Source organism: Phycodurus eques, chromosome 20 (genome assembly GCF_024500275.1).
Source record: "Phycodurus eques isolate BA_2022a chromosome 20, UOR_Pequ_1.1, whole genome shotgun sequence".
NCBI lineage: Eukaryota > Metazoa > Chordata > Actinopteri > Syngnathiformes > Syngnathidae > Phycodurus > Phycodurus eques.
In genome coordinates, this window is record NC_084544.1 from 14,158,354 (window position 1) to 14,390,000 (window position 231,647).

General features: G+C 42.7%; 9 protein-coding genes, 1 long non-coding RNA gene and 1 other non-coding gene across 13 annotated transcripts in view; 6 read left to right on the top strand and 5 right to left on the bottom strand.

Annotated features, from left to right (window-relative positions):
* Positions 1 to 22,953: 22,953 nt before the first annotated feature.
* Positions 22,954 to 35,871, bottom strand: stx12 (syntaxin 12). The gene is made up of 10 exons (XM_061665358.1): positions 35,807 to 35,871; positions 35,210 to 35,367; positions 31,893 to 31,962; positions 30,392 to 30,491; positions 28,017 to 28,154; positions 25,849 to 25,892; positions 25,283 to 25,388; positions 25,115 to 25,187; positions 24,249 to 24,331; positions 22,954 to 23,768 (listed from the first exon to the last, which is right to left on the bottom strand). Exons 2-10 carry the CDS (start codon positions 35,307 to 35,309, stop codon positions 23,676 to 23,678), a joined length of 807 nt encoding a protein of 268 aa, XP_061521342.1. The 5' UTR covers positions 35,310 to 35,367; positions 35,807 to 35,871; the 3' UTR covers positions 22,954 to 23,675.
* A 5,294-nt stretch (positions 35,872 to 41,165) lies between these two features.
* On the top strand, positions 41,166 to 65,182 carry si:ch211-57n23.4 (immunoglobulin superfamily DCC subclass member 3). Its single transcript, XM_061665633.1, has 14 exons — positions 41,166 to 41,214; positions 48,695 to 49,000; positions 49,793 to 49,937; positions 51,390 to 51,520; positions 51,721 to 51,858; positions 51,935 to 52,093; positions 57,479 to 57,644; positions 58,584 to 58,834; positions 58,994 to 59,158; positions 61,693 to 61,881; positions 63,188 to 63,301; positions 64,003 to 64,129; positions 64,226 to 64,340; positions 65,105 to 65,182. Exons 1-14 carry the CDS (start codon positions 41,166 to 41,168, stop codon positions 65,180 to 65,182), a joined length of 2,133 nt encoding a protein of 710 aa, XP_061521617.1.
* A 5,307-nt stretch (positions 65,183 to 70,489) lies between these two features.
* On the bottom strand, positions 70,490 to 80,420 carry LOC133396149 (gonadotropin-releasing hormone II receptor-like). Its single transcript, XM_061665634.1, has 4 exons — positions 80,223 to 80,420; positions 77,575 to 78,117; positions 73,164 to 73,365; positions 70,490 to 70,917 (listed from the first exon to the last, which is right to left on the bottom strand). Exons 2-4 carry the CDS (start codon positions 78,100 to 78,102, stop codon positions 70,490 to 70,492), a joined length of 1,158 nt encoding a protein of 385 aa, XP_061521618.1. The 5' UTR covers positions 78,103 to 78,117; positions 80,223 to 80,420.
* A 4,352-nt stretch (positions 80,421 to 84,772) lies between these two features.
* On the top strand, positions 84,773 to 96,165 carry LOC133396150 (triple functional domain protein-like). The gene is made up of 19 exons (XM_061665635.1): positions 84,773 to 84,805; positions 88,620 to 88,811; positions 89,016 to 89,165; positions 89,251 to 89,362; positions 89,630 to 89,745; positions 89,827 to 89,949; positions 90,031 to 90,222; positions 90,694 to 90,803; positions 91,059 to 91,125; positions 91,215 to 91,324; positions 91,683 to 91,752; positions 91,859 to 91,948; positions 92,034 to 92,126; positions 93,197 to 93,308; positions 93,391 to 93,581; positions 93,655 to 93,753; positions 94,130 to 94,319; positions 95,545 to 95,630; positions 95,986 to 96,165. Exons 1-19 carry the CDS (start codon positions 84,773 to 84,775, stop codon positions 96,163 to 96,165), a joined length of 2,316 nt encoding a protein of 771 aa, XP_061521619.1.
* Positions 96,166 to 99,112: 2,947 nt separating this feature from the next.
* On the top strand, positions 99,113 to 168,686 carry gatad2b (GATA zinc finger domain containing 2B). The gene is made up of 11 exons (XM_061664315.1): positions 99,113 to 99,207; positions 141,712 to 142,092; positions 145,481 to 145,610; positions 145,932 to 146,063; positions 149,725 to 149,853; positions 152,178 to 152,339; positions 155,522 to 155,891; positions 156,736 to 156,938; positions 157,513 to 157,620; positions 158,574 to 158,781; positions 160,147 to 168,686. The coding sequence occupies exons 2-11, from the start codon at positions 141,713 to 141,715 to the stop codon at positions 160,281 to 160,283; spliced, it is 1,959 nt and encodes a 652-aa protein (XP_061520299.1). The 5' UTR covers positions 99,113 to 99,207; position 141,712; the 3' UTR covers positions 160,284 to 168,686.
* An 11,485-nt stretch (positions 168,687 to 180,171) lies between these two features.
* txnipa (thioredoxin interacting protein a) lies at positions 180,172 to 183,596 on the top strand. The gene is made up of 6 exons (XM_061665085.1): positions 180,172 to 180,626; positions 180,845 to 180,920; positions 181,520 to 181,667; positions 181,747 to 182,106; positions 182,223 to 182,507; positions 182,590 to 183,596. Exons 1-6 carry the CDS (start codon positions 180,374 to 180,376, stop codon positions 182,635 to 182,637), a joined length of 1,170 nt encoding a protein of 389 aa, XP_061521069.1. The 5' UTR covers positions 180,172 to 180,373; the 3' UTR covers positions 182,638 to 183,596.
* A 6,831-nt stretch (positions 183,597 to 190,427) lies between these two features.
* On the bottom strand, positions 190,428 to 194,089 carry LOC133395606 (uncharacterized). 3 transcript variants are annotated; one of them, XR_009767258.1, is made up of 8 exons: positions 193,986 to 194,089; positions 193,279 to 193,462; positions 193,130 to 193,178; positions 192,610 to 192,637; positions 192,365 to 192,431; positions 191,189 to 191,304; positions 190,721 to 190,772; positions 190,428 to 190,505 (listed from the first exon to the last, which is right to left on the bottom strand). It is a non-coding gene; the product is annotated as an uncharacterized LOC133395606 (long non-coding RNA). The 3 variants fall into 3 exon arrangements; XR_009767257.1 differs by having other exon boundaries at positions 190,428 to 190,772; XR_009767259.1 differs by having other exon boundaries at positions 190,428 to 190,772; positions 193,906 to 193,991.
* On the bottom strand, positions 191,483 to 191,623 carry LOC133396191 (small nucleolar RNA SNORA8). Its single transcript, XR_009767328.1, has one exon. It is a non-coding gene; the product is annotated as a small nucleolar RNA SNORA8 (small nucleolar RNA).
* Positions 194,090 to 195,806: 1,717 nt separating the features above from the next.
* chtopa (chromatin target of PRMT1a) lies at positions 195,807 to 203,561 on the bottom strand. Its single transcript, XM_061665125.1, has 6 exons — positions 203,284 to 203,561; positions 202,440 to 202,529; positions 201,329 to 201,479; positions 196,822 to 196,993; positions 196,587 to 196,733; positions 195,807 to 196,502 (listed from the first exon to the last, which is right to left on the bottom strand). Exons 1-6 carry the CDS (start codon positions 203,295 to 203,297, stop codon positions 196,312 to 196,314), a joined length of 765 nt encoding a protein of 254 aa, XP_061521109.1. The 5' UTR covers positions 203,298 to 203,561; the 3' UTR covers positions 195,807 to 196,311.
* A 55-nt stretch (positions 203,562 to 203,616) lies between these two features.
* snapin (SNAP associated protein) lies at positions 203,617 to 206,788 on the top strand. Its single transcript, XM_061665126.1, has 4 exons — positions 203,617 to 203,751; positions 203,942 to 203,988; positions 204,943 to 205,061; positions 205,961 to 206,788. Exons 1-4 carry the CDS (start codon positions 203,627 to 203,629, stop codon positions 206,066 to 206,068), a joined length of 399 nt encoding a protein of 132 aa, XP_061521110.1. The 5' UTR covers positions 203,617 to 203,626; the 3' UTR covers positions 206,069 to 206,788.
* Positions 206,789 to 211,470: 4,682 nt separating this feature from the next.
* Positions 211,471 to 231,647, top strand: part of smad10a (SMAD family member 10a) — a 22,862-nt gene continuing 2,685 nt past the window's right edge. The window contains exons 1-11 of the mRNA XM_061664507.1: positions 211,471 to 211,790; positions 215,202 to 215,277; positions 217,784 to 218,024; positions 218,345 to 218,519; positions 218,642 to 218,665; positions 218,975 to 219,187; positions 223,883 to 224,128; positions 224,737 to 224,838; positions 225,574 to 225,627; positions 225,790 to 225,973; positions 226,201 to 226,369. Of these exons, the coding sequence (XP_061520491.1) occupies positions 211,787 to 211,790; positions 215,202 to 215,277; positions 217,784 to 218,024; positions 218,345 to 218,519; positions 218,642 to 218,665; positions 218,975 to 219,187; positions 223,883 to 224,128; positions 224,737 to 224,838; positions 225,574 to 225,627; positions 225,790 to 225,973; positions 226,201 to 226,369 (1,488 nt within the window). The 5' untranslated portion in view covers positions 211,471 to 211,786. The remainder of the gene's footprint in view (positions 211,791 to 215,201; positions 215,278 to 217,783; positions 218,025 to 218,344; positions 218,520 to 218,641; positions 218,666 to 218,974; positions 219,188 to 223,882; positions 224,129 to 224,736; positions 224,839 to 225,573; positions 225,628 to 225,789; positions 225,974 to 226,200; positions 226,370 to 231,647) is intronic.

Here is a 231,647-nt window from a genome sequence, read left to right on the forward strand (position 1 = left end):
TACTCTCCCAGACATGAGTTCAACTGTAATCTTTGGTTTTTATCCTGATCCTTGTTATTTTACAGTCTGTTCTGGTGTCCCTAATAGCCCCCTATTCTTCAATCTTCCTCAGCTCTGTTTTGTTTGCCTATCACCAAATAACAGCATTCTGATCCTTTCTGTGAAGCTTTAGCAGACTTTGATTTGCTGTAAAAGGAGCTTCTTGCATACATTTGACTTTTTAATCAGCGTTTTTTAGAAAAAAATAAATAAAATGTATATATTTTTCTTTGGTCTCTTACTTCAAAAGGTGCCATGGCATGACGTCACGCTAAATCCCATGAGGACTTAATGCCGTACTGTAATGATCTTTTGTGCAAATACCGATGTCATAAATCAAGCCAGGGAAAACGACAGGTGATATGACGTTACAACGTAGGCCCACAATTAATTTGATTAATTTTTGTCTCCACACGCATTCATAAAATGTCTTGATTTGTGGGATTACAGTCAAACTGTTATTAAGCATAAAGGAAGTAGACTCAAGCTGAAACTTACCTAAACCTTATATCTAAATCTAATAGCAGTAGCCTCTGCAACAACAGGCTCAGCTTGATTGTCTGAAAGTGTTCTACTGCTGAATTGAAAATAGGCCTAATGACAAAAACTTGTTGTGTTTGGGGTTGCGCTGCCAAATGTACTCCAAAAGGTGTAGGTGGCATCTTTTTGATTTGTTAAAAAACAAACAAATGAATCCATGAAGAGGATAAATTGAGTGAATATTGTAGTTGTACAGAGACGATGACGTGTCAGAGTATGACGAAAAGGTCTGTCGTCTTTCCATTGGAATGCTGGTTGTGTGTGAACTGGGACGTCAGCAGTCGAAAACCGACGAAGCTGTGTTTTTCTCCCCGTTTCCACTTTGTTTTTGATGAGCGCATACATTATGACCTCACACCAAACCACGTGGATATTTAGGTGTAAACTTCCAGTTTCCTCTGCACTTTTTTTCATCACGGGAAAAACACAAGTGACAACTGTCCGTTCAAAACTGCGCTAGCTTTTAGTTTGGGACTCCTCCATCTTGTAGCACCATGCAAAATTGTCAAACTAAAGCATTAAGTGAGTACTACGACAGCAAGTACACCGGCAAGTAGTCCTCAAATGAGGAGTTTGAGCAATTGAGTGTTGCAAACGCCACAGTGCAGTGCGAGTGCGGCTGAGATTGCACAAATTTGACTCATCTGTGTTACACTGTACATTTCACATCTGGGAGCTGACTGCAGCGCGTTGTATATTTTTCTCAAATTTTGGCCAGTGGGAGACCTACTGGGGTTACAAAAACACCTTGTCTTTAATGAGGTGAGGTGGATGGCTTAAAATAGCACTCCGGATGGAACCACAGTGGTACCCTCCTCCTCTGTTCACTCAGGATGTTGTTGAAGTCTGCTACATTCCTTGCACGCTTAGCCAGGCTGCAAATTTGTCTCTTCCCGTTCTCGCTCTCTCGTTTCCACCCTCTAATGGTGTCAGAACACTGTGTACCAGCTGGGATCTGTTGCTTGTTTGTGTCCAGTCTACCCGCTCCACTTTCTTCTTGACTTGACGCTATTCTTTTCACTGGCACACCTGGCATCCCATATACAAGCTCTGCAATCAATGAGTGATGGGGACCTACTGCTTGAAAGAGGTCCTACTTGCACAGGGCAATGCAAGAATGGATCTTATGCACAGCAACGAATTAAGCATTTCCAGTGCTCAGATTGCATAGCAGTGATCCTTTAATAGTAAACATTGAAACTTTCATTTTTTTTAAATAACATTGGGACTTTACAATGAACACAATGAGGGCTAGTTTGAGGTATTAGTTGCACTGTGGAACACTTTGTGTTGCTTTTTAGTCGGAGAGGTGCCATGTAAATAGCAAAGTAGTCATTGTTTAATTGATGTATCATGACCAACTGATGACAACAACAATAAACAATTGGAAATGATTTTATCAGAATCAGAATCATCTTTATTTTGCCAAGTATGACCAAAACACACGAGGAATTTGTCTCCGGTAATTGGAGCCGCTCTAGTACGACAACAGACAGTCAGTTGACAGAGAACACTTTGGAGACGTAAAGACATTGAGAAAAACAAATCTCGTAATGCCGGTACAATATATATATATATATATATATATATATATATATATATATATATATATATATATATATATATATATATATATATATATATATATATATATATATAATTTATTTATTATTTATTTTTTTCATATATATATAATTTATTTATTATTATTTTTTTTTAACAATTGTGCAAAAAGTGACAAGTAGTGCGATAATCTGGGACAATGTCGCGATTGTGCAAATGTTGTAGACACTCCTGAGATATAACACAAACGACAGCTACTAATCTATCTTTTCACAGTTTCTACATGTTTCACATTTATTTGTTTATTTATCCATCCATTGATCTATTACCGTTTTATTTATACATCCTGTCCTCATTAGGGTTGTGGATAAACTGGAGCCTATCCCAGCCAATCACAGAGCACATTTAGACAAACAAACATTCCCACTTCCATTTACACATTATATTGGCAATTTAGCGTGGATCTAATTTCTATTAATTGCTCTGTTCCTCACTCCTCGATGCTTCGACAGCGACCCAGAAGTTGTTCTCATACCGCCATATTAAGGACTCGTTGTTGTAATCTCAGTTGTCTTAAATGCCCATCGAGGAGCGAGCTGCGAGGATGTTGCAGGCTCTATAATCGAGCGAACCATGGGTGTTAAACATGCACCAGGAGAAAATCTATGCAAGCACAGGGAGAATAGGCAAAGTGCGCCAGGCCACTAGGGGGCGTGATGGACCAGTCCTGTGACACAGACCCTCTTGAAAGACTTGAGTGGGATTCCCAGAAAAAAAGTTGGCGAACTTTTGAAGAGGATAATGTAAAGATGCGTTTAACTTTGCAGGTGTATATTTTTTATAAAATATATAAAGTAGAGTAAAACACACACAAAAACAAAACAACAACAAAAAAAGAAAGTGTGTATACGTGATACGATATGGCATTTTTAATTGGCCATTACATTTGCGATGCCATTCACCGGCGCCTCAAATTTTGAATCGCAGCAAAACTAGTGGCTAACGTTCGTGCACTTGCACATCTGTGATGTTCATGGTGTATTAAATGATGTAGCAGAGTAGGTTATATTTTTGGTTTGTAGTTTCTTAATAATTGAGTAGCTTCCCCTTTGAGGAAAAATCCCATTGCACTGTAGTCAATATCCATCTACAAAGTGAAAGGTTACTCAGAATAGTCCTTCTGCTGCCTACTTTGCATGTTTTCACTTTACCATTTGAAAGGTACAAGTGCACAAATATTTGAGAACACACACACACACGCATGCACACACACACGCACGCACACACACACACACACACACACGAATATGACTCCTGAAGGCAACTATGAAACACATTTCTGTCAGTTTTTTTTTTTTTCTATCCAAGCTTGTCTTGTTGACCTTTCGCATGGATGAGGGCCACTCACCTAATTTGGGTTTCGGGAAGGTTTAACCACATGAGATTCGGATTCACGTTTGTGAGGTTACACTGTGTGAGTGTCTACTGAATTCCTGTAAGGATGGAGGAAAAGAACACCAGCGCTAACAGGAACAGGGAGCTGAAAAATACACACAGAACTGATGAGAAACCCACGCTATTGACTTGGCATGTTTTTTTAAATGTATTTATTTATTGTTGTCAATGGCATTTTCAAGCTATATTTTTTTCATCTATTGTGATTTTAATCTATCATTAATGTATTCTTTGGGGAACTAATACGGGATTCATTCCATGATCCATCCGTTGTTGTTTTTTTCTATACCGCTTGTCCTCATGAGAGTTGTGGAGTGTGTGAGGGTGTGAGCCTATCCCAGGTGAGGGATAGGCCAGGTACACCTTTAACTGGTCACCGGCCAATCACAGGGCAGGTTCCAAACAATTTTATGAAAATGTTTTGGTTTGTTATTTTTGTACTGTATTTATGATTACTGATTTGAGTTGCCTGTACTCTAATTAACAGTGTCTCAAATGATCGCCTGCCACCAATTCAACAATTAAACCCCCTTTGTAATAACATCTTTTCTATTGCCATATCTCCACTAAGGGGTACAGTTCGGTTTAGGAAATCTGAAATCTGATTTGATTCTTGCAAAGAGAAAGAAACCTCAAACAAAATCATTACACTGATGCCAATATAATGGTGTTTTCACTTTCACTTAGCTATAGAATCTGCAAATGCAATGAACGATGATTTTGCTTGGAGTATTCTTGAGACAAAATACACTGGTGAATGCCACATTATTCTTGAAAAGAGTGTACAGTGGAACGTTGACGGATAAAATGGACCGTCAGGACAGAAAAATCTGTCCAAAAATAGTTTAAAGTGCTGTTTTTTTGTTTTAGTTTTTTTTTTGTCAAGCCATTCACCGTTGGTAACAGATTTGGAACTAGGAAGCACACTAATTCCTCATGGCACATGAAAGCGACTCGCCTACAATGAGTACTGTACGTCAACAATGTCAGCATGACCAAGCGGTGTGGTAAGTTTGGATAAAATGTGAAAATTTCAAACATTTTCAAGCTTTATTTTCCCTATTTATTTACAATAAAGGACTTACTGTACTCGGTGCTTTAGGCCACGAAAAAAAAACCTACAAACCATTAATTATGCAACGTAAATTATTATGGGCCTCAAAAAAAAGAAAATAAAAAGTGCTTCAATGTAACGGACAATCGGCTATATCGGACTACACTCAACGATTAGTCCGTTCTATCGAGGCTGTATGTCATGGTACTGTTTTAGTTTGTGTTTCAGTTTCTTTAGTTAGAGTTGACGAGTGGAATCTCGTATTGTTGATTGAAACTCAACTGGTTTATAGGTGCAGCAGTGGCGGAAAGGAGACGTTTTGCATTGCTTACTGCCGTCATTTAGTTACTAACTTGTTTCTCGTAGTATTCCAAATCTAGTCTTATGTTATTCCTCCATTGTACTTGTTGCTTTAGCTTATCTGTAATTACTGTAGTACTTTTCTTTTGCTTTTCATGGTTTTGCTTTTTTTTTTTTTTTTTTTTTGGAGAGTAGATCAATGCTTTTCCAGGTGTCCTTGCACGTGTTTTCACTTGGTACACAATAAGACTACCGTGTGAATCTAAGTGCGGTTACACTCTAGTTATAATATGGAATAACCCGCCACTGATGGAAAAGGATTACATTTTTCTGGCATACGAGTAAATATACTTGTGTACGCCGTCGAAAAGTGGCTAATTTGCACAATCACAGAACAGGCTCCGTTTTGTATGTTTTGATGCGTATTTCTGAATGAGTGGTTCATAGTAATTTATTTGTTGTGTTTACACCGTCATTTTTGCTGTTTAACTAAAAATGATAAGAGTCGCGGTCTCATGATGTCAAAATGTGAACAACACGATGAAGCGGACTGTTCACGTAACAATTCCAATTTAACCAGGAAATGTATTGATCGACTCATGAATCAAACACAATTTTGCGGCTCTGGTGTGTGAAATATTAGCTGCATTCCGAATGCCATGGAAAACATCTGTAACTTTCATAATCAACAAAACAAGTCTTGTATACATTTTTATTCATCTTTTTGTTCAGTACTGGTACATATTTTGACATTTGTCAGTACTGTACCTCGAGACAGTTTGGCATTTCTCTGGCTGCATGTTCTGCCTTTTTATTTGTGTTCCCCAGTCTCCATGGTGAGTGTTGGTGGGTGGAGCCTCCTGCGCCACACCCGCCGATAATGACAATCAGCTGCGTATTTACCTGGAGGTGCAGCAGAAACGGAAGGAAGATGCCAAATTGTTATATTGTCTCTCTTGTTGTTTCAGTCTTGTTCTCTGCATGTTGTTTGTCGTGAATCTGTGAATATTTACCGTTTGTTTGTCCAGTGACGAATGTAGGTATTTCTATCATATCTGTTGTCTAGCGTTGCTAATCTTGTGTAGCTTAGATTCCATGTTTTTATTTCAGTTTTTGTTGTCATCTTTCCGATGTGGCTCTGTCCACCTCTGTGAGTTTAGCTTTCCTACATATTTTTGTACATGCTTTTTGGTAATAATAATTAAAAATATATATATATATATGTGTGTGTGTGTGTGTGTGTGTGTATATATTAAATGAATTATTTTTGCAATTAGTTGCGGGCTGACTATTTTTTATCCACATTACGACTGGACTATTGTGGCCCCAAGTCAGCTGGGATAAGCTCCAGTTTACCCATAAAGCCTTTCAGTATCGAAAATGAACAAATAGACGTGTTACTTGTAAAAGTTCTTTCTGCACTGACATGGCAGTGTTGACAATCTACATATACTATTCACCAACTATTGATTCATTCTTGCCTGTTGGCATTGAAGAGAACAATGCAAGGATTGATGGGTGACATGAGACAATTTCTACATATATTGGCCAATCTATGCGGACCCAGAGCTATTACACTATAAAATTATTTTGACAAACACTTGTAAAGGGTAACTGATGGTGTAGAGGGCAGGCTTTATGGTTTCGGTTCCCTCTCGGTGACAGTGTGAATGTAAGTGTGAAAGGTTGCCTCTCTCCATATGTGCCCTGTGATTGGCATTTGCCCAATCCATGCATGCGCATGTTCTCGCCCGTGCTTGTGTGTGGTTTTTCTCCGGGTACTCAGGCTTGCTCCCACATTGCAAAAACATGCATGTTCAGTTAACGGTAGACGAAATTGTCCAGAGGGGCGAATGTGATTTACTGGCAACCGATCCAGTGTGTACCCCACCTCTCGCCAAAGTCAGCTGGGACAGGGTCCAGCTCACCAACAACTTAATGAAGACAAACTGAATAGAAAATGGTTGGAAGAGTTACTTGCATAACATGTGTATGTACAAACCCCTATTCCAATGAAGCTGGGGTGTGGTTTGAACTGTAAATAAAAACGGCATATAGCGATTTGCAAATCCCTTTCAACCTATATGCAATTGAATACACTACAATGACAAGATATTTAATGTTCAAACTGATGAATGTTATGTTTTTTTTTTTTTTTTTACAAATATTCTCTTATTTTGAATTTGGTGGATGCAAAACATTCCCAAAAAAGCTGGGACAGGAGCAACACAAGACAAAAGCAATGTCTTTTTCAGGGACATCCCTGCTTATTTCAGCAAGTCAATGCCAAGCTTCATTCTGCACATTTTAGAGCAACATTGCTTCATACTAAAGTAGTGTGAGTACTAGACTGGCCTGCCAGCAGTCCAGACCTGTCTGCTATTAAAAATGTGCGGCGCATTCCTGTGAAGCGCAAAGTACAACAACAGAGAACTCGGACTGTTGAGCAACTGAAGTTGAAAAGAATTCCACCAGCAAAGCTTCAACAATTTGTATTGAAATTTTACACAATGTCTTGACTTCATTGGAATTGGGGTTTGTAACTATGCGAAAATCAGCAGGGGACCTTTTCTGGAGGGCCACTAGCTGTCTGATGACCACACTTTTGAGGAAAAGCTGTTTTAGAGCAATAGAAAAATGTGTTCTGATACAGGCTGCCGGGTGGGCTCACGTAAAAACAATGGCAAATGAAGTGAGCCACACATCATGGCCAATGCCTGTGGGTCCACTGTTAACATTATTGAATGATGAATAGGTTTTTCTTTTTTCAGATTGTGATGTAACAGTCAGGCTAAGTGACATAGTTCTGCCCCCCATCAAGTTTCCCTACCTATGACTTGTCAACTACACTTGGAGAAGAGCTGCCATTTAGGCTATGTTCACACTGCAGGTCAATTCGGATTTTCTTGCCCAATGTGACGCGTATCTGATTTTCTTCACGTCAATGCGAAGAGTACAATTCGGATTTTTTTTTCGGGTCTCTTTCATACGTGGGTATAAATTGAATATGTATGCGACGTGGCTGTCAACACAGCGATTCATGTTTGTGCGCATCGTGACGTCCTGGTTCCTGCGACGTCACGGATGCGTTGCGTCTACAGTGGAAGCCGCATTTGTTCTTGTAATGTGCAGGACTACACGAAAAGATCGGATTTAACAAAACATCTGAATTGGGCATCGTGCCGTGCAGTGTGAACGTAGACCACTGGACTACACTAAAGCGCTATCATGTCAAAGCCAATTGACACGTAGAGCTGCTGTTATCACAGATTAGCATCTTAGCAGTGTTATCATCAGCATTAGTTTCTGATAACCGGGACATACTCGAATGTTTAGCAAAGCGAAGCAAAGTTGACATGAGGGCGGGGGGTTACTTATGTTTGGCGATGTGTTTGCTGATCCACTACACTCATAATTTGTGCTGCCTCTGTGAGTCAAAACACAAATGAGGCCTTGCTCACGAATCAATGTCCCCAAATTAGAAAACAAAAATGTTTTGCATAAAGTGAGCTTGGGTATTCTTTCCACCATTAGCCTAAATGACGCACACTATTTAACGGTTTGATATCTTTAACACATTCCAGAAATTAGAGGAAAAAATGGTTTGAACGTGTCGGCCCTCGTTGCACACACACCACTTAAGCAAAAGCTAGTAGACAAGTACCGCATTCAATACCTAGTTGTTACATTTTTGTCATTATACAGGCATCCATCAGTAACAAACTGTGGGATATTTTCATCAAGATCAGAAATGCAAGGGAGATGTGAGAGGTAGAAAAACAGTCCTGAAAAAAAATCGACAAGGCCTGAAGGAATGTTCTCTTCTACAGCCTTACTTCTCGCTCATGGCAGGAAGTGCCAGTCAAACCACAGGAATGCAAAGCACTAAAGCAGACATGGTTTTCCACAAGAGAGCAAAACCAAGGGGGGGGGGGACGCGAGTCTGAAGGAGAAAAGAGAGAGCCGGACGGTCATTTATGAAACGTCAGAGAGTCAGAGAGATGGCGGGAGTAATGGAGAAGGTGTCTGTGTTGTTTCTTGCAGCCAAGCAGCGGGTGCAAATCAGAGAGACTGGCACGTGGTGCTCTTACTTTCACTCGTCAGATACGTGTGGCGGACAGTGTCGTGAGCTGTGTTACATAGTGACGTAGACGAGGAAAAGCAAGGAAAGGTTGGATTAAAAACCATTTTGAGCGTGTCAGTCACAATCTGGTGTGACCGCCATTTACCTCACTTGGGGGGGTTGGAAAACCAGTCAGTATCTGCTTTGACCACCATTTCCCTCACGCAGTTCAACGCATCTCCTTCACATAGAATTGATCAGGTTGTTGATCGTGGCCTGCGAAAGGTTGGTCTACGCCTCTTCAATGCCTGTGAACATTCTCATTCATCCAGGCCATTTCATTCTCAGGGTATTGAATCGATGGCAGCTGGACCGTTCCGGTTGTCTCAGGAGACGTTTCGCCTCTCATCCGAGCAGGCTTCATCAGTTCATGCAACGAGGCTTAGTTAGGCTCCATACAACGCCATGCGCCGATGAGCTTCCCTGAGATGGTTTCTGACAGTTTGTGCAGCTAATTCTGTGGTTATGCAAACCGATTATTGCAGGATCTGTCGGAGTGGCTGGTCTCAGACGATCTTGGGGGTGAGGATGCTGGATGTGGAGATCCTGAGGCCCATTGTTGCGCTATTGAGCCACGAGCATCACCTCAGGTTGCAACATGATAATGTTCATAGGATCTTTACACAATTTCTGGAACCTGAAAACATCCCAGTTATGCATGGTCAGCATAGTCACTGGACATTGAGCATGTTTGGGATGCTGCGCTTCGATATATACAACTGCGTGTTCCAGTTCCGGCCAAAATCCAGCAACTTCGCACAGCCATTGAAGAGAAGTGCACCAACATTGACTGGTTTTCTGACCCCGCGGACACCTCCATTTTGCCCTCACATTTTGGAAAATGATATGCTTCTTCCATTATGGTAACAGCTTTGGGAATGGTCTTTTCTATTCCATTATTACGGTGCACAAAGCAAGGTCTGTAGAGGCAAGCTCCGTCAGTCAATCAATCTTTTTATACAACATGAACAATTTCAACCCAAAGTGATTTACAGAGCTAAATACTGTCAATTACAGTAGAAGCACATATACAAAAACCCTCCCCTCCCACCCTCACATATCAGTGCAAACACGCACACACAAACACAGTACCTATTGACGAATACGATAGAGGACAGGTGTCAAACGCAAGGCCCGGGGGCCAGATTCGGCCCGCCACATTAGTTTAAGTGGCCCGCGAAAGCAAATCATCTACTTAATCGACTTAATGTTTCTTGCCAAAAGGGAAAATACCAATATAGCAAATTGTACACATTTTTAATAACATTGGTAGCGTTTTTTTGTTACCAACCCCCTTTTAAAAATAAATTGAAGAATAGTTGAACAAGTAATTCTGTACCGGATTCTGATTTCAAAACAAGTTATCCATAAATTTTTTGTTGTGTATATGTAACATGAGGCGATCAAACTTTGATATGGATTCACCGTCATAATGGCCCTCTGAGGAAAAGCAGAACTACAATGTGGCCTGTGACAAAGATGAGTTTGATCCCCGTGCTGTAGAATAAACGGCAAGGCACTGAGGATCGTGGGCGAGGAAAGACAACCTGTGGGAGGCATTCACACCGAGGTGCCACAGCCTGCAACCACAGAGGACGCCACCACAGAGACCACGGTCGGGGTAGACTCATCACATTGTGCGGAGCCCCTCATGTCGCTCTGTGTACTGTAACTCAGGCAATTATGACGAAAAGGTTACCCGTGGAGTTTGAGGATTAACACAATCATCATCATCATCTTTTGTCCTCTTCCACAAATAGCAATACTTATATTATTTCTGGTCACTTGAAAATCTTTCAAATTGCCCACAAGGCATTCGAGGCTGTAGAGCCTTCAAGCGTTTAATGCCGCTTATTGAACGACTCATTATGGCACGCTGCACTGTAGGGTCACCCTATATAATCATGTTTATGGTAGTGATAGTTTGCAACTCTGATGTCAAACCCAGTGGGATCTGGGTTACGTAACCTTTTAGTCAAACTTTTAAACATTTTTTTCCCCGTATGATATACAGTAAGTTCAATAGAAATAGCGTGTTCCGGGGTCACACTGTCAGCACAACAATGCAGCACGTAATTTACTGAAAAACTGAAATGTTTATTAGTGAGTGGAAAAGAATGAGAAATGCTGCAATGCCTCTCAGGCCACTAGTTAATGATGTGTATGCACACTAACTGCTTTTCTTTCTTGCTCTTTTTTTCACAGTACTCAGACATTTACCTGACATAAATGTCATTGGAGTATCTGCAGAGTAACTCCACACGGACAAGAAGACCACGATAGCTCTGCAGAACACACAAAGGCCCCAAGATCGAACCTTATTGCAACGGGGCAACGCCGCCAACCGCTGAACGTCCGAGGCCCCCTCTTGATAGATTGCTAGAGCATTAAAAGGATATAAATGCTCGGACATGAAGTCTACTTGGACTAACTACAGAAAGTAGCCTGTTCCACACTGGTTGGAGCTGAGAGCTGCAGGGCCTTGTAAGGAACTGGCAGAGATGGATTTGTCCCCGTGGACTGCAGCTGGAGCAGGTCTAACAGGAGAGGAAATACCACTGACACCAAGCGAGGACAGGCATGCCTCGCCTTTGACAGGCCGGATAAGACACACCAGGTTGGGAGGAGAGCTGGTGGCCCAAAACGCATTGCCGTGTTTTCGCTGGGAGCCGTCAAGAACAAGAGAGGGGATTTTTCAAAGTAATCCCATCGGTTCTTTATTGAGGCTTGGGATGGCATTTCACATCGCCCCCCCCCCCCCCCCCCCTCTTGCCCACCCTTCTTCCCTGTTCCCTCTTAGTGCATTCACACACACCCAGACGAGAGAAGCCCTTGAAGGCTTTCCAGCTTCAACATTTGGCCCATCTGGAAATAATTAAAGAGGGGGAAAGGTGGATGAGGTGGCCAGACCAATTTTCAAAGAGTCAGTGTGACCCACCCAAAGTGTGTAACGTGCATACGCTTAGCTCCCTCCCCACAATCCTCCTGTGACACCACTCCTACCACTATTTGGCTTCCCTGTTCTGGATCACTCAATCATTCTTGTTTCTAGCTCACTGTATACATTATACATGTCCAACTCTCAGCTCTATAATTGACTGTAGATGTCCTTAGCCCACTTATATAGATTTGTTTATCCGGATTTTGGGGGGAAATTGTTGTGTTTGACTGTCCAGAAAAAGAACTCTGGGTCAGGTACAGCTGGGATTGAAACAAATGTGCATTCTTGCACGCTAAGATCCATTTAAAATCTTTCCAATGTGTGGTTTTTTTCTTTCTTTTTTTTTTTTTCCAGTTTACCATTTATCAATAAGGTTGGGTTGAGCTGAATTATTTTCAGAATTCCATCATGTCCTTGACATTCCAAGGATGCCTTTTTAGAGGTTAAAAACGTTTTGTCATAACGAAGTGTTGGTGCAGGTGCAGGCCTTAAATTCTATATAAGAGAATCCAAAAAGCATTCAATGTGTTCCCCTCTCTATTCGGTCTGTTTACATACCAAGGGTGTTAAAGGGGACATATTTTGCCAAAACAACTTTTTCTAGTATATATGTGGGATGTAATATTGTCTCTATGGTGCCTCAGTAAACATGCGAAATATGAATTAAAATCGTCCACACATTCCGGACGTTTTTCTGCTGCGAACCCTGAAATCAGGTCATTCGAATTTCTCCAGCTCATCTACTGTATGCTGTTGTATGATGTTGATTCAAGAGCATGATCGCTTTATAGGTGAGCTATTTACTGGTTACAATAAACCCAAAAGAATGAAGGCAGCCACATTTCCATCCTTCCTTTTGCTGTACTCCTTCTTCTGATGCTTGACAGATCTGCTGCCTCAGCTAGTCGAAGAATTTAACACACTTTAAGATTTAACAGATGGAGCAAAGGGCAGACCTGTTTTTCAGAATAACTCCACACACTAAGTTAGGAGATTAAAATCATCTTCCATTGAATAACCTTATGACCTGATTGTAATATCTGCAGTCCAATTTCATGTTCCCGTTTTAGTTACACACGAATGATGGGGTTACGGGATACTTGGACTATTTCTCATAACTCCACCCCTATTTCTAAAATGCATTTGACAGCGCCTTCAAACTCAAAATTCAGCACCTTCGAGCTGCTTCGCAATGCTCACGTGAAATTGACGAAAACTTTCGCAAAACTAGGGCCACTCTTTTTCCATCCATTTTCTCAGCCGCTTTTCCTCACTAGGGTCGCGGGAGTGCAGGAGCCGATCCCAGCTATCTTCGGGCGGGAGGCGGGGTACACCCTGAACCGGTTGCCAGCCAATCGCAGGGCACATAGAAACAAACAACCATTCGCACTCACAGTCACGCCTACGGGGAATTTAGAGTCTCCAATTAATGTGCATGTTTTTGGGATGTGGGAGGAAACCGGAGTGCCCGGAGAAAACCCACACGGACACGGGGAGAACATGCAAACTCCACACAGGCGTGGCCGGGGATTGAACCCCGGTCCTCAGAACTGTGAGGCTGACACTCTAACCAGTCGCCCACCGTGCCTCCGCTCTTTTTCCACACTCTAAAAATACATGTAAGTATAAAATGAATGGGAGACATGCTTCGATATAGTATAGAGGATTTCTCTGACACACCATCATTTTGGGAACCGTTGACTCTACGTAGAACAATAATCATCAGCTCAACTCAATTCAATTTCATCAGCTGATCATTTTGAATACCTTTTAACAACTAGAAGTGACTTTCTCCATCAAACCATGTTTGAATCGCTTCATAAATACAGTATAGGTTGGCGTACTGTACATAACCCTAAAAGGGGGAGAATTGACTTTTTATTCATTTGTGTTCCAATAGAATTGTCAGACTTCGTTCCAATTGCTTTGCTTGCAATAACGTCATCAATCTTGGCACCATTGACATCACTTTGTTTCATCGTCTTTTGGTGTTGCCTTTCCAGGCTTTTACCACAGCCTCTTGTAATTTGGGGGTGATTAATTGCTTCAGTCTCAGCTTGAGCTGATAACATGCATGCGCTATAGGGTTTAAGTCTGGAGTTTGACTTGGCCAGTCTAAAATCTTCCGCTTTTTGCCCTTGATGAACTCCTTTGTTGCTTTGAAGAAGAAGAATCACTTCTTATTGTCATGAACACACGAAATTTGTTCTCTGCATTTAACCCATCACAGTGAACGCATACACATGTTAGTGGAACACACTGGAGCAGGGGGCAGCTGAAGCGCCCGGGGAGCATTTCGGGGTATCAGTGCCTCGCTCAAGGACACCACAGCCGTGAGTCCGGGGGATGCTGGCGGATGGTCCAGTCGGGGGTCTCGAAGCTGGGTCCCCCACGGTGGCAGGCGACGATCTTAACCATTGGGCCACGGCTGCCCCACGGCAGGATGCTTCGGATCATTATCATTATCTTGTCATTCAGTTTGCTTAGTTTTAATTTCATGTTTTATGCGTACTGCATAAGTAGTGTATGTATGTTTCACATATCTAATAAGCGTATGTAATTGATATTTATCGATTTTCTCACATTGTACTGAGCAGCAGGTCAGAGACGTGTGCCACTTTCTTACGTCACAATAAATTGAGTTCTGGTTCTCTATTTTAAGTGCTGGCATCCCGACTTCATTTGTAATCTTGACTTGTTTCCAAGTTGCTGATTCTCCGCTGAATTTCTCGGGGTGACTTTTTTTGTTGACCAGCTTCATGCTCTTGGCAGCGTTACTAATTGTGGTGTTGGTGCAATGCTATTGCTGCTGTGAGACAAAACAGTCGTGTGACATCAAGTGCGTCAAGGCTTGGATCAGGCACACACTCACATAGTGTCTGCCAGTTCAAGTGAGGTGCGATTTCAACCACTGCAGACTCTCCGCACAGGAAGGGACGAAGTTATGTGCGTCACTATTACATGATATTAGGGTGGGAATGATGCAGATAGAAACGGCATGCTCGTGCGAGACTTGAAATCATCACCAACATTGTAACAATTCTTCCTGTGAGCAAAGTAAATACTGGGGCAAAAAAAGACCCTGCGAGCAATCCAATTGCTGTGCAGACCTGTCTACAAGTGTTCAAACTGTGCGTAAACACTGCATGCATCATCAAAGCGTGAATGGCATCTGCTATCCATTGCCCCTGTTCATTATCCCAGGGTGAACCTTATGGAAAATGTGATACAAGCCATTGGAACGTAAACACAACACTCCCAATTCTTGTGCAAACTGTGTGTTGCATTGCTCCTTATCAGTCACAGTGTCTGGTCAGATCTTATACTAGACATGCTTTTCCCCACAGGATTACATCAGTTGGAGAATATACACACACAGAAACAATATTCTGTTGCATCACTGCAATCAGATGATTTCTGTAACTCTAAAGGAGATTTCTGCACCTGTCTAACGCTATTTTGGCAAAGTGCTCCAGCTGTCTCAGGCTTAATGGGTTTCTACTCCAGACTGCATGTTTCGTCACCCTCATCGTAGATGTTTAACGGGATGTAGATCAGGGCTCATTGAAGGCCAGTTCAGTTTCTTCTTCTTCTTCTTCTTCTTCTTCTTCTTCTTCTTCTATTTTTAGCTGCTTGTTTTGGAATAGGGCAAATCAGAGCCATAGCACAAACATAGCGAAACCAACCATTTGGAATATCCTGAAGAAGAAACCACTGCTGTACTAATGAACAGACGTCATATGGGTAGATCGAGGAGAATAACACCAGCTATGAAAGAAACATTGTGTGAACTGTAAAGAAAGACATCAACTGTTCGTGACATCAGCAACAACCTCCAGACAGCAGGATGGAAGGTTTCGTGGTCAATCTGCTGCTTTCAGAAGACTTAGATGACACACGCCAGAAGATGTAAACCGCTCATTAGCAAGAAAAAGAAGGGCAGGCTAAAAAAAAAATACAAAATACAAAGACGAGCCTCACAATTTCTAGAAAAACATTTAATGGACTAATTAGACAAAGACTAATCTTTACTAGAGTGACAAAAACGCTTCAGCTTGAGCTTGTGTGGCTGTTTCTGGGGGCAGGAACACTATTTTCATTGATGGAACATGATGGGGGCGGCACGGTGGCCGACTGGTAAGAGCGTCAGCCTCACAGTTCTGAGGACCCGGGTTCAATCCCGGGCCCCGACTGTGTGGAGTTTGCATGTTCTCCCCGTGCCTGCGTGGGTTTTCTCCGGGCACTCCGGTTTCCTCCCACATCCCGAAAACATGCATAAATTGGAGACTCTAAATGGCCCATGAGTGCGAATGGTTGTCTGTTTGTATGTGCCCTGCGATTGGCTGGCAACCAGTTCAGGGTGTACCCCGCCTCCTGCCCGATGACAGCTGGGAGAGGCTCCAGCACGCCCGCGATCCTAGTGAGGAGAAGCAGCTCAGAAAATGGATGGATGGAACATGATGGGAGCATCCGAATGAACTGAGAGGTCCACAGAATCCTTTTGTCTGGCAATTTGAAGTGGACATATTGTGGAAAATTGACTTGGGTTGTAACAAATTACCGATACGCTGATAGCACTTTTTTCATACTGAGTATGAGTACAGCTTTTTTGAACACGGCATACGTTTCACTCAACACTTTTTTACAGTAACAACGAATCATTGCTGATATTCAAACATCCAGTTGCATGTTTTTATAATAGTCTTTCACAGAAATGATTCCTTGCAACACATGGCATTTCAGTTCTTCTCACGTGGCTGACACGGCTCCTATGCCACCTGCCTGGAAGATGTAGCCCATGTCCTGCTGGTAAAGTGGTATTGGAGCATTTTTATGAGTACGAGTACAGACGTAGCTGTACTTTATCGGTACTGATACTAATATCGGTATTGGCAATGGGCAATCGCTTGATTTCAAAAGCCCCTCGCTTCATTCAGCCGCATAGCTCCATCCCCGGCCGTCGTGATAATAAAAGCCGTATTGAGCATTGGTTCTGCAGTGGAGTGGGCGGGGTTAGTTGTTACTCGTTTTCATTGAGCAGGACTGCCAAGTCAAAAGAGTTCTTTCTGGGAGGCTTTGAAAAACATGCTGTCACGTGTACTGTAATTCTTGATCTAATGGGTATTTTGAGCAAAGCATGTCACAGACATTTCATTAAAACAGCTGGAAACCGTTTAAAAGGATAAAAGAAACCGCACTTATGCCTGTTAAGCCAAAGAAATATGCAGACAAACTGACTGAGAGATGAAGTGCCATGAAGCAAGACGATTACCAAAAACAGACTGCCAAAACAACACAGGAATTTATTCGCGACAAAAAGTGGAAGGCTTTAGACTGGCCAAGTTTATCGCCAGACTTAAACCCTATACGGCATGCATTTTATCTGTCAAAGAGAGTGAAGGCATTAAACCACCAAAATAAACAACAGAGCGAGGCCGTGCAAAATCAAAACAAAAGAAGAATACAAAGGTTGGGTGATGTCAATTGGTCACAGGCTTGATGCAGTTCTCGCACACAAAGGATGTGTAGCTAAATATGAAGTCTTACTTATTGTAATATACAGCATATGAGGTCCATCTGTTCACGATATTTTTGAGGGGAGTGAAAATAAGCGAACTGTTATTTTCAGAGTATTTGTCAAGTGCATTTAAGGTGATTTTGGTAAAAAAAAAAAATAGATGTATTTTGGGGTACTGAACACAATACCCAAAAGCTCACTGCAGGAGACCCCTTGGAAAGTTAGGAAAGTATCCTACCGCCAGTCGAACAAATCAACATGAAATTCTATGGATGTCTAGTCTCATGCCTGAAATTGAACAGGAAGTTGGCCAATTTTGGTTTGAAGCTGCGATTTTGTACTGAACTCTACTCGAGAATTCATTCAAAGAAGCCTCCATCAGAAGCAGGCGGCGTCAAAGTGGGATCATCATTTTGAGGATTCGCCATGCGATGGTTGCCGCTTTCACTTATGTTAGTTCATTAAAGAGCCAAATCTTACTTTGGCTAAATCGTGTGCCTTTACTTTACTGAGATCGGAAAGTCACACAATGGCTTTTGAAAGTGCCACAAGTGAAAACAGCTAAACGGTATGCAATTCCATTTCTGGAATGAATATGTACAAAGGCAACCTCTTCTTTAATGCAATGTACACAAATGGTGCAAACAATTCACCTCGTGGCTGCTATTAAGTTCCAACATTTTTAGCCGGCATTGAGCTGCGCAGGCAGCTGGGATTGATTCCGGAGTGGACATAAGTAGAATGTATGCTGGAGTGAGAGCTGCCACTCTTGGGCACGCGAGTCAAATATCACAAACATCGGCGAGTCAATCAGGGACCGTACGGTTCGAAAAGCGGCCGTTCCGAGGCAGACGTGGAAGGGGGCTCCCCTGAGTCGAAAAAGTCTTTCTACACCACATCGTTGTTCCTTCTCACGCACCTTTTGTGCCACTGATGAAGATTGACTCTGGCAGCAGTATGCAGAGCAGATTAGCTGCTCTGATGAAAGACAGACTAATATAATAAAGGGTAAAGCACTCAAATAGCACACACCATCATTTGCTCTTAGGTAATGCAACTTTTACTGTGCAATAGGAACAACAAAGGCCCAGCAGAATGTTCCAGTCGCCGCCCAATATAGACGAGGGTCCAAACGTATTTGAAGAGTTTTGATGATTTTGCTTCTTTACACCGTCAGCACGGATTTGAATTGAAACAGCGAACATGTGGAATAAAGCAGGGATGTCCCGATCCAATTTTGCCACTTCTGATCCGATTCCAATATTGCAGCCTTGAGTTTTGGCCGATACCGATATCGGTCCGATCCGATTTCAGCAATAAGCAGACATACTTTACTTATTTTGTAGTATGGAATGTTAAAAAAAAAAGGCTTCATCAAAGCTTATTGATTATTATTATTTGTAATCACTCAGGGTTGTTATTGATTACAAGCTTACAAGATTACAAACACCTGTGCTTCAAAAGAATGAATTCATCCGAACCTTGGTAAAATGTGTTGGATTACATAACAATGAAATATGTAGCATCCTCTATCCTCAATTCATGACATGAGCATATCTTTGGTTGATGCTGATGCAAGTCTGTTAAATGTAAACGTGCAGGCAACAACCAATCATTCGCTTCATGCTTTGAATCTTGTATACATGTCACCTTGTTTTCTAAGCTATTCTACTGTTATGTCTTACTGGTTATTATCGTTTTACTACTTTTTCGACACAAATAACATAGTTGTCTTTATTTATTTATTTTCTCTTGTGCCTCTATGTGTAAGCTACTAAGAACTAAGAGATGCAAACGTGCCTGTCATTGCATGATGTTTTCTATCGCAACGGACTTTGAGAGGTAGCATACACCTTGGAGTGGTCATCAGTCAATCACTCGACTTTGGGGCAATTTAAAGTCTTCAGTTGGCTTACCGCTCCAGTTGTTGTTGTTGTTTTTTTTTGGTTTGTTTTTCAGGAATCCAAGAGTCCCCAAGATAAATGGTAACTCAATAGAATCGCAGCAAAGAAAATTGCCTGACAACAACTTGAACATCCCGATAATTGAGAACAGAACAATAAAGAGTGGAGAAGTGAATTGGCAACTGAGTGTCTCTTTGTGTTATGTCAAATGAAGAACATTGCTGCAATTCTTAAGAATTAGCTTTGAATCCTCCTCTTTTGTGTTGAACATTTTTAAAACTTCCCACAATTGTTTTTTTGTTTTTTTTAATGACTTTCTGAACTTAGTCTTTCCTTTACTCAATGGTGTGTTTTCCGACTTCCATGAGCACCTGCCTCAGACTCACATTGGCTTGTTGCTGAGATAATCAAAACCCCATTGTGTATGCCATACGGCACCCTTTTTGGAACTGCGTGCCCATATAATATCCCACTTTAGTTTTAATGTAATCCATGCATCCATTTTCTACCCCTTTTGTCCTCATTAGCTTTGTGGGTGGTGTGGGTTTTCCAGGGCACAAACCAACAACCAACGTTCACACGCAAAATTCACACATATGGACAATTTCCAGTCTTCAATGAACCTAACATGCATGTTTTTGGAACATGGGAGAAAGCCAGATTCCTCACAGAAAACACAAGGTAAGTACCAGAAGAACATGCTCGCTCCACATCAGAGGGCCTGAGCTGGCAATCAAACCCGGCACGTCTCGACTGGGAGTCAGACCTGCAATGGCGATTGAAGTACTCTAGATTTCCGAGCCTGCCCATAGCTCCCCATGTAACCAAGTTCCTATTACCGTGTGAATTTGCATGTTATGCTCTAGTAACCTTGATTATTACCCACTGAACTCCCTCCCTCCACGCTAAAGACACCACATGCAAAACCTCTCCCACCGCTGCAAAACACACCAGCGCCCCCTTGTGGTCTGCAAGGCCAATAATTGCTTTTCAATTGTTTTGGGGTTTTGTTTTGTTTTGTTTTGATTTTTAATTCGAAGATTAGTCATATTCCCGATCCTTTCAGACAAATTTGATTTGACTATCTTTTGCGCCATTCTAAAGGGAACCATGCTTCGAACCTGCACATTTACAACATACCTGTCCTGAATACTTGTGGGCATGGAAATGTGTATCAAACTGTTTAACAAATAAAGAATGAATAACAAAGTCTTTTGTTGCTTTGTTTTTTTTTTTTTTCATCATTGTAATTTAAATAGACAAATAGAATTTCGCAAGTCTGGCCAGTTTATGAATCATTTTGGGCTTGACTGTATCTGCAATTCACATGATCAGAAAATAATAATACGACAATACGTGTGAGAGGGGAAAGGATCTCAAAGTCTGAACAACTTCTCGGAAGCAGCCCAAGTGTTGCTTTTCCTTTCAAAGTCAAGAGCAACAATATGAATCATAAGAGCATGATTGTGATGATAAAGTTGTGAGCAAAGTCCACCACAGAAGAGGAAAGATGGAGTGAATGTGAGAGTGGGCCAAAGATGAAAGAAGAAAAGATGGAGAGAATGTTAGCGGACCAATGATGTACACATTGAAAATTTGTAGCGAATGTGGCCGAGGAGGATAGATGGAGAGACAGTGTGAGAAAAGAAAAATGTAGTGACCGTGTAAGAGTAAATAGATGGAGAGAATGTGTGAGAGGAGAAAGTTGGAACATTTGAAAGCATGAACAATAAAGAGAATGTGTGAGAGGGTGAAAGATGGAGAGAATGTGTGTTTAGATGACGGAAGGTGGAGAAAATATACGAGGAAAAAAGAGAATGTTAGAGGGTGAAAGGTGGCGCGAATGTGTGAAAGGACAGCAGACAGAGAATGTTTGAGAAGACCTAAGATGGAAAGAATGCACGAGGAGGAAAGATCGAGAGAATATGTGAGATGAAAGTTGGAGAGAATGTGTGAGAAGAGGAAAGAACGTGAGGGCATAAGATAAACAGAGAATTTGCAACAAAAAAAATTATCGTGAGAGGAAAGATGGAAAAAGTATGAGAAGACAAAAGATGGAGAGAATGTGTGAGTGTATTAAAGGTAGAGCAAATGTGAGGAGGAAAGAGTGTGAATGTGTGAGTGAGAGAATGTGAGGGGAGGAAAGAAAGAAAGTAAATGCGAGAAGGTAGAAAGTGTACAAGCAGAAGAATGAAGAACGAGTGCCGGTTGTAATGCCAGCAATGTTCCTATAGAGGGCGAGATTGGGATGAAAAGTGCCACTGAGAATATGAATTGAATTTTTTTTTTTTGGGGGGGGGGTTGTTTTTTTTTCAATTTGCGCATTGTGCAAACAAACTGGAATTGAAATTGTTACAAAATAAAAATGGACATTTTATACTAATGACGAGAACTGACGTTAAACACTATGTGGCAAAAGAAACACACACAAAAAAACATAACAGTATATCCATTTTTTAAATTACAGACTACGTAAAAAAACAAAAATGGCCACAAATCATCTGAAACGGTTGTAAAATCTGGTTTTACACTATTCTAGTTTGTTTAAAAATAATTTCTCAAATTTGAGAAGTGCTGGGATTCATTATAGGGAGGCTTCAGCACCCCCAAAATGGGTTAGAAATTTGAAAATGACATACAACCCATCCAAGATTGTTTGCTGAAAATATGCACTAATGATACCTTGGAAAACGATCCTCTGGAAATTAAACTGGGGGGGGGGGGGAAGTATGCTTCTCAACACACAGAAATGTAAACTTCACGTCCTCTGGAATATAAACTGACGCCACATGCAAATTCTTCCGCCACTGCAAAACAAACCAGCGCCCCCCTGTGGTCTACAAGGCCCATAGTCGCTTTTTTACAAATTCAAACATCCTCAGGCCCTGATTAGAGTTCAAATGGTGTTGCTATCCAACACCAAGTTAACTTTGGGCAAGAGAAAAGGTACACCCTGGACTGCGTTCCAGTCAATTGCGGGTCACATTTGGACAACTATTTACACTGCCTTTACACCAATGGACAATATATTCAATTTGCCTGACATGCATGTTTTTGGTTTGTGGGATGAAGCATAAGTGCCCAGAGAAAACTCACGCAAGCAGTTTTCGACTGCGTTGCGACAACCACTAACTCCGTGTGCTGCCTATCAAGTAGTCATTATTATTATTACATTTTGTTTCCAAAGTTTTGAATTGTGACATTTTATTGTTAAAAGGGTGCCGACCATTTGCCTTTAAATGACATGTAGTGACGATGTTTGTCATTTATAATGTTGATATTTTTGTATTTTCTTGCATTACTAATTTTAAAATTATTCATATAGCCCGATCCTATCAGACAAATTTGATTTGAGAATCTTTTGCACCATTCTAAAAGGATCCTGGTAACATCTAAAAGAATCTATTCTAGACCATGCATAGAACCTGCACATTTAGAACCGTTCATGAATAGAGTGTACAGTACATTTGAACGAGCATCACATAATGAAGAAAAATGGCACACCCGCAATTAAAATATTGTAATCAAGACATTTATTACATACATGAGTCATATAAATCAATTCAAATGCTTCTTCGGGCAGGGTTTGCTTTTTCAAGATATACTGTATACGGCAGGCTATAATGCAGAACAGTGTAATATTTACAAATATGGATGTACTGGTTTTCTGTTAAGACATGTATACAACAGTTAGACTACAATCGCCACTTGAAGTCATCCTAGTCATGTGTGGTTATAATTTCATCTAAGGCCCCAGCCAGCTTTCAGTAGTCTTTATTACTGGCTTGCTCACTTAACACTTCAACTGTGCAATAAACACTTTTTCCATGAGGTGCCACAATAGGAAAGGATCAAAATAATAATACACACAGCCCCTAAAAATCACAATCGTCTTTTATATTCCTGCCTTGTTTGGTCTGCTAATTGCAATAATTGCACATTCTAAATACAGTGACAGTGTTAGTGCAGAAAAGGAAAACAATACATCAATCCCCTACGCCACCACAGTTCCTCTTAAATCGCGGTTCAAATGTGTGCTGCTATTTTAAAAAAGAAAAAGAAAAAGGAAAAAACAAAAACATCCGTAGTCAATTCAGCTCTGCTCTAATCTATGCCTGTGAGCCTGATGAAGTGAGCAGTATCTATCTGCTCTTCTTCTGCCAAGCAGGTATTTTCAGGTGGGAGGAGGACTGAGTAAAACGTAGTAATAACAATGACGCAATTAGCGTGGAGTGAAGTCACTTGGACACTTGCCAGATGATGATGCCAAGAATGACCAGCGCAATGGAGCAAACTAATGCCAGGATGCACATCTTCTTCCGGGACTTTTGCTGTCATTAGGAAAGCAAAAGGTTGTTAGCAGGGAACAAAGGACAGCAATGTGAGTATATATAGGCGATACAAAGTAGCTCTTAAAAATGAGTACACCCCTTACATTTGTGTAAATATTTTATTTGACTTTTCCCATAGCGAACACATGACACTTTGCGACAATGTAAATTGCTGTATCACACTGTAAATTTACTGTCCCTTTAAAATATATGCCCCACATATCTCATCCTATACTGGTCACTACTGGAAGATCACTATGGCACCTCATGGCAAAGAACTCTCTGAGGAACTGGGGGGAAAGATGGCATGAAGATGGCCTAGACTGTGACAAGATTGTCAACACCCTGAAACTGAGCTGCGGCCCAGTGACCATAAAATGGTTGAACAGGACAGGTCTTTCTGCAATCTCCATCTAAGAACAACTACCTCAGTCAAGGACCGTGGACACCATCAACACAAATGACTAAAGAGTGACTTACTTGGTAATAGGCGGCTCTCTGCAGTTGTTCTGCTCCTCGCTCTACATGGACTTCAGCATTCTCCACATTTGCCTCGATACTATCTGCAAAACAGCACATACGCAATGTGCAGTGTATGTAAATATACATCCAGTACAATTATGACACTTCATCGCTCTTTTAAGAATTAGGTCATACTATAACAGAGAAAGATAACATAGCATAACTTTCAACTTAAAGACCTTGTGCTGTGTTTTTTGGCCCCAAAAAACACACTCATAATTACTCATGCCCCTTTTGTGATCGTTTATGCGAAGCTTACAAACCAACAAAACAAGAAAAAGATAAATAGGTCAACAGAACTACAACCCCAAATCCAATGAAGTTGGGGCATTGTGTTAAACAAAAACACAATACAATGATTTGCAAATCATGTTCGACCTATATTTAATTGAATACACGACAAAGACAAGCTATTTAATGTTCAAACTGATAAACTTGATTGTTCTTAGCAAATAATCATTAACTTAGAATTTTATGGCTGCAACACGTTCCAAAAAAGCTGGGACAGGGTCATGTTTACCACGGTGTTACATCACCTTTTCTTTGAACAACATTCAATAAACGTTTGGGAACTGAGGACACTAATTGTTGAAGCTTTGTTGGTGGAATTCTTTCCCATTCTTGCTCGATGTACAGCTTCAGCTGTTCAACAGTCCGGGGTCTCAGTCGTCGTATTTTACGCTTCATAATGCGCCACACATTTTCCATGGGAGACAGGTCTGGACTGCAGGCAGGCCAGTCTAGTACCCGCACTCTTTTACTACGAAGCCACACTGTTGTAGCACGTGCAGAATGTGCTTGCTGAAAAAACTGCTTCGCCTCACCAATCATCTCTCCTTGGTCATGGATCATCACTGCGAGGTCCTTAAAAATCTGGTTCACATCCATTATGTCCGACTGTAATAAAAAACAGCATGATACAAACGTGATCCCATGGAGTGATGGAGAGTGAAAGTTGATTGGGTGATGAGCAATGAGAAGAAGACACTGACCTCCAGCTGTCTGATGTTGGTTTCTCTCTCCTTAATAAGTTCCAGGTCCTCCTCGGTGATGGCCGCCTCCTCTGTCTGAGTGGTCATTTGACCCCAGTCATCCTGACTGTTGGGCACAAGACATTAAAAGATGTGTGTGTGTGTATGTGGGAGATACTATAAATATAACTGCAGAATTTTGAGCATCCGCGGCAGATACCTTTTCAATTTATTAGTGCTCCGGTTTCCTGAAATTACTAGCAAGAAAAATACTGTCCATATTGGCAACACTATACGTAAACCACTACAACACTCAATCTGCAACACTACTAACTCTGTGTGACCATATAAGTCACTGTATCATTAATAGTATTATTTAGTGGTCATTTGATCAAGTATTTCTAAATTCCTGACAAATTAATTTGAATAAAGATAATGAATAAAATTAAAACGAAAACATTAATCTATAAAAACAATCATGTAATAAATGTACATTGAATCCAAATCCAGAATTAACATCAGATAAATCAAAAATCTGACTACCTACCTAAATGTCATAACTGGAACAAATACTGCCATTTACTTACTTTTCGAAAGACACAAGCTTTTCATCTCGTACACTGTCATCGGCCTGAAAAAAAAGAAAAGAAATTGCTGCTATGGGTGATAATATCAGTTAAAAAAAAAAAAAAAAATACATAAAAAACAAAAAACACAAACACAGAGGGATCTCGTCTTATGTGCGTCCCGCGTCTGAGACGCACAAAATGAGCAGGGACACATACAGCATGGTGAATCTCCATCCATAGACGCATAGCATTGTTTACCCATATACAGTGGGTAAGGAGTGGGTTTTCAGACCCCCTTAAATCTTTCACTCTTTGTTATATTGCAGCCATTTGCTAAAATCATCATTCAGTTCATTTTTTTCCCTCATTAATGTACACACAGCACCCCATATTGACAGGGGGCAACAATAATTGTTGTAATTTCTTTAGATTTATTAAAAAAGAAAACCTGAAAAATAACACAGCCATAAGTATTCAGACCCTTTGCTGTGACACTCATATGTTGAACTCTCCTGCTGTCGATTTCTGCTGATCATCCTTAAGATGGTTCTACACCTTCATTGGAGTCCGGCTGTGTTTGAAGGTACTGATTGGACTTGATTAGGAAAGCCACACACCTGTCTGTATAAGACCTTACAGCTCACAGTGCACGTCAGAGCAAATGAGAATCATGAGGTCAAAGGAACTGCCTGAAGAGCTCACAGACAGAATTGCGGCAAGGCACAGATCTGGGCAAAGTTACAAAAATATTTCTGCTGCACTTAAAGGTTAAGAGCACAGTGGTCTCCATATTCCTTAAATGGAAGACGTTTATGACGAACAGAACCCTTCGTAGAGCTGGCCGTCTGGTCAAACTGAGCAATTTGGGGAGAAGAGCCTTGGTGAGAGAGGTAAAGAAGAACCCAAAGATCACTGTGGCTGAGCTCCAGAGATGCAGTCGGGAGATGGGAGAAAGTTCTAGAAAGTCAACCATCACTGCAACCCTCCCCCAGTCGGGGCTTTATGGCTCGGCGGAAGCCTCTCCTCAGTGCAACACATGAAAGCCTGCATGGAGTCCACTCCATTTATTGCACTGTACGCTGTCTTAATTGTACTTTTATTTTTTTCTTTGTTTTAAATATTTATAAGCTTTTTTTCCCTTGTTTTTAAATGCTTTTAATTACGTAAAGCACATTGCGGTACCAGGTGTACGAAATAAATACATTTGCTTTGCTTTGCTTTAATACTTAAGTTCTCTAGCCCGTAAGATAACTAGCTAGCGAGCTAAGGTGCTAAACAGCTCGCTCAGTCGTGGCGACATAAGGAGTTAAATAACTGGCGGGCGGCGGTCCGCGTCTGGACCTAGAAGCAGTCCCATACGTACCCACAGCATAGCCAAAAAAGAAAGGTTATGATTAAAGACATATGGTGCACCGCAACAGATTACAGGCTTTACGGTAGTGTTGAACCATACCGACTGATCACATGCGAGTTCAGCAACCCCCCTTCAGCCAATCAAATCTGCATATCAGTAATCACTGATCGTGCGCCGCCCAGACAGCGACGAGGAGAAACGTAGCAGGAGAGACAGATACTCAGCGTGGATGTTGAGTAAAAGAAAAGGAATTAAACATTTGGAACAAAAGGCACTTAAAATGTAATGGTCAGTGTCCTTTATATTTAAACTTCTCAGTGGAAATTTTCAATAAAGCGGGATTGTGACGTAAGAACGATGGCGTGGCGGAGGATTACTGTACCTGCATTCCGTGATGATAAATTGCAGGACACATTGTTCCAGGGCTGGAGCTCATTGTGTGCATCCCGGGACTCGCATAGTGTAAAATGATCTATGTTTATCTAATGTATATTTATATTTACAGTAGACACTGTATTGTTACGGCTGAATCTCGCTTATACCCTGAAACATATTTTATGGTTGTGAAAGCTCCCAAGATAAGAAAGAGCATTTTTGACCGGCCGTTATATGGGACGGTGCGACACCGATCACGGGAAATTCACATTTTTAATTGCAGCAAAACTAGTGGCCGATGGTTGCCCACTCAACAAAACCTGGACCCCGCCCACTTAGCAACAGTCCAGTGGGGTTCCATCGCCTCGCTCGGTGTCGCCGTGCCTAAGGTGTCTCAGCTCATCGATACTTGTCCTTTACTGCGGTTAATTTATACAAAGTTCAGACTCCTACTTACTGAAAGGCGGGATCCAGCTCTTGCCCGGGCTACTGACTCCTTCTCCTTCTCCGCTGCACGCCTCTGGACTGCTTGGAAGTTGTTGAGAGCAGCGGAGAAATCATTCATCAGCCGTTCCCTCTGAATCTTCTGCTGCCTCTGGACACCACAGGGTGAAGAAAGGATGGCGACAGTTATGATAAGAAATAAAATTATGCAAACACCACAAGCTTTGATTAACGGTCTGCGACAAGCATTGACTGAGTATTCTACGAGTGAACACAATCCAGAGGAAGAAGAAATGTTTTCAATATATCGAACTGATGTACTGGGTCATAGGTCATTTGACATTATTACATCTCTATCAGCAACCCTAAACAATTATTCCTTTTATACCACCGGTGGTAAATTTAACAGCAAGGCTAATGTGGAAACTTGTTGTCTCATACCAGAGGACAATCATATAAGATAGCAGTAGCTAAACCAGCCAGCCACAACAATAGATGGACTGGACAACCTGAGTTTCAATAGATGAGCTACATTACATCAAGTTATGTATTTATCAAGATAATGCTCAGTCTTGACTGCCACTGTTAGACGTGTTAATTTAAGAGTATTTTTATTATTTACTATTTTTATTATTATTTTTCTCTTTGTTTTAAATGTTTGACGCTGGATATTTTTCTGTTTTTAAAGGCTTTTACTCATGTAAAGCACATTGAGTTACCTTGTACATGAAACGCGCGACCTGTAAACTGGGGTAAAAAGGGCCTGCCTGGTAAATAAAGACTATTTTTCAGAATTTTCTTTCATCAAGTTTTTATCGTCTGCTTTGCAAAAACAAAATCACCTACCTCATACATTGGTTAGCGTTGCGGCTAAGTACTGTAAACTGAGGCAGTAAAGTTGTTCTTCAACTATTATTACCAGTTCCAGTGAGTTGACAATAAAATGTTAGCGAGAGCCATGAAATGTTTATACTGTCCAAACTTCGTTTCTGGAGGTCAGGTGACAGTGCCTATGAGAACAGCCTCTCTATCTGCATGTTGCAGACTTTATCAGGTACATGTAGTTTATATACCATTATAGTACTGTTATTCTGTAAAATAATATTTCCTGATTTTATTTATATGGTAAAGACTAACAAATTCCTGGGGTAATAAGGGACATCCTGAGGTGCACATGCAAGTTGAAGCTGGGCACCAGCACTAGCAAAACACATGACAAAGAGGACACTGGGAAGGCTATAAAGGTTGTAGGTTTCCAATGAGCCATTGGAAAGCTGCAGAACAGTTTGGAATTCACGAGAAAGTGATGGTGGGGACAAAAGTAGAGACATCAGTGAGTGATCCATCACGGCCAGACAGTTCGGAGACAAAACCTCTTATGAACATTCCAGCAAAAAGACAAATGAGAATAAATGGTGAGGTACACGACTCTGTCCTGTTTGAGTAGTTTGAGTGAAGACAGGTTATTGATAAAAGTAATTGGTAAGAAGTGTCTCAAAGGGCGCGCGTGGGTTGCGCTCGAGTATATAAGTGAAACTACGGTCGCCGTCCACGCAAGTCTAAAGAAGCCTTTATAGCCCCAAAGTTGGGTTAATAAGGTACAGTCAATTAAAAAATGTAAAACAAAAAATAAATAACAGGATGAAAAAATTCAATCGCCATTTAAACCATTTGAAAGAGTGACCAGGGAGTCGCAAAATGGCATATGTCGCTGTCATCATCTGTTGTTTGTTTCGCGGAACAATCAGAAAACCTCTAATTAATCCCTTAGTACCCCAGTTTACGGTATACAAATAAATTTGCTTTGCTTTGCTTTACCGTGTTTTCAGTTTGCAGCAATCAAGAACTACATTATTGAGAGCTTTTTGTCATATTTTTGTATGCTGTGGCCTAGATGAAGCAATCGAAATACTGCAGTTTGACACCATTGCAAACTAAAAATAATAAACATTTATTGAAATCATTAAATAAAGTCTTATCATCGTGGTGTAGGCAGCAACAACGCAAGTATTGATTGAATCCCATTATATTGTGCAAGTGTACCTTATGCTGTGGGTGGGTGGGTGGTGTACATCTGCAAGAATCATTCCTCCGAGTATTAAGAAAATAAATTAAGTACCAATTCATTCATTCAGTAATTATGTGTGCTGGAGCCAATCCCAGCTGACTTTGGGTGAGAGGCAGGGGACACCCTAACCTTGGTCACCAGCCAATTCCAGGTCATCAATTAAGTATTCTGTATTCAATAAAAAATAATATACAAAAACATGAATAAGACAGCAGTAAATTCAAGACAGTGTTCATGGTTTGTTAAGCGTTACCAGTCAGAAGTGATTCTAGATGGACAGTTGAGGGCTACAAGATCAGATTGCTGTGTACTGTACTAACTTGCTCTGAGGGTGATGTTGGCAGAGCAACTGAGCCCAACTCCTTCAGGTGCTTGTTGGTTTCTTTTGCAAGCTGGTTAGTGTAGTGTTGTATCTGCTGCCTGTGAAAACAGCAACAATTCACAGTTACAACGTTTTTTTTATTGCACACAGCATGGTACAGGTTTTTAGGTTTTGCAATTTTTCTACTGTTGAAAACCCCTTAGGTCCATTTGGGGAATTTGAGTTTGGGGGGGGGGGGGGGGGGGGGGATTATTAAAAGTCACACGAAAACTATGGAGTTCAAACCGCCCCAAGTGTGGTACACATGCAAGGCCTCAGGGCACTTCACATGATATCTGCGGATCTGACATCAGTTTTAAAAGATCATTTCTGCTCTGTGGCCTTTCTCTGACATTTCGCTCAAAAGAAACAGTCTCAACTAGACATGTAAACGTGACGAGAAGAATAGACACTGGAAGTTGCATGATTTCAGCAGACTCACATTTGACGAAGGCTCCAGCATCACCGTTTCGTTGTCACTTGTTCAACGGCACATTTTTTAAAAACTTTTTTTGAAAATTAGGACTAAATATATTGATTTTTTACAACATATATTCAATATAGACAGTGGGTACAGAAATTACTCAGACACCTTAAATTTTTCAATCTGTTATATTCCAGCCATTTGCTATAATCATTTAAGTTCTTTTTTCCCTCATTAATGTACACACAGCACCCCATATTGACAGAAAAAATTTGAATTGTTGAAATTTTGGCAGATTTATTAAAAAAGGAAAAGTGAAATATCACACAGCCATATGTATCCAGAGCAAAGATCACTGTGGCTGAGCTCCAGAGATGCAGTCAGGAGATGGGAGAAAGTTCTAGAAAGTCAACCTGAAAATGGCTGCCCACCAACGTTCACCATCCAACCTGACATTACTGGACAGGGTCTGCAAGGAGGAATGGCAGGGGACCCCCAAATCCAGGTGTGAAAAACATGTTGCATCATTCCCAAAGCAACTCATGGCTGTATTAGCTCAAAAAGGGTGCTTCTGCCTCATACTGAGGAAAGGGTCTGAATACTTATAGCTGTGTGATATCTCAGTTTTTCTTTTTTAATAAATCTGCAAAAAAATCTCAATTTGTGTCAATATGGGGTGCTGTGTGTACATTAATGAGGGAACAAAATACTTAAATGATTTTAGCAAATGGCTGCAATATAACAAAGACGGAAAATTTTAGGGTGGTCTGAATACTTTCCATACCCACTATAGAGACTGTGGTTTATATTTGTGTAAGGTAGTGTTGTTTAAAAAAGTCAATTTGTGAATGTCTGCCTCGTTGCCTCGTTACCTCTGCTCCACTCATTTTACTACTTACCGGTTATTTTACTTTTACACTTAGTTAAAATTTTACTTTTAAACATTGCTTGTACAGTTATAAGGTTTTATAATGGTAACATTTTGACCATGGAACTGATGATATCTATTTGTATTGTTTTGTTAGTTGATACATACAGCCGATCCTGAAGTTCACTGTTGTCCTGCCTGGTCCCCAACTGGCTCACCATATTTTTGATCTGAGCAGCTGTCAGAGGAAAGAAACAAAGTGAATATGAATCTGTAGACAAAAGTGCAATAATTGTCTGGTCAAGCTAACTCTGTGAAATGCAGTGATTTGATGGCAATAGTCTATTAAGAGCTTAACTTGAGGAATTATCACTATAAGGATTGTTCTAACTCATTAGTTATGACAGAAATTATTGAGTAATTATGCTTTGTAGTGTATTCAAATAAATATAGGTTGAACATGATTTGCAAATCATCGTATTCTGTTTTTATTTATGTTTAATGCAACGTCCCAACTTCATTGGAATTGGGGTTGAAGAAGGCTATCAACATAAAATATTTGGGACGAAACACGGTAAAGCTACAGATGTCAAGAGACATATAGCATGAAACCCTCAATGCGCTTTCACTTAATAACTACTGTCACACTGCAATCCCGGTAAATTGGCGCATCAGAGGCGTACTAGTAGAGAGCCAGGATATATTTGCCAGAGAACTGGCTGAAGTGGGACATGGCACCCCATCCCAAATCTGTACTTTTGCCACGGGGGAAAAGGATAGCGGCCAATAGCATATTCCACATTGGTTTTTGTGAAGTTTAACAGTTGAGAGCGAGTCCCCTTTGTTTTGAAAGCGGTAATGCTGACGTATACTTTGGACATGGCAATGTCCTGCTTTAATGAGCTCTGTCCGAAACAGACAGGCAAATTAAGCCTCATTCTACTATTAACTCTCTAATACACCAATTTACCAGGAATGCAGTTTGAAAGCGGCCAATGTGAAAAGAGCTAATAATACTCTAAACTCAGTGGCCATCCAAGCTGACTTTTTTTCTGACTCACTGTTGTAAATGTAAGGTATTGATAGGGGATGTGGAATTCAAGTCAACCTGATAATTTTGGCAGCTTCTGCCATTGAATCAGAGGTGGAACACAGCCAGCCACAACCAGCGTGTGAAGTTTTAACACCCAAGACTCGCTTTCTACGCCCCTTCTTGTTGAAAGCAACCGACGCTGTTGCACTGACATCGCCATGCATCTAATTATCTTCATAGGATAAGCCGCAAAAGCTCTGTGACCAGACTTCGAACACAGAAATGTCCTGCTTCGGTGAGTTCTCTCTGCAGGGAACAGGCGAATTAATCTCCACTGTTACGCCAGTGATGAGACGATTTACCGGGAAGCCAGTGTGCAAGTGGCTTAAGAAGGAGCATGTGACGGTCACATCACATGGCCCACTTTCTGTTCATTGGGAGAAAACAAAGGCCTTCTGTCTTTATTTTAACGGTAGACATGAACTCCCCAGCGACAACAGGAGGCAAATCTTATTAAAACCAGGAAAATAGCTGGATCCATAATGCCGTTCAGAATGTTCAGTTTGATTGACTGAAAGACAGGCCTTCATTGAAATAAAATGTCATTACTGGAGTCGTTGCAAGGGTGTAGATCTGCGATGGTTCATACTAAAAGCTGTTGCCATTTTGCCCAAATGAAGCATGCGTTAGATTTGATAGTTATTCTATTATATGTCACTAGATTGTTTAGGCTTACCTAATATTGTCGCTGATGACTGTGGCATTGTGATCATATAAGCAAACACTGAAATTATTTCACTGCAGTAAGCAGTTATGCAAGTCTCTATTTGTATGACAGTGTCAGTATTACTAGTGTATATTGAATGTTTGTAAAGAGGAGGCCAGTCAAGACAATGCATTGAGTTCAGACATCCATCAGTGCAATCCCGAAAATTTTAAAATAGTTCACTCTTTTGTTTTTATGCAATCATAGTTGCCTACATTTGCAATATGACATGGAATATTTGAATAGCCTACGTGGTAAGTATTAAGAGAATAATAGCAAATGAAATATTGTCAATTGATGCTACAGTGCACTCAGATGCTAAGCTACACAGCTGACATTCTTATGTTACCGGAAAATCATGAGACAAAAATACCCATTAAAAAAACAACCTTACTGTGTTGCTAGTTTGGCTTTTTCGACAGTGAAACTTCTAAATTCTGAATTAAATAAACAAATACTGTATCCTCTCAGTTTGCCACTGCTGTACATGTTGTTTTGTTTTTTCCTCTCCATACAGCAATCCGTTATACCCTAGTGGAAAACTGGATTTTAGATTTCCACAAAGGAGCAGTCTCCTGCAATGGATTGTGGTCAACCTCTGAGGTTCCAGGATACATTAAGACTGGATTTACCCATGGTTCAAGTGACACAATTACAATTATTATTTTCAGATATATATATGTATATATAAAATATTTTCACATTTCAAATATGCATCACGGCAGTGTATAGAGAAACAAACGTATGAAATCAGATATCTTCAGATTGGAATCTGGCCTCTTCTAAATGACAGATTGGCTATACCCCTTACAGGTGAGCTAGCGGTCACCAAAATACATTCAAACTGTTGTAAAGCCAAAGTACAGCAAAGGCAGTCGCTGTAATATGGTCTAAATATGGTACAAGAGGTGGTGTGTCGATCATTAAAAGAAAAATAGATGCAAACCCCAGCTACCCTCATTTAAGTCAAGGGGTCAGTCCTGGTCGGCACGGTGGGCGACTGCTTAGCACGTCTGCCTCACAGATTTGAGGACCCGGGCTCAAATCTGGCCTCGCCTGTGTGGAGTTTACATGTTCTTGCGTGGCCCTGGCCAACTGAACTGTATGTAATGTTTAATATTTCTATTATTGAGGATAAGTGGTATGGAAAATTGATGGATGGATGTATAATTGTTTAATTCTGTGTTGTTGCTTGTGGAGTTATTTAGGCGGAATGTGGGGATCTGCATATTCGGGTTGTTTCATGTGTTCAGTGATTATACACAGACCCATTTGGGGTCAAATGTATACATTAAATGTAAAAAGACAGTCAAAAAACGGATAAAAGCTTTAAATTGGAATTAGGCACTTGGCTGGACCTGCAGTGTAAATCCAGCCTCAGATCTGCTACACCTCACTAAATAGAGTAGCAGAGAAGGGTGTGGCTTCCAGTTGCAACATCATCAATCACCAGAGCTCTCAATACCTTTAGGAGATTGAAAATTGAAAATGTTTCTCCTTCAACAACTTATGTCTTAAAATTACAATAAATCCAATGCAACACAATACCTGCATGGAAATCCTCTCCTAACGTTCAATGATCATGCATTAGCTTACATGTACTATATCCTGGCACTGTCGAGAGTTATAGCCTGTGTGATTTTGGGTAGATTTTAAATTTAGTAGTAGGCAGGTAGCAGCACTTACTGTTTTGTGTGATCTTCTGAATATTGGAGCTGCATGTTTGGATGAGGCTCGTGAAGTCCCGAGGGGCTGGGCGATAACCGTCTCCTTGACCGTACGACATGTTGTCTCTCTGAGGGCCGTTTGGGTTTTTCTTTTTTTTTTTTGGGTGGGGCGGGGGGCTGTGCATGTAAATTGAGATAAGTGTCAAAAACGTTATACCGTACTCTTAGAAGGAGGTCAGCTAATACTGAGTAACCAGCGCTCGTTGAGTAGTTAGCCAGCTAATGCCTCGCTGAGAATGACTTAAACAAATACCTAACACGTACATCCCATTTGCTCAACCACAGTAAGACTAAACTGTGTGAATAATGTAAATGCCGAGGCCCAGGCAGCGAGACAGTACTTGTCAGACGGATCCACGCTGATTAAAGCAAAAGTTGCGTAGACAAAACTGAGTGAGCTCGGCTCAGCTGTTAGCTTGCTAGCTACGTGAAGCTAAAATATCACAAATGCATTCAAGGATTACGTTAACATTATTGTCGACAAGTTATCCAGCCACATGAATTTCGAAACAGTGATATTTCATGCGGAAGGATATGTATTAAGGATAATACTTGCTTATTTGGCTGTGTAGGAACACATAGGCGTTATGTTTTCCTCTTGGAGTTTTACACACAAAAAAAAAAAAACAATTTAAAATCCTGCCCTTCCTGGTCGGTCACATGACAGAAGACGGTGGGTGGAGCTTGGTTTGACAAGCACATTATACTCCACATTACAACTTTATTTATTTTCCCAAAATGTATTTAACCTTTATTTATCGGCTCATATAATGGATGGATCGATGAATTAATTTAAAAAAGCATGAAGCAATTTTTCATTAAACCTGTTTTGTATTTTTTTATTATTTGAGATATTTAAAATAAAATAAGTGTGCTGTCTTATCAAATTCTAATTTTGTTACATTTTTATTTTTCATTGAAAAAAAATAGTTTAAAAAATCAGAGTACAGTGTTACATACATTGTTAACGTAAACACTCGCGAAATTTAGAAAATACCTGTTGGTTTGGTGCTTACCTATATCCTAAACGTAAGATATGTATTTTATACATAAATATATCTTTATATAAAGTCCAGTACATTAGTTAACAGGCTGATCTGACACAAATAAACGCGCTGACGTATGCAGCAATGGACTAACCCACTCAAGGCAGATTATATTAGACTATAATGTGATGGTAACATTTTACTTCGTTTAACAGCATAGGGTTATGAAAACAGTTTTATGTGCATTATCTGCTGACTGCTTGTTGCTTGGGCAACTGCAATTTCACATTCTAACCACTGGATGGAAGCAACGCATGAAAGTGTAGACTCACTGTCTGCAGATGGGCTGTGAGAGTAGAATTCCTGAATTAAAAACAAAACAAGAGCTTTAAAAACACCTTTAGAACAAGTACATCCTTACTTTTAAAGCAAATAAATGCAATATAAAATGAACGATTAGAATTTGCAACAAAATCATATACAATTTGAATTAAAAACGTAGGCTAACTACATGTGCCTGTCTTTCAGTTCATCTTTGTATGATCAAAATATTAATATAGGTTTAAAAAAAAGTAGTCAACTTTCATTAAAAAGAAATCTAGACACAATAAATATTTCTCATAAACGATTCTGAATATTAGCCTAAAGTTTATCAACAACTAAAAAAAAGGGTGAATTTGAGAAGATTGTCCCTATTCCTGCAGATAGTCCTTAAAGTCCTTTTTTACAGATTATCATCTAACAAGTAAATCATCTCAAAACTTTTACTGTAATATTCAAAGGTACCTGGCCCTGTGTGGAAAAAGTAATGACCCCCCCCCCCCCCCCCCCCCCCCCCCCCCCCCAAAGCTAAGAACCTGTTGGGCCACCCTCAGCAGCAACAACAGAAATCGAGCATGTTCTATAACTGGCAATGTTTGTTTTAATTCAGCAACACTGGAGGGTTTCCGAGCGTGAATGGCTTTTTTAAGGTCAAGCCACAGCATTTCAATCGGCTTCAAGTCCGGAATTTGAGTTAAGCCATTCAGAAGTTGACTTGCTAGTGTGTTTTGACTTCAAGCCTCAGCTTGAAGTCATGAACTGATGACCAAACATTCTCCTTCAGGATTTCCTGGTAATGAGCAGAAATGACGGTTGCATCAATCACACCACGTTGTCCAGGTCCTAAATTAACAAGCAGCCCTTGGTCACAGGGCACGACAAACAACCATTCGCGCTCGCAGTCTTTATTGTCATTCAATAAACACACAGTCAGTGTCACGTTTCAATGTCACAGTGAGGGCAAATTCAAATTGACTCGTTCTGCATGTGGTTTGGTGTTCAAAGGCTATTGCATTCAATCGCCAAATTGCATAGATGTCAAACTTCAACCAGGTCACTGACTCATTTTGACCTATGTAATGAATCAAACAATGGGAATTTTTTCCCCCTTTAACAGCCCTACCAAATTTGAATGATTAAAAATATTTGCCAACGAAATAAAATGAGGTTTCAATATTGTTCAAAAACATGTCATTCTCTCCTTTCTCAAACACACTGGCTGAATGTGCTGAAACCACGGCCCGCTTAACTGTTAACTATCATTCAAACACTATTACTACCTGGAAAAATGGATGCTACATTGTCTAGCATCTTTCTTATGCCTACACATCCCTACATATTTGAGCCGCGAAAATGTAAGACTACAAGCGTGGCAAGACAACTACAGTGAGTGCACGAGTAATATATATTTGAACTCAAGTCAAGTCAAAAAATGCCAGCATGTTGCAATGGAATTGTAGGTTAGCTGTTTAAGAAGTTGATCGCGAGAAGGAAGAAGCTGTTGGAATGTCTGCTAGTTCTAGTTTGCATTGATCGGTAGCGCCTACCTGATGGAAGGAGCTGGAAGAGGACCGGGATGCGGAGGGTCCAAGAGGATTTTGCACGCTCTTGTCTTAGTTCTGGCAGCGTGCAAGTCCTCAAGGTTGGGTAGGGGGGTACCGACATTCCTTTCAGCGGTTTTGGTTGTCCGTTGCAGTCGGAGTTTGTCCTTTTTTGTAGCAGCACCAAACCAGACTGTGATGGAAGAACACAGGACCGATTCGATGACCGCTGTGTAGAACTGTCTCAGCAGCTCCGGTGGCAGGCCGTGCTTTCTCAGAAGCCGCAGGAAGTACATCCTCTGCTGGGCCTTTTTGAGGACGGAGTTGATGTCGGTCGCCCACTTCAGGTCCTGAGAGACTGTAATTCCCAGGAACTCGAAGGTCTCGACGGTTGACACAAGGCAGCTGGACAGCGTGAGGAGCAGCTGTGGCGAAGGATGCCTCCTGAAGTCCACGATCATCTCTACCGTCTTGAGCGTGTTCAGCTCCAGGTTGTGTCGGCCGCACCGCAGCTCCAGCCGCTCCGCTTCCTGTCGGATATGCAGACTCGTCACCGTCCTTGACGAGGCCGATGACAGTGGTGTCATCTGCAAACTTCAGGAGTTTGACAGCCGGGTGCGTTGGTGAAAACTGCTGCCGACTTAAATATGTCCCCAGATTTGATGTATCCACAGTAGATCCCCTCCAATGATCGTTTGTGTGTAACCCCGCTTCCACCCACCCCGCCAGTGTTGCGTGCCGGCCAGTACATGGAATGATTTATAAAAGCTCCATACATCCATTTTCTACACCGCTTATCCTCACTTAGAGTCGCGGGTATGCTGGAGCGGGCGAGAGGCGGGGTACACCCTGAAGTGGTCGCAAGCCAATCGCAGGGCACATATAAACAAACAACCATTCGCACTCACATTCACACCTACAGGCAATTTAGAGTCTCCAATTAACATACTGTTTGTTTTTGGGATGTGGGAGGAAACCGGAGTGCCTGGAGAAAACCCACGCAATGAAATTCACCCAAATCGCGTTAGATTAAAATTGGTCCGTTTTACATCATACTCGCAGTTTGCTTGTTTTTAAAGCGCAAAGTAATAACTCTCCACACCCTCAAAATTGGACCATGGACATTCGACTTTGGAGGTTGAGTCAAGGTTTACTCTTGACTGTCAATGAATGTTTTGTGTTCATCAGTCACCGTTCAGTGCTGACACAGAAAGTACAACTGAAAGAAATCAATGGTGCCCCCTTACCCAGCTCAAGGGTTGAACTTGAAAAAAGAAGGAGGCGCAGGGAAAGTCCACGCTCATCTGGCGGGCACTCTGCAGCCCTGCACACCAGAACCACCAGCGACACAGACAGGTTCTATCCCCTTATCCCCATAACCTGACCAGTCTGACTACTCTGTATTATTACTGCACTTTGTGGACAATTTTATGTTAGTTTACAAACCGTCCAATTTGTGTAAATATCTGTTTTTCTGCTTTATTTGCGGCACGGTAAAACATTTTAACGCACTTTATTGTTGAACTGTTATGGAGACTATTTTCGTACGTGGAGGTACAGTATGTATGTAACTGTACCAACTGACTGTTTTGTTTTTTTCAGTTCACACTACACTGAGTTAAAACCAAGTCTTATTGGTGAAAATACTTGAATTAAAGCCTGCAGTATTACGACCAGTTGTGGTATGAGGACCGCTCTATCCTGTTCAAACTCTATGCAACTGGCCTGTGAGACCCGGTCAAAAATTCAAATTCTTTTACATATAGAATTTGAAGGTTGTTGTTGTTTTTTTTTTTTTAAAGTAGTCCAATAACTACTTTCCCTTGGTAATTCAAATAATACTAAATAAATAATATTACTTTTGGGGGGGGGGGGGGGGGGGGGAATAACTGGTAACGATAGCTCATTTCTTCATTGAAATGTTTTACATTACTAAATCATTTGCCCAACACTGGTCACAAGTGTGCATGCATATTAATTGTTCAGTCTGGGCGAGCAAGTTTATTTTCCGAGTGATCCCTGCGAATTATTCTGAATGAATTACAATGATTGCTAATAAATGTAGTCCAACCAAAGACAACGGCATGATAATTAATTAGGCTACTTATTCGCTACTGTAAAATGAGCGAAATGTGTTGTGTTTTCATTTCTTTCATGATCCAACAAACGTTGGCTGGGTAATTATTTGACTTTATGGGTAACTTTATGACTTTTTTGCTCGGGCTTTAATAATCATGCCACTTCTCTCATGGTGGTTATTCAATAAAGAGAAGTAAAAAGCTGTAAGTGAAACCGAAATGAATTTTTCAATTTAGCATTATTATTTTTTTGATTATTTGGGCGCGATGGTGTTTGCCGACGACAAAAGTGTCATTTTAGCTATGTGAGGTGTCCAGCGGGGCACCGAATTAGGGGAATTAGGGTCAACATGGCAACGACAAATACCCTGTTATCTTCCTTACTAGCCAACATGACTTTTAAGGTTTGTAAAACTGCCTAAAATATTTTTTTTTTTTTTACTGCTGTGCTACTGAAGCTTGCAATTTCCCATATCAGGCATTTTTGTAATCTGCCCCATCAGGGAGAAGGCCGAAGCAGAGCGAGTGGCCGGCAGCTCTCTGTTTAAATGAATATCAATCGTGACTCCCAGGCCGAGTGGGCCACCACCCCTCTTATAAACCCTGGGCTGCGATTGGCCCAGAGGAGACCAACCTGCCATCGGCCGGTGAAAGGCGCTGCGTCATTGTCCGTTCGGCTGCGTCAATGATGCTGAATAGCTAATGAGCCCGATCCAGGCCGAGGTGTCATCCTCTCACTATTCGCAGAGTGGCTTTGGACATGACCGGCAGCCTTCAGTCGGCCCGTAACTGGACCAACGATTCAAATAAAAGAATAGAAATGCTACAGGAACAGAAACATGGATTTTTAGCGTACTAACCAAAGAATACGTAGTGTAGGCAGAAGAGGACACATTTTCATTTGGATTACTTTTTTTCCCATTATTTTGAGTTGCGTTTTGAGAACCAGAAGCTTTTACGTCATAGGGACCGGAGTGAAGAAAAGCAAAATGAAACCAAGAATATTGCTCACCGGCCTGACAGCTTTGTTATGTTTCAGTAAGTATAGTTCATATTTTGACGTTGTTAAACTAGCTCTATGGCGGAACATTTAAAATGGGAACTGGGATTATCCCTTATGCACTCACTTTAACTTTTATGTGTGCTTGTATTAATGCTTAATGTTAATGTCAAATTGTTTTCATTTGCTTTGCATGTCACATTTGAGCATTTTATTATCATTTGCTAATACAGCTATTACAAAAAAAACAACAACATTGCAAGATCAATTCATTTCATTATGAAGGCCTTGCAGATTCAGTCAATATCTCCTTGGGTGTAAATATACTTTCACTGGTCTTCTATGTTATCGTACGCATTGAAATGGCCCTTCGGACTGCAAGGAGCCATATTTAAGAACTTAAACTTGAGTTGAAATTGACTCTACATGCCTTACTATGGGCCCTAGAACCAGTGATCGAAAAAGTCAATTGAAAAGTTACATTTAAAAACAAAGATAATTCATTCATTCCTGTTCATCATTTTAATGAATACAATGATATTGATTGGGCAAAATGTTAAAAAGTAAGTCATGTTCGAGAAGGATTTTTGGGGGTGCCTTAAAAAGGAGTTAAGTGTCCAACTTAATACAGTATCCGACAAAAGGTTTTTAGTGCAACTAAAATACGTTTGTCTTGAACTTGGAGGCCTCAGCTGGATGTGGGGGTCCCAATTATCTATGCATGTTACACATATGAAGTTGATGGCGTCGCTAAAGTAAATTAAAAGCCTAATATAAACAGACCAACTGCAACATTCTGACCACTTGCAAGAGCTGTCTCAAAAACGTGTCTTTAAAAAGATCATGTTCAATTTCGATTGGCACAGTCAGAGGGTCAATAATTTAACAATATGTTTATGATTGTGTTTGGAGTTGACGGTGGTGTACAACTACATCATTGAGATGGCAGTTTGGCAGTGCACCATTTTGCTAAAATGTCACCGCTATCAGCAGCCAGTTGTGGAGACATCCACTTGGTTAGCATTTCCAGGTGAATTTGACCAGTAACTGTTCTGCCCTCAAAGAAGAAGAGGTTTTAAAGAGTATGAAGGTATCGAGGGCCATTAGACTCAAAGTCAAATAAAATATCATTGTTAGGGAACCTATAGACAGCAACCTTATCAACGTGTTAAGAGTTAGTTTAGATTTGGGCGTGAACGATTAATCGTCTGTCCAATTTAATCGGGCAGTATTAGCCCTTTTTCCAATTTTTCTCTGTTTTTTTTTTTTTTGTTTGTTTGGTTTTTTTTACACTTTATCACAATACAACATAAGACAAAGTTAATGACATTCAAATTAAACATTTTTAAAAATGCCAAAGAATTAGCCGGCGCGGTTTTTGCCGATTTGTCTCTCTGTTGTAAAGTTAAAGAAATACTAAAGGACAAAGAATGGTAAAACAGTGAAATTAATTTAAGCATGACATGACGTGTATCTTTCTCTAAACGCTCCCAAAAACACAAAATCCAATTTGAATATGAGGATCCAAGGTATGATTCTCAGTCTAAATGATGCTGAGGTTGTCTTGGTTTTGTTCTTTCGCAGCACAGTCACCCAAACAACAATCGATTTGCATCACTGGTCTGGGGGGCTGCTGTGCAGACGGTGGGAGGCTCTGTCTTTTAGCTCAGACCACAATGAAGCGTTCAAGTCAATAACCTTTGACCTGTGTAGTAGGGGGTAGGACCGTGGGTCGTCCTGGCCAGCGGTGCAGCCTGTGAGGGGGGCACCGTGCACACAATAGGCTGCCCTTTTCTTCTGTGTTGGCTGACCTGACCGTCAGACCCTCGTCTCCATAAGATTACCACCAGTCTGTGCTCAGATTGAGACCTTATTCAACATATGAGTGTGGAGGTAATCTGCCTATAGCTGCCCATGGCCGTGTCGCCGCTACATCTCCTCCTCTCCAGGGTCTACGGTAGAGCAGACTAACAGAAACACCCCTTGATTTAATCCACAGCAGGGGCACAAAGTCACAACATAAAGCCCTAAATCCTAACATCTCTATCTGTAAATGATTGTGCTCATGAATTGAACCAAGTCAGCCTTCAGATTTTTTATGTGAATTTCTTCTGTGGCTCCACATTCAACAGTCGCTGTATGAGGCCTCCACTCACACTCTGCTTTGTTTATTGGGTTGGCAATTTGAGTTATGGGTGTAGTGTCCGTGCTATCAAGTGGCTATCAAACTTCGTATGTTTAATATTCGGAATGTGACATACTCGGTGTTTAAGGTATATTTAGACATGAACAATAATGCCATTGTTTAAAAAACAAATAATAATAATCCTCGTCTGTCCTTCTTATACTCTCCAAAACAATATTGCCTCATAAACAAGCGGTCAAAACAACACTGTCCTGTTTCACCAGCCACCATATGTAGTTTCAGCAATCTCCTCTGTCCGATGCTGAGTAAGAAGCACCATTAAACTACTGGTTTATCAGTTCATCCATCTGACCAGTAGCCCTTTTTTTTCTTTGGAAAAGTTGTGATAGATGGACTTTGGAGAACACAAGTTTGCAATCTAGTCAGGCCTGCGTCTTAGTTGTTAATTGGAGCAGCAATATGCTTTTATTTCGTTGTAGCTCGAAGCGGTCTTGAAGTATCCACACTGTGAGCTGACACTTAACTAATTAAAACTGGTAGACCCGCAAGGAGCCCCTTCTCTCCATCACAAGAGATTATTCCCGATGGATTTGTGGTGATTGGCTTCTTGTTTTTAGGCAGGCATTTACTGAAATGTAGTTGGGGTGGACCAGTAAGCGCGGCCTCTCGGAAGACAGGTACACACAGTATAAGGTCATGAAACCTGGTCCTCAATTAACATGAAAAAGTCGATGCTTTTTATATCAATGTCAGCTATGCATCAGGTTCCAGGATGCTAACACTAATTATTTAAAGTGTCAAGAAATGACTTTTTTCAGACATTGAACTTGGCCTCCACCCAAATGGTTCTGAATGGGACAGGCGAAAAGATGCGTGACAGACCCCCACCCACCCCCCACAGCAGTGACAAAAAAAGCATTAAGCATGTTTGCATAACATAACGCAGTGGTAAGAGCCTTGCAGCAACAAGAGTTTAACTCCCTTCAAGTGAATAAAAAGAGAAGCCCTGAGGTGATGGATTTCATGCCCATTCATCTATCTGGTTCTTTTTTGAACTGCTCCCCATACTACAACAGTTATAAAGGAAGATGTCATGGACAGTATGAAAGAACCTTCATAGGATCCGCTTTGGTAAAAATCTGAATGCTGCCTTGTCTGCAGAATTGTGCCGATAAATCGAAGAAAAAGGCCCATCTGAAACTTTGATCCCAGTCTTTGATATTTGTACTCAGCGTTTGGAAAGGTGAGTTAAAACCAAGGCACTCAGTCCAAAGGTTGACCATCCAATGTCTGAAAATGGAAAAACATTGTACAAATGTGAGCATGCTGGGCTTATCATCAGTTCTCACAACTTTTTATTTTGTATTTTTAATTTTTTTGATTGTATGGAGTGGTGTGTGGACATATGTGTGAAGTTCACGGGCAACAGTCAGCCAAACAATAGCAGAAGAGGGCTCAGGGAGTATTTCTGGCTGGACACACAGTGTACCTCCCCCATTCTATACATCCATCCTGAGTTCTGACTCTCTCATGACCCCTGAGGGGCTTGGGGTTACAGACACAGGGTGTTTGCGTGGGGGTTGTTGGACAACTCCCTCCTCCCTTTATAAAATCGCATTATTAGTCCTTCTCCGATATTGAAAATGGCCCGGTCTCAATGCTGTGCACCCACTCAATGCGCAATTTGCTTCATTTGGAGCTTTAATCTGAAAAGAAAACAAAGCAACAATCTGTGCTAATGTGCAAAGGCATAAATCTCACATCTCAAATGTGAAAAACAAATCTCTGCACTCAGCTTACATGGTTCTTCTTGACAATCAATCTAATCTAATATAACAGTCCAAGTAAAACCTCCAATAATAACAAACACCCCCTGCCAAAGTGTTTTGTTGACAGGCAAATATGACTCATCAAACTGTACTTTAAATGTGTTGTGCTGAATTTATCAGAATGGTAACTGGACAATGCATTATGTACAACCTCACTGCAATAGAGACATTCCCTTGACCAGGCTCATTATGATCGACGTAATTTGCAGTGACGCAACTGCACCGCATCACACGGCGAATGTTGTGAGTGCTAATTTAACTTCGCTTCATTCATTTAGCCATACTTAAGAGGAGCAAAATAATAGACACGGCGTTTATATGAAACGGAGCAGCTGTGCACCACTGCGAACTATAACCACAATCGTGAGACTATTACGAAATTTCAAGCAATGTTGTGCAGCTGCACCATCATTGCGAATGGAGATTACCTTGCTGATAGCTGTAATAGTTGTTTCATTTCCAATTGATTATATTGCTCATACATTTGAGAGGCAACTCTAAATTTCTGTTTTAACTATTGATATTTAGGATACAAAGTCAATGTACAACCAGCAAATTTCAGTCACATTGCAACTTGTCTTCAGCTCTTTGCCTCCTATGGACGATTAGTGTAGGTTAATATTGAAAAGTAGGGGTTTTTTTTTCTTTTCAGAAAATCCTTGCAAATCCTAACCTTGTTGATGTAAACATCACTCATAAACTCTGCACCAAACATCATGGTAGGCCCTTTCAACCTGCCAGGTTGCAACGCCATGCGTTCGATAAGCCACAAAATGCAACGCATGTCACCCCTTGGGAGCCCTGAATTGCATTACCAACACAGAGGGATGGGAAGATCAGCTGGGTGGGGGGTGTTTTTGGTCCACATCAGCTCATTCGGGGACAGCTGACCGGTAGACCCGCAATCGTGCTACATCTGCTGTGTGGGAGATTTCTCATTAGAAGGACGGGGGCAGATGCTTATGTCGTGATGTGACACATTAGTCCAAGCAATGACGCAGATCTCAAGGAGGAGGGCCAGGTGTATGTTGAACCTGTGGGGGAGCTCCATGGTTCTGTAAGCACCCAACTATCTTTTGAACAAAAATCTATCATGTGCACCGTACATGGCTAGAGGCAAATTTGCTAACTTTTTCAACATCCACTCTTGTGTTTAGAGTGGATGTTGAAAATGAATGCAGCACAACAACACAGCACAAAACGATCATTGTGCACACCCTAAAACTAACCTTTTGCTTTGGTGACAGCTTTTTTTGGGGGGGTAAGAATTGACTTTGCAATATTGTCCCCCTTTTGTTTGCACCAATGCTCAAAATCTCCTGTGCACATCCCTCTTTATATCGTCACATATATTTTCAATTGCATGTCGGTCTGGGCTCTGGCAGGCCTTCCCGAAGTTTTTGGGGAATGCATTCTTTTGTTGCTTTGAATCTATGGTTGTTTCTTTTTTTTTTTTCATTACAAGATGTGTAATCTTCTTGGTTCATCAGATTTTCATGTTTCCGCAGCATTGAAGAATTGACATTTTTTCCTAGAACTCTTGCTCTTTGTTACTAGATCATCCAGAGTCAACGCAATACTTTTTTTGTGGTGATCAAACACAATTTGCTGAAGAGCTTTCTTTATTTTGTGGCATCTGAATGATTAGATACAATTAGGTGTGGTTTGATACCAGTTTAGTCTTGTGTTGAAAGGAAATGAGAAATCAGTTGCACCTACAAGAATGTTCTCCCTATGAACTAGCAGACGTTTGAGACCAATCCAGAGTCGAGTTCAGCTGCAAGCTGCTTTGTCTCGGCTGTGAGAGCGGATGGCGTGTGGGTGACAGTGAAAGTTCAAGGGAGGGGTGCATTTGGCAGGACAGATTCAAGGCTCCGTCATGACATTGATCGGGCATTGTGCAGGTTCAAGTGCAGACAGCGATTGTTCCAGCTTGGCAGCTGGGAAGGAGACGGCGGCCGTTCTGAGGTCTTCACGGTGTTTTGCATATGAGGTCAGTAACACGTTAAGGCTGAGAGAAAATGGAGAAGAGTAGTTGGTGTCGCCAAGGTCACAGAGGAGAGGGCACACGGGTGCGACGGAGGAGATCTGGTGGCATGGGAAAGTCACCTCTGAGATGGATCTGAAAGAATGGAGAGAGATGGGAGGGGTGGAGGGGATGCATAAGAAGGGGCAGATGGCGCCCTTTGGGTGCATGGTGGTTGACGCAGTTTTACAGAGGTTACTGGGGGTTGGGTGCAAATAACCATAGTCACAACGCCATTGTCGCAGTAGGCCCCTTGTTGTATAGACGTTCTCCTAAACTTGACCCCTGCGACTCTTGCCAGTGTTCTCCTCTTTAGTTTTAAGGTATTGTCGTTGCCCTCTCTGCCTAGATGGGTCACTGGCATTCTTCCTCTATTGTCGTTCGCCTTCGTAAAAGTGATAGAAGCAGCAAATCATCGATCAAAGCACAAGTGCCCACTGCATTTCTTTGGGGTACCTCTTTTATGCTGTCCTCTCTATAACCATTAAAGTCCTGCAATTTTAGTTTGCTTTCCTCCATGAATCCAATGTGGATTGTGCAACTGTTTATACTGTAGCTCCCTGAAAGAGAGCTCCTCTACATTGTATTTCAAATGTCATTAAATCTCATTCATTATTGAAAGCATAATAGAGGAAAAGTGTTGAATGGCTGGTGGAATTAACACTGAAAATTGGTCATGTGAGACTTTTTTTTTTTTTTAATTTAAAAGCTGTGGATAGATTATTTTGGATCACGATGCTCCTCCCACATCCCAAAAACACGCATGGTAGGTTAATTGACGACTCTAAATTGTGAATGTGAGTGCGAATGGTTGTTTGTTTCTATGTGCCCTGCGATTGGCTGGCAACCAGTTCAGGGTGTACCCCGCCTCCTGCCCGATGATAGCTGGGAATCTATCATCTTCTCCTCACTAGGGTCGCGGGCGTGCTGCGACCCTAGTGAAAAAAAAATCCCAGCTCGGAAAATGAATGGATGGACTATGCATCCATCCATCCAGCAGGTGAGCTTTAGCCTATCCCAGCTCGCCAAGAGGCAGGGTGCAGCCTGGACTGGTTGCCAGCCAATAGCAGGGGCCTCTATGCAAGAGAAATATGCTTGTTACGTCAACAATCTGTGATATGACATTCACTATTATATACAATACATACAAACGTGTATATGCACAACTAACCTCCGCATTTGGCAAAAAAGGTCAAAACACTTCCTTCCAGCACAGGCTAATGGTAGAGCCCTATAGCAGGAGACCAGGGTAAGAGCATCTGCAGGATCTTTAAACATTGTTTTACACAAGATGCCTTCAAGAACTGCCGAAGATGATTATACATGTATTTCACTTTTTTCCAAAGACAACACCCATAAAGAAAACATTTGAGCAAATTCAGCTTCCAATCATCATCAAATAAAGCCGTATTTTAGAAACGTTAGTACAGTTGCATAAACCAGATTACGTTCAGAGATTGGAATTTTGCTTTTTTTTTTTTAATAATTGATCTCTACCTGCCCGTTCTCTTTCCCAGGTGCCTGCTTGGCCTCAGAGCTGTCTTTTCTGCAGGAGCCCCGAGATGTTATCGCAGTGAGGGATCGTCCGCTCATGTTGGACTGCAGCGTGCGGGGCGAGGAGCCCATCCAGATTACCTGGCGTAAAAATGGGGTGCCTTTGATCACCAACCCTCGGGTTCAGGTGCTGGCAAACGGCACCCTGTTGATCCACAGCTTTCAGAAACGCAAAGAAGGCAGCGATGCTGATATGGGAGAGTACGACTGCGCCGCTCAAAATCGCTATGGCATGCTGGTCAGCCGTAAGGCCAAAGTCCTGTTGGCATGTAAGTGTATGACAGTGGATGACAGCCCTAAACTAACAAGGCCCAGATGGAGAAGGAACCATATTTGGTCACTTAAATGTGCGTTGATGATATGTCCTGTGGCCTTTGGATATTTATACCCATGCTCTGACGATAGGCTCAAAAACTCTAAAAGTGACCACCCCATGGAAAAGTCACCACGTGTTGCCTAGTCCTTTGTCAAAACATTCATTAGTCTTTGTTCTAAATGAGGCTTCAGAGGTGAACACCTCTACATGATACCTGGCAACCCAAGGACCTGACTCTTTAGAGAAGGCGACCACATTTTCATTCCGGATAAAACCCATTGATTGTGTATAACATTGTTCAGTACTGTCCCTTTACTGAACACAAACAGTATTCAACGTTCTCCTCCCCACCCCCACGGACCACCACTTGGGTCACACCCATAAAAACAGGGGTTTATGGGTAATCTAGGAGAGTTATAGCTATCTTGTCTTACCGCAACGCAATGAGTCTCCATGGTGATCTTCTCTAATTTGCTGCAGCCCTTGTATACGCTCGTATCGATTATGGGCATCGAGTCATGGGAAATCCTTTATGGGAGTCGAGAAAGTGGAAATACCATTTTGGGAACCATTGACTAGAGCTATTACTGAACAGAAGCAGATGCATGTCCACCATTTTTTTAAAGTTGGCACAAATTGTTATCAAGCTATCATAACAGTTCACTTGTTATAGGACATCTCCCCAAACAAAATGAATATTTTTTTCCCATTATTAATTGTATTCTATTTGTTTTCCCTCTCTTAGCGCTTCCTAAATTCCACACCCACCCTATGACCATGGCAGTAGACGAGGGCGGAGTCGCACGCTTCCAGTGTCAGATCAATGGAATACCTGAGGCCAACATCACCTGGGAGAAAGACAGGGTGCCCCTGAGCACCAGTAACAATAGGTCCAGTATACTGTATAGGATGTGTATCAATTTATGTATTTGTCCATATTTAGTCACATAACTCATTGAAATGTCACTATTGTGGCCATGCGGCCACAGGTCAGCATAGACCTCTGTGGTATTTTAAGCGGTTTGCGCATTGATACGGTATATTTGACCAAAATATAGTCACACTGTACAATTGTTGACTGACGGTTCTTCTAATATTACAAACAACTCTTTTATTCAGTTCTGCAGAACTTTAAAACGCAACCATATTCGTGAGCATATTGTTCAATTAAAGCATTATTGTTAAGCACAAAACGTTCTTTTTGTGAAAGGCAGACTTTTAGATTTACTTTTATGTTAAGGATTCTAAGGCTTGAAGAAGAATGTTACAGTTTTGTATGTTTATATGTCTTACATTGTTACATTCAAGCTATGTCTCATAAATGTTAATTGGGGAAAAAAAGTTCAAATGCACATGAAAAATAGAATTAAAACTGATGTTTCTTAAAAACAATTGATTAGTAAGAAGGCGCACCGTTTTGCAAGATCCAGCTATTACAGTATTTACTTTAGTATGCCTGATCCTACAGTCACTGTTTACTATTTATAAGTGTATTTATAGTGTATATAATGTGTATGACATTTCATAATTAATAAATAAAAAAGCACAGCTGTAAAGCTAGAGAGAGATCACTATTTTGCAATCAATAGGTCATAGGGCTTTTACACTAGCTCACTGGCAACCAACTTACACTGGCAACCATGTTGCCAGTAAATTATTACAACCTTGATTATCGTGTTTACTGACAACAGTTGTAAAATCAATGTTTCTATTCATTATGGCGCTGATAAGTTACACAAGGTAAACGGGAGCTTTTAGCACATCAGTTAACGCCTAACGTAGCATACAGCAGAACTGACTCGGATGTCACGCTATTGCACACAACCCACAGTCAGGGTTTCATGGGGGGGGGGAAGGGGGAAAAAAAAAAAAACAAGTACAATATATGTGTAACACGTGAGTTAAATAAGACACAGATTCACACAAACTAAGGGTAACAAACACGCAAAATAAATGTTAAATTAATCCTTATCATTCATGAACATTAAGGATTAACGTCATTATTACAACAACAGTTCAACATTTTATGGCGCAATGCATGCTGGGAGCACAAGGCTTCACAATGCTATTGCATTAAAAAATACAGTAACTCTCTGCGTGACGTCAGCCAAAATCCCATGATGCAGTGGAAACTGTAATTCATTACTGCAAAATCACTTTAGAGAATTTTACTGTAAGGGACGTGGTAAATAACTGTAAAATATATGGGGATGGCTAACAGTGCAACTTTGCTGTTATCATCCATTTGAATAAAACCTACATGAGCTGACAAAAGTAGTACAAAAATCCCAAAATTGATATCCCAGCTGCACCCTGACTTAATCTTCCGATTCCCCACCCAGGTACACTCTTCTACCAATGGGGATCCTCCAGGTGACAGGCGTGAGACAGGCAGATGTCGGGGTGTTCCGCTGCGTTGCCACCAACATTGCAAACACTCGCTACAGCCATGAGGCCATTCTCAACATCACTGGTACGTGGTTGCCCATGTACAGTACAAGTGTTGAACATTGGCAATATCATTGGTAGATTGGGAAAACAATTAACTACAGTACATGATGTCACACCGGCTGTTACAGCTTGAATACATTCACCCTTGCAGGGTTGGATAAATACATGGGCTTGCATGCCTCTTGCTACTCTAAATATGTTTTAATATCACTCATTCTTTAGGTGGAGCTGTAAGAACCTACAAGGAGCCAGTCATCCTGTCAGGACCTCAGAATCTAACCATCACTGTCCATCAGACCGCCATCTTGGAGTGCATTGCCACAGGAAACCCAAAGCCTATTGTTTCCTGGAGCAGACTAGGTAACACTAGTACACTCAAATATAGCAGGCGGACGTTGAATTTTCCAAACCATGTTTTTTCTTTTCTCTCCATCAGACGGCCGCTCAATCGGGGTGGAAGGTATCCAGGTCCTTGGAACGGGGAACCTGATGATCTCAGATGTGTCTCTGCAGCACTCTGGTGTGTATGTATGCGCTGCCAACCGGCCCGGCACCAGGATGAGGCGTACCGCGCTTGGCAGACTTGTGGTACAAGGTCAGGTCAACTTTACTATTGACTGTACTGTACATGAGTTGATTATGGTCCTAAAATCTCTTCTCATAAATGCCATGTCATCCAAAAGAGAGAAGTCCGTTTCATTTGAGTTGTTTGTATTATTGGAACAGTATTGTTCTTCTTTCATTCATTCATTTTCCATAGCACTTCTCCTCACTAGGGTCGCGGGCATGCTGGAGCCTATCCCAGCTATCTTCGGGCGAGAGGCGGGGTACACCCTGAACAGGTCGCCAGTCAATCGCAGGGCACATACAAACAAACAACCATTCGCACTCACATTAAACGCCTACGGGCAATTTAGAGTCCTCAATTAACCTACCATGCATGTTTTTGGGATGTGGGAGGAAACCGGAGTTACCAGTCCTCAGAACTGTGAGGCAGATGTGCTAACAAGTCGTCCACCGTGCCGTCAGTATTGTTCTCTTGAACAAAAAACATATGATATTGTAACCATCAACTCATCTAAATCGTGCACCTCTAAGTATTTACAGTGCAATATCATCACCCTAGGCCAAAACCTCTCAAGCCTTTATAGGAACACTATGACTATGACCAAACTGCCTCATCCATGTCTTTATGGACCTTGTTTTGTGCATTGGTGCGCAGTCATTCTGGAAGAGGAAGTGACCCTCCCCAAACTGTTCCCACAAAGTCGGGAGCAATGAAGTGTCCAAAAGCTCTTGGAATGCTGAATTCTTCAGTGTCCCTTTCACTGGAACGAAGTAGCCAATATTTTGGACAATTCCGTGCTTCCACATTTGTTGGAACATTTCTTCCACTTCTAACATGGCTGTGCACCAGTGCACCAAGCAAGGTCCAAAAAGGCATAGATGAGAGAGTTTGGTGTAGACGAACTTGACCGACCTTAACAGAGTCCTGACGTCAACAAGATAGAACACCTTTGAGATGAATTAGAGCGGAGACTGAGAGCCAGTACTTCTCGTCCAACGTCAATTTGTGACCTCACAAATGCGCTTCTGGAAGAATGTTCAAAAAAATTGCCATAAACCACTCCTGAACTTTGAGGAAAGCCTTCCCCTTAGAGTTTAAACTGTTGTAGCTGCAAAGGATGGACTGACGTCATAGCGAACCAAGGCAGGTGAGCGAATACTTTTGGTAATATAGTGGTAGTACACTGTATCATATTGTCTTAAAATGAATAATGACAAAAAAATATATATCTACAGCGCTAGAATTAGTTCTACATATAAATCCAGGTTTCATGTGTCAGTGTAAATACTGACCTCGAAAAACTGTCAACGCTAATTTAGAGGTTTGACGCTTTCCGTGCAAGCTTGATATAACAAATATGTCCAGTAAACCCCTGTGCACATACAGTATAGTATCAAAAAAGAGGCAATATTGGAGTCCGATGTGCTTACAAAACAAAAAATGACAGGAAAGAACAGTGTTACTATCTAAACAGTATTTTCTAACTCATGTCAGACTGAGAGTAAGAAGGTAAGCAAGTGAATATATTGCATATCCTCATTCTCAGCTGCAAACATACAGGCTATGTTGCAGGCTTTGTTAATTGACTCACGCATCTGCGGCCAGTGCGTGTGTGTGTGCGCGCGTGTGTGTGTGTGTGTGTGTGTGTACTTGGCCATGTTTATTTGCAGGCAGTGAGTGAAAGGGAAGGAGGGTCAAAAGCAAAGCTCCACCCTTCCGTCTCACCTTTGCCCCTGACTCCTCAGTGGGGGCGGATGTTTCTAACATGAGCCCGCCAACGCCTCCACCCCGCAACACACACACCCACACACGCCAACAACATAATTGTATTTATCCAAACGTCAACGTCCTAGTTCGTTGCACAACAATAAGTAAGACACCAGTGTCCCTCTGTTTGTGTATTTGCATCCTGGTGGGAGGAAAGGGGTGTGGGGGGGGGGATTGTGGAGGGCTACTCATGACATGTACTCATCCATCACCCCGCAGATGTCCACAGCCTCAGTCCACTCGTATTTCTCAGTGTCATTAGCTGTGTTTTAATCGGATGTCCTGCGGCCGGGTCATTAGTAGCTCCCCTCCCAGAGCAGTAAAGGGCCGAATAAGGGGACAGGACACAAACACTTGCTGGGATCTCATTACTATTCTATTACAGTATATCTGGGTTCGCTTCAGAGTTAATATAGGCCGGTGGGAGAAAACAAAGGAAGTATATGAAAAGATTTTGCAGTCGTTCTCGAATATAAAATGCTCGGCAAAGTCATTCCATTTTCTGCCTTTTAAATACACAAGACAATACATAACCACTTACTGGACGCAGCAATGGAATGAGGTTCGAAACAGTAGGTATAAGAAAAATTCTGCTCCAAAAAAGATCATATTTTATATTTTGATTGTCAGAATTAGCTTTCTGCCTGAGTCAAAGCTTTGTGTGATCATTTAGATGGAAGGAAAACAGCTACAAGCTACTCAGTGATAACCAGTGACCCATAAAGATCAGTGCCGCCCTCTCTAGGGAAAGAAATCATATTTGGTCACGTTAAAGAAACAAAAAATGGAAACTGTGCCTTGTTTGGAAGGCATTAGAATCCCGTAATTCATCCCAGCCAAACAGGAAAAAGATCATTTTTAAAAGTGTCCATTTCAATATAATACAATGCTGCGAGGTGTTTCAAGATAATATCTTATTTAGCGACGAGACAGTGACAAAATATGAGCAACAATGCCGTTCAGCTTGACCTGACTGTAATCTAAAACTACCCTGATAAACGTATTGTTAAACAAATAACTTCTCCGATGCCAACATGATTATCTTTGTAAAGGAAGAGTTTTAAATATAGGAAGAGTTTTAAATATAGCTCCAAAGATGACTATGACATTTTGAAGACAAACCAAACTCGATATATTTATACGTTTCTGGTCATTTTTAGAACACGAGTCTACATTGTATTCAAAGAATTTTGCTTTGCAAGTGGAGCATAGGGAGAATGGAATTCATCTCTAATTTATTCATTAATTTATTGATCTCGTTTCTCCATTGGTTTATAGGCATCCGTTAACACGCCCACCACAATGTCGCTTCCTGAGTGTGTAAATTGAGCTTAGAACTGAAGATTTAACTGTAATAGACGACAAAATCCACTTGCACATATTGTTCCATCATAAGATAAAAATCTGTCTCCATTTAGATATTTTGGAAAAGGTTGTAAAGATTCAAGGGAACCATTGCAGGCGTTCACGGTGATGCGTCTCGTAGTGTAGAAGCGAGTGTCTCCCTCCAGCTGGAATCAAGTTGAGTGGGATTCTCGCGAGCAGGTTTCAACTTTCTCACAGTCTTGCCATCAGCCCATCTGCGCGCATGCGCGTCCACGGCCATGGTCAGGGAGACGGGACAAAGAGGAGAAGAAAGAGCGAGACAAAGCAGAGGATGACGAGATTGTCAATACGCCGCAAAATGGATCGGGAGAAAAAGGGGAAGAGGGTGTGACCGGTGATCTGTGACCTCTCACCTCTAACCTCGACAGGAGGACCGGAGGGCATAAAAGTGTGAAAACGCTCGAGGGGCGGGAGGAGGTTCTGGGACGGACATTGAAATGAAAGGAGGAAGGAGGTGTGGCCGTAGAGTTAATTATAGAGGGTCGGAAGATGGATAGCAACCCACGAGGGTGGGTGTTAGCTGCACACACAAAAGATTGCCAGCCAATTTATTGAATAGTGTTTCAAAAAAAATACCAAAATAAAATTCCCTCCCTCCGTCTGTCTCGGCCTTCGTAACCCCCTCCCACTCTGATTTTGCCCACAAAGTCCTCCCCAAAAAGATATGCAGATCTTTTATCATGCAGATGCCGCAAAGGCCATCAGTTCTCATAAATTATATCAACATCAGCAACTTTCCCACAGACGGAACTTGACTATAGCAAATACATGTGTTATTCCAAAAGAAAATGTTAACACCCTGTATTATGTGTTTTCCCTCTGTCAATTACGCATTTAAATTAATGAGGAAAGTTTTACTTCATTTTATTTATTTATTTTAAATATTGGACTTCTGTTATTATTAACATCATCATCAGGAGGAAACATACTGAATATAAAAGACAATTTCCACGACAACGTAAAGTGCTTTCCCAGATGTACGGATGCAAACAATGGAAAAGGGGGACAAGATTTATGAGCTGCGGTAAAACTCAAGGTCAACAGAATCACTGATCAATACACAGTATGGATCGACTGATGCGCAGTCAGCTGAGGACAATTTCCAGCGTGACGTTGGGACATTCTTTTTACTCAATAAATACACAAATACATGAAAGTTGTCACATCTACATGACACGCTGATCATGGTGTCACACACCCGGCCACACAATTGTCTCATCACTCATTTAGATGTAGCTTTAAGCTTTAAGCTTTAAGATTAGGCCAAACAAAAAGGTCAAAATCCCTGCCTGCTCCGATGGAGGCTCTATTAATATGCACGTCCATTGTGATGTCAGTGTGTGTGTGTGTGTTTGTGTGTGTGTGAGAGACAGAGAGAGAGAGATTTCATTTTTCCTTTTTTTTTTTTTTTACCTTATATAAAAGGAGTGAGATGCAGAGTTGCGTAAGAAAACAAAATGTACAATGTCCTCCAATAGTGGGAGTATTCATCAAAAACTTGACAGAGGTTTTTATTCCTAAAATGTATATTTAGTATAACTGCAGGCCACTGTAACATTATGCGGTTTGAACATTAGTAGTGCACTTAAATATCCATCCGTCGATCCACTTTCTGTACAGGTGAGCTGGATCCTATCCAGTTAAAATACATTTTTAAGAACTGTATTTAAATGATCATTTGCATTGCATATAAAGCTTAAAATGTGCATATAATGGTTTTTTAAAAAGTACTGAAATAAATGTTTGACAAGAAAACGTTTTTAATGATTAAATGAAACTTACTGTAAGTACAACTTAACGGTACTGTGATACTTTCACGTACCACTAGAGGGAGCCTACGCATCACTAGTGGTACTTGTACCACACTGAGAAGCACTGGTTTGTATAATTAGAAAACGACACTTAATTTAGAGGGGGGGGGGGGGTAGACAAAGAGAAATTTCACCTTAAATACTTTAGGGTCCATCATTAATGAAGTAAAGAGTCAAACAGAAAATAAGGGAACCGGTGGGCCGCCATTATTTTTCTCTGTCAATTAGGATGACAGGATGATTAATATGAATGCTCACGATTTTAGATCATCCATAACTTTTGGAAAATAGGACTAAGCGTGGCTGTTCCAGCATGGGAGACATTTACTCACATAAATCCAAGGTGGTATTTAAAAACGACTAAATTAGAGTTGTTGTTTGTTTTTGTTGATCAAATGATATGAAAATGACCCTCGTACATTTGTGATCTGTCCCTGATTCTCCACAGCACCTCCAGAGTTCCTGCAGTGGCCGCAGTCTGTTTCCAAACCAGCAGGGGGCAGTGCCGTGTTCACTTGTGTGGCACAGGGTGTGCCCGAGCCTCACCTCATCTGGCTGAAGAACGGCAAGGTTTTAATGCCTGGACACAACGTCAAGTTGACCAATAATAACAGGTACAGGGCGAAAAAGTGTCACATAATGTGACAATGTCTGTGATAATTGTTTATTTACTTTATTTACTACAAATGACTTTCTTTGCAAGTCACAATTGATAGGCTGCACTCTTTCCATTTCATGTTAATACCACACGGGGGCAGCACTTCACCACACAAGTTCATTGTTCATCATTTATCTCTGCTTATGTTATACACTATTACATTTGCTTGACTTTATGGTAACTCAATATCATTGTAATTACATTCAAGGCAACGTTGAGGTCGATTTATATTCATTGGTCATTCCAGAATTGGAGGACATTTTAGGTAGCCTGCGACAATTTTGACAAACAGACCTTTTTATTTTTATTTTTTTAACTAATTTAGGGTTTCAAGAAAAAACATATTATAGACCACCATATGATTTGATTCGTATTAAAATAACTTACTACAGCTACAGTTCCATTCTGTCTCAGGACAACTATAATTTACGAAACAAGCGTATATTTCTGTATTTTGTCCATGGATTGTTTGAAATGTCGGGAGGGGGCCAATAACATTTCCTGTATTGTAAATTGGGAGTGTAGTATGTCAAGGTCAAGGCACAAGCTACACTATTGTACTGGCCTAATTGCAGTAATAGACACCAAAGCGACTGTTTACACTTGTGTCATTATCAAAATTGAACAAGTATGTTCCTAAAATGCAGTTTACGACAGAAGGAAATTCAGTTTACGACAGAGTTCTGTTCATACACTTCTGACCTTGGAAAAAGGTAGGCTACATGTTCGCTCAGTAGGATTTATTTTGTACTCTAAGGAGAGAAATGAACTGCTCTTTCTGACAGTGAGGGGCCAGGGCACTTGCGGTATCACTATCCAAGCGCGTGTTATTCTATCCATGTTTTCATTGATGTGTCACTGTCTGTAAACTGATCAGGCTGCGTTATCTCGCCAGTACTCTGGCCCTGACCCGTATCAGCTCTGAGGACGAGGCCATCTACCAGTGCATTGCTGAGAACAGCGCCGGCACCAACCAGGCCAGCGCCCGGCTCGCTGTGGCCCAAGCTAAAAACCTGCCCGCCGCTCCCCAGGGCCTCTCGGTCAGCGTGCTGTCCACCAGCGCTCTGCAGATCTCATGGAGCCAGCCACCCGTCGAAGTCACTGACGGCATCATTGGCTACGTGCTGCATATCCGCAAAATAGGAGGTATTATCACAAAGTACTGTCGTATTTTAACTCATTCACTGCCAGCCTTCCCAGATAACATGGATATTGGACTTCGAAAGCCGTCAATGGCAGTGAATGTGTCAATAATATTTGCTCGTATTTATTACAACTAAAATGGTGCTGTGTTCGTGCTTTCAGAGCCGGATGCTTTGGAGCTGCAAGAAGCCATCAGCAAAGGCGCCTTTCAGCACGATGTGAACAACCTGGAGCCAGCCACCACCTACTCGCTTTATCTGAAGGCCTATTCACCCCTTGGAGCTAGTCAGCAGTCTCGCAGTGTGGTGGCAACAACACTAGGTGGCGGTAAGGATACTTTCGTACTGAAACATAGCCTTCAGAGAATATTTCTTTATCTCGGTTCGCTTCTTGAGCACTGTCACTGCCCTTGAGCAATGCTTTGATCCCTCAACTACTCTTGCCACCTTACCATTGGTATACAGAACATCACTTGCTGCATAAATCCTATCTATAAATTCTGTATACGTGAGTTAATTCTGGATTCTGACAAGCACTGGATATGAAACAGAATGGAAGTTTAACATGCCCCCGAGCAATTAATGTAATTTAAGGTTGTTATTATTCCCCCCTTTCTGCGTAATGTTCGTGCTATATACAGAGATAACAGCTGAGATATTCATCAGTCTTGTTTTTATTTACGATGAAGAAAAACAAAGATTATAAATATCCATGTCAAATCCTCTAGGCAAATACATCATCAGCGCTCAACTCTGTTTAAAGCGGCAGTTGGGTTTGTTATCCATCCATTTTCTCCCGCTTATCCGAGGTCGGGTCGCGGAGGCAGTAGCTTTAGCAGGGACGCCCAGACTTCCCTCTCCCCAGCCACTTCATCCAGCTCTTCCAGGGGGATCCCGAGGGGTTCCCAGGCCAGCCGAAGGACGTAGTCTCTCCAGCGTGTCCTGGGTCGTCCCCGGGGTCTCCTCCCGGTGGGACGTGCCCGGAACACCTCACCAGGGAGGCGTCCGGATTAGATGCCCCAGCCACCTCATGTCGATGTGGAGGATCAGCGGCTCTACTCTGAGATCCTCCCGGATGACCGAGCTTCTCAGCCTATCTCTAAGGGAGAGCCCGGACACCCTGCGGAGGAAACTCATTTTGGCCGCTTGTATCCGGGATCTCGTTCTTTCGGTCACGACCCACAGCTCGTGACCATAGGTGAGGGTAGGAACGTAGATCGACCGGTAAATCGAGAGCTTCGCCTTTCGGCTTAGCTCCTTCTTTACCACAACGGACCGATACAAAGTCCGCATCACTGCAGACGCTGCACCGATCTTCCTGTCGCTCTCCCGTTCCATTCTTCCCTCACTCGTGAACAAGACCCCAAGATACTGGAACTCCTCTAATTGGGGCAGGATCTCATCCCCGACCTGGAGAGGGCACGCCACCCTTTTCCGACTGAGGACCATGGTCTCAGATTTGGAGGTGCTGATTCTCATCCCAGCCGCTTCACACTCGGCTGCGAACTGCTCCAATGAGAGTTGGAGGTCACGGGTTGATGAAGCCAACAGAACCACATCATCTGCAAAAAGCTAAGATGCAATACTGAGGCCACCAAACCGGACCCCCTCTACGCCTCGGCTGCGCCCAGAAATTCTGTCCATAAAAGTTATGAACAGGATCGGTGACAAAGGGCAGTCTTGGCGGTGTCCAACCCTCACCGGGAACGAGTCCGACTTACTGCCGGATATGCGGACCAAACTCTGACTCCGGTCGTACGGGGAGCGAACAGCCCGTATCAGGGGGTTCGGTACCCCATACTCCCGAAGCACCCCCTACAGGACCCCCCGAGGGACACGGTCGAACGCCTTCTCCAAGTCCACAAAACGCATGTAGACTGGTTGGGCGAACTACCGTGCACCTTCGAGGAACCTGCTAAGAGTGTAGAGCTGGTCCACTGTTCCACGGCCAGGACGAAAACCACACTGCCCCTCCTGAATCTGAGATTCAACTTCCCGATGGATCCTCCTCTCCAGCACCCCTGAATAGACCTTACCATGGAGGGTGAGGAGTGTGAGCCCCCTGTAGTTGGAACACACCCTCCGGTCCCCCTTCTTAAAAAGGGGGACCACCACCCCAGTCTGCCAATCCCGAGGCACTGTCCCCGATGTTGCAGAGGCGTGTTAAGGCCAAAAAGGCCCGATCGGGCTCCTTCTTCAGTTTGACGGCATCCCTCACCGTTGGTGTCCACCAACGGGTTCGGGGATTGCCGCCACGACCAGCTTACGGCCACAGCTCCGGTCGGCCGCCTCAGCGATGGAGGCGCGGAACACGGTCCACTCGGACTCGATGTCCCCCGCCTCCCCCGGGACGTGAGCAAAGTTCTGTCGGAGGTGGGAGTTGAAACGCCTTCTGACAGGGGATTCCGCCAGACGTTCCCAGCAGACCCTCACAATAAGTTTGGGCCCCCCACCATCGGAGCCAACTCACCACCAGGTGGTGATCAGTTGGCAGCTCCGCCCCTCCCTTCACCCGAGTGTCCCAAGACATGCGGCCGCAAGTCCGATGACACGACCACAAAGGCGATCATTCGAACTGAGACCTAGGGTGCCCTGGTCCCAAGTGCACGTGTGGACACCCTTATGCTGGACAAGCCGTGGTTTGTTATCTTTCTGTTAAAACAACGAGATAACAAAAATATTTGTATTATCCAAGCAATGATGTTAGTAGGAAAAAAAGGTGTACCCTTTACAGCTATATATACTACTGTAATTTTAAATGTATTAAATATATCTTCCTCCTTACTCCCCTTCCATTGCGGTGTTTATGCAATCACTTTTAATCTATTTATTTCTGTCCCTCTCTGTCTCGCCCCCGCCCAGTACCGACCCCTCCCACCTTCTTCACCAAGGTGGTGAATTCTAGCGCTGTCCAGGTACTGTGGGAGCTCCCCAGCAAGGCGGGCAAAGCTGAGGGCTTCAGGCTGTCCTACCGCAGGGTCCCCAATGCTGACTTCCAGGGACCCATCCAGCTGCCCTGTCACATCAACGCCCACATCGTCTCAAGTCTGGGTACGTACTCTATGTGCGAAATCTATTGCACATCAATAGCATTCGCCGAATACTGTTTTAAATATAGTATGAAACCCCATTTAAATATTATACATTTCAAATTGGGCTTGTTATTAACGACATTTCCGCACTTATTGCATCAAACAAAACATTCAAATGTATTGTTTTACCCCAACCCTGACCAGCATAAGCGGTGTTGAAAACGGATGGATGTATTGTTTGTGAGGATTCCTTCTCCTTTACTTTTTTTTTGCATCCATCATTCCCCCATATTTGTTCACCACAGGACTCACCATTGGTTACCATAACAACAAGTGAACGCATTCAAATGGTACTCACAAAATAGCTCCGGCTCGACAGCTGTCTACTTTGCCGAGCTATGATTGAGAAAACAATTTGTTGCCTCACACATGAACGGTTGTGAGCTTTTGATAGCAAGCATTCATTGATCCCTTGCTGATTTTCCAAACCCAAGTGTAAACAGCGTAGCAAAAATATGTGGCATGACAATTTCCTCATCAGTTCACCCCTAACTCCTCTGGATGAGCCAGGAAACAAGGCCAGAGATTATGAGAGAAGTGAATAATAGGATGTGCCTCTAACTGATGGAGTGAATTTATGCCATGGCATGAAGCACTGTCATCTCCAGTCTGAAATCAATATTGTTACATTAAAGAGTGTTGTGAATTGCTCTGGAGAGTCAAAGGGGAATCGTCATTAAAGTGTCTGCGATTCAGTACATTTGATGGGATGATGTGACATTTTGTGAGCTTTTGTTGAGTTGTTCCTTTAAGTTGGTGCACATTGTTATTGTGTCTATAATGCGTTTATCTTTATTCAACCTGATTGAACTTTCCATAACTTTGCAATCACTGTCTTTGTGGAGGGATTTTTATTTGTTTTATTTTATTTTTTTATCAGCTCCTGTCTTGGATCTACTTTAATCTGTGCAGATTCCAACTATTAGCCGTAGTTTACTATATTTCTTGACGTTTGTATAACGTGAAAAAACAAATGTGTATTCCACATCACTAGTTACCACTGGGCTGCTTTCTTAATGAAATGCCTGACTTTGACTTATCCCAAAGCTAAAATGGACCTCCGCCGAGGTCAGTCATTATTTGGTCACGACCAAATGGAATACCCCTGTAGGTACACCACCTGTATTGTATTCGTTATTCACTGAGAAAATTATTGTCAGATTGTAATTAAGGAATAAATATTGCAATTTGAAAACAATTGGGAGGGGGGGAAAAAAAAGATTCAATCTATTGCATATAACTCATTCCCTATGTTTGTCTTTTAGAACCGGGTGCAGTGTATGAAGTCAAACTGGTGGCATACAATGGAAATGGGGAAAGTGACTGCTCCAAGAGACTGGTATCATTGGCAGATGACGCCACGAGCGCCCAAAACACCGGTGAGTCCGAGTACACAACTTCCTGTAGCTCCTCTTGATCCCACGGCGGTGACAAAGTTGTATGATTTAGGACTTTAGGGGTCCTTTTGTATCATTCGATCAATAGCGGTGAAGACATACCCAACTGAATTTCCATTTTGAATACCAAACAATTTGACAGATTTAAGTATTTGAATTAATTGCAGTTGTTATCATTCAAACGGTGATCATTGTTTCGAAGAAAAAAAACTAATATTGTAAAATAATTAATTAAAATCCCACTGGAGAGAGCCTCATTATGTTGTTGCAATGCAGCCATTTTGCATTCACGTAATAGCAGACAGCAAACCAGGCGGTGTTATTTCCGACATATATGTATGAATTTGTGCAAGTGTCGTAACTATTGCAATAAAGATTGCCTTTACGAAGAATGCTTGCAATTTTAAATCGTAAATAACTTTTTGAAAATGGGACTTTCAGTGTTTAGTTTATATTTGTACTGGTTTGTTTTCTACATTTCATTCCAAAAAAAAACAACAACAACATTTCTTTCTTCAATTGAGTACATTTAAAAACAAATTCAATACTAATCCATTAAGGCATTGAAGACACTGCGTCTTTCATTTTAAGATCTGTCATGTAACTTATTGGATGAATATTGATCATTGCTGTAAGGTAATTGTGTCTGCAATATTTCAAATGCAATCAAATTGCGCCTGCAGGTGAGAACACACCGTGTCAGTGTAGAGACGGTGAAGCCTCTTTGGGCAGCATTGTTATTGGCATCCATATTGGCACTGCCTGCATCATCTTCTGCGTCATCTTCCTCATGTTTGGGTATCGCCGTAGGTAGGTGCCAGTTAACGCTGTTAGATTGTGATCGGTGTATTTGCCGCTGCACTGTATACTAGCAGATCTGTATTCATTCCTGGAACGTGTTTGCAGTTTGTTTTGCGCTAAGGGGACTCAGGAGAGCTGGTCTGTACCAAGTGACAACACAGGGCACAATGGCAGCCATAAGGAGGCAACAGACCGTCCCAGGATGGAGCCAGTGCCTCAGGTAGTTAAAAAAAATAATCATAATAATAATAATAATAACAACATTTTGCAGATGTACAAGTGGTTCTGAAGTCGCTGTATTCTTTCTGTGGCTATAAGTGCTCCAAACATCTGCTACATTAAAATGTACAGTATGTAGGTTGACTGCTGTGTTTACCTATGCTGGTCTTCCATCAATAAAACAGGATCCAGAAACCACAGAAGGGTTTTATAGTAGGATGAGAAGGAGAAATGGGGGAGATTTTATAGAGACAGGAAGGCCTTCCTCTTTTTCACATAACTTCTCAATAAACGCGATCCAGCAGTTTAATTTGTGACATGGTGCATGTGGCAAAATATTTGGGACTTTTAAATCAGTCATGGGTGGGATTGCATGCTTTCGGGAACCATTTTGGTAAGGCCATTTTCTTTTCTGTTTCAGCATGACTGTCCCCCAGTGCACAAATCAAGTTCCATAAAGGCATGGTGGCATGAGTTTGATTGGGGATCATTTTTACTAGCCTGTACAGAAACTGAGGCTTGCAAAGAGGAAAGAAAAAAAAATCAGGAATTACTTAAAGTTGAATAACTTTTGTTTCAGTAGGAATTCACTGAAAATTTGGGTTAATTAATGCACATTGGGTCGTGTGTGTGTGTGTGTGTGTGGGGGGGGGGGGGCATTTAGTTAGTTTTATTAGCATAAAAAAATGTCAACTTATGTGAAGCACTTTATTAGTTGATTATGAATTGATTGTCTTCCTTCTCTTATGTCCTTACTGTCAGCAGCAGGCGGTTTGTCCGGCGCAGTGCCAAGTCGTCATTGAGCAACACTCATCAGGTCTTCCTGGCACTGGCACAGGCTAGCACTGGTCAAACGCCCCCGTAACCCTCCCCCAACCCTCGCCAACATTCCCTTCGCCTCTCTCCAGCTATTTGCAACTAACCTAATGAACACAAAATCTGCTGCTAATACCAGAGCTTACAAAAATGTGACATAGTGGCAGCATATTAGCCCATTACTCCCAATACCATGTCCCTACCTCAAAGTCAAACCAAAGCGTATTGCCTTTATTGCCTGTGTACCAGCATAGGTGCATGTTGAAAAAGCCTTTAAAGAGAATTGTCACTGCAGATTCGGACCTGTCAGCTTCTCAATGTGTGTACATCGTATATACTGTACTGTAGGTCACATCAGCTTGCTTGTGGGAGACTGTTCTATAACCAAAATGTTTTATATTTCTCAGATCTCACCTGGCACGCTGACATGTGAACGCGTACACCACATTATGCCAAATATTGATATTCGACTGACTCTCCAAATGATCTGTCGTGACAGAACTCTTGACATTGCCTTCAGTTCGTCTGCAATAATAAGGGAAGAAACATAGCGGCCTTTGCGAAAGCCTTACTGAGGTGACAGTGTCATCGTTAGCGATGATGGTCTTTCACTGTACAAGAAGCCATTTTTAAAAAAGCAAAACAAGCCCTTCAAAGTTGCACACCTCCAAAGAAAGCTACCTCAGAATGCCTGAGCCATAGTTGAGGCCAACATTAACTGGTTAATGTTGCCTGTGCCAACCTACATCACGCCAAAAAAAAAAAAAAAAAAAAAATTTCCCCTTCAGTTCAATTCTTATTTGACCAGTGCCAATGCCAGTGTGCCATGCCAGACGCCGACCAAGCCAGTCCAGAGAGAGCTTAACGGGTCGACTACCACGGAGAGAAACTACTGTGGCAGAGCCTGACCTTGCCCATCACCAAAGCCGGAATTTCTCACCTCAGGCCTTCTTTTTTGTGTCTACTTGAGATGTAAAACTTCATTTCGGATCTGACATCAGAGGACGATTGGATTTGCAGACAGGTTTCCACCTCCCAATGACACATTTGTGCAGATGACGACCCTTCCTGAGACCTTTTCAGATCTCTTCAAAGAATCCAAATTGAAGGATTTTTGGTCGGATGTAGACCAACCTAAACTAAAGACGCACCGCAGACAAATAGATGCCAAATGAAATGACTGTTGAAGGCCACGCTGCTGAGTTTGCTCTCCAGATGCCAAATTTGGTCACTCCGGGCCCTCGACGGTTCCGACCTGGCGGCTGAAGAACTTTTAAGGTGATGCCTGAAAGCACGGACTAGGCTTTTGTGTTTCACCATGTCAGCCTATCCAAAAGGTTCTTCTATGAAAACCAAGCTAAATGACACCCAAAGACGTTCACATTTTGATGGTTTTCTTTCTTTTCATTTTTTTTTTTGATGGCATTTTGGATCGTTCCTGTTTGAAAGGGGTCACCTGCCTTGCTTTAACTGAGCCCAAGCCCCCCCCCCCCCCCCCCCCCCCAAAAAAAGCAAGCTAAAGCTCAGAATTTGATACCATTTTTCATATTCTTTCATTTGGAACTCCTTCCTGGGGCACCACTATTTTTGTGAATACAAACCTTTTACGAGTGACCAAATGAAAATGTCAGATATTTTGGACGATGTCAACACTATAAGGAATACTTTCTTTTTCTTTCAAACTAGTCGTAATTTCTTGCCAAATATTTCGATACCTCGATGAAATACAGTATGTAACCAAATACCTCGACATTTTTAACATTTACAGTCTTTACCTTTACACTTCATCACAACCAAAGCACAGAAACATGCTGGCGTGCACGACAAGATACATTTGTTGAAACACCCCCCCCCTCCCCCCACCTTGTCTCTTTTCTGACATACCCGAGAGCTGTTAAAATGACGAGATACCAAAAAAAGTGATATGGAAGATGTGTTTTTGTAGTGTGAAGTTTGTAGCGGTCAGGATAGTTTTGTAAAAATGGGAAGCCTTTACTGCTTCTGTTCAGAATTTCTTGAATATTATGTTTCTTCATCCTCCTTGTTAAAGAGGAAAAGTTGCCAAAAGAAATGTTCATATTTTTTTTGAATGTTGAATATTGTTGTTCTGATCTTTAGATTTGATACTCAACAATGATTTTAAATGATGATTTTTTTTTTCTCTTGTGCACCAATTCATTTCCTTTTCTATAGTATTGCAGAATGGTGGGTTGTTGTTGTTTTTTTAAGCAGCGTTTCCAGAGACTAAATTTAAAGGCTATGATATTTTTGTTAGCCAAACTCACCTTCTGTCCTAAAGAACAAGCTACTAGTAGGATAAAAAAAAAAAAATAATTGTTAGGAAGTAGAAACAGGCTGCTATAGTACCAAGGAGAAATGATGCTTTAATAATTCTAATAAGTGCTTCTTTGCTCTATAAGCTGTCCACTGGTGTACTGAAGATTTAAGAAAAAAAAGCTTTAACCTGTTGTCACGGAGGTCTTTGACCATAATAATGAAAAGGTCTCGATGTCGAGACCAAACTGGAGGAAAGCTGCAGCGGAGAACAGAGGCCAAGCTGCGACTTATTTTAATGCAAATGTTTTAGCTCACAATTAGCGCGCTACGTTGAAAATGTGTGTCATTTGATTTTAATTTGATAGTAAGTAACTCTACTTCCCTCCGAAAACTTCAACATAGCCAACGATAGCATATCACTCAGGTCATTATATTAAAAAAAATAAAAAATAAAAAAAAACGGAACAACAACATTCATTAGCGTTTACCTTGATAGTATTAGACCATGTTAGAACTGACCCTTGTTATTTATTTATTTATTTTTAAGGGTCATTGCAAGATCCAACAACACAACAGCCACCACTTGAAAATGTTACAACTTGTATTAAAAAAATATATATATATATATATATATATATATATATATATATATATATATATATATATATTCTACTTAATTTCTGCTCCACAGCTTGGTCTCTGTTTTGTGTGCAAACTGCTCTTGAGTGTCTGGACTCTACTTACCGTTGTCATATTCCAATATGCCTAAAACCAAATAAAGACATTTTTGATTCATCGCTGCGTCCTTTCTATTTTCTTTTTGCAAACATTGAACACGTTTGCCCAGTTTGTCGAGTGATACCATGCCCTCTTTATACAAGCATTTTTGTAATTGCGAAATTGTACATGAGTCAAATTTGGTATCACCTCGACGGCCGGCGGACACGTGGCTATCACACCCGCTTCGCAATTCTGAGGTTCCTGTAATGGCGTTTGCATGCTCTCCCTGTGCTTTTGTGGGTCTTCCTACATACGAAAAGTGAATTGAAAACTCGAAATTGTCCTTCGGTGTGAGCGTGAGTGGTTGTCGTAAAATAAATGACTCACCTCTGTTGTCAGTGTGTCACCATCAGTCACCTCTCATGAGAGATTAGTTATGAACCGCCATGTAAGTACAGTCGTGGAAAAAAATATAAGGACGCCCTTGTTTCTTGCTCATTTTATTGCCTGATACCACTAAAGCTGTATTACCCTAAGAATACAATGGATGTGACAAAAATGCAGCTAATTCCATAATACGTTGTCCTATTTGTCATGCTTAGGCTTAACTGTATTCCCAGAGCTTTTGGTTATTATCACGCCCCCCCCCTTTGAGTTACAAAAATGCTCATACAAGATGTACAAACAGTATTTTGGGTTTAGTCATTACAGAGGAAGTTGATCAACATTCAAACCAGGCTGCAAGAATCATACCTTCTTTCATAACCAGTTTGACATCACTTTTATTGAGTACTGTATTTGATTTGATGAAATAGTCTTATTCGGCAAAATATAAATTCCACATACAGCATTTTGAGAATACAAGTACCGTACTGTCTATGCACATATGCACAACAGGTTATATCTTGCTCAACACAAGAACCACTGAGTTTAACACTGACTCGTGACCCATGTGTATTACTTTGCACATCACATGTCACATTCAGTTTTTTCACAATCATGCAAGGTTATAGAAATTTTTATAGAAATCTTCATAATGGGGGAAAGAACGCTCATTCTGAAAGAATGCCAAGTGAACTTCATGTCTGTGTCACGCACGTGTGCTTGATGTACCATTTTTTAAGACATGCCAGATCCTGGCAACCGCTGACAGAACAAGCCTTTTAAACATTTCTTTAGCAGAACTGTATTACTATGTGTACATTGCGGTCTTTGTAATTATATATCGAAATCAAACTAACCCACCATATCATTGACTTTGGACAAAAGACGCTATAGCTTTCAGATGACACATTGCAAAATAAAAGCCTTTTTACTGCCTCGACGAAAGCACTGTTGTGAATTTTAGGCTTGACTGATTCAGCAGCATGTAAATATGTTTATATGGTTAAGATGAGTTTTCCAATAGGAACCTAATCAAGTGAATATCACAGGAATGATAGCATGTACACCGTAATCGCAGCATAGTCTTCTTATAAACCAGAAATGTATTTTTATTTTTTACAAATTGTGTGTGATTGCTGAGTTGCTGCCACTGAGCTGAAATGCAAAAGAGATGAATTTAAAACGACAGCGCTTCTATCACAGCATAACACAGGTAAAATGCAAATATGTCCCCTTGAGGCCGTTAGCAGCATATTGATGACATCAGAGCAATCCGATTGGCCTCTTGGTAAGTGCTCTTCACAACGACGATATGAAATGTGCTTCATGCCCACAAACAGCAGAAAAGTCCCCCCCCCCAAAAAAAAAAAACATTAAAAACCCATATCAGTAGTCAGGATATTGCTGTAAGTGTACTGTTAAACAGATGCTGTGAGTGTTTAACGGTTGTGGCAAAATTACAAAAAGGAAATAGTAGTCGTAAAACTAGGTGTTGTGTTTTCTGAAGAAACTTCCGCTTCTCTTCCGTTGGACATCACGCATTATGAACCTATCCTCCCACTGATGCCCGCCACAGACATTGCACGAAGCGATGTGGATCATGGAACCAGCGCGAGTAGATGCAATGGCATAGAAGGAGTCAGAGGAATGTACATTTCATCCATCTCTACTGGCCGTACCTTAACAAATTCATGCTACACATTGCATCCTCACAGAACACTTCTACAGTCTGGTGTTAAATACTGTGGCTCACACACACAGTGTACATTCATTGAACTGGTAGACATGGATGTTGCAGCATATTCGGAAGTATCTAAGAATTTATTTGGGTGGTTAACAGGAGCGAAGATCTTCTTCATCTTAAAACAGTTCCATAATCTTCTACCGCACTCACAGTCTTCCCTTGAGTATTCCATAAACTACATTAGAGGTAACCGCACATCAAAATCTTAGTTAAGACTCTGCGTATCCTGGGTTACCGCTGTGTGGGTTGGAGCTCAGGTCCGACTCCATCTCCCCAGCAGCTCCAGCGCTCCTCGCTGAAAGGCGATCCACGGAGCGCGGCGAGTCGTTGCTGGCGCGTCTGTGGCGGCAGCACGCCACCACATCAGCCAGGTCGGCCCGGAAGGAGGTCGTGTAGAAGCCGTAGATGATAGGGTCGCAGCATGTATTGAGGTTGCCGAAGACAAACAGTATGTGGTGCACATACTCAGGAGTGTGCTTGATCATGGCTGGCTGGAACCAGTACCAGATCCCCAGAATGTAGTAGGGGGTCCAACAGATGACGAAGGAACTGACAATCACTATGGTCATCTTGAGGGTCTTCATACGTGCTTTGGGAATCTTGTCTTTTCCACTACGTCGCAGGCATCGCTCACCATCTGCAGACATAAAAAGGGTCAATTTGATCGATACGAAAGTCCTTGCACAGGTGATGTCACTCTTAGGGGCTTATTTTCCCGTACGCGTCCGTTCTTCCGTCCACTTAATTCTATCATTTGCACAACTTCTCGCCATTTACGCATCCTTGGTGAAGTAACCCTGATGTGAGTGTGTTCCCTCTTATATCTGGCTGAGCACGCATTCTGCCAAAGACTTAGGCGTGTATCCTCAGCCGCACTCCAGAAGCTGTAGTACGTTTAGCGCCCCGATAAGGTGGAACATCATCCTCAACTGCAGTTGTCTTTCCTCTTGATGGCCCGATTGCTTGCTCCAAAGCACAGTATTCTGATTAAATGGCATCTATTTAATAGGGAATACAAAAAAACACATGCTCCTTCAGAGTAAGCTGTTAGGATTCTGATTCTGATTCTGATATTTCCTTAAGCGTGGCCCACGAGCCTAATGCTAATGTCAACATGAAAAAGCCATTGACTTGCTAACAGGCTTTAGCAATGGAGGTAACAGGCCGGAGGCCATTTAAAATCAATAAATAAATAAACAAATTAATTAATCCATTTATACAAATTACTAAAACCACTACTACTATTTGTGTCTGCATGACTGTATTATATTGCCTCCTGGTGGCAATATAATACCAGAAGGAGCAGCCCAATTCATTGAATTGCAGGATTGTATGGTGATGGCCAAACTGTTTAATTATTTATATTTGATTTAATTATGTTTATTACACTATATTTTTATAAAATACAGTATTATAGCGTTATTTTTCCTTTCTGAAAAACACAAACATAGTTTTTGTTTGTTTTTTGTTTTTTTGTGGTCGTGAGGGGGCTGGAACGGATTAATGGCATTCACATTCATTTCAATCGGGAATGATTATTTGAGCGCTCGAAGAAAAAAAAAACGTTTTTCACTTTTTTAATATGCGAATTAATTGAGATGTACCTGTTTAAACGACATAGAAACACTTATTGTCAGTGTTGCGGGAGTAACCGGTTTTAAAATTAACACATTTCAGCTTTTTATGAAATGCAGTCATTTAAGACGACTAGAAAAACATTTGTAAAAACTCACTCAGCATGTATTCTTTCACTCAACTGTGGCTTACATTTCTGTTTGAGTCCCTCCTAACTTTACAGTTTGTTTGTACCATCATTGAGAGGCCTTGGGGTCTGTGTTCATGCGATCTTTGTGTGGTCTACATTTCACTTGTTATATGTAGCTTGGTTTATGCACATTTCCCCAAAGACATCCATCCATCCATCCATCCATCCATCCATTTTCTGAGCTGCTTATCCTCACTGAGGTCGCGGGCGTGCTGGAGCCTATCCCAGCTATCTTCGGGCAGGAGGCGGGGTACACCCTCAACGGTCACCAGCCAATCGCAGGGCACATAGAAACAAACAACAATTCCCACTCGCAGTCACACCTACGGGCAATTTAGAGTCTTCAATTAACCTACCATGGATGTTTTGGGATGTGGGAGGAAACCGGAGTGCCCAGAGAAAACCCACGCAAGCACGGGGTGGACATGCAAACTCCACACAGGCGGGGGCCGGGGATTGAACCCCGGTCCTCAGAACTGTGAGGCAGACGCACTAACCAGTCGAGCACCGTGCCGCCCCCAAAGACATCTTTTCCCCTAAAACCAACACAAAACGTAACTGGAGTGAAAATTACACTTTGCGTAATTAAAACAACCAAACAACATTTCCTTAAGAATGGCCCACTATAGAATAATGCTAACATACAGTATAATGGAAAAAGCCAATGACATGCGAACAGGTTAATGGAGGTACGAGGCCGCAAGCAATTTTAAATAAATAAATCAATCAAATTACTCATATCAGTACTATTCTTTGTGTCTGCATTATATTTATTATATTTATATATTATATTTTTTTTCGTGGGGGGGCAGATCTGACCCATACAAAAATAGCAGTGATAGTTTGATTTTGGGGCAGCATAGTACACTAGTAACTGGTGACTAAACTGTGGTTCGCACATCTGCCTCACATTTCTTTCTTATTTCTGCAAAATATGCACACTTCACACTGAAAGGTCTGAGCAGAGATTCCAATGCAGAACCTCTCGCCCGTGAGGCAGACATGCTAACCACAGGCAGTATGATCCGTAAAGACCATTTGTAATTACGAACTGAATAACTCTTCTTCCCATCCGCTTCGTCCGAATGGTTTTTTTCAATGTGCCAACTTTCACACACCTTTGCTCTTGCGCATCTGCCCAGTGATCTTGGTGAGGATGCTTGTGTAGCAGAAGGTCATGACAAGCAGAGGGAAGACATACAATGTCACAAAGTGAAACATGTTGTATGCCGTCTCCTGCCAGCGATGCTGGAAACTCCCGTGGGTCACACATTGAGTGAAGTCGGCTCCCTCTGCCTTAATGGCCCGAAAGATGAACAGCTGAGAATGAGGAGAGTGAAAACATGAAGGATGCACGCCGTCACCATTAAACACTTTTGTCCGTAGTCGTTTGTTTGCTGTAAACAGATGTGGTATTTGTTTATCTCATACAAACGCCAAAGAACTTTGAAACCAACAGTTCTTTGTTCCAATGTTGTGCATTAAATCCCTTTAATGCACCACTTTTATGGTGATTGTCTTACATGTACAGGCCAAAGCGACAATGAAAATATGCACCACAAGGAAGTATTTTACAAAGCTGTACAGTGAACCCCTGTTCATAGCGCTGGATACATTCCATACTCACCCACAATAGGTGAAAATCCACGATATACAAACCAAATTTTAAAAAAAATTTGCTTTTCGGGGGGGGGGGGGGGGGGGGGGGGGGGGGGGGGTCACTCAAACCAGGCTCTTGTTCTTTGCCTTTGAGCCTGTTCACTCACCTTTCGACTGTACTGCAGCTTCCCCGTGCACATTTGGCAACATTTTGAAAATGCATAGTGGTGGTTCCCCTTCCAAAGCAAGAAATTCAATCACAGCGCTCTGATACTGATGGACATTCAACAATGACGCCATGTCCACAATGGCTGACAGAAAGAGGACGTGCGTAAATTTCCCGCCCCCAGAATAAAATTTTAAACTAAAAATAAACATTATCCATCCATTTTCTTTTACCGCTTCTCCTCACTAGGGTCGCGGGTGTGCCGGAGCCTATCCCAGGTATCTTTGGGTGGGAGGCAGGGTACACCCCGAACCGGTCACCAGCCAATCGCAGGGCACATAGAAACAAACCACCATTCGCACTCACATTCACACCTATGGGCAATTTAGAGTCTTCAAGTTACCCACCACGCATCTTTCTGGGATGTGGGAGGAAACCGGAGTACCCGGAGAAAACCCGCGCAGGCGGGGCCGGGATTTGAACCCCGGTCCTCAGAACTGTGAGGCAGATGTGCTAACCAGTCGACCACCGTGCCGGCATAAAAAGAATTATTAGAAGGTCACATTAAATTTGGCTCATTACTTTTTGACTGCCACTTGTACTTTATATGCTGCATTGTATTGCCTGTGTGCACGCATGTGCCTTTGAGGAGTGGGGCCTGTCGGGGTGGTGCGTAACGTTGGCGAGTGTGCGAATGTCAGGCGAGAGCTGTGGCTAACAGCAGCTCCAGCGTGAGTACGCTCATTGTCTTTGTTTGACTGTTCTCCCGACCTTCAATAAACGGATGAAAAATGCGAGGCACACATGGGCGGTGTCCTCTGGACCGGTTCCTCTCAAATGGGGGATGGATGAGAGAGCTGATTTGCCGAATGAGGAGCAGGGCTGACGAGTCGAGATGGAGACGATCATTTGACAAGCAGACCATTAGAGGCACGAAACAGAAAAACACAGAACTCCAGATAACATGAAACAAAACCAAAAAAGATCAAAAACAGGATGAAAGAGCAAATCTAAAAACATCCAAAACACAGATCATGACAAACGAGGGTCTCCACGTTAATCGATGCCGTGCCGCCGTGAGACGGTCCACTTGGACAAATAAATGCTTCTCCATAAATGGGCGTGCCATTTTTCTACTCAGGAACAAAACAAGACGGGGTGCCACTAGGTAGCCTTAATTACTGAGGTGGATTTTTTTCCCCTGTGGTTCCGAGTCGGAGGTCTCCCGGGAGAACTGCGACCTCCGTCGGGCAGGGATGAATGAAGACTTCGAGACACTTGGCGTTTGGGCTAATTCGATTTATTGAACAAGCCTTAGTGTCTGGTCAGTCAGGTTACTGGCTGTGGTACTATTGAAATATACTACATTACCTTCACTATTGCCACACTGCCAACAAAGGTCACATCTTTTTTTTTTTTTTTTTAATGCTGCACCGGTAGCGTTTTTCCAGCACACCACAGTTAGATCTCTAAATGTAAATAATGTGACACCATAATAGCAGGACTCCGTAACTCACCAATAATTTCTGCAAAGAAGAAAATAAGATTCACAAATGTCTTTAAATCCTATTTTTGTCCCAACTCACAGCATTTTCTAAACTGCAGCTTCTGTAAATGGGTGCTTTGGTTTGTACACAAACTCTCTCAGGAAAATTTTAACAGTCACTTACGGCGCCCTCAATGGTCAGGCTTCTCCATACTTGGTCAGTCTGAAAACTTGAATGTAAGTTTACATCACCGGAAAAAGCCTTTTTCTGCTTCAGCTGTGCTGTTTGGCCAAGTGCATCTATCATGTGACGATGAGTAAATAAGCACTTTATTATTGATTAAGCACCAAGAATAAAATGATACATGAAGAGAAAAATAGTAATGCCATGCTGTTAGACATTGCTTTACCGTTGTAACGCAGATATAACAAATCTCAAATGCCGAGCAAAGCAAAGTTCCTATGAAAGCAGAGGCTCTGCTGTTGCAATGCAGAATTCCAGGCTGACAGAAGCCATGCACTGCAGCATTCATTTACGTCATCCTTATTTGTGAGTCAATGAGGGCAAAATAACAAAGTTGGCAGGTGCAGGTGGAATGTTCTGCTTCTACCTGGCTAAAAAAATGACCTGTTTTCTTTCTAATTGGTGTCTTATCTGTCTTGGAAAAGGACCATCGCAAAGACACGTGACTGACAAGCACATCGTTTAACTATCGTGTGTCTGGTGTAGGATATTCGCACAGGAAATCCAAACGCGAGCTCCCTGTCAGCCCGTTATTCATCCTTCTCTCCTATCAATGACTGAATCTGCTCTCGGCTTCAGCGAGCTGCTCACTTGCACTATTTTTAGCTCCTCTGCTTCACAGAGGCGACTGCGGGGACCAAACGCTGCAGAAGCGAAGCGTCTTCGGTTCAATCTTTACACCATATGTCATCTTTCAAGATATCGTGTTTCAGCAACAATCTTTAGAATAAACATTTATCAGCCACATACACTCAATGTGCATACAAAAGGTACTGTCTCTCAATTAAACCAGCTTACAGGTAACCCTTTCATATGCAAAAAAAATAAATTAATTAAAGTACATTTAAAATAAAATAAAATAAATCACTAGCTGACAATCCTTCATGTAAATTTAATTGTAAATGTGAATTGTATCAAAATGGGACCTAGCCTAATCAGTTTAATTGAATTTATGACTTACCATGAAGAGTTTAGAATTCCAGTTACAAGCGAAGGGCTTGAATTGAATTTTTACTTTAAAGCACCACAGGCAAGGAACCAGATTTGTGACTCACTGGGTGACCTTGAACAGGATAAGCAGTATAGAAAATGGCTGGATGGATAATAAATGGGGGGCCGCACGGTGGAAGACTGGTTAGAGCGTCTGCCTCACAGTTCTGAGGACCGGGGTTCAATCCCCGGCCCCGCCTGTGTGGAGTTTGCATGTTCTCCCCGTGCCTGCGTGGGTTTTCTCCGGGCACTCCGGTTTCCTCCCACATCCCAAAAACATGCATGCTCGGTTGATTGAAGACTTTAAATTGCCCGTAGGTGCGAAAGGTTGTTTGTTTATGTTTGCCCTGTGATTGGCTGGCAACCAGTTCAGCGTGTACCCCGCCTCCTGCCCGAAGATAGCTGGGATAGGCTCCAGCACTCCCGCCACCCTAGTGAGGAGAAGCGGCTCAGAAAATGGATGGATGGATGGATGGATAATAAATGTCTAGTGTTGAAAATATTTAGTTGTAATTTTATATACAGTGCTGCATGTTTTGAAAACACACTACATTGTTACCAAAGAGTTCTGCTCATTTGCTAACAAATAAAGGTTTTATAATCAAATGACACTCGTTGTTTTTTTTCCCCCCTTAATGTATTATAACCCTTTGGAACCTTTGGAACCGTAAAGGCTAAATTGGCAAAAGTTGGACACTGGGGATTATTTCTATTCATTATAGCAGTGTAGCCTGTTGAAATAAGTGTAGCAAAAAAGACACTGATCATTTTAAGCATAACAGCAATTCCAAGCTATGAAATAAAGTTTGGTTATTATTATTATTATTATTATTTATGTGATGGCATTGATTCTTTAAAATTCTTCCTGGAACTGGATCTGGATCCAAAATTAACTAATGTTGCCACAAACATCTTATGCTAGTAAAGTAAAATCTCCAATAATCTGCTTATCATACAGTAGAAATATCTTGAGAGCCACTCTTTTGTTTCGCATGTGTTCTGACAGGCTTCCGATCAGTTCACCTAGAAAAGAGAGTATTATACCTGTGGAGATGCCAGCAACAAGCTCAGTGTCCAGGCTACCAGCAGCATGCGTTTATTCCTCAGCCCGGCATCCAGGGAATCCAGAGGATGAAGGATGGCACGATATCGGTCCAGGCTCACCACCACCAGTATGAACGCTGCCGAATGCATGGCAAAGAGTTTCAGGAAACACAACACCTTGCACATGATGTCCCCAGCATACCACTGCACCGTAATATTCCAAACGGCATCCAGTGGCATCACCACGAACGTCATCACCAAATCGGCCGACGCCAAGCTGGCGACGATCGGGCGCAGGTGTGCCGCGAGGCGATAACCCCGACCCCAGCACACACTGATCAAGACTGACAGGTTGCTGAGAGCGGCAAAGACGAAGAGCACCAGAGTGGCAGCTACGCGGCAGCGGGCGGCTACAGTGAAGGCTGGTGCTTCCCAGCGTGGAAAGGTGGCGTTCAACGGAGAGAGGACAGAGCTGTTGAGTAGAGGATACGCAGGTGTGGAAACCCGCGCTGAAAGGTTCCTTGGCATCCTGGGAGTCAGATTCTGTAAAACAAGAATAGCATTTATTACAATTCAACTAAAATCAGGTCTTGCCTTACTGGAAATTGCATTGGCAGAGAAAAATGGGCAAATTTCTCATGGCTGCAACCCACATACTCAGCTCTGCTGCTCATCCCACAAATGCATGTTCCTTACAAATGTGGCACCATTTGAAAAGGGAAATTGACATGCTTTCCAACACTATAAGATTCATTGCCAAGAACCACTGTTACAAAGAAATCATCGACTAAACACAAAGTTCCTTACTTTCTGTGCTTTGTTTATACACTATAGTTTTGATTGACAGTGTCAGGGGTATTCATAAGATCCATCCATCCATCCATTTTCTTTACCGCTTATCCTCACTAGGGTCACGGCCTGCTGGAGCCTATCCCAGCTATCTTCGGGCGAGACTCTGACCCGGTCGCCAGCCAATCGCAGGGCACATACAAACAAACAACCATTCGCACTCACATTCACACCTACGGGCAATTTAGAGTCCTCAATCAACCTACCACACATGTTTTTGGGATGTGGGAGGAAACCTTAGTGCCCGGAGAAAACCCACCCAGGCACAGGGAGAACATGCAAACTCCACACAGGCGGGGCCGGGATTTGCACCCCGGTCCCCAGAACTGTGAAGCAGATGTGCCAGTCGTCCACCGTGCCGGCCTATTCGTAAGATATTAATTAAATATACTGCGGTTGTCGTTTACAGTGGGGGCGGCACGGTGCACAAGTGGTTAGTACGTCCAGCCCCCACTTCTGAGGGTGGCGGTCCAAATATCAGCTCCAGCCTCCCTTTGTGGAGTTTTTCTGTGCTCCCATTGCTTCTTTGTTTTCTCCATCTATACTGGCTTCCTCTCACATTCCAAAAATATGTTAGGTTTCATTGAAGACTCCAAATTGTCCTTATTTGTGAATATGATTTTGAATGGTTGTTTGTCTATATGTGCCAGTCCAGTCTAGAACCAGTCCGGGGTGTACCCTGCCTCTCACCCAAAGTCAGCTGGGATAGGCTCACCCACGACCCAATAGCAACAGCTACGTATATAGAAAAGTGGTGTGCTATTTAGTGCACTTCGAGTACAACAACCAACCTTATTTTGTCAGAAGAGACATTTGCATATGGCTCTTGTAGTGGACTGTGCATGTGGTCATAATGTTGCGGCAATTCCAAGTATGCTGTTTTACTGAGAATCTGTGTGGAATGGAACCACAGCAGTACACGGAGAAATGTGGGGTACCTCGACACCAGCCAGCAAGCAGCCTAGCATCCAACAACTTGTTGCCTACCCCGCCTCTCGCCCGAAGGTAGCTGGGATGGGCTCCAGCACGCCCGTAACCCTTGTGAGGATAAGCGGAACGGAAGATGAATGAATGAATGAATAGTTTTTTATTTTACATTTTTGTCCATAGTGGGCCGTGTCCTTACAGACTGAGCTACTGCCTCCCCAGAAAAAGTATCCAAATACGCCTACAGAATATAGATAGATAGATAGATAGATAGATAGATAGATAGATAGATAGATAGATAGATAGATAGATAGATAGATAGATAGATAGATAGATAGATAGATAGATAGATAGATAGATAGATAGATAGATAGATAGACAGATAGATAGATACTGTACTAGCTACATATTCACTATTAAAATGGATGTTGCAAGCTAATTAAAAAAAACATTGCAGTGTCTCTAAGACAAACGTGTTTAATTTATAAAGTGAATAAATCTTAATCCATGTAAAAAAAAAAAAAAATTACAAAAAAATGTGAATGAAGGGTTTCGTTTACTGGCCAACACATAAGGACGGTACAGTAGCGCCCTCTTGTGGCGAACTGCAAGATATCCTAATGCGCCAAAAGAAATCAGTCAGCACACGCATTGTGGCTGTGGTCTGCAATAGAGCAAGCATCAACAAGCGGAACCCTCACTAAATCGCTCAAACACACTGTCTGTACGCGCACGCGTTCACCTTCTATTAGACAAACGGGACACATTGTCCTGTTTCGTCCACTTTAGTGAGCTCCTTGAATTGAACTGCATTACTTGCTCATCCCACCATCGTCACCTAAGATCGCCATTACAAGCCGCAATATTCTTACCTCGAATATAATCTTTGGGGAAATTTACTGGTGGTGAGGTGACGTGAGGATCTTGAGGAATCCTGTACCGGAGAGAAGCTGTCCAACGTGCTGAAGCATCACTTTGTCTCTTCTGGAGCTCCTGCCAGTCTCGCGCTTTTTAACCACCTGATAAATCAGTCGTTCCGATAGGTCGTTTTTTATTGTTATTGCCTTATAACCACCTCTTTGGGCTCGGTCATTAAGCGTTCTGTCCCTTCTTGCGAATTCAGTGTGCAAGAGGAGCCCGGATCGATTGTGATTGGTTAATTGGGCTCCGTGACGTGGCGACTGCTGCAGTCTGAGCAACGTAATGTGACACAAAGAAGATAGGCTGGGAAATTTCCAGGAACATTACCGCTGCTTTGGGCAGAACTGAGAGGAAGATTTTAAATGGAATAACTAATCATTTTATTAATGATACGTCAATGTAGGAGCATCAACCTCCACCAATTTGAATATCGTAGAGAAGTGCACTTATTTCAGTGGTTAAATTCAAGTACAATCCAATATTATACAGACTAATTCAACACAAAATAGTTTTAAGAATGCTTGATTATTAGTTTCAAAATGTAATGCCTTTGTTTAGAACAAATACATTTTGTTTGTGTGGATACTATTTTATTTCCTCATGCTATCGCGTTCTGCGCATGCGCAGATCGATGCCGCCCTTTTAATTTTTCACACGTCTCAGTCGGGACTGTCTGCTTGTCAAAGTTTATGCTTTCCCAGTAAGTATCCAAAGCAATTTGAAGTGTTCTTTTCACACTTAAAAACGTTTGACAGAAAGAATCATTTGTTAGCCGATCCTATCACCCATGTGTTTTGATAAATGAACACTCACAATTCGCTAGCTAACCAGGCATTATCGTTAGCTGAGCCTCAAGCTAGTACCACCTGAATGCAGCTAATTTTAGCTAAGTATCAGGTTAAATACATGGCCCATTTAGCGTCTTTGAACTATTTTAAAGTTTGTGGACATTAAATTAAAACTTTTTTTTTTCAAATCAGTGAACTAATCCACAATTTAATGGCTTGTAGCTTCGTCCTCCGTGGACACTGTATTCTGAATGTGCCTAACATTAGTGTTAGCTGTCTTCTGTCAGTGTACAACAAGCTAAAAAGTCACCAAAATGTTCTGTAGGGTGACACGCAGATACACCCTGTTATAAAATAGCATTGGTTTAGCTGTTTGCATGTTGACGCAGTTATTGAATAGTACCGGTATACTGCTCATATTGAAGACCAAATACTTTGTTTAGAAGTGAAATGTGAAAAATGTGAATACCTGTACAAGTCAATGTGAGTGTGAATGGTTGTTTGTTTGTATGTGCCCTGCGATTGGCTGGCGACCGGTTCAGGGTGTACCCCGCCTCTCGCCCGAAGATAGCTGGGATATGCTCCAGCAGCCCGCGACCCTTGTGAGGATAATCAGTAAAGAAATGGATGGATGGATGGATGGATGCTAAGAAACCACAGCGGAAGTTTAAAAACTCCACTGTGACACAGTAAAACTGTTCCGGCATAAAAGAGTTTGCATGTTCTCCCTGTGACTGTGTGGGATTTCTCCAGGTACTCTGGTTTCCTCCTACATTCCAAAAAAACATGCCCATCCATCCATCCATCCATTTTCTACCGCTTATCGGGTCGCGGGGGCAGTAGCTTTAGCAGGGACGCCCAGACTTCCCTCTCCTCAGCCACTTCGTCTAGCTCCATCGCGGGGATCCCGAGGCGTTTCCAGGCCAGCCGAAGGACGTAGTCTCTTCAGCGTGTTCTGGGTCGTCCCCGGGGTCTCCTCGGGAGGAGACGTGCCCAGAACACCTCACCAGGGAGTCGTCCGGGAGGCATCCGAATCAGATGCCCCAGCCATCTCATCAGGCTGTGAAATTAAACAACAAATGTAATATTTTGTTTTCTGCCTATTTCTGAAAATGTAACGAACGCTGGACTCACCATTGGCCTGGCAGTTTATGGGGCAGTGTATTGTACAGTCACTTACTTGTATGAGTACCTAACCCCCCTCAACAATAGTGTGTGTAAAGTGTAATATAATTCTTGGGACGTTTTGACGAAAACGTGTCACAGCCTTGTTATCAAAACACATGTTTTAAAGTGTTTAAATTGTGGAAACATCAATTGAAGTCTGTGGAAGACTATAGTAGTAAATGGCACCCTCTCGTGAGCATTAATCATAACTGCAGTGGGGGGGGTTGTGTTTTTCAGCTAAAGGTGTCATCATTGCAAGTACATTCAAAAGATGCTTTGTAGTTCCTTTTGTTTTTGCTGTCTGTGTGTGGTTTTTTTTTCCTCGTCATACAGCTATCAAATTTGTATGTATTGCATGTATTTTGTTTAGCTTTTGTAGTTATGTTGTATAAATTGTCATTCCTATTTGCTTTAGCATCCTGCAAAAAAATGATCTATTACTTTCATCATTCCTTTGACCATGTGTTGCTACATCTCATGGTTGTGTGTGGAAGTGTCAATTTCCCAATGACTTGGTGCTGTCTTGACCTGTTATGTATTGCGATTTTCATATTAATAAAATATATTCTCTTGTAGATAACTGACAATCATGGATTTCGTGGTTAATTTTGGCACCTATTTGAAGATGATTCTGTACCTGCTCCAAGTGCTGCGTTATATCTATCATCGATTCAGTCGGAATCACTTGGAGCTGCTGTTCAACTCAATCAGGGCATCCGGTATATGGCTTCCAAAATGAAATATATATTTTTTAAAAGTAGAAGAAGAAGTCAGATATATTACATCTGTTTTATGCTTTTCTCTTTCGTATGTGCTTCTTTTATTTTAAAGGTGGATGGAACAACAACCTCATAGCAGAAAGATTCCAGGCCATTTTCTGCCCTATAATGGTTCGGTGTGGTGTGGAACCAAGTGGGTCAGGCAACGCGGCAGCACAACAAGACTGTGTGCATTCGTGTCTGCCCTCGACACGTCCCCTTCTGGAGCAGCTGAATAACCCGGCGAGCTTTTCCTTCCTCTGTTGCCTACATACCCGTACTACCGTACGTGCCCATCCGTTTTATTGTTCTTGTTGAAAATGCCCTAGTCAACATCTTTTTTTTTTTGCTGTTTGACAGAGTGACATGTTCTCTCCGTGCCTGTGTGGGTTTTCCCCGGGTACTCCGGGTTTCCTACCACATTCCAAAAAAACATGCATGGTAGGTTAATTAAAGACTCTAAATTGCCCGTAGGTGTGAATGTGAGTGTGAATGATTGTTTGTCTATACGTGCACTGTGATTGGCTGTCGACCAGTTCAGGGTGTACACCGCCTCTCGCCCAGAGTTAGCTGGGATAGTCTCCAGCACGCGAGCGACCCAAGTGAAGATTAACAGTACGGAAACATACAGTATATCACTTTGATTACAGAATTGTCAAAAGATGTGTTCAACAGTGCTATTTTATTTATTTTTGTGCCTTGCGACAGTGCAATTTGCATCAGCAATTGTGAAATAAATAAATCAACAATCAAAGTTGTTTCTTTTTAAATAATATCCTAAACTACAGGAGATTGTGCTTTTGTATTTTTATGGATGCCATATTACTAATTTTTTAAGGTGTGTTAATTTGTCGGCCTTTGTGTATTCACTTCAAACGTAACTGGCGGGTGAGGTTCGTAGTTCGCACACATTATGGTGACAGTGACCGTCAGCTTTGCTATTTATTCCACCTTTACATTACAAATACATTTAAGTATTGTTGTAAACCACAACACGTATGCTTTATAAACTGTATTTGCATGGCTGCCCAGCTGGGTTGCTCACTCAAAGCTCAGAAATGCACTTCAAGCAATGTGTGAAAGCTGATGTTTACAAAGTCATCTTCCAAGAAATGGGGCCCACAACCGCACGATTCCGGTTCCGAAATGCTTAGGAATTTCGCCAAAAGTAAATTGAAGGTGATGCAAAGCTTTGCACAAGACACAGCCGCGTTGTCGCTCAGCCATTTCTCCTGAGATGAGTGGGCGTGCACCAACAGAGGTTGATGGTAGTATGATAAAAGAGATCAAACAAGTGGTACTTGAATATTAATTGACACAACTACATCACAATTCCAGCCAATTCAAATCCACCCGTTTTGCAAGCCTTATGCTGTTTATTGCCTTTTTGCATTCAAGCAACAAACTGCATAATGTCAAACTTTAACCATGTCAAACTCATTTTGACCCATGTTATGCATAAAACTGAAAAGATGGATTTTGATGACCTTTAGTTGACCTTTTGCGCCTTCATATTTGATGACATCACAGTCCCCATTACCAGGCATTCCCCACTTAACAGTGTTAACAGATATTACAATATGATGTAATCTATCTCGTGTCTAACTACAGACTGTTTTTCAAATGCCAATATCTGCTTAAAGTTAACTATTTTTTTAGTGGGGGGGGGGGGGGGGACGACATACAACGCACTTCTCCAGCGAGTTATGATTTTGTTTTGTTGTTGTTTTTTTTGTTTTTTTGTTTGTTTGTTTTTTTGCAGGCCTACAGCGGGACGGCCGGTTCGACATGGCGGCCACTCAGCATGTTGCTGCAACGTCTGTAAATCCAGGCACCGTCTCGTGTTCTGTTAAATGCTATATCTGGTGTGATATGGTCCAGTTTCCAGGTGGAGTTGTATTATTATTATTATAATTATGAATAATAATTTTTTTTTTAATCTGATTAAACCATAAAAGAGGTGACGTCACGAGCGCTCGGTTCTCCAGGCTTCACGTGAGCTGCAGACTGCGCATGCGCAGAACTTGCCGAGAGTGGAGCTCTGTTAACAGTTGCGCACTCAGCGGGATGCTCCAGGTGGAAAACCCGAATATCATCTAAAGACCCATATTTTCCGACTGCAAATCACGGGTACCCCCTGCACCTGAGAAGCTAAAGGTGAGTTGGAGCTATCTCGGTTTAATTTGAACGACTTTAGTTGGAGTTTTAAAGTTTTAGGGGCATATTCACCTGTTGCCGTTACCGACTGTGAGAACTTCTGATGATGGGTAACTGACTTTAAAATATGTGCCAGCCACTCGAGCGCCATACATCCATCTGCATTTTGGGTCTGAGATGAAGTAGTTAGATTCGTACATCATTTTGCCGTTATTAGCTTTGTGTGTGCGTTTTCATTTTGTCAAGTCAAATCTGTCTTGAAGATAATCAAGTTCAATGTGCGTGCCTATGAGTCGGCAGCCTGTTACAAGAGCTTCGTTAACTTTCTCTTATTTCTTGGCTTCTTTCCCAAACTGTTGTTGTTTTTTTGTTTTTTGTTTTGGATTGTTTTTAAAAACCATATGTGCGTTTTGCGTCGTGCTAGTTTGTGAACCATTTGCAGCGTTTTTTTTTACTGTTTTTTTTTTTTGTTTTTGTGGAGAATATCTGCGCTCTGTGAATCGGACGGCCGTTAAAACATAGCCGTTATAACGTTATCCTTATGAACGAGCCTCATTTACGCTGTTGCTGTCTCGCTTCTGGTGCTTCTTCAAAATTACACTACCAGACAATCTGTGATTCAATTTGGCCCAAAGAACATTTGGACGAATACGTCTCATATATATACGTCTCGCCAGTTGAGGGTGGCGGGGTGCTGGAGCCTATCCCAGCTGACTTGGGGCGAAAAGGCCGACGACACCCTGGACTGGTCTGTTACTGGAAGTAGGATTAGTCGGAATCAAATTGCAGATAATCCCAAACTGAAGTTACCGATATCTACAATTCGGTCTCAGATACACGTCACTCACGAGCAGAATGAATTGTCACGGAATTGTAGATACCTGTAATGACAAACCCAACCCATAGGAACGGGAAAAGTGACGTCATTCTGTCCTCGGTGAAATGACATTGCCGATATCTATAATTCAGTATTCACTCGGCAAAATCTCAATGACGGATAGGCTATGTCACAATTATCCCTCCATCCGCTTGCCGTACCGCTTGATCCTCACCAGGGAGGCGCGGTACACCCTGAACTGGTCGCCAGCCAATCGCAGGGCCCATAAAAACAAACAACCATTCGTGCGCGCATTCACACCTACGGGCAATTTAGAGTCTTCAATCAACTTACCATGCATGTTTTTGGGATGCGGGAGGAAACCGGAGTGCCCGGAGAAAGCCCACGCAGGCACGGGGAGAACATGCAAACTCCACACAGGCGAGGCCGGGGATTGAACCCCGGTCCTCAGAACTGTGAGGCAGATGTGCTAACCCGTCGCCCACCGTGCCGTAGTCACAGTTATGTTAGATATATTTTGAATTAAAAGTCCAACTCTTCCAAATATAAGCGAGAGTCGTCAAACACGTTGGTATCTCCAATTTAAACTCCAGATAGTCAAACTCAGCTGTTAAATCTTGAATCCGTTTGCCATATCGCCTTCATTTGTACTTTCCACCCTTCATTCTTTTTGCCTCCTGCTGTTAGAAAACTGCAGTTTGTCCACAGTCAAACTTCAACCTGCAGTCAACATTAGGACGTGACGTCACGCATGTCTAAATGTAGATAGACTGTGCATCTAAAGGGAAGAAAATATATAACTTTGGAACTCCTGAATGCCAAATGCCAATGTAAAGTGACCTATTTATTGTGTTTTATGTTCAGTCTTATGTACAGCAGTTTATTACAGCTGCAATTGTTTTTTTAAGTGCTCTATTAATAAAGTTGTTGAGTAATATAATCAGAGATGAGGTGCATGAGTACAGTATGTGTGAGAGATGTCACAGAGTGGGGAAAGAGACAAATAGTGCAATGTCATCATTTCATCATGAGAAAATATTGCAATTTTTGTAAAAAAAAAAAAAAATGCTGTGAAATCAGCATTTTTAGGCTGCAACAACAACAAAAAGTCTGCTAAATCCTGGAATGACAGAATTATGTACTTTCTGCCATCTTGTGGAAGAGCATTTAATTGTTTCGCCTGTCACTATATGCCGCTGGCATGGATAGATCAGAATCAGAATCAGAATCATCTTTATTTGCCAAGTATGTCCAAAACACACAAGGAATTTGTCTCCGGTAGTTGGAGCCGCTCTAGTACAACAAACAGTCAATTTACAGAACACTTTGGGGACATAAAGACATTGACAAAAAACAATTGTGCAAAAAGATGCAGAGTCCTCTAGCACTTAGAGCAGTTCAAACGACTAATATTGCAATAGTCCGGTGCAATGACCATTGTGCAAAGGGCGCCGAGACTTCAAGGAGTGTATGCGGTTTAAAGTGACGAGTAGTGCGATCATCTGGGACAATGTCGGTTGTGCAAATGTTACAGATACTCCTCAATCAGGGTGCAAATGGAGCAGATGCTACTCTGGCATGAGTGGCCAGTATATGCAAATAGTGCAGCATGGCGAGACAACTACAGTGAGTGCACGAGTAATACATAATTGGCCCCACAGAAATGTGACAACGAACTCAAGTCAAAAAATTGCCAGCTTGTTGTAATGGAATTATAGGTTAGGTGTTTAAGAAGTTGATCGCAAGAGGGAAGAAGCTGTTGGAATGTCTACTAGTTCTAGTTTGCATTGATCGGTGTCGCCTGCCTGAGGGAAGGAGCTGGAAGAGCTGGTGACCGGTGCAGACGGTCCGAGAGGATTTTGCACGCCCTTGTCTTAGTTCTGGCAGCGTGCAAGTCCTCAATGGTGGGTAGGGGGGTACCGACAATCCTTTCAGCAGTTTTGATTGTCCGTTGCAGTCGGAGTTTGTCCTTTTTTGTAGCAGCACCAAACCAGACTGTGATGGAAGAACACAGGACCGATTCGATGACCGCTGTGTACAACTGTCTCAGCAGCTCCGGTGGCAGGCCGTGCTTTCTCAGAAGCCGCAGGAAGTACATCCTCTGCTGGGCCTTTTTGAGGACGGAGTTGATGTCGTTCGCCCACTTCAGGTCCTGAGAGATTATAATTCCCAGGAACTCGAAGGTCTCGACGGTTGACACAAGGCAGCTGGACAACGTGAGGGGCAGCTGTGGCGAAGGATGCCTCCTGAAGTCCACGATCATCTCTACCGTCTTGAGCGTGTTCAGCTCCAGGTTGTGTCGCCCGCACCGCAGCTCCAGCCGCTCCGCTTCCTGTCGATATGCAGACTCGTCACCGTCCTTGATGAGGCCGATGACAGTGGTGTCATCTGCAAACTTCAGGAGCTTGACAGTCGGGTTCGCTGAGGTGCAGTCGTTCGTGTAGAGAGAGAAGAGCAGCGGAGAGAGGACACAGATACATTATTTTAAGTAAAAAGATTCAGTGAAATTGGATAATTTCCCACGGCACCCCTGATGAGCTCTCACGGCACACAAATTGGGAATCATTGGTCTATTGAAGCACTCCTCGTCTCCATCAGTGGTTGCTCATTCGTTTTGTTTGTTCCTCTTCCCGCCTGCAGAAGAGCCACCGGATCGCCATGCAGGTTCAGCAGAAGGCCGAGGCTCCGCTTCAGGGAGACCACCGCGACACGGACCTGATCAGAGAGTGTGCCGAGAGCACGGCGTCCGACTGGCTGCAGCTCTTGCCCAAAACGGAGAACAAACTCAAGCTGGTCGCCACCGCTGTGGGCTTCTACAAGACCTCGGCACAAGTAGGACATGCGTTAGATGTCAATGTGTGACATTGAATTAAATATCAACGAATGAAACCACCTCGTAGGCTATCGTTTTTAACACATACTATTAGAAAGTGTCTCCCCCTCGAAGGGGAGGTTAATGGGGGATAAGAAAAACCACCACCGGAGTGATACGCTCCCAATACAATCATAAAACTGACTTCAATTTCCCCTTTGCAGATATGCCGTGTGTTGGAAAGACTGGAAGAGGAGTATAAGAGGGAGGAGGTTTTCTGTGGAGGCGCAGACAAACTTGGCCCCAACTGTGAGATGGACCACTTGACCTCCATGATCAGTAAACACCTGGAGCAAAAGGAATCTTTCCTCAAGGTTGAAATGTCACAGTGGAAGATATATAGAGAGAGGTTTCCTATGTTATACCTCTAAACTCAAGTGTTTGTCGTTTGTCACTCAGGCGCGCACTCTGGCCAGGGGAATGGCGGACACCGTCCTCAAGTACATGAACAGGAACACCGTCAACATGGCAATGCTGAGTCACGACGAAGCACCGGATCAGCAAATCCAAAGTCAGTTTGGGGTTTAAAAAAGTAAATGGAATTCAATTATATAGATTAGCGATTCCCTCTGTCAGGCCACCCAAAAGTGTTAGAAAAAAAATAAAGAAAACAGCTGTAATACAACCCACCTGTATCAAGATCTCATAGATCAATGGATCTCAAAGCTTTTACTCAAAGGTTAGGAGGGAAACCTAGAATAACACTTAGCTCTCCAAGTACCGCAATCATGAGGTCATGATTATTGTTTGATTATTAGGTGTTATTTTGTTTTGACAGATATCCTTAATGACCTGCTGGAGAGAGAAAGTCGCCTCCTCTACTTGTGGACCCTAAAGAAGGAGCGTCTGGACCAGTGTCAGCAGTATGTGGTGTTTGAACGGTGTGCCAAACAGGTGCAAGAGTTAAAAACATGAGTCACTCGCTGAACCGCATCGTGAGACACGACCAAAAAAATCACGTGAGTTTGATTTTAGGCCCTGGAAAGGATTCACGACACGGCCGAGGTTTACCTTTCCATCCACTTCTCCGCTGGCTCAAGCATCCAATACAGGCAGGAGATGTTGAAGGAGCAAGAGTACTTCCACACCATCGCCGAGGTGGGTTGCGCGTCACACTCTCACCTCCGCATTTGGATGCAATGCAAGCATGTAAACATGCTCTCCATCGCTCTCCTGCAGCATATCGAGGAGTGCGTGAAGCTGCTCATCCAGCTGGCGGATGGCTACTGCAACACAGGTCATAGCCATGCTGCCGAGATTAAGAAATGGGCGACGACCCTGGACGTGTGCTACCGGGACTTCTCCCTGCGTATGGACAAGCACCGCTGCAGCGTGGAGAAAACCTCGGGTATCTCAGCCGACTCCAACAAGGCTGTAAGTCTAATTTCTTGTACTGGTATTTGTATGTTACAAGCCATCGGGCCAATGTTATACAGTGTACAATATTGTCCGTCTCGGGCACACTGAAACACAAAAAAAGATTTGAAAGAAATAATGTCATATCATTTTTCTGAGGTGCATACCTCACTTTTTTAAGTAACCTACAAGCCAAGTTTCCAAAATAATATGATTAGCCACAGTTAATTTATGATTTATGAATTACTTTTTCACACAGGGCCAGGGAGCATGGAATTTTTCCCCCCATGAATAAATAAATTCACCGTTTAAACACGGAATTTTACAGTTACTTTTTGTCTGATATTTACATTTGTTTGATGAACTTAAACCATTAAAGTGGGAAAAGTATGCCAAAAAAAAAAATAAGAATATGAGAAGGGGGCAAACTCTGTCACGGCTCAAGAAAATAAATGACGTTGCCTTATTCTGTCTGCCATTTGTTAGGATCTCCAAATGAACATGATTTCTGCCGCAGCTCAGGGGTCAGATGTCCAAATGGGGGATGCCAAACATGAACTTAATGAGAAGAAACACCAGTCTGCACGCAGACGCACGTATGGAACTAATTAGACCATTTAAGAAGTTAAAAATGAAGTGGACCAGATGATGGGCGGATTTATTGATTAAAAGTGTTCTAATGGTTCATGTTTTAGTTATTAGCCATTGGCGGATGAGGATAGGTTGAAGTCAATGCAATGGCACATATGTAATATATTTGCAGGATTTAAAGTGTCCTCCTTTGCATTTTCTTTGCTTGGTTAGCTCAGTAACAGCAGACAAAATCATGCCTTGTTTATGTTTTTGTTCAGTCTCATAATGGCAGAGCTGATGCAGACGGAAAAGGCCTACGTGCGAGACCTGAAGGAGTGCATGGACGTGAGTTTCACTTCTTTTACACGCATTTTTTTTTTTTTTTTAAAAACTCTACAAGGAACACAACTGAATCTTTGCGTGGCCTCATGCAGACTTATCTGTTGGAGATGACTAGCGGGAAGGAGGCGACCCCTCCAGGAATCCTCAATAAGGAGCACATCATCTTCGGGAACATGCAGGATCTTCATGAATTCCACAATAAGTAAGCATCAGCAGTGTCTCTCTCTTTTTTTTTTTTTTCTTTTTTTTTTTATCAGGAGCTGTGTCTTCTCACCAAAACAAAGAATACCAAAATGAGCCGTTATTGCTAGGGTTAGGTAGCAGTAGCTCCTCCTCGTGTTCATTTTGCTCTTTACGAAGAGTGGACTAAGATAAACTAATAGGCTATTCCCTCTCAATTCTCACTTGTAAAACATTACAGAAGTTATAATAGACCATAATCAAAGTTTACTTGCTTATGCTATTGAATGAGAAGGTGTGTCCAGGCTTTCAACTGTAACTGTGCACCACTCACTTTTTTGAAATGTATTAATGAGGTTTCATGACCTCTCTTTCTTTAGCATCTTTCTTAAGGAGCTGCAGAAATATGAACAGTTTCCTGAAGACGTTGGCCGTTGTTTTGTCACATGGGTATGCATCGCTTTCTTTCTTTTTCTCATCATACAGATACATAAAGGACTCAGAAAGAACCATGATCGTTCGTTTTTTGTTGTTGTTGTTGTTGTTGTCATTATAGGCTGATAACTTCCAGATATATGTGGATTACTGCACGAACTACCCAAATTCCACTCAGCTCATCCTGGACCATGCTGTGAACTATTTTGATGTAAGTGAAGTGTCAAGGTGACCATGGTGAAACGACAAGACATTATATTTCATTAGCTTACGTCATGTCTCTGCGGGCTCAACAGGAAATTCAGCAGACGCGCCAACTGGCGCACGCAGTCATCTCATACCTGATTAAGCCTGTGCAGAGAATCACAAAATATCAGCTCCTGCTCAAGGTAACTTCAAAAATAAACATCACTTAGGTGACAATTTATGATTCAGTGAAACCCCCCTTTATCTCGGGGATACTATACGTTCCAGAGCCACCCATGAGAGGTGAAATTTCACACTATAGAATGACTCCATAAAAGAAATCTTCTTGTAGTTTTATGCCTCTCAAATACATGACACACATTGAAAACACACTCGAGCGTTTTAAAAGACCTTCGAAATTGTACTTCAGAGATTTGTTTCAAAATACGTTATGCATGTTTGAAGATGAACCTACCTGGTACCTTCACTATATAAGATCTTGAGTGCCTTTGTTCGTATTATCCAGCACAATTGGGAACTTACTTACGTTGTTATTACTAGGCGCAACTGACGGCTCGCGCCTCTCGTCACAGCATGGAAAACCCCGTGATGACCCTGTGAGATGTATTCCAGCCATTTGAGGCTCAGCAGATATAACTTGTCGGTATGTGTAGGCGGAACAAAAGATGCCGGACGAAACGGGGCGTGGTTGCACGCGTTCGGTAAACACGCCCACGGCATTTGAGCGCAGAGACAACGGATTGATTTTTCAGGATTTTGAAGCCTCATTTTATATACTCGGTGCATTTTTTTAATCGGTCAAATTCGGCCAGATTTTTGACAGCAGACTTGTCTGTGGGATATCATATTTAGCAGACATTTATTTTCACATTACAGGCAGGGCCTCTAAGCGTTCCTTGGTATTGTATACCGTCGCTTTGAGGAAATAAATAATTCATAAATAAGAGCTTGCGTCAAGTTTTTCATTTGTCACTCCCAGTTGAAATTTACAGTAAAACTGACACATAAAACAAAATAATTCATCATTATATATTTAAACACCAAAATGTACAAACAGAGCATACAACAACACTTACAGACATATTCTCTCTGCTCTGTGGGAACAATGACTTGATGGGGCTTAGAGTAGACAACATCTTGTCAGTCATGCCTTCTGTCTCGGATAAGTTGTTCTTCCTCGGGCGCGGTGAATTCTTGATTTTTAAAGAAAACCTGCAAACGCGCCCTTCAAGTGTATTTGTACTTTCTTTAGGATCTGCTGGAATGCTGCGACGAAGGCAAAGGCAAGCTCAAGGACGCCGTGGAGGTGATGACTAGCATTCCCAAGAAAGCCAACGACGCCATGCATCTCTCCGTGCTGGAAGGTGACCGAACACGGACAAGAAGACCACACATTCGTTCGTTGTGGTGTGATTTGCTGATGTTTTCTCCTCTCCCCTCCGTCAGGTTTTAATGAGAACATTGAATCTCAGGGCAAGCTGATCTTTCAGGGGAACGTCCTGGTGCGGCATCCAAAGAGGCTGATCCACAAGGGCCGAAAAAGCCACCTCTTTCTCTTTGGGATGTCCCTAGTATTCAGCAAGGAGGTCATGGACTCCAACGGCCAGAACAAATACATCTACAAGCGCAAACTCTCTGTGAGTCCTCCTTAACACACGTTTCATCGACGTGACATTCCGTATAAAGATTACCATTGCATTGTCTCCCTAGACCTCCGAGTTGAAGGTGACAGAGGACATTAAGGGAGACCCCTGCAAGTTTGCTCTTTGGGTGGGATGCACACCCACGCCTAACAAGATTGTTCTTAAGGTAAGACACCTTTAAAGTTTGAACCATGTGGGATATCCGCACACCGTACTAACATTGAAATACGTTTTGGTTCACGCTTGGGATCTATGCTGGCCATTGGTGTCCACCTCGTTTCTTTTTTGTCATTCTTAATCAAAATTATTCTCTGAATGTGTTTTTTTTTTTACTCTATTTGGTATCTTCAACATAAATAAAAGTAAATCATTAAGTATTGGAACTGCATACAACATCATACGCCAAGTAAAACTCCAGCTGATAAGAGACGCCAATGTGGTTCGTTCAGACTTGTGGGATAGACAGAGTGAAACAACAATTCTCAAAAGCAGTTGATGAGTTGCAAATGCCCATAACCTTCGACTGTGCTCCTACTTAATAGGCGTCCGACATAAAGAGCAAGCGGGAATGGATCAAGCGGATCGGGGAGGTGATCCTCGAGCGCTCAGTTAACCGCCACAAGTGCCTGGGGAGGACAGCTGACAGCTCCACGGCCCTGGAGGGCTCGGGGCCCTGCTCCGTGCCCAGCGGTGCGCAGTCCATGGAGATGGACAGCGTCGTCAACTGCAAAGGTAACAATGAGCTCAATAAGGTCTCAGTATGATGACGGGCTCAAAGTTGTACAGCGCAGCAACAGTACAGTGGAACCTCCAAAGCGGAATACTCAAAAAAGGGATACTATGAAAAGCTGTTTGAACATTTTAAGGGCCCTGTATCCATCCATCCATTTTCTGAGCCGCTTCTCCTCACTCGGGTCGCGGGCGTGCTGGAGCCTATCCCAGCTATCCCAGCTGTCATCGGGCAGGAGGCGGGGTACACCCTGAACCGGTTGCCAGCCAATCGCAGGGCACATACAAACAAACAACCATTCGCACTCACAGTCATGCCTACGGGCAATTTAGAGTCTCCCCGGGTCCTCAGAACCGTGAGGCTGACGCTCTAACCAGTCGGCCACCGTGCCGCCGGCCCAGTACTAGTAGTTTGGGTATTTGTCCTCCAGAGTCGTAATCATGAGGACAAAGAGCGTACTAGTCTAGTACATTCTATTCGGAGTTTAGGACAACTCAAGGCACTAGCCCAACTACTGTATGATATTTCTGCACTCGAGTAGCACAACTTTGGCATACTAGTAGGACCTGTTACGAGTCAAGCAAAGGTACAAGTGGGTATTTTGGCACTACTAGTGGAGTCTAGGAGGCTCCTAGTGTGTGACACATGCCCAGTAGTTAAGAGTGCAGCACAGTAGTTTACAAGTAAGGCAAAGAGTATGATGATGTCTGTCTAGCCACGAATGTAATTAAGTAGCATGCACCTAAATACCACTAAGTGACAACTTTCCTCTCCATCAAGTGTCTTGTCCTGTCATCGTCACGGTGTGCGGAATTTTACCTTACTTGTACTTGTAGTTGTATTATCCAGTGTTTTATTTCTATTTAAACTTGTCCGACAAGCAAGAATGTCACTCAAGATGGCGATAGCTCGAGCCTAAACAACTTTTGCATTCATTCCTATTGAAATAATGTTGTTGTCATGTACTCATGATTGCACAAGATGTAAGCAGGCATCAATTTGGAGGTGCCACTGTACAACACCTGTGACAAACATTCTTTGATTCATTCCAGGTATATTCCTAATTTTGAAATCTTTTTGACAAAAAGTTGATATTTAGACATGACACCACCACCTTTAAAGAAACAGATAGCGTCAGAGTGTGTTGCGGAGTTGTCAACGTGCTTTTCTTCTCTTCTTTGTGAAGTTGTTAACAAGCGGTGTCGCCGTGTGTGCGGTGTCTCGCAGGCAACACGAGGCGAAGGTGGCTGAGGAACATCAAGGCAGGCGGTCTCAAGATGAGATGCGTGGCCCCTGAGCACGGGGGGAGAGCGGTGAGATGCTGGTAACACCTTTCAATTACTCCAAAATGGCCAACCCCGAAATGGTCACCATTTTGAGGAAATGCATTTGGGTAAATTCAGCGGGCAGTGCATCTAAACTGACATTTAAGTTATTGGTTTATGGTGATGATGTCGTTCTGTAACTTGTGTGGCGTGTATTACCAAGTAATGGCTACGGTTAAGCTTTCCGTACTGTGGGTATTACTCCAGCTGCTGAAAACTAACTAAAAATGTTACTTGTAATCTAACTTAGTTACTGTTGAAATCCAGTGCCGGTAATCAGGAAAGTAATTAGGTTACTTTTAAACTCAAGTAATCAGTAACTGAACTAAGTTTCTTTTTCAAGGTAACGGTGGCGACACGGGTCACGACGCTGCAGCAAGAGGGAAGGCGAAGCGTGTCCCAAGTCGTTGCCCCTGACTCCACCAGGGGCAACCGTGACCACCAAGTTGAGTTTGGCCAACTTGGGGGACCCTGGCTGAAGCCCACTTCGTGTCACGACCGTGGCTGTTCAGCAGCAGTGTAGCCGGACACACAAGGCACTTTTGCTTATTTTGTTGTTTGATTTTGTTTATTGAACACTTTTTCTATATTACTTTTTGTATATTTATATGATGTATTTTACCAAAAAAAAAAACAAAAAAAAAACTGTCATTGGCATGTATACTGAAGGTTTTTGAACTGGTTTAATAGCGTGTGTGTTTGTGTGGACATGGATTGGGAAAAGAAATTCGGATTTGGCACTCAATGTTTTATCTTCTTGTGTTTGTGATGCATTTAGCAACTTTCCTCAGAAGTTGGGAATTTATATACAGTAAAAAAAAGAGGGATTATACTTCATTGCTCTTAATATTTTCAATTTGTACAGGTTTTGATCTCTTTCAGACAGAAAGACATTTCCCTTTTTACTGTTTTAAAGACTGTTCATCACCTCTATACGCATTAAACATATTGAACTTAAAGTGGCACTAAGCAGATATCCGTGTGTTTTGTTTCTAAATACATGAAATATGTTTGAAGATAAGTGCTGAAAACAAATGCAAAGACATAACAATATAGTGGTGAATTGTTGAGCTATAGCTTAAGCATCTTTTTCGGCAGGGCTAAAACACACCCCCATTGATGTCATGGGGCTGGGGCGTATCCAGTGCTCCCTCGCCACTTCGCGCTTCCCGTTTTGCGGCTTCAGTGCTTCGCGGTTTTCCACCTTTCGCGGGGGGTTCTGGTCCCCATTAACCACGAAAAACAAGGGAACGCTGTACTTTCTATCGTGAGTTCCCTCCCCCACTTATATAAGGACAAAGCGAGTTTGTGCTTAGCTTCCATCGCGAGCCCCATTTGCCACTCCAGCGTGCAGTTGGCGAGCTAACGATGCCCACGCCCCAAAAAATGTGTTCGCTGGATGCTTCAATTTTACATTTCAATTTTGAAGACATATGCAGATGGCGAGCTCGGCAGTGCGCATTTTACAATGGGTAATTTTGTAATCTTTCACTAGAGACAACATGGCTTCATAACTTGATACTAGTGAATGGGTCAGGGACGACTGTCTACCGACCTGGGCTTCCTCCGACCGTCCCTCTGTTGTCTGGTGCCGTCACCAACAATGAGGGTAAGTTGACTTGTGTGCTTATTTTTATGGTTTTGTCCACAATAACCAGTCAATTTTGAAGTTGAGCCTCCTAATGTGATTTTACATTTAAAAAAAATAAATAAATAAGCCATCACCCCATCAGTATGTTTGATTCCTTTTGGCGCATCCATTCGACACGCCCACAGTGTCTGAGAGCTGAGAGGTGGCCCTTATCATTCAAGTTTTGAAGCCGGATTTTATATACTTTAGCCATTTTTTTGTATTCATTCAAATTCCTTGGCAGGCGAGTTAACAATACTCTTCTCTCTGGGGTGTCGAATTTACATGACTTTTTTGGGCCTGTTTAGTGCCACTTTAATCATATTCTCTCATCAATGCTCCCCCCCTCACATTCTCTCTCTCTCCCATTTTCATCCCTACACTTTCAGCCTTGCCAACCTTGTACTGGAACATTTCCTTCTTAACTTCTTATCATCCTTTTAACTGCTTTATCACGTGATTTCAAGTTTTATGATTTCGCTCATGGGGTTCAACGATGAATCGTTTTCTGATGGAAATTGAAATTTCAGACAATGCGATGATGTGATCTCCAAAGTCAAAGCGCTATTTATTTATTTTTAATATATTTGTATAGATATAACATATTCACTCTCATGCTTTTATTGCAGCCCACATCCACTATCTTTAGCAACCGCCTCATTCAAATTAAAATCACTGGACACTGTAGTGTCTGGGATGGCAAATCAATGATAAGTTTCCTTTTGAATGATCATACGGTTGTGGAATGTCAATTTGGATGCACCAAGATGTCGATTTCTGTTTCTCTTTAATAGTTACCCGTTGAGTGTGTTGTGACTGTTTAAAGTGGGCGTGCACGTTTTATTCTTGTCCACTTGGGGTCGCCCTTCTCACACCACACAGTGTTCCTTTTTGTTGTTGTAGTGGAAACTTTGTTACTTGCACGCTGACAAACGAGGCATGCGGTGGATGTTTTATTCCTCAGTCGTCATAGCAATATATTGGCACTTTGTTGATCCTCGAATCATGATCAATAATTAAATATGCCGATGTGCGAAGTAGGTGAGGAAATCCGCAGGTATTTCGCATTCCGTTGGGCACATTATATAGATTACGTCAATCTCACTTCAAATATGGAATATATACGACAATAATTCTGATGAAGGGATGAGACCCCTTCCGAAAACGTTTATTGTCAACGTGACGCTTTGCGTAGCTCCAACATTCATTTGGTATTGAAATGGAAGTAACTTCAGCAAATGATGGGACTCAGCCAGTGCACGTCACAGGCTGACTTTGCTTTCCATGTGGTGGCACGAGACACAAGGGGGGGGGGGGGGGGGGCACTCCGATGATTGTGGCCAGTGTTGACGGTGTTGACAAATTGACGGGCTTTGTCATGCACATGCGTGCATTTAGGAGGAAGGGGAATAAATAAAGTTATTTCAACAAATTGAATATACCTGTCGCGGTAGGTTTAAATTGAGTGGCGGAAGGAATTGATAAAATGCAGAACAATAATAGATTCCGGTTTCGACAATGAATAGTGCGTCCTGTCATTCGTCCTTACATTAACATGGCTATCGGTTCAGACGCAGACAACAACATTACTATCAGCCAATCGGTGGATTCGCTGACTCCGCCGCGGAAATTAATGACCAATCAGATGTCCGCAAGCCGCCACCGACACGCGCCAGACATCCAATCAGTGATTTGACAGAGTCAGCTTCACCCAAAACCGACCAGTCAGGCGCCTGTCTGGGCTGCACGGCGCGAGGGGCTGACCAATGAGCTGTCTCTCGGGAGGCGCGGAGGGGGCGATCGTCTGCTAGGCCCAATCGTCGGTTCAGTGCCGCCTGCCGGTGCCGGGGACTGGTGGTGAGTATCCGCTGCAGCGCGTCAGGACGGGACCGTGAACCCGGAGACGGTACACAGCGAGGCGAAAGCAAGACACAGGTGAGACCGAGGATGCGAACGCGGCCTGGGTGTTTTGAACTGACAACGGCGGCAAGGCGGCTGCTTGTTAAGTCGTTGTGCTACCGGTGCTTCTGCTCGTAGACAATAGAGCGCCTTTGCTTGGCTATTAATTGATGCGGCTTGCCACTGACGTCGTCTCGAACCGTTAACGTCCATTTCAATGTCTCGGGCACGAGCTTCAACATGGCCAGTGTCTGCCTTGTGTTTGGACTCCCCCTAAAAATAAAAAAAATAATAAAAAAAATTAAAAAACCCAAAAAATCGTGTTAAGTGTTTTGAGGGAGATGTTGACTGCTTTGTGATGCGAACGGAATGCCTCCAGTCCTCTTCATTGTTTGATGCTGAGTCTCTTGGGGTTCACCGGAGCCCGGATCGTGCAAATACTTCTTAATGCTCGTTTAAAGAGCACCTGGATGAGATGAGGCGTTTACAATGGTTTTATGGAGGCAAAGCGGCTTGAAGTGGTGGATTAAACGCGCTGGGGAGGAGGCCGGCGAGTGCTGATGGCTCTCAGCAATTAGGAAGGGGGGAGGGGGGGGGGGGAGGGAAAAAAAAAAAAAAAAAACTACGAAATGTATCAGCCATTTACGTGGAGACTCAACTGGGTTCACTTGCACCTAAATGGCTGCCTTGGTGCCTGACAGCGTAACCGTGATCTCACTGTGAGGCGGCGAGCAACGAGGGGCTGATTTGTGCCCAGAGTGGCGGATAAACTAACGTAGATGTGCGGCGTTGCACGCCGAGAGGGAATCAATATCCAATGTAGTCTGCCCATTATGGTGCACTTTAACGCAGCGATCGCCTTGCCTTTGCTGCTGCTCGACAACGTTTCGCCCAATCACCTCGCAGCTTATAACACATCAAGATCACTTTCTTAAACTTTCTAACTTTATTTTTTATTTTTTTGGAGGGGGTGAAAAGACGTCTTGAGAAGCATAGGTTAGGCCACATTTGAGTCGGTGTGTTTTTGTGTTGCAGTCGTTTTGTCATAAAAAGCCATAACGTTCAAGTCTGGAAAACTGAGTTGACCAGGTGATTGTCACTGCTTTTTTCACAAAACAGCATACTGTCATTTCCTACCCGCTGCTCTTTCTGAACATCGGGGCTCCCCTTTGACAAATTGTCACCTCCTTATCAATACAAAGCAATCCCACAAACTTTGGTCCAGAAATAGAAGCGAGCAGAACTTGATAAACTCCACAGCGTGATCGTCGGTCTGTATGAATGAATGGTTCCTGCTGGTAAGGAGTGAATGAACTGTAGTATTCTCAATGATGGAGTCTTCCTCCTCTTCTCTCCATCTCAGGGTCCCCTGTCAGCCCTGGGTTTTGCCCCATTTAAAACATTTTGGGTTCTAGTGCACAATCAGGGTTTTTTAGTTATGTGACCATTTTGCACTTCTATGTCATTATTGAAATACTACAAGGTAATATACAGTGGGAATGCAGTTTGTTCAGATTTGAAAATATTTTTTCCCCATAGGAGATACTGGAAACAATCAGTTCCAGGGTCAAACTGTCATCGTCATAAAGCCCTGTTCAGGTAATGTTTTAAGTTACATTATAAGAAGTGTAAAAAAAAATAAGTTAACCATTGTCCGCAATTAACGTTGATAGACTCGTTTTTTAACCTTTTTTTAAAAAAAGGAGAAGTTAACCCATCATATAAAGTAACACGTTCAAATCAAATACTCCCTTTGATAACTATTGACTGCACTAGAAGTAACTAGCCCATCAATGGCTAGCTAGCACGAGCAGCCAACGTTAGCCATCAACTCCACACGGCGGACTTCGCTGTCTCTCATGCTAGATGCTGGAGATGCATGCCTTACCACTTTAAAAAGTACTGTAAGCTTGCCTACCTTATGTGACGTCTCATGTTCATTTTCCCTTCTTGCGTTTTTCTTCTCTTTGTTGAGATAGGTCCCTCTTTTGGAATTGGTACAAAATGCAGGATGCTGGCTGCACATAATTCTGTTTTTGGGTTTTCAAGACTTGAAAAAAATGTAACTGTTCTAGTTTCCTAGTTGTACATCTTTGTGTACATGGTAGAGCCAGATTAGCCATTTCCTTGAAATGTTATAACATCTTGAGATGGTATATTGCGTGTACAGATTTTTAAATAAATTTTCATGCATACATGACAAAAAAATACTTTAAATTACCAAGATGACAATGATAGAGATTGTTGAGGTTACTCAAAAGATTTGAGGTGTTGCTCCTCTTTGTAGGGACTTTTTTAAAAATGGTATTCTCTGCATGCAGGGTAATTGTCTTGGATTAGTTTTCCATCTGCTGTATTCTAAAAACCGTAGTACGCCCACACTCCTGCCCCAGTCTTCTTTGTAGGTGAAAAAATATCGCCTTCCGCTGTGCATGTTTCATAGCACTGTGGATGGTCTATTGTTCTGGATTTTATAGTCAACAAATTAAATGGAAAGACCCAGGATTTACTCATTTCCTTACTCTGTGTGCGTGCCTTTTGGTTCTCATTTTCGTTTGGGGCTCAAACAATTAGGAAGTACTGTATCAAATATCAAAAAAACTGTTCAATTTTGTGTCATCGGTTGCGTATGTCTTTGGGTTTTGACTAGTCAGTCCAACAAGCCAAAAAAAGATGTCTTGAGCATTAGAGGGAAATTGCTGTGCCTTAGCTCTGGATGCTGTAGTGTTATACTCCACAGAGTCCACTTTACCGCAGTTGTTTACTGCCCTCAGTAACGTTTGTAATCAAATTTGTCCTCTTAACATGACCATCATCCACATACTGAGAAGTAGAAACAGGAGACCCTCGTTCGACTTTGTAGTTGTTTGTTAACGTTTTTTGTTCTGACTGGTTGTTTCTTTTCAAATAGGGTTTTTTTTTGTGTTTGTTTTTTTTTGGGCCGGTGTTTTGAAGATTGTTTGAGCAGAGGGGTGTGATGATTGGGGAAAATGGAATGACCAAATGTCTGTAAAAATGGGAGAGAAAAAAAACATTGGTGGGGCAGCATTTTGCCAGTTTTGTGCAAACACGTCAAGCGTGCTGGTCGTGGGTTACCTTTCACCGCAATGTTACACAATCTTTATGTCTTTATATAGGCAAACCACTTTCAAAGCAAATATGTCTGCAGCACGCAGAATGGAAAACTGGTGTTACTGTAGCTAACCCCAAACAGTAAATGTACCGCATTTGGTACCTAGTGATTTGTTTATTTCAGGCAGCGTTCCAGTAGCTGCAATGGTGTCCCCAGGTGTCCTTCTGGAACTACCGCGAGTCCATTTTTAAAGGATCCTGCTTTTAATAACCACTAACAACAAATAGCCATTTTTCTTGATGTTCTTGCCTTAGTGTTTGTTGGCAGTCTCTGAGTCGCTTAGTTGAGTTGAGGTATATAGCTACAATCTAACCTGTGCTTATTTTATACATATATACATATAAAACAATCCAAATCATTTTTACCCTTTTCACAATATTTTAATAAAAGATTAATATATGCCGAAAGTTGCATTCTGCGCAGTTGAAATTGCCTATTGTTAAAAATAGTGAAAGAAACAGAGATTTTCTGGAGACAGATATGGTGAGACAAAGGGTAGTGCAGGGCGGGGGGTGTTAGAACATCTTCTTCTGATTTTGAGCCAGGCACGAGTCTGAATTAATGGGCCAGATAGCACTGGAAGAGAGTATTTTACAGTGTTTGCATCGATGAAGCCTGATGTCTATACCTGCCAAAGCACCTCTTCATCCAAGCAGGAGTTTCACCTGCTTCTTCTATGTTGGAAAAAAAATGTGATAAATGCAACTCATTTTGTTTTGAAAAAGAGAGGGGGAAAAAACAACGTGATTTTCATTGTGTAGCTGTTTAAAGCCACCTTTACACCAGTCGGTCATGTTCCGTTTGGTTAGCATTAGAGATTCAACTGTATGACGTGACAAAAAAAGATTACAGTTACCAGCGTTTTCATTTATGAAAGGACTTTTTGTCAAATCAATCCGGGTGCTAGCCACATACCTGCTTCAGGTTTAGACCGTAGGAGGGGAGCTCTGTCTCTCTTTTACTCGAAGGCTAAAGTCAGGGATACCTGGATGTCAGAGCTAATTTGCCATTTTCCCTCTGATATAGGAATGAGTGGACACAGACTATTTACATATTTAGTGGATTTTTCTCCAATTCTGTGACAGAATTATTCTGCTTTTAAACTTAAATTTGCTCATTTCAGGACTCATAAAAAGCCTGCTGCACACCAAGCGAACGCGACCGAACTCCACTGAACTCTCGTACAGTGTGCATGTTTCTGCAACCAATTTTCATGAGTCACCAACCGTCGGCCGCTAGTTTTGCTGCAATAAAAAATATTAATTGCACGTGAACAGCATCCCAACGTCTCAATTGTAAGGGCCAATCAAAAATGCCACGTTGTGTCACATGAGCTTTCACAACAACAACAAAAATTTATCCGGCTATGAAGTGAGATCCAGCCGGCCACTGGAAGCTTTACCAATTTAGTATATGCATTATAGATATTGTATTTTACAAAAATACTTAGCTTTATTTATATACCTGGGACTAAAAAGTAAAGCATGGAGAGTACCGTATTTTCACGAACCATAGGGCGCACCATATTAAAAAGCCCAGTCTCAGTTACGGGTCTATTTCTGTATTTAACACATACATAAGGCGCACCGTATTATTGGGCGCAGGCATGGTAAAACATACGGTAGCATGCATGCACGCTAAAACAATGTTTTTAAAAAGGCAGCGGGAGCAAAACTGAGTTTGGTTGTACTTTATTGAAGTATTTAACAATGTACTCACGTTATTTTTTTGATCAATCCTCATCCACGAATCCATCAAAGTCCTCATGTTCTGTATCCGAAATGAACAGCTGTGCAAGTTCTCCAACAAACACGGCAGGTTCCCTCTCGTACTCGTCGGAGTCAGTCTCGTTGCCGTGCGGCTCCTCAGAAATGATGCCGGCTTTTACGAAAGCTCGAACAACAGTGCAAGCAGACACGTTAGCCCAAGCATCCACAATCCGTTCACAAGTTGTGGCGCAACTCGCCCGGCGCTGCCTCCTAGTCATAGTAAAGCTGTGTTCCCCATCTGTCATCCATCGCTCCCACGTCGCTCGCAACTTCACTTTGAACGCCCTTATTTACACCGATGTCCAGCGGTTGGAGTTCCTTGGTCAAGCCTCCCGGAATGATCTCCGAGTTATTGCCCTCAGTCGAATGGTGACTGTAGAGACGCTTCTCCCGGCAGTTCTTTGCTCATTAATCCATTGCTTGAGTTGGTCTTCCAACTCGGGCCACCTCGCCTTGTTTCCGCAGAAACTCGGCTTCGTCTTCTTGACTTGGCGAAGCCCGTTTTCCTGCTTCCTCCACTTGCGAACCATGGATTCGTTGATCTTGAATTCTCTTGCGGCTGCTCGATTCCCATGTTCCTCCACGTAATTGATAGCTTGCAGTTTAAACTGTGCTTCGGAAGCGCGTCTCTTCGTAGGTGCCATTTCCGGGGGTACTTAGTCAAACCGATGTTGTTTTGGACAATGCACATATATATATATATATATATATATATACCTCCTGGGGGCGTGTCTTTAGCGTCTGCTTTCACGCGCACCCTTCCCCCTTTAACGTCCGCATGCTGTCCTCAGCCACGTCCGCCTTTCCTCTATATAAGCAGCGTGTCGGCAGGAAATGCTCCCAGTCAGTCAAACGGAGCGCTCATCAAAGTCACACAACATTTACAGATTTTGAAACTCAGTGCACACATAAGGCGCGCCACATTATAAGAAAATTTAAGACGTGTAAGTGCACCTTATGGTCGTGAAAATACTGTATCTGTCGCCAAAACACACGAGTGGACTCAATGAATGATCAGTGCCAAAGGCCTTTCAAATATCTCCACTCTGCCTTATTTGTCGCCTGTTTCCTCTCTTTGCTATAGCGGCCAGGCAATCCTATTCTTCCTTTACAATTGCACCATGTTGTTTTTGGTTCAACAAAAAAATAATACAGTGGTATACAGTATGTGGTGCCTCAAAACGTTATATACTGATAACATAGTTTTTATCCATTACCGTGAGTTGGATATGTGTGTGTGTGTGTGTGTGAAGGTCAATCACCTGGTGTGCATGTTTGTGGCGCTGACTGTATTTTTATTTTTTGTGATTATCCAGTTCAGTGACATTTGGCCGGTTCGCTCGCTGTGCGGCGGGCCTCAAAGGCTTATTCTATTCTATCATAACTTCTGCCTGGAGAAGTTGAGCCATTGCAGTTTTTGGTTGTGTTTTTGTTTTTTGCATTGCCATTGTCAAAAGGGCAAAACATTTTCTGACCCACACCATACAACTTTTTGGCACCCTTACATTTGGATATGAGCCACTGTGGTGTTTTATGGTATAGCTACAGTCAATTAAATAGACAACAGATCGGTGTCTCCTCCATACATCCATACATCACCAAGAATAGAATGGGAGGAACACAAAATGAACTATTTTTAATTATATAGTGGTTAATTGGCGGCACGGTGGAGGAGCGGTTAGAGCGTCAGCCTCACAGTTCTGAGGACCCGGGTTCAATCCCCGGCCCCCCCTGTGTGGAATTTGCATGTTCTCCCCGTGCCTGCGTGGGTTTTCTCCAGGCACTCCGGTTTCCTCCCACATCCCAAAAACATGCATGGTAGGTTAATTGAAGACTCTAAATTGCCCATAGGTGTGAATGTGAGTGCGGATGCTTGTTTGTTTGTATGTGCCCTGCGATTGGCTGGCAACCAGTTCGGGGTGTATCCCGCCTCCTGCCCGATGACGGCTGGGATAGGCTCCAGCACGCCCGCGACCCTAGTGAGGAGAAGCGGCTCAGGAAATGGATGGATGGATGGATGGATGGTGGTTAATTGACAGATACACGCAGCACTGTACTGTGTCCTCTTCTTTGTTGAACTCAATGGCAGGTTTCACTTTAGCACTGGCTTGATATTATGCCATTTATGTCATTGATCCGCCATTACAGTCAGATCTACTGGTCCCATGGGCCATGATGGAAGGCCAGGTCAGCGTTTACCATTCCAAACTGTACCACAGGCTTGAATAGTGCTCTGCAGGCTCTTGCTGACCTCAAACCTGTGCCTTTAACATTAGCGGTAGTGCTCTCGTTCTTTTTATGCAGTCATTTCAGGTCGTGCTGCTGTTGCGCCCTGCCAGCTAAAGAGGTGGCAATGTATCGGTGTCTATGTCATGGGATCTTCAAAACGATGAAGGCTGTCATTTAAAATGCAGATAGTGCCGTCTCGACCCTGCAGCCAAACCCATAATCGCAAATCATATGCGGCATTTTGGCTGCATTATCGAATCAAGCAAGGTGTTCTCGTGTTGACTTGACATTTACGTCATTGTTGGACATTCCCAATGTAAAAGAAATGGGTCTTGTCAATGCAGGTGGGTGCTTGACTAGCAAGTGTTGATGAGAGCACAATGTGTGGGCAGCACTCGCAGAACAGAGCCTTCTCGATGAGCCTTAAAAAGCTCGCAAACGTTGGCCAAACCTCTTTTGGTTCATCATAACAAGCAGCACCTTTCACATTTCAAATAGGGAATGCACTTCTCCAGTTTAACTGCGTTGTTTGCCGTCTTTTGATCCTGAATAATAATTACAAAATATATATATTCAGGTAAGGTGACCCGCACAGGATTGCAATAGTAATAATGATATGATTAATATCCTTATTTCTTTTTGTCAAGCCTTACTGAATGTTAGTGTTATTTAGGGCATTATAAGAAAACATATGTTTATGCTTTCCCATTTCTTGCATCCATAAATGAATTATGTGAACTGGATATTGTCAGTTTGTTTTTGTTTTTTTAAATGCTATGTCGCGTCAAAGTTTGATTTCCATCCATGCAGAGCTCAGAAGCAGCTGTATGCAGTATAATGTGACAAAAAGATGCATTATCAGCTCTTAATTAGAATCATAATTTCATGTTAGGAAGGACAATACCTGTAACTCTGCACTAATTGTTTTGTATGATGTGAATGAGTAAGCGTCAAGCAATAAAGCATGGATTGGAGCGGATTCTAACTGTGGTAAAATGGCAAGTGAGTGGGGAAGTGTTTGCTCCCGGGCTTTTTTAGTTGTAGAAATGGTTCAGCAGTCAGCAGCGGTGCAGCTATGACTAATCCAGTGGGTGAATAAGCACGGTGCAGATCATTGCTGCATTGCTGTGCAGCATTTAACCAGGTACTGCACAAGGACACCTCAGTCAACTTGTATCAATGAAATCCTCCTAATATACTCTCTTGCACACCGGAGGACATCAGCACAAGTGTGACTTGAAGATTAAATCTGGAGGCTTTTTTAAGGTGGTGTGTATGAGATGCCCTGTCCAGACTCCCGATGTTGGTGCAAATTATTTTCATTTAATCAGGAGCCATTTTTCTGGAGCCAGTTCTGTTTGCATTATAATGGAATAGTGAACACTGAGGATGATTTTCTAAACTGTACCCTCAGTTGAGTCACACACGCAGGTCTAAAAGCACGAAAATTATGTAATGTGCATGTCAGAAGCGTGACTCATGAACTCACCAAAACTCTAAATATCAATAAAATCATGTTTAGCCTGCCCTTTTACATCCCGTAAAACACAAATACTGCTGCCTCTTTCACCATATTTAAGTTGTATCTGAAAATTGTAAAGTATAGATAAGATAATTGAGTTATATTGGGACAGCATTGTCTTTCATCTGATCAAAAATGACAACACTTGAGTTGCAACCGTGGATCACGTCCAATTTGAGAAAAAGTTTTCATTATATTTCACGAGGGGTTTTTTGATGGTGGAAAACATTTGCCCTTCAAATAATCATATTCCGCAGAATAGCATCCCAGTTGTCTCTCACCGCAGGTTCTCCTGTTTCCATTACCTCTAGGTTTACCATAGGTGCATACCAAGCGCTTTGATGTAGTCAGGTTGTCATGGCACAGTTTGGAACGGTAAACTCAGACCTGGCTTGCTTTTCCACTGTGAGGTGGCGATAGTCAGCTACGTAATTAATGCGATTCAATGTTAACAATATCCTAAAACAAAAAAAACACAGATGGCCTTAAAGCCTCTTTCAGTCGTGACTGTAATTATGTACCACGTGGGCATTTTTATTGTTCCTCATAATGCATGACGTCGTCCAAAAGTGATCATTCTGTGTCCCTTAGCGCACCTTTTTACTGCCGTCGCACCATGCCACTGGTATTGGTATTAGGGAGGGGCATAAAACAAACTGATGAATCGATTGATTGTCATTCATTTAGACGATTGTGATGAATTGGTTGTTGACTAATTGCAACCAGCAGAGCACATGACAAAAGCCAGGGGTGGGCAGTTCGATTTCCAAAGGGCCATTTAAGAAACTGAAACGGTTAGTGAGGCCCATGCTATGCTAACCTCTATTGTGTTCAATCTGAATTGAATCTCTTTATATGAAAAGCAGCACTGTAAATGTTATTGTTTTAATAATTTTAATAAGCTGCTTCGAGTGTTCGTTACGTTGTAATTGTTGGGAAATATTTAACAAAATGATCATATTAAAGTTACAAATATACACACATTAACATATCGCTCCTTAATCAACATTCACGACATAACATTTTTACACTTTGAGCACCAACTGCTACCTTAGCTTTTGAAACATTATTAGGTCAGAAAACTCACATATAGAGAGAGTCATTAAGTTGACAACATTGAAGACAACAATATTATTCTATCAATTCATTCATGAATTAATCTTTAAAAAAAAAGTCAATTTACAGATCATTTACAGTAGACTCCAAACTCTAATATGGGAGGCTGTTTGACCTTCATGTTCGGAATTAACTATTTACGGTAACATAATTAAATTGATAATGTTTTACCAGTGACATGGTGGACCAGTGCCAAACATACCTTTTGGAATTATGGCCAAAAAGTTGGACCTTGGTTTCATCTGACCATAAGAAAATCTCCTAAATACAGTGAGAAGACGTGACACCCCCCCCCCCCCCCCCCTCAATCGAGTTGTACAGATTATAGGTCACAAAGATGGTGGAAAAAGATTTCCAATTATTTATCTTGCTCATATTATCTTCATAAAACAAAAAAACAAACTGGCATCTGAACAGGGGTCTGTAGACTTTTTATATCCACTACACAGTCTTTTTTTAATGTAACTATCTACCAACGTAGTATATCACTGTATAGATAACGTTCAACTGACATTTACCTGATAAATTCCTCAGCTCACTCTTTTAGGAAACGCCACCTTTTTTGTGTCCCTGTTCTGCTTGCTCCATAACCTCCAAATTGTCCCGTGCGATTCCACCCATTGTATCGGTAGCTATATTTCGCTCACAAATCCACAGAAATGTTAACCTCTGTCCAACATGTAAACATGAAGCAGGAATGACGATCAAATATGAGTGCAGTGTGTGAGAGGCATTGTCGTCTTGTACTGGCTATACCGATTGCATGTGACATATTTCTATCTGAGCAGGATATTGATAGTCCTATTGGCCACCGCATTCAGCCCTATTTTAAGATATCTACGCTACCTCAGAGTGCCTCGGTCTGACTAAATGTCTCATGTTCCCGCTGCTTCTTTCTTTTTTTCCGCTCATTTGGCTGGTGAAACAGTGAATGCCCCACCCTGTGGTCTGAAGTTCTGCTCTCCCTCCTCTGTCAAAATGCCAGCTCTTGAAGGAAGAGATTTTCCTCTTTCTGCTATGAAAACACAGGGCCACTGCTCCTCCCCTTGCCCCCCGCCCCACCACCACCACCCCCCACCCCACTCTCTCTCTCTCTCGCTCTCTCTCGCTCTCTCTCTCCGTGTGACGACCTGACCACTAACAGCTACGTATTAAGAGATGATTCCATACCCTGAGGTTACAAACCGGCTCAAACTGGTTCAGTGCGTTTTGACTGCACTCTCTGTCTCTAGGCAAAAACAAATAAATTGTCAAAAAATTACATCTGTACACCCCCCTCCTTGAGGCAACACGATACTCTTGCCACACATACCTCTGTTGTCTGACAATACAACGACCATGCATATTCTTTGGTTGTTCTTCATAAAGGTAATTCATTGTAGGAACCTAAAGGCTTATTGATTATATAAGGGGACATTTTAGCTTTCGCTACACACATTACGTACTTTTGCCTTGTTGCATTTTTTTTTTTTTTTTTTTTTTGCAGTCATTTCCCTCCACTTCAATACAAGTAGTCGGTGATACAGTATGTAGTGCAGGAAGTGACACAGTTTCATAAGCAGTTTCAATGCAACACAATTGCACTGTAATAGAGTGTTCGACTATTTTGGTATAGTACTGTCTCCAGTCTGGATTATTAACAATTTTTAGAACGCCATGCTTATCTTTAGACAGTTTTTTTTCTCAATAAATCCAGAGCCTTTAGAACAACATACCAGAAAAAGATGTCAAGTACAGTGGAAACTCAACTCTTGAACGCCTTAAATATTGTATTGGATGGAATCCGAAAATAATCTATATCGAACAAAATTTTGGGTATTGAACTGTCATACAGGGAGATGTTGGTGTGGTAATGAAAATAGAGATGCATAAAGGTGCTCCTGTAACAAGACCTAATTTATTAGTATCTAAAGTGTATTTTATTGTTTGATCTAATTTACTATTAAAGTGGTTATCTTCTGCTTACATTTGTAGGACTGGTAGAAGTTAAAAGTTAACTAAAACATTGCCTCTAACGTTAATTCAAATATTATGACACCAGTTTTGACCCTTCCAAATTTTGAGAACAAATTGGTTGTTTGTGTCAACAAGCATCACTGGACAGATTGGGTTCGACTTTTGGGGTTCCATTGTCAAATGTTTGATCACACTGTAGTAAAGAATACTGTAATTTAGAAATGATAGCAACAGACAGGGTGAGGCCCCTGGCTATTTGTGAATCACTCTTCACAAATTCACGTTTCTTTTTTTGTTGTTGTAAAACCTATCCTCAGCTCTTTGTTGAAAAACTCACCTATTCACCTTTTTTTTGTCGTCTCTCTGTAATGCCCTAAGATGGCACCAAAGTCTTGGCTAATGATAAATGAATAATTGGTGTCAAGGATGTAGGTTGAAGTGAGAGATCTAGGCTGCACGGTGCCGGTACTAGAAAATACCACGACACTTATGCAATGATACCACATCCCTTCAGTACCAGTAATTTTAAGAGTGTATTCTGGCCACCCTGAACATGCTGTGTGCAGTTCGGCAAATGGCAAACAATTCAGCGAACAACAAAAGTCTGCGAGCTTAATGCTAACAAAATGCAAAACACAATTGACGGGCTGACGGAAATCAGCATTGTTGTTACAGGAATTAGAAAACTTCAAACTGCACAAACGAAGCAGCCTCGAGTGTTGCAAGCTCATCTCCTCTCATGATGAAACAATTGCACATCTGCATGTATGACAACTGCTGCATGTACCACAACACATTACACAGGGCGTGTCACCATTTTCATGAAGGGACAAACTTAAGCTGTGTACAATATGCGCGTGTGTGTAGCGGTCAAACGTTGAAATGTAAGAATACTGCATACTGTGTTAAAGCTTATATAAAATATCAGAGATTGATGAAAAAAATCACTTAATATTAATTCAGTGTCTATAGTGTACAACCTATACATACGACAGTATAACTGGGCATGAAAATAATGAATGATCTTAACTTATTTAGTCTGGCAGCCCGGTCTGTGAACTACTACTACTAAAGTACATTTGAATACTGGTAGACTTCACACAAAGTCTACAGAGCATAATGTCTACTTTTGTACTACTAATATGAACTATCTAAACAATAAGCCGGGGGGGAAGAGAAATCTGTGCCGGGGTTCACTTGTCTGCATTTGGTGACAAATGTTTCTTTTTTGAAGCAATTTTTAAACTTTAAATAAGGGTGCAAATATCAACAGCTGAGAGAGATTTTTTATTTATTTATTTATTTGTTTATTTTTGGTAATAATTTTTTATTTCTGAAAATCATAATTTTATTTAACACCACTGCCCAGTACTATTTTCAATTTACAAAGTCCCCAAAATGTTGAGTTCAGCGTTTTGTTATCCATGATTCCACTTCTTTTCCTGATCTTTAAAGTTATTGCCATGGTATTGTTTCAGTATTGGTCTCAAGGTACTTCATATAAGTATTGTATCAAAGTCATAATTTGGGTATCGTGATGCATCTCGACTGTGAGAAGATCTTTGAGAAGCTCTTCGTGTATCAGGGAGACGCTAAGTTTAGTCCGTGTTATTCGTGCAAGTTATGGAGACGCTTCACCTCATGTATGTTTTTGCTCTGCTGAGTGGCTGTAAATTTTAAGAAAATATTTGTCATTGTAACAGACAGAACGAAACTGAAGGTGCATTGTCCGAAGGTGCCGTTAAAAAAAAAAAAAAAAGATAAATGTATATCACACAATGTAAAAAGCCAGAAGAGGATGACAGAAGAGATAACAGAAGAGGATCTTTGTTGTAAATAGTGTCTCAGAGTGCTGAAAGGTGCGATATGAAAAGAGTAACATGACAATTTGGTAGTAAAAAAACTAAAGATATCTTAAACTGAGGTCTCGTTATGGCTTGACATTTGGTATTTTTACGGGTTGTGAAGTGGTGACACTTCAAATGAAATCATCCATCCATTTTCCTGACCGCTTATCCTCACTAGACTCCAGTCCAAGGCGAGCTGGAGGCTATTGATGTAGATATATTGATATGATATTTAATATAGATATGTGCCGATACTGTACGTCTATATTCATAAGACGAGCTTCATCTTCTGTTAAAGACCAGTAAAGACTTCGGACGTTCCGCGGCCATGTGCTTCACGGAGACCTGGCTTTGCGACGCTGTACCCGATGGCGCCGTCACGCTTCCCGGCTTCAACATTCATCGAGCGGACCGCGACATGGAATCATCGGGAAAAACGAAGGGCGGCGGGATATGCCTCCATATAAACGAAAAATGGTGTACGGACGTCACGGTGCTCAGCACACACTGCAGCCCGCATTTGGAGTCGCTGTTTCTGAACTGTAAACCATTTTACGCGCCACGTGAGTTTGCATCGTTTATACTGGCTGGAGTCCATATCACACCGCAAGCTAACACGAGCGCCGCATTGCTAACGCTCGCCGAACAAGTCAACGAAATTGAAAAAAAACACCCTGACTCACCCCTCATTATTCTCGGGGACTTTAACAAAGCTAAACTCAACCACGAACTCCCTAAATACAAGCAGCACATCGACTGTCCTACCAGGGAAAATAATACTTTAGACCACTGCTACACTACGGTAAAAAACTCATACCGTGCTATACCTCGTGCAGCCCTGGGCTCTTCTGATCACTGCTTAATTCACTTAATACCGACGTACAAGCAAGAACTTAAATGTGCGAAGCCTACAGTGAAAACAGTCAAAAAGTGGACCAATGAAGCAAAGATGGAACTTCAAAGCTGTTTAGACTGCACAGACTGGAGTGTCTTTGAAAATTCAGCTGGCAGCCTGGATGAATATACGGACACTGTCACATCCTATATCAGTTTCTGTGAAGAGGTTTGTGTACCAACAAAATCATTTCGGACATTCAACAACAACAAGCCGTGGTTCACTGCTAAACTTAAGCAGCTTCGCCAAGCTAAGGAAGATGCATATCAGAGCGGGGACAGGGCCCTGTATAATCGAGCTAGAAACCAGCTTACTAAAGAAATTAACATTGCAAAGAGGATCTATGCAGCAAAGTTGGAAAAACAGTTTAGCGCGAACGACTCGAAATCAGTCATGCGTGCATTCCAATCGCTGACTAATTACAAGCGACGATCCCCCCAAGCTGAGAACAATAGCACACTAGCCAACGACTTGAATACCTTCTATTGCAGATTTGAAAAGGACAGTTTCACTCCACACACCCACCCGGCCGCACCCGCGACCACAACCACACCTCTGACTTCTGCGTTAACCATCCATGAACAGGATGTGAGACGCATCTTCAAACAACAGAAGATTAACAAAGCAACAGGACCGGACCATGTGTCCCCATCCTGCCTCAAAGTCTGCGCGGACCAGCTCGCTCCAGTCTTCACTCAGATCTTTAACAGATCTTTGGAAATGTGCGAAGTTCCATTCTGCTTCAAACGCTCCACCATCATTCCAGTCCCCAAGAAACCTGCAATCTCTAGTCTGAATGACTACAGGCCTGTCGCTTTGACATCTGTGGTCATGAAGTCCTTTGAACGTCTCGTGCTGGACCACCTCAAGAGTGTCACAGGTCCCCTGCTGGACCCCCTGCAGTTTGCCTACCAAGCGAACAGGTCTGCGGATGATGCAGTCAACATGGGACTGCACTTCATCCTAGAACACCTCGACAGTGCAGGGACCTACGCGAGGATCCTTTTCGTGGACTTCAGCTCAGCGTTCAACACCATCATCCCTGAACTCCTTTCAACCAAGCTTCTCCAGCTCAGCGTCTCACCTGCCATCTGCCAGTGGATTTACAGCTTTCTGACGGGCAGGACACAGCAGGTCAGGCTGGGGGAGGCCACCTCATCCACACGCAGCATCAGCACTGGGGCGCCCCAAGGTTGTGTCCTCTCTCCGCTGCTCTTCTCTCTCTACACGAACGACTGCACCTCAGCGAACCCGACTGTCAAGCTCCTGAAGTTTGCAGATGACACCACTGTCATCGGCCTCATCAAGGACGGTGACGAGTCTGCATATCGACAGGAAGCGGAGCGGCTGGAGCTGTGGTGCGGGCGACACAACCTGGAGCTGAACACGCTCAAGACGGTAGAGATGATCGTGGACTTCAGGAGGCATCCTTCGCCACAGCTGCCCCTCACGTTGTCCAGCTGCCTTGTGTCAACCGTCGAGACTTTCAAGTTCCTGGGAATTACAATCTCTCAGGACCTGAAGTGGGCGAACAACATCAACTCCGTCCTCAAAAAGGCCCAGCAGAGGATGTACTTCCTGCGGCTTCTGAGAAAGCACGGCCTGCCACCGGAGCTGCTGAGACAGTTCTACACAGCGGTCATCGAATCGGTCCTGTGTTCTTCCATCACAGTCTGGTTTGGTGCTGCTACAAAAAAGGACAAACTCCGACTGCAACGGACAATCAAAACTGCTGAAAGGATTGTCGGTACCCCCCTACCCACCATTGAGGACTTGCACGCTGCCAGAACTAAGACAAGGGCGTGCAAAATCCTCTCGGACCGTCTGCACCCCGGTCACCAGCTCTTCCAGCTCCTTCCCTCAGGTAGGCGCTACCGATCAACGCAAACTAGAACTAGTAGACATTCCAACAGCTTCTTCCCTCTTGCGATCAACTTCCTAAACACCTAACCTATAATTCCATTACAACAAGCTGGCAATTTTTTGACTTGAGTTCGTTGTCACATTTCTGTGGGGCCAATTATGTATTACTTGTGCACTCACTGTAGTTGTCTCGCCATGCTGCACTATTTGCATATACTGGCCACTCATGCCAGAGTAGCATCTGCTCCATTTGCACACTGATTGAGGAGTATCTGTAACATTTGCACAACCGACATTGTCCCAGATGATCGCACTACTCGTCACTTTTAAACCGCATACACTCCTTGAAGTCTCAGCGCCCTTTGCACAATGGTCATTGCACCGGACTATTGCAATATTAGTCGTTCGAACTGCTCTAAGTGCTAGAGGACTCTGCATCTTTTTGCACAATTGTTTTTTGTCAATGTCTTTATGTCCCCAAAGTGTTCTGTAAATTGACTGTTTGTTGTACTAGAGCGGCTCCAACTACCGGAGACAAATTCCTTGTGTGTTTTGGACATACTTGGCAAATAAAGATGATTCTGATTCTGATTCTGATTCTGATAATCTGACACGTAAAAATGCTGATGCTACGAAACCCAACACAAGCCTGTCATATACGTACTATACCAGTGATTCTCACCTGGTGGGTCTGGACCCAAAACAGGGTCACGGGACCACTTTGTATGGGTCACAGACGGCCAGTAAAAAAAAATAATTAAAAAAAGTTATAAATGATCGAAAATATTCGTATTCTTCCGCACGGTACAGTTTAGTCTGTAAACAAATACATTGCAGCTCAGTCTATGGTTGGTGGACGTCATGTCAAGCAATACGCCTTTGGTGTTACAGTAATTAATTTTAAAAGGCATTTAAAAATATAGTATACTGTACATGTGTGTTCAGAGGCTATTTTTAAGCATAAAAAAACCTCAACTTTTTTCTCAACTTCTATGAAAATGGGTCGTGACTTGGCCACAGTAGGAAAATTCGGGTCCCAGGGTGACAGAACCATTGTATTATACTATTCTATCTTCCCTGAGCGTGCGATGTGTAGCTTGGCAAGTAGCAAACAGTTCTTAAAAAAACAAAAGTGAATGTGAGCTTGCTACAAGCTGCTTATTGACACTCCAATTGAGGTTTGCTGTCAAACTAAACACACAAAGGTAATTACACACCTTTTTTTTAACCAAATGCATAGCTTCGTCTCGACTAGCTTAGCACTAACACATAGGGTTAGTTTAGTGTTGGTGGTAGGAAAATGCCATAGACCGAAACGAATTTGCATCGAATTCGCAGTATAAGCCTTTACCTTTAAATAATGAATATTCAGGAATCATTTCATGTAATATACAATCGACTACATAAGCTAGTGTATTTGTCCATATTCATTTGACTGCAGACACAACTTTTGTCTTGTTTTTTTTGTTTGTTCATAGCAACTAAAAGACACCTATTCCAAAATACCTGCTGTATGTGCAGTACTTGTTCACAATGATGAATGAGAACCGAATTGTTGTCTTCTATCCATTGGTTTAAATCCTGGTATCACTTTTGAGGATTTTGATAGGGCAAAACATCTGCAATGAAAAGGACAAACTGCCAGGATCAGATTCATATAGGAATTATATTGCGTCACAGTGGACAATAGAATTGGTGTAGTTGTACAGTAAATTGTGAACAAAGTTATCCTGTATGTGTACATTCAGTAAATGCATTCCTATTTTCCACCTGGGCATTCTCAGGTGAAAAGGCTCTCTAAAGACCAGGACAACCTGCAGTGAGCTCATTACATGACTATCAGGGGAGCAGAGCTTGCACATTTAGTGGTGAGGTAATGTGGCTTGTGCAAGACAAGTTGTTGTGGTAATTGACTGACTACTCTGGCACTGAGTTGAGAGTGATGCCTTTGTCCGATAAATTAGATAAAGAATTGTTTCAGGAGAGACTGATAATTCCTATACTGAATGGAATGAGAAAATAGAACTAAGCACCTACATTTTTGCATCTTTCACAAATGTCGCATCACGTACTGTTTCGCTGATACATGTGTGGCCAGCACAGGAAGGTTCTTGGAGACAAAATTTTCCTAAAGCTAAATCCAACATTTAGAGTTGATATCACGAATAGTTGTGTAGCCATATTTAGGCTGCCTCATTTAGCTGTATGTTAGGGGCAAAATATTAGAAACCCTTTCACAGCATGCTGCATTGACAACATCCACCAGTGCAAAGGAAAACTATGAATCATTGTTAAATTAATAGTTTTACAACAAATACAATGGAGCAGTTTCCTTTTTAAACTTTGGTACAGTATACGATTGTTGGTGCCAATGATTTATATAGCACCTTTCTCCCTTCAGGGTTCTGTATCTTTCATGTAAGGGAGAGTAAGTGGCAGCATCAGGAGTTCAGTATATTGCTCGCTACTAAAGAATAAGATCCAAAATAAAGAATACTTTGACAGGCCCATTCTAGCACCAGAACTCTGCCGCTGTCGGTTTCATGGATGCTTTCTTAGTGACAAGCCATCATTTGTCTGGTGGAAGTTGCTCCAGGTATTTTGTTTCCTTGGAGGAGACATGGTACCAGAAACCGTCGAAGTAACTCTGCAGTAATCCCCGCTCAACCGCTTTTTACCAATTAGCGTTTTCTGCAGCCTTGTAAAAATACTTAGAAAATTATTTGGTTTTATTTTTGTGGCTTATATGACATTTATTATTATTATTGAAGCCTGGAGGGGTACTACTAGATAACGTCTTGATTCATTATTAACGCCTTTGTTGTCTACCAGCTAAAGATAGTCATCATCACTGGCAGGGTAAGTGTCACATAAAGCAAAATTTAATGGACCGGCATAGAAACAAATATAAACGAAAATCCTGCTTCACAAAGATTGGATGCTGGAAAGGGAAGCAAGATATTCAGTGATTTTTTTAGAAAAATTATTATTATTTTTTTTTTGGCAGGTTTTATTTTATTTATTTATTTTGTCATTGCGAGCCTATAGCCTTCTCTTGTCTCTTAAATGCAGCTTTGTTTTCCTTGGAAGTTGTAGAATCTTCTTCTTCTTTTCCCTTTTCAGAAGAAGCTCTGCATAGAAGTTTATTTATTACAAATTTTTGCTAGCTGGTGGGCTTACTTTTTGACGACAGTATCACGTGATCAAGACGAGTGGTTTGACGAGTACGGAGGAACAAACAGATGCATAACTAAACTAATAAAGTATACTAATCCATCCTGTTTTATAGCCTCAACCTGCGGCTATACCATGTAGACATATGTGCAGGTCACAAGTCAGTCTCAAGTCTTAAACTTCAAGTTTCAAGCAAGTCCCAAGTTACTGTGGCAAAAATCCAGGAAGTCTATTCCCTACTGAATTTTAAGCAAGTGGAGTAATCAATCACTTGGGTTGGGTAGGTCTTAAGTCAAGACGTACGAGCTTGCCCAGTCACAGCATATATAATAATAATAATTGTTTTTATACTAATCATATCACAAAAAAAGTATAACCTATAAAAGTTAAATGAATGACAACTGAGAGTATGAATTTAAAATTATATACATACAGGTACATTGATTTCTTCTCAACTTTGGATGTGTTTACAGCTACCGATGTATGTAACACTGTTACTGTGATAGTAACCAAAAAATAATAAAATATATGGTAGTAAACATTTATAACCATCGGGTTTTAGGTTCTCGCTTCATGAAGTTCAGTCCATTGATTTGCATTGGGCAGCTCTGCCACATCAAATATGGCTGACGCACTGACGTACCGTACCAACAAATCAACCCATTAAAGGCAAGGTCTATTTATGCATGTCTATGTTAACTCATTCACAGTCGCATAGATTTTTTAATCGTCCCAAACTAGTCTTTGTAGTCTCTACAGTATTACTTTGTCTGCTCATTAACGCATAACCAGCATGAAGTTCAGTGAATGTTTGACCAGTTATCGGTGAGGTAACTGTAAAGCTAACTTAGTTTACCTGTGTCTGTAGTTTGATGTCATAGTAGTTGTTTCTCTTATCTTTGAGTTGCAAACCTTGCATGTTCCCATTCTCTTGTTCCCAATTTTATTTATTAAAAAAAAAAAAAAAAAAAAACATAATCCTTGAGTTGAATCCTAATGAAATCTTTGGAGCTCCCTTCATGAAACTTGCTTCATGAAGTAGCATCTGCAGTCCTGGAGGGTTGCCAGCTTTGCGAGCAACAACACAAAAAGATAGCAACTTTTCTTTCAAAAACAAAAGGCGCACTATCTTGAAAATTCAGATTTACGTAAACAGGATGACTTGTGAAGTCAAGTAATTAAGATCAAAGTCAAGTCAGGTTGATCTGAAGTCTTAGCTAAATAGTCGCAAATCCTATATTTGGAAAATCGAATCCCCCACCTCTGGATGGAATCCTTAAACGATCTCACACTGCCCTTTTCTGACATTGAATGCACTACCTTACAGCATTAGAGTAACACTTTTATCGTTTTAGGTTTCTGCTGTTAACGGCTCATTGCTGAGGGAGCAAGACGCTTTTAGCTGTAGTGTAGCTTTCATGTAGGCTTTACACCGATTCTATCGGGCTGATCGGTATCGGCCGATATTTAGCATTTTATGCTGATCGGCTTTAATGTCATAATTCGCCAATCCAATCAATGACGTCATTGATCGGCTCCGCAAAAGACATTTACTCCGCGTCGCCCCGTGCACGGTATATTTGAATCCAAAGGCTAGTTTATTTTTAGCCTTTTCGCGTGTCTTTTGACGTATTACCGTAAATATCTGACGGCCAATGAAGTTATTTTAAAAAAAAAAATAATAAAAAAACGTCGGCGGTTTGGGACAGACAACACGTCGCAGACAGGCAACACGTAATGCCCGGATCAAACTACAAGACAAATTACTCCAGACTACTGCAATAAAATCTTGTTTTCCGATACCACCGCATCCCGTTTTTTACGATCATTAGGCTTTATCTTGTCAACTCAAATGCGACCGGATACACTCGTTACCGTGGCGACGACAACAAGAGTGGATCGCACCAACTGTATTATAAGGACAAAATGGGGAAAAACATGTGTTGCTGGTCACCGGTGCTCAGTACAGGAGAGGACGTTTGTTTAAGGCTTGCTTGAGGTATGGTCACGAACTTTTAATACGATACGGCTCACAAGCAGGCAATAAAATGCTATGTAGCCTAGCAAGCTACTGCTAGCACGAACGGTAACCAGTCGGCCACATGGATGGTAGGTTAATTGACCACTCTAAATTGCCCGTAGGTGTGTCTGTGAGTGCGAATGGTTGTATGGATACCATGCTCTGTGTGCTGAGCTGTAAATCAAGTGAATAAAAAAGAAATACAAGACAGGTGGCCCAGACAGTTATGGCCGACCTGAGCCCACCAAACTGTAACAACTGTTTGCGTCGTATCACTCTGCTCGTGCAGAACGCAGCAAGCTCGTTTAGCTCGACAAAGAACCATACTTACATTCACACCTACGGACAATACTGAGTCTTCAATAAACCTACTACGCATCTTTTTGGGATGTGGGAGGAAACCGGAGTGCCCGGAGAAAACCCACACAGGCACGGGAAGAACATGCCAACTCCACACAGAAAGGACATAGCCTGCGAACTATGAACTATGTGGTGGATGTGCTAGCCAGTCGGCCACCATGCCGCCCTTAGATAACTAATGTAAATTCATTATTCCAGGACACATTGATCTTCGACACTTGGAACACGCCTTGCGGCCCCGGCTTCACTCCTTGCAGCTTAGGCAGAAGATTGCTTCGCGGCGCAGCTGCCAATGGACCCGCTTGGCGGAACCATATTACTAAGGAAAGGAGATTACAGAATTCCCTCAGTAGTGGCGAGGGAAACCTAAAATCCCAAATATTCATATAAATGATGGAGAGTTATACCGTGTCGTATAGTAGACGTGCGCACAGACGATCGCTCAGCTGTAGAATTGATAGGCTAACATAAACAATCACGTGGTGTCTGGTGTGATATATTGTGGTCATCTATGACCATTAACTTGTGTTTGTTGTTATGGCAAGAGGTGCAATTTAACTGGATAAACTGAGCTTCATTTGGCCCTTTTTTTTTTTTTTTTTTTGGTCTGCAGCGAATGAATAATTTAAATAATGCAGTTTGTCACTTGATCAGTCTTTGAGTAAACAAAGAACAACAAAGAGGAGATGCAGCAAATTACACTGGCGCGATCTAAAACACATTTGGAATGAAGTGTCTGAACTGTGAACACACAATCAAAACGGCCATCAGATTAGCGGCTGCGACTAATTGATTCATACGTAGACTGAATTATTTCAGATGTGTCGGATTGCGGCTTGGATGAAGACCTCTGCTGTGTGTCGGTATGAGATGTATCCCAGACGCTCAGCTTCTTTCACTTCCTCTGCTCTTTGTCTCCAACTTCACCATCACCCCTCCTCCTTCCCGCCTTCCCTCCTCCCCTTTTGCCACTACCCCCCTCCCCCCATAAGCACCCTCACATGCATGCACGCCCCCACCCCTCAGGCGACAGCAGAGCAGGAATTGATTAGTGGCACCGCTTAAAAATAGACGACTAGTTGTCATAGCAACGCCCACAATGAGCTGTTGTCTAGTTAAATAAAGAGCATCGTTGTGTCTGAGCAATAGGTGGAAGGTGTGTGTGTCTGTGTGTATGCATGTGCACACACTGTCTCTTATGCAGTGTGTGTGTGTATATTCATCGATGACAGGTGAAGGTGGAGGTAATTATCTTGCTGCGGTTGTGCTGGATGTGACTTATGTATGGCACCAAGTCTCTGATCGCTTTGGGCATCAGGAAAACACTTCTCAACACTCATTGGCTCTGAAGCCGCATCACAATCATCAACTCCAAGCTGCATCACACAGTCCGTTGCAGCCCTTGTTGCTATGGGCGCCGTTCTGATCGGCCTCATTAGTGTCAAGTACTAGTCATATGCAAATGTTTAATATTGGTCATATTCCCAACCGCCCTTTCCCCAACATCCTTCATAGCCAAGGTAGCCTGTGTGTGTGTGTGTGTGTGTGGGGTAGGGGGGGGGGGGGGGGGGTGTTTGTGTGCATGCGCGTGTGTGTGCTCGTGTAGGTATTTGCACAAGAGATGCTTTTCCAGATGCTCGACGGCCAGGCTAAGCCATCACATCCTGTTGGCACACTGGAAGGGGTTTTGATCCTCTCCATTCCAAGTTTTCAGTCACTGGCCAAAGAAGTGAGGCGGTGCCTGCTTGCACTGTTATCCTGAAGGATTGTGTACTGATAAGCGACAAGGGGGTTTTCCACACACTGCGGCAGTTCACTGTCATACCTGACCACTGGCCTTTCACCTGTATACTGTTGCTGAGTCACACAAAAAAAAAAAAAAAAAAAAAGAAATCCTGCATCAACGAAGCAGAAAGCTGGCGTGACTGTCAAGCACTTGTTGTGATGCTGTCAATCTGATGTTCAGCAAAGCTTTGCTTCATTCCTTTCTGTTGTTCTTGAACCTCCTGTGTACCCGAGTTACAGTGGAAATGGAGAACTGCTGGTAGCTAATGCAGGGTGACCTCCATCCTCCAGACCTCTCAGGGCCACATACTGTAACTTGTTTTCTAGCATCCATGATGGTGTAGGTTGATGTCCAAGAGTTTAGTTGTTTTATACTGTCAAATATTTTCTGACATAACTTAAGGTCCAATCATATTTTATATTGCCTGAAGACCTATTCTTTTTTCGTATGACCTGTAATGAAGACAACTACATTACAACTATATTTATTTGATAAAGTGAACTAGAATCAGAATCATCTTTAATTGCCAAGTATGTCCAAAACACACAAGGAATTTGTCTCCGGTAGTTGGAGCCGCTCTAGTACAACAAACAGTCAATTTACAGAACACTTTGGAGACCTAAAGACATTGACAAAAAACAATTGTGCAAAAAGATGCAGAGTCCTCTAGGACTTAGAGCAGTTTGAATGACTAATATTGCAGTAGTCCGGTGCAATGACCATTGTGCAAAGAGTGCCGAGACTTCAAGGAGTGTATGCGGTTTAAAGTGACGAGTAGTGCGATCATCTCGGACAATGTTGGTTGTGCAAATGTTACATATACTCCTCAATCAGTGTGCAAATGGAGCAGATGCTACTCTGGCATGAGTGGCCAGTATATGCAAATAGTCCAGCATGGCGAGACAACTACAGTGAGTGCACGAGTAATACATAATTGGCCCCACAGAAATGTAACAACGAACTCAAGTCAAAAAATTTCCAGCTTGTTGTAATGGAATTATAGGTTATGTGTTTAAGAAGTTGATCGCAAGAAGGAAGAAGCTGTTGGAATGTCTACTAGTTCTAGTTTGCGTTGATCGGTAGCGCCTACCTGAGGGAAGGCGCTGGAAGAGCTGGTGACCGGGGTGCAGACGGTCCGAGAGGATTTTGCACGCCCTTGTCTTAGTTCTGGCAGCGTGCAAGTCCTCAAGGTTGGGTAGGGGGGTACCGACATTCCTTTCAGCAGTTTTGATTGTCCGTTGCAGTCGGAGTTTGTCCTTTTTTGTAGCAGCACCAAACCAGACTGTGATGGAAGAACACAGGACTGATTCGATGACCGCTGTGTACAACTGTCTCAGCAGCTCCGGTGGCAGTCAGAAGCCGCAGGAAGTACATCCTCTGCTGGGCCTTTTTGAGGACGGAGTTGATGTTGGTCGCCCACTTCAGGTCCTGAGAGATTGTAATTCCCAGGAACTCGAAGCTCTCGACGGTTGACACAAGGCAGCTGGACAATGTGAGGGGCAGCTGTGGCGAAGGATGCCTCCTGAAGTCCACGATCATCTCTACAGTCTTGAGCGTGTTCAGCTCCAGGTTGTGTCGCCCGCACCACAGCTCCAGCCGCTCCGCTTCCTGTCGATATGCAGACTCGTCACCGTCCTTGATGAGGCCGATGACAGTGGTGTCATCTGCAAACTTCAGGAGCTTGACAGTCTGGTTCGCTGAGGTGCAGTCGTTCGTGTAGAGAGAGAAGAGCAGCGGAGAGAGGACACAACCTTGGGGCGCCCCAGTGCTGATGCTGCGTGTGGATGAGGTGGCCTCCCCCAGCCTGACCTGCTGTGTCCTGCCCGTCAGAAAGCTGTAAATCCACTGGCAGATGGCAGGTGAGACGCTGAGCTGGAGAAGCTTGGTTGAAAGGAGTTCAGGGATGATGGTGTTGAACGCTGAGCTGAAGTCCACGAACAGGATCCTCGCGTAGGTCCCTGCACTGTCGAGGTGTTCTAGGATGAAGTGCAGTCCCATGTTGACTGCATCATCCGCAGACCTGTTCGGTTGGTAGGCAAACTGCAGGGGGTCCAGCAGGGGACCTGTGACACTCTTGAGGTGGTCCAGCACGAGACGTTCAAAGGACTTCGTGACCACAGATGTCAAAGCGACAGGCCTGTAGTCATTCAGACCAGAGATTACAGGTTTCTTGGGGACTGGAATGATGGTGGAGCGTTTGAAACAGGATGGAACTTCGCACATTTCCAAAGATCTGTTGAAGATCTGAGTGAAGACTGGAGCGAGCTGGTCTGCGCAGACTTTGAGGCAGGACGGGGACACATGGTCCGGGCCTGCCGCTTTGTCAATCTTCTGTTGTTTGAAGATGCGTCTCACATCCTGTTCATGGATGGTTAACGCAGAAGTCAGAGGTGTGGTTGTGGTCGCGGGTGCGGCCGGGTGTGTGTGTGGTGTGAAACTGTCCCTTTCAAATCTGCAGTAGAAGGTATTCAAGTCGTTGGCTAGTGTGCTATTGTTCTCAGCTTGGGGGGATCGTCGCTTGTAATTAGTCAGCGATTGGAATGCATGCCAGACTGATTTAGAGTCGTTCGCGCTAAACTGTTTTTCCAACTTTGCTGCATAGATCCTCTTTGCAATGTTAATTTCTTTAGTAAGCTGGTTTCTAGCTTGATTATACAGGGCCCTGTCCCCGCTCTGATATGAATCTTCCTTAGCTTGGCGAAGCTGCTTAAGTTTAGCAGTGAACCACGGCTTGTTGTTTTTGAATGTCCGAAATGATTTTGTTGGTACACAAACCTCTTCACAGAAACTGATATAGGATGTGACAGTGTCTGTATATTCATCCAGGCTGCCAGCTGAATTTTCAAAGACACTCCAGTCTGTGCAGTCTATAAACAGCTTTGAAGTTCCATCTTGGCTTCATTGGTCCACTTTTTGACTGTTTTCACTGTAGGCTTCGCACATTTAAGTTCTTGCCTGTACGTCGGTATTAAGTGAATTAAGCAGTGATCAGACGAGCCCAGGGCTGCACGAGGTATAGCACGGTATGCGTTTTTTACCGTAGTGTAGCAGTGGTCTAAAGTATTATTTTCCCTGGTAGGACAGTCGATGTGCTGCTTGTATTTAGGGAGTTTGTGGTTGAGTTTAGCTTTGTTAAAGTCCCCGAGAATAATGAGGGGTGAGTCCGGGTGTTTTTTTTTCAATTTCGTTGACTTGTTCGGCGAGCGCTAGCAATGCGGCGTTCGTGTTAGCTTGAGGCGTAATGTAGACTCCAACCAGTATGAACGATGCAAACTCACGTGGCGAGTAGAATGGTTAACAGTTCAAAAACAGCGACTCCAAATGCGGGCTGCAGTGTGTGCTGAGCACCGTGACGTCCGTACACCATTTTTGTATAATTTAGTACAAAGTATAATTTTCACAATTGCAAACTGTTTAATGTATTGCTGATTAACTTAACATTCAGACCAAATTATTAAAAATACTGCAAGAATACCAGTGGTAAATAACTAAATAGCTAAAGTAATATAATCCAAATATGTGTTTCTATTGCATTTTTTTTGCCAGCAGCAAGTTCAAATAAAGCTGGGAAAGCTAAAGGTCAAACACAGTCTGCTTTGGGACACGAGGAACCTTTGGTTTCATTTATCCATCCATTCCCTCCATTTTCTTTCCCGCTTATCCTCACTAGGGTCGCGGGCTGCTGGAGCCTATCCCAGCTATCTTCGGGCGGGAGGCGGGAGGGTACATCCTGAACCGGTCGCCAGCCAATCGCAGGGCACATACAAACAAACAACCATTCGCACTCACATTCACACCTACGGGCAATTCAGATTCCGCGGGGAGAACATGCAAAACATCGGTGCTCAGGACAGGAGAGGACGTTCATTTAAGGCTTGCTTGAGGTATGGTCACGTACTTTTAATACGATACGGCAAGCAGGCAATAAAATGTTATGTAGCATAGCAAGCTAGTGGTACCACGAACGCTAAAACGTAAACATGCCTCCGTTCTGTCGAATCATGCTCTAAAGTTTCGGTGTGGGTGAAGTAATTTACTTAAAAATAAAGTAATTTAATTACAGTAAGTTAGCACCCATTATTTCTGTCATGTTGTAATGTTGGCTTGACCTGACTGATTAGAATACACGATGTGACGAGATCAGTGATTTCCAACCTTTATGGAGCCAAGGCACATATTTTACAATTGAAAATTCTCACGGCACACCAACAAACAAACATGTCACAAAAAGTGGATACATTAATGACTGTATTTACTTCCTGCCATCTAATAGAAGACCATTCATTTGTGTCTGTCACTATGCCTCACTGGCATAAATAGAGGAACAAAGATATACATTATTTATTGTAAATATAATTTTTTGAGCAATTAAGTACATACAGTAAATGAACAGGTCATTTAAATAGACACATTCCTCCATTTTACGATCGGATCAGTGATCGGTTATCGTTTTTTTTTTTTTTTTTAAACTTGCTGATCGGTGATCGGCTCCAAAACTCCCGATCGTGTGAAGCCTAGTAAATAATGCACACGGTTACGATGTACGATTTGCAGATGTCTATTTAACACCTTTTGAAAAGAGAGTAAGCACCATCTTGTCCAGTGTATTGAGTGACCACTTGTGATGTGGAGGGACTACTTTTGACTCATACCATTTATGGTGAGCTGTTTTAGGATTGCTCCTACTTAACCATTGACACTTTCACTCCAACAGGATGTCAACAAATACAGGTAACGCTGGAATGATTGTTTTTGTTGTTGTTGTTTTTTTATTTATTTATTGCGGCAAAGCCTTGTATTTGTAGGTGTACAAAGTAGCAAAGAACTAACTGCATTTCCCCAAGTATTAATGTACCCAGTTATATCCTTAATAGGCTCATGATGGTTTTTAAGTCTGTATTGCACAAGAGTCGAAGGTCACAAAAGTTGGCCTTATAACGCACATTGCCATAATTTTCTCTCTCGCTCTCTCTCTCTCTCGCTCTCTCTCTCTCTCTCTCTCTCTCTCTCTCTCTCTCTCTCTCTTCTCTCTCTCTCTCATACTCTTGCCTCCATCCTCCTTGATTGTTAAGTACTTAGCCTTTCAAAAACAGTTATGTGATTATTGGCAGTTAACAATTACCATGTTTTTGTCTGTAATTTTTCCTGAAGCTCTACATGGCAGTAAAATGAGCCAAACTGATGTACAGCAGTGAACATTGATTTTGAAAACCAAAATGAAGGTTCCATTCCAAACTCGCAATTGCTATGGCATACTGTACTACAAAATTCTCAACTACTAATGTGGACCATTTATTGCAAATGGATTTGACAATGAACAGATGTTTTTTTTTTCCCATAACAAATTCATTACATTCAGTAAAAATGGGTACAAATCAATGAAAGTCTAATAAAGCTAAATTATAGCTCACCAAAAATCCAAATCACAATCTCACTAGAATTCAACCATCGGTGAGTCGAATCATAATAAAAATTCTGAAAAGGGGGTGTTCTCATTTATGTTAAACACTGTAAATAATGTACTAATTTATTGTGCAGATTTTGTAGTATAAACATTAGTGTTTTGCCATGTGTATGCATACTGTACATTAGAAAAGTGTGTGTATACTGTACAATAAGGAGAAATAAGTTTGCTTATAGCAGAATCATTTTCTCATTGTTGACTTGCTTGATGCTGTGCAATAAACAACCACAGCTTTGACATAGTGATTATGTTGACTCTGTCAGGCTTCACAAATCGTTATATTGTCTTGTCATCTGGGCCACTGTGGTTTTATCTCCAAGCTATGGACACTCAGCCAAGCCCGTTGTGTTAGCCACCTCCTCAGTTCACAGTTCAGTTTGCCACGGTACAGTAAAAGTGTGTAGTTCGCCAGTTAAACAAAGAAGATAATTGTGACACAACTGACAGTACAGAAAGTGCTTTAAGGTGACACAGATGTACTGTTTTCATTCTGTGAGAAGATCAGTATACCCACAATATACTTTATACACACATAATAGTCCTTGTACAGTATAATTGTATATTGTGTACATTATGTACAGACTGCAAGAGCAAAAAACAAAACTGATTTTTTTTAAAAAAAAATTTTTAATGCACAAGGCAGCCTTAATAAGGCATTAAGAGGTAAAAACGTATTCAAGGCAGAAGAGGAAATGTTTTTGCATATACCAACAGAAATTAATTTGACAGTTTGGATATTGTATGTCGATATTCAAGTTTGTATAATCGGGACAATTGAGATGTTTAAAATGAGCAGGTGTTGAACATATATAGGTGGAACTGTGGACAACTAGTTGGCACATCTGCCTCACAGTTCTGAGGACCGGGGATCAAATCCCGGCCTCGCCAGTGTGGAGTTTGCATGTTCTTCCCGTGCCTGCGTGGGTTTTCTCCGGGTGCTTCGGTTTCCTCCCACATCCCAAAAACATGCATGGTAGGTTAATTGAATACTCTCAATTGCCCGTAGGTGTGAATGTGAGTGCGAATGATTGTTGGCGAATGGCTGGCGACCATTTCAGGGTGTGCCCCGCCTCTCGCCTGAAGATAAGCTGGGATAGGTTCCAGCACGCCTGCAACCCTAGTGAGGATAAGTGGTACAGAAAATGGATGGATTTTGTTTTATTTTTTGCACATATTTCATAAAATGTTCACCTCAACCACAGTGGAGAGTTCAATACTGAGTCGAATGAAAGCTGGCCCAAAACATTTATGGCAACAGAGCTGAATGAGCCTTTTGGCGAAAGAGCTCCTCTCCTTCTCATCCACTCCTCTCATGGAGTGGATGAGAAGGATTGCCCATGGAGAGCAGTTTGCTCAGTCATCTCTTGTCCCTCACTGACTCAAATGTCTCAGTCTTCGGTCCCATGCTGTCACCAGCCTTTTTAATAGGTTTTTTTAAATATGCGTCCCCAGCGCAGATGCTGCCACCCCCCAAGCGGACAACGGCAAAGTAAATGAAACTTGCTACATCAGACTGGTAGAAGATCTCCAACTTTTCACTCCGCACATTCACGGATCTGAGCAGGAAATAATTCTCGTTCCCTTCTTGTACACAGCGTCTGTGTTGGTCCTCAAGTCATTCATTGTTCAAGTGAACTCCCAAGTAGTGCTCCACCATCTCAATGTCCGCCATAATGATAACTGGTCCTCTAAAGTCCACAACATTGCAAGCAAGTGACAAAAATGTTGTGAAAGCCTTGATGCGTATTTTTTAAATGGGACCTTTTTCCTTTCTTACAATTGACAATTATTCTAATATTGCATTATAACAGCTGTCTGTCAAAACAGTCCGTGGTCTACGGGGTCTGTAGCACTACCCTACACTAATGCATTGCAACGAAGGGATGCTGAAAAGTGGGACTGTACGGGTGGTCTATTTTATAACCCTTTATAATAGAAAGACCCTTTTTAACACATTCACACTGGGCCGGTTCTGTCGTACCATGCGTCAGCACACTGACACGTTCCTCCCCTGTCCACCGCTTGCCAGCACTCATGCAGTACAAGCTTCAGCACTTTAGATATGTTCATCACTTACACTGCATTATTCTAACATTCCTGACTTTGAGCCTGATTTAAAGTACAAAGATCGCAAATAGGGGGCGCTAAATTGTGTGTCCACTCGCGAAGATTGCGAGCACTGTGGGGGGGGTCGTTTTGCATCTGATCTATTAAGATTACAATTTTACTAACGCTTGCCGTACACGGAGCATTGCAGGGTAAAAAAAATAAAATAAAACGCAATCAATAACTTAATTGTGCACGTGGAGTACAAAAGTAAACGCATGATGACAGCTCTGTTTTGAAAACGCAAAGTGCATGTATAATCCATCCGTTCATTTTCCCTGCCGCTTATCCTCACTAGGGTCGCGGGCGTGCTCGAGCCCGTCCCAGCCAACTCCAGGCGAGAGGCGGGGCTCACCCCGGACTGGTCGCCGGCCAACCGCAGGGCACATACAAACAAACAACCATTCACACTCACTTTCACACCTACGGGCAATTTAGGAGAAAACCCACGCAGGCACGGGAAGAACATGCAAACAGGTGAGGCCAGATTCGAACCCAGGTATTCAGAACTGTGAGGCAGACGTGCTAAACAGTTGTCCACCGTGCCGCCGCATGTATGTATAAACTTCAACAATATTTCTTTACTTATTAGGGTTAGGGTTGTTATTATTATTAGAGTTGTTAAGTAACCCCTAATTAAGTAGCATGTTCGTGGCATTGTGACAATTGCTGGTGCTTTCTTTGTCAAATCCCACTCATTTATTGCCTCTTTCAAAAAGTTGGCTATATTGCTCCCTTTGTGGCTTTCGTTTTAGGGCTCTAGTGTGCAGAACATTTGACACGAATTCCCACTTGTTGGAAACAAAATGAGAAGCGAGGGGTTAGTCGCCCTTCTGCCCAATTCAACGACTTCAAAACGGCTGTCTTAACTCTGTGTACAGCTTCGGGACGGCAACTTCTGATATGTTTTCATGTTGGTATCGCGTATTGTGGTCCGAGTGTCATTTGTCCATTTCCTGTGTTCCGGATTTACAGAGGAATCCAAAATGATGCCAACCGTCAGATTCAAAAGCAGAAGTCGCTCAAGCTAACGCTGCTGCTGTTTGCGTTAGTTGCCGTTTTGTTGTTGTTTGGTCGAGTGCGGCTTCCTTCCGTACAAACCCAATCACATGAAAAGCGCCCCCACTGGCCAGGAGGTGATTTGATTCACAGGATTTGCTGAATCGATATTGATTTGCAGTAGCAAGAATTGCAATGTGTTGATAAATCGATGTTTTTACCCAAACCTACTCACTCTAAAATTCCTGCCCTGTTGACAACAGGTGTATTTGAGACAGGGTTTTGCACTTTAGGTCGCTCTGATGGTTCTCACCATGGAACATTTGGGAGAGGTTTGTGGTGATGTAACTGGAAGTCTTGGTAGAAGAGGCAAACAAACATTACTGGGATACAGAAAATACATATCGCTCTGATCATTTGGGTAAAACCAGCAACCGCATAAACCCATGCTTTCTTTGATTTAATTCGCATAAGTGCCCATCCCGCATAACATTTCGTTTAAAACTTGGGACGCCACACACATAAAACCGCTGTGGGAGAGGCCACTACCAATTGTTACAGTGTGCTGAAATGACCCAGATGCACTGAAATGCAGAGTTGAAAGGAGTTTTGTCATCGGTGATATGGCATGATTCCTTCTTGCGGCTGGCTCCAGGTCAGCCCTTAGCTTCTTCAGAAGCTTAAAAATTGCATTGCTTAAAAGAAGATATGTTGTGCTAATCTTTGTTTCTGGCATTTTAAAAATGGTTACACAAGCAGAAAGGTTCTCCCCGCGGCCTTTCAGGGGCAGTGTTTAAAGACGCGAAAGCAGCCTTCGCAATTTGTCTTAGATTTGATGAAACACATTGTGTGTGCTGAATTAATCGATTTGCATATACTCCTACTAGAATATGGATTGTGTGGCATTTTATCATGTTTGGCAGACACAATCCTGCGTGACCTTTATGACTTATTTTGTGTTGTTCCTTTCCCCCCGCCCCCCCATTTTGCAAAGGTTATTAACCAGTGTGAGGAAAGTTCACAACATTGTACGACACATCCAGGTTGGATTGTTGCGCATGCTTGTGCATGAGCAAGCTTACAGTGCTCAAGTCCACCTTTCAACGGTTTTGAGGCCGACAAAGTGTACGGAGCTTTAGATGTCAAGCATGCCCAAGCGAGGCATGTATTGTGGCCTTAGTCACCCAAAAAAGCAGCATTCACGTCGATCATGGATCAATGTTGCACAGGAACTCAAGCTTCTAAAATGGCTATGGAATTCTCTAATAGTAGAATTAAACACTGCTTGAATTTTACAAAGAACGCTGCATTATCATATTCATATGGTCTCTGGTATTTTTTACATTGGCATACTGTTCTAGCTTAAATGGAAGTATTAAATAAAAGAGACCCGATAAACCGAACTCCTCCAGATGCAGTCATTACTTTGGTTCGACTCTGTCATCACTGCTGTCATCTCATAACACATTCCTTGTTTGCCACGGGATCAGACGCAGAAGAGATACCCCCACACTAAGACACACTGTATCACTTAGTTGTAGATCCAATGAGTTATTTTTTTTTATTTTTTTCTCTCCTGAAGGCGCAAATTGTTTGCACAGAATAAGACATTGTTGAGCATGTGCACGACATCTTGCTGCTCACCCTATTTGACCCCTAAGCCTGATTTTACACGCCACTTAAAGCTCCGCACTGCCACAGTTGAACATGACCTATATGCTGGCAGTTAAGGGAGGAGAATGTGGCTTTCATGCTGGTCTATATGATGCTGACTGTTCATCGGAGGCTTGAAGCGTCTCAGGGGATTTGGCTTGGATTGGATGATACGGTGGCCGCCATCTTGTACATGTCATCGCAGTCAAATTTACGATCTTTAATTGCCTGTTTATAGCCCCATTGTCTACTCAACTGGGGAAAAAAAAAAAAAAACGTTTCTATTTGTTGTTTTGTTGCATTTTTATCTTGAATTTTGAATTGAGCTGAGAGGTTTATGTTGTGTTGCAGTGTCTTCCAGCGCTGTGATGTACACCAGGGCTTCCTAACATTCTATTCAGTCTCTATAGTAATACAACATTTGATCTGTGGGTTGGCAAAAAAAAAGGGTGTTGGCCATCTGTGCGAAATTGATTAAATGTACTGTCGTAATAGGACAACTTCATGGAAACTGTCTTTCATTGATTTGTGCATCAATGCAAAGAGACATTTTGTACATCCACCACTTTGTGTGCTTTCATCGACTGTTGATATTTTCACAACATGCCTCAACCTCCCTTAACATGGAGTGAATCTTAGCTGATTGTGGAAAATTTCAAAAAGCATTTAAGGGCTAGTTTAACAGATTGTTTAATTTTAATTTATTCAATTTTCTTTGCGGGAATGAAATTGTACTAACTGGCTAAAATGCGTGGTTATTTATACATTTTGGAGCATGTGGCATTTTTTGACGTTCGAAAGATTTAGCTTTTGCATAATTAATCTAGCGTGTACATTTATAAGTATTTATTTCTAATAGCTGACTTCTGAGTGACAAGTTTTTCCATTTTAATTTCACCTAAGTCAAAACTGCTTCCATCACAAAACCTTTATTTACTGGACAAGACATTTTTAACGTAACATTTAAACATTCTTAACTGTCATCCATATTTAAGTAGAAGTCCACCTATGCAATAGTACTACTATCCAGTGTGCAATATCTGTCACTAATGTAATGCAAAACAATACAAAAAAAACTAAAGCGTGTGGCCGCTAAGGCACATACTTCGCAAAAAGAGAAAAATGGTTCTTTCCCCTTGAGCGGCGAGAAGAAGATAATTTATTCTTGCAGCCCTGATTTTGGGAATTCTCGGAGCTTGTTTTTGACACATCACCTCGGCAGAACCTTTTTTCTTGTATGGTGTCGAAGAACTATTGTGTGATTGGTCAGAAATTTGAAATTTGAAGTGATCCTAGGTTACAGTAATGCAGAAAGTGGAAATGTCAGGTGTTGTGCTTTTTGTGCAAAAAGATGCAGCATTGTGCAAAAAGATGCAGCATTAGTTCGAATGACTAATATTGCAATAGTCCGGTGCAATGACCATTGTGTAAAGGGCGCCGAGACCTCAAGCGAGTAGTGCGATAATCTGGGACAATGTTGATTGTGCAAATGTTGCAGATTCTCCTCAGTCGGTGTGCAAATGGAGCAGATGCTACTCTGGCATGAGTGGCCAGTATTCGCGCATTGAATGCAGCAGGAACAAAGGACAGGAGTCAGATATCAGGAATATGCTTGTTAATAGTAAAATAATAATTACAATTAAGAATAAAGAAGCTTGTAACTGACCCGTTTGATGTTCGCAGTAATGGTTATGGGTTATTGAATCTGCTTATGTTGCGTGTTCCTGAATTCAGCCGGTCCCTGAATGCATCATATGTACAAGTATGTCAAGAGTTGCTAGCGATTGGTGGAGAACTAGAAAGTGATTGGGGTGTGAAAGCGAATGTAGACAACACTAATTTAGGCTGTATATGCAAGTCAGAGAAGGGAATGAGAGACCTTCCGGAAAGAAACTGTGCGCCTGTGTCGAGACGCAACAGTGTTTATATTTTAATCCTACTACTGTTACGTTTGATCGTAAGCAGCCCAGCTGTGCAAGAATACAGGGGAAATAAACACAGAACGAACAGAATTGTCTGTCACAACGACTGAAAACGTCCTGTGCATGTCACTTTATAAAGCAACTCCACACCTGTGTGCTATCTGATAGTCTATCGAATGGGTATGTGGGTTTCTTTTCTTCTTTTCTTTCTGTAAGTAATGTAAGAGGTTGCATTAGTGGTGCAGTTGATATACACTGTTGGTCGTCCATTGTTTTTGTTGTGATGCACACATTTGTGTGCCATTAGTTTTAACATAATATAAATATAAACTGTATTGGTTTCAACATTTACATGGAGACAATAATTGTGCCTTTAAAACATTTTTTATGTGGCCCACGACTTCATGTTTCTTGCTAAAATGCCAAAATTGCAAATCGTCTTCGCTCATAACAAAGTTGAGATATTGCAAGTATATTTTGTTATCAATCCCCTTTTAAACGAAAATGAATTCCAGTTGAACAAACAGGGTTTTTTTTTATTGGCTTCTGATTTCCAAACTAGTTATCCATCAATTTGTTTCACAGTCATAATGGCCCTGTGAGGGAAACCATAACTACGATGTGGCCCGTGACAAAAATGAGTTTGACACCCCTGTCTACATGATACTTACTCAACTTTACACAGCTCACCTTCTTTATTCTTTTGCATTTGTGAAAGCAGGTACGACTGACTATTACCTGGCCAGCCAAGGCTCCAAGCCTGCCAATTCAATAGCATATGGAAGACGTGAACAACTGCTGGTCGTATCCTGGTTGATTTGTCAGATTCGTCATTGTAATATTTGATGACTGGGCTTGAGCCCAGCATTTATTTTCTGCTTACCAATGGCCAGATACTTGTATGCTGCACTTAAAAGTGGAAAAACTGTCCGACCCAAACCGGGGCAAGTAGAGCTTAAGCTGACCGAGCTGAGGCAAGCTGGTACTGTGCTGTGGAAAAGTGCCATTCTAGCATCCACTCTTCTGTTTCTATCCTCACTGCTTTACACTGTCACATTTCCACAACAAGACATTGCATCTAAACGGAACCTTTGCTGCCCGCATCCTGATAGTTTTTGTGATTCATGGCCACACCAGATGCCCACAACCAGTCCCATCTTGCACCCAACAACGCCACCGTTTTGCTGGAAAGAATAATTACAGAAATGGGGGCGGTGTGCTATTAGCGACACTGGATCCGGAGTTGCATTTAAACGTTTTTGTCTTTGGCAGAAGGGTAGAAGGTCGAGTCTGATACATCTGGTCCCTGCACTTAAGTGATAAGCAACCCATTCAAAAGTGAAACGGAACGCTTCCCTGATGGCGTATGAAAAAACAGGGATGGAGGTGGCGGAGAGGCAGGAGGCGTACTGGGAGGATTGGAGTTGCATCAGCCAAATAAATTGTCATGATGCAGACCATGCGTGAAATGAGCAGCAGATTCCACATTGCAGTTGCAAATGGCCTTATTACCAATACACTCAGTCGGCTGGCACACTGCCTGTTTGGCAAACATCATTGACCATGGTGTCGAGGCACAACAGACCAGGACAGGAGGGTGATCTTTGCCGTTTGTTTACAGTAGTGTCTGAAGACGCGCGCCCGGTTCAATTGTGCAGACGACATTTTAGCAGCAGCCATCTGATCAACAGTCAGCTCTGTGCATAAAGAACGTGGTGTGTGTGAATGTGTGTGGGGGATGGGAGGAGGGAATTAAGATTTGGCATTATGTCAGAAGAGAGCTGCCATCCCTGTCTCCTTTTTACCCGTGCGCTCGCTCGCTCGCTCGCACACAAAGCCGTGTGAGGACAGTGGAAGCTATAAGGGGCAAGAAACTCTTACGTGTATTGTGGCTGTGTCACTCTTTTATTATTTTTAATAAAGCCCCCCTCACCCCACACAGTGTGTCACACATGCCTGCGCGCACATGTCTACACAGACTCCACAGTCACTCCTGATTGGCCCGTGTAACATGAACAAATGAAGTCCTGAGCCCTGGCTACATGTAAGGGGCCCTGAAAGTAAGCATGTGTTTATTTTTACAGTGAAAGAGAGGGGGAGGAAAAGACGACTGGTTTGAGGAATTGGGGGAGGGTAGAGGAGCAGGGAGGGGTTTCTTTGTGGTACTATACAGCTGGAACAGGATAAGGGGTTACAAAATGCTACCTTCTGTTGGAATGTTGTGCAGTACAGGGGTGTCTGGAGTCTGTGGATGTCGTTTCTCTGCTGTTTTACGATGATGACCTTCTCCTCCATACACTGTTGCGGCTCGAAGGAGTCCATTTTTAAGATGGAGATGTCTACCTGTGCGACCTATAGCTGCGATTTAGGAAAAGATGAAAAAGTGGCACCATGTCTACCCTCCATCAACCTCCAGCCCTTTTTTTACTTTTCGTCCGAGCTGTGTCTCCTGTTTCTGTTCCTTTATTGCGTTAGCCTGGCACAGTGCCCGAAGCCGGAGGGGTGGGGTGAGTGGATGGCGGTGGGAGGGATTATGAGACAGGATGGGGTGGGGTTGAGGAGAAACAGGAGAAAGAGTGTGGCTTGTGTAGCAGCTGACTGAAACAGTCATTATATTATGTAAAGGCAGTCGGTGGCGATGGCCGCGAGGAGGAGGGTGGAGGGAAAAGGGTGCCAGCTACTGACGTGCACCACAAGGTCGTCCCTGATTGGCTCGTCAGCGCCATTCTCAGTGGCGCTCTCTGTCTCATTAAAGGTGGAGGCTCACCGAGCAGGAGCTTCTAGGGTTTTTCTCCCAGCAAATGGAGGCGACCACTCTGCTCCACCACTGCGTCACAAATTAATTAGTGACGAAGTAGTAACAGGGAAGGCTTTGTTGTGTAATCGTTACCACCCCCTTCTGTGTTAAAGAGGATAATGTGGATGTGAGAAGGATACCATAAATGTCAGAGGAGGGCACAATGAAAAAAACGAGAGCGGTTGCACCTAACAATCTATCGGGGCAAATGATAGATGGGATGTATTGATAACAGTGTCTTGAAAAGCGCTTTCTTTTCAACGGACGTGTATTTGTTTTGGCATTCAGTTTTGCGAATTCTATGTCACTTAAGGTATTGATGCATTTTTATTGTTGTTTGACCTCTACTATAATGCTTTGTCATGGGGTACAGCTCCCTACAGAACAAGACGCCTGCGTCTGAGCACTTTCAACCTGAATGATAGGAAACTGTGCTGAATATGGTACGGACGTGTTTTTGACTATACAGTATGTCCTTGATTGACCATGGTGAAAATTAATGACGGTAATGAATACATTATTGTTTAATTCTTTTTAATGGAATGACACATTCTCTCTCTCTCTGAATATTCTGAACTCTGGTTTCGATGTCAGATTTATAGTGAGCAGAATAATGTATCCCGGAGACGTTATCCCATAGCTGAGGTCTGTGCCGACGTACTGTAGCTCAGCTTCATATCTGATGTCATGTTGTTGTTCTTGAGGCCGCAATCTAGTTGAGAGTGATTCAAGAGCGCCTGGTTGCGGTCAAGTAGTGCCCTCGTAGTTTGTCTTCGATTTCTTCAAGCCACTCTTTTAACAATCAATTCCATGCAATCCAACAAATGCTGAATGATTAATTAATCAATAAACAAAAATGCATTACAGCAAACCACATGACGTTGCTGTTTTCGCTTTTTCGTTGCAAGAATATAAACGGGAAGAAAGTTTGGCATTCAGGACTGAGTGGAATTCCTTATAAATACATCATGTAATAAAACTGGCCTAGTATAGTATACTATACGTGTACTATATTAGTATAGTACACCTGCAAATAGCCAAGTACACGTTTTGAGGGGGTGTTCAGCAAATTATCCTTTTCATAAAGGTATTTTATGTCACATCTACAATATATAGCGAAATATCTTCTCTGCATTTATTTAATGCATTCCTGAGGAGCAGGTAAATAGCCAAGTGCACGTAATGGGGACATCTGGAACATATGTATTCTCTTCCACACGGGGAGAACATGCAAACTCCACACAGGCGGGGCCGGGGATTGAACCCGGGTCCTCAGAACTGTGAGGTAGACGCTCTCACCAGTCGGCCACCGTGCCGCCACTAGATAGAATATTTCAATGTAAATTGTTTGCAGTGGTATTTTGTGCTTCACCGCTGGCGTGCTATAAAAATATATTTGTTCGCTAGGTTTGAATCACTGCTGCACTAGACTAGACAAAAGATATCATGTTAGGATACTTTTATTCAAATTAAAAATTTAAGAATGGAGAAAATTTGGATGCACATTCTTTTTAATGCATTGCCGGGGTATCAGATCAGGACACGGTATTGCCAGATAATTAAAATCAAGCGACTCTGATACAATTTTAAAAATTGTTTTTTTTAATCAGGACGTCGCTAGTACTTGTGGCTAAAAAGCAAAGTCTCTGACACGGATACATAAGTGCAGTCAATGAATGAGGTGACCTCTCGGATATATACACTGTTTCCTCTCTGTATTATTATAATAGATATAGGTTGTTATATGTGGCACGGTGGAAGACTGGTTAGAGCGTCTGCCTCATAGTTCTGAGGACCCTGGTTCGATCCCCGGCCCGGCCCGTGTGGAGGGTCGCATGTTCTCCTTGTGCCTGCGTGGGTTTTCTCCGGGCACTCCGGTTTCCTCCCACATCCCAAAAACATGCATGCAGGTTAATTGAGGGCTCTAAATTGCCCGTAGGTGTGAATGTGAGTGCGAATGGTTGTTTGTTTATATGTGCCCTGCGATTGGCTGGCAACCGGTTCAGGGTGTACCCCGCCTCCGGCCCAATGTTAGCTGGGATAGGCTGCAGCACGCCCGCGACCCGAGTGAGGAGAAGCGGCTCAGAAAATGGATAGATGGATGGATATTCTATCTAGTAAACACAAAAATTGGGAAAAAAAGAATAAGAAATTCCACTAGTGCAGTAAATCTTAAGTGCTCAATGAATCAGTTTCACACAGTGCAACATTGTAGGGGGAAAAAAACGAACATGTTTCACTTCTAAGAGGTACTACAGTACCTTTACACTCCCACAAAATGGTCACTTACTTCCAAGCTGCAGACATAATTCCTGTCCCGAGGTGCAAGCTTCCCGTTTATGCTATCCACTGGTTACAGCAGGCCAACTGTTGTTGTAACAGTCGTTTTGGTAATGTAGTTCTCTTACAGTGTGTCACCGAGAAGCATCGTTATTGGAGAGTGTCTTTGTTTTAGTTGCCACTGTAGCTCCTCTTTTCGTTCCCCCCCCCCCCCAAAAAACAAAATTGCACTAACTTCAGCTGGATCTCGCTTTATACCCGGAAACAGTTTTTTTTTGTTTTTGTTTGTTTGTTTGTTTGTTTTTTTGGGCATTGTGATTGCCCGCTACATCTGTGACATTTCAGTGCTTTTCACCTGCGATTTAAATTTTGAATTGCTGCAAAACTAGTAGCCGGCGGTCAGTCAGTCATGAAAACTAGTGGCAGAATCCCAAACACTGTGCGACACTTCAGTGGCATTCGTCCGCGGTGCTGTGTGTGCAGCGGGCCTAAAAGTTCAAGTTGGAGCAGATCGAAGTCAGATCAATTTGTTCCTCACAGCTAAATTTACACAAAGTTCGCTTGACACCAGAGACGTTACTAGAACTAAAGTTTGAATTGACATTTAAAAAGTGTGCTAGTGTAAAAGCACTCTTACTGAAATTAGCTACTTGTCTGTCAAATGTGTATTATGTAATGGCAAATTATCTTGATGTGTTATCCGCCAGACTCTGACTGTTAAAAAGGTGCCTCGGCGCATCGGGCCTCTGGTGTACAGTTGTCACGTGAGTCGTTACGCCCCATCAATCAATCGAGTCACCTTTAAGACTTGAAGTGATGAAAGTATGCAGCAAGGCATTCCTCTTTGTCATGCCATCCATCCACCGACATACAGTATGTACCGCAGTCCTCTAACCAGTCACATGACCAATGTACGTTGGAATTCACTCATAAGACTCAGCTTGCTGTCATTCTTAGTTTAACTCGTTTCAAATGTCTTTTTTTTTTTTTTTAATAAATACTGTACATTTGCCTCTCGCTGCCCATATTCGGCATGTTTTGGACAGATATTGGTAGAGCATCAGAAGTAAGGGCATTTTCCCTCACAGCGGAAATCCCAATATTCATCACTGTCGAGTTCAGAGTTCCAAGCTATTATTAGCACGCTCTATTTAGCCCACTTCTGTCTGAATGATCAGCTGCTCATATTGTCTGATTATCCATGTTGCCGTGCTTTTTCGCTGCACTTGCGTGATACTGTAAGTAGAACAGTCACTTCCCTGCAATATTCAATATTTAACACTCATTTTTCAAGTCTGTAATTGACTTAATGACTAATCACTTGTTATTCAAACAGGAGGTTAATTGCACCTTTATTGGGGGGGATTATTTTCATCAGCAAATTCATCCATGTTTGGTGCTCCTGTGAGTGTTTCTGGCACATAAGCGGAGTGTGCGGGTGTAAATTGAGATGAACTACAGTGTGTTCAGTGATGGAACATGTCACCAAGTGTGTGAGTGTGACTCAGCAATAAATTTTTAATAGTCTTTGGTTGACTATAGCGCCCAATGGCAAAGTACTCCTTGGTAATGGAATGTCATCCATATTGGTTTAAGGTGGCTTCCAAATCGCATGATTCTCTAACCCTCCTGTTGTGTCCTGTCTCCAGGATGGAGCAGATGTCTGAGGAGGCGCTAAGGCTGAACTTGCTGAAGCGAGGTCTGGAATCGCCCAACGAACGAGAGGAGGCTTTGGCCAAACGCCTCAAAATGGAGGGCCACGAGGCCATGGAGCGCCTGAAGATGTTGGCGCTGCTAAAACGCAAAGATCTCGCTGACCTGGCGGCCCTGGAGGTCGCCGGCCCTCTAGGAGACGGAAAGGGCCCCGGCGCGAGCTCGCTCCATCATCAGAGCCTAATGGGTGCTGCTTACGAAGAGAAACTAAATGGGAGTCTGAGACTGGGAGGACATGGCGGCCATGTTGGACCTAGTAAGAATGGGAAGGAGAACATTCTGGATGAGCCGGTGGACATGAGCGCAGGACGGAGATGGTGAGCTTGATATTAGTATAGTATCCTTTCATACAAGGGGCCGTCCATTTACAACGGAGTTCAGTTCCTAACATGAAACATGCCATAGCCTATCACTATCACTAACCTCCGCTAAGTAGTAGAAAAGTAAGAACTACAGTCAATCTTTTAAGAAAACCACTTCCAGGCCAATAATTAAATGAAAAGCGTCAAGTACAGCACTAACCGAGTATCCCTTGTGCTGTATGAAGACATTCTTACACTGCGATACAAATAACCTCGTAACCTCGAGAAAGAAGAAAAAAAAAAAACAACATTTTGGTACTCATTTCATGTTGCGAATGTTTCTTAGATTGCCAATTTTCACTTCAACATCAACCTGAGTTTTGCGTACTACAGTTGCTATTGTCGTGCTACTGTCCATGTTAAGTAACCAAGTACAGTATACCCTTAAAGCGCCAATGGTTTCCCTAGACAACAACTCCAGACTCTGACGAAGATCAGCTGATCGACAAGGCCTCCCTTTTCGTGGTGTTTTTTAGTTTTTTTAGACAAAGGAAAAACAAAAGAATTGAACTACAACAATAGAGCTAAAAACAAAAATGGAACATAAGTCTGACAGGCACCCTATGTAATTTGTCCTGCCTGTTTATATGTGGATGCATCATTACGATAAAACTGCGCAAGCGGGCTTTTCCAAACGCAGCGCCTAGATTGGTACTCATCAACATTCATACATTTTATTTTGTTTTTGTTGAGCTAATGAAAACAGTTACTTGTATGATGCCGTTTGTGCTGTGACTGTTACAATGTTTCTGAAAATGTAACTTTTTTTTTTTTTTTTTTTTTTTTTTTTTTAAATTATTATTATTTCTTATTTCTTGTGGGTTAAAATGTATTCAAAATCAGGCGGGGGGGGGGGGGAAAGGTGAAGGTGGAAAATAAAGCGTTCTATGCTAGTGAAGTTTTAGATATGTTCCTGGTTGAATGCATCTGAACTGTCCACTGGTCCGTATGTAAAGATGAGATGTCCAGGACTGTTGATTCTGAGGGACACATTAACCACACTGCTGCTCCACACAGTTCTCCGTACATTCTTTTACATTTCTAAATCAGAATGGTTAGTCAGATTAGTCAGGAGTAAAAGTCAAGAACTTTTTTTTGTGTGTGTATGAGCGTTTTCTTTTGTAGTCTGGTCATCTAACAGTATAATTAGACGCAAGTAATTATGGTGAACAGCAACATTGGAGGACTGATGGTAACGTTGCCAACAAAAATGTCGGTTGTACTTAGTGTCTTCTTGGTTTACACCTTATATATGTTGCAGTATTCACTGTTGATTATTTGTGCAAATTGTTGCAAATAATTAAAAAGACACAATTCTCTACATTTATTTATTTTATTTTATTTTTACCCTACATTTTTATACCTGCTGACTCGCCATCAATAATAACAATGATGATAATTCGTTAGTGAATCCTTTCATAATGAATCAGTATCACGTGGACTATGTCTGACTCTTTTCATACTTGGTGGCGCGATTGAGAGAGTGAAGGATCGCAGGCACAAGCTGTTGAAGGCAACAGGGAAAAAAACACGGCTGTTACGCAGGCTACATTACTGTGAAACAGAAGTCAGAACCAGTTTTCCCAAACTCTGTAGTTGGGCAAGTGGGGTGCTGGTGAAGAATCTCGGTGGTTTGGCTAAGCAATCCTTCAGCTGCTGTGGAATTATAAAATGGGGCTGCCCACACAGAGTTTTATTTTAAAGTGAGAGCATGAGGACAAGTTTTTGTCATTTAAAGTTTCCAAAAGTTCTTTATAATCATCTTCAGTAGAATAGCTCTAAAAGCTTTGGTCCTGTGTTCATTCATGTATCCAAATCTGTTTTTGTTCCAGAATAAAAAAAAATGTGTTTGCATTTAATCAATGTCTTAACATATAATTCTGAAAATCTAAATCTTTGTTATCACGGAGTAGTTTGATGAAGGTGCTGCTTGGGCTTGTTAAGTGTTTTGGTCCGATAGAAGAGAAGCAAGTCTGAATTATTGCCTCTCAAGTGCAGTTCGACTTTTAATTGAAGTAATGGGGGCAATCCGCCACGACTGCAGACCGGATGGTTGTTACATAAATAGCATGACATCATACCAATGCAACACAGTGAAACTCACCAGTCGATTCAACAAAGAGGAATGTGACACAGTAAACAGTGGAAGACATCCACATTTCAATTATTTTGGTACCCAACACAATCCAGTGCAGGACACTGATCCACTTCTATTTTTTAAAATTTCTCCCATAGGAAACGTCAACTGAATTAAGGAGTGCAAGAATCAAACTTTTGTTACTATATTAAAACCTCTACTAACTTTGCAGGCGATGTTTTAAATCATATTGTTGCACTCTTAACAGGTGTAAAAAGAAGGTATTCATTGTGAAGTCTGTAAATGTTCCATTTAGCCCCTATCACATGCAGACTTTCCACAAAATTGCACTATTGGAGAGTAGCAGGTAGAGCAGAGATTTATCAGCTTCTGCGTTTCACACAGAACCCACTGGGTCACGTCGTGTTTTTGGATGCATTGACACAGCGACACAGTTTCCAGCAAACAGACAATTAGATGTGTGACTCGCATTTCCGCTTTTCTCTTTCACGCAGCCGCCGTCTCGCCTTTAATACGACCTCAGAATCCGCTTTGCAGTTTCGCAGGTCGGATTCAATCCATGGGCTTGTGTTATCACCTGACACCACGTTGCCAGTTGACCGCTATCCGCCTGTGCTAGATGCTACCGTTAGCTATGTCTTTGTCTTTGTCTCCCGAGCTTCGGTCATCCCTGCGGCTGCTGGCGGTCAACTCCTGGCTCAACATCTCCTCATTTCCAGCTGGCAGGAAGCCAGGATACTTACAACTAACAACGCCCTAGCCAGTCTATCTGTGACTACTGCAAGCAGCTAACTAAAATGCTCAAAATAGTCTGTCTCAGTACACCATTAAAACTCTTGGATTGGATTGAATCTTCCAATATTTTGTGCATCCTTTAAGGCATATGGTTTGCAAATATGCTCTAAAGTTGTACTTTAATTGGGGTGTTTACATGTACCACTGTGTTTTGAATTGATAAACCATGACCCAAAACATATCTACTGAACGTTATGGGTAACGGACTTAAAACTCTTGTCACAGTGCTTGAATACACATTCAACTTGAATGCTGTCAGTCAGTACATGACATTTCAAAAGCAAAGATTTTGCTACAAGCTGGACTTCATGAGCATGGAATTAAGTCTGAGCTGCAAAATATTCTATCCAGCAAGGATCTTTGAAAGTTAGCCTATCGCTTCGTCTACGTGATACACGTTTTCCTTGCATTTCACTCAATCAACTTTGTTCCTCCCCCACCCCAATTCAGTGACACAGACCACGATAGGCGTACTCCGTCTCCAGACGTGATCATTCTGTCAGACAATGAGGCCTCCAGTCCCAGAGCAACACCTCGCCCCGAAGAGCGCCTGAACCATGCAAACCTGGACATGTTCAAGGTAAAGTACTTCCCTCCCTTGTGCACAAAACACACTTAGCGTGCAGGAAAGTCACTCACTAATTAATTCATTTTGTGTTGCACATCTGTTTTAACCCTGATTAACATGTCATTGCGAGGGCTGTCAAAAGTTCCGCCTTAATTGTTCAGGATTAATCAAGATAATTAATGTGCTAATAGGACCATTGCATCAATAGATCTTCTGCGTGGCACTTTACATAGTAAATGATAAAACATGAAAGCATTTTGAAAAATACAGTATAGTCGCTCTTGAACGTACCAAATGTTTGCGTGAGGCATTGCTTGCATGCGTGTGTTGCAGGGTAAGAGCGGGGAGGAGAGGCAGCAGATGATCAAAGCTCTGAGAGAGGAGCTGCGTTTGGAGGAGGCTCGCCTGGTGCTGCTCAAGAAGCTCCGGCAGAGTCAAATGCAGAAGGAGAATGTGGTGCAGAAGGTCAGTAGATTTGGGCTGAGAGAGTCATCTTTTCCTGAGCAAATCCTTTTTCTCATCCAGTGTCATAGTGATTACATTCCATATTAGGGCATCACATATACACATATTGTTACATGAATGTCACTGGCAGTGTCGATCAAAGTCGAGATTATTAACTTCACAGCCGTTTGTGATATAGCTCTTGTTATATTGGATCTTGTTCGATTGGGCAAGCGGTGGTAATATTGTAGCCTTTTGAAATCTTTGCGATTTGAGGTTTTCATTCAGCAACATGTGTAAATGAAAGTTAGAAAACTGAAGCTCTAGATGCTCATTTATGAAACATCTGTGATAGATATGGATCAACATTGATGATGTAACACATGATGGAAGCAGCAAAATGAACTCAGAAGTCTAAAGCGATATTTTCTGTGGCCATTAAGATGCAACCAAACTGACCCAAAGAGCCTTCATAATGCAGCAAGATGACCCAAACCACATTCACTCATCGGGGCAAGAAGTTTCATTCAGACTGGCCAAGTCATTGTCCAGGCTTAAATTTATAGAGGATTCCTTTTACATTGACTGAAGTGGGTAAATACTTCAAACCAAATGACAACAGGATGAGCCTGTGGTGAAAGCCTTGAACAGAATTCCCAAACAAGAATGCCAAAGTTTAGCAATGTCAGTGGCTTGATGCAGTCGTTGCAAGCAAAGACTTTGCAGCTAAATATCAACGGCCTGATTTATTAAGATCCCAAATATGGAGCGCTAAACTGCTTCTTCACTCTCACAAATTGCGTGCACTGTTGGCAGCCATGTGACACATACATGTATTATTTACTAAGATTGAGATCTTTTACAAAGATCTCAAATAACGGGCGCTAAATTGTGTGCTCACGCATTCTAATAGATTGCGTGCGCTGCTGGCAACAGGTGTGAAAAGTGGTGGCGAGAGAATTTTGGGCTTTCTGTAGCTCTGTTTTTTGGGTTTTTTTTTTTTTTTACTGTGGAAAATTTGGGAGAGCACCGCAAAATAAAGTTTGAAGTGATGGAATTGGAAGTGTTAGGGGAAGAAGCAAACAAATACATTATATGACTGAGTTACAGAGACGAAATCGCTCCAATAATTTTGGGGATGCCAGCAACCGCATACATTTGTCGTTTGGATTTTGAGTTTGTGCGCGTCAGTCTGTCTGTCTTTCTATCTCTTTCTTTCTCTCCTCATTCCATTCACCTTACTCGTATGATTCATGACGTCACGCTCAGCTTGGCCATCGTCGGCTGCAGCCGATGATCACATCATTTGGCCATAATATTTGGTCACACCGAATCCGAGCATACCCTTCTTCTTGCTAAGGAAGCCCTTGAGGTTCTCATACAGTTTGTTACAACGAGCAATCCTTCTTGAGGATAGTAGACATAAAAACGAAGAAAAGGACTGTTGCGATAATGATATGAGAGTGGCACTTGCCAAGGTTAAGCCGCACATTTCCGAAGTTGTAGCTGTCCCTCTCTACTCTACTCTCTCTCTCTCTCTCTCTCTCTCTCTCTCTCTCTCTCTCTCTCTCTCTCTCTCTCTCTCTCTCTCTCTCTCTCTCTCTCTCTCTCTCTCTCCCTCTCTCCCTCTCTCCCTCTCTCTCCCTCTCCCCCTCTCCCCATCTCAACGCAACTGGCCGAGGCAGACTGTCGCCCCACAGAGCCTGGTTTCTGTTTGAGGTTTCTTTCTTGGAGAGTTTTTTGTTTTGTTTTGCCTCCTTCGCTGCTCATGTGGGGTTCTTGACTTGACTTAAGGAAACATCAAAAGTCACATTGTGCAGTAAATATTCATTGAGGTATGCTTTGAGTTTTTGGAGTGAAATTCATGTTCTGTTGGTTTCGTTCTTGGGAAACAGTGATTTTGTGTGCAACTGATGCAGGGTTCGTTTTTTGTTGCAATAATAAAATGTGTCCCTATGTTTTGAGTTTGGGAAAGAAAACAAATCACATTTTATTTTTCTAATGACGAAAGGTTTGGTGAATGCGTGTACGAAACTTGCGCAGTTAAGAACCATTGCCTTCGATCATTCAGAAGCTCCGAAATTACATTGATGAATAGACGATATGTCGTGATAATTTTTTGTCTCTGGCTTTTCAAAAATGTCTACATGAACAGAAAAGACCCGTTCTCCCCCGTCACCTTTCACTGCCTGCGCACCTGCCACGCAGATCAGACGCGTTATTTAAAGATGCAAAATCAGCCACCGCTATTTGTCTAAGATTTTATCCATTACGTTGTGTGTCCTAAATGAATCTATTTGCATTTACGCCTCACAGAATGCGCAAAATGAACTGTGCGATATTTGGCAGACGCAATCCTGGGGGCACAAGATTAGATCAGCTTCCACATCTGTTTATGGGAGCAATCGAGATTGCGCCCGTTGTTGCATGCGTAAAACATTAGTCAATCAAGGCCTAAGTAAGTCTTATTCACTTCAATCAATCTTTTACAATACGTTTTACTCACCAAAATACGTGTATATCTAACTTGTGTATCAGATTCAGAATTTTTTTTTTTTTTTTTTTAGGTCAAACCCAAATGTTTTCAGTCAATTGCAAAATGAAAAACCTCTGCCTTAATTGTTCCAATATTTTTGGAAGGGAAGTATATTTAATCCCACCCCTTCTCCAGAAAATTAACAATTAACTTCTTGGCTTCCTTAGTATAGTATAGCTCTATGCAATAATCCGTTTCTGACATAATTTAACATGTTTACTGTGGAACTCTGAAGCATTCGGTATGGTTCCATGTACTTCTTGTGATATCAAGCTGTTATAACTTCAATATTTCACCAAATGTTTGGAGAATTTTTTAACGTGAGCTAGGTGACATCTTTTTGTGAGGCAAATCACCTTCCAAACGGTGTTCTTTCCTCTCCACTTCGTCATATGCCATCGTCACTCGCCGTGAAACTTCTGTCCATCCATTTTGTGTACCGCTTATCCTCGACGAGGGTCGCGGGCGTGCTGCAGCCTATCCCAGCTATCTTCGGGCGAGAGGCGGGGTAGACCCTGAACTGGTCGCCAGCCAATCGCAGGGCACATATAATCAAACAGCCATTCGCACGCGCATTCACACCTACGGGCAATTCAGAGTCTTCAATTAACCTACCACGCGTGTTTTTGAGATGTGGGAGGAAACCGGAGTACCTGGAGAAAACCCACGCAGGCACGTGGAGAACATGCAAACTCCACACAGGCGGGGCCGGGATTTGAACCCCGGTCCTCGGAACTGTGAGGCAGATGTGCTAACCAGTCGTTCATCGTGCCGCCGCCATGAAACTTATTAATATTGAAAAGGAATATTGAATGAATGTTTTCGATAAACTCTAACTTCAGCTATTGAAAAGCTCACCTCTTATTTCTGTGCTCTTTCTGAAGTACAAAAAGATGCCACAAGATGGCGCCTCAGACCTTGGCTAATAGGACATTTGTGAGTAGTTTCAAGGAAATATAGTTGAAGTGATGGTTCTTGACTAGGCGGCTAAGAGCTCAAATGTGCATGTGCACGCACGTGCACACTTCTGGTGCGTTTTTAATTAAGCTTTTCAAATGTTTCCTCTGTAACAGATTGTTTCTGTTAGCATTGTTTTTAATGGGCAACACCAATGTAAGAGGTTTAATTTGATTAATTTGTGTGCAGGTATCGGTGGTCCAGAATGCTGCCTCTTCTGGGCAGCCACCTTCCATGCACGGCTCCCCTGGACTGGGGAAGCTTCCGGTTCGGCCAGGCATGCACAACCCGGAGCCCCAGAACCTCCGGACTCCACAGGTCCGTACATATCGGTGTGATGCTTGCATTCTGAACACAGGTGTCAAATATTTAATTTTTTGCAGAAATAAGACCTGCTACATTGATAGATTTCAATTATTTAAAGTAGTCCTCATTATGATTATGCTAATATTTTTAATATACAAAGTCCTTGAATTTGATGAAGGCACATACAACAACAAATCTTTCAAGACTGGACTTAACCCTTAGGCTAACACCAATTCATGACCCTGTATGTTTTTCGCAATGGTTATACAATTGGTGAATGTGTACAGCCTAATATAATAGTAGAAGATGGAAATACAATTGTGTATCTGCACTAACCCATGTGATCGTAATGAATTTCTTTGAGTGCGTGTGAGAGAGCTAATGAGCCCATCTCCTGCTGGAAGCCTTTGTTCTTGTAATATGTAACCCTCCATTACATGTTGAGATTGTATTAAATATTCAGTGTGCGCGCGTGTGCGCGTGCGCTGTCTTGTCAGCTCATTTCATATCCATCTACTATGACGCACTACTGCCTTGTTAGTTGATTCATCAAGCCCTGACGTCCCTCTGCTGGTCTCTTTGTGCAAAGCATCACCAAACAACAGACAGTTGACCAAACTTACACTCCTCAGTATTGAGTTCCTCTGTCTAGTCAGCCATCAATGCTACTTGGGGATTGCCGCCGCGACAGGCACCGACCACCTTACGCCCACAGCTCCGGTCGGCCGCCTCAGCAATGGAGGCGCTGAACATGGTCCACTCGGACTCGATGTCCGAAACGCCTTCTGACAGGGGATTCCGCCAGACGTTCCCAGCAGACCCTCACAATACGTTTGGGCCTGCCACGTCGGACCGGCATCTTCCCCCACCAACTCACCACCAACTGATCAGTTGACAGCTCCGCCCCTCTCTTCTCCCGAGTGTCCAAGACATGCTGCCGCAAGTCCGATGACACGACCACAAAGTCGATCATCGAACTGAGACCTAGGGTGTCCTGGTGCCAAGTGCACGTGTGGACACCCTTATGCTTGAACATGGTGTTCGTTATGGACAATCCGTGACGAGCACAGAAGTCCAAAAACAGAACACCACTCGGGTTCTGATCGGGGCGGCCGTTCCTCCCAATCACGCCCTTCCAGGTCTCACTGTCATTGCCCACGTGAGCATTGAAGTCCCCCAGCAGAACGATGGAGTCCCCAGGGACAACGCTCTCCAGCACCCCCTCCAAGGACTCCAAAAAGGGTGGGTACTCTCAACTGCTTTTTGGTGCATAGACACTAACATCAGTAGGACCCGTCCCCCCACCCAAAGGCGGAGGGAGGATACCCTCTCGTCCACCAGGGTGAACCCCAACGTACAGGCGCCGAGCCGGGGGGGGCAATAAGTATCCCCACACCTGCTCGGCGCCTCTCACCGTGGGCAACTCCAGAGTGGAAGAGAGTCCAACCCGTCTCACAGGTGCTGAGCCCATGGGAAGGGGGACCCACGTTACCCTTTAGGGTTGTGCCCGGCCGGGCCCCGTGAGTGGAGGCCCGGCCACCAGGCGCTCGCCTTCGAGCCCCACCTCCAGGCCTAACCTCAATCCATTAATATTTTTCGTCATAGGAGTCTTTTAGCCGTGCTTTGTCTGGTCTCTCACCTCGGACCTTTTTGCCGTGGGTAACCCTATCAGCGGCGTGAAGCCCCAGACAACTTAGCAGCTCCTAGGATCAATGGGACACACAAAGCCCTCCACCACGATAAGGTTGACGGCTTCCAGGGGGGGGATATGCTAAAGTATAAAAAGGTTATCTCTGGTCGCAATCACTTGACATAATGAGCAACTTGAAGCCCCTGATAAGCGAAAATGATAACCAAGAATGGAAACATGTTTGTCCCTCGCTGGCATAAAACACACGTGCAGATATTGTGCACACAATAACAGGTTCCCTGAGTTTGAACCCACTGCCAAGGATGGAATTCCTGTGCAAAATGTTTCCTCGTCCTCTAGCATTCTAAAAACAAACATGTAGATTTGGCCACTAATTGCACTGAAAGTCCTTACTTCCTTGCCCTTTAGCTGTTGTGTTGATGACTGTGTGCAGACTGTCGTAGGCTACCTATTACCAGGTGGTTGGATGTATTCAATATTTTGGATAGGTTTTGGTCACGTAAGTAGTTCTAAAGAGCTTACCTCTGCATTGTGTCAATAACAAAACCATGGAAAAAAGGTTATGACCGCGTTTTTTTGTATTTACAAATTGATGTTTGATTGTATTCATTAGTACAGGATTGGCATTGATTAAAAATTCCTGTAATCCTGTCCCTCAGTCATTTTTTTCCCTCTCCATCTGCAGGGTCACACAGTCATCAGGTCAGGGGCCAACGCCAACCTCCCGCCCATGCTCATGTCCCAGCGGGTGATAGCCCCCAACCCTGCCACATTATTGCAAGGCCAGCGGCTCTCCAAACCTGGCATGGGTCGCTCCAGCATGGGCAACGCCGTAAGCTACCAGCAGGTAAGGTTTACCCCCAAAAATTCTCAAAGCATAGTCCCGCCTCCAGTAAGTCTCTTCAACAAAGCCTAATAAGGGTCAATAACATTTATAACAGAGAAATAAGGAGCGAAAGATGCATCTTTCACAAAAGTCTTTTGTGCGGCACCCTGACCCACGCACGCACACACACACACACACACACACACACACACACACGTCCGACTGTGAAACGCTACTTTTTCACCCTAATTCTCAAGAATACAAAGTACATTTTGGGAGGGGGAAAAAAAGTCTTACAATATATTTGATTCAAATACGAGGCACTGGGTTTCCACAGGTTCCAATTGTGTATTCACTGCAGATAAACAAGGTTCTCCCATTGTTCCAAGCTAGAGAATTCTGCCCAAGGCTATGTGCTCTTTGCGCCGAGCTTTATGATTGTGAACAACATCTTCCAGTGTAATAATGTTGAAAGATATTCACTAAATACTGTACTAATATTCAAACCAATGATGAATATCACTAATGCATAGACAAACGGATGCATTGACCAGTGAATCGTAGATTAGAATGTAGATCGATGTAAGGCAACATATGAGACGCAAACAAATAGTCATATATCATTGATGAAATTGCACAGGGTTAATATTCTTCAATTAATTCCAAACCTTTAAAACGCAGTGGTTGAATCTCATTTCTTGATTTGCAAGCTCGTGTATCTTTGATCCTAACTTTTCTGTGTACGCGTTAGCTCCTAAAACGAGGAGTCGAAGGGATGTGACTTGAGTGACCATGAACCCGTATAATTAAGTGATTTCATTAAATGCTACTCTAAATAAAATGTAAATGTAGAAAAATATGCATATTTAAATTCTAACCATTCCATATAACAAAAACAAAAGAAGCACTATTTCATTTGAGAGGTCTTGCTGCACTTACAATCCAGCTGATATATGCCCAATTATATACTTCACTGGTGAGCAGTAAAAAGAGGAGAGGTTACTTTATTGGTTCCACGATTTTAACCGCCTCCATAGAGTCTGCTCAAGTCTCGCTCCTTGGTGCGCAATCAAGACCATTTAGATCCTTGCTAATATGGCAGCGTGAAATCAACCTTTGGGTCGCAGACCAACGAGCAAGGCGGGCTTGAAAGAAGACACCCTGGAATGCACGCATACAGGACCATCTCCAAGGATGCACACATTCTGTTCTGGGATGCTGGTTCGAATTTGGAAACAATCTTTTCCATAAGGAAGAAAAGGAATGGAAATAATCCTTTCCAGGTTCATATTTTTCCCCCAATCATAAAACCTTTATTAACTGGGTGCAGGTGATGTTGGATGAATGATACGTTAACATTTTCAATCGCAATAAACGTTAAAAAGACGCTCACTTACAGTATAATACTACTATTAATATTACTTTTCAATTTGGGTAACGAGAGGTGCTGTTGAAACTATTACATGTTTGTTTACCAGTTGATTTAGTTCTTTATTTTTGTCATGGACTAAGAAGTCTGTTTTTATGCGACAAATGCAGTTTTGGTGCAGTTAGTGCATTTCATAAGGGCCACCGCTTTTAACCAGGTATGTTTTCCTTTTCTCCATACGGCTTCAAATTTTGCCTCCTTTAAGCTGAAGCGGCGTGAGACAATTGTCTTGTCAGCACTAGCACACCCGACATCCAGCTAGCGGTTAAGGCCAGCCATGGAGATTGGACCATGCACAGAAAGGCCACACAGATATTGGATCGATGGAACGTGAGAGGAATTTCGTGACCAGTCGCTTTACATCGATTCTAAAATGTTATCTATTTAATGCCACGGTTTGTTTTTAGCGCTCGGAAACGTAAACGAGTGACTGGAATATGGGGACATCCATTCGAAGCATCACTTTGGGATACACGTGACTGCCTGAAAATGTGGACGTTAATGTGATTAGTGTGTGATTGTTGAGTGCTCCCTTTTGACTAGCAAGACTCAGGTTCGCGTCGTTCACTGCGGCAGAGCGATGTATTATGGCACTAATGGAACATAGCTTTGAATCAAAAGATAAAAAAGGTAATTGTTTAAAAATTCACGTGTAATGTAAAAAGGAAAAGAAACCTGCAACGTTTCCCATTTGGCAGTCTTTTTTTGGTGCAGAAGTGAGTCATGCCCTGTCACTTTTTACAGGCTATTACAATATTAGTGGGGATGGGTCTTGAAACCTTAATTGCTCGGTCTTGTTAAAGCAAGTGATGAATCTATTGAGCTGTAAAATCTCATCACTTTCACTGTCTAGACAAAGCAGACCAATCGGGTTCTTTCTTTGGCAGCAGGAATATCACAACTATAAATATAACAATCAAGGGGTTTGTTATGTCTAACAGGGTGTGGTAAATGAGTGCAATTATGTATTGTATTCTTCAGATCATTTGCATGCAGATGTGGCAAAGGTAGTCACGCTCTTTACTTAAGTAGAAGTACAGATTTTAGAAAAACACTAGGTAAAAGTTGGCTTAGTGATTCATCTCCTTTATTGAAGTAACGGACTCTGAAATGTAGTACAAAAGTAAAAATGCATTCTTACTGTCAGTTGTTTATGACACCCATTTTGATAACTTGGCACAATTTAGAAAAAAAAAAAAAAAAAAAAGCACAGCGCTCCTACTGCGAGGCAGAAAAAAAAGCTAGCTAGCATTGGCTCGGGCTTCTATGCCATCACGACATGTATGTTCCCAAAGCTTTTCCTAATTGAACAGACAAAGGAAAAAAAAAAAAAAATGCTAAATTAACCAATGACAACTGAAAGAAATGCACCTCACCTGTATGAGTTTTTTTCAGATTAGGTGAATGGCAATTTTTAGGCCGCGCCAAAACACAACACATTCGCCACGAATCGTTCTCGGGGCCGGCAATGTTACCGCTTTCTATTTACGTCTTGTCCTCATCCACAAAGGTGGAAAAAGTACCAAGGCAATTTTGTCAAAGTAAGGAGTACAAAGTGCAGATGTGTCCAAACGTGGGGAGTAAAAGTCAAAAGTCATCAGAAAACTAAATGTTCAAGTACACGTACCTGACAAATCAACTTAAGTACAGTAACAGAAGTATTTGCACTTTAATACTTCCCCACACTGTTTGCATGTTAGCTTAGAACGCTACTATCAAGCCACAAAATGCTTAATATCGCAGAGAAAAAAATGTTGATGTGTCTTCTTCACAGGCCAGCCAGCAGGTGGCAGCATCCCAGCGATCAGGCTCCAGTGCCATGTACATGAACCTTGCCCACATGCAAGCAGCGGCAGCAGCAGGTGCCAGCGGGGTGGCGGGCAGCCTGGGCGGAACCTCGGCCGTCAGCCCATCCACTCTATCCGGCTCGGCCAGCGGAGGCGTGAACTCCATGGCGGACCAAGCCAGCAGCCAGGCTGCCGCCAAGCTTGCCCTGAGGAAGCAGCTGGAGAAAACGCTGCTGGAGATCCCCCCACCCAAACCCCCTGCCCCCCTCCTCCACTTCCTGCCGTCGGCCGCTAACAGCGAGTTCATCTACATGGTGGGCCTGGAGGAGGTGGTGCAGAGCGTCCTCGACAGTCAGGGTAAGCCTCATCACCCCCTCAATCTGGATGTTAAAAGCTTTTTGAAATCAACGTGCTGGCACAGAGCTAAAAAATGAATGACAACACATTGACTCTGACTGAGTGGATTGTTGTCCAGTAATGTACACAACACTGAAGCAACTGTGACACTCGGACACACGCAAGGCTCCTCCTCCAGCTGACATCTAGAGTGGATATGAAAAATTGCCACCCCAACCCCCCCCTTTAAATGCCAGTTCCTCAGTTAAGTCATTTAAAATCCAACTTGAGCAAAATAATGTAAAAATGTAGGTAGCAATTTTGTGCATCCCCTTAAACGAAACTAAAGTTCCTCCTGCCTCTGGGTTGGGTGTTAACGTTTGGCAAATGGTTCTTAACAAAACCTGTTAGGTGTTCACACAAAAACGTCAACAAGGAAGGTAGCGCCTTATAAATCGGCATGAAACCACTTTCACACACGTCATGTTTGCGGAGTTGTTTTAACACTGAATGGTAGTTGGTCTTGGTCATTTTTGTCCTTTTCATCTTATCTGGGTGTGATGTAGCTTTTTTTTTATTTTTTTATTTTTTTATTTTTTTTTAACAGGGGGTTGTGTACTTTTTTTATGATGTCTTTTAATGCCTGCGGCATGTTGACATTTTTAATCAGAGCTTTCAGGGATACAGCTTGCACAGTACGCAGATCTTTTTGCTGATATTTGCTCGAAGCAAACAGTTTGGACAAGTCATATGATAAATATTCAAGATGAATAGTGTTACGCACCAGTTGAATGCGGAGAAAACGACTGATATCGGTATCAGTCTGCAAGTCGGTGTTGAATTTCTCCTCCATTTTGATTCACAGGTAAACTGCGAGGCACGCTTTCCCGCATGGAGCCTTTCTTCTGTGCCCAGTGCAGAACTGATTTCACCCCCCACTGGAAGCAGGAGAAGAGTGGGCGAATCCTGTGTGAGCAGTGCATGATGTCCAATCAGAAAAAAGCTCTCAAGGCAGAGCACACTAACAGGCTGAAGAATGCCTTCGTGAAGGCCCTGCAGCAGGAGCAGGTCAGCGTCAAAGCGCCCTTTAAAACATTTTGTCTCATTATAGTGAACCTTGTTGCCAGAGAGACTGTTAAATTTCCATTGCAGTTTCATGTACGGTTGTTTTTATTTCATTGATTCCATCTTGTGCCACTTTTGGCCTAAGACAAGACAGATAAGGTACAACTGCTGGCGTAAAACTAGCAAGCGGTCAAGTTCACGTAATCATGGTACGGTTTGGATTGGTAAAACCTGCTCATGCTTGCAGTAGGCATCTGACATAATGTCCTTAATCAAAATGTTGGGTTTTTTGTTGTTTTTTTTGGGGGGGGGGGGGTTCGCTTTACTTGATGAGAGAATCCCTCTACCGTACCTTGCTAGTGTGACTAATATCTCAAAGAAAGAATGCTTAAAAGTGGGTGCACAAGTCTGACATTTTTGGGACCCTTGGGATGCCAAGAATACACATATGTACTATAACAAAATGAAATGAACTGAACTGTGCTGAGTGTTGAACCCTTGTAGCTCCATTTAAGTACCACTGAGTGTGGATGTACTACTCTAAATGTGTTCCTAAATATGACTGCTTCCATTTCAGGAGATTGAACAGAGGCTGCAACAGGCGGCCCTCTCACCCAGCTCGGCGCCCAGCGGCCCAAACGCCTCCAAGACAGACTCCCTGATCCGACATCATGCTCTGCGCCAGGTACACATCCTCTAAAACTTAAGAATTTTTGTTTTTGTTTTCAGCTAAATAGTCCGTGACTATTGGAAAGAAATACTAACCTCACATCATGTACCGTCTGAAAGCAAATTGCATCACTTGTATCAGTCGGGTAAGGCCCATAATGCCTGTTTCTTTGAAAAACCGTATTAGTGGATTGGGTGAATGGAAAAAATGCCACATACCACATGTAAGTAAAATATGTTCTAAATATTTATAGACTTCAATGAAATGTTTCGGGCAGCTTCATGACAGTTTGTTGGGGTGTTTTAGAACCACAATTTCCCTCTTGAAAGAATGCCTTTCATCAAAAGCATGTTAAAAAGAACATGCAGAACGGGTTTGCTAGTAAAACCAGCTGACACGTCAGCGTCGATGAAGCACCTAGTTTAGTCTGGTTGAAACTCACCTGAGCAAGTCTAGTGTTACGTTGCAACACTGTTAGTCATAGGGCGGCGTCGGGCGTCGCAGCAGGCAGTTTACTCCGGTTTATACTCACTTGGGCAGGTTAGGTGTATGAACGTGCATTGTCATAGTGACGTTCCGGACAACAAAGCAGGTGTTTTAGTCCGGTTTAAACTAACTTGGGCCAGTTAAGTGTTGTATTATGATATGTTTAATCAAATTGAAGCCTGGGACAACAGAGCAGGCGGTTGAGTCTGATATAAACTCACATGAGCAAGTTGAGTGTTATCACAATGGGGTTTTTTTTTTTTTTTAATAGTGAAGCCTGGGACAACTTAGCAGGCAGGTTTAGTCTGATGTAAATTCAGCTGGGTGATTTAAGTGTTGTTACAACACAGCTTATTAGTCCTATTGAAGCCTGGCACAGTAGGTGGTTTTGTCCACTTTAAACTCACCTGATTTAGTGTTATGTTATGACAATGTTTTGTAGTCAAAGTGAAGCCGAGCACTTTTTTTCTTCTTCTTCTCAGGCTCCTCAACCTCAGGCCTCGATGCAGAGAGGTCTGTCCAACTCTGCGCGGGGTGTCCTGTCTAACTTTGCCCAGGCCTCTCAGCTGTCAGTGGCCAGCAGCCTCATGGGGATGAGCGGTGCAAAGCACTGTGGCAGCAGTGGAGGCGGAAGCAGTAGCAGCAGCAGACTGCAGCATGATAGCCGTCGCCAGATCTACAACATCCCAGGTACCTTCATCGCATATTGACCTCCTTTTTGCGAAAGGGGGAAATGTATGGTAAATTCCCATGGGAAGGGAATGCTTGAAATAATGAGCATTAATAAACATTTTGTCCTCAGCAAAATAACAGAATTAAAAAGCATGACGTTTGGACGGGTTTATTTGTAAGTAGAACTTTATTAAGTTAAATGCTTTATTGAACAATCGGTTATTTCAATGAAGAACAAAAACATTGTTGTGTTTAGTTACTCATCCCAGACCCGAACCCATTCAAAAATTAACAAAAATGCACCCTCGCCTTCCAAAAGTACCAACAAAGTCACATTCAAAATGGCTTGTGAAAAGAGCCCTCTTCCTCCCAAGAAGCCCCATTCAACATGAAAAAGCAGCTTCCGAAAGCTTCTCTAGCCTAGCCTCTTCATTTGTACTCGTCTTTCAGGCAATGGGCTCTTCATATTCAATTCTCGAACATGGCCGTTCATAATGAAATGCGATTGTGAAAGTGCATCGTTGGGATAGATAGTCACATAGAACGCTGTCCAGCTTTCAACAAAATAGCAGCGGTAGCAAGACCAAGCTAGCATTAGCACTGTAAACGAGCTGATACCGTGGCTGCTACGTTGGTAAGCATGTCCTATTCGTAATAGAGTGTTACCGTAACACTAAATGTTAAGTTTTGTATTTTGGAATGTACAGTCAATTCAAAATCAAAAAGAGGTGATAAAATTACCTGTGTATCGGAAATGTTGCTAATTCCATGTCACATCTGACTCCTCAGCTGCCTGAGATCTCTGGCTCGGCTTCTCATTGCCCAGTTGTTATGAAACGAGGGATGGGCAGTTTTTTTTTTTTTTCTTGTTTTGTTTTTTTTCCCCCCCGTATATATTATTGTTTGTATATATTATTTTGCCATATTTTCAACAAGGCTCCTGAGCCTGGGGTAACAGCTTAGCGTGAGGCTGCGGCGGTGTGCCCGCAAAGACAAAGGCAAGCTATGAGTGTGACTGCGAGTACACTGCAAATGATTGAAACCTTGTCAGTTATGCCTTGGGTGATTGGATGGTTGGATAATTTCCTGCGGCACCCCTGATAATCTCCCAAGGTACGCTGGTGTGCCACGGCACCCTGGTTGGGAATTACTGTTCAAGGGTGTTTAACTTTTGCGGTTCAACTCAACCAGGAACTAAAAGATCCAGGTACCAAAGTGGACAAAATGTGGCATGAATGCATGAATACACACTATAGATAGAATAAAATACTTTACTGACTTAGCAGCGGCTGAACTTCACAGCATGAAACATTTCAGTTAAAGCAAACTTGTTTTAGCTTCAGTATTTGTACATTGTTGTTTCTGTCTGTCCCCTCACCACAGGGTTAAATATCGCCTATCTGAACCCAGCGGCAGTCGGCGCCCATAAGAGCTCCAGCTTAGCAGACCGGCAGAGAGAGTACCTGTTGGACATGATCCCACCCCGATCCATATCGCAGTCCATCACCGGACAGAAATGAGCCCTGAACAGCCGTACGGCCCATCTGAAGACACCCCGCCCTGGGCCCTATTGTCCTTCCCCACATCAAAGCACTCCACGATCAGCCAATATTTCCCCCTCTGCCCCAAGGCCCCACCCATCGCATGCAGTGCCTGTCCATGTGCCTACCTTAAACTGACCCATTTAAAACCCGCCAAGTCACGGAAAGACAATAAAATGTCAGCGCATCTCAAATTTAATTAGCATTGTTCATAATTGTAATTCCCATTATTACCGCACTATTTTAAATGCACCTACCTTTTTTTTCCCTCTGTTACTATTACTTATTATCCTTTCTAAGTATAATTTTGTTTCTCTGCTGTCATTCCTTTACCTAAGGAAGTGACGGTTAAATCATTGTCGGGTCACTTTAGATTTTTTTTATCATATAGGTGTTTTTTGTTGTTTTTTTTCATTATTGCTCCTCTCATATAAAGCTTAGATTGGAGTATTGCTAGTAACAGATGATCAACAGCGTGCATTCTGGTTACTATGCAACTTTCAAGCTTCATAATAAATGCGATATGGAAGTTTCAAAGCTGAATACTGATCCGGACTATAATATTTAGTTCGATAACTGCTCTGCTTGTTCTTCAAAAGAAGATAATGAGCTTGCTCTTAAAAGAGTAGTCTGTTGGGGGCACATGACACTGAGGGCAGAGCATCCACATTGTCATCATCTCATCAAAGTGACACAGTTAAGGGCATCCCAAGTATTAAATTCCCTCCGCCATCAATGCTAATGAATGGGAGATGACTGACAGAAGGGTGCTGGCATCTCAGAAAGAGAATCCTGTGAGATCAAACATTTTCCTTTGCTCGTCGGCTCCCGCCATTACGCCCATCAAGCTTCACCGCTTTGCTCATTTCCGAGGTCCGCGGCTGTCTCCTACTCCAGATATCTCTCTCCTCTTACATAATGGATGTACGCGCGACAGTAGTTCTACGAATCAGGACTGAGCAATGCAGCTCCAGCAGAACAATGCACACACCAGAGGAGGAGCGAGCTGTCAGGTTTGGGAGCTTTGCAACTCTACCAGAGGAAATCACCAACAAACTCATCCAGAATTCAGGAGGAGGAACGAGGCTTAACAAAGCAGATGCGATGACCCTCCTGCTTCCATCCTTCCAACCCCACCACCCTTAACTACCTTTGGTTATGCACAGACTGGACCCTTTCTACCCAGCAGCTCGTCTTTCACATCACATGTTCTTTCAATGTGAAAAGGACTCCACTCTTGAAGGTGGAAGCACAATTTGTGCACCCAGACCAGATTCAGTACTTACAAACCTTGAATTCTGGTTCATTTGTTGTTAGGTTTGGGACTATATTTTCTGATTCTTAGCCCCCGCTATCCCAAACCTAGCCCCACCCACACCCCCGCCCCAATACCCCCCCCCCTTATTGTTTTTTTTGGTTTGTTTGTTTGGTTTTTTTTTGGTTTGTTTTTTTGCGGCGTCTCCTCTTGAAACGTTGGCGGACCTGAGAGGTATTAGCCTTCGGGAGACGATAATAATCAACAAAGCTAAAAACAAAAAAAAAATATCTGAAAGGATTATGTATAGATACCTAGCATCAGAGGGCGAAAACAAAGGATGTGGATTATATCTTTTATGGGAGAGACATGGATCAATCATTGTGTGCATGTTGTGCGCACAAGTTGCCTCACTCCAGAGGAGCACTTTGCATATTTCCAATTGGAAAAAAAAAACAAAAAACAAAAAAAACGTTTTTTTTTACAAAAAAAAAAAAAAAAAAAAAAAGAGGAAAAGAATGTTACAATTAAGAGTCTCTTAAGGTCTAGAAGCTGGCTTAGGGCCTATCGGAGAGTCACAGGTTTTATGGTTTACTTCTAATGTTCTTTGGCAGTGTTGCTCTTAGAATGTTGGAACTCACGTTGCATGTCGCTGCTCCCTGTTGCGGTGTGGTAGACCCAGCCTACGAGGACGCTACTTTAGGCTAAGGTAGAAGCATGAGTACACTCGCCTGAATTTGTCCATCCAAGTCTAAACCCATGGTCTTTGAACCAAAGCATATCCTGCATAAGAACTGATAGGGAATCTGATGGTATCAGGAAGGATTAGCGTGATTAGATTGCAAAAAAGCTCGAGTCTGGCTCATGAGAATCCCCACAGTGTCTCTTTTGCGCTGCACAATACCGACTCGACTCAGCTGTACTTTGCTCTACTTGACTCTGTTTGAAGCAGTCAGTTTCCCCGTGTCAAAATTGTACAGTGCTTTATATCAGTATCTCTTTGGCAGGCTTGGATCCCCAAATGCCAAGATACTAGAAACCTCAAATTACCTGGTAGTTCCTGGTTTTGACAGTTGAAATGCATCAATCACGAGTATAGCCATCTTGAGCCATTAGTATGCCATGCTGTGGAAAAGGGGCCATACCTGGTCAGGTTATATTAGTGCAATCATTTCAGGAACAAATGGGACAACGCGCAAAAGTTTGATTTCCTTTTTCCTCATTGTTTCAATGTTCATTTTTACATGTTCAAATCCATCTCCATACACTTTCATACGTTTGACATGTAGTTGAGCTTGTGCCACACCACATTGCGATAAAAGCTGTGTCCCGCATCAGGAGCTGTCTTTCGGAAGCTGCTTTTAAAGTATAAAAATGTGATGACGACCATTGAAGCAGAATTGGAACATATTGCAATGCGGTCCTGTTTTGTCGACAATAAGTTTGTCCAAATTCGGTAGGTCTTTCAAATTTTTTGACATTTAGTTTTTTCTTTTTTTTTTTTTCTTCTTTTTTTTATACAGCTATCCTTATTCCAAGAGTCTATGCTATAAAGTATTTCAATAGAGCTGTACAAAGAAAGCGAGTGAATTTCACTTTAAAATGTATTCGAGTTGTAGTCATCTGATATCACCCATATTTCACCTCATATTTACACTCTTTACACCTTAACTTTTTTTTCTTATTTTACGATCCAGTCAGGCCAACGGTACCATCTAAAGAATGCTCTTAGAATATGATAAGCACGTTGTTGGTCACTTGCGTAATTACTTGGTCTCCAAGCTTTGGGAGTTGCTGAAAATCTTTTATGTCGGCATATAATTAATATAATGTGTACTAACTGCTCTCTAAAAGGAGTAGGTAGAACCTTGTGTACAGTAGCATTTCAATCAGTGTTCAGACAGTGCAGTATTATTCTTGGAATACAATTATTGAAGGAGGTTGAGTAGTGGATTAAGCATCCGGGGAATGAGACTGTTCTCAGTATGGCCCGACAGCATTTCACTAAAAACAAACAAGAGGTCTAAGGTTTTGTGATCTGAGTTATGAAAGGAAGCTAATGTTTGACAACAAAATGTGACTTGAAATTGATTATATTTGGCAAGATCCCATGAATAAATCCTGAATACTGAGACATTGCTGAACTTGTACCACAGTGTTACTTCAGGCCAGAGGAGATGTGACAATTGATAGTGGAATAGTTAGCTTGTTGACTATCTCACCTTACTTCTGAGAATATGGGGAGGCCTCGTTTCCATCAAGCAGCAGTATACCTCTATTATGAACGGTACACATTTTTTTTTTTTCAAAAGGCTTTATGGAGGTACCAAAGCAACATCTGTACCATAGCGTGTTTTGGTACCCTACCAACCACACTGGTATGGTACCTTAAAGGGTGGCGCTAGACATGCTGAAGTCAGTGAGAATGGTCACTTTAGTGGGGGAAAGAAGAGCAAACACGAAATGCTGGATGTCCTCCATTGTTTTGTTTACTGTTGCCGTTCATTACATTATTAGGTTACATTCTGTTTGCACTGACATACTATCAACATCCCTTGTGGCAAGCTAAACTCAAATGAAACACTTGTTAGAAACTCACCCTGCGTTCATTTTAGACAAGTACTTGGGCTGTGTTCACATTCGTAATGGATTCTCTGGTCTGGACCGAAAATGAAAAATATACATGGTGCATCACCATTGGTCCTCAGTTTTTGTCGTTAGCCCAAAGGTTGCCCAGTAAGGATACATACTGTATGAAGTGGTGACCTAGTTTAACAAAATTCAAACTTCCAAAACAATATTACTTGATCATAAATCTTCAGCCTGCTATTGGCTGGAGACAAGTCCATGGGTGGAGATCGCCTCTGGCCCAAAGTCGGTTGCAATAAGCTCCAGCTCACCCATTAAACCTAATGATGACTAGCTTCATAGAAAATGGATAGATGTACAGTAAAAGCATCAAGTGTTCCTTTGTTGCGCATACACACAGCATTTCTGAGGCCTGAACTAAACGCGTAACAGTTTTCTGGCTTACCTGTGCTTTACACTGCTTACACTTACACTGTGCTTCCACTTTTGCCTTTGGTACGTGTTGCATTGAAATTCCAGAACAAGCCCAAATTGCACCATCTTTTTGCTCTCGTCAGTCAAATTCCTTTGTTTGGTGCACTTGCTGTTCAAAATTGATTGAATAAACCAAACTATTAAGGTTTATCATAACAGAGTGCATTTTAACCCAACTAAACCTGTCAAGTGTGAACACACCCTTAAGTGTTTGTTGTCGTCCTTTCATGACATACACTGATTTATGCCGTCATGTCTCAACTCATCTTCCAAGGTGAGCTTCACGACCACACTCAGAGGTACTAAACTAGCATATAGTTTTAGCACTTAATCTGTTTGCATCTTTTGGCTTTAAAGCAAGTCTAAGTCTTGGTGAATCTTAATTGGACGAATATAAACCACAGCACTTCGTTTTGATGAGTGTATGCAGCGTCTCGCAGTCACATTGCTGCCTGTCGTTTGAGCTAGCCACTCACTGCCAAGTGGTAGCAGTTTAAGAAACAGTACTTTCAAAGCAATGTTAAACGAGCTAAATGTTTCTTACTTAATCTAAATTTGAAGAATTTAACGCAGAGCACTTTGATTTCATGTATGCAGCGCTCCACAGTCACGTAGCCACCTTTTATTTGAGCTAGCAACTCATACGCGAGTGCTAGCAGATTTAGCTGAGCTAAGTAGGAAAACAATACTTTAAAACCATTTTTATAAATAACTAATTTATTCTTGTTGAAGCTAAATTGGAAGACTTAAAGCCGCAGCAAATACCTTTGAGTGTATGCAGCAGTTCACCGTCACAAGGCCACCTTTCATTTGAGCTAGCAACTCAGCTGATTTAGCCAAGCCAAATAGTAAAAGAATGCTTTCAAACCATTGTTATAGAGAAATTATTCTCTTTAAAGATACATTGGAAGACTATAACCCACAGCACTTAGTTCTGATGAGTCATGTATCCCTTTCATTTTGCCTAGCAGCTCTAAGGCGAGTGCTAGCGGTTTAAACCAAGCTAAGTAGTAAAACTACACTTTCGAACTATTGTTCTAAAGAACTAATTTATACTAGTTGAAGCTAAATTGGAAGACTATAAGCCTCAGCATATAGTTTTGATGAGTGTATACCATATTTCATTTGAGCTAGCTATTCATAGCCATCTGTTAGCGGTTTAAGCTAAGCAAAATAGTTAAACTATACTTTCAAACTATTGTTCTAAAGAACTAATTTATTCTTCTTGAAGCTAAATTGGAAGACTATAAGCCACAGCGCATTGTTTTTAATGAGTGTATACAGCGCTCCACAATCATGTAGCCACCTTTTATATGAGCGCAGCTTACATCCATGTGCTGGTGCAAACTAGCGGTTGAAGCTAAGTTAGCAACTAAGTTCACCGCTTTTCCCACTCATTTGATGTCAACCTGTTCAGCAGGCATGTATTTTGTTAAGTGGACACAAAAATAATTAAGTTCATGTTGAGCTAACGAAACTGAGTTTTAGTGCAACAGCCTGTTTAGCTGCCTCAGCCTTGAGATAACTCCACAGTGTCTACTAGGGATGGGCATTTGACAAATTTTGTTTTATTTTTTTCCTTTCGGAAAATTACAAATGAGTGAACTGATTTTTAAAAAATATTTTTATATTTATTTTAGATGGCAGAAAATATAAAGAAAAGTGTTTTTTTTGTTTTATTTCATTATCATATTTATTTTCACAATTGTTTTAAAATTTAAAGCCATTCATAACTGTCAAGTTCTTTTTCTTCAAACCACAAACTTGTTGAAACTGAGTAAACAGTGCCTCTGCTGGTTGCACCCAAGTAGTGCACTCTATTTTTCAGCCGTAATCATCAATGTGCATAATTGTTAATGATTGATGAATTAACTAATCCATCATTATGCCCATCCCTATCTTCTACACATTTGCATTATTCTTCATGCATCATTATGGCTGCCAGTAGCTTTGTGAGTGGTTCTCCAGTCAAATTGTAACATGAAGGCGGGGTGATGATGATGATGATGATGATGATGATGATGATGATGATGCTTGAACAATCCAGGCCGTGACTGGGTCACAGCATTCGAGCGAGAGGAAAGTCTTAGGCCAAGACTCTGAAACTACCTAAAAGAAGAGATGTAAACTAAAGTTTACACTTGGACAAAATTCATTTTAATTTAGTCAAAGAAAAGAAATCAATTTTCCCTTTATCTGAATAGTTTACCAGATATATTTTCCTGATTTATTTTATTTATTTATTTTTTTTTTTTGTCGGGGGTGAATTTTTAATAACCGCTCGCCATTTCGTTTTAAAATGGTCATGCATCTCCTTTTTGCTGTCAAGCTGAAGTTAATACTGAAAAAAAGCTCCTGTCTCTCTCTCTCTCTCTCTCTCTCTCTCTCTCTCTCTCTTGCTATCTATCGCTCTCTCTCTCTCGCTCGCTCTGTCTCTCTCGCTCTTGCTGTCTCTCTCTCTAGCTTTCTCTGTTTCCATCCACACCTTTGTATTTTGAATGTCATTTTTTTTCCCCTCAAAAAGTCTTCTTTTTATTTCTGGCGACTGAATTCCTCTCCTGAGTTTACTTTCTATTGCAGTTTAAAAAAAATAATAAACAAATGTATTGACTATGAGATAAATTACAATATTTGCTAGGTTTGAAGTAATAATGACTTATTGTACATAAGCATTTTCCTCCCTTGTACTGAAAAAAAAAATAAATGGTTGTATATTGTGTAGAAAAGCAAACAAAAAGCCATGAATATTGTGAAGCTTGTCATTTCGTTTTGTGATCACTGTGTATTATTGTGTAACAAATGTGCAAAATGTTTGGGATTCTTTTTTTATTTTAATTTTTTCCCTCCCAACTTTTTCCTCTGCTTCTTAAAATGGACTCCCTGGGTGCATTTGATTTGGTTTTTAGACTCCAGTTACCAAGAAAGTGCTCAATGGTTCAGCGTCACACAGTGCACGCTGTTTTCCTTTTTTATTATTATTATTATCATTGTTCGTGGGGCAGCAATACTTGAAATAATAATCATTTGTTTCATACTAAATTGTTCGTTAACTTGCTTTAGATAAAAGCACTTTAGTTTGGACAACACAGTAGTACTCAAGTAACGGGTCATTTCAAGACACGAATGTTGTGTTTGGATCTTTGCAACAAATCATGTTTATCTTTGAGCACTCCTGCATGTCCGTGTATTCAAGCGAACATCTTTATGAATTTGATTTCATTAAAAAAATGCTTTTTCAGAACTGACCAACCTGATGCAATAACATTGAAATTTGTACTATTTTGTGTCTTCTATAAAGCTTGTTTGCTGTCTAAAAAGATAGACACCTATTATACGTGCTTTATAACACCTTTTGTTGTAGTAGGAAACATTAAAAAAAAAATTTTAATTTTGTTGCCTTTTTTAATCCCTTTTAATAAAACAAAACAGCCAAAATTCTTCCTTTTAAAAAGGCAAAAAAATGGAAAAGATTTGTAGTAAATGTGCCAAAGCACCCTAATATGAACCTGCTGGCTTTAAATATTGCTGCCAACGCTTAAGACATTGTTTTCACTTGCATAAAGACGTTTGCACGATAGCCAGCCATGCATGGAGTCTGTGCTAAAATGTGCATCAAATTCCATCTCTGCGCTTTTATAATTGACCCGACTTTAAACCCATGTTCACCGTTACTGCCAACCCCAGCGATTGGCTTTCTCTTCTGGTATTGTCATTGTCAATATTTGGTTGCAAAGTCATTTTTTATTCACTTTCAAGCATTTGCATCATCTTTGCATTGCCGCCAAACATCTGGGGAAGCAAGACACAAATGATGAAATGAAGCAGAGACTAATTTACGTCCTTTTTTGTTGTTGTTTGTTTGCTTACATCAATCCTGACCTTTTGCACATACTTGATATTTAACGGTCTTCAAAAAAAAGTCAATGAAAATAATGCTGTTTGAATACTGCCAGTTGATTGACAATTATGCATTGATTGAAAAAAATAAGCTAATTTTGGAGGAAATAACTTTGTAATATTTATCTTGCAAGCTATGTTTAATAAAGGTTGAAACAATTTGCTTCCAAGTGTGACTTTAAAGTCCCATTGGCACAAACTGTTGTTTCATTACACTTTCACTCTCACTTAACTTGGTCTTTGCAATAGAAAGGTCTTGAGTTGTTGTTTTAGCAAAACTATAATGATCTGTAGAGCAAAGACCTCCTCCAAGGCCAAACTGTTAGCCAAAAACATTGTTTGCACTAAGTACTAGAGCATCGTATAACTTTTTGATGTAACACAGCATTTCTGGAAAAGAACATACAAACAGTCTAACATGGTGTGATGGTCTGGGGCTGCTTAGAACCTTCAGGACCTGGATGGATTGCTGTGATTGATGGAACCATGAATTCTGCTCTTTACCAGAAAATCCTGGAGGAGAATGATCGGCCATCACTTTGGACAAAGTATTAGTGCCCCTCCTAATGTTACAAGAATAAATTAATATTACGAGAGAAAAAGTCATAATAAAGTTAATAGAACAATATCATAAGACAAGTCATAATGTTACACCAAAAAGAAAGAAAAGTAACGTTACAATACAAAAAAGTTGTAAAGGTACAAGTTTGAAGTTGCATTGTTACAGGGAAAAATACAAATGCTACGGGGGGGCAATTTGATTAAATTTTAACTCAAAATAATTTTGGTCAAAATAAGTCATATTAGAAAATAAAGTAAGATTACGTGGATACGGTCATGTTTTGGGGGGGGGGGGGGGTTCATACTTCATACTACATAATAATTTTTTTTTTTTTTTTTTTTAAAGGAGTGAATGTCAGAATTTCCACACAAACCTAAAAGCAACATAAACTTCTAGAAATGATTTACTTGGCAAGATCCTAACAGTCCTAATCCAAATGAGGAATGTGTTTATAATCATAATAATAATATGATTTTATTCTCTTGAATTTGTATTTCTCATGTTTATAGTTTATCCCTTTTTAATGTGTCCCTAAAGCTCCTTTGCAGTGTTTGAATAGAAGGGTGTAGCCACTATGATTGTGGGTGGTGGTCGTAGTTTTATTGATGACTTAGTGGCGTAAGCGGTGGAATTAACTTCCGAATTATTATTATTGTTATTAAATGTCTGATCGTGCCAAAGGGGTCATTAAAACAACAAAGCGGAATAGAGTGGACGGATTGCTTTGACGTTCGTTGTTCATTGGAGTGAGATGAGAAAAAGACAAAACAAGCGAAAACGTTCGCGTTTCTGGGCTACCGCGTGGCTCTTCTGAAAGAGTTTTATTCCCTTACATCCCGTGAGGTGTCAGGCTGGAGCAAAGCCCTCCAGCACGCTAAAGACAAATGTACATAGTGTCCTGTCATCTTGTTGTTGTTTTTGTGTGTGTGTGTCTGGGTTGGACTGCTCAAGTTGCTCATTGGCTCTCAGTATTCCTAAATAAAGAACATTATTATTAGAACATACAAAGGCCTCGAGTGGAAGTAACGGTATGATGGGTGTTGTTACCAGAATTGTTTTCTGTTTTTGCTTGCACGAAACATTTCTTCAGCAGCAGGTGAACATGTTCCAACTCTCTAGGAATATCGTCCGCCTCATCTGTATGGAATTTGAATGTGCTGTGACCCCTGGCCTCCTTCATACACTTGACTGACTGTAACAAAACAAGTGAAGTCAACTCATTGTGCCATTGTAAGTCATGCCTTGCCATGTTTTCAGTACAGCACATATGTTGCTTTGTGGTTCTGCGTGACTCAGCACGCAGAAACGACACGTTTTAAATATGTTTTTGGCATTATAACTGAGGGACTGAAAGGCAAACTTTGCAGCAGGTTTTTGATCAACAATTGGACAATGCATTTACTGGTTCAGTTTCGACACTGATCTTCTTTATGCTGTTCACGTTTTGACATCAGGAGACCAACGCGACACCTAACAATTGATTTATTACCAGGTTTCAAACAGGATGCTCTCAGAGGGAAGTGGCCACTGAGTTTCAAGTGTCCCAGAGTATCATCGACAAGTTGGACTGGAAGAGTCACAGAAAGGCGTAGAAGTTGACGTCCTTTGAAATGTATTGGTCGATTGGTCGCCATTCAGCTCCTTGTTTGAGAAGAACGTAACAGTTGGACATATGCCTTCAAAAGGTCAAATATAGTTGACCGGTAAATATTATCGTGCGTTATTGGTTCATCTTGAAATTTTACGTAAAAGCTAAAAAATGTTTTATATTATCATACATAATAAATAAAATGTATTACCTTTTTTTGTTTTTTCTTTTGTATTTTTATTTAAGGAAATGCGGCCTGGCAGCAGTTCAAACTTGTCCGAATAAAGTAAGGAGTAGTAAGTTATTCTTTGATTCCTTGTGATTCAAATCCAAAAATTCTGATTCTGAGTTGTTGTTTTTCGGCGGACTCAAATGACAATTCGAGTGACCGCCAATTCATGCATAGCGCTTTGTATGTACTGTATGTATGCGTATGTAGAATTGACTGGTGTGCGAACCAGGTGTACTCCGCCTCTTGCCCAAAGTCAGCTGGGATAGGCTTCAGTTCAGTCATCCCCATGAGGACAAGCAGTAGAAAATGGATGGATGGATGGAAAATGTATTTATCTGTTTGTCAAAATGTTGGCGTATGCGGATGCCGCAGTGTCATTTGGTGCTGATCCAAAGTGAGATTGTTCATTCCGGGCAAATGTCTGTACTCAATAGTCCTCCGGAACCAACGCACGGAACCCGACAGTTGTCTCCGATCAGGAAACGTCCAAATTAAACGCTTCCATTTTGAGCTGACATCAGCTTGTTCAAAGAAGAAGTGCGACTCAAACAAACTATTTCTGTTCACAACAGCAACACGTCTCCATTTGGAGCACGGCCTCTGCAAAGTCTGCCGTCGTCTTGGTGGAATATGTACTGAAATACTGTCGGGGCAAAGCCACTCCATTAACTTTAGTGTCATAGCTTCACTCCAACGTAAAACGAAATAGTCACCGTATCTAAAGGGGCTGTACTGATGCTAGTATACGCGGGAAATAAATCAACCTTGCTATGTAAATGTTGCTATCGAGGTTGTTGTAGCTATATAGATTCTCATAATGATATCAATGTGCTAAAAAGAAAAACAACCTTGCTAATACTGGATATGTCTAAGACAATCATAAGTTTACATATTCCCTTCAGCACAAGTCAACATTTTCAAAACTCATCGCATTATATAATTGGTCAATATTGTATATGATATGACGTGGAACTCTTCTACGTACGTATATGCATTAGTTTGGCTTTTAACACAGCTTGTGTAGATAACGGAAATGTTACCCAAGAAAAATATTGTTTAATCATCATCATCATCATCATCATAGTCCGTATATTGTATTTATAGTAACTAACTAACATTTGTTGTGGATTTGACAAATCACTTCCTATGTAGTGAGACGTGGCATCCATTTTGACTGATGTTGAAGTAACCAAATATGGGCCCTTGCTCTATAAAGGGCGACAGCGGCCTTGTCGCCCTCACTGGGCCCGTGGTGGACTATTACATAATGGCCTTTGACTTCACCTTGCTTTATGCACGACACCTACATGACGTCATTTTTTGAGTATGTAACGCCGCCATTAAAGAGACACGCATATTATTATTCGGAAGTGTCTCTTTGTGCCGCTGTAAGCCGTAACCGTTTCATTCTGTCCGGCTACGTTTATTTCATTGCGGATTGCTTGTTTGTTATCTGCCCAAAGCAAACAATATGATGCCTTGTTTGTGGTACTGCTTATCTGTCATTCATATTTTTATACATTTCTATTAATTATAGCAATATTTACTACCGGTCGGCTAACTGGTGCTGCGTGGTAGGTTAAAATTGAAAACTCTAAATGGCCCGTAGGTGTTGTTTGTTTTTACTGTATGTGCCCCGCCATTGGCTGGCAACCAGTTCAAGGGTGTACCCAGCCCCCCCCCCGACAGAGGCAGCTGGGATAGGCTCCAACACGCCCACGACCCTAGTGAGGAAAAGCACCGGCCATCATTTAAATGCCTCTGATTAACTGAATAGGTTAAGGTGGGAGCATATGTACAGTTCTCCTAAGGACTCAAATAAATGCCCATCAAATATCAAAACACAGAATAGAATTGATGACAGAGAGGGTATATTTCTTTTAAAATATTGATGAATGAAGAACAAAATGGACTAGCGCAAAAAGAGCATTGTTTTCATAAAGGTTCAAAGGGCAGGTGCTTGAGCGCCACTTGGGGTCTGTGTGCACGTGCCAATGAGATCACTGTTTGGGGTATGATTAGGGTTTAAACTATTTATATAGGCAATTATAAACATTTTCAGGGAGGGGGGCATCGCCTATTCATAAATGAGTGATTTTAATTTTGATTCTTGACGGTGTTGACGATATATTTCAATACTGTGGTCGGTATAATACAGTTCAGTTTTACACCACATATAGTATTGTACAATCTGACAACTCCAAAACCAGATATTTTTCATACATGCTCCGATGACCTTAAACTTCACTTTGCTTTCAAAATCAGCGCATGGCATTGTTTTGCCATCGTTTTGGGGGGAATTGACAGGAGCCATTAGGGAGACACACTTGGCTCTGTGAGGAAAAGACATTATGCAATAGCCGGTGTGTCTCTCACATCAGTTCTGAGAATCAGGTTACTACGGAACAATGTGTCACAAGAAGGTGTGACTCGGGACGTGAAGTTCTTTGTTGTTTACACACAGGTCCGTGTCAAGGACAACGCGGTAGGACGACTATGCGCATTTATGGACATACAAGACAGCAGGCTGGTGATGCAATAGGACTCGGCCTACTCTAACTCCTTAGATTACCTTAAACTTCAAACTTTGCTTTCAAAATCGGCGCATTTTGCTGCAAATGCACACAGCATGAGGTTGACTTCCGACTCGATCAGAAGACCTTTTCATTCCAAGGACACAATTCATTGAAAGCTGCATCTGTATCTGCTCATTTGGTTTTTCGTACTCCGTTTATTCATCCCAATTACCTCGGAAGCTTCCACAGTAGATTTCCAGGTTTCAGTCAATGTGCACTGTGTGATAGAAATGTGTGCTACTGACTAATCCCTTCAAAGAAGTCAGTAGTAACTAATAAGTAGGTTAAATTAAATCTGGGCAGCCTGTGTGGAAACAATGCGTTTTGAAATGTCCACCCTGCTGGCATCACGACAAATGACAAACAGCGGAGTGTTTTTTTGAGCAACAACCGAGGTCAAGCGGAGGTTGTTCTGTGCGCAAGGTCAAACGTGTTTTTGCAGTCTGTATGTGGAAGGCACGGCGAGATGTTTTGCATTCCCTTTGTTGACGCCACGCTTTCTCACAGGCACGCGTGCTTATTGCACGTAGGAACACGTTCAAGACGAACACCATGTTCATCTGTTCAATACAATCTCTTTAAATCTGCAGTACGATGGCCGTTTCAGCTTGTTTGCGTTGTATTTTGAGGTGTGTGTAAATGCCAAAAGGGAAACTGCCCGACAATATCCCTTTAACTGAAATAATACATTTAATCTTTATAAAATAAGATCAATTACAGCAAATTCTCCCCCAAGAAATTGTCTTAAATTGACTTTTTGTTTTTATTTATTTACACTGATGAAACAGCACAATATGCTCACCAGGCAGAGATTATGTAGCTGTTCTTTTCTGTTGTATTTTACCAGGTTTTACAAAAAAAGGAGTTTTCAGTGGATTCGGCGGACACGCCCACATCGTCCGGCAGCAGGGAGGAGGGCTCTCCTGTTTACGATTTTGTTGCCTCATTGTATATACTTGCAATGTTTTTATTCCTTCAAATTTGGCTGGCTTGTTAACAACACTCTTCTCTGTGGTGTGTCAAATGTATGACTTTTTATTTGCGCTTTATAGGGACTGCCTGGTCGGCGTTGCAAATGAGAATGTCAAATTGCCTCACCTGGATGAATAAACGTTAAGTGAAATATATTTTCGGCAAAATTTTCAAAACCATACTATAAGTTGTACATCATTACTTGCCTGTGTATAGTCTCATTCATCCAGGTCATTTCATTGTTAGGGCATTGAATCGATCACAACTGGACTCTTCTGGTTGTCTTAGAAGACGTTTCTTGCAATACTGTATTTTGTTGATCATTTTTCTTCTTTCATTTTGTTGTTAGTCTAGTATTACTCTAAAAATACAACTTTTTCCCGGTTCATTTAATGATATCCTACACAAATTGCCATCAGAAGCTAAAGTCAAAGGCTGATACGAAAGTCTTTAAAAGTGTTTCTTGTCAAAGCTTGACCAACTAACTAATCTTTAAAGGTTGTAAGACACCCATGTCTGCCCGAACCACACATTAAATGTTCTATTCCATCGGGAAAAAAAAGGAAATGTCCCGCTCTGATACTTCAGCATTGCGTTCTTTGGGATAGTGGGCCTATTGAATTATAATGGTCTCTAAAAAGTTTCTAAAATGTGAGTAACATTTCCAGCACGTGACCGGAATTCCTGACTGTGAGCCCGCAGTATGTCCCAATAAGCTTGAGTCATGTGGATTTTCCATTGATTGGACTTGTCTATGTTCGGAACATTGTAACTCAAGGCCTCATGACCGGGCTTGTGGGTGAGTCATTGTCAGCACAACAGAGACAGGAAGTCATTATGAGCAGGAAAGCAAATCCTCGGTGGAACCACGCAAACCCTGGTGAACAACAGCTTCGGGCTCAGAGGAAAGGCGTGCACAGGCGGCCTCACCCAATCACAGAGCGGGAGCTGCGTGCTGGTATGATGTCATCGTTTTTCTTTGAGAGATTTGTCGATTGATGCAACAAGAGTTTAACATCGACTACGGTGTGTCATTTTTAAAACAAACAAACAAACAAACAAATAAATAAATAAATACCTGGGCAAATGCAGCTGAGACTGATGCTACAGGTGCACAAAGTGACGAGACAAGTGAGTCAGTCCATTTGTATTCTGCAGCGCTTGGAAGGGATGATGAAACGCAGTCGGGGAAAGGTCATCACAGGGGGTTTATTTTAGGCCCAGAAACATCACCAAATGCAATGAGTGTTTATTTTCGTCCAACGGGAGTGGGGAAAGCCAAGAAATTGGATTTGTTCTACATGGTATACTATCCCCCCCAAATACAGCCAGCGACCAGGCCCACAGAGGGGGAACCTCAAAGGGTGAACACAATCTGTTCCAAACAATCTTGTCAAAACTATCATTATTGGAAATAATGTTTGATAGAAAGTCAGTTCCATTGACCGCCATAAATCACGTTTAATGTCCATACAGGTACAAAAATAAGAACAGTGGTGCCATGACATACGACTTGAATTTGTTCTGTGACCACACTTATAGCCCAAAACCCTTGCATCTCAAATCATCTTTCCCCACTGAAATGAATAGAAATGGCATGAATCTGTTCCACCCACCCCCCAAAAAAAGGAAAACACACATCTTTGTTTTTTAATAAGGAAAAAAAGCACTCTATAAAATTGTACATTGAGCTACATTCCTTTTGGTTTTGTCAGTGAGAATTAAAAACATAGAGGAATAACTATTAAATACAATGTAAAGAAGTCAACAGTTTATGCATTATGATTTAATGCTGCAATTCCTTTCGATGTGCTGCTCCTTCTGGTGTGCCCGCCTTGGCCACCGGGAGGCAGTATAATACAGTCATGCAGACACAAATGAAGAAGAAGAATTGTCTCATGTGTAATTCTCTCAGTTTAATGTGCACTTTGACAATAAACTTCGACGGGGAGTGGCATTACAGTGCTTGAAGGCTCTTTTTTTTTTCATCAATTGTTCACTATTTGCCAAACTGCTGCCAATTGTGAACGAGTTGAGTTGAATTGAGTTCACTACTACCATTCAGCGCTGAAATCGCAAATTTAGTCAAAGCGAAAAAAAGTGTCCAAATAACAACTCGTATCTCGACCTCTATGTATTAATCGGAATACAAATACTCAGGCTGAGCGTTCTTGATTTGGGTGTCTCATTTTTTTTTTTTTAATTATTATTTTTACTTGTCCCCTCCTTGAGCCGTCACCTTGTCGTGGTGGACGGGTTTGTGTGTCCCAGTGATCCTAGGAGCTATGTTGTCTGGGGCTTTATGCCCCTGGCAGGGTCACCCATGACAAACAGGTCCTAGGTGAGGGACCAGACAAAGCACGGCTCAAAGACCCCTTATGATGACGACAAACAATGGACTTCATTCTCCCTTGCCCGGACGCGGGTCACCGGGGCCCCCCACTGGAGCCAGGCCTGGTGGTGGGGCTCGAAGGCGAGCGCCTGGTGGCCGGGCCTGCGCCCGTGGGGCCCGGCCGGGCACAGTCCGAAAGGGTAACGTGGGTCCCCCTTCCCATGGGCTCACCACCGTGGGAGGAGCCATAGGGGTCGGGTGCAGTGCGAGCTGGGCGGTGGCCGAAGGCGGGGACCTTGGCTCTCCGATCCCCGGTTACAGAAGCTGGCTCTAGGGACGTGGAATGTCACCTCTCTGGCAGGGAAGGAGACCGAGCTGGTGTGTGAGGTCGAGAAGTTCCGACTAGATATAGTCGGACTCGCCTCCATACATAGATTGGGCTCTGGTACCAGTCCTCTCGAGAGGAGTTGGACTCTCTTCCACTCTGGAGTTGCCCACGGTGAGAGGCGCCGAGCAGGTGTGGGTATACTTGTTGCCCCCTGGCTTGTCGCCTGTACGTTGGGGTTCACCCCGGTGGACGAGAGGGTTGCCTCCCTCCGCCTTCGGGTGGCGGGACGGGTCCTGACTGTTGTTTGTGCCTATGCAACAAACAGCAGTTCAGAGTACCCACCCTTTTTGGAGTCCTTGGAGGGGGTGCTGGAGAGCGTTGTCCCTGGGGACTCCATCGTTCTGCTGGGGGACTTCAATGCTCACGCGGGCAATGACAGTGAGTGATTGGGAAGAACGGCCCCCCCGTTCAGAACCCGAGCGGTGTTCTGTTATTGGACTTCTGTGCTCGTCACGGATTGTCCATAACGAACACCATGTTCAAGCATAAGGGTGTCCACACGTGCAGTTGGCACCAGGACACCCCAGGTCGCAGTTCGATGATCGACTTTTTGGTCGTGTCATCGGACTTGCGGCCGCATGTCTTGGACACTCGGGTGAAGAGAGGGGCGGAGCTGTCAACTGATCATCACCTGGTGCTGAGTTGGCTCCGATGGTGGGGGAAGATGCCGGTCCGACGTGGCGGGCCCAAACGTATTGTGAGGGTCTGCTGGGAACATCTGGCAGAATCCCTTGTCAGAAGGAGTTTCAAATCCAACCTCCGACAGAACTTTGCTCATGTTCCGGGAGAGGCGGGGGACATCGAGTCCGAGTGGAGCGTGTTCCGCGACTCCATCGCTGAGGCGGCCGACCGGAGCTGTGGCCGTAAGGTGGTCGGTGCCTGTCGTGGCGGCAATCCCCGAACCCGTTGGTGGACACCAACGGTGAGGGATGCCGTCAAGCTGAAGAAGGAGTCCTATCGGGCCTTTTTGGCCTGTGGGACTCCTGAGGCAGTTGATGGGTACCGGCTGGCCAAGCGGAATGCAGCGCACCACCAACACTGTGTATCGTGGGGATGGGGCGCTGCTGACCTCGACTCAGGACGTTGTGAGTCGGTGGGGAGAATATTTCGAAGACCTCCTCAATTCCACCGACACGCCTTCCCATGAGGAAGCAGAGTGTGGGTTCACTGAGGCGGGCTCTCCTATCTCTGGGTTTGAGATCACCGAGGTAGTTAAAAAGCTCCTCGGTGGCAAGGCCCCGGGGGTGGATGAGATTCGCCCGGAGTTCCTCAAGGCTCTGGATGTTGTGGGGCTAAGAAGGAGCTCAGCCGAAAGGCGAAGCTCTCGATTTATCGGTCGATCTACGTTCCTACCCTCACCTATGGTCACGAGCTGTGGGTCGTGACTGAAAGAACGAGATCCCGGATACAAGCGGCCGAAATGAGTTTCCTCCGCAGGGTGTCCGGGCTCTCCCTTAGAGAGCGGGTGAGAAGCTCGGTCATCCGGGAGGATGAGAGTCAGATGAGGTGGCTGGGGCACCTGATTCGGATGCCTCCCGGACGCCTCCCCGGTGAGGTGTTCCGGGCACGTCCCACCGAGAGGAGACCCCGGGGACGACCCAGGACACGCTGGAGAGACTACGTCCTTCGGCTGGCCTGGGAACCCCTCGGGTTCCCCCCGGAACAGCTGGATGAAGTGGCTGGGGAGAAGGAAGTCTGGGCGTCCCTGCTAAAGCTACTACCCCTGCGACCCGACCCGGATAAGCGGTAGAAAATGGATGGATGGATGGATGGATTTTTACTTGTCATGCAACCACTGTTAAATGTACCAAACAAAAAGTCTATCTTAACCTCTCATGTTTTTACTGTTTTTACTGCTTTGAACATTCGATGCATATGCTCTTTGTCGCTTTTGGTGTCACAAAAAGCTAAATAAAAAGCAAAAGGCACGTACGAGTTGATCCTTTGCCATCTGAACTGAGCAGTAGTGAAGTAACACTGTTAGTATTAAAAGGTGTCGTATTATGGAAAATGGAGAACTGGCATGTTAAATTGTCCCTTTTTTTTATGGGTGGGGGTATATTTGTGTTTGTCAAAGTGTGGCGCTACACCACTACACTAACTGATTCAAGTAATTTGGGGCCTCGGTGATGAAGCGCTGCTTCCATGAGTGAAAATGCAATCAAATCTGTTTCCCAGCTGGGGGAAAAAAAGAAAACATCAGCCAAGTCCTCCCTAACGACATAAACAGGGGGCTGTGATTAAATGCAGCAGAACCGTAGAATGATAAAGAGAGTAACGTGTTGGTATTGAGTCGTAGAGATGTAAAACGTTCCACCTATTTAAGCCAGGCACTTAAACCACAAATGTATATCACTGGGCGGAACAAACATTGTGTCAAAATGTCACATGGTTATCCACTTTTGGAGCTTGTTTCAAAAGGACAAAGTCAAACGAACGGATGATGAATAATCTCCCGACTATTAGCGGTGCTGGGGGTTTCATTTTGGGCTCGAAACCCGCAAAGTGGGTCGCAGGTCGTGCAAACGTTTGCGGTGTGCCGCGCTGCAACCGTGACCTGTGACCCACAAACTCCTTTGTTTTGGGCATATCTCGCATAACTCCGAGCTATAAACAATTGAGAACGTAGAGGTCGTATGCCCCCAACCAAAACGGCATGCACAACTCACCTGTAAACAGAGATGAAATAGCATCTTGTTTACAAAGTGTTAAAGTGAACATTTTGTTCTGAGGCACGTGATGAGAAGTCGTCTGGTTTTTCACGGAAAGCAATTAGCGAGCAGAAACCCGTTTCGATCACAAAACAATTCCTGGTCTGCCTCTGTCGCACTTGGCAAAGCTTGTCGTCGACGCAAGCGCGGGCTGTTTACTCCGAAAGTGCTTTCGGTATCTGGCGACCCCGCTCGGCTTCCTGTGCGCACGAGCTGAGCACGTTGCTGCGCTGCCGCGAGCACGCGGTGTTCACGCGTCGACGCCGGGCGCCGATTGGTCGAGCCGGGCGAGCGCACGCCGTTCGGCCCAATCGCGGCGCTGTTCACGCGTGTTCACGCTCGCTCCGCGTGAGCAGCCGGGGCGAGTTGGAACAAACTCGCGAGCCTTGTTGACGTCGCGCTTATAAGACCAAGCTAGCGGCTCGCACCGGGACTGCTCGACGAGCCGAGCCACACTTTTTATACTTGTCGTCGTTCGTCCTCGCAGGCAAACATGGTGGCGATGATGAAGCGAGTGAAGCTGTTCCAAATTGTTTTAACGGACTCGAAGACGTTTTATTGCGGCGGGGACAGGCTGTCGGGGCGCGTGGAAGTGGAGGTGAACGAAGTGACGCGCGTGTCCGCGCTCAGGCTTCTCGGCTTGGGATGCGCCAAAGTGGAGTACGCCAAGGGCAAGCAGCGCTGTCGACAGGAGGCCGAGTACCTCCGACACGAAGCCGTTTTGCGCCTTGAGGAGCAGCCGACGGGTACGCTCCTGTTTCACTTTCGTTTAGACTATGGCGTGTTTGCGAAAAGACAATAAGGCAAACTCGTGTTCCTTCTATGGGAACAGCGACGAAAACATCAACGGCGAGAGTCGCAGGAGTCTGCGGAAAACACGAACCGACTGTTATTTGTTGGATTGCTGAAACTGTATTCGACGCTTATGGCATCGATGATCTTTGTTTTGTTTTTTTCTTCCCAGACTCTGACGGCTCAGTTTTGCTGAGGCCAGGCAACAAATACGAGTACAACTTCGGATTGGACCTCCCCCAACAAGGGTCAGTGTCTTTTCTCGGATGGCGTTGCAATGTGGTTATTGAGTCAATTTTCTGCAAATGCTATTGACATAAACCGATTGAGCCAGTGGGCCCCCCAACTTCGATTGAAATCTCACGTCACGAAACACAAGATGGCAAAAAAGTTTTTATTTGACGTATTCAGTGCAAAAACTGTGCACGTCAGAATGTGTTCACGCATTCTGAGCAGCAGGTTGATGTACAGGTTGTTAACCTTCTGCCATCTGTTAGTTGTGCTGCCTGTCACCATAACGTTTTTGGGGTCGGGTCCTTTAGCACTGACCACAACAAAGACATGAACTCTGAATGAAACATTTGACTTTTTACAATAGTTGGTCCTTTTAGCATTTAACTTTACAACTGAGAAGAAATGGTCTTTTTTGTTTGTTTGTTTGAATGGAATTCTCCTTGTCTTATGTTGTAATGGGTCAATGTGTAAAGTAAAACTAAAAATCAGCAAGAAATTGGCAAATGTGTGCTGATTTGAAAAGGGGGGCTATTGTCAGCTGACGAAGCAGTCTCATCAATGTTTACATTGTAATGAGAGAAGTGTCATAATACTCGTGTACGTTTGTTTACAGGAAGCTGGTGTCGTCTTACAAAGGCAAGTTTGGGTATGTCCACTACTATGTAAAGGCCAAGCTTGAGAGACCGCAGCAGCCCACCCTTGAGTGCAAGAAACACTTTGAAGTGGAGGAACCTCTAGATGTCAACACGCCAGACCTGCTGGTTGGTTCACTGAACAAAACGAAAACGTTGACCGGGAAGACTCGGGGCCTAGATTTTAACCCGGAATATGTCTGCACAGTGTCCTACAGGGGGTATGAAAGAGAAGAAAGTCACCTGCATGTTCATCCCAGACGGCCAGGTGTCGCTCAACGCCAAAATCGACCGACGCGGGTTTTGCGAGGGCGAGGATATCTGCATCAACGCCAAGTTCGAGAACACGTGTTCGCGCATCGTGGTTCCCAAGGCCGCCATCATCGCCAAGCACACCTACCAGGCCAACGGCCGCACCAAGGTCTTCCGCCAGAAGCTGTCGTCGGTGCGAGGGAACCACATCATCTCCGGAATGTGTGACGCTTGGCAGGGCAAAACCATCCGGGTGCCAAAGATCAAACCGTCAAAGCTGGACTGCGACCTAATCCGCATGGAGTATGCGTTAATGGTAATCTACTTTCAAAAGTAATCATTCGATGAATGATCCGATGCCCGTCCTCGAGTATCAATAATAATAGCCATTAATGTTTCGATATTTCATTTTTTTTTTTTTTTTTTTTTAAGATTTATATCCACATCCCCGGGAGTGAAAAGCTGATCTTGGAGCTGCCTTTGGTCATCGGGACCGCCGGTCTGGGCAGTCGGAGCAGCAGCGTGAGCAGCCAGGACGGTTCGGTCAGCTGGGTGTCGCTCTGCATGCCCGAGCTCCCCAGCTACGGCGACGTCACCAGCGACCTCCGAATGGATCAGCCGCTCACGCCGCTCCTGGATGCCTTCGACGGCGACGACAGCCCCATCTTCATGAACGCGCCGTCGTTCTGTTTCCCGCCGCTTCCGGTGTACACAGAGGTTCGTGTTTTCCCTCTTAGCAATCATCATGCTCGTGAGAGGGTTTTTGCCAGTTTCTAACTGAACTTTCCATCGTTTCCAGACTGAGGAGGAGTTCAACATCAATGCTCACATGTTGCCAGTGTGCTGAAGTGCCTCAGCGTTTTGTACAACTGTGCTCCAGCTCTCAAGAGACTGTTAGACTAAGGCTAGTGGAAAAGAGAAAGAAGCTCCCAAGCATCGGGAGATGCGGTGGACACGAAAGGTGCTTGGCCGTCGTGCGAGCTGTTCTCTCTGCACTCGGCCGCCCGAGTCTTCCCCTGCGGGGCCGAGAGCTGGCGAGCGTGCCCCGCTCCACCTCTCCTGAATAAGATGTCCCAATTCTATCTGTTGGCGGTCACTTTATTGCTTGATTACGGTGGCAGCCCCAACTGCGTGCTGTTCGATTCTGGAGCGGGTTTAGTTCCCCACCGTGCGTTGTCATTCCAGGGTCATCAATAGACAAACCCTCCTTTTGCCTGTTACTCTTAGCATTTGTTTGGGGCTTGGAACGGATTACTCTTAATGGTAGCTTAATCCTGCCTGGATGCTGACAGAACCTCATTGTTATATATTTGTTTTCATGAACATATTTGTTTGGAGAGGTTTTCTGTTGAAGGTTGTTGCACTTTTTTTGATGCATTTTGCTGTACTACTGCCTGAAGTGCTTTTTATTTGAATCTGATGTGGAATTTTCGGTGGTTGAGGCCTGTGGTGGAACCTTACATTAGCTTTGCAAACCCACATGCACTTTTCTATACCCTGTCAGTGCCAAACAGGATTTTGAAAGGTCACATACTATTGATCGACTTGCCATAGTTATTTTACACTCAACATTTTAGTTATTCAATGTTGGGATAATGGAGGGGGAAAAAACACCTGATCTGTACCTGATTTTCTGTTGTCGAAGACAACATTTCACTTGGAGATCCTTGCTGTTTTTGTTTCACAGCTTCCTGTCTTCAGGACACAAAACCAAGACTGATTTGTAAAAACAAGTGTGTTTGGATTATGCATCTTTGATACTTGTATTTTTGTAATGTTTTTATAATAAACTCATTTTGAAAAATGTTCTTGTATCTGTCCATTTTCTGCACTGATTTGAAATTCACCTTTGAATTACAGCTTACTTAAGCGACGAATCAGTTAAGTGGAGGTATTTTCCAAATGTAGCATACTATTCATATTTACTCATTGAAATACTGTATCCTGCTAATAGATGCTTGTCGATAGAATTACAAAAACAGACAATCAGTAAATCCAAGCTAGTGCATGAGTACTTTTGAACTAAATTGAATGCGACTGATCTGATTTTTTAAAAAATGGTTGATTTGGTGCATTTGTAAGTGCGTGCCAACGCAACGGGCAACTGTAAAGTTTTAGCCAATTGTAAGGCAGCACACACTGATCCGAAACCCAATTTGTGTTTAGACGTTCGCCCAAAAATATACGTGGGAACCGCTAAGCCGAAATGGGGATTTTTGTCCGACAGTATGGTCTATACGCATAAAGAAAACACGTGTTTAGGTATATATTGTCACTGACTGGAGTTCCTGCTACCTGCCTTATTTCAATAACAACAGAGGGGAAAAAAGGGAAAGGCTATACAAGAAAGGGTCAATTAGGACAAACCTGAGCTGGCCAACTTTGTTTTAGTTTGCTCCAAAATAAAATGATTCTGTAGGAGAGGGGCCTGACAACATTGGACATTCTGACAACCACAAGTCAACATGAATGCTAAGATACTAAGACTTGCAATTTGGAGTTTTATTGGTGAAGAGAATGATTTGTAATGAATGTTATCATCGAAGAAGTAAATATTGTACAGAGGTTGAGCGCACAGCAATAAATTAATTTGACAAAAGTCTTAGCTAACTTTACTGATAAAAACAGGCCTTATCAGGATAGAGATCAATCACGTCGCATTGCAGGATTTCATTGCTGGCGTGAGAACAGAGGTGTGTAGACTTTTTAGAATATTTTAATAGAAACTACAGTCCCCTTCCAACAGGACTGGAACGGCAAGGTCAATTCCTTTATTTTTGTTGTATACTGAAGACATTTGACACCTCCTTGAGCCGTCACCTTATCACGGTGGAGGTGTCCCATTGATCCTAGGCTTCACGCCCCTTCTAGGGTCACCCATGGCAAACAGGTCCTAGGTGAGGGACCAGACAAGGCACGGCTCCGAAAACCCCTATGATGAATACAATAAATGGAAATAGGTTTCCCTTGCCCGCGGGTCACCGGGTGCCCCTCTCTGGAGCCAGGCCTGGAGGTGGGGCTCAAAGGTGAGCGCCTGGTGGCCGGGCCTGCACTCATGGGGCCTGGCCGGGCACAGCCCGAAAGGGTAACGTGGGTCCCCCTTCCCATGGGCTCACCACCTGTGGGAGGGGCCATAGAGGTCGGGTGAAGTGTGAGCCGGGCAGTGGCCGAAGGCGGGGACCTTGGCGATTCTATCCCCGGCTACAGAAGTCGGGCTCGCCTCCACCCACGGCTTGGGCTCTGGTACAAGTCCTCTTGAGAGGGGTTGGACTCTCTTCCACTCTGGAGTTGCCCACGGTGAGAGGCACCGAGCAGACGTGGGTATACTTATTGGGTTTAGGGTTCAAGTCAGGGCTCTGGCTGGGCCATTCAAAAAGTCACGGAGTTGTTCTGAAGCCACGCCTTCGGTATTTTATCTGCGTTAAGGGTCATTGTCTTTTTTTAAGGTGAACCTTCAGCCCATTCTGAGGTCCTGAGCACTCTGGAGAAGGTTTTCGTCCAGGATATCTCTGTACTTGGCCGCATTCATCTTCCCTTCAATTGCAACCAGTCGTCCTGTCCCTGCAGCTGAAAAAGGGCCCCTGCAGCATGATGCTGCCACCACCATCCTTCACCGTTGGGACTGTATTGGACAGGTGATGAGCAGTGCCTGGTTTTCTCCACGCATGCCACTTAGAATTAAGGCCAACAATTTCTATCTTGGTCTCATCAGACCAGATAATGTTATTTCTCACCATCTTGGAGTCCTTCAGGTGCTTTTTTTTTTTTTTTTTTAGCAAACTCCATGCGGGCTTTCATGCGTCTTGCACGGAGGACAGGCTTCCGTCGGGCCACTCTGCCATAAAGCCCCGACTGACGGAGGGCTGCATTGATGGCTGACTTTCTAGAACTTTCTCCCATCTCCCAACTGCATCTCTGAAGCTCAGTCACAGTGATCTTTGGGTTCTTCTTTACTGCTCTCACCAAGGCTCTTCTCCCCCGATTGCTCAGTTTGGCCGGACGGCCAGCTCTAGGAAGGGTTCTGGTCGTCCCAAACGTCTTCCATTTCAGGATTGTGGAGGCCACTGTGCTCTTAGGAATGTAAAGTGCAGTAGAACATTTTTTGTAACTTTGGCCAGATCTGTGCCTTGTCACAATTTTGGTCTCTGAGCTCTTCAGGCACTTCCTTCGACCTCCTGATTCTCATTTGCTCTGCCATGCACTGTGAGCTGTAAGGTCTTATACAGACAGTTGTGTGGCTTTCCTCATCAAGTCCAATCAGAATTATCAAACACAGCTGGACTCCAATGAACATGTCGAACCATTTTAAGGATGATCATTTTTTTCTGGCAATATGGGGTGCTGTGTGTACATTAATGAGGAAAAAAATGAACTTAAATGATTTTAACAAATGGCTGCAATATAACAAAGAGTGAACATTTGAAGGGGGTCTGGAAATTTTCCGTACCCACTGTATATAACTGGCAATGAGTCTTTTACATCTCTGTGGAGCTATTTTGGCCCACTCCCCCTTGTAGAGTTGTTTTAATTCAGCAACAATGGAGAGGTTTTTTTTGTTTTTCTGTTTCAATCAGATTCAAGTCCGGACTTTGACTTGGTCGCGACAACACCTTCACTTTGTTTTTTTAAAGGCATTCGGAAGTTGACTTGATGGTGTGTTTAGGGTCGTTGTCGTGCTTGTCCAACCCAAGTGCACTTCAACTTGAGCTCATGAACTGATGGCCGAACACGCTCCTTCAGGATTTTCTGGTAAAGAGCAGAATTCATGGTTCCATCAATCGCAGGAAGTCGCCCAGGTTCTGAATGGAAAAAGCAGCCCCAGACCGTCAAACTCCCACCACCATGTTTATTCTTTTTCTGAAGTGCTGTGTTGCATTTACACGAAAACCTCTTCCAAAAAGTTAAACTTTGATCTCATCAGTCTATAGAATATTGCCCCAAAAGTCGTAGGAATGATTCAGATGTGTTAATTTGTTTTTGCAAAAGTAAGACCAGCATTTTTGTTCTTTTTGGTCAGCAGCGGTTGTTGCCATTTTTGCTCAATCTCTTCCTTATTGTTGAGTCACGAACAATGACCTTAACTGTGGCAAGGGAGGCCTGCGGTTCTTTAGATGTTGACCCAGGTTCCTTTGTGGCCTCCTGGATGAGTCGTTGCTGTGCTCTTGGGGTAATTTTTGTTGGCCGACCACTCCTGGAATGCTTCACCACTGTTTCATGTTTTTTTTCCATTTGAGGATAATGGCTCTCACCATGGTTCACTGGAATCCAAAAGCTTTGTAACCCTTTCCAGACTGATGTCAATTCGTTTATTTCTCGTCTGTTCTTGAATTTCTTTGGATCATGGAATTTTGTTGCAGCTTTTTGAGATCTTTTGGCCAGCTTCATTTTGTGAGACAGGTTTTATTTAAGTGATTTCTTGATTGAACAGGTTGGGGGTAATCGGGCATGGGTGTGGTCAGAGAAAATGAACCACAAAAATTGATTAGCCACTGTTAATTCATGATTTAACAAGCGGGGTCATTACTTTTTCCACACAAAGGGTAGGTAGCTTTGAATCGTTTTGGGTTTTTTTACTTGATAAAATAACCATTAAAATCACCATTTTAAAACTGTATATTCTGTTGATCTGATATTTACATGTGTTTAATGATTTTAAACCAAGTGGAGTAACGATGCAAATATACGGTAGAAGAATTTGAGAAGGTATCGACCACCGTTGGTCCCTACTTTCTCACGGCACGGTATGCTAACGATTCCTCTGATGCCGACGTCGTTCGATTTTGCCGCGTGGCAGATAAGGCAGCTGTTTATCTCTGAGCGTCAAAAGTGGCGCTTTGTCTGCATCGTCACTGTTTGGTGCTGAAATGCTGGAAAGTGTAACATAGAGAACTGCACGCCTGCTTTGAGGGGACTGAAACGTTTCACGCTTGAGCACTCGAAAGCTGCCGGTTACTTTTAGACTTGTTTTCTACTACCGCTCCTATGTTGTGTTAAGAGTTGCTCGTTCTCTCTCGAGGTCACTGCCCTCCTTGCGACAATGCACAGCATAAACAACATTGCTGACTTTGCCTCTTGGCATTTTTGTCCTTGGGGTGAATCAGCTCTTGTCGGAGGCTTTGAAGTGCATCGGAATGTTTGGAGAAAATCCTTCTGAGTTTCCCAGACAAACCAGCCACGTAAGGGACCACAACATTCCGTGTCTTGTTTTTTTTTTTTTTTTTTTTTGGGGTCCTCAGATACTGTATCTCTCTGTCGTAGGATTAAGACTGACCTGTATAAGGCAGCATGGCGTAGACTGCTGGAAAATACAAAGAAGAAATAGTAGCAGAATAAGAAATCGAAGGAGCGAGGCCATCTTATCTTGAAACCTACATTTTCTTTGGGGACACTATGCAAACACTCAAAACAAGCAGTTGCTCCTTTATCTGTGAAGGCAACAGCGCAAGCTTCAGGTAGCTCCCTAATTTTCAGTTTTTACATTTCACGTCACAATCGTGGAGTCTGTGGATGGACCACACGCAAGAATTGTGATGATATTTTGAACGGGTTCAACATTTTACAATTGTCGCCCCACGCTGTTTTTCGAGCAGATCGGGGAGAACAATCACTTTCAACACAACCACAGGTTCACCGCTCAAGATCATTTTTGAGACACCCGATAAGTTGGTCCTTTGCTGCCTTTGATCGGGAGGGGGAAATGCCCAAATTTGTACTGATTATCAGTATGCGTCTAACCCGCTTTATAGAAACACGTGTCAGTGGCGTTGTGGATACAGTATGGGCTGGGGTATTTCCAATCAAATAGCGTTAGAAGAGTGGCTATGTATGTTTTGGCAATGTTGTAGGTGGGGGAGCTAATGCTGTTTACACGAGTGCAGCTCCTTCCTTATGAATTTTTTTTAGTTCATAATTGCAAGGTGTTGCTTCCCCTGAGTGCACGCGGCGGTCAATTCCTTCCTCTTTTTCTAGCTTCTGAAGACATTCAGTGATCTTCTTTTTGAATCCACTGGTGATATGGGATCCCTCTCATGTCTTTCATATGAACTGTCGTTCTTCCTTCGGTTTTGCCTTGAAGTCAAGTCCATGGTGTCGCTGAGGATCACGGTGCTCATCAGAATTGTGACAAGGCTGTACGCACTGTCCTGCCCAGATTCATGAGGAGGATGGAACACGGAATGGACAGATGATCCGGTCACTTATTTTGCTTAGGACTCCAGTTTTTGTACTATGCGAAGGAAGTGACAGAAGCACCATTTACCATGTTCGTCTTCCTTCGCGTTGTCTTGGTATCGGCACAAGCACAACAGTACCTCACGTGTGTGTGTGTGTGTGTGTGTGCCCGGAACAACAAGTGTAATAAGTAATGAGGTGAAAGGTGGTGGGATAGAGGATAGACCTTGGTGGGTGAATGGACAGAATTAGTCTGCACCTGCCCAACATGTCCGCTTTCCAAGAAAGACTCCTTCCCAAATTTAGGCTTCCAGTTGCACTGCTGTTTACAAGTGCAAAACACAGTGATGCAATGTACACAAACATGAATGCGTTACAGACTTGGCGCTCTAGATTCCAACTGTGATGCATGCGCCACTGCGGTCCACCTGTTTGCACAGATATACACACAGGCACAGCACAATCTTATGAGCAACGGAGGGAAATGTCACTGTGCGAGGGGGGGCTGAGCCTCCCACCCGCCATCTAATTTTACATACAAGAGTGACCAAATATTAGGAACACGTTGAATACTCAAGTACGCTTCACTTTTTAAGCTGAACGACAATGACCGAAAGTGAGAATGTACACACACCATTGTGCTAAAGTTGTATAAAGCATTTTAGTTCGCACCTCGACGCTCACATGTAGCCAAATAAGGGAGGCAATATTTTAAGAGCAGCTCAGCATATGCAGTCCAGTTCTTCCGCGCTGTAAACACAAATACCTCGTTGATGACGCGGCCAGTGTGTGTGTATACAGCTAAGTACGGTATTGTTCGAACTGCAGCTTAATGACTTACTTCTGGCATTAGTTCAATGGTTTTGGCATTTATGTCTAAACTAGCAACATAATACTCTGGGGATAACCACAGACGGTAAATATTTGAGGTCAAACTGAGCACTGTGAAGGTTAAAGTGTTGCAGAAGTCCTGTCTTGAGAAAAGGAACCCATTTGGTCCTTCTGTGAACAACTCAACCCTGCATGACGGCATGAGCACGTTTTGGTATGTTGCCGTTTTGCCAGACAAGAATTTGCACGGTCCCACGTCAGTAATTTCTCCTCCATACTAATCTCCAGTGAAATACAATGCAAAACATGTAAAGCTTTGCAACAACTTGTATCATTTTGGTTTCCCCAGCCGAAGGTAAAAAAAACAATTAAAAAAAATTAAAAAATACGCATTTGGAGCTGCATTTAGTGGACAACGGTATGCAGATTTATTTTTGAAGCACTCATGTACACAGTGTACAAAAGACCACAGGGCAGATAAAGTCACTGGGTCATATCCTACTGAAATGTTGCCATATGGGGGTGCACTGCCACATAGTGGACAGTCAAATGTACTACTTCAGATAGATACAAGTGCTACATTTTGAGCATTTTTTTTTTTTTTTTTTTTTTTAAAAGAAGGCCGGTGACAAAGGACAGTTTCTAAAAAAGTTTTATTAGTTGCTTACAAACCAAAAGCAGATCAATGACAACCCTTCACGTCCATCACGGGGCCTGTCAAGTTTAAAAACAAAATCAGAACTCCACTAAACAGATAAAAAGCCATTTAACATCGTGTTCCCAACAAGTCTTCTCAGCAGACTGCTGCAGAAGCCCACTGGGATGGATTTTATTTCTGGTCAAGTCCACAGCAAGTCAGGAACAGAACTACCTGAAAGCCTTGGTATATGACCAATATACCCAGTTATTTAAAAATCATTATTACTTACAAACATTGTCGTTTTATGTTCAAGACACTTCTGGAACAAGCAAATCGGTCAACTGTGAAAACAAAAACAAAACAAGATTGTACGATGGCCGCATTTACAGGATTCTTATTTTTTTTTTTTTTACACAAGCAGTATTCAATCATGTACAAAAATATTCTCTTTAGCCTAAACTGGGTTTTTCCTCAATATGAGGCAGCAGGCACACTGAGGGCCAGCTTGTTTCAACAGTCGTACCAGGACTCCAAACACTGGCAGTAAGGAGACCAACGATGCCAGATGCTGACTTGCTCTCGCACTTCATTTTGAACATTCCTGCTGATGAAGCAGCAGGCTGCAGATACCAACAGTGCTAAGTACAACAACTAGTGCTTGGCCGATTGATTGATTATTAAATCATTTTAAGCGTTCCAAAATGTTGTGTTGACATGCATATTTCTAAAAGCCCTAATAAGATGTAAAAGGACAAACCGTGGCACTGATGCAAGTTCAGAAGTCGCGTCCGTCACCCGTGAGGCCCCAAACACAAGGCAAGGAACGTAATGGCCTGAGCAATGCCTGCTCGAAGACTACAGCTTCATCCCAACCTGGACGAAGCGCATGTTAAAAAAAAAATAATAATAATAGTTTAGACCAGTTGAACTAGTTACGGCAGACTCAAGTCAGACGCTACACTCGCTTTTCATTACGCATTTAGTTCTGACGTCATAAAACGTTGGTCACGATGCCTAACAACCAATATCCACCGACTTTTTGCCCAAAATGTGATGTGTCAACAGTCATACCAGGACCCCCCGCGCACGCAAGCGAGGCGCCCAACGATGCCACGTGCTGACTTCGCTCTGGCACTGACATTTGAACAAGCCTGCTGATGGGAGCAGCTGGCTGCAGACACCGTACAGTGCTGAACATTGGCACAAATGCTCACTGGCCTCCAACAGGTACGAGCACGTAACTACGAATGAGAGCCAATACAATAGCCAAATCAAAAGCTAATGCCTTACTCAGCGATTCTTAGCGTCTGCTACGAGTTACTCACCATCAGCTGTAGCAACCACTGAAGTACATGCAAATAAAATTCAAAACATTTAAAAGATAAAAGGTCAACCAAACACAGATTAAAGCTTATCGCCATAGCTATGCATACTGCCTGCTTAAAACTTCACTTTTCATGTGTAGAATGTTTTTTTCCCCCCCCCTTTACTTTTAAGTACAATACATTTAAGTAGAGTTCAGATGCATGTAACTTTTAAATACAATATATTTGCATGCAATCATTAACCGTTTTAAGACATTATTAAAGTACAATTTTCATTTCACTTTGACGTTGCAGTACGTCAAGTCACGACAGAATGTTAAAATGTGCACAATGTTACAGTGGCTTATAGTAGTGTTAGGAAAAAAACCTGTAGTTTTTGATGACCTACTATGCATCTATTTTAATGTCATTGTGCACCATTAATAGGAGGTAACCATCACACTTTTGGAGTGGAAAAACATTTACTCCTTTGTCAAGGTATTTTTTTTAACAATCTGATCTCATTATGTTATACCACGTTATTGGAAGCATTTTTTTTATTATTATTATTATTATTATTATGCAGCCTAATCTGGCTAAAACCAGTTATGCTTCTGCATTATATTTACATTTATGTTGCGTGTTGGGTCAGGGAGGCGAAGGGTCAGGGAGGCCGAGGTTCAGAGCAGGCGACTCCTGCAGGAGGCAGCAGAAGACCGATTGTGAACTTTCAACGCCGAGCTTATTGCACCGTCACAAAGTCCCCAGATTGTTCAGAAAGGCAATTGTCACTCACGAGTCAGCGCAGTTGAACATATTTTAGCCAATCATCATAAACTGTAGCTTGTGGACAAAATACAAGCAAACAACTTACCCAGCTGGCCAAGGGTCCGCTTCTGTACCTGGCACAATGAAACACAACCACTTTTAGACACAAAGACCTCAACAGAACAATAAATGACAGCGTGTCTAGAAAGTGTCATTTCTCGTAAGTAACACTACAGCAGAGAGTGGACTGCAGTGGGTTGCAAGAGGATTTGTTGCTCTTTGCACTGCAAGAACTTGACAGCCCACCAAACAGGACTAAAGCACTTGCTGTGCCCAACAGGCCGTTTGATTAACGCAATTAACCCTTCACCCAAGCAACTTATTACTTTTAAGACAACAGAACTCCGTATTGAACTTTGTATTCAACTAAATGGGCCCACAAATGCATTTGTGATTATTCTTTGAAGCGATCATCACTTCATTATACTTTTTCCGCGATCTTCTTTTGGTGGTGTGCATTATTGGGGGGGTGGGGGCATCCTTTAAAGCACAGGCCACTATATATAGGGAATAGGGTACTTTTGACTGCTTTGATTTTTCTTGTCAATGACATGAGCAGTACTAACCTCACATCCCAGGTTCAATCGCCAGCCGCAAAAGCAATGAGAGCCCATCCTGCAAGAGAATTTCACATTCAGGTTTGGATCCGAATTCCATCAGTGCCGTTTAAGTAAAGACTATTCATGCAAATAACCCACAACAAAATTACACGAACCTATAAATAAGAGACTCGTAATGTATCAGGCCTCATTGACACCGTGCAGCAACCAGTCGTGCTGAGGTGAAAGCAAAACTTGATGTAATGTGGCCACAGCTCCCATGGGAAGAAGAGCCCACTGCACAGGACCATCCCCCACAATGTGAACAAACGTGTGGCAGTCGACTTGGAATGGGACGACCTGAACATTAAACATGAATTTGAAAAATGGACTCATATAACATGAAGCATGTAACGAATTTAAGCTATTTGCCAGGAACAATGCTACTTTGAGAGGCATCGTGAACCCGCTGAAGGCATATATAGTAAGAATATTGAAGAAATGGTTAACATTACAAACAGATGGAGGTGATCTTGGTGATTTTGTTAACTAGCATGCGACGAGCCACGTGCCCAGTTGGCCGTGGCCTGCTCGCGCTACTATTTCGGCGATCGCGTAAAGAAATAACGAAATCACAAAACGAATTGGCTTTATAAAACGTCCAGATGTTTTATAAAGTTAGGCCTAATCAATCATCTCTCCACCATGATTAAATTACAAAACACCGCTGATGAAAGGCATTAGAATCTAGCTAGCCTAGCTGGAAGCTAACGTCGCTGTTCTACAACGTGTATAAATGTTACCAAAGTAAATGGATCACCATCCAGTAGTTTCCGTCTATCTAAAAAAAAAAAGCACATTATTCCAGTTGGTGCGCTTGTACCTCAGCTTCAGGGAACTTGCTTGCAACCCGACTCCAACTGGTCTGAAGTCGGTCCCTGCCAAGCCCGAGACCAAAGGAACGACTGACGCTGCTGCAAAACTATTTATACGGCGCGTTGCGACAATTGTAAGTGGTTTACGATAAATGCTAAATTGTGCTTCTTGCTGCTACAGATTCGTAATTTGCATTCTTTTCCTTACCCTTGAAATGTATTTATATTTTATGTTACGATTTAGTGTTTAGACCTCACTTTAAATGAATTTTTACTTTGTGCCACAGTAGTCAGTAATTATCAAACTTTTGATTCATAATCCTTGACAAAGTTATAAAATATATCACAAAGGCATATTTTTTTCCATCTGTCCCTTTCACATTACGTTTCAAACTAAATACAAAAACTACATCCTCTAGGGTCCGATTTCCACTTCGGTCCAATTTTCTGGAATGCAGAAAAATGCCAAAGATGTTTGTAAGTATTGAGGTGAAGGCGCTGCGCAGGTCAGTCGAGTGCAACTCATCTAGCCCTACCTTGAGGGTCCGCGCTTAAAAACTGGTACAGAAGTGTCATACTGGACCAGTAAGAGCCTTTTCCAGTTTATACAGAACTCTACAACATATGGGAGGTTGGAGCTATACATTTCATTTACTGGAACCAAGGAGTCCAACTAGTTGGCACAATAGTTGTCTGAAATTGAGCTGGTCATATAAGTTCTCTTTGTCAAACCCAACTATCCATCCACTTTGGACGAGAGGCAGGGTACACCCTGAATTGGACACGTCAGTCACAGGGCATATAGCCTGTAGACAACCAACCATTCTCACACAACTAGAGGAAATTTAGTCTTCAATTAACCTACCAAGTTTTGGTAATGTGGGAGGAAACCAGACTCCGTAGATAAAACTCACACTGGGAGAACATGCAAACTCCACACAAGGCCAGATCTGAACCCATGAAATGTGAGGCAGATGTTCTAATCAATCGGTAACCATTCATGTTTGCCAGACCCAGTGCACCGAATTTTTTTTTTTTTTTTTTATATCACTCCATTGAATGATTCAATCTCTCAGTCCACTGATGGCACGCTCTGTAGACCAGCATGCAACTGCACATTTTATGTGGGCCACGCAAAGTGCAAGCCAAAGTAGAATTAAGATGGTTCATTTTGCAGCATTTGGTTCATCATAGAGGCGACACGGTGGACGACTGGTTAGAGCGTCAGCCTCAGAGTTCTGAGGACCCAGGTTCAATCCCCGGTCCTGCCTCTGTGGAGCTTGCATGTTCTCCCCGTGCCTGCGTGGGTTTTCTCCGGGCACTCCGGTTTCCTCCCACATCCCAAAAACATGTATTAATTGGAGACTCTAAATTGCCCGTAGGCATGACTGCGAGTGCGAATGGTTGTTTCTATGTGCCCTGCGATTGGCTGGCAACCAGTTCAGGGTGTACCCCGCCTCCTGCCCGATGACAGCTGGGATAGGCTCCAGCACGCCCACAACCCTAGTGAGGAGAAGCGGCTCAGAAAATGGACGGATGGATGGTTCATAGAATATACAGAAAATTCACAAACTGACTTGAAACTTTGTCAAATTCAGGCAGACCTCTACAATTATGCACTTTAAATACATGCAACTAAGAGCTTATCCCAATACTATCCACATAGCATACAATTTATACCCAAGACCATTTATCGACATCCAAGATAATTACTACTGGTAGTAATAGTTAAGCTTGTCTTTTGATTTTCTCAATAATATTCTCTAACTCTTGAACCTGCAGTTTCTTTAAATTTAGTGGGAAATATGTTCAGTGAATGGGTACGGAGATGAAGGGCAAAAAGGTCTCAAAATCCTTCCTTTACACACACACACAAATTCATAGTTCGCTGAAAAATGCTGTTTACACATTCTTTTGACATAACTTATGAAACATTGGCAACAAAAACACTTTAGAGGACCAAATTGTATGTGTCGAAACATAACATTTGCAATGCCAGAAACAAAGTCAAAAAGGGTGACTCAAATATAATTAAAAAGTGGGTTACACATGAATAGACCTTAAACTGGTTTTAAAAGGACATCGTAAAATAAAAAAAACGACTGAGTTCTTCAAGATTTATAAAAGTCAAAATGGGCTTCATAGGAACAGCTGTAGAAAGTATATGTGGATGAAAGCACATTCAGTGTTACTGATTTTCTGCTTGTCCAAAGAGTCCTGAACTCTTTATGCTCTCATGGAAAGACTCACCTCATTTTCTGAGAACAAGTAAACAACACTACACAGTACGTGTTAAAGGAGCTCTACACTTCTCGCAGTAACTCAAGTCCAGTGTCACTCCATACTATCTGCGTCTGCCTGGGCCATGTAGGCATCCAGTTCAGCATCTAGGTGACCTTTGGTCTTTGACATGTAAGCATCCAGCTGGTTGTCCAGTTGCTCACGGGTCATGGAAGGTCGGCCAACACCTCTGCCACGGCCACGTCTGCCAGCAAAACTGCCGCGTCCACGGAGACCACCGCGCCCTGTCCACAAACAAAGCAATGGTGAGTGGAAAGAAGACAAAAACATTTTAAAGAATTCAATGAACAAATGGAAAGAAAGAATACCTCTGGATACTCCTCCACGGGGTGCTCCTCTCCCCATAGCCCCCCCTCGGCCAGGAAATCCTGCACGTTGGCGGCCTCCTCTACGCATTGCCATTCGACCAGCAGAGCCACGGCCTCGCATGGGGAAACCCGGAGACATTCGCTTTCCTTCATTCAAAATAAACAGTTAAGAACAAACGTGGACAATGGCACTGGCATGCATTTGGAGAATATCTGTTTAAAACTGATGAGGCACCTCTCAGGGAAAGAGCACCTCTCATCATTCCTCCTCTGCCTCTTCCGCGAAGTCCTCTGGTCATCCCACGCATTCCTCCTCTGCCACCGACAGGACCTCCACGCATTCCCATGCCAACTGGCCGACCCAACCTGGCTTGGATGTTGCTCTTCCCCAATCGTTGCTTCAGGCTCTGACGAATCATTTCAAACGAGGTTTAAACACTAGCGCTTTCAATTGGGAAGCTCTGATAGGACTGGCCCAAACTCAGGATTTGTGCTCTTCGCATATCAGGTATGACGAAAGAAATGAGACTGTGGCTTGAACACTCTCGTGTCGCACACGCTGTTGTCACACACCTGGAGGCGGCAGAAACATCTTGATTTTGTACAGACAGATCTTGTTTGGTGCATAAAAACAGTGAATGACAGCGAGATTCAAACATATTCCTACACTTGTGAACTAGAAAATGTTAGGTTACCACTGAGGAAAAACTTAACATTTTATGTCTGTGTTTGCATGCACGTACCATATGTTTGGTAACAGCATAAATAATAGTAATAAGTATTTTTCTCTGATGGCAGAACTCTGCGACAATGATTTCTGTTGCACGCCAGACTTCTCAATGAAGAATGATTGCCATGTGGTAAATGTTGGTGCAGGTAGTCTCACCACGCTGCAATGTTTGCATATCTGTTGTTGACCAATACTGGCCACTCAAGCCAGAGTATCATCTGCACACTGACTGAGGAGTATCTGCAACATTTGCACAATCAACATTGTCCCAGATTATCGCACTACTCGCTTGAAGTCTCGGCGCCCTTTGCACAATGGTCATTGCACCGGACTATTGCAATATTAGTCATTCGAACTGCTCTAAGGGCTAGAGGACTTTGCATCCCTTTTCACAATTGCCCTAAAAAGAATAAAAAATAAAATAGTAGTAATAATAATACTGTACCGGCACCCCTCCTTGAGCCGTCACCTTATTGTGGTGGAGGCGTTTGTGTCCCCCAATGATCCTAGGAGCTATGTTGTCTGGGGCTTTATGCCCCTGGCAGGGTCACCCATGACAAACAGGTCCTAGGTGAGTGACCAGACAAAGGACGGCTTATGATGACGACAAACAATGGACTTCATTTTCCCTTGCCCGGACGCGGGTCACCGGGGCCCCCCCACTGGAGTCAGGCCTGGTGGCCGGGCCTGCACCCATGGGGCCCGGTCGGACACAGCCCGAAAGGGTAACGTGGGTGCCCCTTCCCAGGGGCTCACCACCTGTGGGAAGGGCCATTATGGTTGGGTGCAGTGTGAGCTGGGCGGTGGCCGAAGGCGGGAACCTTGGCGATCCGATCCCAGACTACAGAAACTGGCTCTAGGGACGTGGAATGTCACCTCTCTGGCAGGGAAGGAGCCAGAGCTGGTGTGCTTGAGAAGTTCCGACTAGATATAGTCGCACACACCTCCACACACAGCTTGGGCTCTGGTACCAGTCCTCTCGAGAGGGGTTGGACAGTCTTCCACTCTGGAGTTGCCCACGGTGAGAGGCGTCGAGCAGGTGTGGGTATACTTGTTGCCCCCCGGCTTGTCGCCTGTACGTTGGGGTTCACCCCGGTGGACAAGAGGGTAGCCTCCCTCCACCTTCGGGTGGGGGGATGGGTCCTGACTGTCGTTTGTGCCTATGCACCAAACAGCAGTTCAGAGTACCCACCCTTTTTTGAGTCCTTGGAGTGAGACCTGGAAGGACGTGATTGGGAGGAACGCCCCCCCCCCCCCGATCAGAACCCGAGAACAATCTGTGACGAGCACAGAAGTACAATAACAGAACACCATGTTCAAGCATAAGGGTGTCCCCACGTGCACTTGGCACCAGGACACCCTAGGTCGCAATTAGATGATCTGACTTTGTGGTCGTGTCATCGGACTTGCGGCCGCATGTCTTAGACACTCGGGTGAAGAGAGGGGCAGAGCTGTCAACTCATGACTACCTGGTGGTGAGTTTGCTCCAATGGTGGGGGAAGGTGCCGGTCCGACGTGGCAGGCCCAAACGTATTGTGAGGGTCTGCTGGGAACGTCTGGCAGAATCCCGTCAGAAGGAGTTTCAACTCCCACCTCCGACAGAACTTTGCTCACGTTCCGGGGGAGGTGGTGGTCATAGAGTCCGAGTGGACCATGTTCCGCGCCTCCATTGCTGAGGCGGCAGACCGGAGCTGCGGCCGTAAGGTGGTCTGTGCCTGTCGTGGCGGCAATCCCCGAACCCATTGGTGGACACCAACGCTGAGGGATGGCATCAAGCTGAAGAAGGAGTCCTATCGGGCCTTTTTGGCCTGTGGGACTCCTGAGGCAGCTTATGGGTACGGGCTGGTCAAGCGGAATGCCGCTCTGGTGGCCGCTGAAGCAGAAACTCTGGTATGGGAGGACTTCGGTGAGTCCATGGAGAAAGACTTCCAGGCAGCTTCGAGTAAATTCTGGTCCACCATCCGGCGTCTCAGGAGATGAAAGCAGTGCACCACCAACACTTTTGTATAGTGGGGATGGGCGCTGCTGACCTCGACTCAGGACGTTGTGAGTCGGTGGGGAGAATATTTCGAAGACCTCCTCAATTCCACCGACACGCCTTCCCCTGAGGAAGCAGAGTGTGGGTTCACTGAGGCGGGCTCTCCTATCTCTGGGTTTGAGGCCACCAAGGTAGTTAAAAAGCTCCTCGGTGGCAAGGCCCCGGGGGTGGATGAGATTCGCCCGGAGTTTTGGATGTTGTGGGGCTGTCCTGGTTGACACACCTCTGCAAGATTGCGTGGAGATCGGGGACAGTGCCTCTGGACTGGCAGACTAGGGTGGTGGTCTCCCTTTTTAAGGTGGACTGGAGGGTGTGTTCCAACTACAGGGGGATCACATTCCTCAGCATCCCTGGTAAGGTCTATTCGGGGGTGCTGGAGAGGAGGGTCCGCCGGAAAGTCAAATCTCAGATTCAGGGGGAGCTGTGTGGTTTTCGTCCTGGCCATGGAACAGTGGACCAGCTCTACACCCTCGGCAGGGTTCTCGAGGGTGCATGGGAGTTCGCCCAACCATTCTACATGCGTTTTGTGGACTTGGAGAAGGCGTTCGACCGTGTCCCTCGGGAAGTCCTGTGGCGGGTGCTTCGGGAGTATGGGGTACCGAACCCCCTGATACGGGCTGTTCGGTCCCTGTACGACCGGAGTCAGAGTTTGGTCCGCATATCCGACAGTAAGTCGGACTTGTTCCCGGTGAGGGTTGGACACCGCAATGACTGCCCTTTGTCACCGATTCTGTTCATAACTTTTATGGACAGAATTTCTAGGTGCAGCCGAGGCGTAGAGGGGGTTCGGTTTGATGGCCTCAGTATTGCATCTCTGCTTTTTGCAGATGATGTGGTTCTGTTGGCTTCATCAAGCAGTGATCTCAAACTCTCACTGGAGCAGTTCGCAGGTGAGTGTGAAGCGGTTGGGATGAGAATCAGCACCTCCAAATCTGAGACCATGGTCCTCAATCGGAAAAAGGGTGGCGTGCACTCTCCAGGTCGGGGATGAGATAAGCTCTTAGTTGAAGTATCTTGGGGTCTTGTTCACGAGTGAGGGAAGAATGGAACGGGAGATCGACAGGCAGATCGGTGCAGCGCCTGTAGTGATGCGGACTTTGTATCGGTCCGTTGTGGTAAAGAAGGAGCTAAGCCGAAAGGCGAAGCTCTCGATTTACCGGTCGATCTACGTTCCTACCCTCACCTATGGCCACGAGCTGTGGGTCGTGACCGAAAGAACGCGATCCCGGATAAAAGCGGCCGAAATGAGTTTCCTCTGCAGGGTATCCGGGCTTTCCCTTAGAGATAGGGTGAGACGCTCGGTCATCCGGGAGGATCTCAGTCGAGTCGCTGCTCCTCCACATCGAGCGGCTCCAATTACCGGAGACAAATTTCTTGTGTTTTTGGGCGTAATTGGCAAATAAAGATGATTCTGATTAGCTTAGTTTCCAGTTGCTGGATTACTATCTTCCAAATTTAACTGCTGCTAAATCATATGCAACTGTGAAGAAGCGTTTCAAGGCAATCTCATTCCACTTTAGCTTCATTTCAAGTCAGATTATATTATCCCCCCCTTAATTAGGACACTTTTAAATTCGCCCAAACTTTAAGCACTTCAGCTGTTAGATGCTTATAATATTTGATAAAACAACACCATGTAGCCCACTCGCTAAAAGGTTAGTGTTGACCTCTTTCATTACAACCTGTTTGTTTAGGACATAGCTCAAGCCCAGGGGGCCAAATGCGGCCCGCCACATCATTTTATGTGGCTCACGAAAGAAAATCATGCTAGTCAAGTTCCGATATTTTTGCTCAAATCTGTACACAAATTCCAAATTGTCAATAATAAACAATAACATTGAGATATTGCATTTTTCAAGCATAACTACAATGCGGCCCGAGACAAAAAAAGTTTGACACTCCTGGTTTAGGAAAACACCCTATGCAATAAGAATGCCCAATGATCCTATAGGTGCATCTGACAGTTCGTCTCACCTGTTTGTGACTCAGAGCAGCTTGCACCGAGGGGCGATTCTCCATCTGCTGGGCCAGGCGGCGATTGCGTGCACTAGCCATATGCTGTTGTTGCATGGTGGCTCGAATGCTAACCGCAGTGGGCTGCTTGTTCTTCAGCATGTTAGTGAAGCTTTAGAAGGTGGGAGGGAAAAGAGGAAGTAAAAGACAAGGACAGGGGGCACAGAAGAGGAGGAAGCAGGGTTCCACATCAAGTAATTTCTAAAGTCATGGATGCGGCCACACTTACTCGTGGCTCTTATGGCATTTATATTCCATTTGCTGGCACTCATTTCTCTCTTGAAAATATCTTTTTTTTTTTTTTCAAACCAAGCACAAGAAGCACAGTAGAAAAAGATGGGAGTGAAGAGAAAGCTTTGATTTTAAAGAAAGAAAAAGACAGATACAGAAAGTGAGAACAGTTGCCACTTACTGGCCCCGAGCTGACTGGCTCATTGGGTCATCCTGCAGTAGCAGAGGCCACGGACTAGATTTGGCTACTCGGCCTCTTACAGCAAGGACCGTGACATGGATGACATGCAGCAGTGAGGGCTGCTCCGTCACGTCCAAGCTAGGACCGAGTACCTGAACTTGTATAGAAGAGAGAAAGGAGTAATAGAACAGAAAAATGGAAGGTGCTTAACTTCAGCTGGTTTGAGAGAGAAACTTTTGAGATCTTTAAAAAGTGCAAAATCTCCACTCCCTTCTATTGTGTATACTTCATGTATACTGTACCGTGTATATAACGGAGTTAGAGTGCCATGGAATTTTCAGGACAGTGGCCTGGTCCAGTATAGGCCTAGGAAGTATTACCACTTCATCTCCCTTTGTGCACTGCTCACACATAGCGTCCGGCCTGGGCAAGCACATTTAATGCTTTGCAATGTTCTTAATTCAGCTTATGCACCAAGAAATTTCCACAGGTCCAACAAAGCTGAGTGAGCAGTGCACACACAAGGGTAATTGAAAACAGCATCCATTTTGGCCCAGGTCCCTGACAATGGCCTTCTTCAGAGATCACAAGGACCTTCTAACACCAAGGATGGCCCTTGGGTCTGGTGTTAAACTGCAGACAGGGTGCATGGCGCCTCACCGCTCATTCAGGGACACTTTTGTGGTGCTCTTCAGGACAACTTTTTGAGAAGATGCAGCACTCATTTTGATTGTACTCTGTTGCAGGCTCCTGGAAACAAAATGAAAACAAAATAAACAAAGAGAAAAGGGAAAGAATGAGACTGCAATATGATACAGAATCAATGTGTCTGGCATAACACATACACTAAATCATGCAATACAGTTTTATTACTATTATTTACAATTGACTTTAAACTACAAAATGTCACTTGTGATAAAACCCATTTTAAGTTCAAATTTAAAATATATTTCAAGTATTTAACAAGTGCAAAGGGAATAATAAACTTTGGCTTTGCAGCTTGGTTAAGAACGCCACCAATAAATGGTGATACACATAATCATAAGCAAAAACTATTCAAATCAGCAATGGCCCAAAACCTGGGACATTTGCATGGGTCGTTAATCTTGTGGGGCTACAAAAAGACAACACCTGTTTTAGTCATTCAACCGTTTGGCCCCTTCTTACACTGCACTAACCACGTAGACCTTGCAGCAGATAAGGCTTCCTTTCTTAATACGTATTTAAAACTGGATTTTTTAAGTTTTTTTTTCGTTTGTTTGTTTTTTACTGTGGAATGGGTTTAACGTTCTGAGGCTAGCAGGTAGCAGGAATAAACTACATTGTTTTTTTTGTTCGTTTCAAAAATACGTCGATAGGACCAGTTTCACCCTGAAATTGTTTTTGCTAACGTCCCAACGGCTAGTTAGCATTTAGCATATCATTTACACTGGTATTTTAAAGTATCATGTCCGCTTAAATTAACAATATAGAAAGTCACGTAACTTCATTTGGTTTTACTTACAATGAATGTTGCATTGGTCGAGAAAAGCTAGTTTGCTAAACTTAGCTTAAAGAGCTAGCTTGTTCCAACACCACCAGGCCGAGAGGGCTTTGTTATTTGTCCCTTTTAGGTAGATGAAAAACGTCTCCTCCTAACTAAGGGTCGTAAAACGACGACGAGTACTAAATGACTTCTGGTATACTTTCTTTACAGCGACACTGAAACGTTAAGCAGATGTTCTGACAAAGCGACTTCTTAAAATGGTGCTGCCTATGAAGCTGGATATCCCTGGAAGAAAATGGAGAAGCTTTTATGTCAAACGTCACGATGACGCGTCTTCCGGTGTAACTCTGTTCGCTTGACAATGAAAATGGCTTCTGCGGTTTTTGTTGTTGACAGTTCCACTGGCAAAGATGTTATTGCTGAGGGGATGCTCGACCTCTTAAAACCAGCCATCCAACAACTGGACCTGCATGTGCACTCTGTCAGGTAAATGTGCGTCATATTCAACAGATTGATTTCACGTTATTTCCTCGTCATGTGCATCACATCGCTGCTAACTTTCGTTTTGCATGGTAGCCTCACGTGTCTCGTGACCCATGTCTCCAGCTCCAAGAATATTAAACGGTCGACCTGCGCCATTGTTTTGTGTTTTATGTCAATGTGTTCTAATTTACAGAGAGAGCCAAGTTGAACTAAGGGAACACATAGACAATCTTGCCACAGGTAATTATCTTTATTTGAATTTGACTAAATGACAAATTCGCGACTCCCCCACACACACACAAAATCATAAATACATTTTATGAACATAATAGCATTTTACTATAATGACGTACAGTAGCTACGGAAAGTATTCAGACCCCTTAAAATGTGCACTCTGTTATATTGCAGCCATTTGCTAAAATCAATGAAGTTATTTTCCCCCCTCATTAATGTACACACTGACTGCATCTCTGGACCTCAGCCACAGTGATCTTTGGGTTCTTCTTTACCAGTTTGGCCGGACGGCCAGCTCTAGGAAGGGTTCTGATCGTCCCAAACGTCTTCCATTTAAGGATTATGGAGGCCACTGTGCTCTTAGGAACCTTTTTTTTTTTGTAACCTTGGCCAGAGCCGTGCCTTGCCACAATTCTCTCTGAGCTCTTCAGGCAGTTCCTTTGACCTCCTGATTCTCATTTGCTCTGACATGCACTGTGAGCTGTAAGGTATTATAAAGACAGGTGTGTGGCTTTCCTAATCAAGTCCAATCAGAATTATCAAACACAGCTGGACTCCAATGAAGGTGTAGAACCATCTCCAGGACGATCAGTACAAATGGTCAGCACCTGAGTTAAATATGAGTGTCACAGCAAAGGGTCTGAATACTTATTATGGCTGTGTGATATTTCAGTTTTTCTTCTTTAATAAATCTGCAAAAATTTCAACAATTGCGTTTTTTTCTGTCAATATGGGGTGCTGTGTGTACATTAATGAGGGGAAAAATGAACTTAAATGATTTTAGCAAATGGCTGCAATATAACAAAGAGTGAAAATTTTAAGGGAGTCTGAATACTTTTCGTACCCACTATATGTACCTAATTTGACCCAGTGTACATTTGTGACGAGTGTAACATGAATGCATAATTATATTAGTATTTAACTTTGAAAATGTGTTGTTTGTTTGTTGTTTATTTACAGAGTTATGCCGGATAAATGAACATCAAAAGGTGGCTCTAGACCTGGATCCATATGTAAAGAAACTTCTCAATGCAAGACGAAGAGTAGTACTTGTAAATAACATACTGCAGAATGCTCAGGTTTGTGTTGTGTAATTCTTTAAGCGGACATCTGACATATTATTCAAAATGTACTTTTTAATTGCTACCAATAGTTCTCTGGAGTGTGCCCATCAAGTGTGAAATGAAACAACCAAGTAACTGCCTATTTCAGAAAAATAGTTTTATTAGACATTTTGAATTCCCGCTCCACTGTTCCACGTTACGTTGTGTGGAGTGACAACCCAAGTACGGCTTTCGTTACCATGATGACAGCGGCTAACGGGCTAATGTTCGGTACCAAGCCTCCAGGCCACAGGAATAATAATTTTCGATTGCCAGTCAAAAAAATAGAAAGAATGAATGATGCACTTCATTTTAACACCAAGCCGCTGAGTTCCACTTGGAAATTAGTGTAGCAAATCTGTCCATATGGCGCATGCAGCGGACACGTCGGCAACATAAAAGCTAAAAGTAGAATTAATAGGTCTATGTGATGCTCACCAAACTGAGCTTTCATAGGATATGGTGAAATTTTGTGTGAAATTCATCATCCTTGATGGCAGTCCACATTTTTGGAAAAGGTTTTGCAATATAGCACCAAAGCCAAAGAAAAAGCATCCTGAGTTCATCCTTAGAGGCTCTAAACTGAGGTATTGTGTGATCGAATTGCAGTGAGTTTGACCAATATTTTAATGCAAATTCTACAGTCCACTTAAAGTTTTTAACACCTGGAGTATGTTGTGGTTCTCTGCTTTGCCAAGTGTTTTCACCAGCCCCTTTCCAGCAGTAATAGCAGGCAGGTGCTGTTCAAGATTTTTTTAAAATCAGTTCTATAGAAATGAAAACCTCATAGGAATAAATGCAAAAAAAAACAAAAACAAAAAAAAAAACATGTAGTAAACACAAGCATTAAAGTAACAATGTTCTCGTGTCCTCAGGAGCGTCTGAGAAGACTCAACCATAATGTGGCGAAAGAGACAGCACGGAGAAAGACCATGTTGGAGGCCTCAGGAGTGTTCACCTCACGCTCTCCCAGTAAACCCTGAGCATCCATGTCCTCTGCAATACTGTGGATTGCCCCAATCTACAAGGACACATCAATACAGGCATCTGTCCCTTGAAGAAGTTCACTCTTCCATTGACCTGAAGCTTGCTCTTTGGTGATATGTTGATGTCCTGCACTGCGTCATCTGATTAGTTTTGTGTTTATGATGAACCGTTTCCAAAAGTCTGAAGCCCATATATGTTACCAATTTGTAAACCGTTAGGTCTAAATATTTGGACCGTGGCAAAGTTTTTGTAGTTGTTTTCCCTTACACACCACATATTGGGATTTACCTTTACTTCAAGAGGTTTCACATTTACGTACATGGGATTTACTAGTCGGGTGTTACACTATATCACTATCTTATGTCCTTTTTCGGGCACCCAAAAATATTTGGACCAGAATATTCTTAACTTGATAGCGACATTCTGCCATCGTCGTCCACTTTATTTGTCATGCAATGATTTACTGCAAATAGCAACTCGAGAAGTTTTAAAGGCAAATACTTCCATTATGGTGGTATACATGGGCAATATCATACAAATGAATTATCCAAATGCTTTTGGAGCTAACTATATTAGTTCTACAATGAAGAACTGTTATGATGTCTCCAGTTAGGCTGAAAAGATGTTAATGATCATGCCACACAATCATTTCCTGATAAGCCCTTCCCCTCAATGGTTTGGGGTTCTTCTGTGAATGTATATCAATAAAAACTGTGTTTTCATCCAGTAGTTTTACATTTTTTTTTACACCAAGTACAACCTAAAAAAATACGTAGGACTCAAAGTAGCACCATTATGATTAGACTAAAATATAGTAATGTATTAGGCCCAAGTGGTCATTAAAAACCGAGACACATTTTGTTCAGTATTTTTTTAAATGAGACCAAGAGGAATCATTTAAAAAAAAAAAAAATTCCCACCATTATTTGGACCTAATCTTTACAACTAAGTTGACATTTTAAAAATATATATTTTTGAGAGGGCAAGTAAAAAATAAACAACGGCGATGTGGTCGCACAAGTGATTTAACTGGGGATGTGTTAGTTCAGAATTAACTCATCACATTTTAAGTCACTCTAACGAGAGTCAGCACACACCTCCCACCAATTAAAGTGCCTCTGATGAACCACAAATAAAGTTAAGATATTCAAGTAGGCTTTTCCTGTCATTTTTTTTTTCGCAGTCACATTTTACAGCACAATCCATGGTCTGCCGAGTGCTTCTACAGCATCAAATGAACCTTATTGTCCAAAGATGTCAGTCAGGAAAAGGGTAGAACATAATTTCCAAGGCATTAAATATATCATGGAACAAAGAGTAGAGTGTCATAATCATCAAGTGAAGAAAATATGGCGCAACCATATCATCAAGATCCGGACATGATGGACATCCCTCCAAAATTTATGAAAAGAAGAGAAGAAAACTGCTCAGGGAGGCTGCCAAGAGGCAGACAGCTATATTGAAATAGTTGCAGGAATTTCTGGCAAGTACTGACTGTTTAGTACATGTGACAACAATCTCCTGTCTTCTTCATATGTCTCAGCTATGGAGCAGAGTGGCAAGATGGAAGCCTCAACCAGCAAAGAAAATCTTCCAAGCCTGCAAAAACACTTGAAGTCTCCCAAACACATGTGGGAAATGTGTTAAAAGTTTTGCTCATTCCAAAAGGTATGTTTGGTGCAAACACAACACTGCCCATCACCAAAGGAAACAGTGAAGTATGGTGGTGGCAAGCATCATACGGTGGGCTGTTTTTCTTCAGCCGAAACTGGGGCCTTATTCAAGTAGTGGAGGAAATTATGAACAGTTTCAAATAAGCACAAAACCTTACAACAGCACACTTTAAAGGATGGCAGGTGTGTGCTGACTCCCATTCAACTTGAGTTTGGATGTGATTGGTTAATTCTGAACATAGCTGCATTGCCCTGTGATACGAGGGTGTACACACTTGTGAAACCACATTATTTCAGTTGTTTATTTTTATTTCCCCTCTTGAAAAGATTTTCTTTATTAAGTTGTAAAGGTTATATACAACCCCAATTCCAATGAAGTTGGGACGTTGTGTTAAACATAAATAAAAACAGAATACAATGATTTGCAAATCATGTTCAACCTATATTTAATTGAATATACTACAAAGACAATATATTTAATGTTCAAACTGATAAACTTTATTGCTTTTAGCAAATAATCATTAACTTAGAATTTTATGGCTGCAAGAGGTTCCAAAAAAGCTGGGACAGGGTCATGTTTACCACTGTGTTACATCACCTTTTCTTTTCACAACATTCAATAAACGTTTGGGAACTGAGGACACTAATTGTTGAAGCTTTGTAGGTGGAATTCTTTCCCATTCTTCCATGATGTACAGCTTCAGCTGTTCAACAGTCCGGGGTCTCCGTTGTCGTATTTTACGCTACATAATGCGCCACACGTTTTAAATGGGAGACAGGTCTAGACTGCAGGCAGGTCAGTCTAGTACCTGCACTCTTTTACTACGAAGCCACGCTGTTGTAACACGTGCAGAATGTGGTTTGGCATTGTCTTGCTGAAATAAGCAGGGGCGTCCATGAAAAAGACGTTGCTTGGATGGCAGCATATGTTTCTCCAAAACCTCTATGTACCTTTCAGCATTAATGGTGCCGTCACAGATGTGTAAGTTATCCATGCCATTGGCACGAACACAGCCCCGTTCCATCACAGATGCTGGCTTTTGAACTTTCCATCCATAACAGTCCGGATGGTTCTTTTCCTCTTTGGCCCGGAGGATACGACGTCCACAATTTCCAAAAACAATTTGAAATGTGGACTCGTCGGACCACAGAACACTTTTCCACTTTGCATCGGTCCATCTTAGATGAGCTCGGGCCCAGAGAAGCCGGCGGCGTTTCTGGGTGTTGTTGATAAATGGCTTTTGCTTTGCATAGTAAGACTTTCAAGTTGCACTTACGGATGTAGCGCCAAACTGTATTTACTGACATTGGTTTTCTGAAGTGTTCCTGAGCCCATGCGGTGATATCCTTTACACATTGATGTCGGTTTTTGATGCAGCGCCGCCTGAGGAATCGAAGGTCACGGGCATTCAATGTTGGTTTTCGGCCTTGCCGCTTACCTGCAGTGATTTCTCCACATTCTCTGAACCTTTTGATGATATTATGGACCGTAGATGATAAAATCCCGAAATTCCTTGCAATTGTACGTTGAGGAACATTGTCCTTAAACTGTTCGACTATTTTCTAACGTACTTGTTCACAAAGAGGTGAACCTCGCCCCATCTTTGCTTGTTCCCAATTAGCCGTTCACCTGTGGGATGTTCCAAACAGGTGTTTGATGAGCATTCCTCAACTTTATTGCCCCCTGTCCCAGCTTTTTTGGAACGTGTTGCAGCCATAAAATTCAAAGTTAATGATTATTTGCTAAAAACAATAAAGGTTATCAGTTTGAACATTAAATATCTTGTCTTTGTACTGTATTCAATTAAATATAGGTTGAACATGATTTGCAAATCATTGGATTCTGTTTTTATTTATGTGTAACACAACGTTCCAACTTCTTTGGAATTGGGGTTGTAGGTCACGTTCTAGAGGGGAACAAGTTTGGAAATGATCTATCTTAATCGTGGTCTAATTTTTGGCCATCACAAAAACCTGGCACTTGAACAGGGGTGTGTAGAGTTTTTATATGCACTGTACCTCTTCTCTGAAGTTAGGGAATGCCTCATATATCAAGGGAAGTCAACCATTTATCATTCATTACAGTATGATCCAAAAGTCAGTCGAGGGACCTTAAATATCCATTAAAATGTTTTGAGGATTATAGGAGTTGTCCTTTTCTGGGTCTAACTAGTGGAGTGCTCGAGGCCCTAGACCGTAAGGTACCAACCAATAAGACCTTATTAAGCTGTTAATACAATTCTGAGGCAATTGCAATTTCTAGTTCTACAAAGAAAAAATTGTTTTGGTTTAATTTGTTTAATTGAGACATTCTACATACAGACATTCCTTGATGCTTTTAGATAATCAAGGAATAATTATCTTTCGATAATTACGATGCTAATCGTAATTATGTTAACGATTATAGATTATGCTCCCAATACAGAATATCAAAGAAATAGATTAGAGAAACCTTTGATGACCTCAAGATTGTATGTATTTATGTATGTATCCATGCATGGATTCCCCCCTGGTGACTGCATGCAGTGGAGTGCTGATATCGGAGCAATCCGATGATCTGAAGTGCTAAGGCTGTGCAACGGCCATTTTGGCTGCATCATTGCTGTGTCAGGTTTGTGTCATTGTGCTCACAATTGAGCTTCTAACAGAAAAATGCCCGTACTGTATTTTGGAGCCAACTAAGTGAATGAGCTGGAAAAAGTAATAGATCACCTGTTTTGAATGAGCTCCACATTTCTTTTAATTTTAAATCTTTGATTGAGCTTGAATTGTACTTACTGTATGTCTTTAATCGTCATAGATGTTATCTGTTTCATAAATGCATGACTAAAATCACATCAGGTGTTTGGATTTTCTGAGTGGGAAAAGTGTCGAAGAGGTCAAAAGGATGACAGCTCTAAACCTTCCTCAAAATCAATCTGTGAAAATTAATATTCTGTTCAACGTAAGCATGTGAACAACAATGGTGACTTATGTCTCCTACTATTTATTAACATCTAAAATCTAAAACATCTGATTTTATACTGGTAACTTGAGTCTTGGAACGTGTCAGGCATGTTTGTTTGCACTGTCAGTGTATCTTTTAAATTGTTGAGCAACGCACTATGATGAAACAGGATTGTACAATATTGCAAATAGGTCATCCATCTTCTTTCTACTTTGTTTAGTGCTTGTTGTCATTGGGGTGTAAATCATTCTATGGCATTAGTGTGATTGCCCGTTAAAGCATTCACGCTCATCAAACACTGTTTTTATTCAAACTACGATACGCACTTTTGAATGTGGTGGTCCTTAGGAAATTGAATTTCATTTGATCTGCTTTTAGAATGAGAACTGTTTCAATGTCAAAAGTTACCCTCAAAACAGTTGACGCTTCAGCATCTCCTTTTGTTCATTTTTAATAAATGACAGTCCATTAAAAAATGTGTGATCAATGCATTGATGTAGAATAGATGGAAAAGTTGGAGAATCAAGTTGAAGTCATGTCCGAATGTTGAGTTTTGTGGATCTTTTGGGGTACAGTTGTAAGATGCTGTTGTATGTTGGGGGAGGCTAATCCCGGCGGCGCCACCTTAAAGAAAACAGTCTCGCGGGCCTGTCAATCTCCACGAACCAGACAGACCCTGGCTCGCAGCGTCGCCGTGAAAGGCGCTTTCCTACTGGCTGCCAGCGACCGCGCGTATGAGACGCGGCCTGCGATTGGCTGACGCACGTCGCGACACAGACGCGCACGACGTCTCCCCTCTATTGTTATGGTGTCGTGCGCGTGAGGAACGGCCAGGATGCACGAGGAGACAGCAAGACCGATCAAATGATGAAGCTAGTGTGAGACACTTAAGCTAGCGCAGTGTTTTTTTTGCGTATGAGGCATTCGCGCCATTTAGCAGCGATTCATGGAAGTGTCGCCGGTGTGATAGACAGTGCTAATAGGCAGCTAATGCAGAGGCGAGTAAACATTCCGACTAGCTGGTCAACGCCACTCAGTCCACTCGAAGCAGCTCAGCGGTCTTTCTGTTCAAGTTCTTCTCTTCTCTCCGTCTGATGTGTGAGTATTGCCAATCCAATGCGAACGTTTGTTCCAAGCAGCTCGTGTCGCCGACGTCGGCAAACATTTGGAAGTAGAAGTCGCTCGTATTCGCTGGGCAAATTGTCGCCTTTATCTCGAATCTTTCCCCAGCGGGTTCATTCCAGGTGATGTTGCGCATGCTCGCCATTCGACTTGAAAGGTTCCCACTGGCCATGCGTTTTACCTGCTAAACGTCGGCCATGTACAGTTTACAGCTCACATGACTAAATGTGCTGTACTTTTTTTTTTTTTTCTCTCTCTCTCTCTCTCTCTCCCTCCCCCCCGTCAAGCACGCACAGTACTGTACCGTAAATATTTTGTACATGTCGTTGGCCGGTTACATATGATGAGGATCTCAGTATGACAGTCATTATGACTTCATGTTTCCTGGGAAACTATTGATTGAAGTTTTCATTTGAACAAGCTCGGGGCCTGTAGGATGAACATACAGTCGAGTGTATTTAAGAGAGGGGGGGGGGCAGCAACAAATACCTGTGACTGTCTGCACAGGCATGACATGGGGAAAAACTTGATGCCACGTTATACTAATTAGTGCCCACGAATTAGGTATATACTAATTTGTTGGTTTAATATCATTCCCATGAACAACGTGGAAGTCTGGTTGCACAAATGGAGTGCACCTTTGCTGGAAACTACACTTTCCAATGTGCTTAAAGTCAAGTGCGCATGTATTTTCACATTCTGTTCTCGTTCATAGCCTGCAATGTCAGGCTCTTGGGAATGCCTTTGTAGCTCTTCCCCAGCCGAAAATAATATTGCCCTGTCCATTGTCTTTTGCCCCGGGCTTGACCTCTCCCTAACCATTTCTAGTGAAGGTGCGCTCGATTTGCTTACCCCTGTCCAGTACAGAGCCACAGCTTCTTCGTAGCCACAAATTAGTATTTCATATTCCATCTATATTGTGGCCAGGATTAAAGTTTTTTTTTTCCCCCCACCTATGTCATGTCTCGGGGTCCGTAGACTGCTACGATACAGTCATGTACTTCTGTGGTATATGGATAAAACACATATTATAATTACATCTATGTTACATGTTGTAATCCAGTTTTAAGTATTGACTCCGATGTTCAAATAATATATAAATAATAATAATATACTGCATAACACGTCAACAGACATTAAGTACATGTGAACCATCCAATACAAATCGTAGCTCTGCCAAAATAATTGACAAAGCGCTCAGTATATATGTGTTTTTAAAAACAGCTTTTGTATTGCAAGCTTGTGCAAGAGTTGTGGCTGGCTGGTGCACAAATACTGTATTGTTGTGGTATTTTGCTTCAATGTTTTCAAAAGGAACGACCACGTATTTTTTTTACAATTTAGTGAATCACTTCAGCCGTCCATCCATTGATTTTCTACACCGCTTACCCTCACTAGGGTATGCTGGAGCCCATCCCAGCTAACTGCGGGCAGGAGGCGGGGTACACCCTGAACTGGTTGCCAGCAGGGCACATACAACAATTCAACACATACAACAAACAACCATTCGCACTCACATTCACACTTACTGGCAATTTAGAGTCTTCAGTTGACCTACCCTGCATGTTTTTGGGATGTGGGAGGAACTCGGAGTACCTGGAGAAAACCCACGCAGGCACGGAGAGAACATGCAAACTCCACACAGGCGAGGCCGGATTTGAACCCGGGTCCTCAGGACTGTGAGGCGGATGTGCTCACCAGTCGCCCACCGTCACACTGAATCAATTCCGAATTCTAAACTGTAATTCTAAAAGTTCCTCATTTGACTGAGCAAGAAAATAAGACTATCTGGTTGAAATGTTTCTCAATACAGTGCTATAGATATACAAAGATATGCATTTAGTGAACATGTCAGACATAATTGACTCTTATTTGTTCAGGTTTAGAAAAATAAATACTATAGGACATAATTAAAACTGAATTTGTTTGAGGATGTGACATCATCATACATCTTTTATTAAATGTAAAGTGTAACATTTTTAACATTCTTATTGTAAAATAAGATAACCACTGCCAACCCATATTAAGACATAAACTAGTCAAATGTGCACCGAACGTTATCTTGCTATAGGTATATATGCTAGATGCTACATGGGGAGGCTTGGTCTAATAAACAAGTACTGCCAGATTAATGCATGTGCTTGGGAGGTGACTCTCTTCACATCCAGACTAAATGTGGCTGACTTGGTGTCAGTCAGTCCCTCCGGTTTTTTACTTTTTTCTACTTGTTGACTTATTGTCACGTTGGACTGAGCAGCAGGGGTCAAGGACCGGTTGTAGATCTCCTGCATATGGACCGGACTTCTAAATTCCTACTACAATGGACTTGACTCGGGCATGTGTGTATTCCCCCCCCCCCCCTGTGCTTATGTGGGTTTTCTGCGGGTGTTCCTGCTTCCTCCCACATTCCCAAATTCATGCATGTTAAGTTGAAGACTCTAAATTGCCCGTAGTTGTGAATGTGGGTGTGAATGGTTGTTTGTTTGCTTGTGCCCTGCGGTTGATTTTCTTTTTCTCATCATTGGTACTCTAATGTGAAGTCTCACAAAATAGGCTGTTGTTTCGTATGATATCTTTGACCGCTGAGGTTTAGTGGAGCTTTAGTGGCATTTTCTTCAAATATATAACGTATATGTAACACATACAGCTTAGCTCGGGTTGCGATTATTTAACACACAGAAGCTCACGCTATTCCATTTGATAGTGATTAGTTTGCTCTTTAGGCTGATATGTTTTTTGAGTATTATTTGCTCAGATCTCAAATGATCAATCTAGGAGATATATATGTATAAAAACAAACATGGGGTTGTCTGAAAGTTGCTCATCTACCAGCGTTGTGGAGGCTCTTGGCTCATATCGGAGTGTAAGAGTCAGCAACTTGGAAACAGTGCGATTTGAATATTAATCCCTTCTGCAATTCATTAACAATTGTAAGATATGGATGGTTTGATAACTTTTATTTAAATTTTTTTTTACTTTTAATGGGTAATATAGTGACGGCATTACCTAATTTCCCTAACAAATTGACCTGCTTTAATGCAGGAACAAAAGGACTCATTTCCTTGTACAGTACTTAAAGGTAAGCAGGTGTTGCTGCAAAGAGCTGAAACAAGTCCTCAAAAAGAAACCAAAAAGAATTGAGTGACCAACAACTCACGAGGCAGTACTGAGCGACCGGCGGTGAGTGATAAGGAGCAGGTGTGCAAGGATCAGGAGGCACAGGGATCATTGAAAGGACTGATCTGCTGCTGTTCAGGCGAAGGAAAACTCGGGGATGAGGAAGAGATTTAACATTGTTGTAACATGCAAGTGAAATGACAAAATGGGAGCATATAAAGAATCTTTATATTGCTATGTGATTTGCATCTCCATCCACTTTGCCAACAGGGACTGATTCAGAACTGGGCCATCATGATCCCAGTGAAGCTTCTGGTCACTCATTGGCTGACCAACTTAATACAAGGTAAGCAAGACCACAAACGTACTCGTTTCTTTATGTCAGTTAAATGCCCCTGAAGTCATATCATTCCTAATTCGACCAACTTTTTAAGAAACGTATACGTCTAAAGATGCACAAGACTTACATTTTGAACCATACCTACAGTATGGTAAACATAGGAATCTTTTGTTTGAGGGCTATGATTTGATTGAGGGCTATGATTTGATTTGATCACCAATTATGGATGCATCTGGTTTCTTACTGTCTTACTGCTGAATGCTTTTAAAGCAATATTTTTAAGGTCCCATATTTCCATGACTCAAATAAATTAAAGATATAGTCAGCTATCATTGACTCCAGCTCACCCACGAGGCTAATGAGGATAAGCGCTACAGAAAATGGATGGTTAATTTGCGTCCATTAATTTTTTATTAAAACAAAATGGAAGAGATGTATAAATTGGAATAGAACATTTGCCAGGAAATAATAATATTATATATATCCTCTGCACTGGAAATAGCAATTAGTTCTGTTTCATTTGTGTGTATTCATTCAAGTTACTGGGGGGAAAAAAACAAATCTCATAACAGTGTTAGTGACTAATATTTGAATTATGCTTTCTTATTGCACACAGATCAATTCACAGAATCACTTGTATCAATACCAAAGGAATTAGACGCATTCTCATGAGTCTTGGTTCACGTTACAGAAAGCTGACACGCTTGCATCGTGTGCCGTGACGTCACTGATGCGTGAGGTGGTCACGTTGCTCATAAGCCACAGACAGAGCAAACCCCAGAAGAAAACATAGATTGATAATGTCGTCAATCATGTATTGTAGTTTAGCTAGTTTGAGTTTTAATCATAAATATGTATTACATTTGCTATTGGGCGGTGATATGAAGAGGAGTTGCACACACTTGTAACATTTCGAAATTAGATTTGTTTTTCTTCCTCAAATTTAAAAGAAGTGAGTTATTCACTCATATCGCTCGTTATGGTGTTCATTCATCGTTAAAGTTATGACTGAGTATTTTGTTATTCATGTGAATGTTTGGTTGTGTTTTTAATTGAGACCAGGTTTTTGCAACGAGTCTACTAGCATATAACCATGGAAGGGCATGTGGCCTTGTGGAACCCCGACTCAGCTCATTGAAATATTCAGCAAGATAAAGGGAAAGACGTCTCAGCGTTTATTTGGATGATTTCATGTGACCAACTCATGTGATTTGATTTGATTTTTCAGGGAATGTGCATTTGCAATTAGAAATTGTCTGGAGCGAATATAAGCTTATACACAAGTCTGCTGCTTTTGTTTTTGCCAGCAAGGCAAAGGCTTTCTGAAAGAAGCACGCTCAGAGGTGTCCTGCATGTGCAGTTGTCTGATTGTATGTTTGGGGTCCTTCCTATCAGTCTGCGATTTGTTTGGGTTTGTCCATGTCTGGCACAATAATAGCTGCTGCACACGACTTAACCCAAAATGACATTTAACACATAATTTATCTCATTTTGGTCAGTCGCTGACTTTAGACCTAAACTCAAAGGGATTTGTTTAAATGATGGCTGAGTTCATTGTCATGAAAGCCATTCGTCAACGTTTTTAGAAGAGCAGTAGAACCAAGATAAACTTAAACAGGAAATAAGTCAGCATCTTGCCTGAATGTATTATCCGGCATGTCAACTGTGGTATTTAAATATGCAGTGTTCTTTGTTTGGTAGAGGTGAATGAAATAGACCAGTGGTTGTCACATTTTTACAGTATCACCTAAAAAAATACAAACTCAGCTCTCCAAGTACCATCATCGCGGCCAACATTAAAATACGGAAGCGTAGTAGGCCTAATTGTTCATCAAAAACAAGGCAGAGGTTTTGTTCCTAAAACGTATTTCAATTTTGTAAGCCACTGTAACATTGTGCAGTTTGTACATTAAACTTTGGGCTTAAATAGGAAAATAAAATAAAATAAAAACGATATAAATAATGATTCAATTAAAATGAATTGCCCATAAATTAAATAAAAATTGGACCAAAATAAATGTTTGAAAGCAGACATTTTTCCTTGGACATATTCAAGACATATTGTGTGGCACGCAACAAAGCAGCACCAAATGTATGCCTAATTTGCATGTCTGGAAATAGAGCTTTCTGTGAATAGCTTCGTGGCTTGTCAATATGCATTTTAACAAATTCCAGTCTCGTCAGTTATTTCAGTGACCATTGTGGGTTTTTCAAAGTTACCGGCGTCGTGTGGACAAAAGAAAAGCACACTGCAAAGCACAATGACATCTCAAGGCTGATTTGAAGTCTGGTCCGCTTGTCCAACGTCAGTGACATCTGGCCTCACAAATGCTCTTCTGAAGGAACGAACCCACTCCCAGAATCTTGTTAGAGGTTTTGCAAAAAAGAGTGGAAGCTGGTAAACACATACCATGGTTTCTTCCATTTGTCTCTGTAGATGTATAGGTGAGGGATCCTGCTATTTATTTATTTTTTTTTAATATCGCATATTTCTTTTGTGTCATTGCCACAGCATCATGTCAGTGAACCCTCCGAGTAGCAATGACGCCTGCCTCAGCATCGTCCACAGCCTCATGTGCCATCGGCAGGGCGGCGAGAACGAGGGCTTCGCTAAGCGGGCCATCGAGAGCCTGGTCAAGAAGCTGAAGGAGAAGAAAGACGAGTTGGACTCACTCATCACTGCTATCACCACCAATGGCGTCCACCCGAGCAAGTGTGTCACCATTCAGAGGACGCTTGATGGACGACTACAGGTGAGTTTCTATGAAGTCAAGTCAATTGCTGCACTTCTTCTATGTAGAAGGTTCATACAGTCATGTTTTATAGTGTCACTTGGAGTTTTGTACGAGTTTTGAACAATTTTATGACATAATTTTTTTTTTTCTACAAGGTATGTTGAGATTGGAATTTCCACGTTGTAATCTATTTCAAAAGAAGGTTTGTCCTACTCACTGATACTTTGAGAGCACTGAGGGAATACCACACAAATCAGGAGAGCACAGCTGCAGTAGGTTGCCTGTCAGTCTTTGGAGTAGATCAAAATGGTGTGTGTGAATTCTGTGTTACTTCTCAGGTGGCAGGGAGGAAAGGTTTTCCTCATGTGATTTATGCACGGCTGTGGCGCTGGCCTGACCTCCACAAAAATGAACTCAAGCATGTCAAGTTCTGCCAGTATGCCTTTGACCTGAAGTACGACAACGTGTGCGTAAACCCCTACCATTATGAGAGGGTGGTGTCTCCAGGCATTGGTAGGTTCCAAGTCTCTTACCATAAAGGTACCATTTTGGCATTGGCAAACTAGTTTACATTGATACTGATGTTGTATCTTTAATCTTGTTTTGTTTCCCCATTTTTCTGCCCTCTTTGACAGTTGGTCTAAGTCTTCATAACACAGGTAAGTTTCAGCCTACAGAAATACATTATCTACCATATACAGTAAATGCACTGGAAATATGTGCCTCTGTGTGTGTGTATACAGTGTATGTATACTCTTTCTAAATTCTCATCTGTACTTGAACATTTGAAAAGGCAGCTGTGCCAAAGTAGAATGTGGTCTATGGCAAAAGGGCACCAGGTTGTCTTACCCAAAAACTAGTGTTACTAAGTGACAAATTGGTGCAAATGGATTTTTATGTGAGATCTGTGCAAAATTTGACTTAGGTGGCAAAAAATATCTCAACCAACCTTCTGTTACATCCTACAGCGCCACCCAGTGGTCTGATCAAAGAAGAGTACATTCATGACTGTATACAGATGGATCTTCCACCCGGCATGCCGCTCTCTGACCACCAAGCAACGCTGAAGATGCCTCCTCCAGACCACTACGGCCAACCCCTGCCTCCTCCCCATCTGGCCTCCGAGCCTCATGGACCCCCACCGGTCACCAGATATACACAGCTGCCTGTCTCACCCAAAGGTTAGCTGTGCTTCTGAAAGAGAGGTGGTTCAAAAAATGGATATATGGATCATTGATATTGGGGGGGAGTGCTAACGGTGCATTCTTGCCAATGCTCCAAAAACAACAGGTGCTACATATGTACATTATAAATCAAATCATCAATTGGGGGGCACAGATGTTTATATTGCTCATAACCCTGCCCTTGCGTGTTGACCCCCCCCCCATGCCACCCTGTGCGATCGCCCACTTCGTACATGCCAATTACTCCCACTGAGTGCAACTATGTGCCAGAGATGGGTAATTCTGCGTTTGCCCCGGACGCAAATTGAACCATTCACGCGACGTGGTTACATATCAAGTCAATGCAAATGTGCGAATGGGCACTAACCCATCTGGGAGGAGCATAGCAATGTGGCTCAAATGAAGCAAACGTGCGTTCATAAATAACTCCGGCGAGTAACCCAGACGAAAGTTCGCTTTTTGTCATGTGTGAACGTAGAATTAGACCTGTGTTGGTAATTTCGTAGACTAGCGCGGCCCAGCAGTTCCGTGAGTGGGCGGCCTGCGCTATTGTGGGTCTGTTTACAGTCGACCTCATTCCCCGCCAATCAAAGCGGCTCCTCCATCCATTTCCTTCCGTTTATCTGAGGTTGGGTCGCGGGGGCAGTAGATTTAGCAGGGAAGCCCAGACTTTCCTCTCCCCAGCCAGTTCATCCAGCTCTTCCAGGGGGATCCCGAGGCGTTCCCAGCCGGAGACATAGTCTCTCCAGCGTGGCCTGCGTCGTCCCCGGGGTCTCCTCCCGGCGGGACGTGCCTGGAACACCTCACCAGGGAGGCGTCCGGGAGGCATTCTAATCAGATGCCCTAGCCACCTCATTTTGGTTCCTCTCAATGTGGAGGAGCAGCGGCTCTACTCTGAGCCCCTGCCGGATGACCTTGTCTGCTTAGCTCCTTCTTTACCACAACGAACCGATACAAAGTCCACATCACTGCAGACGCTGCACCGATCCGCATGTCGATCTCCCGTTCCATTTTTCCCTGACTCGTGAACAAGACCCAAGGAACTCCTCCACTTGGGGCATCCCCAACCTGGAGGGGGCACTCCACCCTTTTCCGACTGAGGACTCAGGAGGTGCTGATTTTCATCCCAGCCGCTTCGCCCTTGGCTGCGAACCGCTCCAGTGAGAGTTGGAGATCACGGCTTGATGAAGCCAACAGAACCACATCATCTGCAAAAAGCAGAGATGCAATACTGAGGCCACCAAACTGGACCCCCTCGACACCTCAGCTGCGCCTTAAAACTCTGTCCATAAAAGCCCGTATCAGGGGGTTCGGTACCCCATACTCCCGAAGCACCCCTCACAGGACTCCCCGAGGGACACGGTCGAATGCCTTCTCCAAGTCCACGAAACACATGTAGACTGGTTGGGTGAACTCCCATGCACCCTCGAGGACCCTGCCGACGGTGTAGAGCCGGTCCACTGTTCCGCGGCCAGAACGAAAACCACACTCCTCCTGAATCTGAGATTTGACTTCCCGGCGGACCCTCCTCTCCAGCACCCCTGAATAGACCTTACCAGGGAGGCTGAGGAGTGTGATTCCCCCTGTAGTTGGAACACACCCTCCAGTCCACCTTTAAAAGGGAGACCACCACCCTAGTCTGCCAGTCCAGAGGCACTGTCCCCGATGTCCACGCAATCTTGCAGAGGTGTGTCAACCAGGACAGCCCCACAACATCCAAAGCCTTTAGGAACTCCGGGCGAATCTCATTCACCCTTGCCACCAAGGAGCTTTTTAACCACCTCGGTGACCTCAACCCCAGAGATAGGAGAGCCTGTCTCAGAGACCCCACACTCTGCTTCCTCATGGAAAAGCGTGTCGTGGAATTGAGAAGTCTTCGACGTATTCTCCACACTGACTCAATGTCCCGAGTCGAGGTCAGCAGCGCCCCATCCCCACTATACACAGTGTTGATGGTGCACCAGAATTTCCTTGAAGCCGTCCGGAAGTCGTTCTTCATGGTCTCACTGAGCTCCTACCACGCCCGAGAGTTTGCCTCAGTTACCACCAAAGCTGCATTCCTCTTGGCCAGCCCGTACCCGTCAGCTGCCTCAGGAGTACCACAGGCTAAAAAGGCTCGATAGGAATCCTTCTTCAGCTTGACGACATCCCTCACTGATGGTGTCCACCAACGGGTTCGGGGACTGCTGCCACGACAGGCACCAACCACCTTACAGCTACAGCTCCGGTCGGCCGCTTCAACAATGGAAGTGCGGAACATGGTCCACTCGGACTCAATGTCCCCCACCTCCCCCGGGACGTGGGTGAAGTGCTGCCGGAGGTGGGAGTTGAAACTCCTTCTGACAAGGGATTCTGCCAGACGTTCCCCGCAGACCCTCACAATACGTTTGAGCCTGCAAGGTCGGACTGGCATCTTCCCCCACCATTGGAGCCAACTCACCACCAGGTGGTGATCAGTTGACAGCTCCGCCCCTCTCTTCATCCGAGTGTCCAAGACATGCGACCGTAAGTCCCATGACATGACCACAAAGTTGATAATCGAACGGCTCCTCTCATTCCCTTTAAATGTGGCGCAATGACAGTCTTGACTGAGAGAGACATCTCTGTGTGGAAGAGGACGATGCGTAACAGCAGCTATTCATGCGTGAGTGGATAGCATTGTCACTGCTCTTGGGCGGTGTGGCAACAGACAATGCGAGTGAGTACACTTAAATTTAGACTGAGCTGTTGATCTGTGGAGCTCAATATCTGTCTGCCTGTACCCCGATCAAAGTCACAAAAATTGGGTTAGACCAGCAGTCTACCTTGCACTAGTATTTAGACGTGATCTGTGCAGGCGTGAATTTAGATGGACTTTCTGTCACCAAATTGTCACTCCACCAAGTGCATCTCCAAGGACACACCCTTGCTGCGCCAGAACGCTCAGCTTGGCGCAGACCGGTCTGCCAAATTGCCAAACACGTGCAGCAAGCCTTGTGCTTGCACGAAAATCAGGATATGTCGGCATTTGCGCCCCACAGTAGATGCGCTGTCTACGCAAATAGAGCCCATTGTATCAAGACGTTGATTTATTTATTTATTTCCAAGTTTCATATTTTTTTTTTTACATTTTGTTTAAGGATTTGGTGTCCAAAATTGTTAATATCCTCATCCTATCAGTATGGGCATATCCAATTTTGATAATGTACAGTTGCTTGGAATGTTTTCGATCACGTGTTAAAGTCATGATCTTTTTTTATGGCCCACCAAAGCAAATCAAATGTGTCAAGTTCATGTTTCTGAAATGCAGCAGAAAATCTGTGCCAATTTGTAATTTTTCTTCAGTGTGTCAGTATTGTCAATACTTTTCATGACTTGGCCATTGTGAATATGTAATAATATAATGAGGTGGTGATTATACATTTGTGTGATGCAATGTGGCCCATGATGAAAATGAGTTTGACACCCGTCCTTTATGCTAGAAATTTGTGTCAATAATATAATAAACAATGAAAATGGCGAATGTTTTTCATTATTATTATTTTTCCAGTCAGAAGATGAATGATGGATTCAGTTGTGAAATGACATGTAACGGTCGTGACTGTTGCACACCTATTTAATTATTTGGAGAGAATAGCAGGCTGTCTGGAAGGGAGTGACTGTACTATGTTGTTTGTTGTCCATGGCAGGTTGTTCCATTGGAAAAGTCAGTGAAAGCCTTCTAAAAATGTCATGCTTCTGTTGATATAAGAGTTGAATTACCCAATTTGGAATTTGTTCTTCTCTTACTTCTTCTACTTGCTATTATGCTTGTTAAAATCATAAACAAACACTTAGTAAGCTAAATCACCAGCTTCTACATTACAAAACTGTATTGATAAGAGAGAAAAAAAGTGAAGGAGGACAATTCATGACACCATAGATGAAGACAAATTCTTGAAAATATATGCAGTATAAACCAGGGGTGTCAAACTCAAATTCACGGTGGGCCAAAATAACAAATTGGGACAACGTCGCGGGCCAAACTCAATATTTAATGAAAAATCACTGCGTTGTGCATGTTTCCCTTCTCTGCAGAAATGTAGCATTAAAGTTTATCATATGACAACAAACTTAATTTTTTCTTAAACACTGAATCTGGAATAAACAAACTTTAATATTATAAACACATGAGAAATAAAATTTGCGATCAAAGACATCAGTGGTATTTGTTTTGTATTTAAATAGATAACATGAATTCTTCTGTCTCTCTATCTTCTATTTATCTATCTCCAACTACCTTTTTCTTTTTTCAAAGGCCAACAACAAAACAACCTTGCTAACGACTGCAACAGAAAGGGAAGGGGCGCTCGCCGGTCTAGATTGATGGGCCAACACACTAGCAAAGCATTTTGGGATTTGTAATATTAGTGGCGCATGTGCTATATACTGGTGGGCTAGCTCTAATACACATTTGATATGGTCTTGCGGGCCAAATATAATTACATCGTGGGCCAAATTTGGCCCCCGGGCCTGAGTTTGACATATATAGTATAAATTAACAGCAACACAATTGTCGAATTACAGAGGGAGAAAAAATGACTAAAACTTTACAGCAGTCATATTTTGTTGGTTGTGTTAAAAAAGATGGAGAAGAGCTGAGAATGACACATTAGATGTTCAAGTCTGATGCCGAGTCACGGTTGTGATGTGCTTGGGTGTTTTCCTCCGCAGTGTCAAACTCTGGCATCATGCTGCCACTACAGGCTAGTCACGTTGATGGCCGCCCTCAGACTGCTTCCCCACAGCTTCAAGTTATGACTCAAGCACCATGTTCCCCGACTCCAAATCAACCCCCTCCTCAGCAACAAGGTCCTCAACCCCCGCACCCACAACAACCCTCTCTACCTCCTCCTCAATCTCACGGTCAAAATGGATACAGCAGCAGCAAACACTCACAGAGCCAGGCTGCCTTCCACAGTGAGTTGCAAATGCATATTATGCACATAATACAATGTATATACAGCGTACTTACCAGGCACTGCATTACTTTAGCTATACAGTGTTCCTCTGCTAGTCGAGCCCTGCCGCAAGTAGCGAAGATTTGCGAGTAACTGAGACCCCAAAAGAAGGTTTATGACTGCTTAGAATTGACACAAGATGGCGGCAAAGCACGCTTTTTGTCCAAATGAAGCTCCTCAACTCAGTTGCACATAATTCCTTGCCACAAATATGCTACAAGATGGTGCCAAAGTACCAGTAATTATTTTATTGCTTTGTTTTAGGGCGAATAATGGAGGATAGCCCCCGTCCACCCCACCCCCCCAAAAAAATCTGCAATTAGGGGAATTTTTTTAATGCTAAACCGCAAATGCAAAATACCCTTGCATGTGGGAGAGGCGAGCAACAGTCGCTGATGCACTTTTCAGCTTTTTCTTCAACACTGGGAATACAGTAAAACATAAAAACATTAACCACACTCATGTAGGAGCTGCTGTATTGATTCTCATTAGACTGTGCAGGGGTATGACTAGCTGAATAATGAATAACACATTGACACATGTGCTTTTTGCTTTCCTGTAATGCAGCGGTGTGGACAGGCAGCAGCACAGCCTCCTATACTCCGATAGGACCCCTGCAGAATGGTCGTGGTCATCAGCCAACATCCCTTCACCATCCAAACCAACATTGTGAGACGTGCCTCAAATCCATCAAGATCAATTTTCTATATTGCTTATCTTGATTAGGGTTGCGGGTAACTTGCCCAACTGACAGTGGGCAGACGGGGGTACACCCGAGACTGCTCGCCAATCAGTGACAGAGCACTTACAGACAAACATTCACCAATTCACCTAAGCGCAATTAAGAATCCTCAATTGACTTACAAAGCATGTTTTGGGGATGTGGGAGAAGACCGGAGTACCCGATCAAACATGGGGAGAAAGTACTTGTTAGACATTGAGATTTTCAAATGGAGATTGGAACCCAGATCTCTTGACTGTGATGCGGACATACTTACCATTTTATCACCCTGCTGCCGTTCCTTAAATGCTTTCTTTAAAATGGATATTTTTTCTTTTATAACATCTTATGGAAGCCTTGACCTATTGGAAATGTATAAAAACTTACCGCAGATTTTACATGTAGTCTAACCTATATCTTTTTTCTATATTCAATTGAGTCTATTCTATTGATATGATACATATAACACTTCCATAGCGCTTTTCAGAACACATTTACTAACAGTAAAATCTCATTCTCAACGCTTTATTGTGTAGTAGAAAAAATATAGATTTTTATTTTAAAGATTTTCTTATTTTAAAGAAGGGAATCTTATTGTCAAGAAGGGAATTATTTTCTTTTACCACACAGCTGGGCTAATTTAGAATGTTTGCTTCCTTGTAATCAATTGTATTTCTTTACAGGGTCTCAGCATCATGGTTCAACCTCTTTCCCCGCTTCTGTGTCCAATCATCCAGGTTAGAGTCAAGTGCAGTACCATTTTTGTCTTATGAAGCATTTACACAATTAGTTACTCCCTCTCTTTGAGTGAGCCAAAATCTCCAATCTCTCTCGCTACATATATAGTTAATATAGTTTGCTGATCACTGCATGTTACATATGTTTTATTGTCTATGCAGGACCAGAGTTTTGGTGCTCGATCTCGTACTTTGAAATGGACGTTCAGGTGGGTGAGATGTTTAAGGTGCCCTCCAGCTGCCCTGTGGTGACGGTGGACGGTTATGTCGACCCATCGGGAGGCGACCGCTTCTGCCTTGGCCAGCTGAGTAATGTTCATCGCACAGATGCCAGTGAGAGAGCCCGGTATGTGCATAAAACCACTCTGTCCCTGTTTTATCATTCCACTGAAACTAAGGGGTGTGTCATCAAGTTAGGAATACACTGTATTATCATTTTTAATATTGCGATGTAACCAGAGGATTATGTGTGTATCAAAACTTTCATTGGGGTAGTTTTGATTCCGTTCCTCGATTCTCAGATTGTATTACCAACATTTCAACTCTGTTTTATGCCCTTCCTGTTTGTTGCAGCTTACACATCGGTAAAGGGGTGCAGCTGGAATGTCGTGGCGAGGGTGACGTGTGGATGCGGTGTATGAGCGACCATGCTGTGTTTGTACAGAGCTACTATCTTGACAGGGAAGCAGGGCGAGCCCCAGGTGATGCTGTGCACAAGATCTACCCCGGAGCCTACATCAAGGTCCGAATCTAGCTTCTATACTCATGTCACACTTTTATGGATACGTTCTCTCCTTCATTTTAGTTAGGAACAACTATGAATATACTCAGGCTCCCACTTTGTGACGTTAAAACTTCTAGGGCATCACAGATATTATTGTCATTGTAAGCTAGTGCATCACAAAAGTTTTCGAAATCATTTTATAAAAATCTAGCGTTAGAATCTTTCGCTACCTCATGATTGGATTTGATTAGAAATGCACATCAAAGCATCATTCATCAATCTGTTCATTTCTTACAGTGTGACTATGTACTTCTTTTTAAACACTATTTGTAATGAGCCATAAATTACAGATACATTTCCCACTATTAGTTTGTATTAAAACAACATGTATCAGATATTTCTAATTTGAATGTAACAACCAACAAATGTTTCTCATCTTTGCAAAAGAACAACAGTGGTGTTTTAGTTGTGTGTATTCAAATTATTTGCAAACCATAACATTGTTAGTATTCAATCTTATAGTCATGATTATTTCCTCTAGCACGGTCTTATCACACACAAATCAACTCACAAGACGTCACTGACGTGGTCAGCTTCCTCAGAGCCGCAGCCATAAACAGATCAAAGTCAAGATAAAATATCATTGTATTTTTGTAGTTCAGCTGGTTTGGATTTTGCCTCACATGACGACCAAGATGGCAAACAATGCGAGGCTCAGCATCGCCCCACACTTTGCATTCTAGCTGTGTTTTATGTCGTGGTTGGACTGTTCATTCACTGTATTAAAAAAAAAAAGACCTATAGAATTTACCCGATGTAGGGTAACAATTTGCAGGCTCTTTAATGGGGTAAAGTTAGACCACATATTTTGGGTGAAGAATACTTTAATTCAATAGCGATAAAATACTTACAAAACTTGCATAAAGTTTACCACACATTTCTGGTTACATTTCAACCACTGTGCCTGAGTTGAGGTGACGGCTACTATACTTTGTGTTCCTGTGATGCATATTGTATTACCAATGGCTTTTAGTTGGATTTTACTCAACGTTTCTTGATAACACTTTGATGGAGCGAGGTTCACCTCTTTGTGAACAAGTGCGTGAGAAAATAGTCTAACAGTTGAAGGACAATGTTCCTCAACGTACAATTGTAAGGAATTTAGGATTTCATCATCTACGGTCCATAATATCATGAAAAGGTTCAGAGAATCTGGAGAAATCACTGCATGTAAGCGGCAAGGCAGAAAACCAACTTTGAATGCCCGTGGCCTTCGATCCCTCAGGCGGAAATGCATCAAAAGCCGACATCGCATTGGCTCTGGAACACTTCAGAAAACCAATGTCCGTAAATACAGTTCGGTGCTACATCCATAAGTGCAACTTGAAACTCTTACTATGCAAACCAAAAGCCATTTATCAACAACACCCTGAAACGTTCATCTAATATGGACTGATGCAAAGTGAAAAAGTGTTCTGTGGTCCGACGAGTCCACATTCCAAATTGTTTTTGGAAATCGTGGACGTCGTGTCCTCCGGGCCAAAGAGGAAAAGAACCATCCGGACTGTTGTGGACCCAAAGTTCAAAAGCCAGCATCTGTGATGGTATGGGGCTGTGTGAGTGCCAATGGCATGGGTAACTTACACATCTGTGAAGGCACCATTAATGCTGAAAGGTACATACAGGTTTTGGAGAAACATATGCTGCCATCCAAGCAATATATTTTTCATGGATGCCCCTGCTTATTTCACCAAGACAATGCCAAACCACATTCTGCACGTGTTACAACAGGGTGGCTTCGTAGTGAAATAGTGTGTGTACTAGACTGGCCTGCCTGCAGTCTATACCTGTCTCCCATTGAAAATGATTGGCGCATCATGAAGCGTAAAATATGACAATATGACAGCTGAAGCTGTCCATCAAGCCAGAATGGGAAAGAATTCCACCTACAAAGCTTCAACAATTAAACAATTAATGGTAAACAAGACCCTGTCCCAGCTTTTTTGGAACGTGTTGCAGCCATACAATTCTAAGGTAATGATTATTTGCTAAAAACAAGAAAAGTTTATCAGTTTGAACATTAAATATCTTGTCTTTGTAGTATATTCATTTAAATATAGGTCAAATATGATCATTGTATTCTGTTTTTATTTATGTTTAACACAACGTCCCAACCTCATTGGAATTGGGGTTGTACACACCACTCATCTTATGTGTGAAACCCACAGCGAGAACAGTTTAAGATTGGCTAAAGGGTATAGAGTAGACGGATCACTCAGACTGGAATAAGCTTGCCACTCAAGGAACCAGTCACTCCCACAGAACTACGCTTCCTCTGTCACCACCCAGAAACAGATCATGCACCCAAACCAGAAACCCTGGATGAACAGGGAGGGCCACCTTCTGCTGAACTTCAGTAATGCTGTCTTCAGATCTGAACTCTAGGCAGTTGTGGTCAAGTGGTTGAAATTGCTGTCAGCCACCATGGGGATCATCCCCGGGACATGACTGTGAGGTCCTTGAGCAAGACAACGTTACCATGAACTGCTCCATGGATGCTGCTTGTCCCCTGCTTCTGTGTGCGCCACTAAGTGTGTTTCTACTTTGTTCAATTCTGTGATGGGTTAAAAGCAGAGGACACATTTCATGAATGTGTGAATGTGTTCATGACAATAAAGGCAATGATTCTGATTTTCAAAACACACATGCCCACAACATAACCAGAGCTGACCTGAAGTGGGCGTTAAGAAGGCCAAGCACTACTACAAACACCACTTCTTCAACTTCAAACCCTGATATACATGGCAAAGCATTCAGGTCATCAGTGACTACAAGCTGCAATTACACTTTGCCCCATCTTCTTCTCTTAATGAGTTGACATTTTACACTTATTTTGAGAATGAGCATGCATTCAATGTAGAGCTGACAGCAGACCGCCAACCGGATTGTCTCCCACACTTATGTCAAGAACAGTGCTGAGCAGGACCAAAACACAGATACAAAGCTGCAAGCCTTGATAGAATCCCCTAACTTGTTCTAAGATTATTGGCTGCAGAGCTGCTCAAAGTCCTGAGAGAGTTATTCAACCTGTCATCGGCCCATTCTGTTGTGCCAACTTGCCAGTGCCTCCACCCTAACATGTATCAATGACTATCGCCTAGTCGCTCTCACCCCTGTTATCACAAAATGTTTCGAGCAGCTACCAACCATGACACATCTGAAATATTGTCTTTCCCCCACCCTAAACCTGCAACAATTTTCCAACCACAAGAACAGGACCACAGAAGAGGCACTCATTATCGTGCTGGACTCTGTTCTCTCACACCTGGACAATGTCCACAGAGATGAATGTTCAGTTCAGAATGCAACACTGTTATACCCAAAGTGTTGATCTTGGCTTCAGTGTGCTCATCTGAGACTGGGGCCTTGAATATCTCACCAGGAGGCCCTCGTATCTTCGGCTAGACCATCACTGCTCCTTCATCCTTACCCTAAGCATCGACATACCACAAGGCTGTGTGGTGAGTCCATTCGTCTTCACGCTATTCAACCATGACTGCAAGAGTGTACATGGCTCTAGCAATATCATACAGTTTGCAGATTTCACCACAGTGATTGGCCTCATTAGGGGAAATGACCTACAGGGTGGAAGAGGACCACCTGACTTTGGTGGGAAAAATGTCTTGCTCAAAACCAACAAGACCAAGGTCATCATGGACTTTCGGAAGAATGTGGATACACACATCTATCCATCTCAACCGTTGGGAGGTGAAGTCAAGTCAAGTTTATTTGTATACGTAGCCCTTAATCACAAAAGAGTCTCAAAGTGCTCCGCAGTTGACAATAATCAAACACATCGACTGATCTAAATTCCTCAACAGACCAAGGAAAAACTCAGAACCCCATTTAGAGGAAAAAAGAAGACATCTTGAGAAGGGATCACAGATGAGCAACCCCGCTTCCAGGATAACCAGGCTGCAATGGATGCCGATTTGGTAACATTTATCACATAGTATGGTGCTGTACAGTGTTAATTAAATCAGTACAAACGTCCATTTAATGAGATGACGCAAGTAAACACTTTCGGGAAAAAGATTCTTCCTCAGGATCTAACCCAGTCGATCAATGCAGAATCCTCCATAGCACCGCCTTTGGGGAAATGGTCCACCTCAGATCTTGTCCCGGTCAGTCGGCGCAGAATCCATACAGCAACAGCCTCAGATTGGATCCTTGCCACTGAGCGAGAAGCGGGAGGAGAGAGGAGAAGCGGCAGTAAAACGAGTCAAAATAACAGATATCGGAGGGTTAGGCAGAGCAAGTGGCAACTTTTATACTGCGTGCGATTTAACACTAGAGTGTAAAAGTAAGTCTTAAATCAAGAGTTAAACATTTCTACTGCGGCTGCTGCTGTAATTTCCGTGGGTAGGGCATTCCAGAGTACTGGAGCCTGAATAGAGAAGGTGCTAGAACAGGGGTGGGCAAACTATGGGCCGCGGGCCACATCCGGCCCGCCAAAGATTGGTACAGAATCGCCCAAATCATATCAAAATCATGACTGCATTCATTTGACCTTGTCCTGTAATGCCGAGTGGGTCCACCAGGTTGTGCTGTAATGCCCAGTGGTTCCCCCAGGTAGCATAGTAGGTACAATGATACATTGACTTGACTTTGGCCATTCTGTTTTTACTCCGCTACTGCTCTGAACCCTTCTTCAACCATGAGTGGCCCAAAGAAAAGAAAAGTCGACAGTGAGTGCCGAGCGTTTAATATAGAATGGACTACTGAATACTTTTTCACTGAAGTATGTCTCATTTGTTAAGAAACCATTGCGGTTTTAGAGGAATATAACATCAGCATAACCCAGCATGCTGATTATGCTAACAGCCAATCAATGCAGGAACTGATGGCTACGGCTCAGTGCTGAAAATCAAGCTTGCAGGCTCAGCAAAGCACCTTTACCTGACAAACTGCCGTCCAAGATTCAGTCACCCAAGACCCTGGAACAGCGCCACGGGAGCTGCAGATGGAACTGATTGATCTCCAATGTGACACTGTCTGAAAAGAGAAGTTCAACTCTCAAACTGGATGAGTTTTATGCTTCATTAAGGGCAGACATATTGCCCAAAATCCGGAAGATGGCACAGAGGATGCTAGTGGTGTTTGGCTCCCTCCTTATATTATTACATGGACAACAAATCGATGGATGACTAGTTTTGAAATAAAAAGTCAAGGGTAATACTTTGTTCAACTATTATTCAAGTTACTGTACTGTAAAAAGGGTGTCGGTAACAAAAAC

What these genes read in the sequence shown, in the direction of transcription:
- stx12 (XM_061665358.1), bottom strand. Translation starts at nt 35,309, where the DNA reads ATGTCGTACGGTCAAGGAGACGGTTATCGCCCAGCCCCTCGGGACTTC. An exon ending in AAGCTTGTGTCTTTCGAAAA is followed by an intron (nt 25,389 to 25,848) that starts GTAAGTAAATGG and finishes TGTGCCCAACAG; the next exon opens with TCAGGATGACTGGGGTCAAA. An exon ending in TGACCAAGGAGAGATGATTG is followed by an intron (nt 24,332 to 25,114) that starts GTGAGGCGAAGC and finishes GCTGTTTTGCAG; the next exon opens with ATAGTATCGAGGCAAATGTG.
- si:ch211-57n23.4 (XM_061665633.1), top strand. Translation starts at nt 41,166, where the DNA reads ATGAAACCAAGAATATTGCTCACCGGCCTGACAGCTTTGTTATGTTTC. An exon ending in GGCCATTCTCAACATCACTG is followed by an intron (nt 51,521 to 51,720) that starts GTACGTGGTTGC and finishes CTCATTCTTTAG; the next exon opens with GTGGAGCTGTAAGAACCTAC. An exon ending in CCACATCGTCTCAAGTCTGG is followed by an intron (nt 61,882 to 63,187) that starts GTACGTACTCTA and finishes TTTGTCTTTTAG; the next exon opens with AACCGGGTGCAGTGTATGAA.
- LOC133396149 (XM_061665634.1), bottom strand. Translation starts at nt 78,102, where the DNA reads ATGCCAAGGAACCTTTCAGCGCGGGTTTCCACACCTGCGTATCCTCTA. An exon ending in TGTTGCTGGCATCTCCACAG is followed by an intron (nt 73,366 to 77,574) that starts GTATAATACTCT and finishes CCTCATTCTCAG; the next exon opens with CTGTTCATCTTTCGGGCCAT. An exon ending in GCAGATGCGCAAGAGCAAAG is followed by an intron (nt 70,918 to 73,163) that starts GTGTGTGAAAGT and finishes TTATGTCTGCAG; the next exon opens with ATGGTGAGCGATGCCTGCGA.
- LOC133396150 (XM_061665635.1), top strand. Translation starts at nt 84,773, where the DNA reads ATGGCGGCCACTCAGCATGTTGCTGCAACGTCT. An exon ending in CAGTCTGCACGCAGACGCAC is followed by an intron (nt 90,804 to 91,058) that starts GTATGGAACTAA and finishes GTTTTTGTTCAG; the next exon opens with TCTCATAATGGCAGAGCTGA. An exon ending in GCATCTCTCCGTGCTGGAAG is followed by an intron (nt 93,309 to 93,390) that starts GTGACCGAACAC and finishes CCCCTCCGTCAG; the next exon opens with GTTTTAATGAGAACATTGAA.
- gatad2b (XM_061664315.1), top strand. Translation starts at nt 141,713, where the DNA reads ATGGAGCAGATGTCTGAGGAGGCGCTAAGGCTGAACTTGCTGAAGCGA. An exon ending in AGAACCTCCGGACTCCACAG is followed by an intron (nt 149,854 to 152,177) that starts GTCCGTACATAT and finishes CTCCATCTGCAG; the next exon opens with GGTCACACAGTCATCAGGTC. An exon ending in GAGCGTCCTCGACAGTCAGG is followed by an intron (nt 155,892 to 156,735) that starts GTAAGCCTCATC and finishes TTTGATTCACAG; the next exon opens with GTAAACTGCGAGGCACGCTT.
- txnipa (XM_061665085.1), top strand. Translation starts at nt 180,374, where the DNA reads ATGGTGGCGATGATGAAGCGAGTGAAGCTGTTCCAAATTGTTTTAACG. An exon ending in TTGGACCTCCCCCAACAAGG is followed by an intron (nt 180,921 to 181,519) that starts GTCAGTGTCTTT and finishes GTTTGTTTACAG; the next exon opens with GAAGCTGGTGTCGTCTTACA. An exon ending in CGCTTCCGGTGTACACAGAG is followed by an intron (nt 182,508 to 182,589) that starts GTTCGTGTTTTC and finishes CATCGTTTCCAG; the next exon opens with ACTGAGGAGGAGTTCAACAT.
- chtopa (XM_061665125.1), bottom strand. An exon ending in CTGCTCTGAGTCACAAACAG is followed by an intron (nt 196,994 to 201,328) that starts GTGAGACGAACT and finishes ATGATTCGTCAG; the next exon opens with AGCCTGAAGCAACGATTGGG. An exon ending in CCGTGGAGGAGTATCCAGAG is followed by an intron (nt 196,503 to 196,586) that starts GTATTCTTTCTT and finishes GTTTGTGGACAG; the next exon opens with GGCGCGGTGGTCTCCGTGGA.
- snapin (XM_061665126.1), top strand. Translation starts at nt 203,627, where the DNA reads ATGAAAATGGCTTCTGCGGTTTTTGTTGTTGACAGTTCCACTGGCAAA. An exon ending in CATAGACAATCTTGCCACAG is followed by an intron (nt 203,989 to 204,942) that starts GTAATTATCTTT and finishes GTTTATTTACAG; the next exon opens with AGTTATGCCGGATAAATGAA. An exon ending in ACATACTGCAGAATGCTCAG is followed by an intron (nt 205,062 to 205,960) that starts GTTTGTGTTGTG and finishes TCGTGTCCTCAG; the next exon opens with GAGCGTCTGAGAAGACTCAA.